The following is a 288,358-nucleotide window of genomic DNA, read 5'->3' as shown; positions in this document are numbered from 1 at the left end:
TTAGCTGCTCATTCTTAAAATTAGTTCACATATCAATTACTGGGCAGCTTAGATTTTCATTTTTAATTAAAATTATTTTTATTAGCCTGACTCTTTCATTATCTATTTGCAGTGCAGACATTTAGTTAACTTTAATTGTCAGTTTGCTATATTTTCGTTGAAATGCAGCAGAGTAATGTCTTCTTGTTTCCTTTGGAGCTGCTACTGGAGTGCTGCTTTGTTCTCCTAATATGGCTGGCATAAACTCCTCAGCGGGTCATTACATTTGTTTGCCAGAGGAAAAAGGGAAATGTTTTTTATTTTTTTTATTTTATTCCTTTAATTTTTCTTCTGTTTTTGGCAGCTAGTTGGGTTCCAGTAGTATTTATTTAATTTAGAAAATACGTAAATACTTATTAGTATTGCTTTGACCAATATTTGTTTGTTAATTAAGTTTTTGCATGTTAGTTTTTTTAGTTATTTCTGCCCTGTGTGCCAGAAGTGGTCTGAACAGCCCCTATTTTAAGTTTTTTTGTGAGGTCATTTTGTGTTTGAGTTGTCTGTGTCACTACCCGAGTTGAAGTCTGTTTATCTTGACCTCTGTTTTGGGCCCAATTCATCATTTTTAGAAACATTTTGTAAAAATTTAAGAATCTTTCAACCTCGTTGGATTTAACCTAAGGTTATGCATTTTTTTTTTTTTTTTTGAGAATAAAGAAAAATACTTTGACAAAGACATTCGATTTTAATAAATTGTGAATAACATATTTCAAAACGCACTGATTCCATTACGATTTGTAATGCCAGGAAGTCATACGATCTTTGCAAAGCATCATGCCACATTAGAGCCATATGGCACCATATTCTGTTTGCTCTTTCTTCAGATGTTGGCTCATTTCCACTCTGCAGATAGTTCTTCTACCTGCCACCATCTAAATTTTAAAAAGGCTTCATGTCAACCATCACTGTCATGAGTCACATGGTTATGAATAAATTTGAGCAGCGTTGCCTTGGGTCAATTTCTTGTGTTGTTGGTCTGCTCGCAAAACTGTCTTATATTCTTTTCGGTTTTATTTTTGAAAAAAACAAAAGAAATGTGTTGATATTTGTAAATTGTAAATTTCATTTATATTTTGTGCTAAACAGGCAACGCTAAAATGACTAAATTCATGCTTTTTCAAATATTATCTCTTTTAAACTTCAGTTTTAAGTGGTAAAATATGGGTAAGCAATAATGGTGACTTTTGTGTAAAAGAAACAGTTGTTCTTTTTTATGCCTTACCATCAGACCAGGTTTTACTAGTCTATGCTTAAAAACCTGTTTCATTTAAAGTTGCTGTTAACACACACAAAAAATACATTCCCTGTTTTTCATGCAAGAAAAAAGCCGTAATAAATGTCAAAAAAGCACACTTATGTGTTTTTGCAGCACTGTTGTAGCGCATAGATGAACATCATTTGCTATTGTCTGGAGCAAGAAATAACTAGTCGGGGCAATTGAGATTCTTTTTTGTTTGTTTATATTTTTGACCATGATGCAACAACGACCATCCAACCCTGGAAAGTGAGCCATATTTACCAGGGTTTTAGTTAGCCCAGGTCCAAGAGAGTACTTCAGTATGTCCCCCTTCTGCAAAGTGTTTCACAAAAGCTATAGGCTTTGATTTAATGCTAAGTTCGTAGGGAAAAAAGTAAGTCATCAGTTGATTTCAAGGACATTTCATACATAACATAAATACCTGGGGATATATTTTCCCCCTTAGTAGAGCATGTTTCACAGTATATAGAATAAAGTGCATCCCACTTCATCCTTTCTAATTAATTGTAAGGACTATCTTACTCACATACTTATGTTGATGCAGCTTCTAAATAGGTAGAGTAGGGAAAAAAGAGCCATATGGTGTTGTTTGACATGAAGAAATTAGGCCACCATTGCTGTCTGTTCATTGTCATCAACCTGGCCACCTGCTTTGCGTCTGCACCGGGTGAACTAGCGTCGACTCCCTCCCACTACTGCCTCCCCCCCTGCCTCGCTTGTTATATCTTGATAAAAAACAAGCCTGAACACGAATCCAAACTATTCGGAGGCAAGTCAGATTTTTGATACGGACTTACGGACTTAGCAAGAACGACCAGAGGAGGCTGTCTGGCTTCGCTCCAGCTTGTTCGGGAGTTTTGTTTAATGTTGAAAGTAAACAGATATTTTTGTGGACTGAGTGCGACGATGCAGATGGTGAGAATGGCGCCTGCCATATCCTCTCAGGTTGTGTCCTTGACGTAGGAATTGTGGATGGCGGTGCCAGAGCCCACACACGGAGCAGCCTTACTTTCAAAACGACATCCAACCAACATTTTTCTTTTCTTTTTTTTTTTTTTTTTTTTCACCATACCAAGTGTAAACAGGACCCTTCTCTTTGACTTTTTCCTCTGAAACCAACATACATCACCAGACCCTTCAACACGCTCTTAACTCTCAGGCCTCCTTGGAACTCTTTGTTTCCCATGTAATCATTTACATGAATGTGCTGGGCAGAGTGTTGTGCCTGTGAGAGAACATATGGTGGGACCAAAGCTCAAACTCTCTGTCAGCAGCAGTTACTTAGGTCACATTACAAGCTGCCCGCTACCACTCAGAATAGACACATTTAAGCAGAGAACATCCTCTGGGGAAAGACAACACACTCTTCCTGAGACGCTTCTTTTTTTCTTCTTCTTCTTTTTTTTTGGGCGTCTGAATTAATTTTTCATCATTGTGCTCTAAGACTCAGCAAGGCTCCATGGTTTCAGTGATCTACAGTGGAGCGAGCTGTCACATTCATTTGGCAACAACTCACAGGCTACATGCAGCTGCTATGTTTGTGGGTTTGGTACAATGACACCAAAATTTATTTAGACTGTTCTCTATCATGTCAGCTCAGGATCCACTCTTGACTTTTTGGTACTGGTAAAGTAGTGCCTAACCCAAAACAACATCCAGAAGTTAGGATTGGGAGTTTGCTTTGATTGCAAAATTACATTTTCTTACATCATTTGCGACAGAAATATGCAATCGTTTATCATGTTAAAGCTCATCCTGTCTGTATTACATATTTTGTGCATCAACCTTGTATAAAACATGAAAATACCCTGAAAGCATATAGACATACACATATGTACACATATACATATTTATTTGAGCTGCAAAATATATAAAGATAGTGTGCTTCATAAACAGTCCAGTCCATTTTTTTCCTTGATTTACCATATGACTAAGAAGAGCGCCGCCAGAAATGTGAGATTGAAACCAGCACGTGAATCTGATAGAGGGAGCTAAAAGGTCTCCTCAGTTGATTTGGCCCCATCAACGTGATTTCTAGGCCTTTTCTTGAACCTTGAATGTGCTGGAATCTGGCCGCTTTCTGGTTTTGCAGGGAGGTTTTTACTCGCTGCGGCCCCACGGAGCCTCAGGAAGGATTAAAGATTGATGAGAGCTCTCAGAATCAGTTTATTGCTCTGGAGATCTTCGCTTGTGTTGTGAGTGGAAAGATTGTGTTGCTGTTTTGCCTCATAGAAGATCATGAGGCTGGTTCAGCGTGGAAGTGTTTGACAATCAAGGCTAGATTGTTTTTGGGTTTTTTTTTTTTTACATCACCCTTTTTTCTTTGGTAGATCGCCTTTGAATTGCTAACAAAACAGCAAGTGGCTATCAGTACGGTATATTCTGGTGTGAAATGTGATGAAACGCTGGAGCCTTTACATTTTTCCGACTTCAAAGCTGATAAGGGAGACACTCACTCTGTGGAGTAGATAATACCTGAGCCATTTTGAATACATTCTCTCTTTTGCTTCCATACAGCATTAAATCTGTCTGTGGAGACATTCAATTGCATCAGTTCAGCTTGGAATCTAAATGTTTTACCTTCTCGTACAAATGAACTCCTGTGTGCAATGCACAGCTGCTTCTAACTCACGAATGTACATAATTCATGCCGGAGTTAGATAAGGTAACTAGAGCATGTCTTCTCACCTGCTTCTTTTTGGTGCATTTTTCCAGCTTTCAAGTAAGTAAAAAAAAAATTAAACACTAGAAAATGTATGCTCTACACTTTCCTTTTACCCCACACCCTGAAGAAAAGATTAGGGAGTGAAGATAGTTTTTACTGCACTTTTTATGTGTTCATTGAAATTGGAAATTCAATTTCTATTTATTTTATTTTAGTTTCCGGCAATTCAAAGTTTTTTCAGTAAAGATGTTCAACAATAGTTTAATGATTGTCTATGTGATTAAAATGAGAAAAAAAAATATTGATTTTTTTTATATAAAATAAATAAATATTATGCTGGAGTGTAATTTGATATTGTTATCAAGATTGAGTTTACTGCCAAATAGGGTCATATTTGTCATGGGAGGAGTCCCTCCAAGAATCTAATGGCATAGCCCATGATACCTCTAGTTGGACCCTTAGATATTTCTTTTGCAGCTGAATTTATTCTGAAATTTCCAAATCAAAGAAAAACAGACAAAGAAATAAAAACATATACAACTAAAGTGCCTTTCTATATAAGGAAATAACAACCTTGATCTAAATAAACAAGCTAAGTAAGTGCTAATAACCATGCAAGGAGTCAAACAACAATCATAAACAAAATAATGTTTCTGTCTTCTTTAAATTATGTAAAATAAACAAATAAATACAACTTTAAATATTGTTAGTGTTTATTGTTATTTAAAGAGATAGATGCAACTGGAATATTTTTTTTTTTTTGTTCCAATACGAAGAGCCAATGGGAATATCAGACTGACCTAATACGGTTTAAAAAAATTTGGAAATATTTTCCAAAGCTAAAACACCACAGTATCAAAATGTTTGAAAGTTTGTGTATTTGTTCCATGTCATTTGTGTTTTTAATTGTTACTTTAAGACAGCCAGTGCTTGTCCAGCCGAGAAAAATACATTTAACATTAAACTTCTTTTAGTTATTTCTGTGCAAATTTTTGTCTAAATAAAGGTATTGAAAATCAGGCCTTTAGGCCTTTTATCATATATTTTCACGAGATTTTTTTTTTATTTTATTTTTTTTTTTAGGGTAGGAAATGTAGAGGTAAACGTTTTGCAGGTTTAACTCCTGATCATTTCCACTATCTACACACTGACAAGTATTAAATACTTGTTTGTTAGTGTAGGAAACAGTATTCAATATTTAGTGATTGAGTTTTACCTCTTACACTCTATGACAGTATCCGTGTCGAACGCAGTGGGGTTTATTTGTTTTTCAAGTCATTTAAAGAATGACTTCTAGAACTAAACAGTGATTTCATGATTTAAACAGGGCAACATTGTATTTCAGTCAGGACCTTCTTGTAAATCATTATCCTTACATGTGTAGTACCGGCAAAAAAAAAAAAAAAAAAAAACAGCTGTCTGGCTCTAATTTACAATAAGTCTGCTAAAAGCTAAAACCCTGTCTGGACAGACTTGTATCAGACCTGAAGTGATGATGGTTGTCTCTTTAGGGGCAAATAACAGACTGTATTACAGCATGTTAATTTTTTGGTGTTGAGTTTAATTTTTCATCCTTGTGCTATAGACTCAGCATGGCTCCGTGGTTTCTCTGATGAACAATGGAGCAAACTGTCATCTCCATTTGGCAGCTACACACATGCTACTGTACACCCAGCTGCTTTGTACTGCATGGGATTTGAGGGGTTGGAGGGAGGAGGGGGCGCTAACAACACAGGGGTTTATTACCTGGGAAATTAATGACCTTAGAGAGCGAGATATAATGGCTGAAACATCTGCAAGAAATCATCTTAGGAACGACCTATCCCCTTTTCAATCTGTATCTTTCTGCCTAGCCATAATATTCCAGGAGCATAAATCAGCAGGCTAATTTATACAGTTAAGATTTAGACACCTCAGTTTGCAAACATAACCTTCTGTTTGATTACTGGCAATTATACTTAAGCACTATTAATGATTTGGCCTCGCAATTCATGAAGGAGTTGACCTGCACGTGTGAATGTATATGTAAATCTTCCTCGAAAATATATGAGCTTCTCTGTTTGTTTTCACTTCGGGTTGTTTTACTTTTTGACCTTTTGAAATTACATTCAGTACTGTGGTTCGACTTACTGGAAGAAGATGGGAGCTCAATGGAGTTGATGTCTTCCCCAGGCAAGCCTGGTTTCCATGGAATGATGAGCTAACGAATCGCTGATTGGCTGAAGGTGCACTGAACAGAGCCAATAGAAATACAGGGCTTGATGTTTGGGATAGAGGCACACCAATAGGGGAGAGACACCCCCTGTTGCACGGTTGTAGTATTTGCTGTCCTGGCTCCCATCCTAATCCCCTGCTGGGGCTCACCACACCAGTTTTTAGAGATTATAACTTATAGTGACGGACCACAATGCTGGGAGGCCTCAGTAGTATTCAACTGTAATGGCAGATTTACTTCAGAAACCCCCTCCCAAAGGGTTCTGTAGTTGGGTTCTGGCTGCATGGCTACTGTATGCTCGTCATCTGCTCCGTGAAGGAGGCATTGTGAGCTCGGAGTGACTCGATGACTGTCATTTCACTTTGGCTGGAGAGAAAGCTTTGGCCTTTTTTCCGTGAAATTTGTCCGGATTATGCAGACGATACAGGGAATAAAGAGGGTCACAAAACTTTATCAGAGTCCAAAAATTGGTCAAGGTGGTGCAGAGTTTTGACAAGTGATCTTTCAGTCTTCCGAAAGTCATTTTCCAGCAGATTAAATAATATGTTATTAATTTGATTTGAGGCTCATTATTGCCTATTAACTATTCAAACGTAGTAATGTAATCACACGCTAACTCAGAAAGTAAGAAATGACTTGCTCGCACTGCTTCCAGGTGTTACAGGATTTTAATCATTCTAACTCGCTCTATTGTGAATTTACTTTTCTCGTCTTAAAAGTCTTATAATGATCAGCTCTTGCAGAGTTTTTTGAACTGCTCCTACAACCAGCAATTATATTTCGGAGTAGTGGTCACACATCCGGGCAATTCACGTCTTTCCACGGCGGGACTAAGATGTTGCTGCTGTTTGTCACGTGTCTGCTGAAAACAGCCTTATCCAAATAAGCTTGTCCTTTTAATTGAGCTGTTAAGCAAAGTGTCATTCAGGCTTATATACTATACCCATTCCCTCAGCTGACAGGATGCAAAACCAGGAGGTTCCTCATATGAAAAGCTCTGACCTTTCTTTTGTGGTGCAATCAAATGGGGCTGCCTTGGTCCTTGGCTCTGAATAATTAATTCCTCCCCTCAGTAGGAGTGTTTGCTAAACAGTGGGGTCCTTGGCAGTTCACTTTTTCTGCACCACTGCCACTGCACCCTAGGGGAGAGACGAGTGTATGCTTTAGTTTGACTTAAGATGTGCCTTTTAGAGAAAAGAGAGACAGTCAGGAGATATTGGGAGTCTTTTCTTTACTTTAAATCCTACAGAGAAAACAAAACAAAAAAAAAAAAATAGAAGGTAGTGTGCAAGCTATTTGTTTGATAGTTTTTTTTCATACTATCTACTATGTGGGACTATTCTATTTTATTTTTATTATCCCAGTTTACTGGCAGTTTGCAAAGTTTTTTTTTTTTTCTTTCTGCAAGAAAATGACTGCAATTCTACTTTAAAAACATGCAAGTCACTGATTGGCTTGCTGCGTTTTTGCCCTAACCCCTACTTCTTGCTACGCCAACAAACCCAGTGTGATGAGGCACATGTTTCCTGTTCTGCATTTGCCTCGTAACAGCGTCATCTCCACCCTCCGTATACACTCTTTCATCATCCATAGGAATAATATATCGGGTGGAGATGCTCACGAAATGTTCTCCACTGGCAGTGTGTGACAGTCACTTTGATCTTACCGTGAGAGGCTGAAGCTCCTGGAGAAATTATCAATGAGACGGGAGGAATAGGGGAGACAGAAATAGAGAGAAGGGTTGGGAGTGGCATGCCTCGCCTGTGTGTGTGTGTGTGTGTGTGTGTACGCGTTGGATTATGTTTAAAAATGGTCCTCCCAATTAGAATATGAAACTCACTATTTAGTGCCTCCAGCTTAATAGTCAATCAAATCTAAAAGAAAAAAAAAATGTGTCACAACATTTTTAGAAAAAAGTTGCCATCATTTTTTATTTATTTTTTTATCTAGTGTTTAAGAAAGTCACTCTTTGTGTCAGGTTGCAGTGTTTTCAAAATGTTAGGACTCCTTGTTCCATCTTCCTCTGCGCTTGCAAGGGGGCAGCACAGGACTTTGATAAAGGAGACCTCGACTCAACTTCCATGAAGGACATATTAAAAGCAAAACCTTCTTATGACACTATTGGAGAAATCCAGCTCCACACTGGGTCTACCTAAATTGTTTATGGATCTTTTCACAAATATTTAACAACTTAAGACCTTTTTCACTGACAAGATTTAGTAAATTATTCACATTTTGAGAGCAAACTTGGGGTACTTGATAAAATAATGATGCAAATCTATTGTTTTTTGCAGAAAAATTGGTAATGAATACAAAATTAAATAAGAATTTCTCTCCCAAATGCAGAAATTGCAAAGTATTATCTAAAGAAGACCGTTTAGATCAAATGTGTAAAAGAAGATGAATATTTTTTTGTTGAAACTGTTATTATCTAGTAAGTAGATTATTATTTTTCATGACATTTTGACCAGATCATTTTAGCTCATTCTAAAATGTACAAAATGTCAAACTTTGTCATTCAGATTTTTGTTGTTGTTTATTTATTATTATCTAAATAGATTAGGAACGGAATGTTTTTCAGATTTATTTCAACTAATCAACATTAACACTATACGTATTAAATCTCAAGACAGATGAAGAAATTAGAAAAAAAGAGAGAAAAGGTGAAATAAGTATAAAAAAGTTAAAAGAAAACTGAGTAAAAAGGAATCTAACACCTTCTGTGAAACTTGTGAAAAAACACAAGTTGGCAAATATGTGAAGCGTTGCAGTTAATGAAGACATATTAGCCCACAGAAATCTTGCTATGGGTATGATAGGAGATTTTTTATTTATTTTTTTTTCTCACCAGAAGATCAGAAATGGAGGTGTTGTCCTTCTGCTATTTAGACCTGCTTTTAGTCCTGATCTAATGCATTTGGCATGAAGGGGGAGCTGTGGCTCCTCCTGTCCGAGCAAGGTTACAGCTGTGTGGGCTTTTACTGAGCGCCTTGCACATTTTCTCACACTTTCCGGCTGCGCTGTGCCACATTGATTTAAATGTATCTGTTGAGGGGAAAATAATCAATGCAAATTCCCTGGCAGTGAGGCCAACAAATAAGACATGTCTGATTCATCAAGCGGACATTGCTATAAAGACCACAGTTTCTTCTTTGCCCCCGTTTCTCACTCTTTCCTTCTCTCCATTTTGTCTCTTTTCCTCCTCTTTCCCACCTCTGGGCCACTTCACCCATTTTTACTCTGTGCACCCTTCTCCGTGCAAAAAAAAAACTGATAGCCTGAATTAGTGGAAGGAGCTTAAATTTCTTTCCATATGCTCATTGGATTTCATCATAGACAGCATATAAAGGTAGGTGGAAAGACATTTAAGGTTGCATATTATAATGCAATAATTTCTCTGTCTGTTTTTGTACTTCAAATTAAATGGTATTGTTTTTTTTGTTTTTTTTTTTCCTTTGAATTAATAATTTTTACATTCAGGTGTTTTTACCCGGTCCAAACATGAAATGTATTTAAATATCTTTATGTCATCACTCATCCAGGAAAGTTAATTTAAACAAGGTCTGTAGTTTAACTGCATTACAAGAAAAGTAAGTCAATATGTTGAGCAGGAAGAAAGTCTCACCTGACACCTAACCTTAACATTTTGTTTTGCTCCAGCTTGAACTCGGTCAAACGGTCTGGCATCTAACAAGGCCAGTGTGTAGTCTGTGTATGTAAATTCACTACATGTGTGAGAGAAATAAAGGCTGGGGCTATTTGGAAAATTCCTGTGTGATGAAAGGGAAAGAATATCCCCCAAAAAATGATTAATGTGGTGTTCAGGTACACAGAAGATTGAGTGATCCTGTCATCGTGCCATATGGTACCAATTTATTCCAGCGAGCATAAGGCAAACGCAGGGAAGGAGCTCTCACGACTGTGCCTCCAAAACTTTTTCAAAATGAAAAAGGAACTTGAAACAAATCTAAAAGTGTAAATTACTAAAATAAAAATGTTAGTTTTTTTAAATTAAATTTTATTACTTTTTTTTTTCTTGCTTATTCTTGGTTCTTAATCTCATTGCTTACTATTCACTTAGTAAATAGTGACTGCGGATGTTTTTCTTCTATTACTAATCATTATTATTCTTTAACTTTTTTTATTTATAATGGAAGAAGATTTTTAAAATCTGGTTTAGCTGTAATTTGATATTTTTTTTAATGAGGCCTACACTGACTTCTCAGTCATTTTTTTATATATCACCAGGCAGGAGATACAAATATAGTTTAAAACTGACAAGCCTGTCAAATCAGGCTGAGGGCTATAATTTGAATCCCTCTCTTAAAAAGTGAGTTCTCCCAGAAATACATTATTTTCAAGTGCTGAAAAGTGAGTGAATCCCATTTACCTGAACACAATGGCAAAAGAAACTAACTGTATTTAAATTCACCAACATAAATATTAACAGCTGACTTTACTGTACTTGTCTTTTTCTTGCTAAACATTTAGGAGATGCTGTGCTATTTATATACACAAGAATCATGTTTTACAAGTTACTACTGAATATTTTTCAAATAATCCTGTAAGTTAGGACTTTTTTTTTTTTTAAAGGAATAATCTTTTACTTGGCAGCCTTTGCAGTGCTTGACATTTTGTGACGTTTCTGAGATGCATCCAAGCTGCATCATGTGACCTCAATATCTGCCTCTAATGCTTTTCAAACATGACTTTCGACTCTAAATGCGTGTCTCGATTCATGCGCAAAAATGAGAGTTTTTTTGAACATGCAGATGGCCATTGGCAGAGAGGAAACAGGTTAGGGAGCTGGACTACCACCACTTTTCTTTTTCACTACCTTGTTATTTGTCGCCTCACCCCTGCAGGGCATGCTGACAGGAACTGATAAACCTCTTTATGGGCTGAACTGAATTGGCTCCTATTATCCAAGGTGTGGAACTGCTCAATGGTGGAAATAAAAGACGTTATCCAGTGCCCATCTGCCCACCAGTCTCTCTCTGCCCACTTTTCAGGGTTCCAAGAAGCTGTGTCCAATTGGTGTGTGTAGTAGATGTATATAAATAGGTGAGAAAAACATCTAATGAAACAATTAGAATTTTTTTTTTCTTGTGTGCGTGTGCGTGTGTGCGTGTGTGTGTGTGTGTCAAATTCCTCACTTAAATAACACCATAATAGCTGTAACTTTTGGCCTGAAAAACAAATTGGCAAATCATAGAAAAAATAAAAAATAAAAAAAAAAAAAATAAATAAAAAAAAATATATATATATATATATATATATATATATATATATATATATATATAGTTGCAGGTTGTATACACAACTGCATTACATATAAGATTTTTCCCAATACAATTACATATAAATAAAATATAACGCTGTCTAAAAGCTGAATTAATCTCCAAACAGCAGGATTGAGTAAAATTTCATTACACTCTGGGTCCTAATAAAATGGCTGGTATTCACAAACAAACAGACGAGAAGTACACAATAAAAAGCACCTGCAGTGCGCGAGGATGGTTAGGTTGACGACTGTTCACTACTTTTTACCATTTAAGTGAAAGTCTCTATCAGCGTGATTCCACAAAGAGAGTGCATGAAGTGAAACCATGTGATATAATTTATTTATCGGGAAAGAGGAGGACTGGATGGTCATTTTTGTCATTTCTTGGCATATTAGTGCATTATTGTTGCCTTATCTGCTCTTCTGGTTCTCATATTTTTCAACTGTTTTTCTGTTTACTTAATATGGAAATTGGCATTATTCCTCATATGCAGCTCTCTTTATCACATTTGAACAAACCCACCCATGAAAAACAACACCTTTTTAATTTAAAGTGTGACTGCCAGAAAAAAAAAAAAAAAAAAGTTAAAATTGCTGTTTATTTCACTATGTGGCGAAGGAACAACACATGCATGTCTATGAGTCTGCAGTTGTTTTGTAAGGTTTACCATTCAAGTTTTGCTGAAAGTGCTTTGGTGATGCATTTGCAGCTCTGTTAAGCCACAATTTGCTTTTCCTATTTTTTTTTTTTTTTTCATTTGGAGCTTTTCAGCACACTAGTTCCTATATCAGTGCTTTCAAACCTTCTCAGGTCAGCCCAAGTTTAACCACATGCATCTATTATTTGATTTGGGCCAACGGTTTTTGTTCTCCGTGCTCTATAGAGATTATGGAATTAAGTTTTTGGGCTACAAAAAATGGTAAAACTGAATCATTTTTGAAACCATCAGTCAAATGCAAAAAAAAAATAAAAAACTTCATATTGTCATTCACCACATGATAATGACAACACTATGCAGTGAAAGACCAATTGCAGCACTCAAATTATACTGTTTTAGAGTGAATTAAGCCTTTCAAATTATTAGGAAAAGATTATGTTTGCAATTAACAAGCAATGTCTGGACAAGCTTCTGGATATAGAGTTGTATGCATATGATGTGCAAGCATTGTGAATGAAGTATGTTGCATTGACAAGACAAATACAGTCAGTCTAATGTGTGCAAAATGTAGTTTGCATTTTAACGTTTCTCAACTAAAAATGTCTTGCTAAGCCGTCTACGCCATGCTTCACACTTGGTGTTTTAAGGATTTCATTTATTCATATTGGAATAAACAGAATACTTCTGATTGAAGGGCAAAAACTGTTCATTTTCGAATGCGGATCAACATAAAAATAAGAAGGACTCCTTTCCTTATTTTTTTTAAGCTGCTTGTATAATATTCATGTGCCATCCAAACTTAAAAACAGTTTTAGTGTTGAAATTCTTGAATCACCTTGAACTAATAAATCTGCTAGAAAATAAAGTTTTCTCTAGGTTACTGATAATGCAAAACATATTTTGTCTTTGATTTTAAGCTAACTTTACGCATTCTCTAATGGAAATCCAAAATAAATTAAAAACCCACCTTGTAAATCAATTAAAGTGTAAGTGTCAAATAAAACTATAATCCTTTGGCACAAATCTGACTGTGATTAAATCAAAACCTCTCTATGTACCATGCAATGACAGTACCTCTTCTTCTATAGCCTACCTTGAGCATACTAGTGTTCAAAGTGCCTAGTCTTTTGGCAACAGAGTGCCAATTTTTGTCATTTTTATTTTGTAAAACAGCACTCTACCACTGCTAGGGCCTGATACACAATGGTTCCCTGTAAAAATGTTGACTTATTGAATGTCACTTTGATTGGATGACAGAGAAAAGTCTGGTTAAATGTCAGATTGTTCAAGGTGGCTGGAACCCGTTACGCTCACTTAATATTAGTGTCACTTGACTAGTTTTAGAAATACAGATGACAAGGATCCAAATCCTTGAGAGGAGAGGGTTAGACTGGGTGACAGGGAATCTCTCCCTGAAGCCATGTGTATAATGACTCTGTTTGCATGGGGAATGGAACGAATAGAGCCAAAGATGGATGTTTAGTTTACTGTAGCGTTATCTGTGGAGTTTTGGACCGCTTTAAGCAAGTTATTAAAGCCATCTGTTTGGGCCTAGGGGGCCGGGACTGATTAATATAGCCATTGAATGTGAAGTCACAGGAGCAGACAGCAATATTTCTTAAATTAGTTGATGGATTTAAAGTCCCATTTTAACCTGCGTAATATTAATATTTTACTAGAGTTGTAGTGAAAATGTATGATTTCTTTAAAAGGCTGATAAAACAGAATGAAACAGTAGGTTATCGATCAAGCACAGGCGAGGTAAAAAGGTTTACAAAGCTGTAGCGCAACTGCGAAAAAAGTCAGTTTTTTTTTAACCTCAGTTTTGAAGTCATCACAATAAATAAATAGTTTGTAAATAACCTTTGGGTGAAAATTAACTCTAAACCAAAAAATAGTATATTTAAAAATAAGTCAATTCAATTCTAACATACACAATGCAGATAATAGTTTGGCAGACTCTGTAAAAAAAGCGGATAATTATGAAAAATTAACATTTTAGAAAAGCAAACAAAGGTAAATATGCAATAGTATGCAGCCAGCATTTTTTAAATTGTCGATATGTCAAAAAAGCAGCTGGAAAATTAAAAAAAATAACTTCTTCTGGTTCTATAAAAACTTGTGGTGTTTGTCACTGGTTTAGTTTGGTCAGGTGATAAATAGAGAGAGTTCTTTAAATGCTACATTTCTAGTAAGTCCAATCTAAAACTAGACTGGGCTTTGGTTTGATCCACAGTTCTTTTACCATTGCCTCTTTAGTTGAACATATTTTTCCCATGAAACGACAGTGAGGGGGTCCTGGCGCTCGAGCTTGTCTTGACTTTAGCTTGCCTGTGTGTTCTCACAGTGCTCATGCTGTGCAAAGTCCTGGGGGTTCCCACTCTCCACTGACAGGAAATGCCCTTATTTTTTTTTCTTTTTCAGAAACAAATGGCCTTAAAGTACTTTTGCCACCCCTGCTGGAATGACTCCCTGGGTGATGAACCATGTTGCATATTTAGACAACAACCATTGCTGTTAAATTAGTGAGCAAAGTTAAAGTTACTGTTACAGTTAGCCTCCAATCAGTAAATCGTGAATACGGCTTATCTGCCCATTTTTACAGCGTTTTTCCATTTTATTAGCATTTAAATAGCTTTTCTAAACGCCACAAGACAAAATACAGATGCCATTACTGATTCATTGACTTTGTTCTATAACCCTTCACAAATACATCAATAAAACATTCAGAAGTTGCTCTGTGCTGTCCATCCTCGCCATTTGAATTATTTCAATTCAATTTAACTGCAGTGTCCCACCCTCTCGAAGCACCACAACAACTTTCAGAGTGCTCACTGAATTTCTATTTTGGCCTAATAATCCAGAAAACAGATTTCCCTTTCAGACCAGTAAGCTAAGCGTCATTGATAGTTAAACGAAGACATTAGCATGAGTCGGTGGTTAATTACATTGTTTAATGGTGTGTTCACTTTGTTAATATGGCTGACAACACCAGACACATTATGCTGGCAACTTTGAGTTGTCGTGAGTTCAACATGAGGAAGTCACTTTCAAGGATAAGTTCACAAATTTTCAAATAATTTGTCAAATAGCTTTTTTTTTTTTTTCTGTTTGCCTGCGGGCTAGTCTGCCGAGCAGGTGAGCAGAGTGATGATTAGGTTACATTCGCTAAATATATAGAGGGCAAATTGGAAAAGTGTATTTACATAGATCGGGAAAAAAAAAAAGTGGAAAAATTACCTCTGATAAATGAGCTTTATGAATCATAAAAATAGAAACTAATGTTATGTGATAAAATTAAACTTCCAAATTTTGAACGCTACATTTGTAAAAGAAAAAAAAACTAAAACTTTTAAGGCTCTGACATTTATACGTGTATTATAAGAGAAAATTATGTTGTAAAGGGACAATTGTTTTTCCCTTTAGGAGATGATAAAACACACACAAGAAAATACACACAAGGAACACTGATTTCAAAAACAGCTCAAGCTATTAGCATGATGTCTGTATGATGCATTTACTTTTCAGAGTTAATTATAACTCATTCGCCTGTTCATGATCTGCTGTGTTCATGGATCAAATGCTCTAATCAGAAAGGAAAGATAGAAGCATCTGTCACAAGTCTCTCTTTTTCAATAAAAAAAAAAAAACTTAGAGTCATGTGGTCATCAAGCTGCGTCTTCCTGTGCTTAGATTGGGAGGGGGGACTCATCGTCATAACTGCAGCGTTCTTACAGCTTGCTAATTGTTGGGTTTCATACTTGAACGATCTTCTTTTCTCCTAAAACCTCTTTTTATTGGATGAAAAAAAAAAGCATCCCGCACTCAACCTTGAGAATGTATCAATAATTCAAACACATCATCCTCTCATGATGTAGCTGTCTGCAATTGGGAAGAGTGTGTCTGAGGGATAATATTGCACTCAGTCACATCTGACTAGCTGTCACCTGCTGGAGCACAGCTACACCCAGCTAATAAATGCAGAGTCAAAGAGAGCACATTTTTATGACTCGCAGTACAGTAACTGCTGCTGCTCCTTGCAGGAAATGTGACTTACAGATCCTGCAATGTTCAGATAGCGAATAATTGGAGCTTGCATCCAATTTTGGATGGGTTTGGAGTAATTCTGGGGATTTCCCAACTTGGTTTCCAGACCCAAGCCCCGATCAAAGACTGTTGGTATTGACTGCCTGCCAAAGCCAAGGCTGAGCACATACAGAAAAGTGTTTTTATTTTTTTATTTTATTTTTTATGTATTTATTTTTTGTGTGTGTGTGTGTGCATACAGCAATGCATGCTTTGCATATCATGAGCACTAAAGAAATGTACATGCATTTGAAATCCACTAAAAATATGTCCTCATTTTAATTTTTAAAAAATATTTTTAAATGTGTAAATATTTTGTTTAAATTTTATTTTGTAAAGGTTAGCATTTATATTCAGTTAAAACACGTTCTCTTTTTGACAGATGAATATTCCTGCTGCTGTTTTTTGTTCCATGCACTCAGCTGTTCACTTGCTCACGCTGTGTGGTTATAGTACTTTAGGGTGGAGCGGTAACAGAGCTGGGCTGGATGGAAGGAGCATAATTTTGTAAACAGATGGCATTTATTTATTTCGTGGAAATTGTGACCAGATTCTGAGGGTCATCAGGTCGTTGTTTAGATTTAGTTTTCTCTAACCATTCGTTTAATTTGCCATCATGCTGTAATCAGCTTTCCTTGTGCAATTCTACTACACTTTATAACTGGGTGTGCTGTGAAAAATCTATCAAATTAAAGATATCTCTTAAATATATCTTTATCACTCTGCAAATAAAATAAATCTACTGACGTATGTTAGTTACTCTTCATCTTTTATTCTTCTTTGTTACTGTTTCCACAGGGGAAAGGTGTAAATATTGCAAATATTGGTAACACTTTATTTGAAGGGGGGTGAATAAGACTGTCATGACACTGTCATAAAGATGACATAACACCTGTCGTGAACATGAATAAGCCTTCATGAATATTTATGACTGTTGTCACAAAGCGTCATTCGGTAAATTATGACACTTTTAATACGAAGTTGACATTATTCAACATGTCTTTGTTATGACAACTTGACATTAACCAAGAAATCATTACTGTTTAAACTTTACCTTTAATAACATAAAGTTACCTAATTTTTAAAGTGCAATCAATAATAATTTTATAACAAATTTATATCAGTAATGATTTCCTGGTTAATGTCAAGTTGTCATAACAAAGACATTTTGAATAATGTCAACTTTGTATTAAAAGTGTCATAATTTACCGAATGATGCTTTATGACAACAGTCATAAATATTCATGAAGGCTAATTCATGTTCATGACATGTGTTATGTCATCTTTATGACAGTGTCATGACAGTCTCATTCACCCCCTTCAAATAAAGTGTTACCCAAATATCTATACATATTTAAAATAAATAAAAATTCAAACTATTATCTAAATTTATGAAAGGCTTAACTTTGAATCTTGTGTTTCAGAGGTTCAAAGAAGTTGGGATTTAAATTAGTTAGAATTTTTTAAGACCTACTTCGATATTAATACACATAATTCAAAAACAACTGATGATATCAGGTTGGCCTCCACAGAACTCTCACAATAGAACCGAGTGTAAAATGCCTTATTGTGATCAGAAATCATGACGCTGTGATACCTCCCTCTTAGAAATGAATCCTTACTGATGGAATAAAGTCTCAACATGCAGCCATTGTTTCAGCTGGAAGGTCACCCTCAGGCTGGAGGTTTCTTCTAGCACTTGCTTTGAATAGTCTCAGTGGTTTCCCACTTTGGCTCTCTCTGGAACCAAATTACATCCAAAACAATTATCACAACCAAATCTCAACAGAGGTGATAAGTCCCGGTTCTGACAACTCCTCTATTTGTATTTACCAGCATTCATCGGCCAATCAGAGATGGGATTTGGGAAGCATGTAGACACATCCCATCAGGCAGCCAATGAGATTTTTTTTCCTTCTTTATTTAATATCTGAGAGAGAAGCATAGCATAAAATCAAGTTGTTCTTGCTGTAGATGAAACGTTCTTCTTCTTGGAGCTGCTTACCCCTCTAAGAAATGCCAAGCTTATATTCCAGCTTTTAACACACTGAGGTGTGTGTGGTTACTACAATTTATATACCTACATCATATTTTTCCCTATATTTTACTTTCATTTATCAGTGTATTATATCATATTCCTTCCTTCTCCACTGACAAACAAATCAGACATAATGCATTATTGGCATTTTAATACCATTACCATAAACAGCTTTCACAACAAATCATTTCATTATATTAAATGATTCACTAATTGAATGGTGAGGCCAAAAATCTATTACCTGTTCTCTTTTTTTTTTTTTCTACTGATGAGATAGCAATGGATTTCGGTTCGCAAATAGGGCTCGTTTATCATTATGGTTAAAAACGAATCCAAATTTTCTCGATCAATTTGGCAACCTCCCAGTAACTTCTGGTGTGAGATAACTAAACACGGATAATTAGTAGATATGAAAAATCATTACCCGCTGTTAATCATAGCGGAAGTTTTCCCCCATTCTTTCTTGTGCCTGTATTAGCTCTCATGTGAAACAAGAATATTTTACTGATGTAATGTAATCAGAGATGTCTATCTCAGGGAAGTTTTGGCTCAATTAGCCCTCCTGAACACTCAAGGCTGAGTGCGGTGCTAATTTTGTCCTCCACTCAGCACCTGCAGTGCAGTGAATAGACTCCGTCACGAACTCTATGAAAATGAAAATATTTTGGAGGAATATCTTTGCATTGGTTATCCGTGCAAAACCTTAATTCCACGAACAACTTCTGCCATCATTTAATCGACGCAAATTTATGGGAAACTGAAATGTCCACAAGACAATAAACACATTACGCAGATTAAATCAAACATAAACAACCAGTGTGGCCTATTTTAGAGCACGGTGTAGAAACTCTCATTATTTTTTTGTCTATTTGTAGATCTTGTTTAGTCTCCTTGCAACAAACAGTCCCGAAAATGAACAGTCACGAAGAGATAATAGCACACGGTTTCACTGGAAGCCTCCTCTGCCTCATCTTGGCTGGAAAATATTTGGATGGTTGCATGAAAAATTGTTCTGAATTCTGACCAATGAATCGTTTTACCCAAGCTTTAATGTGCTTCATAAATAATCTGCATGAGAAGGTAATTAGTGCAGGTGTTTACACATATTTCTGTCATCTGGATGCACAGTAGGATCACAGTTGGCTGAGTGACTTTTTTGTTATTAAATTAGGCCCAAGGTAACAGAAAGAGAGATGAGCAACAAAATGTTTCCTTATTCATCATCAGACCAATATATATATATATATATATATATATATATATATATATATATATATATATATATATATATATATATATATATATATATATATATATATATATATATATATAATATATCCAAGAGAACAATAAAGGTTAAAAAAATAAATAATTAAAATGTCTCGGCGAAGTTGGAGCCAGAAGTGAAGAGTGAAGCTTGTAAAACCTTACACATGTATACAATAAAGTTATAAATGTATTTTATTATTTTAATAAATAATTATGTTAATTTATTTAATACTCTCCACAACATTGTGACATGATTTTGGCTGAGTGAAGCGTCCCATTGCAGTACCACAGAGTCTTGTCTTTCATCTTTCCTAAAATGAATGTGACTCACTGTCAGCTGTGCGTTTGTGTCACAGTCCAATGCTGTTTGAGCAACAGTGCATCATGTGCTGCCTAATCTCTACTTATCATGACAGTTCTTTCAAATAATATAAAGTTTATGCTTCCACTGACATGCACTGATTGACGAAAACACAGAAGCAGATGTAATTTCACAAAATAAAAGCTGCTCAGAGAAAATGGATGTTGGTTGTGAGAGTGGATGCTTCTACTCTAGTTTTGACTAAAAGTGGGAATTCAAATTTGACTTGGAAATTATGCCACAATAAGAGGAACTTCAATTTCAGCATATCAGTGATCATAAACATACAACTAGAGCCAGTGTGGAACGTCTGAAATTAAAGGATAGTCATGAGCTAGAATGTCCAAGGAAAAGTGTTTATTGAGAACCCGTAGAAAGACTTTTAAATTGCTTTTTACTAACGTTCCCCATCTGATTGAGCTTAAACTCTGTTGAAAAGGAGAAAAGCCAACAATTCCAGTCTCCTAATGTGCAAAGCTAATAGACACATTTTCCCAAAGGCATATGATCTGTAGCTGAAATTGATGAAAGGAGGTTATATGATGTATTGATTCCGAGGACCTGGATACAAATTCATGCCACAGTTTCTAAAGTTTACTTGGCAAAATATAAAACAAACAAATAAATAAATAAATAAATAAAAATAATACAATTCTATGATCATTGTTTTTACAATTACAATAAGATGTGACTTTATTTTGGTTTAGAACATTAAATTGTGAATTATTTTTTTTAAGTTTGTGGCTTTGATGTATATAATGTATATATATTACAAGTGGTATGAATAAACACGGTACTGTACAAGATCTTTGGTGACTTTATTACACAGTGGAAATAATTATCATGTTCCCTCTCCATAAGCCTTTGAAATTGAACAAGAAAACCTGCACCAGGTTTCTTGTTGAAAACGAATGTCCTCAGTTTCAAAAGTAACAACCAGTGGTAATCAGTTTTCCTTCCTTTCAGCATAGATCCAGGTGATTTGGGGACAGTAAATTGCTCAGAAATGTGATCCTATCACTCCGCCAAGGTACTGAGAGCCAATTTAATGTGTTGTTAAGCGAAATAAGCCGACTCTCTGCGTGGCATAGTAACACACCAGTCATAAATGTGCCGAAATACTTGACTGTCTTTAGAGTGAAGATGCTAATGTGAATCGTGAAAAATCATGGTGCAGCTGCTGCTAATGGACTTCAAAAGGTCAGTCAGCTAATAATGTATCGCCCAATGTAGTTGACGTCTATTTTGTTCCAATATACTGACATTTTAGCGGAAATTGTTTCTAGTTTGCCAGTTTAGCAGCTCCAGATCTGCTGGGTTCAAGACTAAAACCACAAAAAGAACATTTCTAAATGGCAGTTCTTTTTTATTTAAGAATGTCAGTTTTTAAAACAGTTAAAAATCAAGTCAGTGTCCAACGTAAGACTTTAGTCACATTTCATGTCATAATGAAATTTGTGTCAATTCACATGATGGAGCTAAATCCGAGTCTAGTCAAAGACACTGATTTGTCAAACAACTCTGCAAAGGCGTTTAAGGAGTACAATTCAAATACCTTGAGCTTCGCAGATCTGCCTTTCTTCGTTTTTTTCTTCTGCAACCCCATAGAATGATGTAGTCACTACCTTGTTTCACTTTGAGGTTTGTTTACTTAATGACATCTACTTAGTGATGTTCACAAAATTAAATCCACCAACTGATGCACCACAATTAGCTCATCCAATGTAGGTAGGTTAATTAATGCTTAAATGGATTAATCTATGTTTAAATGAGTTTGCAGGGTGTCTGAGCATGATTGCTAACGTGCTCCTTAAATTACAGTTCAGCTGAATAACATGGAGGTCCAGAATGGATAGAGTGCACCAAACCTAGGTCAACCAAAATGGATGGAGTTGGCTCTGGATGTGTCATTTTGTTTCCAATTTTGAATGACAGATTGAACAGTCCTATGTGAGATGTTCAAAACTCTGGAGCTTGTTTTGAAATCTAACCCTTCCTTAAACTTTTCTAAATGTTATCCCTGAATTGTCACCAGTTTCTGGATCTCATGATGTGTTTTGTTTGCTGATTTTGTCTTTAAAACCTCTGAAGCCTTTTACAGAACAGTTGGATTTTTACTGGGAACACAGAGACGAACTGCATTTAATAATTTGGTCACTTTGGAAAGCAACTAGTGGTTCAGGACTTCACTTAGCGATATCCTAGGAAGAAGAATTTGAATACTGCATATCCTTTTCCTTTCACTTTGCAACTATTCACTTCATTTTGGCCTGGCACAAATAAACTGCAAAATATAGATTAAAGTTTGTGATTATAGAATAATAAACTATAAAAATGTTGTGGGCACTCAGTTCTTCTTGCTTAAATTCAGACTTATTCCCTAAAGTAACTTCTTTTACCCTACTAATTTACATCGACAAATACAATTTGGAGAAAACATAATTCTGCCTGGATTAACTCTGTAATTGAGGAAATGTTTGTTGTTGATAAATGGTGAAATGATATGTTGACTGACTGTGATGCATTTGTTTACTGTCAAAATATTTTTGACAAATAATGCCTGCTTGTAGTGATTGCCATATTATGAAACTAATTTCCCATTGGTTGAGTTTGATGAGCTAATACTGCAAAAAGATTAGAAAGTAGGTGGGATCTAATCTCTGGATTAAATGAAAATATAGGTGCATTTTAAATGGAAGCATTTCATTGTATTTATTAACCTAAAAAAATACTTGACCATATGTACTCAGGTATTCAAAATATCTGCCTGAAAAATCATGTGACTATGTTAGTTACAGAAGAATTAACATATAACACAGTGAGCGTACAAATGAATGACGAACACATGAGCTTTTTCTCTAACATTGAAGTACCTGTAGCAATCTTATATTGATCATTTTTATATGTAGTTTAACAATTAGTCCCAAAAGAATTTGATCTTTATTGTTTAGATATCAAAATCAGCTCAAACATGATACACAACACCAAGAGTTATTTTTTTTGTATTGTGTTTTTTTATGCTTGGCCAGTGTCCCATATATAGGTTATATTTTTACTTGTGTGGTTTATTTTCTTAATAGTAGCTCAAACATGGTCCATTTGGTGAACCGAGATATCTGGGTGGTAGACCTCTACCTGCATGTTTGTGTATTTTATTTAAACAATTAGTTTAACTACAACTTCAGCCTTGGAGATCCAGTCATAAGCTGACAGCATTTATACCATCCAATCATTCATAAACAAAATAGCAGCATTGAATAAGTGGGGGCCAGCTTTTGAGAACTAATATATATAAGCTAATATATTAGTTCTCATATTAGCTTTTGAGAACTAATATGCTTCATTACAGGTGAATTAACATGCAAATATAGTTCTTTTGTGATGGATGCCCCTAATGCTTTCCAGCCATGTGCTGCAGTCAGTTTGAATCTTTTTCTTTTTCTGTAAACCAAGTACAAATGATGTGGGGACTTATAAACGTTGATGCATTGGGTGACCATGGAGCACTGAATTATTGCCCTCCTTGTAATATTTTCTTGCATCTGGAAGAGCGTGGTTCAAAAGCACAGCTGGCTTATTAATTGCAAATCAGCAATGCACATTTGATTAGAGGTGTTTACTTTTTTTATTATTTGAAGGTTTAATCATTTGGAAGGTAATAAAAAAAAAGATTTCTGGGCACCAAATGTTCGTGCTGCACAGTTGCATTTTTCTTACTTAGAAATGACTTTGAGTTAAATGTTTTCAGCAGAGTTGCTATGCATATAGCATTTTTCTCTTTCACACTGGTCAAGCAACTCTGTCACCACCTTTGATTTATAATGGCTTGCAGACTTGTCATTTTTTTTCCAAGTGGATGGCATGATTTCAAAGGGAGAGGCACAAGAAAAAGAGATTAAAACTGGCTTTTGCCTTATTTTCAACACCGTTTCTAATTATGTGGCAAACATAATGTGCTGCAAAGCTGTTAGCAACTTTGTCTGCTCATTTATGAACCTATTTTGATTTCCCTAGAGTAAATCAGGAGTATATAAAGCTTTTACAAGGAAATATTTATCATCCCATTTGCTTAAGAAGTAAAGTGAATAACAATATGCTTTTAATTACTTCTTACCAGCATTGCTTCCTCAATATTTGTAGCAATCGTAGGGGAAAAGAAATATCCAATTCTTTTCTTTTTTTCAGATTGGCAATATGTTTTTTTAAATGCCATATGTATTACAAGCAAAGGCTTTTTCATTTTTTATGAGATTCTATTTAATCTGAAAGCACACCTCCCTGGCTGACTGTTGCAAATTAAAAAAGAACAAACTAACAAACATAAACCAAACTAAGAGTGCAAGAAAAATCCTTTCCTCATTTAAAATCAGCCTAATGATAATGACTCTTGGTCATTTTCCATAATTATGTAATAACATGGTTTTATAATTAGCAGTATTACGTATAATACATTACAGCTTTTCTAGATGTTTGAGCTTAGTTGTGTAATATTTGATTTTATTTATTCAGGATAATGTGGGGGATTTCTCTCAGGACAACAATTTCTCCACTATTCATAAACCTTGTTGGTACCTTCATTTTGTACTCCATCTTTGTCTCTAGCAATATATATATATATTTAGACACACAAAAACAAATGTTCACAAAACATGTGAATATCAAAATCTGTATATATCTATAAAGTCACAGCAATGTTTCAAACTGAGCATTTGTTTTTAAACTCTCATGTTCACTTTGCTCCTTAAAGCATGTTTTTGTGGCTGCAGGTAATGAAGACAGAAATGTCTTCATGTTACTTTGGCTTTGTAATGTAATGTTCTACTATACCGATTTTGGCAGGGGGTTTGGGGGTGGATCCATTTGAAAGATAAACTAATAAAACTGCTGCAGGTATTTGTATTTCCGTTGATTATCGTAAGCATGCTGTTTCAAAATCACCCATAACATTTAATCATAATTTTCCTAATTACCAGAATTAAAATTCAAATCAGCTTTGCACCTAATAACCACAAATTACACAGGGCCTGCATTCTGCCAAATACCCTGTGCTGCTAATGACTACAAATACCTTATAATGACAAAAAACATAGATTTGTCAAATGACTGACATCCAATGAATACCTGGGTGATCAAAGAGCACTGAAATGCTCCCCGTTTCATGTGAATCCATCCACTCCAATCAGATTGCTGCCTGTGGAATGTAGCTTCGCCTTGAACCAGGATTTAATTAGAATAGACTGTTTTGAAGAGGGACTGGTTATTATCTGACTCAAAGAATGAGGACATTTTTCAGATTGTAGAGGGACTCTGTTTTCAGAACATGCACACAGATATGAATCAAATAGTCACTCAGATAAATTAATGCAATTCTTAAAGTTTGTCTTTAACGTTTCATCCTTCTGTGAAATTAGGTCTGCAGCAGCCACAAACTCAAGGATGAGGGACTGAGTGTTTAGATCCCAACATGTAGGTGGTATAATTGGTGTAATGGATCAATTACTTGACAGATGATGTCTTTACTGCCTAGATGCAGCTGTCAAAACTGTAAAGTATAAAATCCAAAATATAATGAGTAATATTTGTTGTTTAATGAGAAAATGCTGACTGACTGTAGTTAAAAATGCTCCAACTCTTGAAAGAAAATAGCAAGAAAAAGATGAAAAACTACTGACTAGGATTTTTCTAAAATATATAACTACTTAGATATTTAGAGTAAAATAAATCATTGACAGGAATTTAATTATAACCGTTAATAAACCCATATGGAAATACGATAATTTCTTTTTTTTTTTTTTTTGAAGTTTGGAAAGCCCCCTTCAGCCATGTGGCGCATTAGCTTCAGCTGTGTACTCTTTAATTACACCTGGAACAATGGGGATAGTTGTCTCCAATACAACATCATTGTAACATCTTTTCAACCTGAAGAATGTTGTAGAAAGCAGCTGTCAACAAGGGTTTATTTTTTACTTCTGCCGCTCTTTCAGTGCTGTGAAGCTTCGGGGTTACATGTTTCTGTAAGCCTGGGAATATGCTGTACCTTTATGTGTGTAGAACTCCACTGTACAGATGTGATTTCCATTCCCCAACCTTACCTGGAGTATTTTAGCATTACGAGTGTAAGAATGCTCGTATTTAAAAAAAGTCAGCCTGGGTTTCGTTTTCTTTTTTTTTGGGAGCTCATGGAACATGTTTGTTTCTGTTTATTTAAGTGGCTGGCACAGAAAAATAAATAATGGAAGAATAAGTTTTTTAAATTGTTATATACTTCGATCCAAAACTAGTCTGAGCAGCAAGTCAATCCACACACCATCCACAGATTTCTTTTTCCACCACATTATGTTCCAAATAAACATAGAATGACTGAAGAATTTATTAACACCATGTTCAGTCTAAGCCTGTATCCTAAAATCACCAGGCCCAGTCGCATTACATCGCACTGCGCTACCTTAATTGATAATATTTTCACAAATGTGCTGGAAAATAATTTAACTAGTGGAATATTAATGAATGACATAACTGATCACTTACCAGTGTTCATAGTCTACGACTGCAAGTGCAAAACAGACGATCAAAAAATAGAGACGCATTAAAGACGGGTTACGTCTGAAGAGAGATTAAAAGCTCTAGAAGCTGAGTTGTTGGCCTACGATTGGAGATTAATATATAAAATGAATGACGTGAATTCAGCATATGAAGAATTTTTAAAAACATTTAAAATATTATATAACAAGCACTGCCCAATCAAACAATATAAGAGGAAAAGCAATCAAAAAAATGAACAGTGGATCACAAAAGGAATACAAAAGGCATGTAAAAAGAAAAACAAACTTTATAGAGAATTTCTAAAACATAGAACATCTGAATCAGAAAACAAATATAAGAAATATAAAAATAAGTTAACTAATATTATAAAAACATGTAAAAAGGACTATTATCATAAATTACTGGATAGTAATAAAAACAACATTAAGGAAACATGGAATATTTTAAATAGAGTTATTAGAAAATCTAACAATATCAGCTATCCAGACTATTTTATAGATAATGAACAGAATATTACTGATTTGGAAAGTGTCGTCAATAAATTAAATAGTTATTTTGTTAATATAGGACCTCAATTAGCAGAAAAAATACCGACTACAAAAACTGCAACTCAGCAATATCAAATTGAGAATAATCCCAGCTCCTTATATCTCAACCCTGTACTAGAAGAAGAAATCATAAACATTGTGAATAAATGTAAAAATAAGACATCCACTGACTGTGATGATCTGGACATGAAAACTATTAAAATAGTAATTAAAGGAATCTCTAAACCACTAACTTATATTTGCAATTTATCATTTCAAACAGGATCATTTCCCAACAAAATGAAAATAGCTAAGGTCAAACCAATGTATAAAACTGGCAACAAACACCTCTTCACTAACTACAGGCCTGTCTCTCTTCTCCCACAATTTTCTAAAATCCTGGAAAAACTCTTTAAGAAAAGACTGGAACAATTCATAGGAAAACATTCGCTACTTAGCAGCAGTCAATATGGATTCAGAGCAAACCGGTCAACATCGTTGGCCGTAACTGACTTAATAGAAGAAATAACCAACGCAACAGATAGTAAGAAACTGGCAGTAGGGATATTTATAGATCTAAAGAAAGCTTTTGATACAATAAATCATGAAATCCTACTTAAAAAATTAGAACGCTATGGACTTAGGGGAGTAGTTTCTGACTGGATGAGGAGTTATTTAAAGAGCCGAAAACAATTTGTGAAATTGGGAGATGTGGAATCTGACTGGCAGGAGACTGTCTGTGGAGTACCGCAAGGATCAGTATTGGGACCAGTTTTATTTAATCTTTATATAAATGATATCAGTAAAGTGTCCAATGTATTAAAATTTATCTTATTCGCTGATGACACAAATATTCTAGCCTCTGGCGAGAATTTAGAGCATCTTCTCTCAACAGTTACCTCAGAGATTAGTAAGTTAAAGATATGGTTTGACCATAATAAATTATCCCTAAATTTGGACAAGACGAAAATCATGGTCTTCGGGAACTGTTACAAAAATACTGAAATCCAAGTTCAAATAGAGGACGTAACTCTAGAAAGGGTTTTTGCTAATAAGTTCCTCGGTTTAATAATAGATGACAAAATCAGTTGGAAACCTCATATTAAACATTTACAGAGTAAACTCAGTAGAAGTATATCCATGTTGGCTAGAGCTAGACATGTACTGAATGCTGAATCTCTTCATATTCTATATAACTCTCTGATTTTACCATATCTATCATATTGCTGTGAAGTGTGGGGAGTTAATTACAAGAGCTCTTTACATCCGGTAACCGTCCTACAGAAACGAGCCATTAGAATCATCCATAATGTTGGTTATTATGAGCATACAAACCCGCTCTTCATAAAATCCAGAATTCTCAAATTTGACGAGCTTGTAGAATTTAAAATGGCTCAATTTATGTTCAAAGTATCTAAAAAGTTGTTACCTGAGCACATACAGAGCACGTTTTCTGAAAGAGAAGGGGGGTATAACTTAAGGGGTCACTCAAACTTCAAGATCCGCAATTTTAGAACAACAAGAAAAAGCTTCTGTATTTCAATTAAAGGTGTAAAGTTATGGAACAAGTTACATGAAGATTTAAAACAAAGCATTAGTTTAATACAATTCAAAAGAAAATACAAGGAGGTAATTTTCAATAGATACACATATGGGTGACAGAAAGCAATAAGGTGTGTATTGCAGATAACTTGGTGTAAGGGTTTAGAAAGACAAACCAGCATAAAATGGGAAAATGTATAGGTAAATATTAGTAACTGTTACTTCTGACTGCCACTTTGACTTTGATTTTTTTAATGACAGTAGGGACTCTAAAGTTTCAAGTGTTTAGGGGTAGGAGTTTATAAGTTCTCACTTCTTCCTACCCCATTTTGAGCATGATATGTTAACTGAAACAAAAAACCTGTATTTTCTCTTCTTTTTTATGTACTTCTTGTTACTGTGCACTATTTTATTTTTATATTTGTATCATGTTCGAATAAATTTCATTTCATTTCATTTCATTTCAGTCTATTCCAGTCTGTACCTATAGGTACAGTGGCGTAAAAAGTTGGTATGCAGTGCATGGGGGGGCTGCACCAGAGGGGGCGTCAAAACCCCATCTGGACGGGGCGGCACCAATTTATGTGTTCGCATCCACCTCAATAATATATAGTTGCGACCCTGTATAGGTATATTAGTTTTACATTGTTTCTACATGTTTTGTGTAAAGGAACTTTGTTGAAGCATGACGATTGATCAAACATTAGATCACCATGCATCAATGTCATCAATTAGAGCAGTTAAGAAAAAATATATATCTTTTTGTCACATAAGAAGATGTTGCCATGTTTTTAAAGTTTTAGACAATCGGTGTAGAACATTTTTTTTAAAAAACAATACTGACCCCAGTAATTGTATATTAACACTACAGGAACTCCTGTAGCACACCAATGTGTACAGACAATGCATATCTCTGTGGCGAGTCAAACATAAGATGCATTTAAAAGCACGAAATAATGCATAAGCCAGCTTACAGACACGGTGGCATGTTTTGTCATGTAGAGTCAAATTGAACAGAACAATGTTTAACTGCCTTCCCTGCAGTGCTGAAATAATGACCTGACTTTATGTCTGTTGTGATCTCTTCCTCTTTTTTTTCTCTTTATGTTTGGATTATCCTTCTCTCACTTGATTCAATATTTCTTTAGCTATTTTCAGTCAACTCAAATACTCAACTCAGCTAGATGAAAATGAAAAAAATCTAATGAAAAAAGACCACAAATTAAAAACTGTGATTTAGAAACTTCTAGACATTATGTTAATGACCTACTTCAAGTCTGTTTGCCGAAGTTTAGTGGAATGCCTCTGTTTGCGCACATTTTTTTAGGCAGCAAGATAGCATCAGTAATATGAGTTTCAGACAGGTGTTGCTGAATGATAAATCCAGGAACACCTGTGAGGAACCTTTAGACTTTACTCCAATTTAAGTCATTAAGATTTGTGCAGATGATGATGTCATTGCTGTGTAAGTTTCTAATAACATTCAGCAACATTTCAAGTGGAACAGTTGTGAATGTAATTCAAGCCAACACCTGAAACATTCTGTTCCTTGTGTGACACCATGGAAAAATCCCATAAAATCGGGCAAGATATTAGGAAAAGAACTTACACAAGTTCAAGATATTCTTGAGTACAAGTTCTAGATTGCTGAAAGTGCCATCCTCATCTGCTCAAAAATAATGCAAAAGTATAAACAGCATAGAAATATCTTGTCATCATGACAATCAAGAATGAGATGAGTTCTATTTCCAAGTCATGAAAGTGTTTTATTGTGCGGATTGTGAGCATCAAAACCAGAATAGAGGCAGAAGGACCTTGTTGAGATGCTGACAGAAGCTAAGATGGACTGAAATGGCATTCAGAGAGGAAGATGGAAATCCACTAAGGGACAAAAGCCTTAATGTTTAGTGACATGTCCTGCAGTCATGTGATGAAACTAGGAGTTGAACTGTGGCCATTGATACATTAAGAGAAATAAGGGACTGCTTGCAAACTTGACAAGACCATCCCAACTTTCTAAAGACAGGTGTGGTAGCATGACTGTCAGAAGGACTTGTCCACGTATAAAAATGGATGATAAAATTGGAAGAGAACAGTATGTGGAAATATTATGCAGGACATCAGCCAGGGAGGTCAACTTTGGACACAAGTACATCTTTCAAACATACAGTAAGCATAAGTATACATCAAAATCAATTACATATTGGCTTAAAAAAATCTGCTTTGGACTGTCCATCACTGATATCAGTCCCATAGAAAATCTTTAGGCAAAGCTGAAAATGTCTGTGAGAGTAAAAGCTTATGAAAAGCTTAGTTTGATTAAATACCAGTGGAACAAATCTTCAGAACTGTGATATCCAACTTCAATTGTAGCTCTAAAACACATATTTTAGATCATCAACATTCCATTCTTCCATAAAGAATATATATAGTTTTGTCAGCAATGCCACATGCTTAATTGTGCTTATTTGTTGAATGAGAAAGCTGAAACCGTTGTGTTATATGCAGGAGCAATCTCCTGCACAGTGTTTGCTAGGGACACAGACATGCCCACTGTATATTACTGAACCTAATTGTACAACTTCTAAAAATGCCATAAAACTGCCATAAGAATTCATCATACCAATAATAAACATCCTCAAAAACAAGTACAAGGTGAAACTGTTGGAGGGACAACTATTCTATTGAGATTTACTCTACACAAACATGGCAATCACTCTCATTACGAGTACCAGTTGTGTCTTATTACCATGAAAACATGATGCAACTGACACGGAAGATCCAAAAGAGCCATTAGTGTCCTCTCTTTTATCCTGACACTGACTTCTGGGTATCTGCCATCACTTGATATTACATTACAGCAGCAGCAACCCCCCGTTTATCTTTATTACCACCCTCTAATCTCTTGTGACAGTTAATCATGATACAAGTTGTGCGGGTTGCTTCGGTTCTTCGCAGTTTAAGGCATTGTCTTTGTTTGTCTTCCAATGTAGCATTCGTAGCTTTTTGATCAATGAATGGTCCATTATCTGGCATATATCCCGTCACAACTCGTGCCTTAAAAAGAGAAGTCAACCGTTCCCCGCCCTCGCTGCCGGTTAGCCACACTGTGATTAATGTCTCCATGGTCTGGTCAAAGTGTCGATATCTTTAACAGCTGGGCCCATCTGTCATCTTTTTCCTGTGACACCCCTGAACGTAACTCAGGTTCTATCAGGGAGGCCATCCATCAAATTTGTAAACAGAGACGTCTCACATTAGCAGCCCTGAACACTTCTCATCATATAGCATAACAGACAAGCAATCATCTGATATTATGTAGGGCTACAGGCTAATGTGAATTATTAACGGAAATATACAGCACACCAGCTGCTGATTGGATAAGGCATCTGTGCCTAAAGTAATGGTGGGGGGAGCACTACAGGGGCAACAATTTCACGTTGCAGAGGCAAACTGCTGATTTTACTTTCTTTTTTTTGGGGGGGGGGTCTTACTACTCAATCATGGACCACAATGATAGGCTGTGATGAGTCTTTAGAATATAACTTTCCTTTGTGTGCATATCAAAGCACAGACCCCATTTTCTCTAAACAGTCAATGTCTTTATATTGATTTGTTTCATTCGCCATGCTGGAAAATCACAGAAGCAAAGTACTGACGTGTTTTTCATTTACAGTTATCGTGGATCTTCTCTATGGGAGACTCATAAAAATAACTGATACACACACTCACCTTGAACTCAGAAACCAATAATCCATGCAATACATTGCAAAAACTTTTTTATGCACCTTGAACATTTGCACATTTTGCCATGTTACCCCCACAAAGGTAATGGATTTTATTAGTATTTTACTGTGATAGGCTCATGCAATGTCGCAAGACTTATTTATATGTATTGTTACATTAATATCTTATTTTGGTGATGAGAGATTCCAACCCCTGAGCAAAGCTTTTTCCAGAACATTGCAAAGATTCTCAATGGGATTCAGGTCTGAACTGTTTCTTAGATGATCCATGTGTAAAAAGTGATGTTTAATCCTCCCTAAATCACTCATTTACAATTTGATTCCAAAAAAAGCTTGACCTTGTCATCTTGGAACATCTCCGTGTCATCAGGGTGGTAACAATGCACTGATGGAATAACCTGAACATTCAGTATATTCAGGTAGTTAGCTGACCTAATAATATTGCTGAACCTGCACCTGACCTAATTCAGCAACCCCAGATCAGAGCGCTGCCCCCACTGACTGTTACAGTAGACATAAGACATGATGGGTGTATCACTTCCTCTGCATCTCTTCTTACTCTGATGTGCCTATCACTCTAGAAGAGGGTAAATGTGTTCAGCTGTTGCTTTTCTTCGATTTGATGTCACCAAGCATCGTCTTAAGCAGGCATAAGGGCTCAGCATGGTCAAACCAAAGTTGAAATGTTGACGGGTCACTTGGTTTCTGGATGTCCACAAGACCCAGCGAGTTGAACGCTTGTGAGCGGATGACATGAAGCTGAGAACAAAATGGCATAATTTTCATCAAGTAGCTGCAACAATGAGAACAGATTTCGTCAGTTCAGCATGACTATTGCAGAGCCCTTGACATCCTTTTCACAACCACAGGATGTGAGTTTTTACATGTTTCTTTACAAAATGAGAAGCAACTCTTTGCATCGTCTAGTGTTAAATAAGACGATGGACAACAGCTAGAAGACAATTGTCCATGCAATAACTATCAAATAGGAAACTCATGCCTAATTGCTCACTTAAATTCAGGTGGTGACTTTTCTTTTGGCCAGGCAGTGCACATTGTACATAAATATTTTGGCAAGGTATGGAGTAGAGATCCACAGCATAAAAAAAATTGCAGTCGTCATTGCAGTATCAGAAAGTGGATCAAATCTCACCATCCTTTATTCGAGTAGTAAATCCATTCATTATTTATTATTTGTATTTATATTTTTCCTTAAATATGGATGAGTTCCTTCAAAAGCTCTAGATCTCAAAGTCAAAATGTTAAAGCATAGGGATGATGTTGGCGTCAGACAGTCAAAAAAGGAAGTGAGTGGAAACAGTGGGTTAATTGCAATCAATATTATTGCTGCAATTTTCAAGAATGATCATAATCATCCATCCATCCATTTTCTAACACCCTTGTCCCTTAGTGGTGTCGGGAGAGGTGCTGGTGCCTACCTCCAGCTAACGTTCCGGCCGAGAGGTGGGATACACCCTGGACAGGTCGCCAGTCTGTCGCAGCATAATAATAATAATAATAATAATAATAATAATAATCTAGTATGTCTGTATGTAAAAGCATTTTGACAATTTGTTTTTTAAGAGGGTATCAAAATTCAAGAGAGCCGAGATGTCTTCTTATGGGTGTTATTCGTAAAGGCCTCACACTTATTGCTAAGATAAATACATGAGGCTGAGATCAGATGATGGTGGATCAACCTCATGGCTCTACACCGGATCTACCGCCTGCCACTCCACCTCTCCCAGCTCTCTCGTAGCACTATGCAGTACTCACTCTTGGCAGGGCTTGTGCTGACTCTGCAGAGGAAGTAATATATGGATGTTGGAAATCAAGATATGGAGCTTTTGTCAGCTCTGTTTTGTCAGTGCTGCAGATAAATGTAGTTAAAATATGTTTTCAGCGTTGATTCTGGAAAGTCTTTTTTAGCTACAATTCAATTTCTATTCTTCCCTATATGCCTTTGGCAATAATACTTTATAAATTCACAGCTAAATCAAAAATAATGGCTTCTACAGCATACATTAACTTGTTGAATTTAAAGATAAAAATCCAGTCATACCACTGATAAAACATCACTCTTGTTCCCCTCTTGCTGCTGAGCATTTGTAGTTCATTATTTTGACTAGAGCAAATCACATAGCTTTAAAAAATGAAAAACTCTATTAGATGAAGAAAGTGAAATTGAGCAGAGGTCCAGCAAAAGTGGAGTGAGATAGTGTTTCTTGATTCTTTGAAACCTAAGCATGATATGGCACACACTGAGCAGTGGAACATCTAATTGTACCAGCACCCCGGCAAAAAAGTCAGTCGGTTATGAAGACATAATGGAAAACAGGATTCTTCCTCTGTGCTTCATGTAATATACACCTTTTTGTATTTCTTCACTCAGAGGTCCCTTTCCCTTCATATGCTGTGGTTAAAGCAGCGATACCCATTGTAACAGTAGGAAGCATTTCACATGTATTGAGAAATCCAGCAAAGGAGGCCAATAATCAGGGCAGTTAAATGGAAATAGTTTCATTTCCTTTGGTGTAAACAAATACCCCATGTAGTCCCCGGACCAGAGCTGTGGGTAATCGTCTGCTATAACTCAACAGAACTCTTTGCCTTGAGCTATACATAATACTTCCTGCACTTAACTAAATCCATTTTTCAACCCTCAAAAGAGTCATGACATACCACTAGTTGCAGAAGTGACTGGGAAAATTAAACTTGAGAAGATTTTTTTTTTCTTTTTGCCTCATAATGGTATTCTCTATTGTCAAAACTTGTTTATGCATCCTTATGTGTTCTATATTACACAAAATCAGAAGGATAAAGTGCCCAGCCTAACACTTTCCTGTAGTCAAATAATTTATTTTCCATAGTAATTATTTGTGGGCTTTAGTTAATCAATAGGTTAATACTCTACTATGGATTCTTTTACTCAAAGGCTCTCCTCTTGTAAATAACTTTGATAATGTCTGGAGCAATGTAAGCTAATTAACTGATGTTTAATACATAGTATTTAGAGTAAAGTGTTAATAAAAGAGATATATAAAAAATTGCATATGGGGCTACGTAAATAAAAAAGGTTAGAAATTTACATACACTGCTCACTGGCATAATTTTTTTTATCTCCTTTTGGGGTTTAAATGTTTTATTTAAACTATTTTTTAAGGAGGACACAATAATTCAGTAAATAGTAAAAACAGTGTTTGCTGTTTTTAAAAACCACCAGCAGTGTTTGTATTATCAGTAAACCCCAGAGAAAATAACTATTCAAATGCATTATTAAAACCCAAACATTATCTTATTGTGAACCTTTGTCAGGAATGTTGGTCAAAAAAAAAACAAAAAAAAAACAAAAAAAAAAAAAATATATATATATATATATATATATATATATATATATATATATATATATATATTTATTATGTTAACTTTAGCCTCTTGTTTGAAACCTTGAGCTTGTTTTTTTGTCGGTTTTTATGTACAGTCCTGCGTTTCATTCTTTTTTAATTAGCACATTTGGTCCCTGAGATGAGCTACAGTCCAACTCAGGAGAGGACAAAACCTGCATGAGTGTAATAGCATTATTCCACAAATAGATGCAGGAGGCCTTTTTCTCTTCTGCAGGTGGTGGGACTAAATGCCACACCCTCTGTTCGGAAAGCCTCTAGAAACCAATGATTCTTATGTGGTTTGCATAAGCTAGCATAAACACTTGGCCCATTTGTTTCTTTCAGTCTTCAGTGGCTCCTGTCAAGTGCCTTATGCTTGTGTTTTTTGGCACATATTTTCTTTAAAAAAAGCAAGGGACAGGAGCACAGGTAGATACCTTCGGTAGAAACATTTATGAGGACTCGCCATTAGATCACTCCCCATGTTGTCACTGAGACAGAGCTCACAATTAGAAGGTTTTTGGATCTACTGCCTGCTCGTCTACCTAACGCGATGCAGATCCTCTCGAGCAAAATTAAAACATTGCTGAGATGTGCAGTACTTTATGAATTTAAGCTATAATTGACAGTGATTCGGAGTTGCTTCATGGCCTCTCTTGAATTGCCTGCATTGTTCTGGCCGATTAGCCACTAACTCACCTATATTTCCTCCCCAGACAATGCAGATGATGGTGTGCGCCATCAAAGCCAAAATAAGGTGGGTGCCAATTAGGTGGAGACGGGAGGAGGATTCCAGGTGCATTTCAATGCAAATTCACCCCAGCACCTGCACCCTGTTGTCTTTCCATTCAAAGAGATTTTATAGCTGGTGGACTAGGTCAGAAAAAATTATGAAAGTTTTTCAGTTATTAGAAGAAAAAAAAAAAAAAAGCCCTCTTTTCAGGGCTTAGCTTGGCTTAGAGGGTGGGAAGGGGTGGGCTGAACTTTGTAATGATGCCTCACTAAATGTTCTAAGCATAAATTTAAATTGACTTTCTGCCAGTGGAGTTTCAGTAAAATAGCTTTTGGCCTTTAATGTTAAAAGTTAACAGGAATAATCTAATAATCCATTTTCTCACATTCTGGGTTGAAAAACTGCAACACAGCGTGAGCCTGCACAGTTATCTGGGCCCCCCCAACACCCCCTGCAGGTTACAGTCATCTCTCTTTTATTTATTTATTTATTTATTTTTTTAAGATTTTCCTGATGAGTATACAGTAAACGAAAGCCTGTGAGTCAAACCCGTGCAGATCAGTTGTTACATCAGCTTTAATAACCAAAAATGTTGAAATGAGATAAAACACGACAGTCTTATCTCAACATATAAGGTTATTTTGAATGTATAATAGCTTCCCTGTGAAGGGCATCTTAAAAAATAAATGCTGTATCTATGTTATAAAAAGCTAATTCAATGAATAATTTCAAAAGGCAAAAGAAAGAATTAGTACCGACTCGCCATATTCAACTGCAAAGCTTTTCCTTTCTAAGCATTAGCAATGAGACATGAACTTCCTTCTTAAACAAGCTATTCTCAAACAGGTTTGGTCATGACTCTCCCTTCTTAGGGTGTATTTCCTGGATTTACAAATACACAAGTGACATGCTAAACAGTGGCCTTTTAAATCAAAATTCTTCGTCATTATTTGAATGAAATCAAGTCAGGACAAGACGGGAATAGCAGTCAGAAGAAGCTTGCTGTTGCAAATCTTGACGCTGTACCTCTGTGATTGCTCAGGCCACCACGGAATAAAGATTAGAAGAAAATCACTAATCACAGCGGATGTCATTAGCATATTACCAATAAGGGGTGGAAGAGAAAAAAGGGAAAAGAGGAATTGCCTTATAATACTGGATAAAGTGCAAATCAATTCCATGTATGGATGCACACAGCTGCTTGACAAACAGACATATTCACTCCCAAACATGGGCGAAGGAAGTTGTCTGAGAATGATGTTTTTTTCAATGTTTTTGTCTGAGTTACTCGCTGGAGCACTTGATGCTAATATCACATTCCCCCTCTCTCTTTTGATCAGCTTTTGCAGCTGGGCTACCCTGCCTTGCTTGGATGCATCAACAAAGCTTGAAGTGGCCACTCTAATCTGGTTAAGTACTGCCTGGTTGGGGAGAAATTAGCTGAATTCTTTTAACTTTTCAAACAAACATAATGCAGTCAAACTTGTTGGATGGGAATCAATTACTAGAGCTGAATATAGGGTTTGAGGGAGAGGGGATGGTGGAGATATCATATAATTTCATTGCTGGAAATCATCTAATATGTCTATTCAGTGGCATGAGCCTGTAGTATCACGTCGAAGACGTATTTTAGTCCGATGGAATGAATGAGGCAGAGAAGTAACTGTTGCCAGAATGTGCTGCACAAATCTTTTTTCCCCTGTGGGTGATATTGCCATTATGCGCATTACTTCAAAAATAGTTATTCTTTGCCTAAATCCATGAGATATCACCAGGAGAAATGGGATCATTTCAGGGTAATTGCACAGTTTCTCAGTATGATAAGTTAGACAGGTGAGTGCAACCTACTGTCACAATGGTATTTGTGTATTAATAAGACGATGTCTGTATAAATCCAAAAGCAAAACACACAGGTTAAAAGTTTTGTTTGGATTGTGCACTGCAATGTAAAACATTGCAACATATACAAGTGGAAACCTTGCAATATACTGGTAAGTGTTATGTAAATTAGAAGTATGCATTTCATTTTATTACTAAAGCCTTTTTAACAAACTGAAGTGTTAAAGTGTTATGCACATAGCTTTGAAATTTGATATTTAGGGTTACTCAATGAAAAGGACGCCAAATCTCTTACGTTATACAGAAGTATCATTGTTTTATGTCACTTGAGATTACCAAAAATATTTGTATTTCCTAATCCCAGAATTATAAGCACAGCATTTTTTTTAAAAAAGATTCTTGCTCAGTGTCAGAAGTTTACGTACATGTCCTTAGTATTTGATGCTATACCATTTTAAACTGTAGGATTATGGTCAAACATTTTAGGTATCCTTCAACAATCTCCACAATAAGCTGGAAGTTTCATCAATTACATATGACAAAAATAGTGCAGCTGAGTCAGACTTGTTGGTCATCTTGCTTAGGCACAGATTTAGAGCTCAGCTTGCAAATTTGCCATGAGAATGAGATCAAAGGTTTAAGAAAAAAAAACACACACACACACACACACAGACTTTGTTGTCCTTTTGCACTGTGTAACAATTTGGCAGTATGCTAATGGTAATTTCCATTTGAAAGAGCTTCATGTGTCAAAGTTTAAACTTCTTGGCTGATGTTGGACAATGCAACTGAGATCAGGACTTTGTGATGGCCTCTCCAAAACATTGATTGTGTCGCTCTTAAGTCACTTTGTGATTAATTTGGAGGTATACTTAATGTCCCTGTCCATTTGGAATATCTACTTGTGCCCAAACTTTACCTCCCTTCTTCACTGTTCCAAGAAATTGTCATGTCCCAATTGATTATTTATTTTGTCATGTGTACAAGTCTTGGTGATATTTTGCTTTCAACTTTCACTTTTTACAAGTGATTGCACTCTCAAACAAATAATTATATCATTATCGACTTTCGTAGCAGATGGTTTCGCTTGGAAAAAAAAAAAAAGATATGATCACAATACAGACATTTTTGTTGTATTCAACGTTTTCTCCCATCAGATCTTAAAGGCAGATTGTCTCCATTTTTCAATGTGTCTAAAGCTTTTGTTTGAGAAAAGTCTGTTAAATCTGTCTTGCTGCTAATAAACTGCCATTATTCCCCTCAACAAGGCTGCACTCATTAATAATGCTTCTGTCAGTTGCGTATTCTCTTCTGTGAAAATAGAAAATATCATTAATTACAGTTTCTGTCAGCCACTGACAGCTCGATCAATTGTTCTCGTCCCCGAGTTCTGTTTCATTGTGTCCGTACCTAGTGACCACCTATTCTTTACTGTCTCAATGGGGATGTCCAGCATGTGAGAGCCACAAAGGCCTTGGGAGATCTCAGCACACATTGCAAAGCTTCTGTCCTGGCAACACATTAGTCATCCAGGGAGCGATCGAGTTAGGTGGCAAACTCAAAATGTGGCTTTATTTCTCTCTCGAATAGAGATTAGGATAGGGAGTGTCAGCAAATACGAAGGTAGCATCATTTTCTTTCTTATATTTTTGTTATTTGTATAAATATCCACTTTGGTGAAAATTAAAGGGGTTTGTTCCATTTAAACAATCAACATAAGACTGGAAAGCAGAGAAGCAAGTTTTTTTTATTATTGTTTTTTCATTTATTTATTTTTTTGATGTAATGATTTGCTAATTAAAAATGGCCAAAGCAAACAGAAAGTTTCAAAATCTTGGCACTGCTCTAACATAAACCCTACACTGAAAAATGTTTTATTTGAACCAACTTAAAAAAAAACGTGTTACAGCTAATGTTATTAGCTTTGCTCAAGCAATAATACTCATTTGATTTTCAATCAAATCAGATCAAATCAGAGTTATACCTTGAGCAAAACTAATAAAATTAAGCTGTAGCAAATCAGTGAAAAAAAAAAAAAAATCAGTGTAGTTTTCATTGTTTCTTTTTACATTATAAACCAAAGGGAAGTCAACTGTCGTACACCAGCTGTTGCCCTGAGTGCTGCCATGTTGGACAATTAGGGGTTTTGCTTTGTGAGATGATTTTTACCCTGTTCATCATACTGCAGCAATGCTTATGAAAAGTTAATCTGAAATTCAAAGGCAATATGACTAAGTATATATAAACATGTATAAACGTATTTCAAATCATTCAGAGTTCTCTGCAGTAAACCTGTTTACTTATTGGCTAGGAAAGTGAAATGTAAATCAAAACACAGCTTCTGAATTCTGTACAAGAAAACTTGTACAAAGATTTTTTGTAAAAAGTGCTTGATAAAACTAACTTTTTTCAAGCACCTTTTAAAAATGCTGGCATCAAAAGGTAGGTTTTATCACACTATATGTTTGCCTTTTTGTATCATCATTTTTATTCATGCCTTCATTCCCAATGGACTGAGTATCTTGTGATTGTTTAACAAATACTTTTTGTTAAACAATCTTTTATTTAATAGTGACTACTTTCTTATTGAAGTGCATTTGGAGTTTTGCTGGGACATAGCTGATATGTCCTGGGGCATGTGGCAATGCAAAATGGATCTGGCAATGCCTAAACGTTCTAAGTTATACCATCGACCTGTCTTTAAATTACACGCATAATAAAAATGTGTGTTATGTATGCAGTGCTACAAGAAGTTTATTTAATATGCATTTCCTTTTTAAGGGGGGGCGGGGGGGGCTTTGTAAAGGATGCAATTGTTCGTAATTGAAAAATGACCAAAGCAAACAGAAGGAAACAGTAACCTGATGTTTCAACACCTTGGCTCTGCTCTGACAAAAATCCTACTCTGAAAAAACATGTTTATCTGAACCAACCTAAGCTTTTTTTGTTATGCTTACATGTTTAAGATCTCCAAAAGAGCTGGACTGGGACCAAAAAATGGCCCTTGCATTTTTGGCAATGGCGGCCCACCATGATAATTAATACAACACGGAAAGGCACACAACATACCTGAGGATACATGTGTGCGCATTCTGTCGAAGAGCGTAACCATGTTAAAAAATGTATATTTTTCTCTAGTAAAAGAGACTTTCATATTGGGAGAGATGGCCACATTCTCACAATTCCCATTTACAGCAAAAGTTGTTGTCAAAGAAACAGTGGTGAAGATGTATTTCTAGTGTTTTATAAAAATATACTGGTTATACAAATACCCAATTATCCCCCAAAGTAAGTAAGAACATAGAACTGTGTAAAATAAAGAGTTCCCCATCAAAGTATGAAAAACAGAGAGAAGATGAGAGAGCAAGAGAGAGAGAGAAGGATGAAAAGACATCCAAAGGAAAGAAAGAGAACACAGATCAGTTAAGTTATAGTTTAAATAATGACTAGGTAAACAGAGAGATAATAGCTTACTTTGTACTTTCATATGCTGAAACAAAGGCAGCAGGGACCTTGGTGCTCTGAGGATGACAGAAAGCAGATTTAAGGTCAGATAAGCTACATTCATGCTGACTCTTATCTGGAATTTTTAGTAAACTCACAGTGAAAGAGAAAAATCATTTGTAAACTTCAGGGAAAGATAATTTACTACAAATATGCCCTAAGGGAAGGCAAAAGAAGAATCCAGGTAGGTCAAGAGAACAGTGAGACTTTTTTTCTTTTTTTAATTTACATTGACAGTATGTGTGTGTCCTTTAAATGATGCAGAAATGAAAGTCGCATTATTACAGTCATTCTTTAAAGGACAGAGGCTTTACGGCCATTCAGTTGGATGTCAGCAACAACACAAAGCAATAGCACACAATATAGTAAGCTTACAAATGCAAAGAATGTTTATGAAGTCTACACCAGTGAAAGGCATCCCTGCCCTGTCCCCTGGGTCCATAAGACAGGGCAGTTTTATGGACCCAGCACTGTCAGGCCGCACGGCTTATGTAGTTACGAGAAGTTTGTTTTTGGACACACCCTTCAATTAATGAGCTCATTTTATTCTCCATGTTATCGGAAGCCAAAGGAAAAAAAAAAAAAAAAAAAAAAGGACAGAAGGCCTCAGTGGGACGTTCTCTTGCTGGATTGCCTCAGGCAATTCCTCCTCAAAACTATCCATCCTGCTTTCTGGCTGAAAAACCAGCTTCTGGAAGTTGAGTAGTTGAGTTGTTTTCTGCATAAACAAACACACCCACGAAATTCTGACACAATAGTTTCTCATACCAACAAAATAGTTTTGCATGCAAAGGGGGAGCAAAAAGTTCACCACAGGGTTTTATAGCAAAAATTGATGGACAACATGAGGCGGAAAAGTTGCAACTGCAACTTTGGACAAAGGCTGAGGGGGCTGAGAGACTTCATTGGATTAGCCTACTGTCCTTCAAGAAAGTCAACTAATGGGCTGTTGCAGTCAATAAAAAAGATTTATAATATATTTTCTGAGGTAAATTATGGCAACCCCAGGCCCGAAAATGTGCGTCAATGCACCGGGCATCGCCTGTTAAACCAGATGGCCTGTCCTTGCCTGAATGCCAAATAATTTCATCACAGAGAAAGATAAAGTGAGTAAATACAAAATGCAGTTTTCAAATGATTAGTTCATTCATTGGAGGAAATATTGCATCAAAACTAAAATGGCTCTTTATTAAAAAAATAAAATGAATAAACAAAACCTTAAAACTGGCCTTTACACCCTTGGTGGAAACATTTATCAATAATTTGTAAATAAATCTGTTTCCTGTTTTTTTTTTTGTTTTTTGTTTTTTTTAAACAATTGCATCATCTTTCGGGTTAGAAATATTAGATACAACATGCTCTACAAAGGTATCTGTATGTAACTTATTGTAAAAACCCATGTGAGGCAATTAAGTGATGTAAATACCACAGTTAAAATCAGCCTTCTGAAGAAAAGAGCCTGTTCTTCAAAGGCTTTTCAGGACATATCTATATGTGCTGCTCATTATTCATTCGCAGCTCAGGAAAAACCCAAAGAATTCATTTTATATTCTGTGGGTGTGATAAACCGTATTAATGGATTAGCTGTCAAGATACCACACTGTTTCCTAAGTTATTGCTGAAATATTCTTTCACATATTCTGTCAAACACCGGATTATGTGACACAGTAATACAGACCTTGGTTAAAGTTGTCCTTGATGGATATGCGTCAAAGGATATCATAGCAAACCCCATGCATGGCTGTAATTAAACAAGTGCAAGTGATAGCAATAATGTATCATCCACTAGAGCCGACAACTGGAACTGGGGTCCTGGCTTCCTGTAAACCAGTTAGAGACAAACGACTTGCGGGAGTCACCAACGTCATGCATAGAGAGAAGGAATATCTTTATAACAGTGGTGGCCCAGCTAAGACAAATGGACAGTCATAATCCCCCCACTGGTGAAGAGTGTGGCTGTTTTTTTGTTTTTTTTTTTCAAATGTGATAGAGTGGATGTGAAATACTTTTGTTGCAGCACAATTTCGGCTCCTGCTCATTCCTCACACAAGTCAAATTTGACAGGTTTTTTTTTTTTTTTTTGAGTATTTTGGAGAAGCTTACCTATCTTGGAGTGACTGCCATCAAAGTTGGTCGAGTTGTTTGTCAAGGATGGTGGGGAATTCATCATCAGTGTGTGCCTGGTGCCGCCAAAAAACACTCAGATAGAAGTAGGCCAAGAATATCCTCTGTAATTAAGATAGAATATATGCATCATAAATAAGGAGAAATGTGCATTTCTGGATGTCCTACATTTAGAGAACCATCCTTGTATTTATTGGCAAATACTGTTTGACTATTCACGTACACGATGCTCTGTTTGTACCCTCGGATGCAGAGAGTGCTGACAAAGGGAGGATTTGACTCTTATCGTATATCATTACATGAATAAAATATGTACTTGATTACATGAAAAAGTTTATTTAGCAGTTTTCCAATTTAGATTTGTTGAATTAGGCTGAAAACGGGGAGGGTGGCGCTTGTGAAGGGCAGGTACTGTCAATATCTTGGGAAGTAATAGATCTATGACCTGTTTTAATAATTGATAGAGAAATTACAAAAGGGAGTTCTGTAATGTTTCAACAGAGGTGCATACTGATACAAAAATAGGATCCAACTATATGCCTGTGCAATAAAGAAACATTATGTGTTCCCTTATTTTGTGCTACCCAGGCCAACAACTTGTAGATTGTCATTGATGTTATCCTGACTCTTGGGGATGTAAAATGTGTTTGCCTTTATCTCTTATGCTCTGGTCGTGTCCTTGAACACAGTCGGGACCAGCAGTGCTAAGAAAATCATTTATGGCTCCTTATGTACTGTTCAGTCCTTCAGGGTTCTTGAAACATGTCGGGGGAATATAGATGAGCCCTGCTCAGAGATTCCCTTTTTGATGGTCTATCTAAAACTATCAGATGAATGGATTCTCGTGCACTTAGACCCCCCAGTGGGATCCTGTTATTCCAAAAATGCCCATCTGATCTCCTAAACATAATTCAAAGGAGACTATTCCCTCATTTGAGTTTCTGTGTCACGATAAATTCAGCTCAGTTTAAATAATATTTCAGATTAAGATGGATTTGTTGAATCTGAACGTTACTCATCTGGTTTTTAAAGTGTCATCTTTGTCACTGAATCAGTGCTGAAATTAAACTTTTGTGCAAGGAATTTGATTTATGTTGTAATTACTTCAGTGTAATTACCAAGAAAGCAGTTAATCAGCATAAATTAGGAAAAATCAAATAGTTTGAAACATACTTGAAAAGTAAACATACTATTCATTACAATAAAAATGAAGAGATCAGGGTGCTAAAAAATTAGGTTGAAATAATAATTATTTTGAGAGAGCGGTGTTGGAAACTTCTCAGTAGGCAGTTTGTTTTCGACTTTCTCCCAATAATGATCAAGTCTAAGTTGTGCAGTTCTACTTGGTATTCAATCCCTCACTTTATGCCTAAGCATTTTAGTATTCATAGCCAGAGAGCATTAATATAGCTTTGGTACATCTGTACAAACAATCGAAACCTAATAGCGATTATTATTTACCTCAGGACTTTATTTTCTGAATTACAAAACAGATTTCGGGGTTGTTTTTTAAACCAATATACTTTCTGCATACAGTGCTTTGCATATTCATAATTGTTTTTTTCAAATTGTGATAAACTACAAACTTTAATCTTTTTAAGCAGGGTTTTATGCAAAACACAGACACATAAAAGTCAGTAAGTGCGAAACAGAAGGCGAATAATACAAGGTTTTTACGAGTTTCTGCAAACAAAAATCTGAAAAGTGTGTTTCTTTCCAGAAGTTCTGTTCAAAAGTCATGTTCTTAGTTTGCTATAAGCCATGTAGGGGAAACAAATGTGGGAGAAGGTGTTCTGGGCTGAGATCTTCAGCCTGCATATGCTATGAGTGGTGGAATTTTAAGTTTGCACATCACACCCTGAAGACACCATCTGGGCCATGAAGCATGGTGGTGGCAGCATCACAACAAAGGGAATGTTTTTTATTCAGCAGGGACAGGGAATCTAGTCAGAGTTAATGGGCAAAGGGATATAACTAAATGCTGTACAATCCTAGAAGAAAACCTGTTAAAGACGAAAAAAACTTGATTGGGACTGAGATTCACCTTCAAGCAATATTATAATCATAAACACACAGCCAGATCTACAACAGAACGATTTAGATCGAGTGGCTCAGTCAAAGTTACTTCTTAGAAACTGAAGTCTGATGAGAATCTGGGCAAAAAAACATAACATCTACCTAAACTGACAAAACCTGAGCAATTTTTCAAAAAATAAAACAAAAAAAGGGGGGGAAACATGCTCTAAAAAACATGGATTTCTATTGGAATTTAGTTTTAATTGTTAAAAGTTCATTATTTTCCTGCCATTTTCATATTACATACTATTGTGTCATAGTCTGTCTCATGAAATCACAATAAAATGCATTTAAGTTTGGAGTTGTAATGTGGGTAAATGTTATAAAATCCAAGCCATATCAATACTTGTGCAAGGAACTGTGTATTGGCTTTGTTCATAACAAACCCTGCAAAGGTTTTAGACTAGGAGCTAAATGATTATGAAATATGTCTTTCACACTTACATGAGAAAACAAAATCAAATTTAAAATGCACCGCATTTATTACTACTTTGGAGCTGGGATAAAGTTCAAACCTACTGCAGCACATATTGAATAAAAAAAAGACGGAAACACCTGTCAGTCTTTATCAGGGCCAACCAGGGAAGACAGATTCACATGTGCAGACAATTTATTGCTTCAACTCAACCTTATGCTGCATGTTTTTAGACTACAGGGAAAACTGGGGCACCTGGAGGAAACGTATAAAAACTCAGGGCCAAACTCGTGATCCATGAAAAGTGACAGTGTCACTGATCCGCCTCTGCTGCTCTGAAATCCAGACTAATGTGGGGCTTTTATAGCAGCAGCACCATAAAGCATAGTGACACGTTTTGTACCTATTCAGCTGGAGACAAAATTCTGGGATACATTAATACTCTGCCACATTTAACTTAACCTCTGTTTGACACAGGGGATGGGTTGAGACCTACCAAAATATGTCTTGCATGGTAATATGTTAAAGCTCCACTGATTAAATGAAAAACTGTATATTGCAATGAATTTTAAATATATATTTGAATGCCCTGTCTTTGTAAAGCGTGCTGTAGTTATTAATATAAAGAGAGGCTTTATATAATCTTAAACTGAGTTGCATATTACAGTAGAATTGTCTGCTTTGCTGAATGTTTGGTGCTGTAATCTAATACAACACAATACGGTGAGATTACCACAGAGTTTATCTTGGAGTTTCTGTCCCTCTCGTTCAGATTATGGAGTGATCTTGTGAAAGGGATTGAGGATATTCATAGATTATGATTAAATCCTGAACTGCAGATGCTTAGCAAGAGGTTAGTGCAGAAACACGCTAGTGTTTAATGTGTACTAATGTAGAATTGTACAAAGAAGGGAACATAATTTATTGCCTTATATTTGATTTATCGAAAAGAATCCAGCATTGGAAAAGTAAATGCAACACATTACAAACATACTTGACTAAAATCCTCCATATTTTATATAGTTCAATCCTTTCTCTTCTGATGTAGAGTTTGAAAATACTATATAATCAAAACATCAACCTGCCATTTTCATACTACCTACCCAGGAAGCTACCTTTAAAATATGAAATCCAAAGAAATGCTGACCATAAATTATGTCTCCATCATAAACCAAACCGCTGCAGCAGCTCAGTGTGTTAACAAGCTGTGGGGCTGAAGTTAGTGCTCATGTATTTATACAGCCAAGTGTATGTAGTGTCTCCCGAAGGGGTTTGAACGCCGCGGATTACAAGCAAGGCTAACATTTAGCTCTCACCCCAGACAACATGACTCATAAGCTCTAAAGAGCCGCCGCATATGTCTGCATCATAAGTCCAATTGTGATATGACAAACATGACCTTTGGATTCAGACCCATCTGTTTTGCTTCTGATGTTTACATAGGAGCAAAGCAGTGCATGCGTTTGCACTGGCTGCGATTTCAGAAAACATTCTCCATAAGCAACCATTTTTTAAAAATCACACTGCACCATGTTACTTTTTCCAACACTTCATCTTCTGCTGTATTGGTTCGACATAAATGTTTTATAAAATAGTAGAAACCCTTCCAAAATTATCCTTAAATTTTTATGTTCATTGGGGAAAAAAAAAAAAAAAGAGTTGTGCATTCAGCAAAAACCACCACTCCACTCTTATGGCTAATTTTGAAGTTTTATCTAAATTGGTAGTAGAGCCAGTTGAAAGAAATAAGTAGAATTAGTACTTGCTGTCAGTACTAAATCAAAACATGTACAAAAAAGGGATTATTTGGTAGAACAATACAATTTCAAAATTTAAGAAGTCGAGAGCTTCTAACGTGGCAAGTGTGCAAGTAACCCATGCGTCCTTATAATACTCCTATAAGTCCTATAAGTGTGTTATTTGAATTTCTTCCCCGTTTTCCTGGTAGAAGGAACTAAACATGTAATTTGATCTCGGTATTAGCTGTTCTGTGAAGGCCTCAGAGGTTTGTTAGAGAGCAATAGCAAACAACAATCATAGCAACCCCCATAAATATGGAGAAGTTAAAACTGGATTAGGTTATATAACAGTATCCCAAGCTTTGAACATGTCAGGAGACATTGTTCAATCCATCATCCAAAATAAAGAGAGTGTGCCACCACTGCAAATCTACTGAGACATGGCCATTCACCTAAACTGACAAGCTGGGCTAGGAGAACACTTAGCAAAGATTGGGCCAAGAGGGCCGCGGAATCTTTGAAGCAGCTGCAGATGAGGGAAATTTCTGAAGAAAACCGAAATGAAACAGTTGTTAGTTGTGCACTCCACAAAAACTATCATGAAGAAAGCCATTGTTATTTCTTGGTATATCTTGAATTCTTGTGATAACAATTCAAGGTATACCAGTGGGTTCCCTACATTGCTTGTGGAAAGACACTGATGATTTGTCAGGGGGTGTGGTTGGTGGTGTTGAGAATGAATGCAGAGACCCAGGTTGTGATGATGAAGATGATGAATTTAATGATGAAGGCTCAACAACAGAACAGAACAGGCAGCACGGAAGAGGGTTAGCAAACAGCTGATACCGGTAGCAACTGATAACTGAAGACTGAATCACAAGAGTTAAGCAAACCAGGACTTCACAGTTCAACTGGAGAGAGGAACACAGACAACAGGTGGGACTAAATACACTGGGAGGGTAATCACAGGAACGAGACACAGCTGGGAACAATCAAGACAGCACAGAGACTCAGGGGACAACAGGACTAGACAGAAAATCTCAAAATAACTACGCAGAAACACAGATCACAACATGATTCCATTGAAAACATTTATCATTGCCCAAATTCATAATTATGTAGTTTATTTTGGACAATTATATGAAAATGTAATAAAGTACATTGATGCTTATGGTTGTAACATTGCAGAATGCAAAATAAATGAAGTGGTATGAATACTTTTGCAAAGCACTGTTGCGAAAAGTAGCACCAGTTTTGTGTTTCTCATTTACCAAATACACGTCACTGTATTTCAGCCCCACCCCTTCTAGCCCCCAGAAAAGTTGAGAGAAATCAAATTAAAACTAAAAGGTTTGATTTTTTTTAAATAGTGAACTTCATGTTATTTTGTACATGCTGTGGACAAAAAACATTTCCCATTTTTGAACTTGAAGGACCATGATTTGATTTACTCTAACTTTGTTAAATGGCAGATTGTATATTTTACATTTGTATATGTAGATACATACATATATATGTTTTATACAAATGTGTTTTTTCTTGTATTTCTTTTAATAAAAAAACGCATTAATTGTCTCAATTATGTAATTCCATAGATGTTTGTAAAATTGACCTTCACAAGCTACATTTTATGTAAATAATCATTCATTTAACCTCCGTCGCTAACTTCTTTCCCATAAATATTTGTAATAATTGGAAAGGACAAAAATAATGAATCTGAATAAAACCCACACTTGACTTAATTCTGCTTTCCCTTTGCTTAGATATCCACTAATCCCCATGTGCCTTTTATAAATGGACCAAACAATACAAAATAAAAAATAAAAAACAAAAGACACAGGACGTTTCAAATTAGATTCACAGTCTCTGTGGGCAAAGTGTAAAATTGCTTTCACCTCCTCTGTGTTAAGCAGCAGACCAGGTCATTAGTGCAATTCCACTGTGGCAGTATTTTGCTGCAAATCAACTTATAAACTGTGGAAATTAGCAAATGAGTGTGGGAAGGCTGAATCTGCATGAGGACATCAAAGATTGCCTGAAACACATTATAATGAAAGTGAAATCCACCCTTGAGGGAGAAAAAAATAGATCTTTTTTTATTTGTTTAAATTGTAACTACAATTAGACTAATCTCAAACACGTGGAATGGTCCGCGTATCAGGTTGTTTTGACATGTAAAAAAAAGACGACACAAATTAAAGTCTACCATGTCATTCGTCGGTATCATCAATCAAAGGGGTATAAAGGTTCAAATATACAACAGCGCTGACATGTGAACCTAGATGTTGACATTGCTCAGATACATTAGGCCCCAAAACAAACCATTGCTTGGGAAATCATCTGTTAACGACATGCTTTTGGTCCAAAGGTTTTTGTGTATTCAGTGTCTTATGCTGCTCCGCTGTTCAATCCTCTGAAGTCTATCATTACTCCTAACTGTTCTGCAAAGAAACAGATGTAGAATTTATTTTCACCAGTTCATTTCATCCGGGCATTGTTTTGCAACAAACTTTATTCCTTTTGCCATCAAGTCAGGCTGGATACTTTCGTAAAGGAGAGCAGCTGTCAGTTAATCAGCCAACAGTAACTGTCACAAACTGAAAACATCTCAACAGCATTTAGCTCAACGAACAAATCTCCGAGCAAGGCCTCTTGCTTTATCACCTCTTGTTATCCAAAGTCATCAGACTTTCTGTGCCATGTTTATCTTACTAAGGATAATGATAAATAAATAAGTCTCCAGGGAGTAACCAGCCTGTTAATGTAAAAGTTTTTAAATTGTTCTTGAGTCCTCAGTCGTTTTTTTTTGTAGCCAGGAAGTAGGCCCTGTCCCACTGAAATCTGACCCCGTGCATAGGGGCTTGGCAGTTTGTCACAATTATCCTCAAGATTCCTTTAAAAAAGGTCTGACTGATCGTGAATCTGACAGGAAGGGGGGGATCACATTGGTGAACCCTTTATCAACCCATCAGCACCACTACATGACATGGGAAGACAGCCAGACATTCTTCACACAGGAGATCCGTTTCTTAGCTCAGCCTGTGTTTAAGTGGGTCCTCTGCCACTTCTCTGCTGCTGATAGTAAGCCATTAGGCTGCCAGACGTGACTCCGCTGCCTGGAGGAAGGATGAGGTGAAGACAATAAACAAATCCAGCAATGATAAACTTCTTATACTCAAGAGCACATCATTCCATTTATTGTTCCTCTTTGACACAATCTATTCATTTAAGAGCCGTAGAAGCTATAATCATCTGTAAACCAGTAATACGAAGGTCTTCGGTCGGTTCAATCAGTGCTGTTTTATCATTCAGATTCTTTGGTTAATGACAGTCAGAGCTTCATTCAGATGTACTGATGACTAGGCCAAGAGAATCTTGCTATGTACATTGTATTTTCCATTTAGGAAATAAAATACTAATAGAGATATGTAATTAGTTTTATTACCACACCATGTCGTCTTACCAAAGGGATTCTTAATACAAAATGCTTGCAGACAACAACCAGTGGTGCACATGTCAGTTCAACTGTCAGAAACAGATTTATTTTCTTCATTGAGGTGAAGCAACATTAGCCTCAATCTGAAAGGTAAATCATTTTCTATCCCATTATGAAAACCTAATTCTTGTTAATAAATGAATCAGAAGCTTTCTTTATATTTCTGAGGATCCTAATTTTTCTAAAATCAGCACTTCAAACTTTAGAAAAACTGAATTGTTAAATGAAAAGCACGTCTAATTTTTCATTAACTAAGACAAGCAAACAAAAGTGCAAAATGAATCTACAAACTACCAACCAAAAGGAAATTTAAACTATCAAACAAATATTCAAAATAACATAAACTAAATTGCTTAAAATCTGAAATTATAGTTGTTTTTGTTTGTTTGTTTGTTTGTTTGTTTTGTAACCATGTCCTGTCCAGATGTCCAAACTAGCTGCACCAACAACTCCTGGAGGTAGCGGTGAATGGAGGAGGAAACCACAGAGACTGACCAGCCACCCAGCCAAACCCCATCCAGGATACAACACATAAGCCCATGTCAGCCAGGTACCTGATCCTGAATCAACCCACCAGCCATCCCGTCTCCCAATAGGTCCACTCCACCCCCCCTCCCAGGACAATGGGCCAGCCCCTGGTCAGGGGCCAGAGCAGCAGGGAGAAGAGGCAGAGGAAGGTCAAAGAACGGCTACCCCCACCAATCACAGACCAGGGGGCATCCAATCATGTCAGTAGCTCACCATCCCCTCACCTTTGATTTGAGACAATAAAACATTTTCTGAAACATTTTTTGAAAACATGCATATTCACTTGAGCTTACAAATTTAAGCATAGTGATTAATTGTTATTAAGTACAGACCTAGAGTGTGATTAATCTGATGAAAAATGCATTGACTGACTGCACTATTCAAAATATAATACCTCTACATACAATTTGTATGTAATCTTTAAAAGAGGAAGAGAGATTGCCATTTTTTTTTCCTTTCTCGGACATGTTTATTCCACATGCATTCACAGATAAAGTTGCGAATATCTACACCACTGCCCACTAGACATCAGCTCTTTATGTGTGAGACAGCGAGGAGAGGATGCAAGAACCACAAATAAGACCAACACAAGAAAGACTTCATGCTTTTTTCCAGTTCTTTTTCCGTTGTTTGATAGAATGAAAACTACAACAAAAATATGCATAGATAATTCATCCAGCAGCATACGAATGAACTTCTTCAAAATGTTGTGTGCGTATTCTGATTCTTCTGGAACTCTGATCACACAATTAACAAGAACTAGAAAATGAGAGGTGTATGTCTATCTACAGTGGCATTTCGTCAAGTCGCCAGTCCATCAAAATGGGCTATAATTGTGGATCATGATTCAATTCAGTTCCTTTTATCTCGATTAAACAACATGTGTAGCGAGAAAAAAAAAATAGTTCTAGTTTACATCCAGAAATATTATGTACTCAAGACAATCAATTAGTATGAAGAAATGCAAAGGCAATACAGCCATCCTCCCATTGTCACTTCCTACTTGTTCTTGTAGGGTCGTGGAGTGGCCGCTGCCTGTCTCCACCAGTCAATTACAGAAATTCCTAGTTATTAAACAGTCCGCACAACTTTGGCTAATTATGCCAATTAGTAAAAATTTTCCATTTACGGAAGCCCAGACAATTGCAACGGGTCAATTACTTTGAACCAATTTTCTGTCCTGAACAAGTATGTTGCAACAGTGAGCAGATAAATGCACTGAGTCATTAACTTTGCAGCAATCCCTCAAACAAACCATACACTTGTTGACAGTGAAACAGAAAACTTCCTTTTCACAGGAAGAAAAATACAGCAAAACCTGCCTCAGTGTGATCAGCCATCTGCCACTACTGAATGAAGTTTTAAAAAGACACAACAGACATATAACCAAAAGAACTGGCTCAGAAGCACCTTCCATTTTAAAGAAAGCGTAAAGAGTTGATGACAGAAGAAGCTCTTTTACTGACTTTGTCTAGAAGATAAAGACAGCTAAAGGAAAAAGCAGTAAACCAGAAATAAAATGAATGGGATGAAAAATGAAGTGTATAGTTAGTGAGAGTAATTGTGCCTTCGAATGCTTTGCTTAGCAGCAAGACAATGTAAAACACAGAAAGCCATGGAAAACTTTATCATCTGCAGAGAGAGAATGTGAAGTTCTTGGCAGCAAAAGCTCAAAGAAAGAATAACAGGCGAGATGTAACTTCTATGGAGAGACATCACAAAAAGACAATACGACCTCAATGGCAGCAGCAGATAATGTGTAATAAGAGAATATTAGGAGAAACGAGCAAAGTATCAATTGAGAGTCTCCTGTCAATGTTACACTCTTCAAAATTGGAAGGAAAGAGTGAACAGATGATTTTTAATTGCTTCTCCCATGGAGTGGTTTAATCCAGGCAGGGGAGATGTTGTGTTCCAGTTACCTTGGAAGTCAAATCTCTGAGTTTGGTTTGACATCACACCAAACTCAGCATTCCGGTTAACGTAGTTAGAAAAGTCAGGATTTCACCATGTCTACTCACTACAAAGGGTCGAGATTTAATTGTCAAGTGTACTGATTGCCCACATTTTTAGAGACAAATTCTTTCATTTCCCACAATCTGAATGGATACTAGGAAGTTCGGAGGTGGTTGGACACGTAGCCCCATTTCTTCTCCATCAGAGCAGCCATTGCATAACTGTCAGTGCTGTACAGAGAGTGGAAGTTGTGCTATGTGTCCTTGTGGCTGAGCTGACTCAACGACATTCACTCAACAACACTCTCAGCAACTAGATATTTTCCAAATAGGTTCACTGATGATAGCACACAGTTTCTATTTTCCGTTTTGGAAACTTTATAAAAGGTTATTTTACTTAATAAAATGCTGAATCCGAATGCTTTAGAAGGAGGTCAACTGCAGAGTCAAGTTTTCCACATCAAAGATTTCTGAACCTATTTCACATCAGTATTTTTGGAGTTATTTAGGTAAATATTAGTGTTTTTCTGTCAAAAGGCAAAAAAATAAATAAAAAAGACCAGCCAACCTAAAAATAAACCATTAATTGTTGTCAAAAGCACAGTTGACCATCTACTCAAAATTAAAACAATAATTACTTGCATGTCACATAACGTCCTGGAATATCAGCAACTCGGACCATGTGTCTGTATTTTTCCAGGTCTTTTTCCATGTTATGTTAATAGATAATGCCTGTATTGTTTTACATATGATTGAGGTCAATGTAGCAGGGGAAAATAAAAGAAAAAAGCATACGATATTTTTGTCACTTTTTTAATGTAATACACCACAGGAAGCTTTGTGGCTGGCTGTGATTTGAGCACGTTGTATTTCAACATAGTGTTTCTACCCTCCATGGGTGCAGTTTAAAGAAAATAATGTCTTGAACCCATCTTTTTGTTTTGACAACTAATCAATATCACTTTTCAGTCTTTTTTTTTTTTTTTTTTCACTGGACTGGTTGCAGTTCAGTTTGAAGGCTCAGTTGAAGCATTCAGAAAATGCCCATTCTGTTTGCTTAACCGTTTGGGAAGTAGTTGTGTGTATGCGCTTGTGTGAGTGAAGGAGCTGTTTGCTACTGTGATTGGTCTGGATCGGTTTACACAAAGGACTAGAAGATTTCTGGTTCAGGAAACAATGAAGTTTAGAAAGCTGCCACAGAGATAAATGTGCCAGCACAGTCAACCACAGCTAATGTGGCGTATGGCAGCCAAGTGTCACAACAAGATCAAATTCGGTAAACTGAGAAAAGCCATGCCAAGCCATTAGATTAAGGCAACCTTTCCAACCTTTTCCAAACCCAACATCGTTTTTCTGGCCCCACTTAGCCACCTTCCTGTCATTTCTCTGATGCTCTGTTGCAGTTCCACCTTCATCCTGTGTCCTGCCTTTTTCACACTTTTCTGTCACTGAGGTAATTATGGCTCGAGCAGTGGGAGAGATTTGGAGCTGGAGGGCTAGGCATTGACCAGCTCTTTGATTTGTGAGTCTCTCCCCTTTCTCCATCTATGATTTCTAGGTCACCTGGCAGAAATCTGAAAATGACAGAAATGTTGGTAGCTCATAAGAAATCAAACAAGTAAAAACTGCTTTACAGCTTCCCAGTTGTTCCTGCAGGAAAATCAATGTTTTCCTTAACACTAAAGAAAAATGGTCTGGCTTCTGTGCAGCAGTAAATGCAGAGCGTGTTTCTGCTAATGATAAAGCAGACGATATCTAATCTTGGGACCACTGCTGAATTCAGTTCACTTGTATCAGACCAATTCATAACAAATGTTATTTCAAGGTATTTCACAGGTTAAATTTGTACCCAGTTCACTCATAACTCTGTTAATTTTATTACAATCACAGGAACCATTTCTGATCTACATTCATGCTCCCCATTTCAACTAAAATGATGATAGACTATAGTCAAATTCGACTAATTGGTTGGTAAAAAGTTAGCTATTAAAGGAATCCCAGTCATTTGCAATAATTTGTTGACTCAAGCAATCTCTAATCTTGAACATGCAAGTGTTCACGGTGGAGGCAAGCTACTCGTTTTAACAAGAAGAAACCTCCAGCAGAACAAAGCTCAGTAAGGGAGAATCTGAGTTACAGGCTCGGGGATTGAAATGGGGAACAGAGAAAAATGTAGACACATATAGAGTCAAGGCTTCTTTCAACTAGAAATAAAAAAATAGTTAATAGGAGCAATAACTTTTTCAAAGGTTTTCTCAGGTAAAGATACAGCTACAACATGTAAGAACTGATCTAAGTGTGCTTTCTGCAGAAAAGAAGAATCAGAGCACACTGTTGGTGGCAGCAATAGTTCAGTGAAGAACTCCATGTAGGAAAAACAATCCATGAAACACATATGCACTGAGTGCTTTCTACAGGACACAGAGAGTACACGGTAGCAGTTGATATATGTTTGACTTCCTCCATGAAAGACGCATAGCTAAACAGATAAGCACTGAGTCAAAATACAGTAATTTCTACAAGAATGGAAGCCAAAGAGACTACATGAAGTAAAACAACAGCAATGGCTCTCTCTGACTCTGTCCAAAAAATAAATGCAGATAAACACATAAGCAGTGTGCAAGGAATGCTTTCAAAGGGAAAGAAAATCAAAGGAAGTAGTCAGTGTTAATGACACCAATAGCTCTGCCAAACACTTCACCCAGCAGAAGGAAAGGACAGAAGTAATAAGCTGGGAGTACTTTCTGTAGAAGAGGAAATCAAAACGAACACAAACGTTAACTGCAACAATGACTGTAACAATGACGGAGAAGAGAAATGCAGCTAAAACCAGGAGGACTGAATCCGGACTATGGCAAAGAAAAAAAAAAAAAAGGCAGTACAGAAGGGTAATGCCAGTGATGACACCCAGGAAAGATACAAGGCTAAGCAAAGGAGTACAAAGCTGAGTCTTTTCTTCAAAAAGATTGTTTGTTATAACCATTCCTTGACAAAAACAACAAACTCCCAATAAGTACTAACAATCACCTGGAGGCATGGTGGTGAATTTACTTATGGGTGTTGTTTAATCTCATTGTGGCATCATGACATATGGGGAAGTTAAATCATACATTAGAGGGTATTTGTATTAATGGCATTGGAGGAGAGAAAATCACAAGATTGAGAGCTCAATTTACTCATCTATACTGTTAGTAAGAGTAAGAGAAAACACTTTTTGTTTTTCATTAAATATAGTGAAAAAGTTATTTTTTCATAAACATTTTTTTAATGCTTTTGTAAAATGCAGGTAATCCTCTTTTACTTCTCCAGTTCCCCTTTTAGCTTCCAATATGAATTTGACCCAGTACTTTTAAGTCAGAGTGGGTAACCATCAGGGGAAGAAGTAAGAATTTGATCTGCTTTGCCCCCTGGTTTGCTGTTTCTGCTAAGCTAAGCCACAAAGATAAATACCAAGCTGTAGACACATTGCCTTTGCTATCTTTAAAATTTGTAAAGTCTTAGCTGCCAGCAAAGTGCAAGCAATGTTCTGTTGTTTTCTGCAAAAGCAAGCGCAAAAGGTTTAAAGTATTTTCTCTGTCTCTCTCTCTTCCGTTCTTTCCCTTTCTTTTTCCTTTCTTTCTCCTTTTCTCTCTCTCTTTCTTTTTCCTTTCTTTCCTTCTTTTCTTCCTTCCTTTCTCTTTTACTTTCTTCCTTTCAGTGAGAATTCATCAGGTTTTTCCAGTTCAGTTGCCAAGGAGAGACCCAGAAGAGACCCACTGAACAACATATCAAACACTAACTGTTGCTCTCGGACACCAGACTTTAGTGATTAACCACAAAATTAGCCTAATTAACTGTTTTGCTGCCGTCCATTATATACATGCCTGTGTACCATCAAACTGGCGTATTCTATTATAGTAGTAAATTGGGTTTGTACCCATATTCATTCATAAGTTATAGCATACCACAGTAACTGTATTTCAAAAAAGAAATTTGCTTTATTTAAATCAATGAGCCCTGTGGCATTGATGCCACTAATTTACCTGCACTGTGGAGACTGAGTATAGCAGTGAAACTAATATTAGCATAACTCTGGATATTAATACATTTCATGTGTAAAGTGTAAAGTTTGGGTAAATTTTTGAAAGCCTTTGACATCTGTGTCCTTCTCTCCTTCATTGTGCTGGCAGATTTTGCATCTTGATTTAATTTTGAAATTTGTGTTCTCAATAAACTATTTTTAACTTACTGGCTTGTTTATTGTGTGCTTCCGATGCTTTACATTCAGTGATTACTGTAACATGTTGCTTAGAAATGTGATAATCCAGTAGCATGATACTCCAGTAATATAATATTCTAGTATGACCACTTTTTTTTAGGAACAAGTACTCTAATGTGTTATGTAACCTACCTGTGCCACACTGCAGTACTACATTTTACCAGATGGCAGTATGGAGGTACAGCGCACAGCTTTGTAGTGTAAGCGCTCTTCTTGTCTAATTGCGTAATGACTGCAGAGTCTGTTCTGTGGCAGTGTAGCAGCGACACAAGCAGTTTACGCAGTAAATTTCAGAGTGCGGCACACGTCCACACCGCCATCCAGCAAAATAAATACAAAGCAGCTAGCAGCACAATGTAAGCCAACAATGCAGGAAAGAGAGAGGTGCACGTTTCTAGCTGGAAATACCATCACTATTTTGGGTTTGTGTCAGTGAATGATGACAATATTATGGCTTCCTGTACACTCTGTACTGGTGACAAGGTTTTATCTAGCTTCAAAAACACTCCATCAAATTTGAAGAAGCACTTTGAGCCACAGTACAGCTCATGTAATCTTAAAAAGAAAGTTCCACTGGTACAAATCAGAGATATGTGACTAATAAAGGAGCTTCCACAACACCTTAGCAACACAAGCTGCACTTCTGTGTGTTTCCTTTTTGTTTTTTAAATAAAATGTATCTATTTTCCGTTATGTCAAAAAAGATTATTTTTATTTCATATTTCATAAAAACGCATTACATCCAGCGGCTGGATTCATGATCATTAACATTGTGCAAGCTCAAGCCAAATAAAACTAGCACTAATTTCACTTCACGGGTTAAAACTGAATTCATTCATGCTCAGAATTAACATTTAAATATTCTGAAATGAATTTCCTCTCTCAGCATGAGTCAGTGGTTGTTCATTCATTTTTAAATGATATAAAGCCTTTAAAAACCTAGATATCAAATGATTTTTTTAGTGACACTGTCACAGCAAAACGATGTCTTACTGCTGTGTCAAATGCTACAGTTGCTGTTTCAAGATCAGGTTCTTGGACTCTAAACACTGCATATGTCTTGAAATGTTCACTTTGAGCAACATTTAACTGCCTTAGTAATCAAACTGTAAGCACTTATTAAGCTATGCATGATTGGAGATCTTCCCCATCACATTTTGCAACATTGAAATCAACATCTCATTTACACATTTTTACACTGTAGCTTTTAGAGCAGTGTTAAACAGCAGATGTATTCTGTCCCATTATGTTAATTTCAAATATTTGTGTGCCTAATAATTGTTTACACCACAAATATAAGGATAAGAAACCGAACCACCAATTTAAAAATCCTACACATTTCTTCAATTGCTTTTTCACATCTTGTTAATGGTACTCTAGCTCAATATGTGCTCTTCCTGCTATGCTCAAGTTCAAGCATATGCTCCTTCGGAAGTCATACAGATTTTATAATGTAGGGCTTTCTGTTGCTTCACAGATATGAAATAAAAATGAAGCTAAATTAATTTTAATCTAAACTTGTCAGAAAATAATAATTTCTCAAAACATTTATTTTCCTGCCGTCTCTAAAATACATATTAGTAAATCAAATAATCAACCCTCTCTTCAGCATTTATGACGTTGGTTCAGCTGCTTACTTTTCATCTTCCAGCGTTATGAAGTTTATCAACGAGATTTCTCTCCATCTCTGTGACTTGGTGGATGTGTGATGGATCGTTCTGCTTAATTTCCATATCGAGTTTCATCTCCCATTTCTCTTTCATATTTAGGCAGAGTACTTATCATTAAGGTTTAATAATGCTGAAATTGTGCCCGTATAACTTCACTTTTAAGCTTTGATTAGGATGTGGATCACACCATTCACCTCCTTGGAGGGATTTGATCAGATTTGTTTCTGTAATAGTCTCTTAACTGAAAAAAAAAATGTAAAAGTTTCCTTATTATATTTTTATTTGGGAACTCTAAAACCTACATAATTTTCTTTCTGGACTTTTAGACTGTTATGCTTTGGCTTTTTTCCAGTGCTCCTTATGCTAACTTAGAAACAACCTATGAGAGCCTGGAGGCGTGTCTTAACGCTTCTTAATCACAATCTTGTGTGCCGCTGCTCATCCCCTTTTTTCTCGGCCTTGCTCTCTGGTACCGCTACAGATCCTGTGGTGAATGCTCAGGCTAGTTAGCGTAGCCACCGATGATGCCAGATTAATGATTTTTCTGTAACGCTAAATTGTTTCCATGAGCGTATTTAGCAGATATGTTGACAGTGTTAAGATCCACCTTCTGGCTCTGATTGGTTGTTTTTGGTCGGGAGCGGTCCATTTCTTCAGGCTCCAATAATAGGTCAGGAAGGAGCCATCAGGAGGAGATCGATCTCTTCACAGATTGTCTCATAAACATACTGTCACGGCATGGTGACAATTTTTTAACAAATATGTAAAACCTATTCTTTCAAAAAGTTGCATACTTCAGCTTTATTGCAAAAAATTTGCTATAAAAATCTTCAGTGGTATAGTCAGGGGTTGAATTGCAATCTGTCAAATTAACAGACTGAATTCAGATTTTTCCATTCATTTAAAGAAATACCAGTCAAATATGGACAACATTCCATTAACGCAACTGGTGTATTTATTTATCAAGGTTATTAGAGTTGCACAAATAAACAACAAATTGTATGCTTATGTGTCTTCCAATCTTTAACTGAGAACAAAATCCATTATTTCTTGTCACTACAGCACCAAGGTGCTCCACTGTTCCTTTGCTCTCATAACAGCTTTATATCCAAGGCCCCGAGATCTTAAACAAACATATAGCTTATTAATAGAATTTATGTGCCATATACCATCTAGTCGGGGTCGGGCTGCCTAATTACCTCACAAGCTGAATAATATTGGTGTGCTTTATTAATGTCCCATGGTATTGCTAGGGACAACCAATAAATACAGCTCTGGGGATTCTATCAAATGAAATGTGAATATTTCAGTCTTTTAATGAAGCACTACCAATGCACTCCACATGCACCCTTATTTAAAAATGCTCATGATCCTTCAAAGGCATATTACACAAAGAGCGGGTAAGTGATGGTAGCCAAATTGCCTTTTAAAATTGAGAAGTTCCTAAGCCACCTTGGTCCCCTGACTTGCAAAAAAACCTGCAAAGAGCATATACAGATAAGATTCAATGCACCTTTTTATCTTTCAGTAAATAATGTTATTGTTCGCTAGGTGAACTTAATGAGCACCTTGGGGCCTTTGGGGACTTTCAAACCATCTTATCCCAAAGGGAAAAACAAGGAACTTTGCATTAGAGACTTTGGCATTTTCAGCAGTGGGTTAGAACATCATATTCCCCGTCTCCAGTTTCTCTCACCTTTCATTTGAACATAATGGAAAATCAAACATCATTATCAGAACATGGAGCCATAAAAGACAAATGTATGTGTTACTGCTCACACTCTGTTTTCCTCAGTTCTTTATGGCTTCCCTAAGGAGATGTTCAGGCTTCTTGCAGATCGGCCATAAATCCTAAACTTAGTCCCTTTTTTTTATCACAATGGGACGATGGCTGTCTGGCTGAAGACTGAATGTGGCTCAGAGCTGGATAGAGACCTATATGACAGGCCCCACTGAGGACTGAATAGACAGCATCGTCTGATGAATGATCTGCCTGCTTTTTAATCACAAAGCACACACTTCAAGAGGGACATCAACAAAAGTGGATGTGGCAGAGTAGGATGAGTGCAGGGATCTCAGTGTATCTGATGGCTTTTTGTGGTGTATCAGTGAAAGTCCAGCTCACAAGCTTCTCTGCTCAGTCAAGAAAGCTGCCATTTGTCTACCTTTAGTTATGTACTAAATTTTGCCATGTGTCACTTTTCTTGTAAAGTCAGTCAGTTTAGTGTTGTGACAGATATTCAGCTGTGTTTAAATGCACTCACATGACAAGCCAGACTAATGTAGTGTGCTTGTGTTGAACTGTAGAACATAGCAACTCTTATTTAATTTGATTCAGTTCTGCATACACTGCCCTGCTGTTGCCAGGGTGCCAAATGTGTGCAAAGTAGACAGCAAAAATTGCCGGGCTTTCCCCCCTTCCATTTAACTCATGTTTACTAAAATACAATGCGAGTGCCTATTTTAAGAAATTACTGGCTTCCAAATTAAGAATTATTAAAATACAACAGCATTTCGTTCTGGTGAAATGTTTCTCCCTGGGCTAGATTTTTAGCAAACTATAATCTAAAAGAGTGCATTTAAAAGAAGCTCTTTTTTTTGTCAATAAATACCAGATGTTATTTTGAGTCCCATTTAACATTCAGATGTCAAATGTGATTCTTAATAGTCAGAGCAGACACTTGTGTCAATGGAAAAAAAGGTGACCCTAAGTACATCCTTCAATGGCTCCACATTGATGAGTTGAAAGAAGCAAATTTGTCCTTCAAAGCCTGTTATTATTTGAGCAAGCTGCTGCAATGTACAAAGCACAGTGAGCCCAAAGCATGGGTTGCATTTGCTCTCTACACTCCAGTGCAAAATGAGACTAGTCAAGCCTTAATGTAACCAGCATAGCTGGATAAAAATCTATACAAACTCAATTATGAATCAATTTGAGTTTGTGTCAGACAGTCTGGTGCCAACAGAGTGGATTTTTTATTAACTTATGGTCTGGGAAGAATGAAACACTTTTCATTTGTGTACTTCAGTATGTTGCTTCATGATTCAGAGGAAGGGTGTTCACACTTTGTCTTGGATGGATCTCAGATGGGGACCAGCTTGATCTGCTCAATGTTGTGAAGTAGCATACCTAGCCTTGACAATGTTTCTTATGACTTTTTACATATTGACAGGATAATGTATTGGGATTTTTGTGTAGCAGACAACCAAAACGTAGCACATAAATGTGTTCGAGCAGAGAATAAAAAAAAAAATAATAAAAAATCTCTAAAATATTGCACTTTTGCTGCAAGGACAATGACAGTTCTCTTGTGTCTGTACAAGCACAAGTATAGCTGGAGATCTTTTTGCCCATTCGTCTCCATAAAAAGTCCAAGTTCATTCACATCACATGCTCAATAAATTTATAGATATATGCACATCAATTTAAATGTCCTGCTGAAGATTTGCACTTCAGGGCCATTATCGTGCTGAAAGGTGAGCCTTCAACGCTGTCTCAATTGTTCTGCAGCCTCTGCCTTTCGTCCAGCATGCCTTGCATTTAGTGTTGTCCGTCTTCTCATAACTTCTGACCAACTCCTTTGTACTTGCTAAAGAAAAGCTTCCCCTTAGCATGATTCGTCCACTACCATATTGTATAATCAAGATGGCGTGTTCACGGTGTTTTTGTATTAGTTTTCTGCCAAACAAATTTTTACATGTGGGCCAAAAACAACAAAAGAAAAACTCAGTTTTGGTCTCCTCTGACTATACTTAGATTCACATTTGCTAAATGTACAACATGGCTTTCTTCACGGCACGCCTACATGATTTGTTCTGTGCACAGCTAATAGTAATATGGATCTCTGCAGCTCCTCTAGAGTTACCACAAAGCTTTTTTAGTTCCTTTTCCGAGTGATGCTCTTCTTTCAGTTTGAGCGGAATAAACATGCTTTGGTAGAATTGCACTGTGCTTTTTTTGATTTTCCTATGATGAACTGAACAGTATTCCATGAGATGTCCAAAGATTGGAGCATAGTGCTATAAACTTTCTCTGCTTTAAACCTCTCCACAGTGACATGAGTTTTCCTTGACCTTCATTTAAATGATTATTCAAGAATACTCTCCTTTTGACCTGTGAGGTGAGGCCTTCTCAGAAATATGTATTTTTCTTATATGGAGGAGTTTTTATTTAGCATTATGTAGGCTCTAAATATTTTTGGTCCAATGTAAACAATTTAGGGGGAGCAGAACACAAATGCATGCTACACTTGTCTGGTTTTTATTTCAGGAAGCTCTTAAAAAATATCCATCCTTTTCAATCAAGCTCAAAACTCATAGTTGTCAGATAAAAGCCAAATAAAATACCCTAGAGTTTGTTGTTGTCGTGTAAAAAAATGTGCTAAAGTTCCAAGAGGCATGTATACTTTGTCAAGGTTCAGCATTTCCTTTAGTGTCTTTGACTTCACTGTTTACCATTGTCAAAGCAGAGACATAATGAAACCGAGACAGCAGGAGGCAGGATGTAGCTCAACAGTTGATTGAATAATTAAAGTTAAAACCCTCCCACACTGATTCATATTACCCCATTACTGAGAAACGTTTCAGTTCATATGCATTTTACCCAGCACCCCCACTGTCCTGTTCTAGCATGTCAAACTGGGTCACAGACTTGAATGCATTAATTCTCACATTTTATTCTGTGTGAACCTTGACTGCTTCAGATGTTAGCATGCTGAGAGTTAGTTTCCAGACTAGTTTTACCACAAAGAAACATTTCTTCATCTATTAGACAATAATCTGTGTTTGTTAAACGTCTGAGTAAGGTTTTTATATGCTCTCACTTGACAAATAGCTGCCATTTTGGAGAGTCCCTCACTCTGCACCTGTCATACCCCGAGTTGTTATTGATTTGAGAAAGCCAGCCAGGTGGTGAATAGGATTTTCCATGGAGTGTAGTTTCTCATTGAACATAGACAGATTGTGCACACACTCTCATGTGTCAGTGCAGGAATAACAGCTGAGTCTTGAATAAACTGAGATCTAATAGTCAGGGGGACGACCCAGCATTACAATCAATCTGTCAATCATTGTCCTTCAGGTCATTATCATGGGCTTGTTGACTGTATTATAACTGGTCCACCTACTTTGTGTTAGTGTGTGTGTGTTGAGGGGCAAAAAAAAAAAAAGTCATTCTTTGTCCCATTGGTTCCATTAAAAGCTGCCCTACAGTAGTTTGTCCATTTGCTAAAAATTCTTGGCCTGTCCCTTAAGGTGAAATAAAATACTAAAGAATGATACAGCAGTAGTTGACCAAGTCCCCCACCGTCCCCAGTATTTACACCTTGGGTGAGATGACCTCTCATTAGCAAGAAAGTGGGTCATATAGGAGCTGGTGGTTTTCAGGTCTTGAGCGAGAAAAGCTCTGCATCCTTCATACTGGGAAATAAAACAACCCTCTTGGTAGTCATTTACTATCTTGCTGCCAAGAGTAGAGTCATTAATTGGAAATGGTGTGGAATGCTTGGCTTGGCATATTCTTCCAAGCCTACTTAGAACGAAGGTTTTCACAGCCAATAAACTCAGGCAAATATGATTGAAAAGTATGCCATGTCGAAGACAGGTATAATTGTGGCAATAGTAGGTGGTTGGCTGGAGGAACATTATTTTTCTACAATAAAATCTTTCCTTTTCCTACATGTTAACCATTTTTGTGCTTCGTTTTCCTCTCCTGTTGTTAAAAAATTACAACTGCCCTGTTGAGGTGTCTTGAAGATGATTATCCTGTGAGCCTGGACGTCTGTAACTGAACACACCCAGGGGAGCCTCATCACCCCTGCTGTAGTAGAGAAGAACAAAAAGAGCGGGGAGGGAAGAGAAGGCAGGAATTCCACTGAGCTACAACAAAGAACTCAGTCGAATATTTAAACCCCCTGCACCCCATTGCACCATCGTGCTAGGTTAACCTGCTGAGCTTAAAGACAGCTCGATCCTCTCCTCACCTTGGGAGCAAGTTATACTGAGGCATGCTGAGCATTGTCTGCTTACATTCGTCATCAATTGAGACAACTCATAACTAAATGAGAATTTGTATTTCCAACTCTCGCTTTCTTTGTTATTAGATGAGCCCACCCTGCCATCTTCTCTGTGCAACCCAGAAGCTGCCCCTCTTCGTCTACCCCGCCCAGACAAATCCAACATTTAAAGATTTATCTCTTAAATGAGAACCTTTGGTAAACAGGCTAATCTGTTTGGCAGCACTCACAGTCATGGCTGAATAAAACATTTGACAACACTAAGCTTCTGAATCTTCCTATCTCTCTCTGGCAAAAGGCCTCTCTCTGCCTCCCTTCAGGGCTTCCTCATTGTTAATCCCACTGATCACATTCTTCTAGCTTTTTGCCATGCTGCAGGGGTGTGGCTGGACTTTTGTCTTGTCTGACAGAGAGTTCATTATGTGATTGGCGAGGAGCTAATGCAATAACACTTGTCACGTGCTACTACCGGGGCCAAGCCCAGCCATTCATGAAGCACTCCGTTCTTCCTCCTCTGCCGTCTTCCTCGTTATTGTGGAGGCAGCCTGCCACCTCTCCCGTGGCGACAGGTTCCCTCTGAGGTATTTAACCACTTGTCTTGGAAAAACCCTTTTAATTGAAATGGCCCGTTGGCTGATAAGCTTCTGGAGCTTTATCTGGGAGGAGATATAGTGGCTCGGGTCTTTTTTTGCTGGGAGGTTTTGCAGTAACTAACTCCATTTCTAATAGTGTTTTCTTTTCTTCAAATCTCACTGGTGGTTTGCATCGTTTTAGGCAGCTTCTTTTTCATGCTGAGAACTTTCTGTTAGTCAGGGTGTTTCCTTCTTTTACTCTTTTCACAACGGTGGGAAACCCATGTTTTATCTAGGTGAGGACACTGTTGCAACCTTAGAACATGTACAGTAATTTGAATCATCAAGCAAGGTTTTTTATTTTATTTTTTATTGTTTTACTTATGCCCTTTGTACACAGAACAAAGACCTTTAGGAGATTTTAAAAGTATTCATACTCCTAAACCTTTGTCAATACATCCAGAAAAGTTTGAAACATACATGCCATACAGGAATAAATAAAATATAAAGCTGTAAAGCACCAACATAAAGGAAACATAATAATAAAATCATTTTAGTTGCAGTTTTCACCCTGTGGTTTGTACTATAAAGTACCTATTTTTTACTTAACTTAACCAATTCTGATGATTTCTTCTTCAACATGGCTGGATTTTCGCATTTTCCCATTCAAATGCTTAGAAGCGAAGCCAGTGAAGCAGCAGTGAGCTGAGCCTCACCTGGGATTGCACAACCTTTCGCTAACTGCACTGGCTGCCACCACTAGGAGAGCAAGTTCGTCCTGTCTGTATGCCGGAAATAAAATGGCTAAAAAACATTGAATATATGGACTGATTTTCCATAACTTAGCTTATGTATATAACGTACAGTGTTTGTTATGTGTGTGTATCGTGTTTTGTGTGCGGAGGAGCGATCAGAAACGGCAGAGAACAGATTCGAGGTGAGGCAGGCAATTCTCTTGCCTCATGGCAGGGGGCGCTCATGATCCCAGATATTGTGACTGCACAACTGTAGAGTAAGAGACAGTGAGCTAGCCATGGAGCTAGCCACACAGTAAATAAGTAAAGTACAGCGATATATTTGTTTTCTTCTCTCTTCCGACGTCAACATGAAAGTCTACATTTCTACACTTAAACAGTTTTCTAAAGTGTATTTTCAATTGAAGCAGGAGATAATAACTAATGGAAGACCAACACCGGACTGAAAGTTTTGCTTTGAGACAGTTTGACGATTGTTAAACTGAGTAGAAAAGACACGCCGAGGATAGACTTGGCTTTGGATGAATGGATATTTTTGTGCAGAATTAGCGGTCCATGGATTTCATTGATAAGTAAAGTTAAGACCGCAATAAGTTGGTTTTGTTTAGTTTTTTTTTTTTGTTTTTTTTTTTTTAACGAAATGTGCGTTTTGTGGGCTACAGTTTGTATGTCTAAGTAATTCAGTAAAGTAGAAGCGGTAGCTAATCTAGTTTTTTTTTGGTATTAAGTCCTAAAACATGAAGTGGTATTATTGTCAGTTGCTATGGCAACGAGTCTGCGTAGCTTGGCGAATACAGTCTTTCCCTTTGCTGTGGATCATAGCACGAAATTAATACCTACATTTCTAAGTTTCACTGAGTTAACGTGGCTATGGATGACATGTAAAAGATTAGTCTTTTTGCCCCTGAGCTTTTAATCCCTGCGCAAAATTTCCAAAATTTCCGTATGTCCAATAACATACATGGTGTCTGTATAGTCGTAAGTCAGTGCCTCACCATATATAGAGTCAGGAATTGCCTCAATGAGACTGGCTTTGTAGTCATCCTGGATTTGGATTTGTTTTTGTAAAACACTGGAAAATGGACGTCATAGATTTCTAAGGTCCACACAGTAATCTAGTTTGTTAGTAGAAATGCATGCTTGCTTGCTTCATGATTGCATCTTTTGGCTACAACAAAGCACACTGCATTCCAGTCCAACTCAGCAGGTAAAATTCAATAATAATATGTGACAAGCAAAAGGCACAGTAAACAAACTCAAACGCCGTCTTACTTTCCCAGAGATGGCATGAAGATGTGCACAGTGGGATGAGCTCATGAGTACACACAACCCAAATTACTGCTTGTATGTTTAACAAAACACATTGCAGCTACCTGGGAACACAGAGTCGGGGATTTCTTTGTTTGATATTCAAACACCTTTCATGTGAGTTTGTAAACAAACTTCAGCCTCTCCAGTTGAGTTTAATTTGAAATCCATGTGATGCTGAATAAAATCTGATGAGCTCTTTCTGAGCTCCAACCCACATCACCCCTCAGGCCATGACACAAATGATTCACCCGGTGGTCATTTATAATCAACAGACTGTTCTAATCACAACTCTTTAGTGAACAAATCCATGTGACTCTCATGTACCATTTGAATTATTCATCAGCGTTTATTAGGTCCTTTCACTTACTTGTACTAATTGGAACAACTACTACTTGTGTGCCTGTTTGATAATAGTTACATTTAGGCTGTCAAGTGCATATAATGGCCACCAGGGTTCTTGTGCTTTGTATTTATGCGTAGACGTTAAGGCCTATGTTTTAAAAATGCATATTTTCATGCAATGCCGGGCATATAATGTGAGTAGAAGAAAATTCCCATTGACTTCATTAAAAGGATGTTTTTTTTTTTTTGTTTGTTTGTTTTTTACTTTGAGTTATTATTTCTATTAATAAATTATATATAGTTTGATGAAGGATTTGTTTAATTTTTCAAAACAGTAGATCTTCAGAACATGTTTGGATAGAAACCTGGTAAGGTAAAACAAAAATTGCTACTATTACTAGTTTGTATTCCGCTTTGTTTTTCCTGTGACAACCCTAAATGCAATGTAAGCACCCCAGTATGCAATGGCATAATATAGATAGATAGATAGATAGATAGATAGATAGATAGATAGATAGATAGATAGATAGATAGATAGATAGATAGATAGATAGATAGATAGATAGATAGATAGATAGATAGATAGATAGATAGATAGATAGATAGATAGATAGATAGATAGATAGATGGATGTCTTATCTGACACTACTAATTCCAAGGTCATTAACAAGCGCTTTGGTAGTTGTTGTAGGATCTTTGGCCACACCTCCTTTGCTTTCTTTCAGGAGTTTTGAAAATTTCTACCTTCTACTTCTCCAGCACCTGTTCTGTACTGTGTGGCTTTCTTTAAATTTCTTGATACTTCTCACTCCACTTCTTGACACTTGGAAATGCTGTGTATACTCCCTGCTTTGTGAGCATCACCATTTCTTTTTCTCGAGTTTAAACTCTGTTCTTTTGTTTTTGACATGATGCTTTATCAAGTTACAGCTTAAACCTTTAATGAGGATTTTTTTTTGTGTGTGCGTATAAAGCGTAGGACAACCCTTAGCTTTACTTTGACTGATCTTTACAAAGTGAAAGCACATGATTTCACAACTGTGGTTTGTGCTTTGGCTAAGTAAAAATAGGTGTTTTTTTTAAAGCTGAAGTATGTAACTTCTTTTTTTTATTATTATTTTTTGGTGTATTTGTTAAAGCAATTATAATGTCATGACAGTATGGAAACAGGTAATCTGTGAAAATATTGATTTCTTCCACCTCCTTCCTGAGATATTTTTGCCATCTGAAGAAAACAATAAGAGCCAAGAGGAACATCATAATGCAGTCACTCAACCTCATGTACTCGCTGCTAAATGTGGTAAAAAAAGAAAGAACTTATAGTAACAAAAAACCTGTTTACTCACCATCATCAGTGGATATGTAAACTAGTCTGAGCATTCACAACGATGAGGTAAAGCTGTAGTGGTAGTAGAGAGCAAGAAGACACGGGGAAGGGTGATGAAAAGCGCCACATGAGATTGTGATTAACAGCTTTAAGACCCACCTCCTGGCTCTGATTGGTTGTTTCTGGGAGCACTGGGAAAGGGCAAAGGACCTCGATTTTTTTTTCACAGATTAGGTGTCTCATACCATCCTGTCATGACATAGGGAAAGTTTCAACAAGTACGTAAAAAAATTCAAAATAAATGTTACATACTGCAGCTTTAAGGTGGCTAATAATTTTGACGGTGGTTTTTTTGTTTTTTGTGAAAGAATTTGCTTTCTATGTGCAAAGAATTTAATGGAAGCCTCCAAAATAAAAACTAGGGTGTTTGGAAAAGCTGTATAAAAAAATATAATTTATCTGTTCAACAGAAGGTGAGCAGTTTGATAATTAAAAAAAATACTTTTATACAGTGGGTTAATAATTTTGACCTCGACTGTAGATGATAATTTTAAACAAAAAAACTGATGTCATAGTTACAAAATATTATATATATATATATATATATATATATATATATATATATATATATATATATATATATATATATATAAAACTGGGAGATTGGTAGCAATACCTGTTGTCAAACAGAAAGATAAACTGTTCTCAAGTAGATTTATTCAGTAGATTTATTCATAATTAATCACCTGCTGAGGAAACTTGATTTGCTTAAGATGACTTTACCAACACATGCGCCCCAAGGTGTACACAGTACATGTCAATACTAAAGTGACTTATTTTCTGTTTTATCTAGTTTATTAAAAAAACTTTTTCCCAAATTTGAATATGTTCTTCCTTTGTCTTGCTGTTCTTAAGTTTTAAGTCAGTCTCTTATAATTTCTGCGTATTGTCTTTTGAACTGGTTTCTTCAGTAATATTGCGGCTTGTTCAGCTCTGTATGTGATTAAGTATAAATCAAAACAATGCAATCTAGAACCTGTTGACCTCTCTGTTTCTAATTTAACTTAAAGTGCCTAAATTGTGTTTATTTATTATGTTTGCAGCATATCTTTTCAATTGTGCTCAGACTTGCAGCTCAACAAGTTAATTACATTTCCATGTCCAAAGTAGGCGAAGTAATTAATAAAATCAAACCGAACCTGCCCAGGTTCTGTGAGCCTAGTAGTCTGTAACTCACCAAAGTCGTGGAAGGCAGCTTGACACAATATTTGTAAATGAAAATCTTGTGACAGTTTTCTAGTTCTTTTCCAGAACCTCAGTTATGGATATATTCAAGCTAAAATACACCTGTCACGACACAATCATACGAGTGTTACTAATGAAAGTTTAACTGCACTACACTACTGTAGTTGTCAAAACATTATTCTGAGGAGACAACATCTGAAGCCATTCAGACTCTGGAACTTAGACAGTTCAAGCTAAAATACATGGTTTTGATTGGAAGGGAGGTACTAACATCAGTCATTCATTTGGCTCAGACAGAAAACAGATGAAAGAATAATGTTGGATAAACATGTAAAGGCCAGTCTGAAGAGTGCTTTTGGATTTAATTTAATAACTTAAACCGCATGTGTTTTATTCTAGTATATGACCAGAAGTTGGCAGAAGCTACTTCTCTGACTTTTTGAAAACAATGTACACTGCAGTAACTAGTGTACGACTACTCCAACTTGAGAAACATTTTTCACTGCTATGGAAGACAAGTATCCTTAATTTAAATATTTCTCTGTTTGAAATTGCCCGTTTCAACAAATAATGAGATAAATCAAACCTTTTCCAACTTTTATCTCACACCAATCCACATCTAGACATTACTTTGAAGGTGGTATATTTGAAATCTGTGCTATTTTGTTTTTGATTTCAAATTTACTTTGTTAGTGTAGTTATGTTTAAATAGTATTTAAATGGGAAATATTCCTTTAGGATAATCAAAGAAAATGGTTACGAATTCTCTACAACAAGCAGATAAAACAACAATATAACTGGTCTATTTTCCTGAGACTGATACACCAAAGTTTATTTTGGGAGTCTGACTACCAAAAAAAAGAAAGCCTTGGGCATTTTGTGTTTAATAAATAGGCATGATTAAGACAGATGAATGAAATCCACAAGTTTAAGTGGAGATATTAGCAGAATGAAAAACCCCAGTGACAATGGGGAAAAGAAAGACAGTGAAACTAATAAATGAAGTGTAGTAAACAGAAAAGTGCCAGAAATCTGCACAGGATTGACCTGAGATACATCATTCAGAGGTGGAAGGCCCTGCTGGAGCTGCGCGAGTCTTGACTGTGTCTGAAACAAGAGCACTTTGTTGACAAGCCATCACTCAGAAACACCGACAGGACTCTCAACAGACCCCTTTCTCCTCACACAGGCTCCCCCTGACACATAGTGTCAAATCCTGCACCCGCAATGTATGTCAGCACTGTCATTAGGATAATTGCTGATTACATACACAATTGTCTTACCCAGACCTGCCAGACGTGCATCAATCAGCAAAGAGGTTTCCTTACGTTTAGGAGTACTGGCCTAAATAACGATCCTGAATATTTTTTTTTCTCCATATATGTACATCTTTTGCAAAAAGAAAAAATATATATTTATATATATATATATTTTTTTTTAAGGATAGAATTTCTCTCACAGAAAGAAGCCACTGCTAAATATTAACAGTTTTGCTGCTTGCATAGACTAAAGACATGCAAGTGCTCTGGCAGGCCAGGCACAAGATGAAAAATCATAGAGAATGCTTTCATTTTGAGGCTTGCTGATGGATAAGTGGACAATGTGCCATGGTTTGGTAGCTGTGAAAAATTGCTTTTGTTATGCCTTTAGACCAGGGGTGCCCAAAGTCGGTCCTCAAGGGCCGGCATCCTGCATGTTTTAGTTCTCTCCCTGGTTTAGCGCACCTGGATCAAATGATGGCTCGTTAGTAGGTCTAAGAGGAACATTGACAAGCTGAAAAGGTTGTTACTATCAAAGGGCAGAGAACTAAAACGTGCAGGATGCCGGCCCTTGAGGACCGACTTTGGGCACCCCTGCTTTAGACAGTCTGGTATCTGAGGAATTCAAAATACGAAAAATCTTTGCACACAGCAAATTTGGAAGTGTTCCATCAACTCCTACAGAGTTAATTTCAACACTTTGAAAGTGTCTATATTGGTCCACTGTGGATGGTGTAGAAGTTACACTTTTGAAAGTGTCACAGTAGTTGAAATCCAACACACTTCAGTGTTAATCTACCCAACAACTAGTGTATATTGTCAAAAGTTAACACTATGAAAGTGTTAATCTAACACAGAATGGTGTAAAGTATATATTAACATAGAAATCTGAGTTTTAAAATACTACTGGTAGGGTGTGCTGTGGTGGCGCAGGGGTTAAGCACAACCCACATATGGAAGTGTGCTTTGAAAGTTAATTGGAAGCGGCCATGGATGGTCTTGTGATCACTGATGGTGAAGTGTCTTTGGTGTTGCTCTTGTTTTCGCCAAGACTTCCAGCCTGGAAGGAAAAACAGAAAATATAGCAGAAACATTAGGATAATAAATAAATATTTTAAAAAGTGTGAAGAAAACTAACCAGACTCACCTGTGTGTGTTACCGTCATATTCATTCAAATTACTCTGCCCACCTGGTTTACAAGATAAAGCATAAAAAAGTCAGAAATAATTACTAAAGAAATTAGTCAGCTCATAGAAAAATTTTTGGGCAGCATTAAAAGTCGTGCCAACCTGTCTGAAGAAATGTGTTGACGTCATCATCACAGGCTTCAGTCACCAACATGACACACTGACAAAGAAAAACATTTTGGCAGTTTTTAGATGTGCCACAGGTACAAAACACCAGAGTCAAATGGCTCAATTGCCTCCTCACTGTGTAGATATGTTCTCCAGAGTCCTGCTAATCACCTAATTATTGTATTCAGGTGTGGTGCTGAATGGCACATCTAAATGTTGCAGGACAGTGGCCCTCCAGGACTGGAGTTTGACACCTGTGGCATAGATCAAGCCAATGGTCCAGCACAGCCACTCCCCCATTTTGCAGTCTACAGCCAAAAACTTAAAGAAAACGACCTCCACAGCTAAATAATGTTAACTCAAATGGCCTCCAGATTTTCCTGACAGTTTCGATGTTTGGTTAAGATAATAAACAGCCATATATACCGTGATATCCAAACAAATAAACGTATGTTAAGCGAACTATGTATATGAATCGATACTATTGCGTAAACGGAAAAATGCCTCCATAAAAAATAGTGAAATGTGATCATTTTAACATGGAACTTACCTTGTTATAATAAGCTCCAGACAAGACGCCATACTGCTGCCTCCGCTCCTCAGGCAAACATGTGACGCAGTATCGGAACAAGACGGCGTCGGCCGGGGGCGGGGCTAATGACCGGGCCCAAATAATAAAGCTCATGATAATTTAACTTTACAACACAACAGCGAAGCTAACAAGTTTCATCACCACAGAGAGCGACTATATAATTTTGAAATCTATCTGACATGAAGTACAACAAACCAAGAGAAGAACAGAAACATCAGGCTACTGGTCACTAATGATGAAACAACACAAATTCAAAACATGTTAACGTAATCCGTAGAAATGCTCTAGCTAGTTTGCCATTTATTGCCAAGTGACTGATGATGACGTTGGTGACAAGCTTTACCCAGAATGCACCTGGAGAAAATAAGCACGATTCATTTGTAGTTTTGTGTGTCATAAAGTTAAATATAAGAGCGAAAATAAAGCAAGTCATGTGGCACAACATTTTATTCAATATTTTACACTCACTATGTCATTAAAATCAGTCAGTCTGGTAAGGTTTTTAGCAACCATGAGTCAACAATGGGGCACCCTACTATATAATCTACTGGGACATCATTCACAGGTGAGGGTTCTCCATTACAGTTCTCATCAGATCTTATAAAGAAAATTTGGATCCGTGAAGGCATGTTTTGCCATGATTGTTGTCGCTGGGGACCTGCTGCAACCCCCACCTTACCTGTACCTCCCTCCCTGAAGTGATGTCACAAATATGTCACAATTGTGGGAAGAGTGTTGAGTTAGACTGTTGGAGTTAATTTAAAAATCAAACCTGGACTGGATTGCTTTTTGTTTAACTCTTTGGAACTCTTTAGTGAGTTCCAAAGAAAACACATCTTGTTGAATTAAAACTGTATTTTTTAACATGCAACACTTGCACTGGAAATCTGACACTTCCGAATTTGCTGTGCAGGTATTCTGACAGTTTGTCCTTTTTGGTGCCAGTAACAAAAGTGTCAGCTTTGTTGCTAATGGTCTCATTATGGAAACCCTCAGGGAATTATACATTTCACAGTTACAATGATTTAGCATCTTCCAGTTCATCCTTATTTTAATCCAAGGTTTTCTTCTAATTTGCTTAAACTTGAAAATATTACGATTGAACACAGAAAGAGTATGTCTGCAGAAAGAAGTATACAGTACTCTTTGTTTTTATATATATATGATATTCTCATTTTGTTCTGTTTAATTGTGGAAAAGTATTTATAATAATCAATGGTCTTTTAAGGATCTTTTGAAGTATCTTTATCAAAAGGATTTATTAGTTATGCAGTTATGCTTGCAATCTTCAATGAAGTGTTATGAATTAAAAACAAAAGAGAATTGTGTGGTTGTTACGGGTTGTGACAAAAGAATGAACTACATTCATTATGTCTCAAGAACCTTAGACTGGTCTGTTACAAACCAGTGTTAAAATTTCACATATAATATTTTGACTCTGAGGGAAGTAGAACATGAAGAGGGCCAAGGACTAGATATTTTTTGAAAAACTGGCAAAAACAAAAAATATTTACAGAAGCTCTCATTGATGATGTGTTCCAAAGATACGTAGATGAAGAAACGGAGGGAGAAAAATGAGAAAACGGTCCACAGGTCATATAATAATAAACGACGAGATATAAAACAATGTATCTGCTTGGCTGCCTTTGGTAGAGCTGAAAGAGCTGAAACTTATCACAAAATCAGCAGATAAAATAAAGCCTTTCGAAGTAAAATTTAAAATTCAATGATAGGAAACCAGGACAGAGGTGAGGGTCTTTGGTATTTTAGAAAGACAATTACAAAACACATTCAACAAAACTTGTTAAAGCCCGTCATGACTGAACCCTGACCTAAAACAAATTGAATTCTTTGAAAAGCGATCAGATTCGATGTTGCAAAATTTAATTATTCAAATTTGTAAAGCAGGAAACATTCACAGCTTATAACTTTTGCCAAATGTGGTTTAAACAAAAATAAGTTAATAGGGTACATGATAGCTTATCCATTTATATATTGTTGTTACTACAAGTTGAAAAAGGTCTTGTGGAATGAAATTGTGCAGACTGTAAAAAAAGATGAGACAAAATATTCAGAAATGTAAGAGAGGTCATCCATATATATATATATATATATATATATATATATATATATATATATATATATATATATATATATATATAATATATTTGTACATATGTTATGTATCTCTGTGTGTGTGTCTTAGGTAAAATAATTTCTTTCTCTAGGCCTGCTATCGACTCAACTGCTTCTTATAGTAAAGGCATGCAATTTATTTCCTTCAAATGTGTCATTTATGGCTTTTTGTGAACATCAGTTGTGCATAAAAATGCCCCTGGCTTATACTTTCCATGTTTGCCTGTGTGATGAGTCTGAAATCATATGGAATAGGTGAAGGACAAAGACGGTGTCCGAGGTGAGCGGTCCTTCATCAGAGCACTATGATGAGTTTATGCATCCTCACTCCCAACATGCCCCGGGGCCATGACCCTCCATCCAACCCTCCAGTTCTTCATTCATTTCCCTTTCATAAGCACCAGTAATAAGTTCTTTCCAATGAAAGTGACCAAGGGGAAGTGGAAGCACTTGTTGAAACGAAGTGGTATGGGCTACCTGCGCCTGCAGTTGCATTCCTGCAAAACGCTGCAAGGGAATATCTGACTATTACAAAGGTCACAGAGAACAGAAACAACAATCATTTTCACTTCCTTCTCTGCAAATACAAAGCCTTTTACAGCTGGCGCTCAGACAGACTGACACATGCCTAAACATACATCAATACTGACTAATGGCACACGCTTACGTAGTGGTGTATGGACTGATGGCTTGGAGCATTTTTGTATGCTTGGGAGCCCATACAGGGATTAGCAGCTCATTTCAGTGCCTGAACATTTGGACTTCACAGTCTCCCAGAGGAGGCAAACAGCTGTGGGGGAGGGGAGAAGGGGGGGCTGTTTAGAGAGCTGTGGAAAGGTAGTGGGTCGGAGGGGGTGTGGGGAGGGTCTGCTTATCTGACACCAAGAGGCAAATTTAAGGAGGTCCGATATCAGCTTAACCAATACACACCGTTGCACTTAACTGAAATGGCAGCTGAATCTCACCTCTCGGGAGATGTCTTATCATATTCCCCCCTTACTTTAAACAAACTACAAGTTTGTGAGGATTTAGAAAGGCTTCAGAGCCGGTATGTGACGAAGCATGAAGGCATGTGTTAGAGAGGATTTGCAATGATAAAAAAAAAGAAAAACCCCTCAGAGATCCAACTTAATTTTAAAGTAAGTTCCAGCTAATTCAAAAAGACAAACACAAACATTGGTTTATTTTTTCGGCAAAGTAGTCAGGCACGCAGGGCCCAGGCTTTGTTGTGATAGTTCCATCTGAAACTGCTGAATTTAATTACATTTTTCACAGAGAAAATGGCCCTGGAGACTCCTACTGATGCAATCCAGGTGGACCTTGTTAAGAGAGGAGGGCCGGAGTAATGAAGAGGGGGCTCATGTGAAGATGTTCAGCCAGAAACTCGCACAACACATGCCTGAAAGTTAGTGGAGACTCCTATGGTAAATGCAAATAAACATGTAAGTGGATTTCGCTTCCTCTGAACATCTATTGACTAGGTTTTGTTACTCACAGCCGATGAAGTGACAGGGTGTGAATTCTTCACTATAAACCTGCACTTGAGCACCTCTAGTTTCTTTCTGTGCTAATTTTCTGCATTCATGTAACCCCTTTATTTCCCCCGTCTCATCTTTCCAATGCGCACAGTGTCGAGAGTGAAACACAAGTTTATGCTTCGGAGTTCCAGGATGTTTATCAGCTGTCATCGTCGCCAGTAGTGTAAATGTGATGGAGGAGAAACTTTGTTGATACAGGTTAAAGTTTCATGACTGCCGGTGGGCCGGCTTCCGGAATCCTAAAACATCAACTGTCAGTCGCAAAGCAAACACTGCCAACCCCAGGACGGAAAGGAAAAAGGAAACAAAGAGCAAATCTAGAGTTCGCTGCTCAGAGAAAAACGCTTGCAGATTACTACAGCTTGCCGTGAGTTGGGGCACTCGCTCCTCTGGTTATTTCCTAGGCAACCCAAGAGTTGTACAAAAATGGATAAGAAACAGAAAAATTCCCTCAAAAAGAGATTTCACAGTTTGTAATTTTGCAGACAAAAGACGTTTTAAATATGGTGCTATCCCAGACTATTATGTGAGGCACCAAGACCTGTTGTGACATTTACATGAGAAATGGGGCTGGTGGTGAGCTTGGACTCCATCGCACAGTTAGAAGTCCCGCTAATCCAATCGACTGCAATGGTATTGGCATTGCAGCACCAAGGCTGCAGCAGCAGGGGACCTTTTTGTGAGACACAGGAAGATGTAATCATTTAGAGACACCCACCAAACAATGGCAGGGTTCACTGTCTGCACTCTTCTGAATTTACTGTATGTTACTGCATTAGCATGAAGTGTGGCATAATACATTTAATAACTTTATTCCTGTTAGGAAAGTTGTCGTAATACTCGTACATAACATTTTCTCGATTACATCTTTTAAGCAAAAACAGTCCCTTGTACAAGTACTGATAATGCTTAAACTTTTTCATATATCAACTTCAAACTTCATTACTATAATCTTTTAAGATAAACTAAAGCAAAGTAGTGTATAATAGTGAAAATGGGAAGGTGACCATACACAGTTTCCAAAATTGTTATCACAAAAGTATAACAGCGTGGCTTGGATCTAAACTCAGCCCTTACCTTTTTTTTACCCCCTATTCAGAAGAAAATATTTAAAATTGATTCAAAAAGCCATCTAAATTAGAAATGAAAGTCAACTTGTGTAAGTCAATGTCTGTATGAAAGTAGCTGTTGTGTAAAAAGCTGCAAAAAGATTTAAATGAATAAATTTACTTCTGCAGTTTGCCGCAGGCCACGTTGGGAACATAGTAAACATGAGAAGGCACTCTGTCCAGTGCTCACTGTAAAAAAGTAGTGGTGGCAACATTATGCTTTTGAGATACTTTTCTCCAGCAAGACAAAGCAACTGCATAGAGTTGATGGAAAGATGGATAGAGCTAATTTAGAGATGATTTTGGGGAAAAAAAAAAAAAAAAAAACTTTTAAGAGATTCCAAAAGACTTGAGACTGGAGTGATGATCGTGTTCCGTCAGGACAACAAACTTAAATGTCCAGATCCAGATTTGGTCAAAAAAATCTGTGACAAGATTATTGTCACATTTAATCTTGTCACAGAGAATATTGTTGGATCACAGACACTCTTCATCCAATTTACACAAGTTTGAAATATTTTGTAAAGAATGGATATGGGTTTAAGTCTCTACATCCAAAACTGATAGAGATTTTTTTTATTTTGCAAAAACAATATTTAATATTTAAATAAATACATTTACGTCTACAGGGCCTTTTTTTTTTTTGCTGTCATCTAAATATTTCAACTGCTGTTACCTATTTTGCAAGTGACTTTAGGATTTATTTAGGTCCAGAATGGTGACAACAAAAATAAATATTTTGTGACATTTCTGAGACAAAGTTAAGAACAGCACTTTTCCAGCAGGCCTCCACCCACTGTAGTCCTCCCCCATTCCCCAGCAGATCCTTGGCTGAGGTTTTTTAGTGTTTGGGTGTTGGGAAGGTTTGAGAAGAGTCTCAGCCTTATTGTTCTGAACACAACAGCTGTGACTTAATAAGTCCATTCCTGTGTTCACCCTTTGCACCAAGTCTGAGCTGCTCCCACTGCCTGCCCCTTATTGACCACATGACCATTGTCGCCAAGGTATTCACTGGGTCTTAATGGTAAGACACACAAGAATGCAGCAGTGGCTGAGCCTTTGCCACTTCTGAGGGCCGATTGGAAAGCTCCTGAAACCAATTCCAGCAGCTTATGTTTACCATGACAAACCCCTAACCTACAGGTTCACTCTCTTAATTTGGGAAAAACCTCCCACACATGTGAGCTCACAGACATAATTACTCATCTTTTCGAGGCAGGGCCATTTTTTTTTTTCTTCTTTGCTGGTTTGTTTCTATGTCCTAACGAGAATGTTTCCAAAAAGGCCTTCCTCGGTAAAAACTAGGGTTGTTACTTTTCCTTTGAGAGCTAATAGTGCCTGAAATGGAACGTCTGATGACCTTCGATGCTGACAAGTAACAAGGAAGAAATTCTCAGCTTTTTTCTGTCAACAACATATCATTACTCCAAAATGCACTAGTATCTAAGTGAAACTGAATTATTTGTGATCTCTGAGACAGCAGCTTCTGCAAAGCTGAAAAGCAACAAGATCTGACGTAGTACAACCATGTAACCTGGCTAGGGATGCTAAGATGTTGCTATGAGATGCAACCCACCAGTAGGTGCTCAGTTAAATCCTTTCTTTTTTTTTTTTTTTTTGGCAGCTTTGACAATATACAGCAGAGACAGTGGGGTGCCTTAATAATAAAACTAATATACAGTTCTTGTGGAACAGTACAAGAAAAAACAGTTTTCTCTCTTTTCTAAAGCCATTTAACTAAAATGTCAGGACAAAAGTTTGTAGAAAATAAAATTTAAATTTAAATTTTGTGATCCTCCTCTATAATAGGATTTTAAAACAGCCTTACATGACCATAAATCCTTCACTGTGGCAGAGTTATACTTATGTTACAAGGCTAATCACGAGGAGTGTTTTGGTACCAGTTTATCCTTGAGGAAGGAAAAGAGTGCCTGTCAGCCCACCACATATGCATACAAAGTGGTTTGTGCTTCTTTCTTAAGAAGCACACAAACAAGACTTTATTAAAAGTCAGGAGCAGAGATGATGCTGAAGAGCCTGGAGAAACACACCCTTAACCCCAGGAATTACACAGCATGAAGCTGTCATTTGAGTCAGGTATCATTATCGCGGCAGGTCTAGGCTCTTAGTGAAGGCTGACAGCTTTATGATTTGATTCACTTGTGTTGTTAAGTAATTAAAAAGGAGGGTAAGCCGTGAATATAAAAAGCAGACTCCTGAAATGGCATAAATCCACCCACTTTACTGTGTAGAACATGTTCCTAATTACATTGCTTACATAAAAAGAGCAATGTCAAAAATGTTTTTGTTGTTCCCGGGACAAACCAGACTTTATGGTGTCCAGGAAGCTTGAAAATAATGTGTCTATAATTGCATATCAATCACATTGCAATTATTAATAACTCTTCCTAATGCATTCTTATCTTACTTTGCAAACTGATCTCAGTCATGTGCCTGCCATGTACACTCTAAGTTAGTCATAGCAAAAGTCACAGAATTTGACCCTGGACATGAACCACGGGAACAAAAAGCTTGTTAAAAACCAGACCAGCCAAATTGATGATAACCTTTGTCCCCCCCATGGTTCTGCAGGGGAGGTAGTTCTCCCCTTGTCTTCCTCTCATCTCCTGGACATGCCATGCAAAGTGAATGACATGATATTAAAGCACTTCTTCATCAAGATTAAAAAGCATACTTTCTTTTTTTTTTTTTTTCCTTGCCTGCGAGCAGTCAATTATTTGACAAGTACACATAATGAACAATGCAAGAATAGTTGGAATTTAATCACAAGGCGGAGACAGGGCCCCAGCGCAGATGGGAAATGATTAACACAGTTAATCAAACATCCCAGAGTTAGGTTAAACGTGGCAAGCCCATCCCATCATCTGCACTATGGATTAGAGCCATTGCACAACTTCATATTTCCATTTTCTTAGCCCGTGGAACCCATATAGCATTTGTAATGCAGACTTCTAGGGGTTCCGCTTCTTTTGTAAAACTATGCATTTCATTCCAACTATATATTTCATCTCGTTTTGTTATTCAACCCAAAAAGTAAAAATCACGTCATCTAGATTCAGTACAGTACATACATTTCAAGCATTTTATTTATCTCTGCTAATAGTGATTAATGTTGGCATACAGCTAATGAAAATCCAAAATTTTGTTTCTCAGAAAATTTGCCATTCAATAATAAAAAATGATTTGCATAAAATAAATATGGTATATGCATAATAATAGTAAATCTATGTGGATATGCACTGAATATTTTATTGTTTATCTGCATGCTGGGATGTTAAGACACTCCAGGTTTCCTCAAAGCTGCAGTCGGTAACTTTTATAGAATTTTTCTGTTTACATAATTTATTAAAACTATCACTATGTCAGAATAACATGAAACGGGTAATCTGTGAAAAAAAAAATCAACCTCCCCTGCCTCCTCCCTGTGGTCCTACTTCTATTTGCAGGAGTACACTGCTGAGTCAGATACCACCAATCAGAGCCAAGAGGCTTAGCGCTGTCAATCACTCTGATGCACTTACTGCTCACACTCTCACCCTTGCTCCTTGCTACACTGCAGCTCCTTTCCCCATAACAGAACCCGTTGTGAATATGCAGGCTAGTTAGCATGGCCGCCAATGACAGCGGACAAACAGTTTTCCTGAAACAGTGGGTAGATTTTCCGCCATAACCACTGAGAAAAAGCTTATAGTGTGAAAGACACTGCCAAAACACTCCTCCTGGCTATGATTGGTTGTTTCTTGTTTCTGGTACTCATGAATTCGCCCCATTGTAGGACAATGAAGATTACTTCTATTAGTGATGGGTCATGTTCAAAAGCATCAAGTCTGTAGTGAATGAGAACAACCACTGATTCCCATAGAGTGAGAGCCATCTCTCTTCTGTTTTTTTTTTTCTTTTGCTGTTCAGTTGTTGTTACTCTCTGTGGCTCCACCCCGTTTTATTAGTTTTTAAATCACTGAATCACTTAGCACCAAAATACATTACAGACCTGTTGTCATATCAACCTTTCAAACAACTCAGGTCTTCTGCTTCAAGCCCACTCTGCATTCACAGAATCAGAAGCAAACATGGAGAAGCAGTATTCAGTTTTTTTATGTGCCACTAATCTGGAACAAGGTTCCAAAAAACTGCAAAACAGCCAAAACATTCAATTCCTTTAAACCTAGGCTGAAAACCCTCCTGCTTAAAGTTGACTTTAATTAATAACTGAAACATTGATCAATATATTTTACGCATTTTTGAGTGATAATTTCTATGATGGCATTTGACAAAATGTAATACTGGCTATTTGTTTCATAACTGGTTACTGTATTATGTTTTGTGGGGTAAAGCACTTTAACAGCCTTGTTACTGAAATGTGCTATACAAATAAACTTGACTTTAAGAGTTTTCCCATTGAAAAAAAGAATTCATGCAACATTTATAATGAAGTGAAAAGGAATTAAGGAGGATTTGTGAGACTACAAACACCAGGATACTGAGCTTTTCTTATTTTTTTTTTCTTTACTTTTATCAAGTAGCCAGACACTTGTAATAAAAAGAGCCAATCTTGTTTTATTTTAGTTGAGCTTTTGCATCTTTTCACACATTCAGAGATGCACTTTAGGTTCTCAGCTGCTGTACTTACTTACTAATTGACAGTGCTTCTCTGCAGAGTGTTCCCACTTACCTTGTATGACCACTCTATGGGTTGATATTTTGCATACAAAACATAAGGCAGGAAGAGCTTGTAAATAAAGTGCACTTATCAGTCACTTCTGGCTGCGTACAATAAACACTGCATACTGTAAATGGGCTTCGGAGTTGTTGCTTTTTTTCTAAGAAATTATGTCTTGCCTTCAGTTCTGGGCATTTGTCTTGAATTATATACTTTTACTTGAAAAGAATCATATGACCTACTTTTGCTACAACACATTGGCACGTTCCACACCCATTAATTAGACCGTTTGTGTAGTTACTGTCAAGACAAATATGCCAATTTAACAGCCCTGTAAACGTGTTAAGTTTTTGTAAATCTTCCAAATATCTTTTTATTTTGCAAACTCAAGGCAAGTTTTGAACAAGCACTACTGTTCCTTTTCCCTCTTTACCATGCAAGAATAATTAACCATGATTATGAAGAGTCTCTTGAGAAACTGGGACAGAACAATTTAGTTCATTGTCCTCAGAAATTAGAGTTGCCCTTCGTTCGCCTGTCTTTTTTTCCAACCATCGGATTCATCTGCTCTTCAGTGGGAGAAAATGCCACTAATCAAGGAGACTGTTTTATTGGCTTGGAAGGGTTTTATTTCATACTCATTTTGCCTACCAGACTGTCCTGGCTGATCATTGTGACGGATGTTACTACAGACGTATCAAGGAATGTTCATCAAGAGGTCTGCTTTAACAGATTATCTTGCAGACTTGCACACAGCTTTTGCTTCTGGACAATTGGACTGGAAACATATTTTTAAAAAACGGTCAAACGTCCACATTTTGCTAAATTAAAAAAAAAAAGTCAATTGTTGTTGACTAGTATTAATGCTATTAGCATATAAAGACAAGAGTCAGAATAAATTTGACCATTTTTATGCTTTGCTGAGCAGCCCCTGTAATGTTTTATGGAAATAAGCTATATGTGTTTAAAACTTATAATTGTGTTCCATTATACGAGCACAAAGCAGTTACTTTTAAATTAGAAGAATTAATCGGAATGCAAAATTGAAGGCAGGAATGTCTGTCCACAGTGATGAATGCCTAAGTAAGATTTTGCTTCAATTAAAATTTCAGTCAATTACTATAAAAGATTATTGACCTCTGAAGGGACTGTAAGGTCACATATTTCCTTCTGTCTTTGGAACGTAGGATTCATCTTCATTAGCGAGAACAATTGCAAGTGGTTTTTCGCTCACACAGGAAGGGTATTAGCAGCACCAACAGATTATCCTCTGTTCACTTCACTAATAAAGTTGATTTTTAAATATTGTCAGGCCAGGTTAAACTTTGTCCTGCTTCTCACACTGAACAAGCTTTTTCTCTTTATCTGAGCCACCTTGAGTGCTTTCGGCATTTGATAAAAGTAATGAAATTAGAGCATTTCAAAGGTAAAATTTTTGATTTATTACTTTACATAAAGAGAAAGGCAAATATGAATACCTGGTCAAACTGAGATTTCTGATGCTTCAATTTTATGTTTTATAGATCCACCTGAAAGTAGATATTTACATCCACTGTCTAACAAGTCAAAACTATTTCTGAGTAACTATTCTTAAAGTCAAAAGTTTACTTATGCAACTTTGTCAAAACATTTATGTCATGAACACAGAAAGATGATCTGGTCTATCATAAATCACAAATGAAGATGACATTATGCAACAGGAGGCACTGTCAGCACTGACACAACATTTCTTTTCAAAACAATAAAGTGAATGGACTCAATGAAGTGATCCTATTTTTCACTGAGAAAAAAACTTTAAACTTTTTAATCATGCAAAATCCTCTTTTTTTAACCCTTATATAAATTTTTTGTGAACTTTGAGTGTCTATTTGTGCAATAAATATATATTTATTAATTCCCAGTGCTACGTAGATATCGTTACATTCTTTTTGGGTAATATTTTTCAGTCTGTTCATTTTTCTCTAAACGCTATTATGTTTTCTTGTCTATTATATCTGTGGAACTGCTAAACCAGATCATAGCGAAGCAGTTTTGTGAATCTGCCACATTTTTCCTCGCAGCAATTTTGTAGTCCAAGTTCAGTTATGCTGAAGTTACAGGTATGAAAGTCAAAATGTTTGGCTCTAACTTGTATTAACCCACATGATTTCTTACATCACTACCTCACCATCAGAGCCTCTTCAAAATATGCAGTTAAATTATATTTTTCTTGGAAATGTACCCATAAAGCTGGGGACATTTAACCCTCAGGTAGTTTTCAGTCAAAAAAACGTAGTCTATACAGGCATGCGTGTGTACGTGTATGTCACATTGTGCGGGATGAATCAGGCATTGTGTGGATCAGATCTGCTCTTTCTGTGCCATGCGCATCATGTTCCTGTATAAGTTTTGAACACTGAAGCTCTATGTTGCATCACCGCCATCTTGAATTTGGCAGTAGAGTGGTGGGAGGTCCATAATTCACTGGACGGCTTCCAGCTCGACCAACAGACTGAACTCCTGCCTGTGCTCTGCATTGGCAGTATTTTATGGATAAATTTGTATTGTAATATGCACTTTTTTCACTTTTTGTGCAGTTTTAAGTTAATTATCTCAATCTGAAGCAATAGGGTATTAAGATGGTTTATGCAATTAAATAAAAATATTTCACACATTGTCTATGCTATCCATAACAGAGTTGACATATCAGATTGTAATAAATATATTTTTTTCCTGAAAAGAAAAAAATATGTAGCTAATGTTGTCATTATATTAAAAAACTTACAAATTAAAAGGAAATTAAGTTTTTTTCTTCATATCTTGAAATGGTGAACGCACATAGAATTATGGAGTTGTGTAGAAATGTTCATGAAAACACCACTATAAAGGTATGCGTGTGTTCATCAATGCCAATATAAAAATGATTTATCAGAATCACTTGTAAACAGTGGAGGCTTTTATTTAGAAAGCACCCACAAGCTGGAAGTCAGCCGAAATAGTCACAACTTAACGTAATGGTTCCCAACTCTGATCCTCAGTCCCCTCTGTCCTGCATGTTTTAAGTGATTCCTTGTTACTACTTGACTTAAATAACTGAGTAGTTAGCAGGTTTCAGCAGCACTAGATGGCAAGCAGAGGAGGTGATGCAATCATTTGAATGAAGTGTGCGGAAACAGAGACACACCTAAATTATGTAGGACATCGGATATGAACACCATGGGTTAGGAAACATTAACTTCACTTATGGCATCAACATCTAAAGACTGGTTCACAAAAGTAGGATTATGAAATCCAGGATAAGAGATAAAGCTAGGCTTGACATAACGCCGAGTTGATCCTGGCTTTATCTGTTTGACAAAGACCAAACCAGACTCAGGAGGTGCGACTATGTCAAGCCAGGCTTAAGTAATTTAGGTGAATGCGTAGCCACAGATTTCTTCAGCAGACCATGATGTCAATGACAGATTCACAGATGATGCGCACGATGAATTGCATATCTCACACCAAACAACATGTCAGACTGTTAGCCTGGTCTTCCCAGAATAAATCACCATGGTAACTTATGTATATAACTCGTTGTAAAACCAGATTTAGGCTTAATTAAGCCAGGATAACCGGAAAATCCTGGCTTAATCTGCTATCCTGGTTTTGTCAAACAGCGCTCTGATCTTTACCTTATCGATAGTTCCCACAAGACCTTCGAAGTAACCCGAAAATGCACCATCTCGGTAGGCAACCAGTAAACAGTGTTACATAGGAGAAGCATTAAAAATGCTTAAATTATTTAATTTTGTTTTAAAGTTTTTTTCTGCTCTTCAAGAAAACCAGTTCAGTGCTTAGCAACATAGCAGCTTATGAAAATAGTCAAGATGTTTGTGTTTGCCGAGAGCCATACAATGAGGAGGCTGATGATGTGATCAGCTGTGACGACGACAATTATCCATATGTGCAGCTGCAATTTAAATGCATAAAGCTCATAAGTTCCCCAAAAGGCTCTTTTTCTTGCACACATTCTAAGTGTAAGCACCAGAAACAACAAAAAATTAAAAAAGCATTAATTAAGATGAAAGCCTGATTATCAAAGAGGAAGTGCCACCTACTGCCTTCTTCTTTACTACCTGCTATGCGTGATACATAATCAATATAAATTTAAGCAAGTACTGTTTATTGACATAGTGTGATTGTAAATATGGTCACATAAGCAGTGATTGAGTGTGCTGAAGTACAGCAGCGACTCTGAATGTAATTTAGATTTTTTTTTTGTTCAAGGTGTTGTATCATGGAGAAATGTATATTTGCATATCTACATTTCATAGTTGCATTTAATACTTTGTGCAAATAGAGGTGTCAAGTGAGTTTGTTTGCCGACAAAGTATATTTTTTACAGCAATCTGTTCAATAGACCATTGACTGATTGACACCATCACAGTTTTGTTTATTTTTAGAAAAAAATGTAAAATATTCTTGTCCTTAATAAAGTGATCAGAGCAAATCCATGCCATATTAGATTACTTATGTTTGTTTCCTCTGGATATTAGCCAGTCACACTCATTGATGCTTAGTAGCAAAGTTTGCTCACCTCTAGAGGATGTGATGAAAGTTTCTCTCTACTGTTTTATCACCTTTGTTTGTACACCCTTGAATTGTACAATATGCAAACATTGTGGCTCTTTTCAGCATGATCAATAAAGTGGAAAGCTGTTTTTTTTTTTAATATCAAGATGGTGACAGAGCACCCAGATGTAGGAAGTGTGAGATCATGTGGGAGCTATCTATTGGTTAAAGAGCTAGGGAATAATCATGGTATATGTTGTACAAAAATATATCTTTCAGAGAAGATATATGTTGAGAACCCTATGACTTCCAAGTTCAGACATGTGGTGCAACATATTCTAAGTGCTTTGCAACAGTAGGGGCTAATGTGCATAATTCTTTAGTGGTCTTTTTTTTCTTCTTCCAAATAGTCTGACTTTTTGTCATTTTTTAAGGTGTTGCAATGATTTGTGGAGATGTAATTGGTTGAATTTCACTGAGGCTCAGAGAAAAATGGATACAGCAACAGCTATGGTAACTCATCCGTGCCAGCATGTGGAAATCAGTCATTCTAAATTGAAATATCAGACTTTTCTGTGTGCTATTTCCATTTGCATCGCCATGGATACAAAGGGAGCAGAACTCAGGATGATCCCAGTACTATATATATATATATATATATATATATATATATATATATATATATATATATATATATATATATATATATATATATATATATATATATATATCAAAGTTATACGAATAATTTAAAAATGAAAAAAAAGATTTTAGAAGTCTTCACTGGTTAAAATATGTAAGTTTAATAACTTCTAATTATGAGAACCTCAGTTATGCTGGGTAGAAATCCCTTGGCTTAGGATGTGCAGCAGTCATGAATAAATGTGTTTTTCTTTCAGTCGAGTCATTTCAAAGTTTACTGAGCATGCACACGGAGCAAAATGCTACGTCTTTTGTTTGAAAAATATGTCCACGTTTACACAACACAGAGTACCCATACGCCAGGGTGAAGCAAATTGGAAGTGCTGGCCTCTGCTGAACCATATTACTGGTGACCATATATCATTTTTTATAGGTCACAAGTGACGCACATCTGTTTCCACTCGGCTAAGTTTCCATATAAAACATTTGAATAGAGATTGTTCACCTATATCTGTTGCTCCCCTGTGCTTATTTGAATCAATGTGTGTCTCATACATCAAACCCCAGAAAGAGCAAAAGGGCTATTTTGTGCATGAAAGTATATTTCTGAAAGGTTTGATTACAGTGAGGAGTTAAAGGGGTGCTAAAATTCTTTAATGTTTACAACATGACACAGTTTGCTTTAAAATGATTTGTTTATATAGTGTGGTTGTTTAAAAGTCAACTGATTTGACAGTTGTGTAAGCCAGATCCCAATGCGCCCACACTGGATTTTTTTTTTTTTTTTTTTTTTAAATTTGATCTCAGAGCCCCTCATGTGTTTGACTTCTTTTTAATTGCTTCCTGTCTGCTTGGTCAATTATAAGTCCTTGGCTCATTAAGGGGGACTGACTACAGCAGAATTTTTGGAACAGACGGAGTGACTAAATACCTGTAATCTGAGAACAATGATTAGATCTTTCTCTTTTTTTTTTCTTTTTTTTTTTACTACCGGGTCTCAGCACAAACATGTTGACTTTCATTTAGCTGGATGCTGATCACTTGAGTTTTTGAAAATAAAAAGAAAGGCTGTATTGATTTTTAAAAGTATAAAACAGTCATGCTCATTTATGAGATATTGATTTGGTGGTCAGGTGAATTTTGGTGTAAATACCTTGTCAATGCTGTGTTTAACACAAACTGTGAGCCTCAAAGAAAACAGTTAACCTGCTGTCAGGCTGCAAAATAAAGCATAGAAAAAGACTTTTTTTTTTCCTGTTGTGACCCAACAGGTTTTTGATTTACTCTTAAGAGCAAAGTGAAGAAGCTACACCTTTTCCACATCCTGCGACATAAACAGCAGTGGCCTAAATGGGGCTTTAAACAAAATTACGTTTGGAAGGCTTTCAACTAAAACCAGGCACCAAAGAGTAAATAATGTGCAACTGATAATTTATTACATGTATCTGACATGATTCCTATTAAAAAACTGCATGTTTAAAAATTACACTTTTCTAAAGAAATTCTGCTTTTTCTTTTTACTCAGAAATCGTTACTACTCTGATTACTATTTTAAGTGCCAATTACCACGTTTGTTTTGCATATAATGGCTGTATCACTGTTACAAAAATATCTGTTACTGGGTTGTATGGCATCGTAGAGTTCTTGAGGGTGCCCTGCTGGTTTGGAGGTCCAAAGCAGCTGCATAGTTTGAATAAGATCATTTGTAAATGACAGGGGGAATTCTCATAATCAAAGTCTATTTAATGAAGCCTCCCTTGTTCAGAAAAGAATATTTTAAGGCGCATGCATATTATACCGTTGGGAAAAAAAAAAAAAAAAAACATTTTAAAAAGCAACTCTAGCAAACTCGTAACTGAGAACTTACTTTGGAACGTTTGAAAGATAAGACGCATATACTTAGAAAAACCTTTTAAAATGTGTTGCGTGTGCCTGGTTCAACCAGTGCAGGAACTGGGAGGTTTCACGAAGGGCTGCAAAAAGCGAGGGCAAAACTCTGAGCTGACACGGTTGCCCATGGCTATGTAAATATTAACTGAGACTCCACTGTGTGGGGAGACCCTCTTTGATTACAAGTCTACTCCAATAGTTTGATATCCAAGGAGACCTCCAAAGCTGGTCTGACAAAATAAATGGGAAAAATAGCGAAGGAGTCAGGAAGAGCTGAGCTTGATTCGGAACAGATTCATGTAAACGAAGCAGGGAAGGACACATCACTGGTCTGCAGTTCACATAGTTGAGTTTGACTTTGAACTTTTCCTTTTTTTGGTGGGTAAAGGAGATGTGACAGGAAGTAAATAAGAAGAGTGGCAGGCTTCGGCTTCCCAAAGTTCAAAAGTTATTTCTGCAACCTAAACAGTTAAGTACATAGGGAGAAAAAAAACCAACTAGATTTATCAAACTTTGCATTAGAATCCTTATAAATAGAAATACATCTTGATTTTGCTTTAAAATAGAATCAGTTTCACAATGTTTAATTTAATGCACTATTTTTTTGAGCGGTATAGGTTGCTCCTTTAAAGTGTTCCCAGTTTGACTCCATTATAATGAGGCTCAGCTGCATGACTTCCATTTCTTTTTTACCATTGTAAAGGAATGAATTTTGGAGTGATCATAAACTTTTTTTTTTTTTCAATATTGGTTAAATTAAATACATTGATAAAGACAGTAAAGACTTGCTGAAACACATTAGTGATTGAGGCCAGACATTGCTTTTCAATTTGTGCTTCGAAGCGTAACCTGGCCCAATCTGTGTCCGTCGTAATGAATGGACACAGATTTGTCTGGGTCAGCCGCAGTCTTGTGACTGGTCATGTGTGCCTGAGATGTCAATCAAGTGTAAATATTTTGGGGGGATAAAACCAAAGCGCATTGTTGGGGGAATGTTTTGAAGTTGAAGAAGCAAGCATCTTGTAGGAAACAAAGAGCAATGTTGCTCACAGTTGCTGATTGAAATATTTTCTAAAGCACCTGCTTATATATAAAAAAAAAATAATAATAATAAATAATCCGGAGCCTTCACATTTTATTTCTATTGCAAAATATAACAAAACCTTCACAGACATGAGTTGCTCCAGTTTTAAGACTTTAATCTTTATGAACCTGTTTTCCCAGAATGCTTTGAAGTGAAAACTGCCATTGTCCCTATTTACACTAATGTATTGTTGCCAAATCACTGCAACATGATTATATCACAATCTATCATTGTTGTTGCACATGAACATTGTGGGAAACTTCTGGGCTTCACGAAAACACACTAAGACACACAAACTAACTTAAAATGGTCATTTAAAAATATTTTATGACATATTCCCTGAACTTTGTCACTGTCTCAATGTTTGCCATGTAACAACTATAAACCTCAGTGTTTTAACTGTGATTTATTTTTGTGATTCCATTTCTTTTGTCTTTGGCAGCTTTCAACAGGTTTACTTCCAATGTTGCCCTGTGTTTGACTCTTTCCATCTTCTTGTCCAATTTGCAGCTGCACAGTTTCCAGTTCAAAAAAAGATTCACCCTGCCTCTCCCCTCTCCCCCCTAGTATGAGGTTGCCACCACCTTAATTCACCATGGTGACAGTTTGTTAAGGTTGTGGCAAACTGAAGGCGGGGACTTGTTATAGATTTCTTTCAATAATTCAATAATCGTGCAATCAATGCCAGATTTGTAGAGTGCGCAATTAACAGATGTTCTTTTACCAGATTCCACCAGAGCTGTGTATCTCTGCAGCAGCTCATACATATTTGTCATGGACTTCTTGATTGAAAAATATCCTTTATTTGACCTCTGAAGCCTTTACAAAACACCGGTATTTATACTGACATTGAATAAAAACATAATTACATGGAGTTTTAAAGCAAGAGGTTAAGTCAGATTTTTTATTTTTTTTTTTTAGGGGGAAAAGAGGAATAAATGGTGAATTCATACTCATGCCAAACTTTTGACATTTTTGTAAACATCAAAAGTTTGGCATTCACAAACTTTTGAATGCCAGACTTTTGGCATTCAAAATTTGGCATTCAAACTTCAATATTTTTTTAAAATTTTGAAGTGTGGCAAAATTTTAAAAAATATATAGTTTTTTCCACTTAACTGCTATGTACTAGTGTGTGACAATCACCAAAAAGTCTAATAGAGAGAATTTTGTACTTGTTCCGTAGCAAAATGTGAAAAAAGTCCAATGGCTGTAAATACCTCTGCAGGGTGCTGAATACATTCAGAAAAATGGCTATAATAATGCCCTCTGTTGACAATCTGTGGAAATATTCAGATAAGCTTGTGCTAAATGGCAGTTAAAGCTGCTGCATCCAAAGGGAAACCACATGTGTTTTGAGTCTCGGCTCATAAATAAACATTTCTCCAGATATAGATGTCTGTCATAGGGTGACCTTTTATTACATCTGTTTTCTCTTTTTATGTCCCTTGCAAAAAAAAAAAAAAAAAAAAAAAAATCAACAAAAAACAAGTGGATGTATTATTATGTAAAATTATGCTTATGAAAACATGAGTCTGCCCCTCTCCTGTGTTCACCTTCACCTGGCAAGCATGACTCAACCTCCTGTTTTCCCCGTAGTGGTTGAAAGACAGTTTTTATTGAAGCCAGGTGTGGAGCCACATCCTGCCTGATGTTTCTGGGGAGAGTTCCTAAAACCAGATCATAACATACTCTGAATTTTCACAAAATGCAGAGATAAGCATGACGCACTTGTGACCTATATGTTTTGAAAGTCTTTACATGTCCTGATCTAAGACAGAACATCTGTTATGAAAGTAAATATAGCAGGTAACTTGCAGAAATATAGGTTATTTATATATATATATATATATATATATATATATATATATATATATATATATATATATATATATATATATATATATATATATATATATATATATATATATATATATAAATTCTAATTACATAGTGAAGTTTAGGTTTATTTAAATGACTGCCCCTTAGAAATACCGTTCTGAATGGACCGCGATGGATTATGCATTATGCATACACTGAATAGAAAATCACTAACATAACACACTACTCACAGTAAAAGAGAACGCAGGTCAAAGTCTCAGCCTTCGAACAAAATTCTCTCATCTGTCGAACAGCTCCATAAATCATGTATGTTAAAAATTACACTGAATGGAGGGGAAAAAATATTTCCAACTCAGAAGACTTCAAGATTTAAAAATCTGCTTGTCTCCGCATACCAACAGCAGCTTGACCACTTCAGATCAGGCCAGTGTGTTACCCTGGAGGGGGGCTAGTTTGAAAGATGGGAGGATGAGGGAAGAGGGAGTTAAAAAAAAGAGATCTTGCTGGTCTGTGCTTCTGTGCTTCTTTTGAAGCTTGGTAGTATTACAGTAGAATGAGTTCTCTGTCATTGGATGAATAAGCTGTGCTGCCGAACAGAACGTAGGCCTCTCGTACCTAAAAGGAGGACAGTGTTGCATCTCAGAGCAGATGTGGGGCCAAAAAGAAGGTGGATAGATGCATTGATAACATCATTCCAATCTTTATGGTGGAAATTTTAAAGCTGGTTTCTTTAAGGCAGAGCCAGACCAAGACATAAGCAAACTCAGCCACTCCTTAGGGCAACGAGACCAGCAGAGGGCCACCAAGAACTTTTGACTTCTGAAACAAATCTAAAAAAAAAGTAAATTGACACTTTCTGAATGTGAATGGTGATTAATATATATATATATATATATATATATATATATATATATATATATATATATATATATATATATATATATATATATATATATATATATATATATATATATATATATATATATATATATAAGCATGTGACGCATTAACAAGGCTTCGTAATAACATGGACGCATACCGAGTTTTCATTTCGACTCTGTTGGACAGCACGGACTTCAAACTTTATAAAAGTGGTGTTTTTATATTGGTTTTGTGGTTATTTACTTCAAAATAAAGCCAGAAATAAGATCGATCATTTCCGCCTTATTTTGTGGGGTCTAAATGTACCACATTTCGAAACAACCAATAAAAATGTGTTGACGGTCTGTTGCTAGGTAGAATGGAGACTCACGGAAAGTGACGAGGGGGAGATGGGGGGGGGGGGATTTGGATACGGCAAGAGACTAGGGCACAGTGATGCTGTGGATTTTACTAAGAGTGTTTCGATGGGTTTTTTAGACTATAAGTGTGTTAGAGTTCGTGGTGTGTGCAGGGTTAGTAGTAGTTTTGCTAGCTATCGCTATATCGCTTTATAGCGAGCGCTGACGCACAGAGAAGAGAAAGACTGCACGTCGGGATGCCCATTTGGACCTCGTCTTCAAAGAATATTTAATTTAACTAGAATGGATAGATGAACTAGTTGACATTTTACAAATGAAAATCATTCAAATTAAATTTCATCCAAATTCTATTCTCATTAATGTTGTATTTTCTGTGCTTGAAATTCAAATCAGATGCGGGAAGTTGAGCCTGCTGAGGCTGCAGATGTATTTCAGTTTTAAACTATGAATTTCTAATGGTTTGCATCATTAAACTTGTAGCACACATCCTACTGTAAAATACCCAGTTGTGAACAAATCCCTTCTTGTGTACAATAGAGTCTAATTTTATCGTCTCCTATTGATAATAATAGTTAGCATTACAACTGTCAGTAAATTCTACAGGTTTCCGAACTTGCAGCTGGAACACGGTTTGCTTGGAAGTGAGGTCATTTCGAGATTTGAGTCTTACTACAACTGGAACCTTGTGTATTGGCAGAATCTTTTTATTTGTATAGGTTCTGTGCACAAGTGAAATTCCCAGTAATGAAACATAAAGTAAACACTAAAGAGATATGCATAGTTGTCTTCTGTTTCTTGCAAATGAAAATGTGTTTTTATTTAAAGATGAACCTTCACTACATATCTAAATATATATATATATATATATATATATATATATATATATATATATATATATATATATATATATATATATATACATTTATATATTTTCTATGTATATAAATATAGATACATTTATATATTTTCTATGTATATAAATATAGATACATTTATATATGTCCGTATAATCATACATCACACGCACGCACGCATACAGGCAGTATCAGTTGATAGGAAAAGCACTGGACTCCGAGTCATTGTGGATTAAGAATCCATGTCAGGTTTTCAGGAATCCCTCCGGCTCAGACGGCTCCCGCAGACGACTGCTTTCCACTGCACTGGCGCTGTGTGCTGGAAGCCCGCTCCGCGCTGCTTCCTCCAAGTGTCTCAACACTGTGAGCGGGATCTCTTCCAGAGGCGAGCCGCTGAAACTTGCCCAGTCTCCACAGTCTGATTCAGGGGAGCCAAGAGAACAGCATCGGTGGCTATAAGTACGCTTTGCTTTACCTCTCCCCGTCATCAGACACTGAAAAAGCCCTCACTCCGTGTTGTCACTCTTGTCACCCAGTGTTTTTTTTTTTTCTTTTCTCCTTTTGCTTTTTAATTTTTTTTCCCCCACCCTCGCTTCTCTACTCTTCTCGTTTGTTTCTGCTGCATCGGGAGTGAGTGCGCAGCGGAGCGCCGTGACTTGATGAGCCGCTTAAAAAGGTGGTGTGAGGTGTTGATGAGTTAGGACTGAGCGCAGAGCAACACCTTGCATGCCATGGAAGTGCGTGTCCGGCGCAGGGGGATGTGTGCGGGCTGAGAGGGGGACTCTTCGCCTGATAACCAGCCGCTCTGTCCCAGATTAAGAGGGGGAAGCATGCCTCAGACCTGCAGACCAACTCTCTTCGATGCAGAGGAGTCCCCACCAGACTGTCTTTTCACAATCTGACGTTTTTATCCACAAATCACATTTCGTTTCTTCCCGAACTGACTTTTTGCTTTGCCATTTTTGGCGGCTCCACTGCTTTTCCAAAAAAAAAAAAAAAAAAAAAAGGTAAGAAATTCACTAGTATTACTTTGTTTTTAAATCTTGTAAAATGTAACTTTATTGTTTTGTGTTTCGCTTCTACTTTTATTATCGTTATGCTGTTTGGACATTGATATTGATAACATTAATATTTTATGTAATAGGTATAAAAATAACTAGCACACATCCAAAGATAAAGTTTTATAAATTAGTGGGCCTCAGAAAGGGAGGAACAATCACTAGTTGTGATTTAAATCGTTCGACGGGTGCCGTGGATAATTGAAACGAAGTTAATCAAAACGTAACCAGATGTGGATTGATTTGTTTGGCTGAATGGAAAGTGGGTTGGGGAACATTTTAGGTGAACCAGATCGCGAAAAGCGCGATTTAACTGGCATTTATTGCCGCCAAAGTTTCAGTGGACTTTGGTGTAAATATTCCTTTTAAAATCCACTGGTGGTCTTGTTGTTTTGAATGAGTGCTTGGAAACTGTGTGAGCTGTGACACGATGTTGGCTTGAGTCTTGAGAGCGTTCAAGGGCTAATCCATTATAATTGGGGTTAGGCTGTTTGTTCGAAAAGGATATCAAAGAAAAGAATTATGCGAGCCCCCGTAACTTATGTAGTAATTAGTTTTGGACAACGATTGCTATAGTCTGGGATTCGTCTGTGGGCGGAAAAAAAAACAAAACAAAAACGTGCAAAGTGACGTGTGAATTGGGGTAAACTGAAAAGGCGGACGAATAGAAGTGAAAACATAAATGAGAGAGAGAATGGGGGAAGTTTTAGACAGTTTCGTACCCAGAGTGGCAGTAAAATTAGATCCATTTACTGCACATGTATTATTTAGGCCTACCGATTCCGAACGTGTCTTGTCAACCATGTGTTAAGAGCAGGGAGCCGGGAGCACACATGCGGCGCACTGAGCGCCTTCTCCTTCGGCTGAGGACAGGAGCACACAGCGGCCAGCCGGTGGTGGTGATGCATGGTAGCCTGGAGCAGAGCAGCAATCTGTAGTGATCGATCTGTGAATTGGGGGTAAATTTAGCTCCGGTCTTCATATAGCACCCTCCCCCTTCTCTCCCTGAAGAACTGGTCTGAAAAGAGAAATTCTGCCTGGTTGTAAGTTCCTTGAATGTCTGTCTGAAATAAGCAGCATTTTATTAAGTGCTCATTAGTGGAATATGATGCTACCGTAAAGTAAAGTGGAACTTTCCTCTGCCCCCCCATTTAAACACGACTAACTAAATAGGCTTTGCTGCTTAACAATTTCTAAGTCCTCAGAAGGCAAAAAAAATGAAGAAGAATAAAGCAGGTGTTTTGAGGATGAAGTGGCTTTATCTTCCCCCCACACACATAATACATAACAATGTGATTGTTCAGTGACACACAAAAGGGATGTTTGTTTGTCTTGGTTTGGAAGATATATATTCCTTTTTTAATCGAGGTACAGAAGCTTCACTGCTCATTCAAGCTTTTAATAGGTGGACTTAGTTTTTATGTGTTTGTGCTTTGCAAAAAGAAAAAAAAAGGAAAAATCTAAATGAAGGCAAAAACGCAAATTCCAGCAGTAAGGCAGGAGCGTATTACCATATCAAAGTAGTAAGAGCCTTTTCAGAATGAAAGGAGTCTTATTTTCTGCCACTGGTTTTGGTTGACCCTAAGAGGCTTCAGCAAGAGAGTGTGTGAGCGAGAGAAAGTGGAAAACTTGCTTCCTCCCCCCACATTTCAAGCAGATCAATGTGATATGTAGCTTGCAAGTCTAATCATAAGATGTTGCACTCTCATAAATAGTAGTTTTTGCCGACAGAAAAAAAAAAAAAAATCCCGTCTGAATCATGCATTTGGAAAAAAAAATAATAATGAAGACGCGTTAAACTTCATAGTCATATATCAGCATCTTACCAACCGCTCTTTCACCCAATGGAAATAATGTAATCTAGTTGTGTTTGAGAAAGGGGGTGGGGGATGGGGGACCGGGGGGGGGGCGACTGTCTTCTCTTGTGTCTTGTTGCTTGATATCTTCAATTCGGGCATGCCATTATGAATGCTTTACCACATGAGAGTACCTTTTTTTTTTTTCTTTAGTCCACAGCAGGGTCGTCTCAGCAGTGAGAGTGAGTCCGGTTTCATGGAACTGCAGCAGCTCTCGATCTGCCAGAGCACCAGATAGCCTCGGCGAGCTGCTGCGTTCACTTCTGCTAGTGAATCGATACGGCACAGGAACATGTCTATATAGGTCGGAGAACGACAGTGATGTATACTGCTCCGTTCCCAACTTTAAAGCCCGCGTTGTCACCGAATGCGACACTGAATGCGAGAGTGAACGGGTGAATGCTTCAAGATTTTGTGACTTGCAGAGATGTTCGCTCTTAGTCTCTGCTTGGATATTTCTACCTTCGGATCAGCAGCTGGGTCACTGTCCGTCGATAGCTGACTTGCTTGAATCTGATCGGAATGCTGCAATCCTATCTTCTCTAAGCCATTCAAGTCCAATCTTATCTTTTCAGACCAATTTGTTACTGGTCAAATATAACATTAGCAAAAACAAACAAGACGTGCCTTATTTCTTTTCATGAGCCTCTCAGAAGCGTTCATTGGAGCTTGCTGTCTACTCCGAGCAGCAATTGATGAACCAGTATGACCGATTTTAAAGGTTGAGATGTGATTGAATAGATTCTTTTTTTTTTTTATCCTTGCAAATTCACAGTGTAGTGCTGCCTTGCTTTCATCCACATCGAATAAGACTAAATTCTAGCTCATCCTTTTTGTCCTTCACGAGCATCACAAGCCTTTGTTAGCAGACAGTGTGAAAGAAACCAGTTTGGAGTTGCAATCTGCCCAAATGATGTGTTAGTCGCTCCGTGGAGTATCAAGGAAATGATGGATGCTGCGAAAGCGTCAGCAGAAAAAAAACAAAACAAAAAAACAAAAAAAAAAGGAGAGACGATTGCAGGGAGTTAAGAGTGTTTAGATTTACATCCCATTGCTTATTTGGCGTGTAAATTGTGGGTTTGTGTTTTCAGATGCAATCTTTTCTGTTGCTAAACCACCTACGTGGAGCCATACTGTGCGGATAACTGCTCACTATTAAAGGGAATAAACAAGGCTGTAAAAGGAAAGCTATAGCAAATTTGACGTAACGTGCAGGCCTTTGGTGGGCCAGAACTTCGCCCCTTTTCATGACTGCTTTTATTTTACGATTGGCAATCAGTAAAAATGCCGTGCGCCACCGTGCTCCCCTCCCTACCATTTTGTGAAACATTTGTTTCCACTTGCTAAAGGCCTCTGGTGCAGCAAAGGAGGGCCGGGGAGGAGGGGGGGTGGCTCAGTGCCCTCTGAAATGGCAGGTGAAACTTTCTGCTTGCCTAAATAATTTCCCAGCAGAACATTATTCTGCTAGGACACAGGGGCTGAAAGTGAGGCTCAATTCAAACTCTGGTGACAAGAAACAACACGGCTTTTAGTGGATGGCTCGCATGTCGAGTTCCTGAACGCTGGTTAAGTGGCAGCCTCCCTGAGTTTATCTGGCATGCCTTTCGCAGTGCTTCACTCGTTTTTTGCCTCTCTCAAAAGCACATGGAATAAAGGAAATTGACTGTTAAAACTCTTAAATTCTCATAACATTTTGGCCTGGTTTTATATGTGCAGCGGTTGTGGAGAGAGGTATTAGCACTGTGTGTTTTATGTTTAGTTGAATTATTTTTATTTCTAATATTTCTTTTGATTTATAATGTTGCTTCAGAATGTAGTTTTGAAATGTTTCAAATATTGAAAAAAAGTGAAATAAATATGTAATTGCATGTTTTTGACGAAAAATTATAATTTTCAAAATCACTTTTTTTCACATAATTCGTAGACAAAATTAAAATAACAAACACACATTAAATGCAGGCAATACTGACCTGAAATGTTTTTTTTTTACAATATTATCTTCTTTTTGTTTTAATAATTGTTTAAAGAAATAGGACATTTTTTTTATTATCACTGCCTTTTTTTTACCTATACATTTGCTACTGCATATATTTTGATCCCCACAAATGCTGCTTCAAATATGAAGTTTACCCACTTACCCATAACAGATGCAGCAATACACACATTGTGTACAAGCCTCTTTAAGAAGTGCAATTTGTGCAGCTAAATATGACCAAGTAATTGCCTTTGATCAGGTTTTCAAGTATATGGATAGATATTGATCCCTTAATATATTCAACAGTGGAAAATGTAGTTTAAAATGTAAAGGTAACAACTGTACTCCAAATAGTTTTGGGGGTTTGCAGATAAGAGGTTAATAATGTTACGATAAATTCCAATTTTAATCACAATATTCTTTTTTGTCCTTTCTGATAACGATAACTGATACAATTGCTCTTTCCTAAAACACGCACACACACACGCACACACACACACACACACACACACACACACACACACACACACACACACACACACACACACACACACACACACACACACACACACGGCATCCTCGTCTCATTCTTTGTGCCATGTGAACAGGACTTGTCCTTATCTGTGCACAGCTGCAAGACTATTTGGGAAAATATTCAATTTCTGTGTGACAGAGGAGAACCTGGGAGGCAAGGCTCTGAGCAAACAGCAGTTATTGCAGCTCTGCCATAGCAGCAGAGAGCGAGGCCTGGCTGGGAGACAGGGGGGGATCTGCGGACGGCTGCCAGGGGAAGGAGTAATGTCTCGGCTGGATTATAGGAGAGCGAGGCGCATCCACACTTAAAAGCCCCCCTTTTCCCGACACGACAGATCTGTTATTTTGGGATGGCGCGGGTAAACATGCCAGAGCAATATATTTCTCCCATTCCACCCTACTCTTGTCCTTGACAATTGTGACCGATTGGAATTAGGAAAAGTTTTGATCTCTTTATCATTTTTTTGGTAAGGATTTCATGTTCTGACGTGGATATTAGCATATTCAGTTTGAGCGCTCCAAAGTACCTGGTAAGCTGTGCTAAACATTTGATTATCATCGTACCTCTGTTTAATTGGCAGTGATTCATTTTTAATGTGGTTATTCTTGGCTGTAGTTGAAATCCGACACTTACCTTTTAACAGAAACGACAAAAAGTGTGTTTTTGCAGAGGATAAAAGTCAAGAGATAGTCAATTCAAAAAAACTTAAAAAAAAAAAAAAAGGTTGTCCGTCTAAGATGACGTCTTGGGTTTAAGATTGGAAAAGCAAAATTTATTTGGGTTATCAAATACAGAAAACAATAAAGCTAAGCTGTAGAAAAGTGTAAGCAAACACTCCCAAACACAGTGCACTGGCTAGTTAAAATCCTCCCAGATTTAAGTGTACTGCTTGATGTTTTTCTATGCATAAACATGGCTTCTTCTCCTCTCTGTCAAGACTTTCTGTGTTTGGTGGCTTTCGAGGTCTGAGACTTTGATAAATGATATTTTATTGTACAGTATTTAGTATGGGAGTGTGGTGGCTTTGTTCTTGTGGAATGGCTGCCAAGTCAGATGGAGTTGCGCGTCTGGTCTGGGAGTTTCAGAGGAATATCACAGGGATGGTAAGTTGCTAAAAAAACCAAGCTAATCAACAAAATAATTGTCTTCTCAATTGCCACCATGCCAGAGACATCAAACACAGCCAGGGTTGAAAAAACAATCAAATTATCTTTAATGATTCCACACGCTGATAGATGAGGGCTCATGACTCGGTTCCGCTCATGGGGCGACCGGCCGTATGTGAGGAGGCACGACTTTGTGGCGCTCATAAATTCTGTGTATGTTTTAATAATTCGCAGAGATATCAGCCTTTCACCTGTAATGAAAACAAATTTATCCTATTATGTGGGTTTTGGTGGTGAAACACACAGAGCTGCATTTAGTCTATTAATTTCCTGCAGTGAATTATGAGTCCTGCTGCTTTCATCTTCTGCAGCACCCTCCATGTGTGGTCCGCAAAAAAATGTTTCTATTTCCTTTCCAAACTAAAGTTTGGCCCCTGCGTCTGCTCTGGCCCCCACCCCCGCCCCTCTTCTCCATACTCGCTCTCTGTCTCAGCCTCTCTCTGTGTAGATAATGTCTCTGCAGATGATTTTACCGCCCTCATTGAGGCTCCTTCCAGTAATTGAACAAGCAGAGACTGGGTGCTTTACTGGAATACAATTGTCATTATTATCTCAGATCTCCACTGTACGCAGAGAGTCAACAAAACATGGAGTTGTACTGGAATTTTTGGGCTATCTTGAAAGCCTGAATCAAAGATAGGGGATCTGGTATGCTTTCTTACGTGGGGGGGAAAAAAAAAAAAGTTGAAGAGAAAAGATGGAAAAGCAAATGGAAAACTACTGCCGTAACTTTTCCAGCCTCAGATTTAAATTCATGTCTTGCAGGAATCGCATGAGGTAAAGTGGAGCCCTGGGTGGTGCTTTGTTGACTTTTAAACTAGGCTTGCAGAGAATACGCTAATGATTAATCTAAAACATGCTTTTACGCAGTGACAATACTTATTTCGATAATTAGCACAAAATTTCCACTAATTATGTAATTATAAATAATTACATGTAGGATATTGTTTTACATATTTGCATGCTTATTCTTCTTATAAAAATTTAAGGATAGGAAAAAATAATAATATACATGACAATATGAATATGTCCTGGACTCCATATTGCAGTGTGATTTCTTAAGGTAGGAAGCTGTGTTTTCTGGCAAGACGTGTGGAGCTTTGATTGCGCCGCCGTGAAGCAGAATTGACCTTGTGTGTCAGAATGAGCTTTTTCTGCACCCTGTTTCGCGCGGAGCACTCTTAGAGCGAAATGGCCTTAGGAGGAGTTGTTCCTGACAGAGATGCATTGTCTCAGCCAGCCAATAAACCACGGCACTGAGTGGCTACATCTGTGAACCTCATCTTGACTACAGTGTGGGGCTAGCAACAACACGGCAACTGTCACAGCTGCACCTGCTGCTGTCTCAGTACAGAGCCTCCCTCTCTGCTGCCCACAGTGCCGCATCACTCGGCCTGCCGTGACAAGCCAGAGGCGATGGTCTGTGCTTGGGTCAGCTGGAGAGAAACTTCTAGGGAGAGTGTTTTGAAGACAGAGGACAAAGTGTCAGACCTGAGAGGAGATGTTAGGATAAAAATTCTGCCCTGAGGGCCCAGATTTGGTTCTGTTGGAGCTTGGATGTATGATTCTGTCTGTAAAGCATAGCAGAGTTTAGGAGTGCTGGCTTGGTGAAATCTAGCAACATATTTGCCCACTTATTCAGACCACAGTTTTTTCACACACTCCTGATTGTGAATAATAAAGCTATTATTATTTTTGCTAACCGATGTGGTTTCATGTGATGCTTAAAGTAGATATGCGGTATAAAAACACATAAGCCCAATATTGTTTTTGCAAAAACGCTAAACACTCGAAAATTTAGAATAAGAAGGACAAAATATGCTGTGGAAAACGACTGTTGAGCTGATTGTGCGTGATAACACAGCCATCATGCTGTCTCAGGAAAAAATAAAAAATAAAAAGATTATTGGAAGAGAAATATGCCGAAAGGATTTTCAGCCAGGAGAAGTGATGCAACATGTCCACTTTCCTGCCAAATTGAACTTAGGAGTGTGAAAAGAAATGCAGGGACATGAGGACTGGGGCTGACGTGCATGCAGATAGTGTGGGATTAACACAGATTGAGCGACAGTGGCCGGTGACTTCTTTTTACAGCTTTGCTTGTACAGCTGTGCCAGGCCGGGCGTTCACAGCTGCCTTTTGGTTCCAACTCCTCCTCCACTGTTGTAAGGGAGAGGTAATGAGTGTCTTAAATACAGTAGTCAAGTTGCTCCACCGATGTGTGCGTGTGTGTGTGTGTGTGTGTGTGTGTTTGAATGGAGATGTGAAATTATTCGGGCATTTTGAAATTCAGAATGCTTAATATCGACACCTCATCGCGTCTCCCTCCTGATCTGATCTCTTTGACAACAGCACAAGAAAAATACATCCACAGACTGCCCTAATAATTCATCATGCCTGTTTCTAAATGAGGTGTGAGGCAGCTCTGCTGGTGTGAATTCTGCTATAAATCACACATACTCTCGCTGCTTTATCCATTAGACCGACCTGTTTGCCTAATTCGGCTTGTGAGTCTTGAGCAGACTGATGTTAGTAATTGAGATGAGTGTGGGAACTGCAGCTTTTGCTTCGCACTGACATGTTGTTTTCTGTGAGCGAAATGTGGACGAGCAAAATAGTGAAAAGGTTGCTAACATTTCAAGTCGGGCTCATGTCAAATGCCCATTTTACTTTTTTGTCAATTGTCAATTATTTTTTTCTGCTGCCTGAGTGGGAACTACATTTACAGTCCTTTAAATTAAATTACTCAATCTTAACAGCAAAGACGTACATTTCTATGTATTTTTACACATTAAAGTTGCCTTCAAAAATCTTACATTTATTCCACTATTTTTTTTTTATTTTTTATTTTTTTATTAGATGCAAAAATAGGTTAGGGTAATGCTTTTTTAGACCGTTAAATGTATGCTGCAATAAATAAATAAATAAAAAAATAAAAAAACATGAGTATACTAGAATTTTCTTTAAACATGTTTTGCTTGTAAATTAAACATCTGTTAGTGCAATAGGGCAGTGATGTGTATGTGTGAACTACAGTGTTATTTTATCAAAGCAGGTTTAATGATGACAGATGTAAATCTATGTCAAACATGCAGTACACTACTGCATGAAAGCCCAGCAACCCGCAATTCATTTTTAGTTTCAGCAACTGAACCAATGTGATGAGTGCTGTTCTGTAGTAGTTGATGGAAATGTGGAAAAAAGAAAAGCTGTGTAAAGCGGACAGTCAAACGGAGAACAGTTTCCGAGGAGAGGGGTGGTGGTGCAGAAACGTGTGCTTTTTTTTTTTTTTTTCTTTTTCATTTCGTCATTGCAAAAAGTAGAGCCGGTGGAGTTTCTGTCATTCATCAGTCTGAGCTGATTACCAGTGAGTCTGGAGTGAGCTGACAGGATGCGGCTCTCGCAGCCATTACCATCAGGCGGGCCCCGGGGTAGGCGGGGAGGTGTGGGCAGGCTCGGAGAGGCCAAGAACCGAGGGATGGAAAGGTTTCCCTTGTTTTAACTCGGCGCATATCTCTGAATGCGTTCGTTTTGTCCAGTTATCTAGCACACTGTTAAAAGATCTGGCCAAGATTAGCACTTGCCTTGAAAACAGCGGTGCTGAAATGTAGCTACCCGACATGGCAGCACAAGCTACCAGTGAGGGAAACCTGGCAATGGTTTCCCTCACTGCTTGTGCTGGTTTACTCTTTACAGCAAGAGCTGAAGAAGGGATCTTTTATTTTGTCACCTGAAAGGGCGTTTGAGGTTCTCCGCATAATGAAACCAGTATAGGAAGAGGGGGGAGGGCTTCACGGCATGATTCAACTACAGTGGGGACATTTTCTTGTTGCGTTGAATGTTCATATATATAAATGAAAAAAAAAATATATATATCAAGATGGCTACAGTTGTGCGTGTATGTAATGGCTCTTAACCGGAGTACTAATTGTTACTGTAGATATTTTGATCTGTAAGCCTTACAAGAATTACAGGCAGAATATTCAAAAGGCTGCGAATGAATATTTATAAACGAGAGATGAAAATGTTCCTTTGAAGTCATGTTGCTGTTTTTAACTGGTGATTCGTAGTCACATTTATTTCAATTTTTTTTTTTTTTTTTGGCTCTGCAAGGAGCAACAATCTAAGATGCATGCTGTTTAAACATATTTAATTTTCATCTTTTACTGTTTAAATCCTTCACTCCTTAAATTATTATTATTATATTCTTTTTTGCTTGTGCTGGGCTGAAAAACACATTCAGATTGACAGTGGAAAGAAATGTTAGGTTCCACCTGCTCACTCATGTCAACTTTAACCAGCTGCTGTTTTTACTTGTTTTTCAGGGACAATTTAAAAAATGATTTCCTTGTTTGAAGTACATGGCTTTGGAAAATGTAATTCCTCATTTGAAGTGAAGGAAAATAAAGTCTTGCTCTTAAATGTTGTGGCTTAAGTACCCTCTTGCTGCGTACATATATATTTTAATACAGAGATAGCTTTTGTTTATCACGTTAGCAAAACAACTAAGCGTAATTTCTAATGTAGTCTATAGGCATAGAACTGACATTTTCAATTTTTATAATAATTTTTAGTAAAAAGGCAACAGTTTCACTTTACTATCGTACTACTAGAAAAATATGGACATGTAACATAATGTACCTGCTTTTATAAAAAAAAAAAAACAATTACTGCACCAAAAGCAATTTAACAGATCAATTATTACATTTTTAAAAATGTAGCCTGTCACTTTTATGTATAAGTATTTAGATTTTTCTTTGAAGTTTCTGAAATTAAGATTATTAATCAAGTGGATAATAAGTACAATCTCATATATATATATATATATATATATATATATATATATATATATATATATATATATATATATATATATATATATATTTGTTGCGGTTCTGAAACAACAAAAATACAATTTTAGCATGGTAGCTGTAGCTTTAGCAGTCTAGCTTCTATGGCTCAACTCTGTTTTTTATGACCCGACATATATTTTAAAGCTGTCTTTCTTACAAGTAAGGAAATAGCATAATAGCCTTCTTTAAGCCACCTGACTGGTAGAGGGCAACATCTGATGGGGGAGGGGCATCACATCATTATTCTATGCTCCTTTCAGCCAGAAAACACTCATCATTCTAACACTTTTTCTGGAGCCTCATAGAAAGTATTGTAAATAATAGAAACGCCACAAAGAACCAATTTTACTTTTTTAAACTAGACGTGAGTCAGTGTGAGACTCTTACGACATCATAGCTGTAGATACAATACGTTTCCCTTTTGTTAAAAAGAAAAAGAATGCATCAAATTAAAACAAATTACCACTGCTCATTGTTTGTGACATTAGTAATGATGTTAAATTTACATACAGACTTGAGAAAAAGTTGATACATTAGCCAGTTGGGCTATACACTCAGCTGTCTTCTGCTCTTCAGTCACGCCGATCCCAGCATGTGAACTGTAGTTTCAAAACAGCGATACTTTAATGAGAATAATCCAATTCTGAAAATATCTCCAAACAGGAATCCTTATTTTTGTTGCAAATGAAGAAAAGGTACTGTAGCTGTCTTTCAGATAGTTGACAAGCAGGGCGAGTAACAGGTGGGGGAGGAGCAGCACTGCATTACTCTGTGCTCTGATCACTCCCGACACTTTCTCTGGCTTCTCATTAAAATGTCTTTGAAACCGTAACTTTTTAGAACCTTGATATACTGCATTACAAGGAACCGGCTCATGCCCGTAATCTACTATTAAGTTTAATGAAATTCTGGCTTGCAGCTCTGCTCTGAATGGTCAGTCTTATTAGGAAACCTCCCCAGCACGGGCTCTTGTGCAAGCACTACACTCTTTCACTCGGACTTTTCTTTTATTACACTCACTCCATATTCATAGCGAGTCTTACCCCCCTGTTATTATTGTGTGCAACTTAAATTGTGCCAATTATACTTCAGTGGATTACCTGCACAGAGACACACAGATTAGAATCTGCTTCCTGCTAGCTCCCATCGTGGCAGTTCAAAGGTGCGACCTGAGTGGCAGCCCGCTATCGTTTGCCAGGGCACAAAATTGGTCAGCCTCTTAGAATTTGCTTGGGAGTATGAATCCCTTTGGTATTCAAAACAGGGTGGGTCTTATGACAGGGAGATAATTCCCCTGTGAATGTTTTATCACTGGGGCCGCTCAACAGTCTCTTGTATCTGCTCGCGCACTCCCCTTGTATTTCCAGATTTCCTGACTTTGGTCCAGATTTTCATAAGAAAGTACACACGAAGAAAGGCCCCTGTTTGTTTCCCCTTCCCTCCCCTTTTTTTTTTTGTTATCACAAAAGAGCAAACACATTTTCAACGTACACAAGGTGCAGAAGCAGTGATTGCTGTATCAAGTGTCCTGCTGTGAGTGGCAGAGGATGATAACATAAGCCACAGACCAATTTACATTCCCCCCCCCCAAATCATGTCAAGTCTAAATCAAGGTGAGTTGGGTGTTTTCTGGAAATTTTTAAAATGTCCTTTTCTTGCCTTTAAGGAAATTTTTTTTATGGCTTTAACATATTTTTGGGGTGTGGGGGGCGGGGTGATTTTTGCCAAATATAAGTCTCACACATTCAGTATGGCTAAAGACACAAGTTTCACTCTTAGCATCTATAATTGACATTTTTAATAAAACTTTATTTTGCCACATGTAAAAAAAAAACAAAAAACCTTCCTTAGTCCTCACATAGGATGGATCCTTTGAACATACAGGACTGACAACCGACTACACCCATTGAAACTGGGAGATGGAACAAACCAATCTGTGCTTGTTTGCATCACAATCCCACTCGGGATGCTGATGTTATGCAAATGAGCAAATTGGAGAAGGCTCAGCTCCAAAACTGTCCTCTCTCTTTCACGGCTGAAGGTGGGAGAGGGCAAAGGAGTAGTGACACCGGGACCGCATGAAGGAAATCTAATAAAGCAGCCGGAAAATTCAAAGCAACTTAAATTGTACCCGCTCCTGTCCTGGCGCTGTTTGTGCATGCTACATCAGCTGCGTTTTCTTTTTGTGCGCCGTGTTTCATCCTGTTTTTATTCTTGTTAAAAAAAAAATATATATATATATACTTCAAGGAAAAGGATTTTGTTTCAAGAGGGGGAAAATGCATCTTAGAGTTTTTCTATGCATTTGGGAAGAGCGGGTGAATATCCCTTCATCGGATTTAACAATCACCATTATACCTGTCAGGGCAGTACTGAGTGAAGATTTAGGGCTGACAAGTGATTGCATTCAGGAAAGACTACACCCACCTTCTTTTGTCTGAGCTTCCTGACAAGACACAGTGCTATACCTTGTTTTAGCATGACATGCGCCGCTTTCGCTCTCTTTTTTGACAAAGGCATTCGTTCCATCTTTCTAGATTGAAAGTAGATATGGCAGCACAGGGATAGAAATATGCAAGTAGGCTGCATTGCATCCACTCCACCACTGTAATTGTTTTTATGTCGTGTTGCTTCTGCTGCAAGGGTGAGGCCCTCTTTCTATTTTAGTGACAACTGCGATTATGCAGCGTCCCCACCTTATTTTGCCTGTGTTTGTCCTTGCTCTGAGCTACAGAAAGGTTAAAAGCCTCAATTAGAAAATGAGGCGAGGTTGGCGACATTGTGTGCGATGCCTTAGATTTTGGAGAAATTAACAAGACTTAATCTTGAGCCTTGTGTAAAGACTTTGCTTTTCAAGGAAATGTAGAAACGGTGTGAGGTGAAAATGAGGTGAAATTATTTGACTGGTAAACGTGCTATTCACAAAGCAGACATGTAGCTGAGTGAGCCAACAAAGGAGACGCAGCTTCCGTTTCTCCCAAAGATAATAGTGCGGTCTCTGTTTTCTTTCTCAATGCTAAGATGAACAAAACATAGAAGACAGTAGACAAATGACTTATTGTCCCGCTTGCCTCCTTGCAAATCTACATTTGCTTCTCACAAGTCATCTTCTCAGTTACCTTCGTTATGTTTTGTGTTGCTGCCCACTACCTGAAAAATTAATCAGCCTGTTTAATAACGCCTCATGATCACAGTGCATTATTGATGAAGAGATCCTTAATAGAGAAGATGGAGCCAGTTTTTACTATTCATTTTAAAGAGAAGGCAAGAAGGTCACATACGTTGTTGCTTACTGGTACATCTTGGGGTGAATGATGAGTATTACTGCAATAGACTGAATAGAGGCTAAGATCATTTTTGATTCCAAAACGTCTACAAAAACACAGATGGCAGAAACTGAATAATCCAGATCCATTTTAATTAATTTCTACCCCCAGTTTGTAGACAAGCCATGACATTTTCTCCTGCCCGTCTTTCATTTTGTAACATAAGCACACAATTTCATAACACCTGTATTTAATGCACTTGATAGATGTGTGTTTTGCTGGGCAGACAAATGCCAATAAACTGTCTCAAAGCCCACTTTATTTAATTCTACACTGTTTTGAAAGATCATAAAATTCCTGTTTCCATCGACCGTGACTGCACAGAACCTATGAAAGATCACACCCCCAAAAGTTCGACAGTATTACTGTATTGGCAAACAGTTTTATACCATGTGTAAATGGTATGATGTAATTGCTTTTGTTTAACACACATACCAATCAGCTCATAGCTTTCAACTTGTAGTTTTAAAGCAGGCTAATGGGTGGTGCTCCATTAGTTTTACAACTTGAATCTCTGTTTTTTCATCTGTAAATATCCCCAAATAGCCATGTTTGCCTTCAGTGTATGCATGAGAAAGCCTAATAGCACGTCTTTCAGCTAGTTTATTTTCAGTGCTCAGCAACAAGTGATGGAGCACAACTTCATTATTCTGTCCCAACAAAATTTACAGCTGCTCTGTCGTTTACTCTTTCATCTTATTCTAATGGCTTTATATTTTAGGAACTGTGTGATGTATTTGGATTTCTTTATGATTCATTTAAACAAGATTAAAAATACAACATGCTCAGCACCCTAACAAAGGCCACTAAAGTTTGTAGACACTGTGACCCAAAATGGTACATTTCTTCTTTAACTTTGCTTAGCAAGGCATCGATTTTTTGCTTGTTTTTGCAGAAATCAGCATGGATAAAGTCAAGCTGAAATATAGAAGATGAGTTTGAAAACGTTTCTGGATTTATTGTTACTGTACGTCGATCCATGTTGACTAATATTACTTTGGCAAACTGGATCACATACATGCAAAAAATGTATTTTGTGGTGTCCTAAAGTGTTCCCTGGACACCAACCATGCTAAGCATTTATGTGCACAAACTAATTGGATTTGGCTTGTGGACAAAGGAGTATACACTTTGTACTGCATTCGCTGTGGGTGTTTCAAGGTGAATCATGGTGTGTCAAGGACTTATTGGACTTGATTGGCAGGCACTATCACCATGAGATGCCCATATAATGGCAGGGCCCTCCGTTCCTGACCTGCCCATTTATCTTGCTGTATTAATGTCAGCCTATTAATTCCTAAGCGGAGGAACATTTGGCAAAGACACCGTTAACAGTCTTGGCTGAGTCACTCTTATCTCAGCAGACCTGAAAGGAATAGTTTTGTGCTATCAGTGAGTGGAAATGACATTTTGAAACTTCATTCGAGATAATCCACTTCACTTCCTGGTAAAACATCAAAATTAGAACAAAAAAACTGATGGAAGATGTATTAAAACTATGCCATAGTGAAAAAAATCACCTTGCCATTATCCGTGTGGACAGACAGGTGTGGATATCTTAAAATGCTAATAAGATTTCTCTTCCATTGCTGGAATGATTATCATGATATATATATATATATATATATATATATATATATATATATATATATATATATATATATATATATATATATATATATATATATAATGTGTGTGTGCAATGTCAGAAATCAGTTCTGACAATTGTTCCATTGTAGTGACAATATCAATTCCATATATTTTATTCTTGATGCATAAATGGGAATGCATTTGTGATTTCTGCATTTTCTTCTTGGATTTAAAACTCTCTCTGATTTAAAAAAATTCTGCATTTTGTCTTTTCTTTTTAACATGTAATTGTTCTTTGAAAAAAAAAAAGAAATAGGTCAAAATTGTATCATCGGGTCAAACATTTAAGAAAACTAGAAACTGGTATTAACCAGTAAAAAAAAGAAAAAAAAACTGATTAGTGCATCTCTAGTTACAGAGTTCTCCAGGTCTGTTAAAAAATGTCACTGTTTTTCATAAATACAGTTCTAGCTTTTGCTGTTCATTCCATAAACTTTGCTTCCAATGGTCAGTTCATTTAATTTTATATATATATATATATATTTTTTTTTTTTACCTCTACATATTGATGTCTTTCCCGGGTTTGGCTTTGTTTAGTTGCAGTATGTCCGGACCAGGGGGAAGAGCTCTAATCGATCAATTGAGTGGCTCATAAAAATGATGAATAGAGGAAACACTAAGAGCAATGAGCATGACATGCACCACGCTTCTGTCACACGCTCTGTCTGTTGTTTGTCACTGCGTATTTAGTGGAAGCGTGCCCTGCATTTGAGGTAGGCAATGATTCATCACATTATCATCCGCAGGACTAAAAACAATTGTTTTTATGTCCTCTCAGATGATGAAATGGATTTGGTAATACCTTAAAGTCATAGGTGGCTGACTGAGCCAGTGGATCTGAAAGAGATATAAAAAAAAAATCTCAGCTGGCATACTTACATAATAAGGTCTTTGTATTTTTTTTCTATATTCCAAGACACCTATATGGGTTCCTTTTGTTTTCAAACACATCTGATCTTTTTGGCATTGTCCTCTGTCAGCCCCCCAACTTCAGCCCCACGCTGCTCCCCTGCTGAGCTGTCCTGTCGCGCAGCATGCATGTTTGACCTGGTCTTTCACAGGCTTAGCTCCTGTCAGGGTTCAGGGACTACGTTTGGGGCACCGGTAGTCACACAGCGTTTGGTTGGGTGTCACTCAGCTCCTTCGACTCTAGGCCACTCTCAATCATTCCCTCTGTGGAGGGGTCGGCCTCTGATTCCTCCCTGCCCGATATCTGACTCGGCGGGGCTCCCCGACTCATCTGATCACCAAGCCTGATCTCTCCATGGCTGAGTGTGAATTTTCTGATTTGCCCTTGCAAATTGTACATCTTCAGGAGAGTCAAAGCAAGGAACCCAATTGCTTTTGGAGGAATATATTTCCTCTACAGCTGAGACAGTGTATTTTTGGTCTTCTGTCCCCCGGTATTTCTATATTTCTTTTTTCTTCGTCTTTAAATCGGGCAACAGAATCTGAGATACCAGGAGCCTCGTAGGGTATATGAATTCATGTATGAGGAATGCTGTTAGGAAAACCAAGTAGAAACCAAGTGCACTTCTTCTATTTCAACTTGTGGTGGTGTGTTTCTCTGTTCCTCAGGATTTACATTTCAGTCGATTTCTGCTCCCACAATTTCCTCCCCTTGCATTTCAGTGATGATCTGTGACAATTAACAACCCAACTTTTTTCTGAGTTTTTTTTTTTTTTTTTTTTTAAGGTTGAGGGCTAATTCGAGGGTCAAGCAAGACTTGCAAGCTGCCAGCCTTTTATTGTCTCTTAAGTCCCCCCTCCTCCACTCAAGCTCTTTATTCTAGGTCCCCCCTTCATTCTCTTGGACCCTGTTTTAGAGAATGGTCCAACTCTTCTTCTATTCTCGTGTGACCCTCTAACAACTAGAGATGGACAACTGGGAGCTTTGTCTTAGAAGCCTAACATTCTTTTCACATCTGCCTCTTGTTTTCAGACCCCCCCACTGCATTTAAATTTCAAACTGTCCTGAATCAACCTTCCTTCCCTCCCCACTAATAGCTCCCTTCCTCCCAGTTACTAAGCCTTTTATTTTCTTTCTCTTAAAAGGACCAACTGCTTCCTACTTTTGCATATTTGACACTCAGTTGTTGACTGTAAACCATTCTGTTGTATTGTGAGTATATGGAGCGCACATATGTTTAAAGCCTGTGGGCCCACGCCCCTGTGGCTTCCCAATTTCTCAGGGTACTTAAACATCTGTCTGGGCCAGCTTCATATTTAGCCCGAGCTGTGTGTTGTCTGCCGCCATCTTAGTAATCTGTGCTTAAAAATCACAGAACATTGGCCACTGGTCATGTGTGCAATGAATAACAAGCAGTGTTGTTGTCGTCGGTCCGCTTCCGTCTGTTCAGAAACTCCAAATACAGCGGCGCATTGTTACCAACGACTAAACTTGTTGTGCAGTTTCACCTAAGTCGCTGGGCATACAGAAAGCAAGCTGAGGTGGGATTGCCGGCAGTTTTCTGTTATGAGGCGGAGAGACAAAAAAGGAGCCCCCAGCTGAGAGGGGAGACCTCAACTCATTTAATGAGGAGAACGGCAGTCAGGCAGTCTCCCCACAGCCTGCGCCTTTGGTGTCTCAGCATGTTAAACACTCACAGCATGAAGCAAAATATATTAAAGTATAGGACTGTTATCGTCAATTTACACAACACCCCAACCCCCCCCCCCCACCCTGTACAAGGAATCTACATTCTGCGTCTTTCTCGTAGCAGGGGGTCTCTGCAGGCTTGGAAGACAAAACTGTCAAAGGCATCTCGTCTTTTGTCTTCACATTCCGACACATGACTCCTGTTGGTTGTGCTTGCTTTTGTTGCTGTGCAGTGATGACAAGGCAGGAGAAAGAATAATCATACTGTTTCAGCACTCCTATCTCAGACTGAGCCTTAAAATGATTGTTTATGTATAAATATGAACACCTTCAGCCACTGACGCAAACAATCATCCAAAGACACAGACTAAGCTTTGGCCATTATGAGATCAAACTGATAACCTTGAATGAAAAACACATGATCTAACTGCTTGTATTTAAAACCAAAAAGCAACTATTCTGCTTACTGCTGCAAAATCCTAGCAATTTACTGATTATTATGGCTTGATATAAAGAACATTTTGTTGTTTCTGTATTAGTTTTTGACACATTGTCGAAGATGTGTGACAAAAGCATTTTTTTTTTTAAATACTGGCATTAAATTTCCACAAAATAATGATTAAAATTACTCTGTTTTGAACCACAAATTAACTCAACCAGTGACTGTGGTAAATCCACTCACATTTAGACATCATGTGGAAACAAAGCAAAATATTTCAGTTTTACGAAATATACCTATTTATGTGGACAGGGCTTAAATAAATTTACTGAGATGTTCTAAGCATTATAAGTGAATCCATTTTCTTAAATGATTTAGTCACAGCTGAGCTGTTAAGTAGCTCATGCTTAATGGAATATTTTTACATTAAGGAAATTTTATTAAACGATTTTTCAGCTAATTTGGGTAGAATGACTTTATACTTTGTGACTTCTTTTTCAAGAGACACCTGAAATACACATCTGTGCTGGTTTTAGCTTGAACTGTGTGTACAAATCGCTTAAATAATTAATCACTACCAGATTAAGGCGATACAGCAGTTGCTGAAATAATGGCACCATATCTAGGTTGTGGTAGGTGCTTCGAGGTTTCGAGCAAGCAGGCCGTACTTCTGGTAGTACCTGCACTTTTAAATTGTACACCAGTTAAAGTATTGGCTTCTGTGATTTTGGAAAAAGTATTTGTCTGATTCGTAAAATAATCACCTCTGCAATAAACTGTCTTTTTTCAAATGTTCTTGTTTCAAATTAAGCTTCTTAGAATGTGATGTGCTTATTAAATACATAAGAAAACTGAGCACATATTATATGAACCAAGTAAATATTTTAGTTAGAGAGGATTTTCAAAATATATCAGTTTATGCGAGGAAGCATAAGGATTAAATTGGATTATCATCATTAGGTACATATATTCTAATCTAAGAACAAAACAACAGGCACTAAGACTTTGTGCCCGGATGAGAACTCCTAATCCTATATACTGAGTAAAAAGCCTTACTGTGGAGACAATCAGCTTAAGGTCTCATTATAACGTATGGCCCGTGAGTGTGGGCAGTAGCCACTTCCCAGATATATTTAATTGGTGCCACATGCTCTAATAAAAAGCAAGTGGTAGAGTTTTGTGGCAATCCAATATGTTTGGTCTCTGTGATCAGCTTTCATTTGTCAAGCCTCACAACTGCACATTATTCCTCTGAAACTAAATACGCTGTGGCCGCGTGTGTTCTGCTCCTGTTAACCTCTCTTAATGGCTCTAAAATTAGAGGTCTCAGGTGAGGAGCAATGTCATACCAGATGAACTGATTATGGCAGGTTTAATTATAACTTTGGCGGCAAATGCGTGCGCTCCGCATGTTTTCTCGCTGATGAATTATTACGATGCCTGAGAACTCAGACAAAACGGATCAAGGAGCCTTCAGGCGCTGGTTATCCTCCAGCATGGAGGTGACAGCTGAAGCTGATTTGTGCGGTTCTGACTGTACATAACAACACAAATCCTCCCTGTCTTCTCTGCTGAGTTTTTCTTTTTTCTTTTACATTTGCCGCTAGTGTGAGCTGTATAAAATTCGCTCCCTCGAATCTTAAACAATCGCAAGCTGTAGACATACAAAAAAAAAAAAAAAAAAAAAAAGAAATGGTGTTTTTCAATGTGGAAAAAATAAAAAGAGAAAACTGTTTCTAATGGGGTCCTGTGTGCCTTGTTGCCCGAGTGATGCCACATCCCATGGCGAATGTGCTAATGGTTCATGGGAGCAAGAGGATGGAGCTTAACCCAGCGGTGTAAACACACAGACAAAAGGGAGCCGTTAGTAGTGTGAAACACATGCCTGGGCGTGCAGGTAAGCATTGGGTTTCACCACACATGGCTCCACCACTGGATCCATGGTGGGGAGGAGGTCATCTGCTTTTGTAGCGGAATGAGAGCAAAACAAACTTTCAGGCTTATACTACCGAGACAGGTATGGATGAGGTGGGAAGGGGAGGAATTCTGGTTTGGAGAAATGTCAGCGAGAAGGGCGGGGGTGGTGAGGGTATAGATTGGAGAGATAAAGTGGTTTGTGGCTAGTCTCGAGACAGAGAAGTGACCATTTGTTTGGCAGTGTTTGTTTATTTGTCTTGGGCACGGGGGAGGAAACGGGCAGAAAACTTAAGGGTAGATGAGAGTGCTCTTACTTTTTAACCTCTATTGGAAGTGAAATTCCCCTGTTAGATCCACGTCAAGAATTCACATGAATAAATCCAACTTAGGTTTTAGCTTCTTTTTTTTTTTTTTATGCCAAAGTGGAGTTTCAACTTTGTTTACTTTGGAGAATAAATCATACACTTTGAATACTATACATTTTTTTTCCCATTTTTGACTTCATTTTCCTTTTTTTAAAATCAAAATAGGAAGTTCATTTCAGTTTCTAAATTATTTGGGCAATCTTTTTAGGTACTTTGCAGTCAAGTGCTTAGCAGATGTGTCACGCGTGGCTTTCTAGCACTAGTTTTAATAAAACCGTGGGACTCCATTGGTTTTCAAACTGTAACTGTCAGGGATTTTTGTGACCATTTAAAATATTTTCAAACATCAGAAAATATTCAGCTGTTAGAATCTTGCTTAGCATGATACCAGGAACCAGTCCATGTTTTTTTTTTTTTTTTGTACTGTGGGACTGTAATATACATAAACTTTATGTAGGAATCATGATGTGCTCTGTCACACAGTTGGTAGCACTGTTGCCTTTCAGGAAGAAGGCCCTGGACTGATATCCTGACAGGATCTTTTTGCATGGAGTTTGCATGTTCTGTCCTGTGCATGTGTAGGTTCTCTCTATAGGTACTTCAGCTTACTCTTACAGTCCAAAAACAAGACTGGCTATTTTGCCTCTCTAAATTGTCCTTAGGTTTGAATGCCTCTCATACCTGTGTGTTTCTATGTTGCCCTTTGTATTCTGCCTCTCTCCCAATAACAGCTGGAGATAAGACCAACCCATTCACAACACCATAAGCAGGAATAGACAATAGGTGAATAGATATTTTCTGGAATACGTAAAAAAAAAAAAAATACACATATACATATGTTTAATGAGGTTAGTATCACTTAGCTATTGCTCATGAGGGAATGAACAGGGTGGAGCACATCTGTTTCAACACAACAATGCCTGCTCTCACCCTGCTCCCCCATCCTACTAGTGAAATGTTTAGTGTTTAGCTGCCATTAAGGGATTTCTCTCTTGAGGATTATTGACCTTCTGGGCTTATTTTAGTGGTGTGCGTGGGTTTGTAGCATTTCACAGCTTAAGGTTTGTCACATCTCTTCATTGGAATGTGAATGAAACATCAAGGGGCTTCAGAACGCGAGTGTATTCCTCAGGGGCAAAGCACACGTGTGGACTAAATTTCATAACTGAACTAAATGATGTCTTTTTGGCCTTTGTTGCAGGGAAGAAGATCGATAATGAGCATCTCTGAGACCAGTTGGCTTGGGCTTTTCTGATCAGAAGCTGTTACCCACAACACTAACCTGCCACAAATCATCAATACTCAGCACCATGGCATGCAGCCTGCGGACACTACACACCTTTTGCTGGTTTCTCATCACTCTAAACCAAGTACACTCCACAGAGGGTAAGTATATCAGAGTTTTGTCTTTGCTGGCTTCTTAAAATTATACTGACTTATCATGTCTTTTTTTTTTTTTTTTTGCTCTGAATAAGTTATATTTCAAGTTGACGCAGCTCCAGATTATTTTATTCAGCTGCCACACGTGGAAATATAGCATGCAGTAACTCTGAACCAAGCCAAATCAGGCACTGCTTGTGTGAGTAATGCAGTTTTCAGGACAGTGGGCACAGACGGATAGAGGGGGATAATCTTGAGTGGTTTCATTAGTTGTTAAATTGTGATTTGTCTGAGATTTTCTGCTTGAAAGCGTCAGTTGTTCCCAGTGGCATCAGAGCTGGATCTGTTTGTAAATTCCTCGCTTTTTAATGCTCGCCGTCATGGAAATACACGCCGCAGATTTCACACCTCAAAAAACATCAAGCTCAAATGTCTTGTAATCACACTTCATTAAGTTTTGATTAAATCAGTCCTGGCTTTGTTGTAACCGCAAGTTTTACGTGTCCAATGTTTAACCACAAGGTTGAAAAGTAACACACTAAATGTTTTATGATTGAATTTAGAATTCTCCGAAGCTGGCGTATTTTTTGTGTGTAATGTAAGTGGGGCTAATACAATTCTGTGTAAAGATGACAGCTGTCAAATCTCTGGCTAAGCCGTCATTTAAGTTCAGTAATCAGAAACTCAAGGGTGCAAGGTGGGATTTTAACAACACGTCTTATTGACAGTATAGCGAATCGCATTGGCGTAAATTGTAATAGCACATTATGCGCATACCATCTGGATGTCATTTGATCTTTCCTTTTAAAAAATGGAAACATAATTCTCTGATCTCTACTGGCATCAATCAAATTTGTAAAAACTTCAGCCATAAAAAGCAGCTTTGCTCAGTCAAATGGTTTCCATTAAATGTGACAGAATTTCTCAACCATAAAGTTGATCGAATATCAAAGTGTGCAGTATTATATAGATAATTAAAAATAGAAAACCAAGAAATCACATTTCCATGAGCTTTTTTTATTGAACAGCAGACACTGGCAAGAAACAACTTTTTTCAGTGCAAACTTGTCAATATGGAAACATTGAACTTTATTGTTTTTAATTTAATATTTTTTTTTTTATTGTTGAACATGCACAGTCTACATGATCCAAAGCAGAAAGACGTCAAGATTTTAACTGTTAATTTATCACAAGCCATATCTTTAGCACATTATTCACTCGTACTATCACATATTGCATGTTTTCCTAATATGGTGCAGCCCTAATATTATGGAGTGGAGATGTTTTTTTTTATAAGAAGACCGAGAAGATGGTAATAGCCTTTGGGAAAAGAATCGTGCCATTTGTAGGACAATCCTAAAAAAGTTTAAGGCTACAAAAGATTTAAAAGGAACATATCATGAAAATCCACGTTTTTAGCACTTAAATACATTTGTATGTACTTTGAGCATCTAGGAGTGCATTTATTTACTGCCAGTGCTGTGTAGACATCTTTGTTCTATTTGAGTTGTATTTTTCATTCTACTCAATTTTCTCTATTACCTATAACGTTTTCTAGTTTATTAAGTCACTGCATTTGCTGCGGAACTGCTAAGCTGGGTCATGACTTCCAACTAATCAGTTTTGTGAATCCGACTTTTTTTCTTTTTTTTCTTGCAGCAATTTTATAATGTCCAAGTTCAGTTGCTCCAAAGTTGCAAGTAGACAAGTGAAAATGTTCGGTTCCAGCGCGCATTAGTCCACAAGATTCCTTACTTCGTCCCTCTTCATCAAAAAGCTCCTTCAAAGCGTCTGGTTAAATTTTATTTTTCTTGGAAATGTCCCCACGATAGTGGGGAAAGTCCCGCTTGTTTGAGCGAAGCACTTAAGGTGGAGTTCTTCAGCAACCTCAGCTAGTATCAAGAGGGATTTTCCAAAATACTTTTTCTGATTGAGGAGTCAGGTCCTTCTCTCTAGGGAAACGAGGGACACAGCAAAGTGGTAAGCTCCTAATGATGCTAAAATGACAGCAAAGCTCATTTTAGACCATGAGTTTCTGTGTGCTGATAATGACGTCCTGGTCTGGTTGATAGCCATCGAGTCTTCTGTTTCTGTTGGTGCTGTGTGTTAGTTTTTAGCTGCCTTTGTGAAGATAAAACTGAACTGCATGTTTGTATTATTTGGCTGTCGGTTGCCATTTTTGTCTTGGGGAACACTTGATCCAAATGCATTTGGTGATGTTCTTGACGTTCCCATTAGCTACCTCCTTAATTATGTCGAGACTTTGTTTACTTCATTCATATTGCGGTAATATTAATATTTTAATAGGTATCTCACATTCATGGATGCTGTAAATAAACTGTGCTCCACATTGTAGGTAGCTGGTATGGATGGAGAGGGTGTAAATACAGTAATAATACCATTGCGATGCATTCATTTGAGTGCGTGGTTCTGCAGATTGATGGTCTTCATTCTCCTGCTCTGGGTCAGATTCTGGCTCAAACATGCAAGGCTGAATAGACAAGTCTTTTGGTGACATTTGAAACTTTGGATTGAAAAATGTCTCTGCCAGTAGATAATTGTGTCACTGCTATGAAACTAGAAAAATGGCAGAATGTGGTGGAGTGGAACGCTCTGCGACCGGGAGGGGGGCAGGGCTCGAACACACGTCTCAGAACAGGGTAACCCAGGGGTTTGTGGCGCCACAATAACGAGGAATTCAGACCAAATCATTGCAGTTCTACTTTACATAGACCATAAGGGAATGATTTACATGTGAAAAGGATGGATTTAAAAGGATATGTCCACTTTAAGACTGAAGCAGAGGTTCATCTACAAGCAGAACAAGCTATATTAGAATGATTTATTTGTTAAAATCGTGAAAAAAAACTAAATCTAATTAAACAGTTTTGCAAAGAATTAATTTTCTTTCCACACTCTCCGTCCAATCTGATTGTGGTTGAAATATTTTCAAAGAAGCTTCAGAGCAGGTAGAGACACACCCAAAACATGTGCAGCTATAATCCCAGAAACAAGGGCATCTATTAAATCAGAGGGTGAATACATACACAAGCCACCCTTTTTAGATTTGTGTTTGTATAAAAAACTTAAAAACTGTGTGATTTTGCATCTATTTTCATGAGTATGTTCTACTGCTTTTGGTTTATAATGCACATTGAAATAATGGTGGACAATTAAACCTATGTGCAGGGCCGTGCAGAGACCACTAAAGGGGCAGGTGCTCAAAAAAAAGGGCACATCTAACCGCATTCTAGGACAGAATATTAACAAAGCCAGCAGCTTTCAGAGTTTAATAAACAATGATAAATTACAAAATTGTGACATATACAATCAAAGTTAAGGAAAATCTCTATATAGACCATACAACTATGCTATTGTATTAGTAATTTCTTTCTGAAGGTCTATTTTGTTATAGGAAAGTATTGCAATAATCAAACCCGAAATTTAGCAAGATATGTAAATCAGAGCTAGACCACCAGACATATTTTGTCTTTACAGAATTACACTATTAAAAATGTAAACAAGGGCACAATGCAACCTTTTAGTGGACTGTAATCTATAAAAAAGTGCTGCCTGTTTGCTACACTAGCAGTGGAGATGAAGATGGTCCATTGAGGAAAGCAGAGCTGCAACAAACTTTAACGTGGAGCTGCAGAAAAAAGAAAAAAAAAATAGAATTGTTAATGCATGTCACCATGAGAAAAGCCTACTGAGTTTGCTTAAAAAACTATTTTCTCACATGACGTCGTGGGCAGGGCCCAAAATCGCAACAAAATATTTCTGATGTGTGCAAATAAGTTTGTTTGGCAAATACCTTTTTTAAGTTTACAAGGCAAAAATAAGTGCCTTAAATAATTTAATTTAAAAAAAAAGTTTTTTAAACAAAACGTTTTGTTTTAAAAAAAAGAAATCATTACAATTCCAAAAGTTTTGATTACAATTTTATTTTATTTAACTGAAGTTAGTTTTTTTTTTTTTTTTCATTGAATAATTGGGGAAAAAAAATTAACTGCATACTCTGTGAACCAGACCCTAAACTTAAAGTCTGGAATGAGTTTTTTCCCCTTCATCAATGAAATACTTTTATTACGTACATTATATCTATCTTGGTAATTCAGGGTGAGTTATTTTTAATTCTTAATGAATATCCTTGTTGGACTTTTATTTAAATGCTATTCTCCTTCAAGATCCATTTACCTAACACTAGAATAAATGCAGTGTACATTATGCAGCAAAGGAAATTAGAAGATTGGACACATATCCACTATTGAGATGATAGGTTTTGGACGGGCGATGTTCCTCTATTGCATAAGCAATACTGAAGAATGACTGCTATCATTAACGATACAAGGAAGAAGCTTTTTTGTTATCTAGCGTTACTAGCAAAGTTGTTAGCTAGCAGCTAGCTAATAGCACAACAACAACAACAACAACAGCGTAATGTCTGTAAAATTACTGAATGGATAGATAAGAACAGTTTTTCCTCACCTGGCTGTCTCCTCCCACTCAGTAGTTCTTCAGAGAAAGGCAGACGCAGAGGCCTGTCAGTGTCTGTTATATTTCATTACCTCTCTGCTTAAACCGCGACTCCGTGCTGAAGGAGAAACGATACTTCGTTTTCCGTCATATGACAAGTGAATAAAAAAGTTTTTATTCACCAAAAACTTTTTTATTTTTATTTTAATTAACCAAAAACTGTTCTGTAATCTGGAACGTTTGCTACGTTGAGCTCCGCAGTTAGCTGCCTCAACTTAGTGTGCGAGAGGCAATTTTGCGTCGTGCGTCACGGGCGAAAGGTCAAAGGTAACAAGGTGACCGGAGGGCTTATTATGTTGTACAAAAAAAACAAAAAAAAAACAACAAAAAACAAATAATTTTAGTACATGTTATTATGTGTCAGAAGAGGGTTTAGAAAATAATACCCAAAAAAAAAAATAATAAAATTTTGACCAAAAGGGCACTTGGGGGCAAGGAGCAAAAGGGGCAGGTGCTCAAGCACCCCCAGGGTTCCCCCCCCTCTGCACGTGCCTGGCTATGTGTAATCAGTGTCAAAGCGATACAGAAGTGAATTATTGGCAGGTTGTTTAACCCTCTGCTTGAAAATGAACAGAGTGAGCAATATAAAACACTGATGAATTGTCTGCATCTTAATGTTGGAATGGCAGGTTGAAAAAAACATTGCTTATTTACTATTTTGACATTTTTCATTCATCATTTTCTCTTGTCCTCTGATATTGTCCTACCCCCCTTACGTCTTTTCCCTTTTCCTATTTCAGTCTCACAGATCAGCCCAGAAACAGTTCATTACAAACAATATCCCCTAGTAAACATGCTTCATTAAACTGCCTCTACCCCTAATATCTTTTTAATGCATTTTTATAATTGAATTAAATGGGTTAGTGGAATGCTATAAATAGTTTGAAGTTGGTTTGTCCCCCCACCCCTTTTTTTTTTTTTTTTCTGCACCTGAAACGTGTGTATTTATATGCTGTATAAACACACGTACCAGACTGAGAATGCAGCGATGGAGGGCAGGAAGTTTGACCTCCTTCTCTATACATTCTTCACATTTGACTTCCCTGGTTGGACACGTGTCCACGAGTATGTCTGTTTTATTTACTCAGCTGACTCGCGGCGTTTTCTAAGCTTTTGTCTCCTGTTTTCCTCTTTGCTATGCTCACATCTCTACTCTGAAGAATTGCTTGTTTGCTTCAGTAACCCTCAGAGTTACTGGCATTAGTTTTTAGATTGATTTGTGTTATTATTTTAATTACGCTGTATTTACAGAGCAGAGGGCTGTCGATTGCTAAATTACCCCATGGCTTATAGCATCAAAAATTAATAATATAGCACAATAAAGTTTAAAGTCATGGTCCTGCCACAACAATTATGTGTAATTTGTTATAATACAGGTTGTTTAGATGGTGTAATTTCCACCGCCATTGCTTTATTATGACTGTTATCCTGCTTAAGACCACCAGAGCCTTGTTAACCCTCAATATTGTAATCATTTATGATTGAGATCAACTATCATCTGGGGTTTTATTGAAGAATGTTTATTTCTTAGATTTTATAGTTCCTGTGTCTATAAGTCAGCTAAAGGTTAGAGACATGAAGGGAAAGTTATCCTGATCAAAGAGAAGTGCTTTACCTGTTAAGATCCCTGCCTTTTCTCTGTTTGGTTCTGAATCTTGATAGAACGATGAAACAAAAATACATTATTAAAATAGTGACGTCTCACAGTGCTTGTATAATAAATAAATAAATAAATAAATAGAGCAAAAATAGGACATTGTGGTTGGTAAGATAATGACAAATAAATAACAGTATGAATATGAAAGAAAGCCAAAAAATGACCAATTTCATAACTGCATTGCCATTTCATCCCATTACCATTACTAAATAAACATGAAGTCATGTATTGTGTCTTAGTTTATTTTTCTTGGGATATAGGTATTTTGATAAGTATTGCAGATTGATTTTCATATTTTTTATATAGCAGCTTGTTTCTGCTGAATATTGATCTGATCCCCACTTGGTTGAGTAAAATCTGAAGATCAAAGACTGATTTGACTCCTTATAAAACCAAAGTGCTTTGTACCACCCACTAATGGTAAATATTTAAAGTTAGATTCACATAATCACACTTACTGGCAGCAGACTATGAGCAGATTAAAGAAATGTACTTTAATAATGTCTTCTCATGTGAATTTGATTTATATTCAGTGACAAAAAAAATATGTCATGAGATTACCAAAACAGTGAATGTACAAACTGACCAAACACATAACAGAGACTTCAACAAAAGTATAGTGTAACTTTAAACCAAATTTACACCTCATATTTGTCTAAAATGCGTACAAAGTGCAGATTTTGGTTTATCTCTATGTGAAAGGTTCTAATTAGTGTTTTTTTTCTTTCTTTTTTGTTTGCATTTTGTTAGAAAGCAAAACAGTTCAAAGATATTGAAAATTGAAGTTGCATTTTTATTAAAAGCAATTGGAGAATGTAATGTCCTGACCCCAACAGCATAGCGTGGACTCAGAGCCGAGTGACAAGGCTTTCTCTTGTTCTTAATCTTTGTGCACAGACTAATTCTGAGCCAAGAAAAATCCTCTTACTTCATAGAAAGTGACAGCTACAATGAGAAGAGGCTTTAAGCATAATCACTTTGCATGATATTCGTGACTAAATCGGGGATCATAGTTCTGCCGGTTTTACTTTATATTGTCTTAAGTTTCACTGAACTGAGTCTATATTCTAAGCGTATGTCAGTTATAGATCTTCTTATTACATTGTAGTGTTTTTGTTGGGACTGATATTGTCATACATAACACATTTTGCGAAGCCATTATGGTAAAACGTGAGCACTTTTAAATACATTGATGAACGTTTTAAAGGAGTTCAAACATTGTAGACCTGGAAGTCTCTGACTTACCTTTGTTTCTGTATTGCATGACTGTACGTTTGCCACGTAGCATTCCAAGTAATCTTCTTCAAGTTATTTTTCCCTTTATCCTGCTGGTGGTCCTTTTATATATGAATATATAAACTTTTTTTTTTTTTTTTAATAAACAAGCAGTGATGATTTACCCTTGCAAGGCGTGATTAAATTGGCTTACATGTTTTCCAAAAATAATGTAGTCACATCTGGTGGGATTGCAGGGATTTGCATGTATCAGTGACAGAATTGCAATTCACACCTAGCTCAGTCACAGACTCTTTTCAAAATCTTCCCCAAAGATTGTTGGAATTATGGAGAGGCAAAATGAGATGGCACGGTGAGGATTGTGTGTCAAGAGGTGTGGAGTCGGTTTATGTTTGCAACCTGCATCATAGAGTGCTGGGAATACTTTGTTCGCTTTTTTTTTTTTTTTTTTTGCATAAAAATATTTTGTGTGTGTGTGTGTGTTCAATAGAAGTATTTTGAAATCATCAGAGAATCTGAACTGATGATTACCCTCACTATGTTGGTTAAATGCTTTTAAGGAGTTTGTTTTCTGAAGGAGGTCATGGCATGTTCAGAATTGACAAGGTTCACTAAATGGGTCACCTGCGGTTTCATCAAACCATAAACAAATATTTCCTTTAGAATTTAGCTTTTCATTCCCCTGTAACAAAAAAAAACAAAAACCCAACCTGTTTTTAGAGGCGAAACCTGTAAGGACAAGCCTAGCACAGGGATTTTCTATCTTTCCACACATTCTGAAACCTCGCCATTGTTTCCCCTCAAAGCTTGAAATGTTTAAAGTACTTGAGGTTTCTCAAAGGGAACAGGGAAGGGCACCTTTAAAAGCACTCTTTTTGTATCGCAGGAAGGAGAAGAAGAGAAGACTTAAAACCTTCATCTCAAAGTCAATGAAGTGAAATAGACAATCAAGGTGTTCTGAAATCTAATTACTGGACTGTAAAGCCCAGGGCTTAATATGAGCCCAGAACCTGCAAGAACAGGATCCAGCACCTCCCAGTGATGTTCCATTTAGATGTTTAACGACTAAAAATACTTATACTGTCTCGCTTTCTATCTTTTTTTCTCCTTCCTTTCTTTCTTACTTTTTTATTTAATAACCTCTTTTCTGTCTTGTCCCTATTCTGGTTATGTAAAAAGGACAAACTGTTAGTGTGAGGAAGACAAATTAATCATTTAACATCTGATCTGATGAGATGTGATACTTCAAATTCTCAAAACGGAAGATAAATGTGACATGGTGTCTTATTTCTAAACACCCTGTGCATATATGTAGCGAATTGTCTTAAAAAAAATGGAAGTGCTGATTGTGTGTGCTTATCCATCCTCACTTAATATTTAATGAAACTTTAAAATGCTGCAGAAACTTTATATACTTTTTTTAAGCGTGAATTTTAAAATCTGTTCTACTTACTTAACATTTGATGCAGCACCCAAACTGCTCAGAGTAAAGTGATACGTATTTGTTTAGGTCTGCGTGCTTTAAGGAGTGTGAGCTTGTTTTGTTTTTCTACCACTCTGTTGATGTCATCTTGGTTGTTTGAGGTACACTGCGGGATCCGGCCTCCCTGTGGAGCCAGGCAGCCGTGGGGTCTGTGTACGTAGGCCGACCACGCTGTCATGTCTCTTTCATCGCCAGCCAGGCTTGGCCAACACGGAGATAAGGAGACAATGACTGGGAGAGCGAGCAGTGGCAAGGTGTAACCACAGCCCCTGGGTCTCCTCCCTGCCGAGTACTTCAAATCCTCATTAGGATTTTCAGCAAAGGAAGAAGGGATTTTCAGGATTAGGGCTTTGTCACAGCTGGCTCCAGGTCGGTGTTTGTCATGCAAGAGCATGGCAGAACTCTGACATATTGCTAACCCCCCTCCTCCCGTCTAACACAGACGCTGCCTTCACCTGGCTCCCGAGGCAGTCAATGTATGTTCCACTGACCTCAAATGCTTGATGCTTACAATTGTTAACCTGCCGCCTTGGCTAAGCGTTTTAAAGTACTTTCTAGTAGCTTTTGTCAGGTGTCCGTTGATTCATGTTGCAGTGTCAGCGTTTGTTGGATATTAATACAGAGTTAACCTTGGAAAACATATTTAGTTTGGTGTTTACAGTCCTAATCCATAACTCTTCTGAACACGTCAGCTATGATTTTGATGCAGCTGTTCAGACAGGAGACTCGCTGCTACGCTTTAATCTTTACCCTTCATATTTTTGTACAGCAAAAGTACTAAATGGCCTTCCCTGAAGCTATTTGTTCCCTAGTTTGCTTGCATTTTACAAAAAAAAAAAAGTATGTAAAGTAGGTTTCTCTTCTAAAAAGCTCTGACCTGCCAATACTGGTTGTAGCTGGTTCCAATTGCTCTGTAAGAGCTATAATTGCCAGCACTAAACAAAGTTTAGGCTTTTTGGTGTTTCAGTCTTTTGCTTACAGACATGGTGATCTAGCATCTTAGCTCACAAACTGTACTTCAAAAATATTAACTTAAAAATAATATGTTCAGTGGACCACAGTCCCAAGACTGTTTAGATAACCAGCATGCATTGGTAGCTTTAACCAGCCAATGTATAATTGGAAGAATAGATCATTTCCCACCTTGAGTGTAAGAGACCAGTTGGTGTAAAACAGGATTTTAGAGATTTATAATCAAGACACAATCATTTGGAGTTGACATTTTAGAAATTTTACTTCACCTTTTCTAGCACCTCAGATTAGGTAGCATTGTAACTATAAAATACATTCTCTGTGTATTCTTAGCTTTGCTTGAAATTTTCTTATAGGCTTCCAACAATTCAAAATCCACTATGTTCCTTAGCAGAGTTTAAACATTTAAATACTTAAAGAAGATTCCAGGTATGGGCTGAAGTCGGCTGACCGTCGATTTGCACCTTATCTTGCTGCTTGCAAACTGAAGAGTGTTGTTGTTGGCGCAAACTGTCACCGCTTAGGTATTGAGTGTTAAGCGAAGTGGATCAGATCTGATTTCATGAGAAGCCTGTCATCAGTCGGGGTCAGTCAAGCTGTAAGCTAAACAGTTTTGTTAACCAGTCTATTTCACCCTGAATTTTGTAAATATGAACAAACAGTTTTCCTTTGAAAGAAAGTGGCTATTTCTTTGAGGTCACACTCTCATTACACTAAACAAAAGGCCCCTGTTTCCTGACATGTTGCTCAGTCTCTCAGATTTCAACGTAACATTAAAACTGCCTTCTTCCATAATTCTCAAGACTCTTACTGGATAAGAGGGTTTCAAATGGGTCCCACCCTAGATTAGTCATCTACTTGCATGTCCCTATCTACCTTATGCTTTACAGCCACAGCTTATCTCACTTTCTTGCCCTGTTAATCAGGGACACTCCTCCAGGTTAATTTTTTTTGTTTGCGTCTAGGCTTTACATTTGTTTCATTAGTCATAAATCTGGGCTGGTTGCAGGATTTACTGTTAAATGTTCTGATTCATGTGACAAATACTTGCTTATATGCTGTGAAAAGGACTCAAAGCTGTTTGCATGATGGCAACAAGATAAAATAGCGGCGCCTCTTTAGTTTTGAAATGTTTCTCCATTGGTGGCTTTTACGTCGTTGACATCAAGGACTGCAGACAAACGGAAAGCAAGGACTTCTGATGAAGTGCTGTCTGGAAGGGGCGGATGGAGAGAATGTTTTTGATTATCCACTGTATAAGGTGTCTCAAACAGGAATCAGCATGTACAACTTGCGCCTGACAAATGAAGCAGGTCAAAGGGCAAATGCAGGTTTGTTTTGTATTCGCTGGTGTTATGATGTGGAATGTTACAGTTAATAATCTGCAGAGTTCAGGTCGCATGAGATTGCAGCGTGCCAATTTTCTCTCTCTTTCTCGTGAGCCATTGTAGATTGGAATATTTTAGAGCATTATATAAACTGTTTTTTTAATAGAATTTCACTGTGGACGTCACAACTCTGATTTCCTCTGCAAGAGAAATTACATCCATTTATCAGTGTGAGCAGCCTGGGTCCCATTCCACTTTTGGGTTTAACAAAAAAGCAGACAGAAGGACGGAGTCATTGAAGTGGTCTTTGACTGCTTTTATTAAACCAGGCAGATTCCATAGCAGCTGAAACGTCTCACGCAAACAACAGCAATTTGTGTTTAAGGGGTAGATAATTACATTTCCATTGTGAGGAAACTGCTGAAAAACATCCACATGGGACAGCGTTAGTGCGGTTTGGATGGCATGTAAAGAAATACCTACTGCGGGACATGTAACAACAGAATGTGTTAAGAGAAGATGATATACTCCAAGGCTCGTGATTTCACAGATTTTACAGTCTGCTCTCATGGGTCGGTCGTAAGATATCCTTTCTTGCCCTTAGTGGAATCCTTTTTGTCCTCTTGCTTTCATTCCTGATTTAGTACAGCTGTAAATCCAGAGAAGGGTCCTGTAAACGAGGGGTGGTGAAACTACGCCCATAAATAAAAAGGATTTAGAAGCAGGGCCTTTTTCAAAGAACTCTAAATTCACATTTATGTGGCTTGTTAACTCATAGGGCTTAACTAGTGCGTTTAGTATTTTTTATTTTATTTTTTTCTTGTTTTGTAGGATTTCCGCTGAGGCTAAACTCTTAATTTAAACTCGCACTTAGTAAATCAGCCAAGAATTTCCACTTGTTTAGCGATACCTTTTTTTCTTTTTTTTTTTTTGATGGTCCTTCTAAATCAACATGCTGAAATCCTTACACATTGGTTTACTTGATGTCAGACTGAACATATACCAGTTCAAGCTGTTAGTGCTCCGGCACTATAAGTTGACCTCATGTGATTCAGCCTTTGACCTTGTGAGTCATAGTGACCCCTGAGTGCTTTTGCATGTCAGGCCTCAGGCTTTTCCTTACTCTTGGATAAATGATGCACTTACATGTTAACGATAAATATCCAATTAAATAATCTATTTTGAATTTGCTTCCTTCAGTATGCAGGCAGACGTATGCCAGTAGGATGTTAGACATAGGCTTATATTAATTCGTAATGGCAGAATAGTCTTTAGTAAAAAGACGTGGGCTGCCCATTCGATAGACTTGGCTAAGGCAGTTGTTTTTGAAAAGAAAAGGATCCTCACTGCTGAGAAAAGACTAAATATTTTTCTAGACCACAAAAATAGAAAATGGATCCCAAACATGGTATGTCTTCAGATTAGCAGAGTAACTAGTTAATTGTTTTTGTTTAAATGAATAAATAAATAAATAAATAAATGTCGTCCTTTTAATTTTACCACTTCTTGAAGTTGTTAGCAAGGGTATAGCAGAATATCCTTAAGCTATTTTGAAGCTGTTACTTTTTAAAGCTTTTTGTGTCTTGATTTTGGTCACCATCTTATACATACTGACAGAGCCATACATGGACCGATGCTCGTGTTTCTTAATTTCCATCAGACAGACAGCTCTCCTCCTCGAAATTCTTAAATTTATTTAAAATATTCAGCCACCAGCTTTACATCTTGACGATCTTCAGATATGTCCTTAAATAGGAACTTCACATGTACTGCCTCTATTCAGAGTAAGTTATTCCAAATCTGGAAGCTTTTTTTAATGCAAGGTTGTTATATTTATTTATTTATTTTCATTTTTTGACTAATCAGTAATGAGCTGAAAGATTGTTGAGATTATATTTAATTGAAAATCATTAAAATAAAATACAGTAATAACGTTCATATTTAGGTGCCTCCGAAATGAGATCTGTTAATGGACATATTAGGATGTAATTTATTTATTTATTTTTTTTTTTTGCAATGTAAATAGTCTATTAGACAAGACTAAATTAGTGTTTTGCTTTCGTCCTTTGTCAAGTGTTATGCAACACTATTTGTCCCATTTTAAGTGTCCAAGCAAAAATGGTGTCAACTAACAATCCGCCAAATGTGGATAGCAGTGAGTCCTTGTGGTTGAGTCAGAATGGAGACGGCATAAAGAATTCAGTCAGAGCAGCAGTCATGTCATCAGGGCATGACTACCCTGTTGGTCAGGGAATTTAAATGCCAGGTGGGGGTCAGTTGAAGCACCGGTTGAATAATGTGGCACAAATGCATAAACATGAGAGCAGAGTCTTGGGGAAGAGGAACCACTGCCGTGGGCAGCTTGAAAAAGTGCACTGAGAGAATGCAAAGCAACCAGACAGACCACCGCGTTTTTATGTATTCCCAGTGGTGACACGTTGGGTGCCGTTTTATTAAAATGTAGTGCATCAAACACGTCACTGAAGCAGAGCAGGACATTCGGGCTTCTGAATGTATCTCAAGCCACTGCTTTTATTATTATTATTTTTAAAGAAACAGAATAAATGCTTTAGCCAAGGGTCATCACATACTAATCAAATTCAGCCTATGAAGCTCCAAAAGGCATTCACATCATTTAACTTGTATCAGTTGTCATTTGAAATATTGACTGACCTACATCAATTCCCTTCCGGAGTGACTCAGAGGATTAATCCACATAATTATATTAATGTCGACTCACTTTAATTGAAATAGAGGGCAAACTTTCTCCTATCCAATGTCTTGTTTTATTTTTGAATCTACACTGTTTACATAATTTACTTTTTTTTTTTTTTTTCGTCAAATCAAATTCAACACTGTAGTAATAAAATGAGTAAAGAGGCCTTGACCTTGTCTGGATAATCTCAAAATGTCTTGTAATTTAATATTGAAATTTACAGTTGACCGTGTTTTAGGAACCATGAGAGGAAATTTACTACTTTATGGTCACTGCAGCCATTTCATTACCAGGATATGTCCTTCCTTTTTTTGTGACCTAAAAATCCCTCTCTCTTTTTTCCCCCTCTCTCTCTCTCTCTTTCCCGCTCCCTCTGCACACACTGCCTGGCCTGGGGGCTATCCGATATTAGACAGTGAGATGTCACTCTGTGCTTGTGTGAGTGCAGTCAGCTAACATGTGCAGATGATGTGTAGTCAATAATGCATTATTAAAAAAAAAAAAAGAAGGGGGATTTATGACCTTGATGAGCCTCATATTGCTTAATTAGGCCTAAAGGTTGATTTACATACAAGTGTACATGGAATTTGATGAGGCTGTGTTATACTGCAGGTGCGGTACATTTTTCTTTTGTCTGGCAGCAAAACTTGATGCTTTGCGTTTGTTCAAATTCTAATGGACAGGGTTGTGAGCCAGTATATGAAAGGGGCTGGGGGGAGGGGGGTTACATGAACCTTTTTGGTTTCTAGTATTTCTACATGTCTTATTTTATTTGAACCCAATTAGAGTAAGTGCTACAAGATCATATTTCTGTTCATTGCTATTGTGGCCAGGATTATCTCTACAAGCACTAGTTTTGGGCAACAAGGAATACACTACATAAGGAAAACAAAATCTCTGGTGTAAGTTTCTGTTTAAAGCTGCTAAACAATGTGAGGAAAAAAAAAATTTTTTTTCTTGACATCTATTCAGAGAGAAATGATGAGATCTTTTTCAGAGTCATGTACCTATATCAGAGATGCTCCTGATAGCCCCCCTGCTGTTGCTATGGAAGTAGCAGAGATGTAAATGAACTGGAGTGAACTTGATGGTGGAGAATACAAATGAGGATGAAATGTTTCTTTTTTTTACCTTTGCTCTGGCTCTTTTTTCCTTCATCCTTTTTTCCTACTTCCTTTTCCTCTATTTCGTGTCTCATCTCTCATCATGTTCAAAGACTAACTAGCATTTAATATCGTTCATGACACTGTAACATGATATGAGAACAGCTAAAGATATATTTAAATTAGATTGGCTATGAGCTGGTCAGCAAAGCCACAGTAACTTTGTGCAAATTTATTTCCTTTCGATACTTGGAACTGGATCCAATACTTTGGAAATTGATTGATGAAGTAAGAATAGAAAAATCTATGTTATTCCCAACTGGGTGGTCAGAAATGACCACCCGTCATTTCTCAAGAAATGACCACACTGATAGTGATATCACTGTATCACTATCACTGATAAAGTGATAGGGTATCACAGCATCAGATTTATGGCAACAAGAGAACATTTGAAGAAATGTTGGGAAAACTAAGAGTCCCCATTATTTTCTTTTTCACAAATTTATTTATTTTTACAGATTATAAAATGTGTTTTAAAGAGTCTACAGGTGCTGGTCATAAAATTAGAATATTGTGATAAAGTTCATTATTTTCCATAATGTCATGATAAAAATTAAATTGTCATATATTTTAGATTCATTGCACACCAACTGAAATATTTCAGGTCTTTTATTGTTTTAATTTTGATGATTTTGGCAAACAGCTCTTGAAAACCCAAAATCCCTGTCTCAAAAAATTAGAATATTATGAAAAGGTTCTCTGAACGAGCAATAAAAATAATCATCCGAATCAACAAAGTAACTCTAAACACCTGAAAAAGATTCCTGAGGCCTTTAAAAACTCCCAGCCTGGTTCATTACTCAAAACCGCAATCATGGGTCAGACTGCTGACCTGACTGTTGTCCAGAAGGCCATCACTGACATCCTCAAGCAAGAGGGTGAGAAACAGAAAGAAATTTCTGAACGAATCGGCTGTTTGCAGAGTGTTATATCAAGGCACCTCAGTGGGAAGTCAGTAGGAAGGAAAAAGTGTGGCAGAAAACGCTACACAACGAGAAGAGGTGACCGGACCCTGAGGAAGATTGTGGAGAAAGGCCGATTCCAGACCAAATTAAATTTTCATCTCCATAAAACTTTTCAGCAGATGGAAGCATGAAGTGCTCCAAAATCTTCTGATAGCGGCTGCATTGATCCTGCCCTTGATAAAACCCAGTGGACCAACACCAGCAGCTGACATGGCACCCAGACCATCACTGACTGTGGGTACTTGACACTGGACTTCTGGCATTTTGGCATTTCCTTCTCCCCAGTCTTCCTCCAGAGTCTGGCACTTTGATTTCCGAATGACATGCAAAGTTTGCTTTCATCCGAAAAAAGTACTTTGGACCACTGAACAACAGTGGTCCAAAGTGCTGCTTCTCTGTAGCCCAGGTCAGGCGCTTCTGCCGCTGTTTCTGGTTCAAAAGTGGCTTGACCTTTGACCTGGGGAATGCGGCACCTGTAGCCCATTTCCTGCACACGCCTGTGCACAGTGGCTCTGGATGTTTCTACTCCAGACTCAGTCCACTGCTTCCCCCAAGGTCTGGAATCGGCCCTTCTCCACAATCTTCCTCAGGGTCCGGTCACCTCTTCTCGTTGTGTAGCGTTTTCTGCCACACTTTTTCCTTCCTACTGACTTCCCACTGAGGTGCCTTGATATAACACTCTGCAAACAGCCGATTCGTTCAGAAATTTCTTTCTGTTTCTCACCCTCTTGCTTGAGGATGTCAGTGATGGCCTTCTGGACAGCAGTCAGGTCAGCAATCTGACCCATGACTGCGGTTTTGAGTAATGAACCAGGCTGGGAGTTTTTAAAGGCCTCAGGAATCTTTTTCAGGTGTTTAGAGTTACTTTGTTGATTCGGATGATTATTTTTATTGCTCGTTCAGAGAACCTTTTCATAATATTCTAATTTTTTGAGACAGGGATTTTGGGTTTTCATGAGCTGTTTGCCAAAATCATCAAAATTAAAACAATAAAAGACCTGAAATATTTCAGTTGGTGTGCAATGAATCTAAAATATATGACAATTTAATTTTTATCATGACATTATGGAAAATAATGAACTTTATCACAATATTCTAATTTTATGACCAGCACCTGTATATCGATGTAGAATATTCCAGTCCAGTTTGGTCAAGTTTGCATAATGTGGTTTCATTCTTCTTTCTAAAGTAAAAGAAATTCATTAAAAAAAAGCAAAATGCAATTATATTGTGTTGTAAATTGAATAAAAGTGTCATAAATGTTAATGATTTTTTTTTATTTATTTTTTTTTAATATAAATGTATGTTTAGTGTGGAATCCTCCAGTTTGGGTTTTACTATCTACATATTTCATATTTTAAACTAAAGTTTCTCAAATGCAGTCTAGATTCTTAAACAACTGGGAAATAGCCCCTCAGCAGATGCTAAGTTTAACTCCTAACTGTTAGCCATAAGCGGTATTCTGAGTTAGCATGAAGAGCTGTCATTATTAATCGACTTCATTATCTTACAGGATAACAAGTGAAGAACCTCTTCAATTACAACTTTATTTACACTTGGATACGGGTTGTCTCTTTCTTACAGCATCCATAGGCTAATTATTACATGCCAATGGCAAATTATCCAAATGACACTGTTAAGTATCTTTTAGGACCGACTAGTAGATTGAGAGTGCTACACAGACATCCTCGTGAAAATTGGAACAGTTTTATGTGGAGTCATACATACCGTTTCCTGAGATGTTCATCACAGGTTTGTAATGATCCCCCTTTACAGGCTTTATAGTTAACATTACAACACATTTGTTTGATGATCATTTTACCTATTCCACAATACGTCAGCTGAAAAGAGACTAATTAGAAAAACAGGAGCACACTGTTAAATCAAAAATAAAGGTTAATGTGGGCCAGCCAGTTCAGTGGTGTAATTCATCTTTTACAATGGCCTCACAGAGTGAGCAGTCTACCTCATATCCTGCTGTTTGCTGAGCATATGCAATATTTTGTTTCATCTCCTCCCCTACATAGATCTGACTTCTTAAGAATCCATGTTGTTGGAAAGGATATCTCTGGATTATAGAATCAGCACTGTGGGAAGGGCCTTAAAATAATAGTTTCTTTTTCTTTTCAGACCCATTTTACTTGTTCCATAGATTTTGTGGTATGCAGTTGGTGGAGTAAACCAGGGTGACTCAAGCTGCGTCCCCTGTGGTTTCAAGCTAATACTTTAGGCCACACTTTTCTTTCACCCAGTGTCCCTCCAGTGAGCTAGCTTGTCAGCTCAGGAGAGCAGAATAATGGCAGCCGAGAAGGGATGCTAGCTCATTTACAAGCAGCTGGTTAGCTCTCGTCAGAGCAGCTAGGAAAATCAAAGGGCCCGGTTAACGGTAGACGACAAGCATTGGGAGCGTCCCTGTCAGTCTTCTCATTGGCTCTCAACAGAAATTATCTGGTTTCACATCAAAATAATGTGGGGACCCCTTTTGTGTTGTGGGCACAATGATGGCAGCGTTATAGTGACTGAATGGGCCTTTTGATCAGCCTCTGCTTTGCTCCTGGCCTAACTGTGGAAGTATTTGTAACTCAAGTTACAAAGAGTCATTTTAATATGAAAACCATTTACTGGAGGGGAGATACCCCTGGTAAAATGCAGGACTGTTTAATATCTTGTATGATTCTGGCTGAACTTGAGTGTAGTGATTTTATGTTTTGTACCATACAAAAACTATTTTTGTCTGTTGGATTTATATATATATATATATATATTTTTTTTTTTCCCCAAAAAACTGTTTCTACTGTATGTAGATGTTCCTTACATCATTAGTATTTACATGTGTATCCCTTTGGGTTTGATTATGCCTTGTCTGGCTTCATGGTAGAACAAGATGATCTTAATGACTTCTCATTTCTGTGAAATAGGAAGACAATTTGCTCATTACCTCTGCTTCAGTGACACTCATATGATACCAGATGGTCACTTTCCAATTGATTTGACTCGTTGGCGAAAAAAAAAAAAGAAAAAAAAAAGAATTAAATCATTAAAGCACCAAAGAGACACTGCATAATTGGTTCAGGCTACATATGGGGGTTTTCTCACAGTCCTCCAAATTGTTCACCTAATGTCATTGCAAAGGTTACTTGGACTAGTAAATATCAGCTTTGGAAGCTTTAAATAGTGTTTTGCCACCACTGTAATAGTTGTGTACCTCACCATAATAGGGGTCCTGTGCCTCATCAAAATTACTTGTTAATATGTTGTAAGAATTTTCTTTTTTATAGATTTTTATAGATAGCACTTGGCAAAAAGTGAAGTCTTTGTTGGGTAAATTGTTCATTATTCAATGCTAAATTGAGATGTACTGAACTTAATGTATTAGATTTTCTGAATATTACTATTTTGTATTATTTCATGCAATATAAAAAAAAGGGGAAAATATGTTTCGGATGACGTTGGAGGCCAAGTGCTCCAATCAAAGCTTAAGCTTTATTTTCAGGTGTAGTGTTCTTCTTTCTCGCAAAATATAATTTCACATTAAACTATCTGAAATATCTCTTGTATGCCTTTAAATCGTCTTGTACATGCAGATGATGTACATAGATGTATTTGACAATGTATTTAATGTGGTACATTTTGTCCTCAGCAAGGAACTGAAAAAGTAGTTTCATACCTTGTAGTATAATCAAATACAATAACTCATAAAATAATTTCATATTGTTTTGGTTTTTCTTAACTTTTGCTTGTCGCTTGATTGCTTTGAATGAAAACTGTCTTCTTGTTCTCATCTTCAAGTCTGGCTTTGCATATTTTGGCATTTAATTATTTATATTAGAAGTGATTTTTTTTTTTTATGTTTTGCCCAAAAATGCATAAAATTGACACAGCAATTGTTTGTACTTGAGCCATTACCTTTAATCATTGGACAGCAACAAGTCCTCTCACTGCAGCCACTTGTTGAGTTAAGATTTTGAATGATCAAGCTGATCATTTAAAAAGAAAAGAAAACAAGTCTCTAGTACAGCTGATATTTCAACAATCATATTCCTCATGTGGTTTACTGCTTCCATATGGAAGGTAAATAATTTTCATATTGTGTGTTCCCTGAATAATTATGCTAATGACCCAATGAGCAAAATAATGATTACTTTTCTGCCTCATTTGAATAATGAAATTCTTCAGTTAAGTGTAACAGTAAGCATTGGATTTGTTTATGTTAGATTAAGTGTGATCGTATTATTGTGTTGTAGCTGCAGTGCATTATCGATGGCGTTTTGCTTTCCTCTTAATATCGGCACAGAAACAAAGATAATTTACTTAAAGTAGCCACTAAGGCATATTTATATGAAACAACATGAGCAGAGGAACATGTGAGGAGATCAGAATGAAGTAATTATTTTTTTGCTGTCCTCATGTTAGCCATTTGAAACGATTTGTTTTTTCAGGTTTGAGTGATTTCAGCCGGTAAAGCGACATTTGTGAAGTTTGTGAAACGCTGTGTAGGTCGTGGGTTAACTCTCCATAACTGCTGATGTGACTTTGGGTGTTACTGTAACAATACATTTATTGCACTCACATTTTTCCACAGACAGACTATCGGGTGTCCACATATTGATGAGTCTGTGTCACTCACATCCCATAAACTAAAAATACCATCTGACAGCGGGGTGAAAAAGTAGTTCAGCCTGGGGTCTCTAATCAATGGAGAGAGGCTTTCATAAGTTGTTTACAACCCTGCTTTGGGTCCATGATCCATGGACCCAGAAGGCTAATAAAGTGTGTTTTAGAGGACGGCAATTTTGTTTGAAACACACAAAATTTAAACACGATAATGCATTGCTATAGCAAGTGTGCCAGCAGCATGGTTGAAAGGCAGCTTGTGCCAGCTGGAGTAATGCTGTTTTCTTGAGCATGCATTTGTCTTCTCATTTCTACAGGCTCTGTTTTCCTCCTTAGGAAGCGAGACTGCATTAGCTCTAAAATTGCGGAGGCTCTGCTGAGTGATTTAAGTACTTTAACAGAGTTCATGTGACACAAAACATAAGTTGGGCTGGCTGTGGATTTGCAGATCAAACTCAGAGGTCTTGCATATGGCCAGAAAACAGATCACTTTCAGCCGCAAAGTAGGCCTGCACAAGTTAATCTGTCCCGCCCAGCAATATTTAACTCCCCCTCTGATGATCCATTTGAAGTTCTTAAGATCTTTCAAATACGGCAGGCTCGTTTTGAGCAACTCCGTCTGAGCAAACTGTGCCAAAACAATTTATGTCAAAGTAAAATATACATTTTTCAATGTGTAAATGTGTGCATCTTTTACCAAAAACACAGAAAAAGAGAAAAAAAAAAAAATCTTCAAGCCTTGACCAAAGAGGTGCAGGATTATGCACTTTTTAAAAAAAAAAATTTATCCACCCTTTAATTACTCGTCTCTGTAAAAGACATCACATATTAGAAGAAAAAAAAATAGCTTTCTTTATATAGTTTCTAATAATGACTTGTTAAAAATGCAATTTCCTAAAAGTAAACTTTTTTCTACAACCTTTGGAAATAGTTTCACATCCCATTTTTACCTTAGGAGCAACATAAAATCTACTGATCCTGAAAACCCTGTGGGTTTTATTTTCAGAAAAATGTGTATTGGAACAGAATAGTTTGCTTTGTCAACAATTCTTGTTTTCCTCTTTTGTACGTTTTTGTGGTGATATAATTTACATGTGGTTTCCAAGGTAATGTAATGGCCTAAAAAAATGTTTTCAGACACTTTTTTGATTTCTAAATTTACTATGCTATCATATCTTTTTTTGATTTGAGTATCACACGTGATGTAAGCAAATAACATTTTCATGCTTTTAATAGGTTACAAATATAATGGGCAAGCAAAAAACTAGAGACCTGGTACAGAACCCCCTCTCCTGAACCTTTCTCAATGGTCGGTGCTCTGTGCTGTTTAAATTACGCAGTGGTAACATTTTTTGTCAAGTGAATTATTGCTATTGCTGTTGATTAATTTGTTCTAAAGTTGTATTGATGCCTGTTTAATTATGTCGGCATTGCTTTTTCTTTCAAATGATCATGCTATGAGAAACAAATAAATTCTCAGCATATTTTTAAAAAAACTGTCCGATGGGTTTCAGATGAATAACTGTCCTTGTGTAGATATTTATTAGCACATACTACACTTAGCTTAGAATATTTACTCATTTAGAAGGCTGATATTTTTATTTTTTTTTATCAAACAAGTACTTGTAGAAAAACAACACATAGGCTTTCATTCTCTGAATCTCTGCCACTTTCATGTCTCCGTTTGGATATTTTAAAGCTGTAGTATAACACTGAATGATGTTTAGCATTGCTCTATAGTTGCTACAAGAGGTATTGTAGTGTTCTGACAATGCATTGCTGGAGCGCACTGACATGAGCTCAAGATTGACTGTCAAGTTCTGTTCCTAACACCCTGTGTTTTCATTGTTTTTCACCTTTTTCCACGCTAGCGTCTGATAAATTGTTTATCAGCCAAGGCAGTTTTTTTTTCTCTCCTCAGACAAAAGGGCTGAAAATATGAAATGCAGCTAAAACCCATCATATTTGAAAGCCTTTACTTTTTGCCTGTTGGTCAAATGAAAGAATGTGCTGTCAAAAAGTGCCAGGAGAAGAAAAATGATCCACACTTAGTGATCATGGAGACAATTGAGGTTAGACTGACCAGAGCAGTGGCTTGCTTCATACAGATATGTTCTTTGTTTGTGCTGAGCTTTTCGCTGAATACCTCTGGAGTTGAGCTTTTACCTGATTGGTGCACAAACAGAGCAACCAGCAATACAGACTGACATTTATCTTCCTTTGTAAAATATCACAGCTGCGTTTTCTGCCAAGAAGCACAATGCAGAATGTTAATCCCCTGCCACTGTTGCTTAGCATTTAATCAGACAAAGATAATTGTATTGGTTGCTAATTGATGAGCCATTCAATAGGGTAAAATGAACTCAGTCTTTCTTGACCAATTTAGACAGTGACTGCAAGCAAACTCCTGCCAGTGACTTATCAAAAGAAAGAAAAGTCCTTTATGCTCCTAAACTGCACAAATGGATCACTCCAAGTTGTCTGCAAGGCAAACAAATTAGAACATGAGAAGTCGTGAGGGTGTTCTTTATTTTCTTCTGTGACTGCGAACTAAGCCTCATTAGGGAGACAGAGTCTTTGGAAACAACAGCCATCAACCAAGTTGTAGGTAGGTACCCTGTTATATAAGGCCTCAAAGAGGTGACAGAGTCACCAGTGGATGCGAGGGAACAGCTTATTAGTCAAAGAAGTCAACACAGGAGCAGCTGGCAGTCTTATTAGGCTCTCTGCCCTTATTCTTTAATGTCTGACGTGTCACAGCAGTAGAAAGTCGCTGTTATCAGAAACGCATACGGATTCATAAAGTTTACCTGGGTGGATCACTTTTAGTTCAAAAATGGCTTTTGGCATAACTCATATTTGCAGAACAACAACATTGATTTTTTATTTATTTATTTTTTCAGTTTTCCTATCCCCATCACTTGCCCTCATGGAAACGAATACCCACACATTCACGTCTTTTTTTTTTTTTTTTTTTTTCATTTTTTTCTACCTCCCAATTGTCGGCTCTGTGAAGAGGATTAAATTACACTTATGTTGTCATGGTTGTTGTTCCTTTTTATTCCGCACAGAAAGAGATGAGCACTGAAAGAAAAAAAAATAGCCTCTGTGGTGATGGACTTCACCATCACAATGTGTTTTTACATTAAAATGACAAACAAAGCAACAGCAGGTCTGACAAATAAGGCTCCTCACAAAAAAATATGGATTTTTTTTTTTTTATTTACACCAACTTTTTAAAGTATTACTTTACATTTTTTTTAATGGTGTTGTTCGCTTTGGCTTTTCTTTTTTCTTCTTTTTTTTTATCAGTATCACTGTACTTATATCAATAGTTGCAAGGTGGCCCAGGGCTCCAGACATTAGGTCGACAAACTAGACTTTAATGACAATTATTGATTTTTGTTTCAGGGCCGGTTAGGGCACAGGGATGACATAGTAACACCATTAGATCCCTGGTGCAGTTGAGATCTGAAATGTTTGCTTGACATGCTGATGTACAGCACCATGTGAAAGTATTCACATCTTTTGCACTTTGCTGCATTATAACCACAAGCTCTTTTGCATTGTGTTTTATCTGGTAGATCATCAAACAATAGTGGATAGTTGTGGATTAAAAAAAAAAAAAAAAACAAGACAACAAAGTTTCTCTTTAAAAAAAAATCTGAAAAGGTTAAGATGGTATTGTTTCAATCCCCTCTACTTTGATGCCCCTAAATAGATTTTGATGCAACTAAATGGCTCCTGAAGTAGAAAATCTGACCCTTTTTATAGAAGGATGAGGGAGCGACATATTTTTTTCAGTTTGGCACAAGCCATCTTTTTAGCTTTTAGCTTTTTAACCTACATTAAAAAAATGCTACATTAGCTTGAACATACCATTTTAACAATGAAACATGATGGTGGTGGCAGTATCATGCCGTGGGGATACTTTCCCTCTGGAGATGCAATGAACCTGATCAGAGTTGAAGGGAAGGTGGGTGCAGGATTTTCTTGGCTGGAGGTTCACCTGCCATCAATGTACAACCAGATGTAAAGGTTTAGATTCGAGCTGTACGATATAAGAAAATGATCCATTTGTGATATTTGATAAATAAATTAATTAGGACATTACTTGTGGTTATTCTGTGTTCTCCTCACTCATGTCGTTTTTCTCTTAGCTTCAAGCAATATGCTGCTTGAGCATTCTGAGCACTTTGCACAGCTTCGTTTTCTGGGTACTTCCTTCAGTGACATTAGATCCAACAAGCTAAATGTTGCATCAACATTCAATGCCTGGACTAATAATACTTTAATAAAATATCAAGCAATTAGTGCTTTATAAACACTCTTGCAATATTACTTTAGCACACATTGACATTGCGTTGACTGCACGAATGCAATATATTGTGCATCCCACAAGTCCAGACATAAATGCAATTGCGAATATGTAGCATGTCATTGTCCTTACTCTTCAGAATTAGAAATTGCTTTGTGTAGCAATGTCACATAAAATCTCAATAACATAGTAAGATGAGAAAAAAGTTAAAAGGCATATGAATACTTTTGCAAGGGACTGTATATCAGGCTAGTGGTGATAATAAGAGCTTTCTGTCTTTATCTCGGCTCAAGAAAATACATGCATGCAGATGCTCCCTTTGTGCATATCCAGCTCTGATGTCTTGTGATCATGTCTTCCTCTGTGGCACTGCAGCTACACATCTCTTTTCGATTTGCACTGAGAAGTCTCTTTCTTTCTCTCCTCTGCCTCAGGGTTTAGCAGAGCTGCCCTGCCGTTTGGCTTAGTGCGGAGAGAGCTGTCTTGTGAGGGTTACCCCATTGATCTTCGGTGTCCAGGCAGCGATGTCATAATGATTGAAAGCGCCAACTATGGCAGAACAGACGACAAGATTTGCGACGCCGACCCCTTCCAGATGGAGAACATCAACTGCTATCTTCCAGATGCCTACAAGATCATGTCACAAAGGTAAAGCCGAACACGTGTGTGTGTGCGTGTGTGTGTGTGCAGTGTCAAAACAGCCGATCCCAAACGAAGTGTCTGTCAAAGTTTCAGGACGGTCAGAAAATTATTGGCATGGCACAGTAATAGGTCTGAACCATTCCCAGCTATTTCAGTTTGTCCAGCTGCCTTTGATGAAACAGTCTTCTTTTGTTTTAAAAAATTCTCACTATAGCTTTTAAATAAAGTTTCTCACCAAGGATAATGCTATTGCCTCCGAGAAGCTGATTTAGTCCACTGAAAAAAGCCGAACTGAATAAAAGTGTGGGATGAAAAAAAGGCAGCAGTTGTCAGCATCAATACCCCACATCACATTACCGTTAGCACCGATAATGAGGCGCCTGAACCTGAACAAAAGTGAATTAGAAACTTCATTACAGCTCTGAAAGGTGAAGGAGAGAGGACAAACGGTGTCAAAGGAGTACATTAAAAATGGAAAATAAGCAACAAACAGACTCGAGCCGAGTAGAAATAATCTCAGTCTCAGATTAGACAGCTGTTCGAACTATAAACATAGCAAATTTGCATTTTTTTTTCCTTCTTTACAACAAAGAGGTAAATTAAAGTGGCAGTGCTGACAGGGTGCAGATCTGATGTGGCTTGGAGGAGGTAATTTTCTGTCTATTGCAATTTCTGCTTAGGTGTAAATTAACCTGCAAATGTGCAATCTAGATTTAGTGTGCTTACATTAGGCTATCTGTGTTTGCTTTATTTTACCTTGTTAATAAGGTTGAGCTGCTTGCTCTTAGCAAAATCGATTTATTATGTGTCTGCATATGAGTTATTTCACTTGAATGGAAAGTGGTAAAGCACACACGAAGACGCACACGGTTTTGTTTGATCATTTGCACCGGACCAACACTACTTTATGCATAGTGATAATTAATAGTGAAACTTTTACTGCCAAGTATAAATAGTTTTACACACTAATAAAAAAACTCTGTTCTTAGAATAAAAAAAATAAAAAAAATTAAAGTCAATACATTTTGAAAGCAGGTCTAATAAAGAATTGCTTTACAGTCATATTACTTGTCAAATAATATTCTATTCATAAAAAGTTATTTAGTTTTCATGCTTGGTTTGTGATAATTCCTTTTGATACAGTGAACTGAAAAAAAAACAGTATGTATGCCCCTTCGACTAACAATTTTCAGAGAACTGTTCAATTTATCATCTGAAAATAAATGTATGGCAAAACACAAACCATTATGCTATGGGCTTCCACCTAAACTGATAAATGCAAATAGAGCATTTATGAGAAAAGCACTTAAGGTTGTCTTTTTAACATGATCATTTATGTATTGAAATGATCCCGTCAATTTCCAGGCCTAAATCTAAACGAACATCTGTTGTAAAATTTAGGAATCACTGTTCAGCTTGTTTTTAATTTTAAAATTTAACATAATGCATCGTGCAACACACCACTGTAACCACTTTTTCTTTTCTCGCATTGGCTTTATTTAATTACACAGCTGAGACACAGTAAATGGGGCAAAGACAGAAAATGGGAAATTATGCGGCAAACACCCACCAGTCAGATTTTCCACACAAGAAGCCAGATTGAGAAAACCAGCATCCATAGATTTCTGCTCTAAATTAAAAAAAAAGCCCTAAATATAAGCAAACATATAGATCAGCATGACTTCTGACTTCTTAATAGTCTGACAGATGTTTAAATATGCAGAGAAGCATAATTTAATCTGGAAGACAACCAGTGGTGGTACATAGACTTCCGAATGTGAATTTATACATGGTAAAGTTCCACCAGGAATATTTTGTGCCACATGAGACATAATACAAGAACCAGTTGTCACACAGGGATGCCAGTGGAGCCAAAGTGCACAGGATGGAATGACATATGACTGCCACAGAGAGAGATATTGGCTGGTATGAGACAGTCAGCAACTCTGGCAAGCCGCCTTGGGAAATATATAAAAAAAAAAAATGAAATAAAAGAGTAGAGCCCTTGTATTCAGGGGGGTTATTGTCAAGTCCTATTTGATGAAGTCAGATAGCTGACTCACATTGTCTGTCTTGAAAGGCTGCAGCGTCCCCGCTCCCTGTTTTTGACCCTTTGTGTTACACTGCCCTCAGCCTTGCTTGTTCAAAAACAGTTTGTGGAATAATGACCACCGACTCCTAAACAGTTTCCTAATAAAGCTGCAATCCGGTGTCTGTGACGGACTGCGGTTCATTGCTTATATGCAAAATCTGAGACTCACTGAAGATATCAGATGTTGTTTTAAATGCATACTTAGCCTTTGGGTGTCAGTTCTGAACATTTGTAGTCTACAGCAGTGGGATCTTTCAAGGAGAAAACGCTGTTATAGGATGTGGCTCACGGGAGAGAGTAAGAGCAAGATTTCACCTCTGATTAGACTGGAAGCAGTACGGATAAAAACAAAATACTCAAAATGTTGCAAAGAAAAGCGATCGGTAAAGGTTTACCGATCAATACGGTTTTGCATATCCTGATTTCACTTTAAGAATTATTATGAAGAGCATTTAATAGATTTTTGGTCTGTCCTGCTGTGAGCGGTCATTTATTATTAATATCAGAAGCCGAGGCTATGTGATGCCTTGTGTGAGAGTGGAGTAAGCCAAAAGCAGTTGTAATTTATGCAGTTTCCTAATTTAGGTGGGTGGGAAAAAGAAAAATCAGTGCTTGTGAGGAAAATTAAGTTGACTTTTACATATCTGAAATTGACATGGCCCTGAAGTTTAAAGAGTTGAGTTATGGCTTTGCTACAGTTTGATGGATTCTGTCGGAACTCTGACTTGTTTTCATATCTGGCTGGCACATTATATTCATGAGCACAATGATTTTATGAAAATAGCCTTAGGATTGTTGTGGCTCAATTAGAACATTCAGCTGCAAGCAATTAGTTGACTCAAGTGGGTGATAATCTGTACGGGAATTTTTCATATGGACGCCGCCCCTCCAGATGTGAAACTGCATGGCAGTGAAGTTTGAAATAATTAATTCATTGATGATAATATTCAGTGCTGTGATTATTCTTTTTTTTTTTTTTTTGCCGGATTGAGTTTTTGTAATAATTAGATTTTCTCGTATGTGCTGAAGCTAATTAGTGCAAACACAATGGAAACATCAAGTAGATTATAATAGTATATTTAAATGTATATTTTCTAAAATGCATTTTATTGATATTAATCAAATTATCTTGTGTGTGCTTGTGATTAATCCAAAATTGACCACACGTCCTTATCTCAACAGAAGTTTAAAAAAGATGACAGTGATACGCCTTGATAAATCTTTTTTACAGTAAGAAACATACGGAGATATACAATATGAAAAGTGGCCTACATACATTGATTTCACTTTGACTAATGAGCTTCATCGTAAGTATTCGATAACAAGGTCATTGATTGCTGTAATATAACAGGGTTGGTTCCTGCTGTGCCTGTGGATCATGGGTTTTTAGAAGGGGCATATCATTGACAGAAATGATCAATGCAGATTGCTCGCTGGAAGAGAAGATTGAATTTGTAAGTGGGATTACTGTATGACTCTTAAGTTAAGCTGAGTTAATAACCGGGAATGATTTTCAGGAAAATTTGTTTACCAATAAACATTTTTGCTCTTGAAATGGACAAGGGTGCATCTTGAAATGTCACGGTTTTCAAAACAAAGGAACAGCTTTAATGCCACACATTTTCCACATCCTGTTTTGAGCAGCTACATCCGATTTTAACATGCTAAAATAGCTATGATGTTTTAGTTTTAAATCGGCGGCATCCTCCAAGTTTGCATCAATAAAAGTGAAGTGGGATCTGGAGACTAAAGAATGCTACTTACACTATTTATATCAGTGACAGTACTGCTTGCAAGGCTCTCTGCGGAGGTCCATTCTTGCCGCCTGACAGCACTCTGCCTTGTACTTGTACTCTCTCTCTGTACATACGCTGTTGGTGTTTATTTAAAGCACAGAAGATTAAGATTTCATCAAGGTCCAGATTCAGTTAGGATGTTTCAGAGGGATGTGCGAAAGTTCAACGTGAATAAAAAGGCTCTCAATCTCTTTCCAATTGGTAACAATGTGCTAAACAAGAGAGTATATTAAGTTACCAGTACTATATTTGACCAAGTTAGAGTAGTAAAATGGCCTCTGTGTGAGTTCTCAGCTCAGTTTTAGTGAAGCTTTGACCTTGAGCAATATTTGATATATTTTTCTAGTCTTATGCGGTGAATAGTCAGTAATCATTTACATTAATACCAGAGGTCCATGCCTTACAATAGAGATGTCACTGAAAAACATGCTTTTAGTATTTTAAAAAAAATACACATTTATGTATTAATTTTCAAATGACTTCATCTTTTTAAGAAGTCAACAAGTAGACAGCAGTCTTTTGTGCTTATTACTGTAAGAAAGTAGATTAGAACCACAGCCTTAAAGCTTTCCAAACTGCTGCCAACATCTCCAAATATATTATGTTTCATTACAGACAGTGGCTGTTCTGTTACTTCCTGAAGTTTTGCTCTCTCTTGCTCTTCCGCAGCTCAATTAATCCCGTATGTAAAACCTTACCTAAACTACGCTTTCATGTAAAATAGCTTCTTATATCTCTATGCTTCCTCTGATTTAATGTTTACACCTTGACACCTCACTGACTTTCTAATTGGAACTGGAAATTAATTTAGTGTTCTGTCACTAGGTTAACTAACATTACCAAAACAAGATGGTAGGTGCATTATTTACTTCCAAGGCATGTACCAAGAATTTCTTGGACCTTGCACAGCACTATGAGCATAATGTAATGATGTGAAAACTGAATAAAGTGGAAATAAAGAGTTCATTACTGCAGCTTTCAGTGTGACTTCAAACTCATTCATTTCTCACTTCTGATTATAAATAACATGCAGCATTATACTCACTAATTAGTTTTGGAATATTACATCATCCCTTGAATAATAATAATAAAAAAATACATTCCATGCTTCGGAGCTTTCTTAATAAAAAAATGTACTCATATTTAGTGAATTTAACAAGACACCGTTTGCTTTGAGCAAAATGACCTAAACGAATGGTAACTGTGACATTAAAGTCATGAGTTCAGATGAGTCTGCTTGTAATAGCTCTGCACATTTAGAAGTTTCAAAGCTATCCAAACCCAAGAATGAGCAAACCTTTGATCACTCCATTGTTTTGAGTTGTAAGGTCTGATGTCCCCTGCAGGTCACAATCATTGCTATTCCTGTGTGGCATTTCTTTTATTCGTGGGTGGTCCAGCTTTACATTCTGCTTAGCAAAAGGTCACTTTTCAACCAGCACACTGTCTAATAATATTTCCATTGGCTTCAGTAGCATGGCGATATACCTCTTCTGCTTAAAAATCAATAGGAGAGTTGGATGGATGTGAGTCAGACAGCTTTGGTCCTGACCCTTAAAGAGCCTGGAATTCCCCCCATTGAGCTATGTGGGCTACTTCAAGAAATGTAATGTTAACACAAGCATATGACAGCAATTACACGTTTGAAGGATGTCTTGGAAGCATATTGAGTTAGATCTCCAGTCGAAAGCAGGATGCTAATGGTTAATTTCTAATCGCTCACTTCCTGAATGAGTATTGGGCCACCTCCTAGAACTGGTCTAAATATACTGATACAGGAGATGATTATAGTTATACTATGTGTGTGTGTGTGTTGAATGTGTGTGTGTGTGTGTGTGTGTTCTTTTTGTTCTGCTCATATCACATTGTTTCTCTTGCTGCCATTCTGTGGCCCTGGAAATGATTTAATTTTTCAATGGCCTGTCTACGATCAACAGGCATGCCTCTTGAGAGAGATGTCTGCCTTGATAATTGTGCCATGAACCTCATCAGCATTTCAGATGAAATGGGGCTAGACGGGTCACTTTGAGTTTAAGAGACGCTAATTTGATTGAAATTCAAACTGGGAGCACCAGGAAGTAGATTGTTCCTCTTTGGGTAATGTGCTCCCCTCACTCATCTTGCTTCTCTCCAGTTACGCAGCGATTGTTTTCGCTGCAGCAACTCCTTTTTTTCTTTCTTGTATCGTAAATTAAAAATGGCCACTTTAGGCTAGCAGAGTTTGGAAAGGGAGAAAATTGAAAATTTCACCCAAAGCTAGGCACAGACAGCTAGACAAAAGAAACACTGTTTTGATTACTCCTGATTGCTTTGTGATTTGTCATTGTCTTTAGTCAAAACATACCTCCAATTCAGATTGAGCTAGGAAAAATGTATCTGTTACATTGTCGTCCGTCTACCAAAAGAGCTATTGCTTGTTTTGTGCGGATTTGCATGGTATGAATTTTTAAAACCTTTGTCACAGACAAATACACCAAATCAGAAGTCAGGAAGTTGAAACGTTAACACAGACACATTCTAGTTTTTCTCCTTCTTTCTTGAGCTCATTTTTCTACATATGTCTAAAAAATCACATAGTTGTGTTAAGTCAAGATATCCGTTTGGACTAGGCAGGCAAAAGACATACGATATATGCATCATGTTGATATTTGAAACTAGTGATGCACAGATTTGAAAATGTTGGCCAATACCGATATGCAATATTAATATTGATATAATGGCTGATGATGTCTGTAAAGAAAAATAAATGAGTTTCAACCTGAGCGGAAAGCAGCCTTGAAGCAGTTTTGTGTATGACACCATTGTTACTCATATTGCCAGGCTTAGAGCAGAGGCCCCTTGGTGAAACCAGAAACTGTTTTAGCTGAACATTTGTGGCTAACCCATTCGTCTTGCTTGATGGTACGGTCCTTGTATGGTCTGTTTTATCTCATAGGTTTGTCAGAACCAAGTACAATACACTAAACATGCTTTGATATAGTGTATATCATGGTTTGGAATAAAATACATTTTCTAATGGATCAGTTTCAATAAGAAATACAATAGTTTGTGACTAAAACAGGATTGGAATAGAACAGTATCACAGGTTTATCATTTGGGGCAATTTATTATACAACTTGCACATTATCATCATACCCAATTATTCCTCTGACATGGTTTACGGTGACAGGGAAAAGGTTAAATTGTATGTGGATACTTGGTGTCGGGAGTGCCATCCGTTCTACTTTGTTGGCACCCATTTCCCACTATCAGCTGGGAGTGCTCATTTTTAAGAGAGATTTGCATCAAATCCAAGCTGCGTTCCTGACAACACTCTAATTGTACCGATGTCTGCCTCTCCCAAAAGGTCAGAGATGTGATGGGATTACATTTGGAATGCTTCTGCGTGATTAACGGCCTGGAGGTCGAAAAAGAGGCAAGAGGAGAAGGCACCAGCTCAATCATGCCATTCTTTTCATTGCTTTGAAGAATAAGTCATATTAAAAAAAAAAAAAACTGTTTACATTGAATAGGCATTCTCAGTATTTTGTCTGATTATCACATATTATAAAGCTGAACTCTAAATAGATTTTCTTAAAAATATGTTTCCTATTCAAAAATGGAGAGTAGGATGAGAATGCATCACTCTAGAGAAAAGCGAAAAAAAGAAAAAAACTCCTTTGACTTAATATTCATTATGAAGATGATTAATTACTGTATAGCCTCAGACTATCAAAAGATAGTCAGAGATATCATATTTTAAATGTATTTAATTAGTGTGCACTGTGAGACCTGTGCCCTGCACAGCCAAATGCTGAAGTTTTTATTGGTGGAATTTCAATTACATGCTTTCTTCCAAAATGAGTGGTAGGACTATGCATAGAAGAAGTCATTAGGGCTTTTTCAATTGGTCTCAGGAGATCCCTGAGGTTTCACAGATGAGACGGTAATCAGACTCACACAATCCCATAGATCAGGGTGCCCCTATTCCACTGCTCTAAAATTAGGGCAATATATCAAGCAGATCTATCAACACATATGACAACATTGTTTCTAAAGAAATATGAGCTTTTTGAGCCTGTTTCTTGTGTCGTTCAGTACGTTTGCCGGAGTAATGATGGTAGGTCTGTGTCTCATTAGTGTCACTAATTTTATTTTTCTATGTTATTCTGTTTTATATGCCTGACATAAACTAGGCATTCATTTCCTGGTCTCAGTGGAATCCGTTGGATAAAGCACTATGATTTATATTGCTTCTGCATGATATGCTTATGCATGAGCAAAGCAGACAGAATCATCAAAGTGACCATTTAATATGAGGAAAGTGGTTCAGATCCATAAAAAAATTGTCACAAAACCACACACGCACACACACACACACACCCACACACACACACAAATAAAATAATAATAATAAATTAAAAAAAAAAAAAACACACCATGCAGTCTATTATGATCTCAGCATGAGGTGCATGTTTTAATTTCTAAACAGGAATTCATTTACATGAGAACAACAAAATGCATATATTTTTATCTGTTATTACACAAGCAGGTCATTAATGAAGCAAAAATTCCCAGGAGATTCTTTGTGAACACAGATGCGTACACAGATTTGAATATAAATGGGGGTCTGTACAAGCATATAGAGAGCTGTTTTTTTAAACATTGTCCATTGTGAAGAATTTTAAAGAAAAAAAAAACTTTGTTCTAAAATGTAATAATGTAAATGCAAAATGTAGAAATGTGTAAGACTATTTAAATAGCTTACATGCGCTGGGAGATTAATTTCTTGAGTGTTTTAAAAAAGTAAAAGAGAAAAAAAATAATAATAATCAAGAAGTCCCGCCATTAATCAGCTATTGATCTGGCCCCTCGGATTTTCAATGCAATTTTATGTCCCTTGATAACAAAGACAACTTTCTCTGTGTATTGATGTCATCATGCTTTCATTGCAACAAAGGAGGTGATTCACCTGCAACTCTCTGGTTTGCCTCGGAGCACAGTGGGCCAATTTTTAGTTTCTGCTCTCCAAACGTTTTGTGTAATAACTGAAATTATAGCCGGTGAAATGGAAAAACAGTGTGCTTATATTAAATCAGCTCTTTTTCTCTCATGAAGAAGCAATATGAGCCCTAATATAATATTGTGTAACTCGTAACAGTTATTGACAGATTGTCTCTTGTTTTTGTTCACCAAGAGAGCATATGCAACGCATTGTCAAATATCTTGAATGTGCCTGACTTGTTTGGTAGATAACTTCATACATATGCTTGATTAGATTTATCTATTTTACTTTGAGCAGGAGCAATCTGAGAACAATTAGGTGAATTCCACAAATACCAATGCGAAAATGACTTCTTAGATTGCATGAAGTCTCCTTGCAGTTCTCCAGTTTGCAGAAGTTTATTTTATCTATGTGTATTTAATCTTAAGCATTTCAGGGGAACAACTTTGACATATACTTTACTATTATACATTTTTAAGATGGGGAACAAAGCTCATCTATCCAAGTAAGATTAGCCAATTGCAACAAGATATTGACTGTACATCAGCTACAGCATGCTCTGCAATATCAACAGTAGCAAGAGCCTGCTGTACATCCTAGTATGACATCTTAAGGTTTCTGCAGACTTCTTTTAGCGTCTTACAGGCTGCTCTTAGGAGGAACTTGCTCTGATCAAGTTGGGAAGAACATTTTTGAAACATCCTTAAGCCCACTTACAAGGCTGATAAACTGCTACAATAATCGTAGAGAGCTCTTTCAATTAATTTTCCTTTTTCATAGGTTGTGCTAATTCACAACAACACATTGTCTCAATGCACTTCTTTTTTTCTCTTCCTTTTTTATGTTTCCAGATGCAACAATCGGACCCAGTGCATTGTGATCACAGGTTCAGATGTCTTCCCTGACCCGTGTCCAGGGACCTACAAGTATCTGGAGGTCCAGTACGAGTGTGTGCCCTACAGTAAGTATGACCCTTCTGTCACGATTTGAAAACCCCCTCCTCTCGGCTTCTCTTCCTTTCTGCCCTCTGCCTTCTCTTTGTGTTGTTCCATACACGTCCCATTTCTGCTCTGCCTCTCTTTGTCTACAGTACCTTTCAGCACCCCTCTTCCTCTGTTTCTTCTTCAATCTGTGTCATGCAGTGAACTTTCCATGAAATATGACCTGTAAAACCCTTTGGTCCTCCTCTGCACTCCCCCTCATTATTGATGTGCTCACAGTGTTTCCACGAGCCCAGTTATGAGGTAGCAGACTAGAGGGAGGGCAGAGGAAGTCATGCTGCCTCTCTGTGATAGCAAGCGGGAGCTTCCCTTCTTGTGTAGAGCAGTCTATCAGGCGAAAGCACAGCTCGACTTGACTTGATGGCTTAATATACAGTCACACAACAGGTGCTGAAATATGTTAACAGATGTTTCATTATGTAACAGCACAGAAAGCTCCTCTCATAAGTCAACAAGGCAACAATTCATCTAAAGAGATGGTGTTAGCATTTTGTCTGCTGCTCTGATGCTAAAATATTCATTGCCATTCAGCTCCCAAACAATCTTTAGCTCATGCTTTGTATTAAAAGTCCCCTCTGTCCTTTAGGCTGCCATCTTCATTTGCAATTTGTGCAGAAATTCCCCCATTTAACCTTTGCAAACTGATTAATGACAAAGATTTAGATGAATCGCCATCAGGTAGAACTGACATAATTAGAGCAGAGAGAGATGGGAAGATAGCCTTTTGGAGTTTTTATAGTATTTTCTACCTTTATGTCTTTACATGTGTTTCAGTTTTAACGCAAATTAAAGAACATTGATTATAAATAATTCATTTATTTTTTATTTTTTTTGGACTGTGCTTCCTCTTCATTACATCTGTCCTACATTGATTATTATCTCTATTTCTGACCAACTTGTTCGACCTAATACTGGATGAGATTGCACTCATGAACATAAGTAGATGCTAAAACTCATTACAACTTAAAGGTTATCCTCTCTGTGGTTCTGAGGACATATAATTAAAGGTGGAATACACAATAATGGCCATTTAAGTTAAAACTATTGAACAGAGACGGATCTAGTAGCACAAACATTCAACATGAAGGTGCTTGTGTTTTTCCTTTATGTTTTTTTTTTCTCTTGCCTTTATCATTAGGTGAAGTATTGATCTCATCTCTTGCTGTTTTAGCCCCGACCTTAATAAAAGGATTAGCCTCAAGGTGCACTCATGTACACCCACTGTTATGATTGTGTTTTTTTTTTTTTCTTTTCTTTTCTTACTCTGAGGAAATAGTCAGGATTGCTGTAGTGTGTTGATTAAACTTTCACTCTAGGTCATTTAATTCTTTCAAGTTCTGTTTAATCCACCTTATTCCTATAATTCATGACGCTTTTCTTGGCATTAGTACCAGCGTGTAATTAAAAAAAAAAAAAAAAAACATGTGGGAACATCAACTTTTTAAATATCAAATAGTATACTTTATACATACCAGTCCCCTCATCTATCAAAGATTTGGAGGATTGCCAGAAGAAATTGTTTGATTACATGTTTTAACATACTTAGCTGCTTTGTGTACGTTATTACTAATAAACAAAAAGCTAACAATTGAAAAACCTGATACACGTCACTGCTTGCACAATAATAAAGCTGATCATTTTTCATTTTTTTGTTGAAGGATGTTAGGCAACACTGTGTTATTCTCTAAGCAGAAGTAAAGCCCAACTAGTACCTTAATGCCACATGCCACCAGATGTGGTTTCTTGTGTCATTGTCAGAATGTTACAGTGCTGTTTGTTCCTCTCTTGCAAGAGCTGACCAATATTGCAACCAAACAGCTGCTGATGTAATTTAATTCTTTCCATGAGCTTAAATCTCTTGAGAGCACATTAATTCCATATTTCACTACTTTGCAATGATCATTTAAGGCTGAGAATGGGGATGGGAGCTGCAGGTTATACTGATGAGCTAACACATATTACAGAACCCTAAAATAGCATTACATGTTTCTTATACGTAAAGATCTTTTCAGTTCTTCAATCTACAGTACTGTTAATCCTTTTAACCCTTGTGTCTAGAAATGGGGTCCAACTGACCCCACACACGTAAAACTTGTATCATTTGCCACAGTCCTCTAAGTTAGCCTCAATCCTCGCACTCACAAGGGTTGAAGAACTGATGTTTCTTGTCTTGTTGTAGGTTGCAACCAACCACAACATTATATGACAATTTCCTTTTGTGGACTTTTTATTTAAATGAGCAGATATCAGGAAATTTGTCTGGTTTCTTTAAATGTAGATTCTTCAGCACCACTCTTCTTGATTCCTTGTTTATTGGTAGCTGGTAAAAACACCCTATTACAGAAACGACTCCATTTCACTTTTGTTGCACGTTAAACACCATATTATTGGTGCACAAGTTATGTTTTGTGTAGTTAAAGGCAAACAGCAACAAGTACCGTATCTTAACAGGGACAACAGCAAGTGTGCAAAAATGGAAACCAATAAAAAAAAGATAATTAGTAAAACTGCAACCAGTTTCCTCAATCTTACAGGTTAAATCTCATGTTATTTAATTTAATCGACAATAATAATCTGTAAAGTTGCTTTCACTGTGATCTATTCAGTCTAATTGATCCATATAGAATGGAAAAGATGCTCTCTCCTGTCTAGATTTTACTTATTCGAATCATTTAACTATCTGCCCTCACAGCAGACATAAAAAGACCACCAACATGTCTTACTTTGAAATACTTAGTTGTTAAAGTGTGTAAGAAACTATTGATGAATGGTCAGTACGAAACGTCCAACAGCAGATGACCCCATTTCACATCTTTAAAGACACCAAATGGCCTAAACCGTATGAGCAAAGGGTACATGACCTGTACCCCTTGCAGGAATAAGGTGGATTAGTAAAACGCATACACGTTCACGTCATTCTCAGAAATTCCAATCATGCACGTCTGTAGCCGTATCTTTTTGCTTCTCAAGGTCCATGTCCAACCAGAATAGGATCAAGAGCACAGAATGTTTCCTATCACAACTGCCCTGGTAAGTTTTTAGTGTTCTCCCAGTCTAGTGCAGACAAACCCGAGTCCAGTCCAGCCTTTCCCATCCAAGCCCCACTGTAAACCATGCTAGCTTTTGATTTGTTTGGTAGACTTCCTTGTTTTGTTGCTTTCCACTTACCAATCCTCTGTCTCTTTCCGTGAAATATAATCAATATTCGACACATCGGTTTGTAGTCAGACTAATGCAGAGAGAAGCAATCACAGGGGAAGATTAACTTTTCCTCACCATAGCAAACTCTTACAGCAGCTTTCAGACAGGATGGCAAAGCCCCCGCTACAGTTTTCTAGTTTTCAGATGAAAAAGATCAAATGCCAAATACCAAGATTTGTGATTAAAAACATTTCAGTGGTCCAAGGGCTTAGGCTCCCCTGGATTTGCCAGGACACAAGATGTTTTGCAAGAGAGGGTATTAAATCCTCATTAAGCTGATCTACATGGGGAGCAAAGACAGTGTCCTCATTTTGACCAGTAACTACTACACATCAAAATCTGCTTCCCCACCAACATATCACATTTTATTTGAGCATCCTATTATTTAAGCCTTTATATAATCACACAAGTAAATTTGTTTTTTTACTCATTTGCAAGTGGACTTTGCTAGTTGACTACATTTCCACTATTTTTGTCCTTTTAGTGTAAGAATTTGGTCCTTGCCACAAATGGCCATTAGTAATGTTTTTTTTTCATTCTCCCAACAGAGGATGTAAATTTTTGCTTTCACTTGGCGCAGTGTCACCTGCTCAACTGGATTCAGTAATTGCTTGAAGAAGGCAACACAAAAGCTGTGATGTTTTTTATGATTAATCGTCTCTGCAGTGTGTTTTTGCCTCTTCTACAGGTGCATGTCATAATTAAGAAAATTGTTAACAAAATATATATTTATTATAGTGTTACACACAGAGGGACGGTTTTCAAGTGTGACTAAGTGTTGATGAAAAACAAAATTATATCTTTCACACAGTTTGAATTTTACATAAGACCAAGAATGAAGGATTTTTAAAGCTGAAATGCCATCCATCTGAAAAGTATGCCCATGTGCTGTACAATATGCTCTCAATATTTGGTTTGGGCTTCTTTACATGAATTACCAGATCAGTGTGGGTCGGATTGGTGGTAATCAGCTTATGGTATTGCTGAGGTATTAAGGAGGTCCAGAATGTCTTTAAGAGCAACCACCAGCTTGTCTGAATTGTTGCATCTGATGTCTCTCATTTTCTAGTTGATAATACTCGGTGAATGCCTTATGGCATTTAAGTTGAGCCAGTTAGTCAAGCCCACTGATGCAGTGGTCATTAAACCAGGCATTGGTGCCTATGGCAGTGATCACAGGTCAAATGCGCTGCTGAAAAAGATTTAGACAGCTGTCAGCAGAGGGAAGCGTGTGCTCTTTTTGTTGAAAGTTCCCTAAAATTTTACCAGTAGACTGACTTCATTAAACTGTGTACCAACACTACAGCATATTTGTCTCCACAAAAAAAAAAAAAAAAAATATATATATATACGTAGCAGACTCTGAAGCAATTTGGATTATGTCCCTTCAATGGTCATCCTACAGACTTTCTGACCTTGATTTCTCAATAAAGTGCCTCTTTTATTGCCTCTTGATGCTCTGACTACAGCTGCAGTCCACATCTTTTGATTCTCCCCCAAATTCATGAATGGGTCTTGCTGCACAATTGTCTGAAGGACCTCTGCACCTTGTTCTATAACAGTTTTCCTTCCTCTCATCTTGCCAATGATAGGCTTGAATGCAGCTCTCTCTAAACAGTCATCTTCTTTAGCAGAGACCTTTTGTGGTTTACCCACCTTGGGGAGGATGTTAGCGATCGCCTGCTGGCCTTTTTGTTGGTCTTATGTAATATTACAAAACTGTTATTTTGCGTTGTGGCAACATGCCATTATCATCAATTAACCAAGCTAAACATTTGAAATAAGTCACTCTGGGTTTGATACTGGAGTTTCACTTTTTGAAGTGAATTACAAAACTAGCTTAACTTTGACATTCTCAAATTTACTGATGTGCACCCATGCTCTACCTTGTAGTGTGGTAGAGCTGTGTCAGAAAGTACAACCATCTATCATCATCAATATGTTTGATTACTAATGCTTCTAAAACTATAAGTAGCTAAATGTGACAGTGATTGACACAAGTGATTAACAGCATGACTGTTTGTCTCTGTTGAATATTTTTGTTTAGTCTCCCAGTTCTCCTAATTTTCTTTCTTTTTTGTATGATTTAAATTATGTTCTGATTTAATTTAATCACTTGAGTAACTAAAGTTAAATCACAACAAAATGCAACACCAAACAATGTTTGAAAGTGATCATAAGAAGTCAAGATATTTCAATTTGGAATACTAAAGAAATAGCATCTAATATCCATTGGGACCATTGTAGTGTCTTTGGGTTAATGTGGTTTGAGATGTGTTTTGTGTTTGTTCTGTTGCTGTATGAAACTGACTGTCTTCCCTTCCCCCTGTGCAATCTGCAGGAACTTCTTGGGTATCTGACTTACTCTCCTCGCTCTCCGATTTCTGATCACACTGATTGTTCTTTCTATTTTTACATTTTATTAACCTCATCAGATCTTCCTCCATGTGTTATTTTCTTTCCAGATTTTCCTCGGCCATGCTTCTCTGTCCAGCTATGTGTCTTTAATTTTACTCCTATTTTTTAACTGTGGATGCTTCAGACAACTGTTGTTACGTTGCTTGCTCGCCTGTCCATATTTGATCCCTTAGTCGGGCACAACACACTTGAATTTCTTCTGCAGAATGTAGCATTTATTTATGGACCCTTATGCATCTCAAGGTTCCATTCTCTTTTGTGACTGAAGCCTAGGTCAGACACGAGCGTTCCTGACATAAGTTTTGAGAAAAACGATGTTCCTAATCTAAGGAGAAATTATATTGATTGCGTAAAACTGATTTATGTGCATGTTGATCCCTTTTCAGCAAATAACCAAAACAAAAAACAACAGCTGATAGACGAGCACAAAAAAAAAATATGAAAAAAACAGATACTTCTCTGAAATCATCATTTAGATTTTGATTATTGGAATTTACATTGTTGGCTACAAACCAACCAAATATCAAAACAAAAGCTGTTATTGTAAGTGGTGAATTTTCCTGATGGTGTGTTTGACTACATGCTTTAGCTACCTTATAATTTCAAACAGAGGAGAAACTATTAACTTGCTTAACTACCTCTCACTGTTTTTGGTCAATTGATGTAAATATAATGTACTCTTGTTTTTTTTTTATTTTTTATTTTTATGTTTGTTTGTGTTCAGTTGTGTGTAGTAAAATCCTTTTGCATTTTTTAGGGTCCAGTAAAAAGAGTGGCCCAATATATTGTAAATACAATAGCAGTTCCACTCTATGCAATATGCATATGAAGAAGAACTCGAGGTTCCACATGCCTGTAGCTGTTGCTACTATTCATTGCAGCATATAAAGTTTCGGAAGGTAAAGAGGTAGTTAAAGTCACTAAAAAACTACAAGTGGCTGTACTGGCAGAAGAACAGATGTTGGCCAAAACAACGTTTTCAATAAAACCTTGTTAGCAAAAGTGATTTTTACTTTTTTGGCCATATGTAGATAAACCACTAATTATCTGGGTTTATCTTATCTCGTAACCCACAGCAGAAACACATCAACACTGAAATTATTTGTTCATTTATTCCAAGTCATTTTGTTGTCACCAATGACATTGCTTATTATACAGTTTCCTACTTGTAAGACAGGTGTATTTTATTTTATTTTTTTACAATAACTGAAACAGTAATCCTTTAATTTGATCATAATTTATTCTAGCAAAAAAAAGGGATAATGTATAACACGTACACTGTAGTTTTTTTTTTCCCGCTTCCACAGTTTTATGTCAAAATGTAGCTCTTTCGTCTCATTCCAAGTCTAAAAGTAATTTTAGACCGAACCTTCTTTAGCTCTTCGTTGTCTAACCTAGGCTTCAGTTTAATCTGGGAAATATTCACACATATGTTTTGAATAACCTTCCTCATGTTACAGAGTAAATGTTGAGTCTTTATTTCATTTATTTTCTGTCTTTCCTTACGTTTCTGTGTGTTTTATGTTGCTGTGTCAGTGGATCCGACTTCCTTAGCATTCCACAGATACACAGAATCTGAAGAAGTAGGATCAACATTTTTACATTCCCTGTTGGGTTGTTTTTATCTGTTCCTAAGCACTTTTTAGTTTGAAAGAGGATTATTTTTCTGGGATAGGGAGCTGCCTTCAGAGTTGGGAAAATATGCTCAGTTTATTATAATTAGTATAGTTTAAAACTATATTTTGCAACATCACCCATGTTAGATGAAAATGTTTTAGCACAAGATGATCGTTATCCTCATGACAAATACAAAAAAAAACACACAGGTGTAAATAGCATGGAAATGTTCAGCCATTATATCTTTCAAGGAGGAGATGCGTTTTTGTCCCAGAGATGAAAATCTTTTTTTTTTTTTTAATGTTTGTCTCAACCCCAGAACAAAAAGCAAAAGACCATGTGAAAATGTTAGACAGAGTCAGAAGCTGGGTAAACGAGTATAATTACCAACACTTAAATGTGTCCTGTACTGACAGAGGCTAAAAGGTCACTAAGTGAAGAAAACCATACAAAACAATATAAAAAGCAAAATTACAATCTTCAAATGCATACAGAGAAAAATACCATAATTTTTAAAGGTATGCTTTGTGGCCTGATGAAAATAAATCTGCTTGGCAATAATAACTATCATTGCATTTAAAGAGAGAAAAAAAAAGAGAAACTTGGAAGCCACATAACACCAACTCAACTGAAGAACAGGACTGGTAGCATCAGGTTGTAGCAAACAAACCACAGGAGGGACTGGTGGAAAAATTGACTCAAAGACTCAAGACATAACCCAGAATTTTGAAGCTTGGTCTCCCAAATTGGCAATTACCCTAATCATACTGCCGAATTATTTTCAAAGTTCTCTGCGAAGAACAAAGTCAGTGCTTTGGACAGGCCATCATAAAGCCCTGATTTTAGTTACATGTGTACAAAGCTAAAACTCTGTGCACAAACAAGGCGGCCTGCAAGTCAGTACAGGAGTGGACTATAATTCCAGTAAGCTATGGTGAGGAGCCTATGGAAGGAGACCCAAAATATTTTATTCTAGTTATTAATTATTAAAATCAGTTCTATGCATTTAAATCTCTGAATCTGAAGAAAGTAAAAAAAAAAAGAAAAAAAGAAAAAAAACTCGAACAATTTCCCATTATTCTGGTATTTAGTAAAGGGCAATCCTTTAGTAATCCTTGCTGACCTACAACAGGAAATGTTTTGTCTGACTTAATGTTCAACATTGCCAAAAGCATTTTTGTTTTTAGTCATTTTATACAGCGTGTACTTTTCATCACTTATAGTTTTTGAGTCTCTTCTATTCAAATATTACTACGTTTATGCCATATATTACCAACACGTAACACATCTGCTATCTAAGGTTTCTGGGTTTTTTCTTATTTCTCTACTTCCATTCATTTTCCTCACTGATCATTTTTTTAAATCGGTGCAAAAAAAAGAAAAAAAGTCAGATATTATTTATATTGTGAACTTTGTCATAGGTGTAAGTTTTAGTTTTGCATGCAGTATTTATGTGATTTGTTCAAATAATTTATGTGATTTCTCATCTGTTCTTTATGTAGTTAAAAATGGTTTTATTATTAAAGACAGACGGGTGGCAAATGAAAGGAAAAACCCAAGTGCCTTGATAAAGTCTTAAGTCATAAAGCACCTAATGCACAGCTTAAGTCCCTCAAGGCATTGACTGGACAAGTCTGAATAAACCATATTTCATTAGACGATGTAGTGCTAAGAAGCATTAATCTGATTTAGATAGCTTGTGTATTTTTTTTCATTAAAGATTCTCTTATCTTTTTATGAATAAAGTAAACACTCTTGATCTTGGTATATATTCATTGAAAACCTTGGATTAAGAAATAAATCATTTGGGAAAGAAATAGTCAAATTAACCTTGTAATTGTTCTTACATTTTTGTACAGCTCTTTCATCTCAGTTTTGTTTTACTCTTGTTGTGTTTACAGTCTTAATTTAAAAAAAAGTAACAAAATTAACATTAACAACTAATTAGGTATGGTAATTATGTCAAGTAAGAGTATATGAATGGTATTATTTTAGTGTTCTGAACACTGACTAAAAATTGGAAATTGCTTCTTAACAGCAACGCAAATTCCAATTACGAGCCACAAAAACACATTAGAAAAGAACACAATAAGTTATAAACCATATGACTGAATATGCTTCCAGTTATTTTTTTGGCCAGTTTTGACGACCCTTTGTACAGTTTAGAGATTTGGTTTCTAGTCCACAATATCTATAGAAACGAGTGTTCAGAGATTATAGTGAGTAAATGTTTTTTCTCCCACACCCCAAAACTTAAGAGATTACTTTTAGCACCAAAAGTGTTTGTCCCTTTCAGTTTATTAGTTTTGAATATCTATTTGAATGTACTATAATTGCCATTGAGAAATGGGCAGTATTTCTGTTCCTTTTTTTTTGTTTGTTTTGATGATGTGGTCTCCATACTGCATAGTGTAATGATACTTCCATTACTTTTGTACTTGACAGCCCCCTACACAGCCTAACAATATTTATTGATATAATTTGCTAATGATCAGCCTGAGAATTATCTTTACTGAAGGATCTACAAACCTTCACAGCGAGTCAGTCTGTGCATTACGGGGATTTGCAAAATTTTTCAAAACCCTTGAACTTTAACAGTACAACAGGGTAGCGTACAACTGAAGCGGAAGGACAATGAGCGAGACAGGCGTTTGGTATTAGTCCCCCAAGTCAATACTTTGCAGTGTCCATCCATTTTCATATATTTTGCCAGCTTCCCTGTACCTGCTGAAGAAAAGCTTTCTCCCTCATGATGCAGCCGACACCATTTACCTTGGGGAAGGGACGTTAAGGGAGATGATGTTCACTCCATGTAGCACTTTGCAAGTTGGATGGATCTTATTTTTTGTTTTACCTGACCACAGCACTTTTTGCTGTGTCCCCTTCATGGTTTGATGCAAATTGATAACTGGACTTTTCATGGCTTTTTTCAATCATGTCCTGCTTCTTGGCACTCTTCCACAAGGACCAAATTTGTGGAGAGAGTGACTAATAGTTTCCCGTCGACAGATTCTTCCACCTGAGCTTTGTGGACTTATGCAGTTTCTCCAAAATTACCATTGGCTTCATGTTCTCTGACTAATTCTCTCCTTACCGAATTGTCAATTTAGGTATATGGCCATCTCATTGTATGTTTAAAGCTTGATATATTGCTTTAAGCCTAACTTTAACTTCTTCATAATTTTATCCCTGACTTGTCCAGTGTGTTCCTTAGTTGTTCACTGTTGTTGTCTAACAAACCTCTAAGGCCTTCATAGAGCAGCTATATTAACACTAAAATTAAAAGACACACAGGCGGACTCTGGACTTAAGAAGGCAATTAGTAGTGGTGTATTTTATTTAGTGGTATCAGACTAAAGAGGGGAATTTAAAATGTAGATCAGGCTTTTAATATTGAAATCCATACATGTGTTCCCTTTTAGTTCAAAAATCAAGCTCTGTGTTTTGTGCATCTTACATAAACATGCAAAAACATTAGATGAAAACACTGCAAGGTACTTTAGCAACAAAATTTGAAAATAGTTTACAAATTTTCCTTCCCACGTCTCTTTAACAAATTTGAGACTACCTATGTGGCTTGCCATTTGTATACATGTTTTTAAGCATAATTGGTTGTGAACTGCTTAATCCATCTGCCTATATGCTATGTTGCTTCAGTCAGTTGTTCTGTTTATTTTTTATTTTTCATTTTTTACTTTGATTTGTCACCCGTCTTTGTAAAAGAAAAACAGCTGAATTCAAAAAAAAAAAAAAGCAAACTACGTTTTGTGGTTTGTGGTGGTGGGTGGATTAAAGGAACCAAAGTACGGTTCTACTTCAGTTTGGCCTTCCAACAGCTTACCTTGAAAATCTGTCGCATTCATTGGTGCAAACCATGATTATTACAAAGTTTGCTTTGCCCTCTTTCTTGCTGAAAAAGAGACGGCTTTTGTTGTGTTCAACACCGTTTCTGTTGAGTAGTTTTACTGAAATATATCATGTTATATGTAGAAGCGAAATGGGAGTTGTCATCAAGGACAGCACAAAACTAATACGTGGAATCTAGTTTTGTTAAAATCCATCCACCACAATAAACCAATCTGAAACTGTTCACAAACGCAGCAACTGTGATCGGACCATTTTTTGTCTGTGAGAGTCTAACCTCTTTTTTACAACAGGACTTTGACAGCTGTGTGCCATCTTTCTCACAACTTTCCTGCTTCTAATAGGTGTACCCATCTATTTCCATGTCTCATAACATGTTGCTGCATATGTAATCATAGCAATGACAGTTAATTCATATTAATCTCTTTTTTCCCCTTGCAACCCTTTCATTCTCTCTTCCAACGCTTAAAATAGAAGTGGAGCAAAAAGGTAAATAACAGACATGATCAAAACCCTAGCTCCTTGTTTTGTGGCATCTGGTTGTAAATTACCTATTTTCTCATGGTGGCCTCTACAAACACATTGCAGATGTTTCCTTTCAGAATCCCCCCCGCCCCTTTCCCCCCTTTCTCCAGCTGTAATGTTAATGGCCAGAGAAGAGCTGTAAGGGAAGTAGTGAGGCTGGCCATAAAAGAAATGGCACACATGCAGCCCAAAAGATGTAAATGGGGGTGTATTGGCTGCAGTCCTTAGGGACATCCTCTTCTCATTCTCCCTGTGTGCTTTTGCTACTCAGCAGAATCTCATATTGCCTGGCTTCCAAACCCCTTCCCATAGCATGCTATGGTAACAGTGTTTCTTGGGCCTCTTTTCAAGCTATTGCATTCTACTGTCCCCCTTTTCTCCAAGCTCCCCCTTCTCACTCTTCCTCCAACATTACTTTCATCTTGACCACTTGCTTCTCTTTTGTCTGTTGATTCTTATCCCTCTTATACCTCAAAGCAACAACCAAAACACCTCAACAAACCCTTAGTTAAAGTATCTTAAAATGCAACGATTGTGATATCTGCACCACTTTGTAAAGACAAACATTTCTGGTGCATTGGGGTGGTGTACTCGAGGACAATCCAAGTACACTTACACACACACGCACACACACTTTTGCAGACTCGGCTGACTCCTGCTCTGTCATAACCTCTACCATCTATTGCCAAGTGACTTCTTTTGTTTAGTTTTCTTTAGTTCTGTTGTTGTTTACTGACCAGTTTTTTATTAGGTTATGTTTCTATTCGACCCCCTTCCCTTTTTTATGTTCTAGTCAGCAGTAAATGTTTGAGGCCAACCTTTAATGTTTCAAGCTTTATATTACAATTTAATCATTTGCTTGATAACTTTTGTATTTTGTTTTCTTTTTGTGCACATGACTAAAATTGTTATAGTGATTGTTCATAATGCCCATAAATATTTGTTCATACTTTTATTAGAAATTATGTAGAAGAAATTGATGCCAGAGAACATGTTGTGATTATAAGTCCTAGTTTCATGTTTCACCTTTTAACCTGTACCTGTTTCTCATTTTACTCTTCTCCCATTGCTAGTTTTTCTTTGTCCTGGGACTCTGAAAGCTGTCGGTGACCCTTCCTTTCGGTTTGAGGTGGAGCAACAAGCTGGGGCCTGGTGCAAAGACCCGCTTCAAGCTGGCGACAAAATCTACTTCATGCCTTGGACTCCATATAGGACAGACACATTAATCGAATATTCCTCCCTGGATGACGTCCAAAACGCCCGGCAGACCATCACCTACAAGCTGCCTCACCGGGTGGACGGGACTGGATTTGTGGTCTACGACGGGGCCGTGTTTTTCAACAAGGAGCGCACGCGCAATATTGTGAAGTTTGACCTGAGGACTCGCATCAAAAGTGGCGAGGCCATTATCAATAACGCCAACTACCACGACACGTCCCCCTACAAGTGGGGAGGCAAAACAGACATCGACCTGGCGGTAGACGAGAACGGGCTTTGGGTGATCTACGCCACTGAGCAGAACAATGGCATGATGGTTATCAGTCAATTGAACCCGTACACGCTTCGGTTTGAGGCTACCTGGGAAACTGCGTATGATAAGCGCTCAGCCTCCAATGCCTTCATGGTTTGTGGAGTATTGTACGTTGTGCGCTCCACCTATGAAGACAATGAAAGCGAGGTCAGCAAAAGTCTGATAGATTACGTTTATAACACCAAACAGAATCGTGGGGAATTTGTCGATATCCACTTTCCCAATCAGTACCAGTACATTGCAGCTGTGGATTATAATCCCAGAGATAACCAGCTCTATGTGTGGGATAACTTTTACGTCCTGAGGTACAACCTGGAGTTTGGCCCGCCTGACCCAGCACATGGTAAGAACTAGCCTCGCATACACATCTTCTACAGACAGTACATGTAAACATGATGCAGAAAAGTTTAAATTCCTAACAAGTGCATTTGATGAACCTTTGGTATTCCACATGTACTATCAGGTGCCATAACTGACTGATTTTTTAATTTAGAACCCTATATGTCAAAGATATGTTCAGGAAAGCTCTGAGTAGGAAAGCATCTTGAGGCTGTCTGAAGTGATAAACAACACCTTGAAGCAAGTTACCTTATCATGGAGGATCAGCATCCAGGGGATTTGGAGAGGTTTACCATCCCTGCATTCCCAGAGCACCAGATGCTAAAGCTCAGGGGACTATTGCTAGCATGTCGAGTGAGATGGTAGAAGCTGAGCTACAGTATGTCTGCTACTCTGGAAATGTGCATGCCAGGACAGGTGTAAAGTCTGGCCGAGGGCAAGGTGAGATCCTTCCCCGAGTAATGCTGAAATTCCAAATCTCTGTTGGCCATTAAAAAGAGGAAAAAACATCTCACCCTCCGAGACAGGAGTGTAAGGATTTAAGGTCCCGCCTAGGAAAGAGATGTTAGACACGAGGGAGAAGGATCAATCATCCAGGGTCACATCAGCTGCACATGTTTTTAATTTAGTTGTCAAGAGCAGAGAAGTAGCTAGTCCAGACCTGTGATAGCCCTTGCACTGAGAATATAATAACAGCAATTATCCTAATCCCCTTCACACCCAGAATCTTAAGCCCAAGAAATACCCAACACATTCAGTGATGAGCCACAGAGGTCAAGCAACTTTTCCACAGATTATCAGGAAGCTCGATATTTATTAATATGTTTGCTCGTCCACTTTGGTAGTGATAGGTCGTGGGCTAAGGCTGCTAAATTGGGTTCAGTCAGTGGAACAGCTTCAGTATAGCCAGTAAGAGGCAGGCTTTACTGTGACAAAGAATAAAGTCCAGTTTTCAAAGAAGAAGTAATAAGTAATATGCCAGGAATCCACTGCCACAGCTAGAATTGTTATTATTCCGCCTTTGAATGTTTGATGTTCCTCCACAGCAGTACCCTAGCAAAGCCCTAGCATATGACAGAACTGAATTCACTATTTGCATTTTACAAGAAATATTAAATAATTTCATGAGGATAATGTGGTAAAAATTTATACCCTTATTTTAGATTATGAATTAGCAGCTGTTTTACATACTTACGCTAGAAAATGTATGGTGTGCTTCAAGGTTTCTGGAAGTAAACCTTGAACATTTCTAACCTTTCTACCATATAATAATTAATTTACAGTGCTTTGGGAAAGTGTTTCATTTTTTATATATTTTGTCACATTACAGAAACAGACTTCATTGGATCATATTGTATTGCTTATGAGCACAAAGTAATTCTTAACTGTCAAATGAAAAGAAAATTGTTGCAAAAGCTACACTACACATCAGTCTGAAAACACTATTTTCATTGTGGCAGCTGTGATGTTTCGTTTCCTCAGTAGGGACATGAAATCTGGTTAAGAATAATGGAAACATCCATTGAGCTAAATAGTAAAGGAAAGCCCACTGAAGTTCACAAAAGACTTCAAACTTAGACAGAGGCTTATGGTAAGACCTGGAAATTGGCATTCATAGATAATCTCCAGCCCATCTAACTGTACTTGAGCTATCTTGCAAATAAAAATGTGCAAACAGTAGACAGATGGCCAAGAGATTTGTTGGTATAATTGTAGCAAAAGCCAGTTCTGGAAAACATTGATCTTAACCTGGGGAGTGCAGGATACATACTTTGTACCTGCCAAACTTTTCAAATATTTTTTGTAAAATAAAATTCAAAACGTCTTATCTTTTTTCCACCCCATTTCATAATCATGCAGTGCTTAAAGTTTGTGGTTGTAGTGTGAAGAACATTTCAAAATGGATTCATATTGCATGTTTTGGAAGAAAATTATTGTTTACTGGCTGTGAAATAATCCGGCAGAAGTTAAGAAAGAGTCTTCTTTTTTTTTTAGCCTCGCTGATATGGATTGAGCAACGGCAAGCAGGCTTTATGCTCAATTGATCTGTTCGTTGTTGAACTGACGCAGATCCCCGACAGCAGAATCAGATGTTTTAAATGGGGTCTGGTGCAGTCCAGTTATTTGTCTGCAAAGTGGGAAAACTCACTTAAACACACAGTTAGACTTCCCGACCATTGTAATAACCCCATCCTCGCTTGCTGTTGAGTATGCTTGGGAGCTTTGCAAACTCTAGCTGACACAGCATATGTCCTCCTGGGGGCACACATTTTTATTTTAATGTCAACAAGGACTTTGCTCTCTCTTCTTGACAAATGAGACCTGAGTCTGGCCCTGCTGCTGACTAATGTATGTTGAGCTGAAGTCGATGAGAGTGAGCCAGAATGGTCCAGGATGATCATCAAGTTGTCAATAAACTTGTCCTCCCACATGGCTGATGTTGACACATAAATGATGGCACTTTTTTTTTCTTGCTGTCACTGGACGCCCTCTCTTTAATATCTTGATGCTCGTTTGACTGCCTCACTTGGCACTAAAACAAGCTATCAAAAAGCACAATGTGTTTGAGCAATTTGGTGTAAAAAGAGTGCAGAACTTTGAAAGCAAATTGAAGTGAAATCTACATGATCTAAAATGTAATCCAAAAACATTTTAAAGATTAATTTGTGATTTTTGAACTAATCTTAGTAGATTACATGCATGACTGTCTTTGTATGTACCTTACTTCAAAATTATAACTGCTGCAATGAGCTCAGCACTCACTCAAACCTTAGCAAGTCAAATAAGTGTGCTTTTTTTTTTCCAAGATGTGGAAGAGCTGTTTTAAATGCGAGGATTAGATATATCTTCAAAAAAGAATTTTGCAGCATGCACAGAGGGTAACTTATTGGGGCATTCTTAGGAGAAAAACAGCTGACGCAGAATTTGCCATGCAGCTTCTACTTACACTGCCCCAATATTTCTCAAGTGGACAAACATCTAACCCATTTGATTTGGCTTGACATTTAAAGCAAAACCTCAAAGTGATGCTTAAGCACTGTGTGACAGACAGTTGAGTTCTTGTCGCCTCTGATAATTTTGCCCGCCTAGAGACAAGATCATCTCTTGTAGGATTATGGAGGAATAGATGGGGTCACATCCAAAACGCGGCTTCACTGGAAGTAGACATTAAATGGGTCAGCAAGTCTCACTCTTGGCTTGAAGCAGCAGCCCCGTAATCCGCTCATTTAACTGCAAGGTTTCTTCTTTGCATATCGGAACTCGTAAAAGAAAATCGTACGACACTGAATGGTACAAATGACATGATTAAATTGACTTAAATGAGGTATCCCCAGGAAAACTCATTATATTTTTATACTGAAAAGAAAGTCTATTCTGATGTCGCATATTAAAGAATATTAAGGCAATTCTTAACCAAACATGTATACAAAACTTTTACTATTTTTTACTGGGGCACAGAAGAGGCTGTACAAGTTTTTTTTTTTTTTTCTTGTAACAAAATCACCAATATACAACATCTCAGTTATGCTGCAATTAAGACCCACACAAATCCTAAGTGTTAAAACATCATTACATATGCATACATTTTTAAACTTTGCTGCAACTTCAAATGAACCCTGGGCAATTTTAAGAACAAAAATGATCCAATTTGTTAGACATTATAGGTTACAGTTCACTGACGTGACTTGGCAATTAACTTTACAGCTCTGCATGTGGTCAAGAAGATGCCCTGTATTTTCAATGTATGGAAAATGCCTTACAATGCAAAAATGCTCAGCTGCTATAACTGTGTGTGACTTGTATGCATTAGCAGTCACCCTAGAGAGCTTACCTCATACAGTCTGATGAATACACAGGTCTCTAATAAGCAGCACAATGATTTATTCCTGTCTTCTTTGGTGCTTCCATAGAGGTTAACTTGTGCATGCAAATATTTAGAGCAGCAATAAGGAAAGTCAGTCAGATAGATGGAAGTTTTAAAGGAATAAAGCAGCCTCTATTTGAAATTGGGACAAACATAAACATAAGTGTACACAGATTTATTTATTTATTTATTTATTTATTTATTTCCATTCTGTGTCAATTCAAAACTTTACCCCTTCAAAACTTGTACCTCCATTTCATACACTTCAGCCATTTCATCCTTTCTCACTTCCATTTCGTCGAAACTGCTCAACTCTTCGGTGAAATCGTTCACAATGTCCTCCGCTTCTTTGCACTCAACCTTATTTGTTTACGGTTTGACTTGCCCTGATCACGTCAAAAGTTGGTGCTGAGGTTTGACCCAGTTACAACAGACGGACACATCGACACTGCATTTATAGTCTCCTGCAAGTGGTTTTATTGGTGTCAGTGACACTTTAAGGGGACACAAAAGCTAGCAGTGTTATCATGGATCAAAGAGCGGAGCACAAATGGCAGCTGCAGACATGGATAACAATATACCTTTGCACTGTTGTTATTCAGGAGCGCATTGACATGAACGCCAATGCCTGTTGTCATGGCAACCATGCAGTCTTCTATTAGTGAGTGTTATTTTAGTATTTCATTTAGGCCTATCACAATAATCTCACGTGTGTGCTTATCCAGAAAATAGGATGTCTTCTACAGTAACGCATTAATTGGTTTTCCAGTGGTTAGTTCAGATGGTTTAAGTTTTGTTGTGTTACTGTCTTCCATGATGACCACTTTCCACATAGATTGCAGTAGTTGAGAGTGAAATGAACAACCGACTCTTTAATAAGAAGCCGATAGGGCATGTTAAGGAAGAGTCATCTACATAGAAACTGTTGTTAAGATGTGGTTGTTGTAGTTCTTGTTGTATGTTTCTGTCATTATGCTGAGTTTCCAAACATAACTATTACAACAATGGCCAAAATGCAAAGCCCTTCATTTCTTAATTCATTTGTTGTTGTTTTTTTACTCATAGTTTATAGCTCCATCTGTTGCCAATCGTTTTTTTTTTTTTCTTTCAAGAAACCTAATTGGCAATTCTGAAACACATGGCTCCATAGCCTTAGTCTACACTACCACTGGGTGAAAACCATTTCCATGTGTTTTGTAAAATCAAATTCAACATCTAGCTTTTACAGCCATTTTATGTGCTCAGGGAAAATGGCAATGACTTGTTTCTATGACACAGTCACCAGTTGTACGGCGCCAGGGTCCAGGACGTGTTAAAAACGGCCAATTTGTTTGTTTGCCTGAGCAACAATCCCTCCTTCTCCCTAAGCTCCCGTCAGCTGCCCAAGTGGACACAGCGGTGTGAAAGGAGAGGTTATCGATGTGGAAAATCACCCTTTTTGTTTTTGTTTGCCTGTCCTCCTGCCTTATTTGTCATGCTATGGTTTCTCTCTGTCTGTCTACTTCCATCTATTATTTCCCTCTGCCATTGTCTTGCCACTGTGATCAGATTTTAGTTTTTGTTTACTTTCTACTTATTTGTAGGAACTGTTTTTTTTTTTTTGTTTTTGTTTTGTTTTTTCCTCTGTCTCACTTTGATCTTTGCGCCTCTATGATCTGCTACGAGACATGGCCACGAGTAAAACATACACATTTCTATTTCTCCTGAATTCAGGGTAAGACCATAGCTAGACTACTCAAATAAAGCCTGGTGGGAGCGGTTCACTCTAAATGACTGGATTTAAGTAAATCCAGAGCTCTGCCTCCTGGGAAACTATAAATACAAAAACAGGACAAGGATGCTCATCACGCACATGAAGATCAGGGATCACACTGCATACTTTTGACATTCAGAAATAATGTTTCAAGTGCTTCAGCAGCTTTATGTCTAGCAAGGGTTTATTTTTTTTTTTTCAAAACTGGAAAGAGAGTAATTTTTCTACTTTCCCCTTTCCTTAAAGGGAAGCATTTTAGATTGACTCAGTAATTCTGATAAGGAAAATCTCTTTAGCTTCCAATTTGAGTGCAAATTCTTTCTCCTTGACCTAATCTACTGTCAGAATGACATTGATTTTAATTGACTGCACAAGCCAACAAACCTAATCAGTCATTTTGTTATATATTGTAATGTTTGGCAACATTTTATTGTCATTTTTTTTTAATAATCATTAATTCTAGATTTCCTGTGTGTGCTAATTGTTACACCCCCAAGCTTGTCTTGCGGAAAATAGTCTAACAAATGACTGCACAATGTATCACATTCATCAAGACCATATCAATTTGTGCAACACGGAAATATTTGGTAGGCTATAATGTTTTAGGGGGTGCGTGCATTCAAATGTTTCACGCTGTAACAATCTGCTTGACTCTGTCTTGGCATGCCTTTTATGCTCACTTCTAGTATTAATCCTGGTGACCAAGATGCTAAAACTTTGTAAGAGTGCTGAGGGCATTGTGGTTATGGAAAATGAGTGCTGGAGTGAATGTGGGGTAATTGCTGTTTATACCGCCGTTCTAATATTGAGCAATAACACTGACAGTCATGTTTTCTTAATATTGTTCAGTAATAGCATAACATAAATCTAGATGGGCAAAGCCGGAAGACAAATTTACCATTTTCCCTGTTTATTTCTTGCTAAAAGTTCAAACTAAAATGAAAGAGAAAATAGGGGAGTGTGATGCACAATTCATCAAATGAAGCATCTCATCTAATAATACCTTATTTAACAAAGGCACCTAAATAATTAACATCCTGACTAACTAGAAGAAGAAAAAAATGAATATTCATCTAACCTCATTCTCATGAACAGAAAAAAATGTGCTGCACAACTCCAAAAAATGGGAGCCGTTTCCTACAAGGCCAATCTGAGAAATGACAATTCAAGAACATTATAGCAGAACACAAACTTACGAAAGTTTTACAAAATAACAAATAGGCTAACATGGCAAAAAGTTTAAGACCTCCACACAGACATGGTGTGTTTGTGAATAAATTGCCAAAGGGCACAATTGGTACAACTTGACGGACTTTATTTATAGGCCAATTCTGAATAATGATTGGCTGAGGAAACCCAGGCAACAACCAGCTAGTTGAGCTTCTGCAGCCAATTAGCTAACAGGGAGGAGTAGCAGCACATTTGGTCGCAAAACACATTTTCCTGCTGAATGTTGTCCTATTGAACAAAGTTCTCCCTAAGTCTTGGAATTTCTGCTCAATTTGCTGAGATGCTGGCAAGTTTTACTTGACTCGTTTTTTCCCAGATTTCTTGGTCAATCTTTAACGCCTTTACACAAAACTTTACCAGAAATTGGCAGAAATTTTTTTTAATTTGATCAAGCTTTTTCAAACAAACAAACAAACAAAAAATAACACAATGGAAATTCTGAAAGTGAAAACAAAACAGACGGCAGAGAATAAGATGCTTTCAAAACTTGTCCCTTGTTGTCGTAATGGTGTAGGAGCTCACAGGACTCAACTTTGTTATGGCATTGTCGACCAATGCCAAAAAATATATATATTTTTCCAGATTTTTAAAAACGTCAAGGAACTCTGTGAGCATGTAAACTGTGAAGTTTGTTTTCAAGCAAGATGTTACAGATCTTAAAGTACAATTATCATGACTCCTGTTTAAATTTATAGCCTCCATTTACTTATTTTGATTCAGTCAGATTATGTGTTACAATTGATTTGTGACATTACCACAGACTATAGACCGATGCCATTGTGGCAACAATTCAGTTTTCTGTCTGACATCAGCTGGTGACCAGCGTCATTGCATACCACATTTTTAGTCAGTTACAGTTTCAAAACCATTTTTTTTTTTTTCTGTTTCTGATTTAAAGTCATTTTAATGAACGGAAAAAGGAAGTGGTCAACTAAGCCAAGTTTACTCCATCTGCATAGAGAAGGCAGCTAAAAACACTGACATTCAATGTTTAGTCTGGTCACTTAAGTAGTGCCATCCATCACTCTTATGAGAGTAGCACTCTTTTAAAACTAGTTGGAAAAGCAGTTAGATTTTGTTTTATACCGTTTTGTCAATATGGCAGTGCATTATTTTCGCACAAAGTTATCTGTGCACAAAGTGAGACCTTCATACCAGCCCTTGCTTACATGCAACTGAAGGCTTTTCAGTGCTTAACCTCAGTCCATGACCTGAAATGTAATATTTGGTTCTTCTCCAGCGTAAAACATTATGGACAATAGGTAGCGCCAGACGAGAAAGGCCATTTCACACTGCTTTCCCGAACCCACCTGAAACATGATGTTTTATCAAAAGCTCAAGCTGCTCGTAATCTCTCCCCTTGAAATGTGTCAATGGCTGAAGTTAAACTGCTGTACAGAGTGCTGTTAAATGATACCCACTGACAACATACAAGCATTCAAGCACCAGCAAACCTGGGATTATGATTTAAAACGTCATAAAGCGTCGCTTTACATAAAAGCGGAGCGAGGGAGAGAGAGGTAGTGATTATGGCTACACTGAGCCTTATAGCCAAGGGGATCCAGTCTCTTGTTTGATTATAGTCAGACTGTGAAACAAGGCGTATTAAAAGAATTATTACTCAGACATCACAATGGTCCCCCATCACTGCCTGACACACGCCTTTGAGGAGATTTATTTCACACAGTCTGATTATTGTGTCTCTGGGAGTCTGTGTTTCTCTAATCTGTGCATATGTGGATTTGTGTGGGTATTTCTGTTCTACACAGCTATGCTGTTGTGTGCACACGTGCTTATGCATTTTCCAGCCCCTCAGATGTGTGCCTGAGTCTGAGGTCTTTATTTCTACGTCTGTGCCTGAGTGACCAACCTCCATCATGCACTGCATTACATTTTTAGTCTGCTTGGCACACTTTGAGTTAATGCTTGAAATTTGAGGCACGTACAGTTACAGAAAACTGGAAGGAGATAAAAAAAAAAAATGTAGTCTGACAGCTGCTGAGTCTGTTTCCTTGACTTTGGTGTTATTTTGTCTGTAGTGCTGTATATAAATGTGTACATGTTTGCAGTTGCGTGGATATAAGTGGAGTGCACTGCCTCGCCTCTGTCCATATTAATCCACGCACTGGCACTGTCAGAGAGCGAAATGTTCGAGGCAGCAGTAAATAACATAATCTAGCTATTAGGTTTTGTTTCCTAAGACATGGATGTGTACTGAACACACTTTACAAGGACACGGCTCCTGGGAAATTATGTGATTTTTTTTTTCTCAGCTTTCTTCATATTTACTGCTGATACACCAGCAATCATACGCATTGTTCCCTTTCACAGCTACACATGCGATCCAGAGAGAAAGATGTGTAATCCAATTTCCTTTGTGTGTATTTTTCTTATTGTTGGTAGATATCAAATGCATCACAAACTTGATATAACTCATTACACTGTTTCATAGTCAGTAACGGCTCTATTTCCATATGAACTTGGATGCATTTGGCTGCATCCAGAAAGCAAATATTTGTTAGCCTATCATTGTCATTTTTCATGATCTGCTTCTAATCTCCATTTTTTACAGTAAAGATTTGACCTACTTGTACTAATTTTCACATTTAGAAACTGCAACATGGAAACAGCTTTCAAAATACTTGTTCTATCCTCACTATTTTTAAGTGCTCATTAATTATTCATATTACGAGCAGATGTTTGAGCTACCGTATTCCAAAAAGCATTTTTTATACCAATATTCTGAACAAAGAGAACACTCATTGAGTACTTTTTGTTGTTTTACCATAAAATGGTGATTAGTATTATTAGCCCAGCTAGCATGACTGAAACTGCAGTTTCCATGTGTATATTCTAGAAGCTTTAGGTCAGTTTTTTTTTTTACTGTAATGTTCTAAACGGTTTAAAACATTAATAAATACAAAATGTTCCCTAACAGATATCAGCTAGTCCAAAGATTTTATCTTTGTTCAGCCTTCCTGTTATGTGCCGTAAGTCATCTGTCATAGGAAATATGACTTCCTTTTAAACAGTGTATTACATCTCTTTACTTTCTCTTTCTTCATTTTAAACACTTCACTTGTACAGAAAATACCGCCATCCACACTGAAGTTTGTTCCTGTCAACATAAGCACATACAATAGAAATCGTGTGGTCAATAGTCATTTCTTAATGCATAATTTATATTATTTTGTTGCCCAAGCACATTTAGGAGGTAGATCAAGACCCTGAATTGTCAGATGACCCACTGGCTTGCTAAAAACTTCTAGCAAGGCCTCCTTTTGTTTATTTTTCCTTTTGTATGTTGAAAAGGACAGACGTTTTACCTTAGCGCAGAAGATTTACAGACTACCTCTCTTTGAACAGAGAGATGGATTTTTTTTGTATGAAACTGCACCTAATATCACCACCAGGTTATTCTGCAAGAGCACAGAAAATAGGGAAAGTAAGAAAGAAGATGGAAAGTTTCTTTTAACTTTTTTTTCTCATGCGTGTTCCTTTCCGATTTCCTCCTCTGTCACAAGATAAACGGCACCTGGTAATGTGCCTGAGACATTACGCTGATGAACAACCATCCAGAGTCAGTAAAGCTATTAGACATAATATAACAGACACACTTGCTGTCATCTTCCATTTGTCATTCTGACACGAGTACTCAATCCTGATAGGCTCCATGTAAGCATGGGGATTGTGCGTATGTGAGGGTGTCTCTGTGTGTTGAAGTTCTCACTGTACATGTATGCATATTTCCTGACAACACTTGATGAGCCACACTCTTCTTTTTGATTCCAATCTTGTTTTCTGTCATCGATCCCAGACCTGTAAACCCCAGCGGTAATAACAAAACCACCAAGAAGTGAAACAGTGTGTGGGCATCGAATCATACAAAGAGGTTATGAATAAGCCTGTCCTGACTATTGGCTGTACTTTGGAGAATATCAGTCTATGCACTCACACTCTGTGACAGCTAATTGAAGCTTCCCCTTGGGCTGAGCTCAGCGGAGATATAATAATCAAGAATCCTGTCCTGGTTTTTGCTGCATATAGTCCAAACAGTGGAACTCTTCTTTTGATGTTATCAAAGGAATATTGTACAGGGAATGCATCTGGCGGTGTCAGACGTCTGATGCCCCAGCAGAAGACGAGATGTTATGAATCAGACAAAAAAAGTCCTCTGCAGCATTGCTTAAAGATCAATAGCTATCCGTCATACGATCTACTTATAAACATATCAACTTGAACAGCTCTGAGTGGATTGGCCTTTTTTTTTTTTTTTAAATCTTAAGTTTTTCCTTCCTGCTTTCACTGGATTAAACCGAACCAAGCTGTAGCATAAAGGTAATAAGGTTATTGTGCTGTTGGCAGAAATGCAAGCTAACAACACCACACACGTTAAAAGCAGCGGTCCGAGAGGCTTGCATTGTTTATGTGCAACTCTCAATGGGAGGTATAGCCTACATTCACATTAGCTTCTTTTTCACGCAGGAAAGAGGATTATGTTGCATCGTAAACATGACATGAAAACCTCACCAACGGGATTATAGTGGCCCTTTCATCTAATATGTCCGCCTCGTATTATTCCTCATTAATGAGGTTCTTTATAGAGCAGCTGTTTTCAGCTGTGGTGTGAACCTATATCAACAGCTTTTGCAGTGCAGAGCCTTTTTAACTTATTAATAGAGATACACCAGTTGAGATTTTAACAAGTTTTTTTTTTTTTTTTTTTTTCAGAAACACAACAATTGTTCCTAAAAAAAGTAAAACTTGCATTATGAATGTAAATATTCTAAGAATCTTATCTATAGTGTTGTTTTAATTCGTAGACTTAAATATTACATTTTGTTAGTTTTTAAGTTTTACATTCATAAAATCGTGTTGTGTGGGGAAACGGGTCACGGAGGGAAAACTTAGAAAACCTTTAGCAGGCGGAAATCTGATCAGATGCAAGTACTTTTTCTATTGGACTCCTCACTCTAATTCTGTCACCCTCCAATGGAAACTCATTTCAGCCAGTTGTTCCTGGCATTTCAATCTTTTAATCACAATCAAAGACTGAAAACCAGCTCTTTCTGTACCACAGCAGCCACCGCCCCAGTTCGTCTATCTGGCTTCTTTATTTCCCCACCATTAGTCATTAAGAAATCTAAATATTTTTACTACCTTAAACACTGACCTATACGTAGTAAAATTATTAGTAGTATTAGGTCAGTATTTAAGGCAAATACTGACCTACCAACATATTTTCCAAGTATATGCAGAATATTCATTACTGTTGCATAGCAAGCTAGTATTAGCTGATTAATTACTCAGACAAGCTGTTGCATGCTTACAAGCTGTAGTGTTACAACAGCGTTAAGAGTGGTTTTTGGCTCTCCTTCAGGTGTTGCAGACATGACTTGCCTGCATTTTTGCTACCACAAATTTCTCCAGACAGCTGACTTTGTTTTTATTGTGAATCATTGTAGTGTAGAAAAAAGGGCAGGAACCTTCTTTTCTTCCTGCTGACTTGCAGTGCTCAGCAGCAAGTGGAAAAGGGGGCAACTCTTAATCTGCGTTGCATTCTCGAACATCTCAGTAAGAAAACTTTAAAGTTTGGGAGCGATGTGACATAAATCTCTTTAAAACTGTGGTACACACTTTTGGATTTTTATCTAAAACGGGAAGATCTATATGGGTTTGATTTTTATTTCAAATTATATGCGTTAAAGACATTTTTAAAGCTTTCACAAACCTCATCCAGTGGCGTTCACGCTGCTTTACAGCAATTTTAATGTTAATTTTCAGGATTTCTGACGCCAGAGTTTTTAGCTTCTTGTTAACTTACCCAAACATTATCTATTCCTTTCCAATGCTGACTGCAGGTAGAAACAAACAAACAAACAAAAACATTAAAAAAAACTTGAAAAATATTTATTTATTCATGTTGTTAACAAACCAGTAAAACCCAACATCCCCCCACCCTCAGTCACAACGAGCAGCCTTGTTGAATGAGGGACTAGACAAGATACAGTTGTTAGCTGACATGCAGCAGGAATGCACTTGGGTTGCAGTAGATGGCTCTCTGATTTATTGGCTCTAGCTGTGAGCTCTTTATCTTAAATCATGCCTACATGCAGCGATTCATTTTCATTTTATTTCTGTCGGTGTTGTAAATCCCAACACCCCGTGACCCATGGAGTCTGAGATCTTATCTTTCATACTTTGGAAACAGGAAACCTTTGGAGGGCCTCACAGATTCTTGAAAATCATCTGGAGTTTTGCCAAACGACTCCAACCCAGATGTTTTAAAAGAAAGACTATTAACTTACTGTATATGCTCTGCGGACACATTCTAGGTATCATAAATGTACGTAAATTTAGGCCAAAATGTTACAAAAGTTAGATTTATTGTGGATTGCTGTTGCTTTTACTGCTGTGAGTCATAAAAACAAAGAGTTAGAGCACAGAAGGGGTTTAAGTGTGTCGCAGAAACAAGTATTTTTCCCAGCCAACTAAATGCTGGTGCCGAAAGGACGCTAAGGACAGGTTGTCTCTCAGTCACTGTGACAGGCTTTATGGTTGAGCATTTCTCTGTGTTGAGAAAAAAAAAAGAAAAAAAGATGCAGGTAGGGGAGGAGGAACAAAAAGACAAGGAGGGTGAGGTAAAGTCAGCCAGGCAAATCCGCCTGCCGCTTGCAGTCAAAACCACAAGGCATCTGTGTACAACTTCACATTCTCCTGCTTGTGTTTGTCTGCGTGTGTTTGTGTGGTTCTCGAGCCCGCAACAGGAGGGAGCACACAGTCGTCTCCTCTGGTCAATAGAGCCTAATTCGCCACAGGTAGCCCAGAGCCTCAAAGGCGACTTCCCTTCAGCTCAACTGTGCTGAAGCCTTTCATCCACACCGTGGGGCCCATGGTGATAGTAGTACGGGTGGGTGTGTGTGCATTGGTAGGAGATTGGGGGTTGCTATCAGCGAGACCCATTATCCAATGGAGGCAACAGATATGGAAGTGTTGTCGCCTGGGGTCTGGTTGCCTCTCCTGCAATCCACACGAAGACAGAAACTGTCCATTCCTTAGTGAGCAAGGCCGCATTGTTTCTGAATTTTTCTGTCATCATCCTTTGCCTCTGCGTACCTCTATTTTTTTTTTCTTCACACAAACCCCTTTCATTTACCCTCGTCCTAGATATGCCTGTGAATCCCAGCTGTCTTTCTCTTACTGTGGCTCTCTCTCATCCGTATTTTCATTGCTGCTGCGTGGCGCTACTGAGGACGACTGTGTTCAACTCAAGCAGTGTAACAGCACCTCTTCACTTTCTCTGCATGCTCTACAGGCAGCCTAATGGAGGAAATCAAAGTGCTCAAACACGATTAGATTCAGTATGCACACCACATTCCAGTCAGACCTCCTTTGATTGATGGAGCTTATCCTTTTTAAATTCACCCAACAAATATCTTTGACAGGGGAATATGGTTTTGTTTAGCGTTTGCTGATGTGGAATGGATTCACATCAGGAAGGTATCAACATTTCATCTATAAAACGTTCTTATATTTGCCTTCTATAAAATGTAAATACAGACTTACTCACTCTGCTCCAGTGAATCTCATAAAATACTTCCTCTTAGTTTTCCTTAGTGGCTGATGTTATGACGTGCACCATTTCCTTTTTTTTTTTTTTTTTTTTTTTTTTACCTCTAGACTAAGACATATTGGTTTTGCCCTGGGCGTTGCATGAGTTACGACATAGCCACTGTAACACAGTATCAGTGGTTGAAAGAAACTGTAAAATGAATGTTCTGGCACTGTGGCTATACATACAGGTTGGTGCTGCTCCAGTGAAATTTAATTAGCCGTGCCACAAACTCTTCCAGACAGGAATGATTGCCAAAAGGATGTTACTCTAATTACTGTTCTCCTCATCAGACTCACCAACTCAAATAAGCAGTATTTAAAAAATGCAGGAGGTAATACAGGGGAGATATATAAACATTACATTTTAAGATAAAAAAAGAATGTTTACATCACTATGTAAAAGTATTCTTGCCACTTGAGCTGCAGCTATAAGTTTCATTCTATTTTATTGTACATGTTGTGACAAATCTACACAGTTGTGTTGTGAAAATGAAATATTAAGTCTGGTACAGTAAATCTGAAAAGTGTGCCCTGCATTTGTACTCTACTACTGTTTAGGAATTCTAAAAGTTGGAATCAATGTTATTTGAGTTGTCAAACCCAGAAGTTTGGAATTGACTTCAGCTGTTTTGTCAAGGCCATTTGTAAGAACATTTGCAAGCCGTCATTCAAAATCAAGAGTGCGGCAAAACTGCAAACAAAAGAGATATTCATTCACAGGAATTGACAAACCACATTGAGAGGGAATTAGTCTGAGTAGGAATCAAGAGATTCGTGTCATGCCTGGAGGATCTGCAGGTATGCACAACCAAGTTCGGATAATCTTTTAATAAATGAATATTATTGTGTTTCTCTTGTCAGGCTTTTAATGAAGTTTGGCACAAAAACAATGGCTTTTGCAAAAAATGCAACAAGCTATGTCAGGAACGTAATAACAAAGAAGGAAAATGCTGAGGTTAGATTAGAGAGAATATCAAAATGTTTAACTCTGCACATCTATATAAAAATGCCAGTCCATCTTGACTGGAACATATGGTGCTGGTATCTTTATGCTGTGGGAATGTTTCCTTCAGCAGGGACAGGGGAGCTGCTGAACATACAAACAGATGTAGAATGGAACAACTTACATCAAAGTACATTTGTCAGAATTTAACCATTTATTTTTCACAGATACTTCCTATCCAGTCTGTCTGAGCATAAACTATTCTGATATAAGATTGGGCAGCAAATTCTCTAGATCTGTAAAGCTATCATTATTAATTAATGTGTGTTTTGAAATAAACATTTCCTATAAAATACACGTATGCTTGTTAGAAAATGAAAATAATTTCAAGGGGTGTGAATTTGTAATTCCCTGTACCAGCTGTATTGATATCAAAGAGATATAGTTAGGACCACATGCAAAAACAATATTGCGACAATATTATGGCGATAATAATGATGGTAGCAAAATGAGTTGAGATATTTGCCTGTTTTCTTTCTTTCTCATCCATCCCTCCATCACTCTGTGGCCTTAGCATTTTTGAGCAATGTCATTTGTGTCTAGTGTGAACATCTGCTGCCGTAATGCTCTGTCCAACTGGGTAAATATCACATTAGCTTTTAAAATGCAGGTTCATAAGACTTGGAATATATTAGTCAACAGTTATTGGACGCCAAGCGGTGCTTTGCCAAGTGAATATTGCACACACTGATAATCTGCTGATAAAATATTACCACTATATTGTGTAGCCCTAGAAAGAACAGCGGACCAAACCTTTAAACTTTCCAATTATGCTTTTAAAAATGTGTACATTATACATGTGAAATACCCCCTTACCCCCCAAAACAAAAACAAGCTGAACTGACCAACAAGTAGCTTCACCTGTTGGTTGTTATTTTTCATGCACTGTTCCTTTGTATTTGCTCTAAATGTACAAATGTGTCTCCCTTGAAAGCACAGTTCATAAATCTCATGGTTTCTCCGCTGAGCTGCACACAACAAATGTCAGTGCTCAACCAAATCATAATTCTCTTCCCCCCCCCACCCCCCTGTCTGTCTGCACAGCACCACCTCTGTCGGAAGTCACTACAGCCACACAGCCTCAGAGAACTACGACCGTCACTACAACAACCACAGCACACTGGGGTGCGGCCAACACTACCACAACGGTGCTTAAGGAGGGCAGCAGGCGAGCACCCAAGCCGCCGCCTGTAATCCCACAGACGACTTCTCCTCCGCCTCTGGAGTCCTTCCCCTTACCTGAGCGGTTCTGCAAGGCCACTGAGAAAAGAGACATAATGTGGCCTCAGACCCAGAGGGGCATGCTGGTGGAGCGACCTTGTCCCAAGGGAACACGCGGTAAACAGGGCTTTGTCTCACCGCAGGGATGTGGGCGCGCTGTGTACGATAAACCCTAAGCATCTCAAGAGAACATCCCTGAGTTTGTCAGATCTGGCTGATACCCCTGCATACCAGTGTATTTTTATTTTCAAAGAAAGCTGCTACTGAGCTAAGTGACAACAATTTGGTACAGAGTAAGGCTTTTAGCTTTTGAATTCTAGGTCTAAATTTGATTAAGTAATGTGTGCCGGAGAGAAAGCCGGCTCACATGTATTCCTCTGAGCTTACATGGAGGCCTGTGTTCCTTCTTTTGTTGTGTCTGAAATCATGCTTCGACTTTGTCAGACACAGGACTGATTAGAAGACAGGAAACAGTTGCTACTTTGACATAAAAGCGTGCAGAGGAGAAAGCAAATATTTCCAGAAATCAAAACATTTGAATGACTGTCATTCTGGCTTACAGGATCATCCTCTGATCTGTGCTTTTCTCCTCTGTGGTCCTGTGGATAAATTTTTGGAAAACGGTCTGTGATTTGAGTTGATTCAACCTGACAAATCTTTCCTTGTTTTTCCTGCCAGGCACGGCATCTTATTTATGTCTTCTTTCCACTGGGGACTGGCACCCAAAGGGCCCTGATCTTAGCAACTGTACCTCCCACTGGGTCAACCAGCTGGCCCAGAAGGTTTGTTCAAGCGTCCCTCACTGTTCTTTTTATAAGTGGAATGTGTTGCTGAAAACAGGATAATACAATAACGTAGATGTGCATCTGGATTGATTGTGTCACTATCATGACGATTTCAACAAATAAAGGCCGCTATTACTTAAACTCTTTCTGTGAGCTTTAAAAGATGACAGGGGTGTGAAACATTATCTCAGGTCAGGTAAAATTGTAAAATAAGCTTTAAAAAAAGTGATGCACAGTGCCTTGCAGAAATATTCATACACATATTTGCTTTCTCACATTTTGGCACATTACAACCACGGATGTTAATGCATAGACAACCATGTCAATAATTTTAAAATGGAAAGAAAGTTTACATTTTACATTTTTTGCTTGGTAAACAAATCTGATCAGTATGAAACAGTTTTATTTAGAGTCCTTCAGTAAATGCTTTGCACAAGCACCTTTTTTGCAAATTAGTGTCAGTGAACATGAATCTTGAAGTTATCCTACACATTTGCGATTGGATTTTGGTCTGGACTTTGAGTCGTTCTAATTTGAATAGACTTTAACAAACTGAATTATAAATGTGGTTGCCTGTTAAGGGTTTTGTATTGTTAGTGAACATGGCCTTAAGTCTGTGTAGCGCAACACTGTAAGAACCATGTTTAACATTGAAGATACTGCATTCATGAGGTGATGTGCAGTGGTAGCATGCATGCAGATTAGAAGGGTTGATTTTGATCTGAGCTGACCAAAGCACCTTCGCCCAGATGTTTGCTGTCTCCTATAAATTCTTCACAGTAAACTTTAAGCGATAAGTTTAATGACTTTCTTCCTACCCCTCTCCCATAACGCCCCCCGGACTTATTTTTTGCCTGACTACATTTGAGAATGATATTAATTTGGCCTGCCAGCTAAGGCTAATTCTTGCAGATTAAGGCTTTGTTTACTGACAAATTTAAATCTTGCAACAGTAAATTTTAGGTACAAAAAACATTTGCATTTTCCTGTCCATGCTTTTTTCTTTTTTTTTATTTCATAGTAAATAGTAACATATCAGCAATATTTACGCAATGTCGGACTTCAGTAAACCCCTATTTGCTCTTAGTTACTTTATTAAACTTTGCTAAGTGTATTAAGCATTTTTAAAGAAAGCATAATCCGACTATTTAGATTGAGGTCTTAGAGTAGATTAAGAGTTTGCTGTTATCTTTTCATTTTGTAAGGTGTTTAAAGTTTGGCCAAATATTTTATAACCCTACCCAGCTTTAAATTTTCTCCACAGATCAAGTTTTGACTTGTCTTTCCTCTTGTATACGATGACATTTGTCAACTAATTTTCTGTGACCAATCTCTTAGTTCCCTCACAGAACTAGAGCTAGGTAAACTTTACTTACTAATCATGTGACTTCTGATTTGAGCCTGCTGCAGTTGATTTTGTTTTGGAGGATCAGAGGAAAGGCTACAAATAAATGCCACTTTTCATATTTATGAGCTGCATAGTGTTGATTTGTTCCAAAAGAATTTAGTGGACATGAATATATTTGCTGTGCACTGTAAGTGACTGTACAGTAAGAGTGGTGTAGGGGGCTCATTCGAGTGGTGATTGATATTACAAACCGGGTTGAAAACAGCCGTGGCCTTTGCACTCATTATTCACTCTCTTCCAATGCAGATCCGCAGTGGTGAAAACGCAGCTAACTTGGCCAACGAGTTAGCCAAGCACACCAAAGGCCCGATATTCGCTGGTGATGTCAGCTCCTCTGTGCGTCTGATGGAGCAGCTGGTGGACATCCTCGATGCTCAGCTGCAGGAGTACAGGCCCAGTGAGAAGGATTCTGCCGGAAGAAGCTTCAATAAGGTAACCATGACAACAAAACGTCAATTCCTTATGCATCAGAATCCAAGTCGACCTTCTTATCTATTCTCAAGAGAATAGACAAAAAGCATGTTAGCTGTCAAGATTAAATCTTGTTAAGGCAGGTCAACGTTCAAATTAGTCAAGATAAGCAAATCTGTAAGACTTCCAGAATTTGAAAAGAATGGGAGAGAAGGTCAACCGACTGATGGAAAAAAAAAAAAACAAAGAAAGAAAGGGGTTACAGTGTTTTAGCAGATCTGTGTTTCATAACATTGATTTTACTTTAATGGCCAAAATATGGTGGGATAAATTATTTGTGATGTGCTAACTTAGCGGGGAAGGAAATGCAGCATGTAATGAATATTAGTGGCAGCACTTTTATTCTTAGACCTCTTCATAAGCAGGTCAGTGGCACAAGGCAATGGGGAGTGGCTGCACCACTCATTTATTAAAAAAGTTTGTACATCCATATATCAGACATGTCTTTGTTTTCTACCCATCTTTTATCCAAACAAATGATTTAGTGCAAATTACCTCTCATCTGTTCTTCTTGTTTTGTTTTTTTCTTTACAAAAAAAAAAAAAAATAAAAACAAAGCTTCAAAAACGAGAACGGACATGCAGGGCATACATGAAGGTACTGAAGCAATGCTTCTGCCCACTCTGCTTGCTGCTGTTCCCTCTGTCCCCATACTTGCTGTATGTGTCCCAGCCCAAGTCCAGCAGCATGCACCTACTGCACTTTCATGTACCCCCCTCCCCCCCTCCTCCTCCTTGTGCTTCCTGCTTTTCTGAGTCACTGCTTGACACGCAGCCGCAGTTGTACTCAAAGTGTGCTCCGAGACAAGGAGAAGACATCTCCAGTTGCTGGAACAGCGCTTCTTATGAATTTATTTTATTTATATTATTTTGAATGTATTGCTGTGTCGCTCTCACCTCTCTGCATTGATCACTATGATGGTTTTTGTCATTCATTCTTCACTTCCTCCTGTATGTTTATTGCGTTTGCTGAGGGGCGCACGCCCGGATGCATAACACCACAACTCAAAGAGATACTTTGTACTTTCATGCCTTTCATTTTTTTCATTTGATGAAGGTTTCACCGCCTTTTTTTTTTTTTTTCGTTTTCTGAGAGCTCTTGTAAAAATGTTCCCTTGTTTAGATGTGATTCATTATTGTTGTTTTCTATCAAGTGCCAACACCTGACCCTTTCACTGCATGCAAAGTATAAATGGTGACAGTTATTTTTTTACAAGGACACAGATTTATCTGCAGCTCCATTTGTTTATTAGAGGTTATAAGTCAAATATTATATTAACCTTTTTTTTTCTTTATCAACATCTAAACATTGAAGTATTTTGTCCTCCCATATCCCTCATGCATTAGGAACAACCTGTCCTCAACGACCCGCCCATCCAAATCTTTCCTTTGGGAGAGCATTAAAATAGATCAAGCTAATTAGGCAGCCAACAGAAATGCACACTTGAGTGAAGCGGCGGAGGGACAACAACTGAGCGTAGCAAATACCACAATCCACCCATTTAACATTGTCGTTCATGTCACAACACCTAAATTTGAATTGAGGGATGGTGACACTGTTAGAAAAGACTTAACGTTGCAAATTTCAACATTTATTGAACTAATGAACCAGGAGAAGATCTGGAACAGAGAATGTTGAGGCAGCAGTATCTGACATCTGCCATACCTGACACAACATCACATTAACTACCCCGCCCTCCTTCCACCAGACGTCACTGGCATCGATTGCGCGATTAAATGCATTGATTTGATTATTTCCTGAATTTACCCCGGATTGTCTGGATGACCCAGTCTAAATTTGTTCTCAGTCTCCTCTGAGCTTTCCAGTGATTTGGCACTGAACACAGACTCACAACTGCATATCACTCAAATATCCTTGACCTTTTTACGTCCTTTTGGAGAGTTACTTAATGACTGGTTGTACTTTTGTATACCGAGCTTTGCAATTATAGAATTTTAATTGAGAGCAGCCTCTGTTACTTTCATCAGACAATCTCTTAATATCCTGTTATCAGACAGGCCTGATTGGCTCAATATACTGCGATCCAAAGTGTCTGACTTGATGCAATGTCCTTGAAACAGAAACTGAATCCCTGCCATCAGTCATGTGCCCGTGCGTCTCTTTTAGCAGTTTGTCCATAAGGGCAAATGCAACTTCAAAGAAATTGTCTTTTAATTCAGTAAATGTCTGTTTTCAGAACTTGGCCACGTAGAAATATTTGTTTTTAAGAATTGATTTATGAAAGCTTTTACATTTTATCATGTTACAACCACAAGTGTCAGTTTCTTTTATTGCGACTTATTGATAGCTATGAAGTGAAAAGTCACTCATGTATTAAAAAAGTTATGCATTTGTAATCATTCCCTCCTCAGCCAGTACTTTGTCCAGCCACCTTTTGGGGTGTATCTCTACCGACTTGCATGTTGAAAAACAGATTTTTTTAACTTATTATTCTTTTTCAACATTTGTATTTTCAAATTAGACTAAAAATATTAGAAAGTTGGATATTCTAGTCCACAGCCTCTCTCAACTGAATTTAGTTATGGAGTTTGACTAGGCCATTTTAAAACAAGAATATCATCCCCACAACATAAAACTGGCACTACAAACTTTCAGCATGAATGTGTTTCTCTTTTTACTACTGAGCTGTGGATATCTGAGATAATATGAATACAAATATATGCCAAACTTTAAAAAAAATATATAGTTTATCAAGTATGTTCAAAACAACTAATTATCAGCTGGCCCTGGGTCAGTGACAGTTTTGCTTGGAAAATAGTGACTTCCAAGTGAATTCAGGATTCAGAGGTCAGTGATCAGGGTCCTGAAAGATCTGGACAAATTTTGACACTCTGTTGCTCACAAATTGTGATGAAATACATCCAAGTTTGTGCAAAAAAAACCAAAAAAAACACGGAAAGGCTCAGGCGATATGAATATGTTTTATTTTAATTCCTTAAAATATGATTTCTCATCGCCCTCATTCATTTCAGTGTTTGCATGTAGATATTTCCCGAACAATGTAAGTTGTTTTATTTCTTTTTTTTGGTTTGAGACCTTTATCTTTGTAATCTGTTTTACCCGGTTTGACGCAGGCCATGGTGGACACGGTGGACAACCTTTTGCGACCAGAGGCCCTAAAGTCATGGCGCGACATGAACAGCACAGAGCAAACTCATGCCGCTACCATGTTACTGGACACTCTGGAAGAGGGTGCCTTTGTCCTCGCCGACAACCTCATGGAGCCTGCAATTGTCAAGGTTCCTGCAGACAATATAAGTAAGTGAAAAAGAGATGCCTTTGCGATCAGTGCAATCTCAGTTAATTTGATTATGTTCTGTTCATTACAAGAGTCACTCCTGACATAGGGAAACAAAGCAGCCTCGTAAAAAAAGAACTTTGTTTTCATAATAAGCCTTGAAGCCCCTGGGGGAACAGGAAAAAAAGTGCATATTAAGTTTAACGAGTCGCTTACTGACAAAGTGATGAATATCAGACAATTAAATAGACTGGATTCTCTGATTGCGCACACTTACTTTATAAATGTATGTGTCTAGACCTTGTAACTCTATACATTAATGTGAGCATTAGCCTGCTGCGGAGTCAGAAAAAATTACATTGTTTATCCACAGGCTCCTCTTCCTTCCCTCATTTTCTTCAATTGTTACACCATCAAGTGGAAGGTTTCTCTTCCTCAGAGCTGTTTTATTCATATGAACTGGAGGCTTGGGGGGACAAAACTATTCCTTTATGATTGACATTTTTATTGCATCGCTCACTCTCGCCAAGATTTAGTGTTCACATGACAAATTCATGTGTCCTTTGCTCTGCATACTGTAACGGTTTGTGTAAGAATGTCTGTTAAAAAAATTTAAAAAAGCCCTGGTATTAATGTTTTTTTCTCTTTTTTTCCTGTTCCTTTGGAATCCGAGTCAAAGAGTCTTGAATGACTGATATCCTTTTCCCTGCTGTTTCTTAATTTTTCTCTTGTAACCAATCCCTCTCCAATCTCTGTGTCCGGCAGTCTTGGATGTGTATGTGCTCAGCACAGACGGCCAAGTCCAGGACTTTAAATTTCCACAGTCCAGCAAGAGTGGGATCTCAATCCAGCTGTCTGCCAACACCGTCAAGCTCAATAGTCGAAATGGTGAGCCTTACAAAGAGAGTGATTTGGAGGAAATTGAATCTGTTCCGTTAATATGCAGCATTTCATGTTTCCATGAGAACGTGAAGAAACATGCTGCGGCATTAAAAGAAAAAAAAAATCTGAGCTCTCTGATTTCAACCACAAATATAGTAAATCTCAAAATGATTCATACCTGTTGACATTTTTGTACATGTTGTCACAATACAACAGACTGAACAAAGTCAAAATACTCCAGAGTGGAAAGGACAATGTTGCCTGGTTGTTAAAGAAAAATAGACTAATTTAGACATTTGCCATGCATTTGTTTTCACTTCCCTTTGCTCTGATAATAAAATGAGAAGCCAGACAAGGCGAGTGTTGATGAGAGAAGCAGGCTAAAAGCCCATTGTAACTCTGGAGGAGCTGCGGAGATCCACAGCTCAGGAATTTTCCAACAGGATAGCTATGGACAAGTAGCAAAAAGAACATCATCTATTGAAAGAAAGCTATAAGAAGTCCAATAGACAATTTCTCACAATCCATGCAATTTACAGCATGTGGAAGAAGATGCTCTGCTCAGTTTTTTTTTCCTACCTTCAGTGCATGCGTCACCGAAAGCTAACAAATCAAATCACCCTAAACAGGACAATCGCTGAAGGAAACTTTGTCAGATGCTCCAAAAGATTTGACAATTTGATAGTTTCATCTTCCAGCAGAATAACACTAATCCTACCACCAAAGCTGCCATTGAAACTGAAGTAAAATGTGGAAAGAAAGCTATAAGATTTTCTGTTTGCAGTTTAACATAAGCCCAGTAATGAAAATAACCAAAACTCTGAGTGTTTTGCCTTCTTGCAGAAAACAATGGTACTGGCAGCATCATGTTAAGAGGAGGCTTTTTTTCAGGAGGGGTGCTGGAAAGATGGCTGAACTTTATGAAATGGAGGAAAAGCTGTTAGAAGGTGTAAGAAACTATAGTAAATGCTCGCTTACGTACCTTAGCTTATAGCCGGAGCATAGCGAAGTGCTGACTTAGTCTGCAGCGGGACTTAAAAATTGATATTAAGATACTATTCAGTAAATCTGACTGGGCTTGCCCGTTTTCCGAAGATGAATAGGTAAACATTTAAATCAATATGTCGATTTCTTTTTATTAAGCACATTTGCACTACTTTGAGTTGGTCTGTCCCAGAAAAATATCAATAATACGTCCTACTTATTGTAACTTAAAGAAATGTGAAAACGTTCAAAGGGATGTGAATACATTTGTAAGAAGCTGTGCGTTTACCTGTCGTTTTTATCCTAGTGATTTGATTGTTTTGTTCAAAACTTTACATTTATTTTCACTAGTATTAACCTAGGTGTTTAAATTTAATGTTTGGAATTGTTGCATCTCCATATTTTGTCGCTCCTGTTTTATGTCTAAGATCATTCATTGAATTGTCGTGGCTTTTCTTTTCTCTTTTTTTTTTTTTTTTTTTTGTTTTTGTTATTTCACTCTGCAGGAGTTGCCAAGCTAGTTTTTGTGCTGTACAAAAACCTGAGCCAATTCCTCGGCACAGAAAATGCCACCATCAAGATGGCAAACGAGGCCTACGGTCGCAACGTGACGGTGGCTGTCAATTCTGACATCATCGCTGCTTCGATCAACAAAGAGTCCAGCCGGGTGTTTATTAATGACCCCGTCATTTTCACCTTGCAGCACATTGACGTGAGTCTCTTTGTAGAAATGAATGAAGGGTCAAATGAAAAAAAACAGCCAGCAGACCGAGATCTGCAATTTGAATTGTAAATGTCTGACTAGGTCAGTCGGCAGTTTATTTAAGTCACTGAACATCAAATTAAAGGAGTCTTTAGAACCTAAGTGAATTCTTAATGAAAACTAATTCTTTAATCAACATTGGGATATAAATGATACCCATTTTCTTTTATAGAGGGGGAAATTAACTCCTAGATTAGCCCTACAATCTAGGATGAAATTACTGGAGCACCAATTATCTTTTGTCTTTTAAAGTTGTCACTAGAGTTCCCAGAGGGCCATGCGTGACTCTATTCTTTATCAGAGAAATTGTGCAATTCTAAAGACTTGCCGTCAAACAATTATGCCTCGCTGTTATTAAGGCCTCATATACTCAACCATGCTTGGGTAGATTTGGCAAGCATGTGCCAAATGAGACACAACATATGAATTGCTTCATAAGAGCTGTGAAGAGAAAAAAAAAAAAAAAAAGAAATCCTCATCCATATCGGTGGAGAAAAATGCTTTGTATGAGCAGGGGGTAAATGGCCTCCGTGTTCTACATGTGCTTCAATTTGAGGAAGTCAATTATTTGGACACTTAACCATATCTCTTGTTATCTGCAGATGGAGCACTACTTCAACTCCAATTGCTCCTTCTGGAATTACTCTGAGAGGAGCATGATGGGCTACTGGTCCACCCAAGGCTGCAAACTTCTGGACTCCAATAAAACGCACACCACCTGCGCATGCAGCCATCTCACCAACTTTGCCATTCTTATGGCGCATCGAGAAATTTCAGTATGTTTTATTTATTTGTCTAACTTAGTGGTTTCCATGTATTGTGTGCTATGTACCACCTCTGTTAAATATGGGTTATTTATTTAGTAAGATTGACATGAAAATACAGTATTAAGGGCTCTTTTTAAATATTCAGAAAAACGGTTCTATTTCCTTAGCTCCTTGTAGAGAAAAATGTTTGTTCATTGCGCGAGGCTTGCTGGCTTTTCCTGTGTAGAAGCTGACAGGGTGAGAACATTTCTGAGCTTTAAGTACTTTGAACATCATAACATACAACATAAACTCCCATCACAAAAGATAGGAGTTTATGCTCTCATCAAAAATGTTAGTTCAACAGCAAAAATGTTGAACTGAATCAGCATTTTTGATGTGACCTCTTGTTTTTTGAGCACAAAGCAAATCAAGTCTTTGCTCCAGTAAATTGGTGATAAGCAATCAGATTCTTGACTTCAAGAGATAACTCTTGAAACACCCTCACTCTAAATAAAAACAGTAGTTGATATTGTCACACAAAGCAAAGACAATGACAGTCTTGACTTCTAACAGCTTATTTCCACTTCACACACACATAAAAAAAAAGTTATTTGTCTTATTTCTTTTGCTTGATCTTTGTTCAATAGAAACATCTTTTGTGCAGCTGTAACAGCCATGAGCTGTACTGGTTCGTTCACTGTCACCACTGTTGCTTAGTTTTTGGTACAAATTGTGACTATTGGCTGTCGTAAAAGTTGCTTGAATCCATTAAATGATCTAATGCCCTAATTTGCATAAATGTCCCTCTGCATGTAATTGGACTGGACACTGTAGGGGATAATAAGAGTGCTCTGAGAGTTACAATAACTGGGTAAAAGAAAAAAAAAAAAAAAAAACACCCAAAATGTGTTTAGAAAAGAGTTGCTTGAGGGATCTGAAAATTCCTAAAGTCTAGTGAGTTATTGTTAAGTTACCAAAAGTAGTTTTACTAGGGCTTCTCTGTTAATTCTCCACTAGGTTTCATTCGTGGGAATAGTAAACCAGATGTACTTACAAGCTAATCCTTGAGATTTTGTGGTATCAATTGCAATAAATATAAAAATAACAATTAAAAGCATTTTGGTATTATTTGTGTTTTTGGCAGTACATCTGTGATAGCCAGACGGATGTATTGTCTTCCTGTGGCAATGCATCTCACAAACATAAATACTGTTCTTTAAAAACAGTGATTATCAAATGTGCTACTTCACTGCACCAGTTATATTGTGAGTTGCAATTGCACTTCTAGACAAAACATAATTACTTTCTGTCATAGAAATCTATTTATGTTTATTAAAGAGGTGACATTATGTATTTCCCAGGCAAATAGTGCCATCTCATAGCACATAGTCAAGTAACTACATTTTATCTATATCTCTTTAAGAAGCTCTGGCTCTTTCAGGGACTGTCCATCGATTTTACATAATACCTCTCCTCCCGCCCGGACTTCCTCCTCTCCATTTAATGCTCTCATTGGAAAAAAAAAAAAAAAAAAAGGTTAAACAATAAAAGTAGGTATCTTAACAATACAGTCAGTTTTTCCAGTTTGCAAATATCAATTAGAGTTTCTCATTCATCACAATAAATCACAATTCGTGTCATGCCTTCTGATGACAAGAAATGACACAATAATTTCTTCTTCCCGGTGGTCAGGATCATGACATGGGTGATTTTACAAAATTTATAAAAACGTGTTTTGTAGTTTGTGTAACTTGGCCATTGCCTGCCTACACAACTCGGCTCGATTCTCCCTTCAGCTCTCCGTCTGGGATTTCTCCCTTTGCGTTTGATTTCTCCAGTTGAATTTCAACCCAACAAGTCGGCCGACAGAAAGAGGAGGTGTGAATGATGGCATGGATTTTCTGAGCTGTTTTAGAATTGTAGTCTGGCTATGTAGGGTTGAGCGAAGCCATTCAGTCTTTGTTGGCCACGCTTCCAATTTTGAGCAATTAAAGTTGGAGGAATCTTTATGACATTTTATTGCTGGTAAAGATGTTGTGGCTCTACTCCCCAAAGGGCTGTTTCCAATGCACACAATTTTCGGTAAACTGAGACAGAGACCACGCCTCCAGCAAGTAATCGTTTCTCAGTAGCCGAGGGTCCAGACTCTGTGTACGAAGCAAAGAATAGAACAAGGGGCTGGTTTTACCAGTTTATGCTTCATCTTTTCTTTCTGAGTACCGTTTATGGGAATCCAATTTCCACTTCCAGTAATCATACCACAATTTGAGAGCCATGGCTCTATCTAACTTATTTAGTTTTCATTTGATGACCTGTAGTTTTTTAAGAAATATTCGTAGCTAACCGTCATTGTTTTAGATCTCATACGATGGCATATTTCAGTCCGTAGAGGCTTTTAAGCTGTGAGAAAAGACATTACATTAGATTCCTGGAAAAGGAAAAATTGAATTTGAAATGTGTTTATGCATTATTTACTTTGAAAAGGCAAAACAAATTAAAATGGAATGAAGGAAACATAAATTAAAGCAAAAGAAGAGGATTATTTGTTTTAATGAAGATGTGTATCTAAATTCATTGCCCACTCAGTTTTATCCTGGGACCTTATTGGAAGTTTGCTTTGTCGAGGGATGGGAGCTTTTATATGTGTTTTCTAATAGTCTCACTTGTACTTGCATCCACTTAATGTTGAATCGCTCTTATGTTCTGGGTAAAATAGCTTGGTTTTCTGTAACTAATCTATTATTGAATCTAAAAGGCAGTTCAGGACTTTTTGCAAAATTCTTCATAATTTAACACACCATAGGCTGCCTTCACCGGTTCTGGACAAAAAAGGGCCTTAGTTTTCCTCTTTCTCAACAAACATAAAAAGTACTTATTAAAAACATCTGAAAATCTAAAATGTTTTTGTTTTATTTCCAGGGCAGCGTTCGAGATCACCACGAGCTGCTGCTCACCGTCATCACTCGGGTCGGCATAGTGGTGTCCCTCGTCTGCCTGACTATCTGCATCTTCACCTTCTGCTTTTTCCGGGGCCTGCAGAGCGATCGCAACACCATCCACAAGAATCTGTGCATTAATCTCTTCATTGCAGAGTTAATATTCCTAATTGGTATCGATATGACAGAACCCAGGGTAAGCAGGAATGACCCTATTGATTTGGTTTTGACTTATTACTTCTCATTTAATCTCCTCTCATTCCTCAAGACAAAGGACATTTATTTCAACAGGATTTTTAGCTTTTGCTATATCAAACCTAATCCACTTGTCTCTGACATGACAGGTCTTTTTTTTTTTTTTGCCCTCTTTCACTTAAAGCCCCTGCGCCTGCCATGCCTAAGCCATAATACGTTTCTTTTTTTCATCACACGTTTCCTTCAGTCTCCACAAATACAAAAAACATTTTCAGCATATACAGCAAGGAATCAAAAGCTTTCATTGCTGAGCAGTATGTGAAAATCTTCTAAGTCTAACCTCACAATATGCATGGCATTTTAATTTCTGCTGTGCTGATGGAAAAGTGGAGCTGTGCATGTGGTGAATGAATATTCATTAGGGTTTTTCATCAGTCTCACTGATTTACGTTTTGCTGAGTGAGAGTAGCAAAAATGGTAAATGCCATGTTTTCCTTGTGTGCTAAAATACAGGCCTTTTTGATATACAGTTCTGAATAAAGAGCTTCTGACGGTTCTACAAGCTATACTCTTATGAAGGTTTTACTTACAGGCATGAAACGTGTATATCTCCTGAGAGATTTATTTCATTTGTTTGTTTCATCACATCTAATTGTTTCAGAATTTCAAAAGCAATATAAGACACAAAAAAATGCCCAAGTACACCAATTTTCAAATGTTAATTTAGCTTAAGGGTAAAATGCTATCCAAACCAACCTGTCCCTTGGAGGAAAATACGACTTAATTATTTTTAGATTTGCCACGTTTTTTGTTTCATTTTCATTGGCCAGGACTCCATTGAAAAAGAGGTTTTTAATCTGAATGGGGTTTTTTCATCCTGCTAAACTAAAGATTAAATAAAAATTAGTTAATCCAAGGCAAAAAATACTACTAGGCTTGTGAATGAAGAAAGAAAGTACAATTTGTCTCAAATTAGGAAGCAAGACAGATGTTCTCAAAAAGCAACACATTTGTCAATAAAATAAATTTAAATACAGATGGAAAGTAAAGTCACTGACAGTCCATCAGTCTGAAAAGTAATTTCTAAACCCATTGGAGTCCAGTGAACCACATGTGAGAAACCATGATGCTGCTCATTAGAATTGGTGGATCTTCCAAAATTCCTCCAAAAAATTAATTGAGGACTCAAATAAAAATTCACAAAAAAAACCAGAGCAAAAACTACAGGACTGAGATTTCCCTTTTTTTGGTTATGGTTAATGTTCAAGGAGAATGGGTAGAAAGTGCATCAATAAAAGAGCTTCAAGGTGAAAACAACTGCAGACCAAAACTCACACAAAAAGTTCTCATTTTTGGTAAAAAAAAAAAAAAAAAAAAAAATTACATAAAAAACCTTTTGCTAAGATATTCTGTGGACCTGTGAGGCAACAGTTTAATGTTTTGGAAGGTTATAGCACAACATAGTAGCACATATTACAGAACAAATATGGTGGTGGTAGTGAGATGTTCTGTGACTCCATTGCTTAAAAGGTCTATTTAAATACTGGGACACTTGCAATTGATAGAAATATAAATTTCTCTGTTTACTTATTTAAAAATTCCAAAGGAGAATGTCCTGGCATCAATGTGTGGCCTAAAGCAAAACTGAGCTATACAACAAGACAGTGAACTGAAGCACACTTGCAAATTCCAATGACTGTAAAAAAATAAAAATAAATCGGTAATAAAGGGTATGCTGTCGCATTGTCAAAGCTGAATTGTAAATCTCACTAAAACGCTGTGGAATGACTAGAAATTACAGCAAATTTTGCCAACATGAGTGGGCCAAAATCCCTCCACGGAGATGTAAGAAACGTATTGCCGGAAATACAAACAGTCGACGACAATTGTTTGTGCCATGGGGGGCACAACCAGTTATTACTAATTCTAATATTGTTTGGCTATTGCTTTTTCACACAGGCAAAACAATAAATCTGTAATAAAAAGACATTATCATTTAAGAACTGTGATTATCGTTGTTTAATGGTCTAAAACATCTAAGTGTGATATACAAGAACAACAAGAAATCCTTGTCTGTGTCTGACATTAATTTATTTTCTGAATCTGTAATTATGCTCTCAGATTGGATGTGCCATCATTGCTGGAATCCTCCATTTCTTCTTCCTGGCTTCCTTCTCCTGGATGTGTCTGGAGGGAGTACAGCTATACCTCATGCTCGTCGAGGTCTTTGAGAGCGAATACTCTCGAAAAAAGTACTACTATGTGTCGGGGTACCTCTTCCCGGCAATCGTGGTCGGCGTCTCGGCAGCCATCGACTACGGCAGCTACGGGACCCACAAAGCGTAAGTGCAGCTGTCTGACACACATTCTGTGAACAGCAAAGCTGACATGCAGGATGCTACGCTGCGTAGAGTCTACCTGCTGTGTCTGTGTGAGGCAGATTTTGAAAAGAAATCAACTCATCATCTCATGCCAGCACCTTATGCGTTGCCCCTGGAGACTACACCGAAACATTCAAGCTTCTTTTTTGCCAGGGATGGGCAGCTGTTCAATTTTTCATGTCATTTGAAAGTGGCTGACAGACCCAACACTGTGGTTTCACCAGAGGGTGCAGCTACATTAATGCCTCTCTGCTCAAAGACCCTCCTGTGACCTCTTGTTTGTAAATGCTCTCTTAAAGAGAAGAGCATTGTGCAGAAGCCTTTTACGTAGATTAATGACCATATCACAGCTAAGACTCGTTGCTGCTAAAGACTACTTGGGGTCTTTTCTCTGTTTTGTGTAAATGTAATCACGTTCAATGCACAAGGAGCTCTTAAAAGTGCCTAATAAAAAGTCTACTTGATAAATATTCCCAGCATTATATTTTATGCAAAAACAAAACAAAAAAACATATGTGCTGTATGTTAAATTGCTTGTTTCTTTGTCACAGGTGTTGGCTGAGTGTAGACAATCATTTCATATGGAGCTTTATAGGACCAGTCACCTTCATCATCATGGTAAGCTGTTTTATTTTACGTACACTTCCAGAGTGCTGAAGCGAGTGAGAGCAAGTGAGATGAAAGAGATGCAAGGAGGAGATAAAGGAAGTGGGACGGTCAAAGTGAGATGAAAAGTCGGCAGGATTTGTTTTTCTTCACCTTGTTTCCTCAGAGATGACAGGTTAATTCTGCAACAAAGACGCATTTTTGAAGGATCCAAACCCCTTTGTGCCTCTTGGTCCCTGACAGGAATCAGGACTTCATAAAGTACTTCAATCAAAATGTGCACACATTTTAGAGCTGCATCATCTAGGAGCTTTCGATTTATCCTTTACAGTGGTTTGTGAAAGGGTATATATTCCCGTGACTGTTTTAACATATTGGTCACAATACATGAATAAAAAATGACAGACAAATGTGGCTTACAAATATATGCAGAACCCTTTCCTGTCATACCCTTAAAATAAAATCCAAATGGAGAATCTTCAGATATGTTTGATTTGAGACAATAAAACATGTTTAGAAAACATACAGTGGTGGTTTTTGATATGGGCTATATGGGCAGTTGCCCAGGGCAGCATCTCAAAGCGGTGGGGCACCAAAGAACTAGAAAATAAATTAGGTCTTATCTGTCAGTTGCCTCCTGAACAAGTTTGCTACTATTTGTATGCATGTGTAAAGGAGTAAGTTTCTATTAGTTGCTGTTGAGTACTGGGAGACTACACTTTCTAATTTCTGCTGCAAAAAAAATAAATAAATAAATAAATATATATATATATATATATATATATCAGATAATTGCTTGCATTTTAGTTGGTTGGAGAGCAGCAGCAGGAGCTTGCAAAACTACGTGCATATTTATAATGTAAACTTAAAATTTCAGACATAGCGAATAATCATGATTAATCAGATTATATATATATACATATATATATATATATATATATATATATATATATATATATATATATATATATATATATGTATATATATATAAAATATGAAATGCCATCTGTTTCTGTTATTCTTCTCCTCCTCTGCACAGGAAGGGCCAAAAGTCCTTTATTGGTTTGTTTGCTTTTTGTAAATACCGGATGGTACTGTAAGTGAGGGTAGGAGAGAGAGAAAAAGCAAAAGCACCTCTCTGTTTGGTCAAGGACCGTCAAGGGTGAAGGACATATAGCATTTCCTATTGACATATGTCCCATAAAAGGCATGCAATTATTTACTGGTCATGACATTATTATCTCCTGCTCCATCAGAGAGGCTCAGAAGAATGAGACCTCAGGGAGTCTGACTTCCTTGCACAAAGTGAAAAAAGAAAATAGCTTGTGGTATCCCTCACATATGCTGTACACTCGCACCCTCGCTTCTCGAAGCGTTGCTTTGCCCTTGTGCGAACCGAGGGAGAAGGAATTTCTGCAAGCTCGCCTCGTGTTCGGGCAGGGTGGTATTTGTTCAGCGCCGTCTTCATCATATATCCCAATGGTTGGTACAGTATCTACAGATGCAGTGACCTGTGCTGAACACAGAGCTGACACTGAAAATATACTAGAGAGATGGGGGCAGCTGTGTCAAATTCCAGTGAGTGTCTGCGCACTGTCGGATCTCTGCTCAGAGCCTTAAACGCAAAGCCACAGTACAGCTCTTTGTGTGCAGTGTCGGAATGAATAAGAGACAATTCTACTAACCGGACTGCATTTTACGGTTGCTGTAAAATTGCTTCTCAATGTGGGATGAGGTGGTGCGCTGAAGACCCAGTGAAGAGCTGCGCTGGATTAAAATCTCTTTCAGCAAATGCTGAAATGCCTCTTTTTGTTTTTCTTTTCACATCTATATTTTCCTTTCTCTCTGCAGCCACTTTGAACGTGTGAGCTTATAATTGAAGAAAAGCTAACATTGTATTAAAGCAAACACACAATTCTTCCTGCCTCAGCAAATGCTCCGTCAGCCACACAGGGATATGTTTCCTCTCCTTAAATTGGGCCCTCATTGTTTTCAAATTGGCTGTTTCTCTCATAATAATTTGCATGAAAAATATGTCTGCGGAGGAAATGATGATCAGGATCCCAGTGGTGATGACCGGAGAGATGGAATCATGACCCTGTGAGGAGCTAATGTATTGCTGCAGAGCCTACGTGTGACAGGGATGAGGTTGTGTTGCACTGGCTTGGGCTTAGTGTGCTGCTCTATGCAACAATTGTCTGAAAAAGACAAAGCACTGTGGAAAGGGGCATCTCTGGGGAGCACGCAGGAGCAAGGTTTGTCTGCATCATCCGTGACCCTGGTTTCTCTACAAATTGGCTTTGTCCTTGTCAATGAGAGAGAGGGAAGAGCAAAGGAGAAAACAGTGCGCTTTCTGCTTATGTGAGGAGCCAAAATGCAGCCAACACCATGTTTAAGCAAGTAATGAGGACGATTTATGTTTTTCCTTGAGTTTCACCAACCAGAATTTTCCAGCCGATTTACTGTCTTTGGTTTTCATAAAGCTTTGACCAGCCGATGCAATCTGATTCCAAATTCTTTTTTTAAAACTGTGAAGCAAGAAGATATAAGAACAGCGTTCAGAATATTTTTGTCAAGCCTTCTTTCAGTGAGTGGCTGTTAGTTATTTTATTTTATTTTTTATTCAAAGCGGAATTAATGTGATGAGAAGTTTGTAAGAGATTATTCAATTTAAAAAAAAGGGTTTTGCTAATATTTAAAGCAAAGATAAAATTAAACTTGTCATCTTATGCTGTCTTTGGCTTCTTATTTTTGCACTTAGTGATATTGATGTGCGAGTATTACTGAAACACCTGTCCAGTTTTAGGGTGTTTTGGCACTGATAGTCCAGTAGACTCAGTTCGATTGGTGTCCAAAATTGCACCATTTGTTTTCAGCAGGTGTGGTTTGCTTTCACACTGCAGTGTCAAATGGTCCAAAAATCTTTCTAACCCCCAATAAAAACTGAGTGGGGTCACATTTTAGCAGTTCTAGGATTTCTCTTTCATCTTTGACAAAAGACCACGAGCAGTTTCTCCCGCTGTTGCTAGAGTCCTGCGTTTGTTTTGGTTATTTTTAACCAGAATGCCCTGCGCTATTCTTCACTTCTTACTTTTGAAGCGGTATTGGGTCCGCTGGCATCGGACATCAATCTTCAGGGTACAACTGACAGATAAGACATAATCCACGTATGCATTCGAGACACGCCAGGATTCATACATTTCTGCGCTTCCTTTGACTTCACTCAGTAACATAATCCACTTTTAAGTGTGTGTTTTTTGTTGTTGTTTTTTTTTTTTTGTTTGTTTGTTTTTTGTTTTTTTCAGTATGATCTGGTAGCGCAAATTAACGGTTCATTCACAGATCAGAAACAGATCACACTTTTGACTTTTGGACTGGATGGTTCTTGCCTGGATCTCCAGGTTTTTTTTTTTGTTTGTTTGTTTGTTTCCCTTGAAACAGCTCTGAAACGGTCTGTAAACAGAAGGCATGAAGCAGGCAGTTAGATCAGTGTTTTTAAGCAGAGGTCGCCCCTCTCTTGGCACAGAAGGTATTAGCTCCATGAAAGGGGGAACATGGAAGTAATGAGTGCTGGGGGGAGCCATTTGCATGCTTGAGATAACTTCAACGCAAGGCCTTTTGGATCATGACACGTCGCGAGCAGTTCTTGTCATCTGGACAGCTCCATCTGCACCTTTAATATTTTATCCCCTTGCAGTTCATTTGGAGTTCAGGGTGTACACACACAGTCCACTTCAGTAAAAAAAAAAAAAAAAAGCTCTCTGCCCCACTCCCAGTGAGGCGAGGTGCTTCTGCATGGCTTGCAGTGATGATTCAGAAAGGGAGTGAAGGATGGAGGCAAGGCGGCTTCGCTCTAGCAAGAGGGATCCCCCCGGGAAAGGCTGCGAATGCATGTCGGTGGGGGTGGGAACATGTGCCATGCTGCTGGGTTACTTTAAAGTACTGTGTCCCTCTCCTCTGTCTCATTGGATCCATGTCACCACTCCATGTGTGAAAGGGTTTTTCAAAAGTCCTCCCCCACCTGTTCCTCCCCACCCCCGCTGTCTTACTCATGCAGACGGCTGGCAGAAATAATGGCTGAGAGCTGCGAAACAAAAACATAGCTATGATATAAAAGTCAGGTCTTGATTTCCCCCCCTCCCTCTTTCTCTCGTTCTCTTTTCCTTTTTCATCCCTTTCTTGCCATCCTTTTCTTTGAGAGTCTGGCTTTTATTGTGTGCGGCTCTGTGAGTTGATTGCATGTGGAGGGGGTGATGTATTGATCACAGGCAGCCTTTTGATAGCAGTGTGCACCAGAACACTCAGAAATTTCTGCTCAAGAGCGAATGGCTGTGGTCCGAGTCCGGCTCACAAAGGTCCCTCGCATTGGCAATTCATCCACATTTTTTTTTCTCTTTCTGGCATTCTAAAAATAACATGTTGATGCTGAAACGCACCATTTGCGAGGCTCCCCTGGATAAAAGCTTTTGTCGCCACAAATGTATTTATTTTGTGTGTTTCGCTTTCTTTTTAATAGCTGTATTTGTTTGAACCATTGACATGCTCTTGGGCACACCTCTTGTTTTTCTTTTTTTCTTCTTCTTCCTCAGACATTTCTTGACATTATTTATACATGACTGGCTTGCAGTGTGAACACAGTTTGGTACATCTGCTATGAGTGCTTGTACCTGCTGTGTCGAGGACTTGTTTGCCCCAGAATAAATGATTTTGAAGTAAATTATTTGGAGGAGCCCCTTGCTGGACTATCCATCCTTTGTGTCTCTAAATCACACTATTGATTTTTTTAAGGTACCAAATAAATGTGCTCAGAAACGCGGCTCATAGTATCCTTGTCTGAGCCTGATATGTGCTCCCTCCTCCCACAAGATTTAATGCGTTAAAACAGGCGAGCTCCTTTTCTCCTTACCTCTTTCTTTTTATTTTTTTTTTCATCTGAACACACAAGAGAATTGAACAAAATATACCATGTTCCCCCAAGCCTTTTGTTGCTGCTTATACCTCATAATATTTCACTATGTGCATAAAATGATATGTGGTTGTTTTGTACAACAAGAGCCTCTCTTATTTCTCCTGCTACTTCTCATCCCCTTCTGACATTGCAAGACTGCTGCCGTGTGACTGGTGCTGTTTTTTTCTCTTTTCTTTTTTTTTCCACATTGATGGATTTTAATGTATTTTCATGCTCTCATTGATATAGAATGACACTAAATTTGGCGCCAGTCGGCCCGTCTGAGACTAGCAAGAGTGATAGATGTTTATTGGATTAGTCTGTGGACATTGCAGGGAGTTGAAGGCTCTTTGCTTTTAATACTTATGGACAAATTAACAGTTTTTTTTCTCCTCTGTCTGCCTTATCTTGAGGCATAAATCTTCATGAATTAACGCTGCCATTATTCTGTTTTGACAGCTCAATCTCATCTTCCTGGTAATCACGATGTACAAAATGGTGAAGCACTCTACCACCCTGAAACCAGACTCGAGTCGACTGGAGAACATAAAGTAAGTGAAAATGTCATGTATGCTGAGGAACACACTGTTTCTTTTTTGTATGAATGATGGTAACATGGTTCACTAGGACGTGGTCTTTTTTTTTTTTATTATTATTATTCTAGCTCGACGTTTTCGAAACTTTTAAAGAAAGTTTAGTATTTCTGAAATCAGGTTCCTTTACAAGGTCGTATCCATTAATATTGAGTGTTGTAACAAGACATCAAGCTGACAAGATGAGATATGTGGTTCCTGCTAATAAAACAACATGGTTTTAGCTTCTTTTTTCTTTCTTTTCCTTTCTTTTTTTTTTTTTTTTTTTTTTTTTTACTGAGAACCCACATAATTTCTTTCCACAAAACATTGACCCGTCAGTTTTACACAATTTTACACTTCTGATTCCCCTTTAGAGGTCTGGCAACCCCATAACGATCTGAGTTATAAGGGTAACATGGGATTGCAGAACAAGTGTGACATAGTGATATATGATACAAAGCAGCCACAGCAACAGCAGCTAAGCCCGCAGGTGCAAAGACACCAGATGATCCTCTAGAGTCTTTCTCATCTGAGAAATACTCTGATCAACAGAACCTGGTGTAGATAATGAAATGCATTTGAATCGCCTCCATGAGGACCACAACACAGAGCTCAGCCAAACATGAGGGGAATAACCCACACCTATTTAATCTGAATTGTTCGATTTTGTTGCGATGTAGGCCACAGTCAACTGGTTCAGTAATCCCACCTGCAAGAAAAGCACACATGGTCATGGATCACACTGGGTCGACTTAAGTTATGTGGATCACAAAATCATCTGTGAAGTGAAATGTGTGTGTTGCGTGGTAACTGCAGAACAATGATCTGAAAGGGTTTATATCTGCATCAGAACATCAAGCTTACAGAACATGCCTTTATATCCACAGCTCATCATAGCTTTCATTTACTTCACCATTCTCTGGTGCCAGTTGGATAAGAATTTGCAAGTCTCACTTTACTTTGCCAATAAATGTGGTGCCCAAAAAAATAGCTAAATAGCATCTACTTAAATATTTCTGGTTGTTATGTCTTTACCTGTCAGACACTTGGTCTGAGCTCAAACATTTTTACATTTTTTGTCCTTGGTTTTCCTCTGTGGAACAAAATGTGTGGTATACAATTGTTAGTCGTGTGTAAATAATTGCTCAATGGAAACAAAGGGTGATGCAACATGGTAAAAGTTTGCTTTTGTATTGGCCAGTTGCAAGCTAGGCATTAGCTTCAATCTCTGAGTCCGACTAATCTGAGTTTATACTAAACAGAGAGACCAAGAGTTCAGTCCACTGCCGGTAAGATATTGGCTGCTTGTAACCTTTGTGCAGAGCCTTAGGTTAAAAAAAAAGAAAAAAAGTCCTGAGCTCAATGCACCAGCAGAAGGGTAGGATACAGCGGAAATTCTGGAGCATCCCAAATGTTTTTCTTTTCTAATAGATCCGAGCTAAAACTCTCATCGAGAGACAGAGAGAGATAGAGAGAGAGAGAATAAAAACGTCAGACACCACTACCGTTACCTAACCATTTATGTTTCAATCAAGACATATCACCACAATGCTTTGCTTTTGGAAGGAAAAGCTCTTTTTGTTAATACCTTTGTCAATAAGAAAAAACAAAAAAACATTGAATCGTTTGTGCTGCAGAATTGTGGATGGTTTTTATTTGAGGTTATAAGGTCTTGTCGGTTGCTGTAAAAACACCAGTTTACACAATCATATTATTACAGTAAGTGTTCAAGTTGCAACCACTGTTTGTAAGAGTTCTCCATCTATCTATAGCCAGTGGTTGTTTTTTTTTTTGTTTTTTTTTCCCCTTCGTTTTTTTTAGCGTAGCAGCAGAGTGGAAAAAACGCAATCAGGGAGAGCAATCATTAAAGGCCGATTTAGACATCTGAGTTTATTTGTGATGGACTACTCCCTTATCAAGCAAACCACAGCAGACCATATTTTCTGAAGCCTGCTTCCTTAAAAATGGGCGTAGATTTTCTCGCTCAATGTTGAAATAGTTTCATTTAAACCTGCGTATGTTGTTTATACTAATTGCTGTTTTCCTTGTGGTCATTTTTTTTTTTTTTTTTTTTTTCCTGTGTCGGAGTTTTCTCTACAAGTCACTTTAGGACAGTGTCTACTGCATGTTGCATGCAAACACAAAGTTAACGCAGGCCCTGTGCTTTCTTTTCTCCTCTCATCTTCTACCTCTGTCTCCGCTCTGCAACCCACACCAGTAATTATCGCGTTTGTGACGGCTACTATAATACAGATTTGCCTGGGTAAGCTTTTACCGCGCACCTCAAATAATGCTATCCACACACCACCACCCACCCATCAGCAGCATGGATGCAAATTCAGACAGCAGACGATGTGTTCTGACCAATTGCTTTGCTTAAAGATGGAATATTTGGTAATTTAATCAAAACATGCAAATCTTGGCTCTTGTTAGACCCTAATTTGATTGCCTCCCCTGATTTCCCTTGGATCAAAAAGTTGAAAATATCACACTCAAGTGCCAACTAACCCGCGCTGTTCTGTGCTCTGATCTAATTGTGTTTCTCTCTTCCCGCTATCATGCTCTCTAGCTATGAAGATAATAAACACTTTATCAAGTAAGAACATGTTGCCCAGAACTCTCCTCTTCGGCTTACAGTTTATTCTCTCCACTCTTCTTTATTCCCTCTTTCCTTCTCTCTCTCTCCCTCTCTCTCTCTCTCTGTCTCTCTCTCTGTCCTTCTTTTACTTTGTTTTGCCAGCTCATCTTCTCCCAAGCTGCAGCTTTAAAGCCTCTCATCCATCCGTCCTTGTGACTGGTCACTTTCACCGTTTTCATCAATCTGGTGTTGTGGTTGTTGTTGTGTGTTTGACCACTGAACTGTGACAACTTCTGCTGTCTGAAGGCTTCACTGGACCTTTACACACAAACACGGAAAAAAAAAAAAATCCCTCGACTCCTCCACATCTGCCTCTTTCCTCCAGTTCTAAAAAATACACAAGCCAGATTAATATTTAGTGTGTCTCAGCAGCCCTTTGCTTCTTTCAAAGTTATTTTCAAATGTTCTTTGCTCTACTTTGAATTTGCTGCTTGGTATGCTCTAAAGCATTAAAAAAATATATTTACAGAAAAACAGATCAAGGTTTTCCTTCCATCTTCTCTGTCTGTCGGCAGAAACTGCTGATGAGCTTAGGCTGAAATTTTGCGAAGAAGAAAAAAGTGGAAATAAAATTGTCAGGCATGAGGATTGGATTGCGTATGTGTTTTTGCCATCCTGTGTTTCCCCAGTCTCTTGGTTTACAGCCATCTTTCAAGAGCTACCTCCAAGATCAAAATGAGAAAATAAAAATTGCCAGTCGTAACTCATTTAATGAACATCCCTCATGTTAATTCTCTTATTTTTGTTTTGCTGTTTTTTTGTTGTTTTTTTTTTGTTTTTTTTTTAGGTCTTGGGTCATGGGAGCTTTCGCCCTGCTGTGCCTGCTCGGTCTCACATGGTCCTTTGGCCTCTTCTTCATCAGCGAGGCCTCCATTGTCATGGCATACCTGTTCACAATATTCAACACCTTCCAAGGAATGTTTATCTTCATTTTCCACTGCCTTCTTCAGAAAAAAGTGAGCGCTTTTGTTGTACTACACTCTAATTTCAGAGATTTGTCCTTCAAGGTGAAAGGCATCTGAATTTTAGCATTCCAGCATTTCTGAAATAGCACCACATGCTGATATAAAGACCAAACACTGTTCGCCTTGATATCGCAGGCTAAGTCATATTTAAAGTCAACAGTCTGTGTAAACACCTGCTTCTTGCTTATGCAGGTCCGCAAAGAGTACAGTAAGTGCTTCCGCCACACATACTGCTGCAGAGGGCTGCCGACCGAGAGCTCGCACGGTTCCACAAAGACTTCCACGACACGGACGAGTGCGCGCTACTCTTCTGGTACACAGGTAGACCAGCAGCTTTACACAGTAAGACTCCTAACGTGCCATGCAATGTTTTCTATGCTGAGCTGCTTATGATGCATGATTTTAAACACTAATATGAGAATTTGCTTAGGAAATTTGCTGTAAGTTTTTGTACATTATATGATCCAGATTGATGTAAAAAAAAAAAAATGGATTCAGTTTATTTCAGAACCTAAAGTTTCATTTTGATAAAATATATTGTGTTTTTATATGCTATTTACATATAATTTTTTATATAAAAAAAATCAATTGACTATCCTAATTCTGTTTACATAACTCAACATAGTTAATGAGAGGAACTGACCCCTCGACCAAACAATTTTTAGCAAATCATTCTTGATAATTATAGAAGTTGCTGAACCACTTTGCACAAAGAGGACTTCCTCCTCTGTTGTGGGTACATTTCCAAGAAAATTATTATTTTTTGTTGTTGTTGTTTTTAGCTTATCCACTTGTATCTTCAGCATACTTGAACTCAGACTACAAAATAGCTGCGAGAAATAAAAATGGTTAATTCGTAATGTGATCTTGACAGTTCCACAGCAAACACTATGTCTAATAGTTTGAAAAAAGTAATTAGAAATAGAGAAAGTTGAACGGATTGAAAATATGACCCAGACACAATGTAAAGATAAAAATCAAACTAAGTAATTATTCCTTACTTAAAATCAACTTTTTTTCTTAAATGCATTTAAGGGTCAAAATGTTTGGGGAGAGTTAGTTTGGGTTAAGTTTCAGAACAATTAAGATGTTTAAAGTTTAGGGATCAAACACCGTCGGGTAAACAAACCTCCTTGTCGGCCGGATCCAGGATACGAACTTTTAAGACAAAGCAGACCAGTGAGACAGGTAAGCAGCAAGATAGTGGTCGTGATAAATGAGGTTCAGTTTCTTCCTGGAGATGATAGAGCTTTACAAAGGTGCAAGCATTAGTGGTGCTCTCCAACAATCAAGCCTTTATGGTCGAGTGGCCACATAGAAGCCATTACTCACTAAAAGACACCCTCCTGCTATTGTACTAAAAGGCCCTTGAACAACTGTAAGACCGAAACAAACCTCTATAACCTGATCGTACAAAATTTCCATCAGTGTGACACAGAACCAGCCTTACCTCATTGATAGCAACACAATAGATAAACATGTTGAAGGCATTCCTGTTCTGTGGGGATGCCTTCAAGTGATTGAGTTCGGACAGAGATGGATGACCAAAAAGACAGTAAAAAAAATCTTTCATAAAATTGTGTCGCTCTACTTCCAGATTTATTTAATGATTTAATAGACAAATTCTTTCAGGTTAAATGTGAGCTGTTCACCACAAAAATACTTCAGGGCTCTGTTTGTCTGCAAAGCTACCGAGTACTGGGTGAGAGTTATTATTTCTGTTTTTATTTTCCTTTTGATGAAAAGGAATAAACTGAATCTATTTTTTGCTGAGGTTGAAACCTAACATCTGAAATATCTCTAGAGGTGAAAAATGTTGGTCTCGCCCATTCTTAGAAGAAAGCACATTTGAGCTTCAGAGTTGCATCAGGAAATGTTACATTATTCCACATTTACCAATCAGGGTCTGCTTTGCTGCATGGGAACCTTTCTTTTGTTGTATCCCTTTAGCACTTGCTTTTATCTTTATTTTTCACTGATGTCATGTGCATGGGAAACAGTGTTGCACTCTTTAAAAAAAAAAAAAAAAAACATTGTTAGGTACACTTTTACTGCAGGGTGACCTGATGCTGCAAAAATGTACAGGTTTGCACAGTGCCTTTCTTGTAATAGGCCAATAGCCTTTAGTAGATCCCCAGAGGCGGTGTGGTTGCAGGAAGACAATGATGTCACTTCAAAACTCCAACCAAGAAGAACTGGAGTTAAAGTTGTTCAAAAAGGTGCCTTAGATGAAAAAATGTTTTTGATATATGTTGAGATGCACTAAGACCAGTGACGGGTTCTTTTACTGAGCTAATAAGACCTAAAGTTACATATTTTTCAGTATCAGTGAGGTACTTCAAATTAAGTCAGGGGAATCTGTGATTAATTAATCTATTTTAATAGGTTTTTATTACATGTTGCTTGTTTTTAAAGGTGCAGAAAATAATCAATTCTTTAGAGAATCTCGGTTCCTAGACCTGAGAATTCTGAATCGATTTAACGTGCTCAAAAATTGATTTTGGGCTGCTTAATGTTTTAGTAATTACATTTTTGTTGAATACTACTTTGATCATTTAGGGGAAATTAAAATAGCTAGGCAGCTACACTAGCCTAATAGTGGTAATTTATGTTAAAAACTTTTATGTGCAAACTTATTTTTGTTTGAACTGACGGGATTTGATGCAGTATGGAACCTCTCTACTTGTTTTCAAGGCTCTCACTGGTTTAACAGCTTACTTTTACATCATAACACTCCAGCTATAGCTTCAAGATTCATTGTCCACTCTGCACCACTGTTGAACATTCCCAGATACGGGATCAAAATGAGTGGTAGCAGCACTTTTGATGGTGAACCTCTACATGTGGAGCAGCCTCCCTTCCTCTGCTAGAACAGCTGTCAGTCAAAGTCAAACCTGCTTAAAACCTATTTTATTTCCACTAGCTTTTAATTGTGACTGAGAATTACATATATTACCAATTATTTTTTTTCTTAACTGGTGTTGGTCATTTTTATTGTATTTTCAATTATTTTGTAGGACTATAATTCCACACTTTACTCTTGGTAAAGCACTTTTCTTTTGACTTTGACATATTAAGAAGCTTTAACCAGTTAATTTATATATCTTCAGAAATGTCTGTAATTCATTCAGGCCTACAACAAAGTGAGAGAAAAAAAAGCTTAATCGTTTGTTCCTTTTCAGCTTTTAACCCGTATCTGTCTCGGACAATGTCAGAAATGTTGTTTGCTTTTTGGAATTCCTTAGATTTAAGGATCTTCTTTTCAGTGCTGCCACACCGAGCGTCAAATAAAAGACTATAGAGGCAGTTCAAAATATAAACACTTGTCTTCTTGTTGAATCAATAGTTAAACCTTGTTTTTGAAAACATCCAAGTTCCTCATATAAACGGAGGAAAATGCTGTTGCTATGTGATCTTATGATTCATGACGAGAAACTGGAAAAAGCTATAATCAGTATCAGCAGGTCAAAGCTTTACAATTTAGTGACAAAATTCTGATCAGTCCATGGAAAAGCAAAAAAGAAAAAAAAAAAAAAGAAATACCAGTGGCTGCCCTCACCTTACTGTGAAGGCAGGTGAGTGATGCAAACTAACATATATTAAAAAAAAAAAAAAAAGAAGGAAAGTTGCTGTGAAACCTGCGTGGGCTGGATTAAAGTCCTAATGACTGTCCCTTGTTGACCTGACAGAGTCGTATCAGGAGAATGTGGAATGACACCGTAAGAAAGCAATCTGAGTCCTCCTTTATCTCAGGTGACATCAACAGCACCTCCACCCTTAACCAAGGTCAGTTCACACCTCATCACTTTCCACACCTATGCACAAATTCCATCTGCCAGCTAATATTATCACCTTGCAGTTCCAGCAATCACAACACAACACAAGGTCCAGGCAGTAAATGCCGTCGTCTTGAAATGACAGTGCAGCATGGTTTATAAAAACGCAAGGCCTTAAAAATGAAGTTTCCTTTTTCTGTCAGCTCAGAGCTGGGAGAAAAGAAAAAAAAAAAAAAAAAACCTTCCTCAAATGCGGCAGCGTCTCTCATACCTCTAGCCTCAGTCTCAAATTGAAACTTGTGTGTGTTTTTTTTTTTTTTTTATTTAAGTGCGGGCTGTTAAAGATCATGCCCAGGGGACACATAGGCAAAACTAAAATGGTTGTAAAAAGTTTTATTTTCAGAATGTCTAAACATGAAGCGAAAGCCTATTTGTTGCCCAGCACAGAAGGTGACCTCTGTTACTTTATAAAGAGATTTATGGGTGGGGGGAGGAAAAACTGTCATTTATTATTTAGCTTGAGCACAAATATGATGATGAGAAGATGATGTTCAACTCTGGCTGACCCAGAGTGCTTAGTGTGATGTTAGGCTTTCTGCTGCCTCTCAAATGGCTTTCTGAGCATGCAAGGGAAAAGAAGGTTTACACTGAGGTAGCTTAACTTTCCCTCCGCTGACTTCTGTCATGTGCCGCTCTTTGCCTTCCCCTTTTTCCTTTTTGATGTCACTTCCCAAAAGACAGAATCTCACATCGAACACTCTCTAGGACATTTTGACTTGGTGATACATCAGTAACAATCTAGAGGTACCGCTCTCGTTTTTTTTTTTTTTTTTTTTTTTCTGCCCCTCCGCGCTACCATTTCCTGGAGATGTTAATGCAAAGGTTGGATATTGATCACTCCGGGGCGTAGTAGCAACCCTAGAGAATTAGTGCACTGAAGGAGGGCTTTATCTCCTAGAAGCACTTCCATGTCATTAAAAACATCCCTGGAGACATCTCAACATGACAGATGGCATTTAACATAGGTGATAAATGGCAGTGGAAATACCTCAGATCCTTAAAACACACTGCGAGCTCGGGAGAGAGATTAGGCTTTGGAAGATAATGGTTAAATTTTTAGCCCTAATTGTTTTTTTTTCTTCTTCTTATAAATAAAAACCTGGCACAGTCATCCTGTCTGTCATAAAGTAGAAATAATATTTGGAGGGACTTGAAACAGCAAAACCTTTGCATAATTACAGAAAATCCAAGGTGCTGAAAAATGAAGCTTGCACAACATAATAACTAAAAGTGAGTTATGAAACACACTTGTGACAGAATGTAATAATGAGCATAGTTGGTTGAAAATTAGTTTGTAAATAAATGGGTTAGGAAGGATTCGTAACACACTTAAAAGAATGGGGGATTGGGGGGGGGGGCGGGGCAGGCACCAGCAGAAGATGCGTGCAGGAATTTTTCCTTTCCTTGTTGCCTTGAATAGAAACTTTTAATTAAAATCCCTACTTTCAGATTTAGGCTCACCCTTAAAGACAAAGTCAGATTTGTTGCCTTTTTTGTTTGTTTTTTTTCTGTTCTCCTTGACACTTTCAGACAACTGCCAAACTTACCTGCTCCTCCTCTGTCTTGCCACTCCAGGAATGACTGGGAATTACCTACTAACAAACCCTCTCCTGCGACCACAAGGCACTAACAACCCTTATAACACCTTACTGGCTGAGACAGTCGTGTGTAACACCCCCACAGCTCCAGTGTTTAACTCACCAGGTGTGCTTATTTAATTCTTTCACCTGCATTCTCCCTTTTTTTATATATATTTTGTTCTTTTTTTTTTCTCTCCCCCTTCCTCACTGATGTCTTCAGTCAAGTGTTCAGAAGGCCAAATGAAACACAGGATGTTCAGCAGTATCGTCTTTCCGTCTAAATCACTGTCTCCGCAAGGCTTGATATGGTGCTCATCAAATATGTGTGTGTGCAAAAAACAAAAAAACAAAACAGAAGTAATACACTCACATTTTGTCATGCATGACATAGATCTTTGTGGTTCACCTAGATCCAGCCTGTGTGTTCTCATATTTCTCTTAACGGGACATAATGATTAAGATGGGAAAGAGATACTGCACATTCTGCCTCGAGATAATGTAAACAGTGGTGTAGACCTGAAGCTGTAGTATAAACTGCACGATCATTAAGATTTATTTCCATGAACATATGAGGCAATTTGTTTCATGCTGTGCTACTTCTTAAACATGGTATAAACTCCAAGAATTTACAGTGCTCTCCACATTTATTGTCAGCCCTGGTAAAGACATGTAAAAACTCTTAAAATTATTTACGGCAGTACCACAATTTCATATGAATGAAAAAATATATAATTCACAAACCAAACTTGGGTTCTCGTCCAGGTTTTTTTTTGTTTTCTTTTTTGTCACAATTCTAGTTTTATATATATATATATATATTTTTTTTTTATTTATTTTTTTTTTTGTATTAACTATTCCCTGACATTTGACAGATTGGAGGTTAAAAAAAAAACACAGTCTTTTGACGGTTTCCCGGTACCCATTTCTTGACTAGTTTAGATTATAACACACCTGCTTGCCTGCATGGTGTGCTCTCTTGTCTTTCCCATTTTGAAGAACTAAGAGGTGAGGGTTTTTATTAAGACCAAAATATTGTTGTTTTTCTTTCCCCCATCTTTCCTCTTTTGAAAAATTAAACATCTCCGGGACTTATATGGATTCCTATTAAGAGCTCTTAACACTATTCATGATGATAATCAGTGTGATATGCATTTCAAAAATGCTTCACTTTTATTTCACAGTAGTTGGTAATTACTTCATAGTAGTTGCCAGTAGATATAATTTTGCGTGAAGCGATATATATTTTTAATGAGATTTTTCTCCTTTTTTAAGTTTGAGATCATACAACCCAAATTTAAAGATGGCTACATTTAAATGCACCATCATATCTTTACCAGGGCTGCCAATAAATGACTTATTTTTTGTACAAATTGTGTTATCAGTGTCTAAATATGATATTAGGAACTAGAGTATGCCTGTGCAAATAGTAATGATAACTATGTTTCTGTTGTATATGGCATCAGAACATATATAACAGTGATAAGGCTGTGATGTTTTTGTATGTGCTGTTCCTTTTTGAAACTGAAGTGGCATCTTTTGTTATGTTTTGTGCTTTTCCCCTGTGCTTCCCTTTAGTGACCTACAGAGAGACAAGTATGGGAGTAAAACTTAACTTTGCCTATCAAATGTAAATTTTTTTCAGCATGCTTATTTAAAACAACCCCAAACCCTCGGCACAATCACTGGTTTTACTTTAGGCCATTAACACACACTCAAGTGGAGAGCAAGTGGTTCACAAAAACAATATAAATCAAAATAGCTCAATTTGATCATTTCAAGGAATCTTTCTACTCCTGATAGAGTTGTCCTGAATTTGCCCACTACTCTGCTTTTCTTTGTTTGGTTTGTTTTTTTACTGACCAAAAATATGTTTTTTGTTTTTATTTTTTAAAGAAGAAAACCCCTTTTATGAAAAAATATCCCCCCCCCCCTCCTCCACCCCACTGTCTGTCTTCGTTGTCCTGGTGTGGCACTCTGCAGTCTCAGTGTCCACTATTATTCCTGTCACCGTGTTTCAGACAGCACCTGTCTGGACACTAAACTGCCTCCTAGCTGGCATTAACACATAGGTGTCACAGCAGCAGCTGTTACATTTCCTTTTTTTTTCATTCAGGACTTATTGGCCTTTATCCTAACTTTGAAAAGATTCTCAAAAGACTGCTCATCTAAAACTGCTCCCCACACACTGCCTTCTCCCTTACTCTTTCTTTTCTTTATAGTGACCATTTCAAAACATAAGTTCCCTTAGTGCTCTAAATCTTATTATTCTACAAGGAGGAAACCATCCATTGCAGAGAACATTTGTCTCCTTATCTCCTCTCTCAATCATGACATAAATAATATTTACATTTTGTAGGGCTGCTTTCCATGACCTCCATGCTTCGAGACATTCCTAACACAACCACATCTGACCTCTGCAGTGGCTGTGCTTTCCTGAGCTGTTCTCCCAATGACCTGGGTCTCAATGGGAACTGTTACAATGACGGATGCCAAGTGCCGGGCTGTGGGCAATCTCTGACCTTTACCAGCTCTGGGTACACAAGCTGCCAACTAACGGGCAGCAAGTGTACCACAATAAAGTCACCAAAAATTGGACTTTTCTTCAAAGCATTGTGCCTTGCAAAAGTGTTCTTAGCCCTTTTCAGCATCAGTGTTTTTAACATGAATTCAGGAGGAAACAAGCTGAAGTTGTTCATAATTGTGAAGTGGACGGGAAATGATGCAAAAATGAGAAAAGTGTTGCTTGTATATTTGTTTCAGCCCCATAAGCCATTGCTTTAGTGATACAACTATTGAGCCAATAGTAACTGGAAGTCCTTCAGTACCAGTTTAAAAGACTGAGATTTATTTCCATTGTTCATTCTAAGTTATGTAAAGTGAAATCACATTCGACAGAGAAAATCCATGAACACGTTTTGTCGTGGATTTACAGTTGCATGATGGTGTGAACTTTAACAGGGCCACCATGTGTTGCTCTAAAGTTTAAACCATTCCATTGTAGAGTTGATTGTATATTTATTGTCCTCCTGGAAGGTGAAGCTTTAATCCAGCCAAAAGTCGTATGCAGCTTCTAAAATCAGGATTTTCTTCATGATTTCTCTGTATTTAGCTCAATCTGTTTTTTGTTTTTTTTCCATCAAATCCCAGCAGAAGAAAAGCATCACCTGCCACCACCATGCTTTACACATGGTGGTCAAAAGCTTTTTTTAATTTTTTTTTTTTGTGAGCTACAATATCCTGGGAGTTTTGCCATGCTTTTTCAGTTTTTACCAATTTACTGACTAGGGCAATTGACCCTACTGAACTTTATTTTGGGGCATCTTTCATTATTCTTTTCTGTCTACTTCACAACTATGCACTTTATTATGTTGGTCTATTACATTTTAATCTCGATAAAATATACATTCATTAGTGGCAGTAATGTTATAAAAACAAAAAAAAGGATGCGAATGCTTTTACAAGGCACCGTATTTGTTGCCATTTGATCCACAAACATAAAAGCAGTTTAATGCTTGCCTGTTTTATTTGCTGAACCCTTGCTCTTGCTCTGTTGCAGTTAAGACTTTTATCTTGCATTTTGTTGTTCTTTTGAGCGATTCTCCATGTTACAATAAATCATTTTTTTTTTTGTTTTACTTTTTTTTGTACATCAGCTGCTCTTAGACCAGATAGCCTGAGCAGACAGACATGATGTGAGTTGTCTAAAGTGAGTCTTTTCACCTGCTGTGTGTGGTGATGGTGGAGTGCTGCTTGTGGGCTCCCCTTGTAGTGAGAATACAGATGGCTGTCCCATGTTTATACATAACTACTTTCCCTTTTCTGTCTTTGTCATAATTCCCCTACATTTCCTTCCTCTTATTTTCTTTACCACATAAATTCTCTTAGTTGCTAGAGATCCCGTATGTGTCAGCCTGCCAATTTGTCGCTTCATACTTACACATCAACCTGTTGCCGGTGTCTTGTGATAGTGTTTGGATCTGTTTCTTAATGTTGTTTGGGATCTTCTTTTTTTTCCATTGCTTTGTCACATATGTGGCAGACTTTAATGCACAATGCCCTGCTTTTTTTACAGTGATTTTTCAAAGGGAAAGTTGAAATGTATACATGAGAAAATACAAAAATTTCTCATTGCAAATAAACTGCATGTCTATGTATTGTATGTTAAGGATTGTGCCCAACTAACAGATTTAAAGCATGGCTTAAATTAACTTTGTTTTTACATAAAACTGCATCCTAAACAGCATTAAATTTTTATTTCTCCCTTTGTGATTATTAGAGATGACTAATGTAGTTCCCTTTGATATTTCCCTTTGTTTCCAGGGCACTCACTGAACAGTGCGGTGAGGGATACAAGTGCAATGGATACTCTACCGCTAAATGGTAACTTTAACAATAGCTACTCACTCCGTAATGGGGACTTTGGCGACAGTGTGCAGGTAGTGGACTGCGGACTCAGCCTGGATGATGCTGCCTTTGAGAAAATGATCATCTCTGAGCTTGTGCACAACAACCTGCGTGCCTGTAACAAAAGCCACCAACAGCAGCAGCACTCCAGTTTACGTCACCCGCCCCACCGCCAGCAGCCGCCGCCGCCGCCGCAGTACCACCATCACCACCACACGGAGCGGGCTCCCCCCAAGGTGACGGTGGTAGGTGGCAGCAGCAGCGAAGACGACGCCATTGTGGCCGACACTTCATCTTTGGTCCACATGGGCAACGCGGTGGGCCTGGAGCTGCACCATCAGCCGGAGCTGGAGGCGCCACTCATCCCCCAGCGAACTCACTCGCTTCTGTACGCACCCCAGAAGAAGGTGAGGACCGACGGAGGAGTCGATACCTTTGACAGCCCACTGACGCCCACCAACCCTGACAACAGTGCGCAGTCCCCAAACAGAGACTCTTTGTACACAAGTATGCCCAATATTACAGACTCTCCATGCCCTGAGAGCAGCCCCGATGTCGTGGAGGATGTCTCCCCCACCAAAGGGAGCGAGAATGAGGATGTTTACTACAAAAGCATGCCCAACTTAGGGGCAGGCCACCAGCTCCAAGCTTATTACCAGATAGGCAGAGGGAGCAGTGATGGCTACATTATTCCAGTTACTAAAGAAGACTGCATCCCTGAAGGTGATGTACAAGAAGGACAAATGCAGTTAGTGACAAGCCTTTAAATGTATTTAAATCATCCCCTTAGCCCTGCTGCCCTGACACAAACCCTGACTTCTTTCAGGGCACACACACATTGAAGGCAGGACCATTCTTTTTTTTTTTTTCTTCTTTTTTTTTTTGTTTATTTTATTATTTTTAAGCGAACCCAGCAGTTCCACGACACATACACACACGCTTGGCATCTACAGACTTTCTCCCTCAGCCATCCGTGTTTCCATCTCCTTCCCTGCAGACTCAGAGACCCGTGGCACAGAAACGGCAGCGCAATGTTTTCAAGAGACTGTACATAAAACAAAGAGTCAGATTTCAATTCTAAGAGACAAGCCAACAATGTATTTAAATGTGCTGCTGCTGTTGAGTTATTGAGAAAACTGAAGGTGTGAAAACATAAAAATACGTTTTAAAAAAATTACAAAAAGAACAAAAAGAAAAAAAAAATTACAGGTGACATTCAAACAGCAATTTCCCTCTCAAAGGTTGTACATACACTTCCCAACATCTAAGCTTAACCATTGTTTTTTGTTTGTTTTTTGTTTTTACACCCCTGGACCAGGACATGGACATGTTTGTAAAAAAATTAAATATTTCCTGATCAGACTGTTAGAAAAGGAATATCAGGTCCTGGCTGCTTCCCATCACCATCAAGTTTGGATTGTATAACCACTAGCAATCAAGCCCCTGGCCTTATATTTTCTCAACTGTTCCTTGAACTGTTGTCAAGGAGAAACTGCTCAAATATATATTTTGTTGTATTGCTAGTGTAAAATAAGAATTCATGGGGTTGGGAGAAAAAAAAAAGCATAATTATAAAGAAACCTTTTATTTGCAAAATTTTAACATTTGAGAGACTATTGTGTAAAAGTTGCACATATGTTATACCATCTGTTTATGGTACCAACACTTCATTCAAGGTTGTATGTTTGAGCATAAAGGCCTATTAAAAGAAAACAAACAGTGCATTATCTTTTTTTTTCTTTTTTTTTCCATTTGTGACCAATATTTTGCTTAGTTCCTTTATTTTCATTTCAGTTAATATTGTCCCTTAGAATACCTTTATCCGATTTTGCCAAAGTGGCATTGCTTTAGTAGGAGGGGGGCTGCAACAACCCAGTCAAGGTGATTTATTCATTGCACATTTTTTTTTTTTTTTTTGTTAATATTTTTGATTGAAATGGATCTTTTTAACAGTCACAGCAGAGGGATGGGAAAGCGCTGCTGAGATGAAACCGACCTTTGAAAATAAAGTTTTTATCTTAAATGTAGTTCTTCCGCTCAAGTTTAAGTATTTTATTTATTAAAATCTTTCAAAAAATGAATAAATAAATGAATAAATAAATTGGGAAATTTGTGAATAGTTTCCCGCACTGGTATACATGCTGTACTGTAGCTCATGTTTTTTATGTAAACATAAGGGGCTTATCACTTAAGACTGATGTAAAGTTCAACACTTGTTTAACAAATACAATAAATGTGAGATTTTTTGTCAACAGACAAGTTGCTTTTTTTAATGGCTTGTGTTTTTGTTATATCTCTAGAAAGCAGGTTTGATCATATTGCTATCGACATAAAACACTTTTGACTCAGGTTCTTAGTAAGTCCCGAGCACCTTGAAAGGCAAACTGATACAATTTTGTTTTCTGGAGGATTTTTTTTTTCTCTCTTTTATTTTTTTCCTGCTATCTTCAATTGCTGCAGAGTAGAGTGATCTCGCCATATGTGTTAGAGAAGCCAAATCTGTCCATGTGATTCAAACATGAGAAACTCAGGTAGGAAAAATTGCATTGTAAATGTTTCTCTGTGTGGTTGTAACACTAATAAAGGTTCAAAAATGACACTGGTTTAAAGCATTGTTCGCTTAGTATATCATTGTATGAGAGAAGCACAATTAAAGGAGTCTGTCACTGCAGAAATGCTGAAGTTCGTTTAACTGCTGCGTGGGAGAGTGGAGAGGAGTCCACAGGCCTAACAAGGGGTCAGCTTTCCACATGGCTTGAGTCTTAAAACTATATAAAACAATATTTCTGGATATGACACATATTTGCTCTAATTAATGTCTGCTCCAGCTGAAGCCCACAGTCGGCTCCTATGTGTTTTATGCCTCAGGTGATGCTAATTTACAAAGAATTTTGATATAACACCAGTTGAGGCGGAGTGACAGCTCACAGCAGGAGGGGCTGGAAATTGCACTGTTTACCATTTGGCACTGAAGGAAATGACTCAGAACTTTGCAGAAATGGACTAGATGTCAGTGCGCATAATGCTGTGTGGGCTGCGTGTTGTTTTGACTTGTTTCAACAATTATGTGACATTTTGTGCAATTATCTGAGGCTTCAAATTGTCATAGGGGGATTGCGTTTTTTTTTTTTTCTCTTCTTTTTTTTCCCCGTGATCTCTTGTGCGGACCCCTTGAATGTCAGATTGGAATCAAGTGTTAGGGTAATTGTTGACTGTTGAAAAGCATAATCGCATGCATAATAATGAGGGGGGGAAATCATATCAGTTTCTATCCTACCTTGTGAAAATACATTTGAATTATTGAACTATTAATAATTGAACTATTAAACTAATTAACTATTACATTTATTAAATTAATATTCTTTTAAATTTAGAGAAATTAATCAATAATGTTCAATTCATTTGTTTCAGAACAAAATGTAATAAGTGCTTTTAATATTGACTTGAGAATTTTTACAGTCTTTCTTAAAGACAAAATAGATTTCAATCTAACAATGGTTTAAGATAGGTAATCTCACGAATAAATGTAATAGAAAAAATAAATATTTTCTACATTTCCAAAGAAGCAGTAGTATTGGTAGTAGTCATAATAAGCTTTCCTTATTCAGCACCTATAAAAAATATATTTTTTTATTAATTTCCTATCTATCAAAATCATATTACTGAATTAAAAAAATATGAATATTAAAAACTATTTCCTTAGGAATAGGGAAGAATGGAAATTTAATCTACTATGATCAATAATAAATTAGAAATCAGTACATAAATAGAAACTAAATTAAAACTTTTAATAAATGTATGTTTACAGCCAAGTTACAACAGTGTGGTATGAATTTGGAAAAAAAAATAATGAAAACCTTAAAATGTCGTCTTGTCTGTTTTTCTGACCTGAATGTTTGTTTGCATAAAATAATCTCAGACCCTCATTAGAGCGGCTTGATAATTTCACTTCAAGCAGAAACAAGCTCTTCAGGCCAGAACTCGGTCTAAATAAACTAAATACATTTAAGGAAAAAAAACTTTTTATTTCTCTTTTCAGAATAAAATAACTTCTATCTGCTTATCCTTACACTGCGGCCTTAGAGATGAATGAACTGGAGGGTAAGCAGGTTTATTTTTCATTATTAACAGCAGAGAAACATGAGCTGGGATTGTCTCCAGTCTTGTCTGCGGCAGACGGAGTGGCCTCGCCAACCCTCCGGCTTTGCGTGTGGCCTTCCTGCTGTGAAAGACTCGCTATGTTCCCTGAGTTTTTCTCTGGGAGGGGCTTTTAAAAATTAGGGTATGCAGCTGAGGGACCAGTAATCTGGCTCCTCTTGCTGACGAACTGGATTGCCGATGCAAAGGAGAAGTAGGAAGCTATTTTTGACTAAACGGTGGCAAGTAGAAAAGAGGCTATCTGAAGCTAAGGATTGTGTGTCATTTTGGTATAATGCAGTTGCATAAAAACAATGTAATTTAAATATTTCAGTAATTCTCTATAACTGCTAAAAAATTAAAATACAGGATATTTTTGTTAATTTAATAAATATCAAAAATTGACCGTGGCCAGCCTCAACTATTGTACACACACACACACACACCCACACACACACACACACATATATATATATATATATATATATATATATATATATATACACACACACACACACACACACACACACACACGTATGCATACACATATATTAAAAGTGTACTTTAGGAAAACTCCTATTCCAGATCTTGGGGATTTCTCTGGGTTATCAATAGCCTCTGCAGCAGTTACTCCTGTAAATAGAAAACAGTGCCAATTATAGATGCCATCAAAGTGGATGAAAGCAATTGTGTACAAGGAAAATAAAAAACCTCAGAAGCCACAAACAGTTTACTGGCAGCGCAAAAGTAACTTCCCAAACTCTTGAAGTTAAAGGGAGGCCCTTTAAATGCTTACTCTTTTCTTCCTCCAGCCTTTTTTGTCCTGTCCCTGACTTCAAATGTGCAGATTTGCGGCCCATGGGCGACTTAGATCCGGTCCCGTCGAGGTGAAAAATCCAATTAACCTGCAGCTCCGGCTGCCTTCATTATAATCCCCTCCCATAATTATGAAATTACTAGATGCAGGATTTCAAATGAAAAAAGGATGAGAGCTGGTGGCTCATGCAAAAAAAGGTGGAATAAACCCTTTTCTTGACAGTGAACAGTTTCCATTTACCTTCAGAAGGAACAGTTCAGTGTTATGGCAAAATTTGAAAGAAATATCTTTCAAAAGGTACAATTAGCAGATAACTCCATTCCTGATGAGGCGCATAAAGTGGACAGATTGTAATCTTGGAAAAAATAATGGACAGACGATTGCCGTTACGTCATATTTTTTTTAACATGTTGAAACCATGTATATTTTTCTTGCAAATAAATGTCTCATTAATCGAGATGAGGACTTGTACATGTTAATTTAGATTTAATATTTACATATAATTTAACACCTTTGTATTGTGTTTCTGGTACGCCCGTAAAGCAAGCACACAAGTGACATCCACAAACAACAGCGACGGAGGACAAAGCCGCTTTTCTTGGCCCACTGGGGGGGTAATTTCTGCTTCAAAAATCAATCTGATGGGATGCTGGAAAAGACCAGTGTGTTCAAGTTGTGCAAAACAGAGCTGGCCTATCACCAAAGCTATTCAAGCATAAAATACCTTCTCAATGCAAAACATGTTCCAGCCGGCACAGACATCCCCAATACCAATGTCAGTGTCCACAGTTCAAATTTCTAAGGACGTTTTGTCCCAAAGAAGTTGCATGAATGACCAGAGGTTCCTGAAACACTTGGAAATTGAATATTGTATGGCATATTAAAAGTCATATTTTTATTCTTGAGCTCAAATGGCTACTGCTGGTTTTTGATTAAATTGATTAAGCTGACTGCCAACAAACATTCTATGCATAAAACAATAACACATTTCTGCAACATTTTTTTTTAATGGTATAACTTCCAGAATCCAGAAACGTGTTGTTTGTTTGGTTCCTTATAGCTTTACTCAAAAAAGCACTCAACCAGTTTTCCTGCTTTGTTCATTTTCCAATTATTCTGATAAAAGTTTCCTCTTGACCCAAACAGTTAGACGTCTCTGGTATGGAGTCATTTTAATGTCAAAACCTGTGACTGGAGTTAAGAACACAAAGCAATAACAGGTTTTGTATTATGTCACAAATTTTGTAACTTCTTCAAAGATATTTATTGGCATTTTAGCTGAAGATTTTCTACCCCACATGAAAAATGGTCCCTGTCCATAGATTCCATGGTTTTTGTCGTTTGACATTCTCCATGCATATTCAGAGGTTCTTCACGTCCGCTTTTATTTCTTTTACTCAAACTTGCTCCAGGGTTTCCTGTCAATTTTGCTTACCGTCACAGGTTTTTGGTTGCTCGGTGCTGGATCACTGTCATAATTGACATTTTGTGCTATATTTGGACAGATTTTTCTTGTTTTTGTTTTTGCAATTCTAGTTTATTTGAGTTTTTATTCTTCTCCCTTTGTAGTGCTATTAGCTTAGTTTTTGTTGCTTAAAATACTTTTTTTAAGACTTTTTTTTATTCACAACGTACCTCCACTATGGTTTATGCTGGGCTTAAGACATAAAAAACGAAACTTTGTTGTCTCAAAAGCAACAAAGAAATAATGCGAGCTATTATCCCATTGTAATAGAATTTTATGCTTCAAGAAGGCCGACTGTTTGGCAGAAATAAAACGGAGCATATAGAGACATCCACAGCAGCTTGAGCAGGGCAGCAAAACGAGTAAGTTTAAAATCCGTGCTTTTCTGAAAACGCAAGGCCAAAACACACTTTAAATGTCAAGACATAAAACAGAATGGGTGCAAAAATTAAAAACTGTTCGAAATATAAAAAGAAATAATGTCTGTCTTAGTCATAATCACAAAAGGCAATCAATGTCTGACAATTTCGTACAGTTTGTCAAGAATATCCCCATATGTCAGAAATGCATAGCTATCATGTTATTACATAAATCACTTTGTACCACTCTTTATGTGATGCTATGATTTAACCTTATGTTTAAGAGAAAATCTTCTCTTTTCATCTATCACTGAGGCCCCTCGCAGCAGTTAGAAAATCCCACCTCATCAGTAAATCTAATAGCCGTCTGATAAACTCATTGGCACTCACCGAGGGGAAGCATCGAGCAATAACTACAAGAGCTCCCGCTGTGTACATGCTTCTGCAGGCCAATATAGATGTCTCCCACTCGCAAGGCAGTACCTATTGGATGCAGAGGCTCATGCAAACCAACGCATTATCCTGCCGCATTCGCTCTGCATCAACCTCTCTATTCATCATCGGCCAAGAAGGGAAGGAACAAGTAACAACTTAATGGCCACTCACCTACACTAATTGGTTCTCGAGGATACTAAGAAGCAAATGGTGCAGGTGGGTGAACTATTTCCATTTTTAGACTCAAAAGCTTGCCAATGTTGCAAAGAATGTAGTCGTGAAGGAGAAAACATTGCTTATTGTAACTATTTGTGTATTTGATCCAAACTTTAAGTTGGATAGATTTTTTTTTTAAGTTCCATAATAAAGGAGACCCAGCGGGCTTTAGTTATAGCTAGCAAGCAGAGTTCAAGTTTTTTGTTTTTTTTTTATTTCTGCCATTTGGAAGTTAGGTTGAGTGTTTTTTTTTTTATTTTATTTTGAGTCAATGTTTCCGACGGCAAACCTATATTCTGCAAATAAACAGGAAGAATTAATCCAATAGCATCAGTACACAGCAATTTACATTATTCAATGACACGATGCAATCTGCCGGGTTACCTTGGATATTACCTTTTAAAACTACCTTGAATCATTAACTGAGCTTATCTGAGCTTTTTGATTATTTGGATCCTTTGCAATGTATGTATTATTGAACTGATTTTTTAAATTTTTTTAAAGTGCCTCGAGACGAATTGGTGATATATAAATAAACTGAATTGAACTGAATTATTAGTAGATACCAGAGGTTGTGAAAGTGGCTTATTGAGCTTACTGTGAGAAGGACAGTCTGGTGTATGTAATTCAGACAGTAACACAGAGGTTCCACTCAGTAAGCACAGAAAGTCGATTTACTAATACACTACTTTTCCACTTGTTGATGCACCAGCTGCAAGGGAGATGAAATGGAAGAGGAAGTTTAGCGCAACATAAAAACCAATGGGTCATTGATCAGTGCGCTTCCGTCTGTTCCTCTTCTGCCTCTTCTCTTCGATCAGAAGAACCAGAGCCTTGACAGTGCTCAGAAAGCAAGGAAATGCTCAAAGATTTCCCTCAAAGAATAATAATAAAGATGACAACTGACCGCAGCAGCTAAAAGTTGTCAAACCCAGCAAGAATTGCCTTGCAAAATTATTCATACCCATCAGAACCTGAAAAGTGGGATCCATGTGTTTCTAAATCAATCAAGTCAATCCTGTGTAGAACCACCTTTTGCTACTATAACAGCTGCAAGTCTCTGAAAGTATGTCTCCATCTGTGTTGCACATCTGACACACATTTCCCCCCACCCATTTTTATTTACAAAACTGCTCAGGCTCAGTGAGATTTGACAGAGTGACTGTGGACATCATTTTCAAAGTCTGGCAAATGATCCTCAACTGGACGTCGGCCTGAACTTTCTGGACCCTCCTGGCATTGATCCAAACCAGTGGTGTTCAAAATTTAAAAGCTGAAAGTATTTGTTAAAAGCACAAAAATATGTACAAATACTTTTTTTTACCTGCTCAAAAATAAACTAAACATGGAATTTAAATGAAACAAAGTAGTCTAATTTAAGAGTGTCTATATAGTTTTTGCAAAACCTTTAAAAAGTCAAAATATATCCCCAAACAATTTATTTAAAGTCTCCATCTGCACACATTGCATGTGCAAGTGAAACATATTTGTTCCCTTCTTAAATGGTTGTCTTGAGCCATACAAGATCCTTTAAATGGCCACAAATGACCGACAGGCCACACTTTGGACTTTCCTAAACTATTTTATTGTAGCTCTGACTGTATTTGTAGTCCTGCTGTAAAGTAAACCTTCATCCAGTCTCAAGCTTTGCACCCTTTGCTAAGATTTTGTCCATCGCCCCATCAACTCTGACCAGCTAATCTGGTCCTGATTAAGAAAAGCATCCTTACACCATGATGCTACCATCATTGTGTTTCACAATCGTGACTTATGTTGGTAGGGGCATTTACAGCATAATTTTTTTTTTCTTTTTTAATTTAGTCTCACCTGATGAGAGAAACTGTCACATGTAGAAAACTACAAAGATGACTTCCTATGGCTTTCTTTTCTGAGACTTAGGTTTTTCTTGCCGCTCTTAAATGAAGGCCAGATTTATTGAGTACATCACTAGTAGCTGTGTGTCAACAGATTCTCTCAGTCCAGAGTTACAATGAACCTATTTTCTGCTTCAGTGATTAATGCTGCCATTGCCTGATCCTGTCGGTTTGTTGGATTTCCAGTTATGCCTTACTCTTACCATTTTTTGAACGATGGACTAAAAGCTTGACAGATTGCTTAATAACCTACCCATGCTTAAGACTTTTCCAGAACTTTTTCTCTGACCTGACTGTTGTTTTTCTTGATTTGCTTATTTGTTCACCAATGTTCTCTAACAAACCTCTGGGACTTTCACAAATTATCTATATTTATAGTGAGATTATCGTATCAGGCATTTTTTGTTTGTTTTGTTTTTACTAGTTAGTTTATGCCACCCCATCTCATACCAGGCTAAAAGATTAAAAGGGAATGATTACAAATGCACACCGGATTTTTCAGATTTTTATTTGTAGAAGGCATTGAAGATCATGTGTTATATTTTTGTTCACTGTACAAAACAAGTGATACTTTGTAGTAATGTCCAAATTGTGTGAATACTTTGGCAGGACTCTGTATGGTATACAAAGTTACATTCTAATTTAAAACAAGCTCAATGATAATCTATGATATGTTAAACTTGATGAACATACTGCACAAATAAATCAAATGAAAATTACTTTCTCAAGAAGAAGCCGTTACTAATCGCACGTCATAATAATCCAAGAATGATGAATAAATTCATATAAACATACATATTTGTGAAGTGGAATTGTCTTTGGAATCTATATTCACAATATGCAATACATTCTCTGGTCTCGCTACTGTCTTCATAATTGATAAATAGAGGGAATACAGATGTAACCTTGAGTATCAGTGTGTATTGGAGCTGAATATTGATTCTGAGTTTCCTTGCTGGTGGCAAATGTGCGAGCAGACTCTAAAGACAAGATATAAAATATATTATAAATGTCTCAGTTGGATTGTAGTTTCTCATTAAAATTCAGACAGGCCTTTGCAGATGAACCTTGTCATGCTAATCCTGGGCAAGTGCTCCCACAGGGTCCCGGCAACTGTGTCTAAGCCTGGTGGATCTTGAAGAACAATTTTTTTGTGTGTGTGATCTTTGTCATATCGCTTCCAATGCCTTTGTGCTGTCATTGTCCTCTTTGTGTGGTAGTTTGTCTTAGTCAAATGACTGGTTAGGACACTAAAACGTGCCGTTTGCTCTACTTCCAGTGCCTGGTGATGCAGGAAAATAAAATGCAGAATTTCCTTTTATGTACATGATCTTTGTTTTGTAAAATACTACTGACTTAGTTCAAAAGTGCCAAGAATATAAACACATTTCTCTGCATCGGGCTTCATGACTGCTTTATTCAATAATCACAAAGTACTAATTTTACATTAATTTTACATGTTCAAAAGCAAAACCACCTAAAACAGCAGAAAAAAACTGACAATAAAAGCCCATTTCAGACGGACACAAACACAAGAATATATTATGCAAATAATTAATGTTTACCGAACTCTGGGTCAGTTTCAATATATCATGAGTGAAGTGTGTGAGATCTAATCTGATTTCTTTTTAATAAAATGAGAATACATTTCTGGGAGTCACTGGCACTCTTTCAGATTTTTATCAACAGTTTATTTCACCCATGGTCACTGACAAGGCTCTGTTGGCTGGCTGTGTGTAAATACATATTACAGTTATGTTAAAAAATTCAGAATAATGTAGAAAAGCTTATTATTTTCAGAAACTCATTAAATGAAACACAAGATGTTGATTAATTATGAATATAATGTTTTCAAGTCTATTTCTGTTCATTTTGATTATTTTTTTGCTCGCAGGCAATGAAAACATGGGACATATTACATCAGACCAATAAAAAAAACACATTTTCAAAAGTACCGACACCTCTCCACCCTCATGACAACCAAAAATATAACATTTTATATGAAGTACCAACACAAAGTCAAGAAAATCCCTCACAAAATGGCAGAAGTCAATCAGGTCACATCACAAGTGTCATAAACATAAATACTAAATTCCTGCCTCGAATTCTCCATTATATTTGGGACTAGACTTTCACAAGGCCGTTCTTACATGTTCACGTGTTTTGATTTAAAATATTTGAACCACACAGCCATTGATCTGGCTTGTTTTTCTGCTGAAAGAGGAACTGATGTCACATTCTCAAATCTTTTGCTCCCTTTAATAGAAGCTTTTCAAGAATTTGAAGAGTCAGTGAAGAGCAGCTGACTACAAACACGATCAACACTTTTCTGGATTTTATTTATTGAATAGTTTCCAAACCATGTACATCATAAAATAAAAATAATATTATCCAAATAAATGAAATATATGGAATTTTGTCATATATAAAATACAGAAAAAAATATATATAAACTCTTTTTTAATAAAGCTGAAGTAAAACTATTTTTTCTTGACATTTTATTCTAAACAAAATTATGTTTACATGTAGAATTGTAACCCTTTTTCCCTCTCTGAAATATCCTACAGAGGATTAATATGGTGCCAAGAAGCCGTTTTTATGCTCGGAGGAAAATCCTGAAATCTATTCACTGCACATTTCTTTGCTGACCAAATTACTCACATGACCTTTAAAGCTTCCTCTTTAAACTCCTTACATCTCGTGTCTTACAAATGACAATAAGACATCTTGTCAATCATGCAAATTACATCTCAGATTCAAAGGATCACATTGCATATGGGAAGGGAGAAAAGCACTATGTTGACTGAAAAAGGGAGGACAAGCAATTAATGATATCTGAGCTGGGGGTTTCATATCTCCAACAATCAAAAATAGATTTAAATTATCAGAAAGTCCAATGTCGGGCATCCATTTGCCTTTCGAGTCATTTTCCTGTTAATACAAAATGGTAAATTGCTTTAAGCTTATTTGTGATAATCACAGTATTGATACTCGGCTCACTGAATGGTGTCTATTAAATATTCTGGCAAAAGCCCTGGAAATGGGCTTTTAATATAAATGTATTTCAATAACTTTGCCACTGTAATGAAATACGGTGGCAGTTCTTGCCTGATTGATTAATTTCACCTTTTATGTGCAGCACAAGCTTGGCCAACTCTGCAGATGTCCTGGCTGAAATATCGTTTTAATGACAAGCTGATGGCTGACTTTGTTATTCAATGCATAAGCTTACAATACGCTGTGATCATTATGCTGAATGCTCATCTTGCTGTCTGTCTTCTGGGGACTTAAAGTGCCTCCCTGTTGCATGTGCACTGTGCAGATATGTTAAAGCAGAGCCAGGGGGATTCCAACAGATGTTGAATGGTTGTTTTGGCTGGAGTACATCAGGGTGCGTTAGCTTGAAGGTGATATCAAGTTGAAACCATATTATAGCTTGCTTTGATGTTATAGCTTACAGCTGGGAGAAACAGATGAGTGGAATTAGATCTATTTGATTGGGAGAACTAAAGGGTGGACATTTATGTGTGTGTGTGTGTGTGTGTGTGTGTGTGCGTGCGTGCGTGCGTGCGTGTGTGTGTGTGTGTGTGTGTGTGTATTTAATTTTATTGGTTAGGTGCAGCTTAAGCAGCGCAACATTTGGTATCCATCTAAGCATGTATTGCAGTCATTACAAATGGGTTCATCTGAGAGACAAATGGCAGAACCCACATCCAGAGGATTAAAGAACGAAATTTCTCTGTGTCAAATACATTTCAAAACAATATTTTTGTTCTTAGGTTTTACCTCTACAGCCGCAGTAAAACAGATTCAATTAGTTTTAAAATGCCACAGTAGTGTTTGAGTGACTGTAAATAAAAAAATAAAAATCATTTGTTTTTCTTCCAACACAGCACTGGAGAGCGGCTAAAAAGTGAAAACAGAATTTCCTATCTTTTCATGATTACTTTTTTTAAATGGAAACAGAATTAATGACAGCAATCCTTTTTTTTTTTTTTTTTTTTTGCCTTTTCATGTTGATTTAGTGTCATAGCATCGAGCAATGCAATGTCTGTCTGAGCCTTTGTTGGTCTTTAAAAAGTGTGCTTAGGATGAAAAGATATGAAAAAGGCACAACTTCCTGTGTATAATGTTTGTATGGATCTTTGGGTGTCTTGATCTTTAATGGTTGTAACCTTTTCTGAAAATTTGATCTGAAATAGTACACAGTGTAATAAAATGGATAGTACAATACCTAAAAATCGTATATTTCTCCATTTAAAATACTGACAAAATGACAAATTTTATACCACAAAAATCAAAACATAAAAATCCCTGTAATATCTAGATCAACATATTTGGATGTGATAGATTTGGCATTATACTTTTGGTCTTCCAAAAAAAAAATTGCTTTGACGCAGAATGGTGAGATTGTTGGCGAGAAAAAGAGATTCACTCAAACAGCTTTTTGGTTGAGTAGGTAGACAACTATAGTCACTTAAATTCCAGACTCATGCTAAAAGAAACACCAGTCCTTCCCAGCTTAGCTTTCTGGATCCTGCACATTTTATTTTGCAGTTTTTGTTGGGTTGCTGATGACATGCTTTAGATGTTTTTTTTTTTTTTTTGGGGTGTAAAAATCTCAGCTTCTCGCTATTCAGAAAGCAGCTTCTGAACCTGCAGGGTCAGACTTTATGTGGCTCTATGTGCCAGGAGCATTTGTGGACAACGGCAGGCAAAGAGTCATAAAAAAAACAAACAACGGGAGGAGGGGCACAATCACAATATCAACATGTGTCATCTGATAGATGTGTCAATTTAGGTGCAGTTTGTTCTGCCTTGAGCTGTGCACTCTGCATTCATTTCCTGTTGTCTAAGTTCAAAGTGTTTGTCACCCGGTGTCATTCACACTGCCTGCTGCCGCCTCACTGCTTGGGGACATCGCCGTGGTGACAGGAAATGTTGTTTTCCCTCAGCAGTACACTGGGTCACTTGGTCGACGGTGGCAGAGGGTCAGGGCGGGATGCAGAGGTACCCGGTGTCGCCACCGCAGTACGACAGAATGCTCAGAGGATTCACAACTACTCGCTGAATGCTCCCAGAAGCAGGAGAGCACAGACAGATGAGTGAAGAGGGTGGTAAAAGGTGATGGTGCAGAGGAGAGTGGGTGGATGTAGAAAACAGGGGAGCAAATGTCTTCACTGGTAGATTTATGATTCTGCTGTGTTCACTGTATGAAGGCCGTGCGACAGTCCTGTGACGGTAGACGAACCGCCATGGTCAGACTAAGCAGAGGTCCACTTGATTAAAATAGCACTGCAGATTAATCAGGCCCTCTGTACATATTTGCCTCGAAGCATTAATCAACAGTGGGCACACTACTCTGAATAATAAGCAAGGTGATTATACAGCTCTGAAAGACTGTTCTTGTTCATGATTCTGGCCATGAGCTGGTTTGCAAGCCACTTGTTTTCCGAAAGTGATATAACAACACCAACTGTGAAACACAATGGTAAATCAGTGAGCAATCAGTGGGTTTTATTTACTTAAAATCCCAGCCTTCCCCCGAACACATTTGATTAATGTCTTAATTTAACATCTGCAAGAAATCAGATGTTAGTGAAACGCTGCTATGCTATGCTATGCTATGCTATGCTATTTCCTCTGCACAGAATTCCGTTTCACTGGAAAAATATAAAGTTGCAAGACTGGACTATTCAGAAATTAATCTTTGATGTTCTCCAACATAGTGCCTCTATGAATATTTCCTACAGTTTTCTGAAAATAAATAAATAAATAAAATGCATCCACAGTCAAAAACATCAGTTTGCCACATGAAGTTGTCCTGTAAACTTAGAAAACACTCACACTACACTATTTGCATAGAATCCTTTGTTTCCCTTTGTTGTACTCCATAGATAAACAGTCTGTAAATCATCAGCACTTACAAAATTGTTATAAATGCAACAAATGTTGTCATAAGTGTCAACTAATGTCACACTGTTATGAACCTGCCCTCAGAGGTTCATAACTGTTATGAACCTCATAATAGTTCATAACAGGTGTCTATCATAATTGTCTATCATACTCTGACAATTAAAAGTGATGTACACATAACTCTTTGCAAGAGCACACATTTGCAATTGCAGTGTGTCTGCTTTGATTGGATATGATTATTGTCTTTTATTTCTAAGTTTTGAACACAGCCATTTTCCATTGTGCTGTGACATTTTCCTGATCTTGTGCTCCCTCCTTTCAGACTTCTACTTTATTAAGTCCATTAACACCAGTAACCTGCTTCCCAGTCATTGCTGGAATGATCTCCCTCTTCAACATTTACGAGAAGACTCTGCTTCAGCAATTTGTGCAATCTGGTATTTTCTATCATACAATGTCGCTGAAGTTAGAAAGATAATCAAGCTCAAGCACTATGACAAGATAAAGTCCCAGACGACCCAAACACTTCCTTTAAATCTTTTAACACCCAATAAAGGCTAATTTGCAGTAAAGTTAACAAACAATATAAGAAAAAAATAAAACTCAGACAAACCACTTTGAACAATTAGCTTTAATTGTAAATCTCAGCAGTTCAACAAGATCACAAACCTGCCAAACTAAGAGGAAAGAATTGACTTATAATATCCGTATAATCGGCAAAACATTTGTATTCCGACACCTCACAGCGCTCGCTGTTAGTTGACCGTAGACTTTATAATGAAAAGGTATCATTTTAGCACATCCTGTAATTAACCTCATGAATATATATTGGTTTGTTAGCTTTCCAGCATCTTGAGTTTTCACCTTTGCATCTAATCAACACCTTCAGTTGCAACTCAGTGTTATTAAACCGCATCTCAGGGAAAAGAAATATGCTGACTTATCGTTTCCAGGTAACACTACGTTTCCCTGCATAAAAACACTACTTATTTAAGATAGAAACTGAGCCTTATCTCTTAAATATGCGGCTGACCGACTGATCGGAAGGAGACAAAGTCACTCCCACATTTCTCTTATACTGACTGATGATGATCGTTTTAAATCCGCCTCGCAGGATTGCAGCGCTCAAAGATAAGCACTAATTGGGGTTATATATTCCAAGCTTAATTCCCTATTCTTCACAATATCATGCACATGTTATCATCAGTCTGCTCACAGTCAAGCCGGAGAATTCATTACATCAATTAGAGAAAGTTGACGGCAGTCAATTAATATTAGAACAGTCATGCGGTGGCCAAGCCATTTGCCCGTCTTAAAAATGTTTGCAAGTGAAAGTATTAGTAGGGATTAGAAAATTAATCTTGTAACAGTGCAAGCAGGTGACTAGGAGCTCAAACAACTTCATGCTGGAAAATTTAAACTGCTCATAGTGGATTAAAAGGAAAGTTACACTTTCAGCTTAATGCAGCATTCAGATGCGTTTGGCACGTAGTTCTTTTTTTCTCTGCAGTTTTGTATGATTAATGAAAGGATAAATAAATCAAGCTCTTTTTCACATAGTTGGTTTCCAGAAGGCAATTTCAACCATATTGCATCTACTTTCAATGCCTGAAAGTAGATGCAATATGGTTACTGTAGTTTCTTGCAAATGAGTTGTTGTTGCGTAGGTATTTAATTCGTATTTTACAATCAATTAATTGGTTCTATACACTAGAACGCAGATTGATGGATATAGCTACGATTCAAAAATCCCTGTAATCTGTATATATTTACAGTGATGGATAAAGAAAAATCCCAAAGAAGTACAAAGTTGATCGCAAACAATAGTTGCACTGACGCATAAAAATAAAAAGAAAGACAGAAGAATGTTGTAAAGAATTTTTAAACCCAATCTTACAACTAGAGAGGGTGTTTGCTTCTTGAACCCAAACTGAGATCTTGTTTTCACAGCACAGGAGCTTGACAGCTGAAGGCTCTGGCTCTCATTTTCTACTTTGAAACTGAATCACAAGAGATCATCATGTTCTGTGACAGCAAAGCATTGTGAGAAAACAGCACAGTGAGATGGTCAGGATATGGAGTTTTTGTCATTACAGAATAAATGTAATCAGAAATTAAAAAGAGCTGAAAAAAGTTTATGTGTGAGAAATTTAACTTCTGCTGCAAGTTCTTATCAATAGTCTTCTGGCACTGAGAAAGCATAATACAAAAACAAAACAAAAAAAAAAAAAAGATTGCGGCTAAATAAAAGCTCTAGATATTTTTTTAAAAACAGCTCCAGTTATATTTTATGGGTCATTCACTTGTGCCCTTAGGGTATCTTACTGTTTCCTACTCTCTAACTTCATGCCTGTTGATAAAACTGATTAAAACCCATTTTACTTAAAAACAGTGTTTAAATGTTCTTTGTAATAAACAGAAGAAAAGTGAAAAAAGCTGGAGAAAGTGATAAAACAACACTGACTTAGAGAGAGTATGGTGGAGTCACACTTTGTTTCATTTTATTTCCATTTACTAGAGATGTTCAAGGTTGAAATTATGAGCCTGTGAGCAGGAACCTCTTACATTAACACCAAGGCTAATCCCTCAATAGGTGAGTAGAAAAAATAACTACCTGAAAATAAAAACTCCCTTTAACACATTTAGCAAATTCTGTTTGTTGAGGCTTTGTGGTTTTGAGTTTATTTGCTACTAAAATATATAATTTTTCTCTTTGACAAGCTGTCGAATGGGACAGTCAATTTGCTTTGTTTTAAAAAACTAGTTAGAAATGGACCAACGGTGCTTGAGGTATTTTTTTGTAATTTTGACTGTTTATTATGTTCAACAAAAATATAAGCAGTGTTTATAGGTAACACTCCTGTGTATGTGTGTATGACTGAGTGAATGTTATATGACCATGATTAGACCGGTCACAGATGCAAAGAGGATCAGATCACGGCCAATTCACAGAGGAAATTGAATGGGGCGTGGGGTTTGGAAATGAGTCCCGTTTTGATTTACCTTCATTAACACAGTTAACTACCACACCTGCTGCCATAATGAAAAATTGTAGTAGAATAGTAAATTGTAAAAGTGGAATGGGGACACTTGTCTTTCAAACAAAGAGGAGCATCAGAAATTAGTCAACAATTAGCTTCTATGCTTTAAGCTGTTAGTACTTTTGCTGTGGTTTGTCTTTATAAATGCTTATCTTCTCACAATAAATTCAGATTTCAACACGTTAGAATGCCTGAAATAAAAAAAAGCAACTCCACAGCAGGTGTAAACTCTCTCTGATTTACTTTGACTGTACCTGGAAATCTAAACAAACAGTGCCAGTCAGTTGTGGCATCGTGTACAGGTAGCCCACCAAAGTGCAAAAACCCCCAGGGTTTTGTGCTCAGCCTGCTGTTCACAGTGGTCCCATATGACAAAAACCTTAATTCATGTTTTCCATTGAACTTGCTGACAGCAAACAGTTGCTATATTTCATCTGCAACAAAAATGAGGTTTAGTTGGAAAGTCTTGCAGCTTCTTCAGTGTTGCTCCCAATCTCTTGGGTTCCCCATTCATTAGTTTTGAAGAAATATCCCGCTTTTAGAAAATATGTTATATATTTTCTCCAACTATTAGTGCATGTCTTCACTGTGCCATAGTATTTTATTTTATTTTATTTTTTTCAATGAGATCATTTTGTAACCACTATACTGAGACTAGGGCGTACGTTTGAGGTTTGACTTTTACATTTTGCAGAAATTCAAGGATGTGTCTGTACATTCTAATTCCATATAAAAGATCATTCCAGCCTTGCAAAATCCATTTTACAATAACTGAAAACATGCCTGTCAATGCTCAGACAGCAACTGAGCATTGACAGAACAGAAACGCCAACGCTTAAAACCAAAAATTGTTCTGATTCTAGTCAGGGCTCAAGGAAGTTGTTTTTGAGCAGTGGCTCAGTTTCAGGTCTTTGGGTTAAACTTTCCAATGATTTCAAAACTATTTATCTTTCTCTTTTTTTGTCAGACAGGAAAATGTTTTCAACAAAAATCTGTTAAAATGAACACAGAAAGTCTACAATAATTAAAGCAGTTACGCTGAGTAAAAAATAGACAGCAGCCACAGAGATGACATTGAGGTAGTGCAGGCATGTTTAATGATGAGCCTCAGATTTTTTTTTTTTTTGTTTTTGTGCATTTATTTATCCTTTTTTTTTTTTCCTACGGTGTCATGTTTTATTGCTGCAGCTGTTGTTTTTCATGTCATTTGTATTAAGGAAAGAGGAAGCATCCTTTCCCATCAGTGGAAACCCTGACACCACTGTGATTTATAATCCCTGTGAATAATTTGCAGAACATTCAGTCTCTCTGCGAGATACCCTGATATAAACCTCCTCATTTAAGCTGGCCCCTGGGATGCTTTGGACAGAAACGCTTTCAACACAGTTGCCTGTAGGCTGCGGGCACGGTTAGCTGCTCTGGACTTGTGAGAGCCTTGTCATTAGTTGGTAGCTTAAGTTAAGACAAGTCTTTCAGATGGCAAAGTTATATTTCTCACAATTGTGCAAGTGAGGATGTTCCTTTGGTCAGCGTTGTGCTTTTGAAATTGTAATAAGGAGGTGTATTACAAGGCGGCGTGGAAATATTTGTGTGGACAGATATGCAGACCTCAGCCCTGAGCTGCTGGGTATGTTTTTTTTTTTTCTTTATTTGCATTTCTGCATAGATAAATCACTTGACACCTTTATAGTTTGTTCTACGGACTACGGAGAATTGCTTTTTCAGAAGGAGTGCAGTGCCTTTGTGTACATAACCGCATGCCGGTCGATTTATCATCGGACAGTAATTTAAGTAATTAGGGCAGTGATAAATCTTAATTTTTTAAAAAAGAGGTTCAGGGATAATTGTGCTGTTGAATACCTGTTCAAATAGTGCTTCGAACAAAGTACAGTCGTATCTGCGGGGCATAAATGCCTTTTACATTCAGCCTTTTAGCTTTTTTCAAGAGTTTTTGAGAGTGAAAGAAAAAAAAATTAAATATTTAGTTCTGTAAATTGAGCAACAGCAGCTTAAAGGTTATATCAAATGCTCCTCTTCTTTCATACCCTATATTTTGGAGGCAATTCATAGATACAACTGTTCTGGGTCTCCTCTGAGGCGTGCCCCAGATGAAACAAAGCATACACCTCAATAGGTCTCCATGGCACTGGCGGCTATCTGACTGGCTTTTGGAAGACTGACAAGTGAGCATTATTTTTCAGAGGAAAGTGGCAGGCAGTCCCTCATGTGATATGTGGGCATGTGAAAGGCTGCTTTCTATCTTTGTCTCTTTGTGTCTTTTCCCCCTGTTTTTTTTTTTTTTTTTTTACACCTATCCTATTCAAGCAGGCCTCTGAGCATTTAAATGATCAGAATGCTGCAGCATGGCTGTCTGCCCCTGTGCTGTCAAATTTGGACGGATATGTTTCAGCAAGCGAGCGAGGTAGACACAGGCGAAATACGTACACTACACAAAACAACGCGCACGTGTTCGCTGGCACACACACAGATTTGCCCACGAGTCCGGCGTCGCTCTCCAGACAGGCGAACGCCTCTCGGCATACCCGGCAGTTGAGCCGGGCAGAAAAGTGGAAAAATGTGCTCCCCAGTGGAGATGCAGTCAATCATAGAGCTGTCCAGAACCACCAGCTATCTGTTCAGTGAGAGACCAGAGGGCAAAAGGCCACAGTCTTTTTAGTTGAACTTTCAGTCATTCGTCAACTATACATCTAGAGTGAACAGCTTTTTATCTGTCAGTGTTTTACAGAAAATAATATCCCTGGACAGTTTCATGCAATCAAATACTTTTCTCTTCAAGGCTTGATATTCTGTTCTTTAGTTTAGCATTATTATTATTATTATTTTTAAATTATGCATTACTCATTTAGGATAAGGGGCAAAACTAAACTTTGAAAAATAAGATAAATTTGATTAAACATACCAACCTCTCTCTCTCTCTCTCTCTCTCTCTCTCTCTCTCTCTCTCTTTTTTTTAGTTTCTTTTGCTTTTTCATTGTAAACATGATTTTGTTTAAGAGCCCCACCTATTCGCAATTCAGTGTTGTCAGATTTTTCTGTGGAAGGTATAACTCCAGATTTTTCAGGGATAATGTTCCTACTCACGGATTTTGTTGAAGAGCATACGTAAGATATTTGGGGGAAAAAAGCAACTTTGGTACTGAAATACCCAGGCACAAAGCCACCTGACATGCTGCTGGCTGGCATTTGCAAAGCAGCCAATCTCGGGGCGGCGTTCATTTTCCTTGGCACTGATTGACTGTAACCCCAAGAGCAGACATAAGGAAGGCTGTGGATGTTAGCCTATGTGGTGGTGCTGAGATGGTTTCCACTGTTCGTATTAATGCATGAGGTATATTTGGTATTTAAACTATTAAAATAGGCACTTATAAGCTTTTCAGATGGGGTCTAAAGTATTTCAGCTATTGACAGGCGGCTGTGGTCCCTAACCTTTAAAAGAAATTGCACTTCCTGCCATTTTCTTAAAGGTTTAATGAGCTTGCCAATATCTGGTTCTTGTCCTGCATTTTGTGCTCGGCGGGTCAAGCTGGATCAAAGCATACAGGCTCCCCTCGTGAAAAACACTTGTCATAATATAAAAAATAGATGGTTTATTGTGTTTTCAAACATAACCCTTCAATTATACACTGCAGCCATATGACCTGAAACAATACAAATATGTACGTAGATCGTAACTGGTAGCGTTTGGATATTGCTGAGCGCAGATGTCACTGTCAACACAGACTGATTAAAGCAGATAAGAAAATAAATAAGCCACAGGCAGTCGTCGTTATTGACAACAGCACAGTGTGCCTCTAGTGAACCAGAGCTTGCCAATTTTTGGGAAAAAAAGCACAATTTAGTCAGCAAGACACGATCTGTCAGTGGCGCGCCTGCCTGCTGGCAGTAAGGGGAATATGGCTTCCTTCCGTGCTCTCCTTGCTTGTCATTTAAATAAAACATGTTTATGTGACTGTGCTGAATAGGGGCATACTCAAAAAGTCATCGAAAACAATCACGATCTGCCTAGGTTAGGGGTGAGTAAGTAATTTGTTAAAAATTGGTTTTGGCAAGACTTCATACGTTGACAACTGAGTCAACGATATATTTTTTTTTTTTAGCTTATTGCGGAAAACAAAATCAAATAAAAGATAACAAAGCTTTGATTAAAAAAAAAAAAAAAAAAAGAACTCAAAAATTCAGGACGCCATGCCTCTACTTTATGCAGATCGTACCATTTATAGAGCAATAAGCCTAGTTTTCTTTTTTCTTCTTTAAGGAACAGGGAACGACACGGAGGAGCCAAGAATGACTGCATCTGCCTGTCTGCTCCTATATCCATCAGTCTGAGAAGAAATGCCTTGTGAACAGTAGATACGCACTCTGAGTGCTGAGCTGCTGCCAGAACTGATCGATCTGGAAATGTTATCGTTTGGATGACATACCTGCAGGTGGCTATTTCTGTCTGTATTTTTTTAATTATTTTTTTCCCCTAATAGCTTAATAAAGTCTTGAACATTTTCCATATCTTGTCTGACCACATGTCATTTTGGTAAACAACACAAAACTGAGTTAGTGGAGTGTATGTTTTCAATCCATTAGCTACTCCTTTTAACATTGTATCTCATCTATTCTAATCTTAATTAGCATACTATCTGAAATAACGTGGTAGAATTTAGGTACAAATCCGATATGGAGCAGTGCCAAGATTACATTTAATTCATATGTTTACCTGCTCCTACACTGACCCTGTCAGCAGGGCAGGATGTTACTAAATTGCCGCAGAGTAATCTCTCCGTATCAAGAGACGAAGCTTTTGCTGGTCAGCAGAACACATTGCTACTTTGGCAGAGAGATGTCAGAACCTGCCTCCTGTGGCCGTCATGACCACACTTGTTGAAAAAAAAAATATGACACATTGGTCACAAGTAGTTTCATCTGCTGAGTGTTTTCAATATCCTCGGATATCTCTGGGAATCATCCGTTTCGCCGTGTGCACAGGATGCTTAGAGTCCCGAAGCAGGATATGTGAGCTTTGCGATAGCTGTGATACACAACACTGACATTCTGAAAATGGTCTTTTCTTTGGATTTTCATAGGGGTGAAATTGAACAAATCAAATATTCTGTATCTGAACAGTGATCTAAATCCACAGAGCCTTTTCAAACTATTTGGCTTTAAGATGTGCCGCCAAGTTTCTGCAAAGTGTCACCAGATGTTTGCTTCAATCTACACAAATTGTCTGACGTGAAAGACTGAGTTTCATGTCGTGAATAAGACCACCATCTGGGTCAGCGCCCGCTCTTTTGATGTCTGAATGTTTTAATTATTTTATTCATTGTATTTAATGGCTGTCTAAGCTTACAATGTCACAGCATTACCACCAGGTTTGGGGAGTAACATATTACATGTAATGAGGGTTGCATAATTAAATTACCAAATGAAAATCATTGTTTATAGTAATTTATTGTTGTAAACAAGATGTATTTAAAATAGTTACTTTTAATATACATTAGATCACAATTGCCTTACATCCATCATCTTCCATTAAAAAGTAAAGATGTGGTGTTAATTATTGTTTACTTGTCAAATTTGTTTACACTTCTTTGTCGTCTGGACGGTTGCTTGTAGTCTAAATATTAGATTTCCAAGTACAAGTGAACGCATGGAGTTCTGTGCAAGCTATGAAGCATGTCCAATTTCCCATCATGAGTTTGTTACTGATGGCAGAGTGTGACAAGCAGGCATGGTAAACGGGTGAAAGCAGCATGTGTTCAGTGACTTAACAGTGCAGGATGACCATGTGAGTGAAATTGAAGAACGTTTATAGTAGAAAACTTTGTTGATGGCAAATCTAATTGTGCAAAATTTTGAAAGCTAAAACCAGGAAATACCCCTTTTAAAAGTGTTATAAGGTAATATTAGCTAGGAATACAGTGTTTAGGATTTAGTTGTGTTTAGGTTTTATTTTAGTTTTTCTTTATGTCTGCCAGATGACTCAGTCTCTGCCTATAACATTTCTCTCTGTCCTTCGGTGTGAGTGACATCTCAAAATCTCTTCTGGTTGTTACTTTTCACTTATTTACTTTTAATGAGAAATACTAGCTCCTAGAATTAGTTATATCCTTATTTTTACATTAGTGTCTACTTGGACGTGCTGTTTATCTTTACCTTAATGGATCTTGATTTATTAGTCTTTTTTTTTTTAAAAAAAAAAAGAAATATTTACTTAAGTAAATGTAATGTCTCCTGTCATTCTATTATAATTTTTCTAAAAAAAAATGCTGGTAGATTTTAGACCAGGAGCAGCTGTGGAATCCCAAATGTGTTCTCTACCAGGAAGCAAAGTGTATCTGTGAGATATACATGTAAACATGAAAGATCCGTTCTCTGCTGGCTGGCAAAAAACGCCCTTCACAGACTCTAATTGTCAAATAACCCTACAAAGGAATCGAGGCCTAACATGACTAATCTCCTAATTCTTTGACAAATAGATAATATGCAGCACACAGTGGAAGAAGGCAAGCACAAAGGTATTTCATTAGTTTTAATGTCAACCCATTCCCATACCTAGAATGTTAAATCCTGCCAGTTTTGACAAAGCTGGAAACTTGGGACTCAAGCTCAGCATCATGAGCAAGATGGTAAAAAGATTGTTGGACAAATCATCTTTTGAGATGTTTGCTCTGGGTAACCACGCCAGCATCTCTGTGGAGAATGTGGTTTTTATACCTATTCTCTGGTGATTCAGATCCCTGTGTAACAACATTGTTTTTCCAATTTTCTTTTTATATGCCCTTTAGTCAAGTGTGGACACCTACATTTCTGTAAAGATTACACAAAGATCATAATTTGACTTAAGATATACCATGTCACAACATTTGTACAACACCTTGAAACTAGATGCCGATGTGTACAGAACCCATTATAGGCTGAAGACGGAGAACCATGACAAAGCAGCATGTGCACGACACACTGTGAGGCTGCAGAGCAGAGGGGAACTACTCTATAACAGTTTATATTTATTTTTCGATTTTCCACACAGACCTGGTGAAAAAGCAGAAAATCATGTCTGAGCAAGGTTGCCCTGATTTTCTTTGTCTACAGATGCATTTCTGTGGATACAACGCTGAATTGAACAGCAGCTGTTGTGAGATAGCAAAATCTGGGAAACAGAAAATATCTAAATCCTTCTAGAGAGCCGCTCTACATTTTATTCAAAATTCTCCATATCGATCATTTCATTGAGGTAAAGATCAAAGACCTTCTCCTTATTAATTTGTGCCCAGAGGTATCCTTATCTAGTTTAAAAGGCAACATAATTTAGTATTATCCAGATCCATAAAAAACAGACCTGAGGTCTTGAAAATTGCATGTATGACAAAATTGTAGGTATGATAACTCTGGGACTTAACTCCTGGCGGGCCAGTGCATGTGCAGGCCCTGTGTCCAGGGGCCTGCTGTGTATTGGTGTTCCTTGGGGCCTCTTAAGCTGATGGGGAGGATTTTACCACCACGTTGCAGGTACTCTTTCATCTAGGGAGTGCATTCTGGTGGTGGATGAGAGGTTAGGGGGGAGGAATAGTGCTAGGACTTATGACTCTTTGAACGGAAAGGATCCATTCACTTTAAGGAGCCGTTCAAAAGAGCTGTTTAAATGCGACATTTTTAAAAATCAAGTTTTTCATAGGAAAAGCCTGTCACGATGTCAGTGTTTTGGAGTGTTGTCGTGGGGGTTTATGTTCTATAGGTTCAATTATCTTTTAGAAGTCAGGTTTTGTTTCATGTTTGCATGTATCTTGGTAATTAATGTAACTCATGTTTTTCAAGACATTATCTCCTGATCTCTTGATCAGTTATTTCCCTCACCTGTTTCCCGTAGTATTTGAGTTTCAGCCTTGTCTTTGTCTGGTGGGGGATTCTTGTAATTTGTATGTCTGTATCTTAGACAACCTGCCAAGTTGAGCCTCAGCACCAAAATAAATCCATGCAATGCCACGCTGGCCTTCTCATTTTGGCTCATCTTTACTTCATTCATTACCAACCATGACAAAGCCATTTCATCCCTGTCCCGTATAGTTTTTTTTTGTAGTTGTATAGTAGAGCTCTTGGAGTAATTATGAAAGGTCAGTTACTATTGGAAAGGCCCATGTTCTATATTTTCTATACTTGTGGATAATGGCTTTCAAAGTGGTTCACTGGTCTCCCAAAACCGTAGAAATGACTTTCTAACCCTCTCCAGACAAAAACACATATGTGCATATGTGGACTACCAGAACGCCTCGTGACCCAACTATGGATAAGCATGTTGGGTAATGAATGGATGATTTTTTTTTCTTTTTTTTCTGAATTTATAATTAACAGTTTTATGAAAAAATATTTGGAGCTTGTACTCTTGTGACATATTTATTCCATATTTTATGGAAAGTAAATCAAATTAGGGTAAGTTACATCAACAACTCTTCATTTCACTCTGGCAACATTCATTAAATCTTTTTTTAACGTCAGTAGTGTGTGTGTGCGTGTATGTGGTATAGGTTTTGTGACCATTAGCACTTGTTGAAGTGATGATGAGTTGCAAGTGGCTACTGAAGAGAAACCATTATGATGTTGACACTTCTGAACTTCTCTTAGTTATGCTTAAAAAAAGATCTTCATTACATAACAAACCAAAAACACCATTCACACATGGTGATATGTACATGGTGGTCTCTCTTGGAACAGATGTTAGATCTACACTATTAACAAGAGCCTAGATGGACAAGAAACATAAAAATCAGACTGGCTGTGCAACACAGGTATATATATATATATATATATATATATATATATATATATATATATATATATATATATATATATATATATATATATATATATATATATATATATATATATATATATATATATATATTTTTTTTTTTTTTACATATCATTAACTTTGTAAAAATTGGTTCACATGCTGCAAGGACAAAAGCATTCATCATCCTTGCTGCAGTATCATTTAAGTCATGCAATCATATGTTTTGAGACCATGTTGCACAGAAGCAATGAGGAGAAAAAATACATCTTCAGTTGTATGTCTCCCCTGCTGCGCCTCCATGTATAGCATCAATCTATTCACAGTGTGAAAATGCTCCACAGTTAGCTTGCACACAGACACAAAAACAAACATACTCAATATACATATCAAAGACACGAACCAGTTGCTTATAGCGCTGCGACTCCCACAATCTATTCCTTCTTCTTTTTTTTGTTCTCCTTTTCCTTCACTCTCTCTATACGTCCTTCTTCACATGTGTGATATGTCAAAGTCTTATTTCAATGTCCTGGCACCACTTATACTCAAGGCAAACATAAGGTGGTGTGTGTTGATGATTGTCAGCAAAGGCCATTTATCATCTGTCAAGCTTCACTTCTCAAAGGAGGTAAATACACCCAGTGAATTATGGTTGTTTTAGTCTGCAGGCGGAATCCCACATGACAGCCACCAGAAGGCCGTGACAAAATCGTTTATGAGGAAATAGTTTATCATGGCCATAGTAAACATTGTCCATCATACATTAGCAGAATAATGGATCTTTGACTCTCATGACAGAAAATTGAGATCACAGATATTTAGCAGCTAAAGTGCAAACATGAAGATGTGTAATTTATATATATACAAGGTTTTGACACATATCCTTTGCAGTTAAAAGAAATATGCTGATCAATTCAAAGGTAGATTCAAATTCAAAATCTCCCATGAGGTATGAATCGTTTTGGGCTTAACTTTAAGTCAGAAGGAAGGCACGTCTAGTTATCTTCGGAAAATAATGTTTAAATCAGTTTTAGATTTACAAAAATTCCTAAATTGATCTTCAAAACATTTATTTTATAAAATGTGGTTTCTTGAATAGTTCTACTAATTTGTACATGTGTGCTTGCTTCAGTTCAGCCTTTTCTGCAGATCAGCTTGCAAATGCAATTCACAGCATTCACAAGGAATTCATGCAGGAAATGGATTTTCTTTGTTATTTTGTGGTAGCACCTCTACTTCTTTCAAACTGTGTTTTCTGTCTCAGCTGTTGTAAAAGAAGATTTGCTTATGCTTTCCTCTCCTCACGTGTGTGCACCTTTGTTACTCCAGTAAGCATTCAAATGATATGTGAAGCGTTGCTTTGATTTGCAAAGCAACGCTAATTGCATTTGTAATAATGTCTTCAGCAGCTTAGACACATTTAAAGAACAACTATTTGTAGTTGAGGTGTGTGAGATGGGGACAATTACCTACTGTGCTTCACAGAGACATTTAATCCACACTTTTGGTAGAAGGCCTGAGTGGTTTTACCATATGAACACTGTATTGAAAAATAAAATATGGGGGCAACAAGGCCAGTTCAAAATCCCGTCCTGGAAAGTGGGCCAATCATTAACAGATCTGACTCTGCTTTTCCTGACTGCATGTGTTGGCTCTGGCCAGAGCTGCATTCCACTGAGAGCCCTTAGGCGACTGCAGCAAATGGCTCCCATCATATGGACAGACGTATGTGGCTAAATGCAGGCCGTTTAAATGTGGCAAGACTTTTCTGAATGCACTAAACGCTGTGGGCAGCAGTTAACGATTGTCAAGCTTGTGGCACATGGCTTCATGTAGGAATTCACGTTTGTTAGATCCAGTAATCTGCCTCAACAAATGATCCTGGACTTAAACTGTTGCCAGCAGCATCTGTCGCAGGGAGGTGTTTGTCAAGCTAAGACACAATGTGAATACACAGTCTGACAGTGAAAGTTAATCATCAGTCACCAAGTAAAACAGAATTTCATATATATATAAAAAGGTTTGAAATGACAAGTGGTTGATGGCTTTTGTCCTAATCTCCTGTTAGACACCAATTCTTAATATCTTTGCTCCAATTCAGCGGTTGAAAAATAATGACTCCTGCAGTCTCTTTTTCTTTCACCCAGTTATTTTAGCCTCAAAACATGACTCGCCAAGCTATTTGCTTTGGAAAAGCCAAGAAAGTAGTCTGTTTCTGTTTCGACAGTTTCCTTAATAGCATGTTGAAAACTGGTTTGCACTCTGTCAGAGTCTTGAAATGATATTTCAGATGGAGGAATCATTAATAATGATAGTAGTTAATCAGCAGTTGACCCATAAAGTCCAGGTATTGGTAGGCGGGACTGTTTAGACTAACAGTAAATGGGGTGTTCAGGAAATGGAACCACTTTATATTCCATTTAGAGAAAAGATGCAGTCATGCATTAAAGAATATCTTGTTAAGGTTGCAACAGGGGTGTCTCCTCTGAAAAATGGTTCAAATGTAGAGGAAGAATAATTTTATAATCCATGTGTCCCTTTTCTAATGCTTTAAATACATTTTTACATTATATGTTCAAAATCTATTGTATTAGAAATATTTAAACTCAAATGCTTTTACACAGTTCATTGCAGAGGAGTTTTACTTATTTATTTTTATTTTTATTTTTCAAAAATATATGGTGTCAAATGATGCAGTGAAAAGTACAGTGGGAGGTCAGGTGATTAAATATCAACAATACTAATATAATTTCAGCCACTGAAGGTTGCAGTAACTCCATACTGCAACCCTCAATGTGTTATTACATGTCGTAATAATACGTTTCTGTTATTACGATTGTTACAGCCCGGCTCAGAGGACCTTAACAAGAAACTGGGAGGACACGACACAAAGAATACTTTTACAGAGGCATTAGAAGCATTTATTATTAAAATTATGTCTAGGGGTGAGGAACCGCTGCACAGGCGTGCGCGCCCCTCTGTCTGGTCGTCCGTCATGCGCATATCTTCTTTGGACATGAACCGACTGGACCCCACAGATCTCAGCATCGGCTCCCAGATCTGGTCAAGCGACACCTCCACAACTGGTCCAATCAGACCACAGACTGGTCCCCACACCACGCCCCATGCTGTCTGGCTCCAGCTCCGCCTCTGGACCTGGTTCTTGATCTGGCCTCTGGCTCTCGTCTGCCATGAACGGAACGAGCGCTCCGTATGTAGTGTCCAGGTGGACATGTGACCATAAGTGCCTTCCATCTCCCAGACCTTCATTGAAGAACAGTTAACAGGCCATGATGCCACACATCAGGGGCTGTCACAACAATACAGCAGTTTGCTCACATACTAAAATCCAGCCCGTAATAAACCTTATTACGGGCTGTAACAAGGCTTATTACAGCCTGTAATGGTTTTGGGTGCATTTACAAAACCTTATTTCTAGCTATGCAGTAAAAAAAGACCAATAGGGATACCCAGACACTCAACACAGGAATGTGCTTTTGGGTTCCGGTTCTCAGGTTTTTAATCACAAATTGGAACTTAAACAATCAGAGGGAAATCCAATCAATCAGATTCTCTTTAAAACTTTTAAATGACGATAAACAGCTTTAAAGTGCAACCAGTGGCAACGCTGACCTACTTTGAGGAAACTACACTGTAAATGAGATGGGTTCAAAGTTTTTACCATGTTTCTTAACTTCTGCTAGAAGTTCCTGAAGGAGCAGCAGAGTTACCTTTACCATCTTCTACATATTTATCAGTGACAGCTGATGAGTTTTAAATTCTTGTCTCATAGTTCCACATTAATTGTGCTTAATAACCAACAACAATTGAATGTCTTTATTGTCTTATAAGTTATAGGTTTAAAGAATAACACTGTGCTAAAACTTGTGATTTTTACTTCATTGAAAAACTCACAAGACCACTATGATGGTTTAGATCAAATTTGAAGTATATCCAAGACACTTGGCTGTTTAGCAGTTCATCGCAAAATAATTAAATAAATAAATAAACTGCTCTACTTTCTTTACTGGCCAGAGGGATGGCTAGACGGCACGCAAAGAATGCTGAGCTGTATCAAACTTCCACTTTTAATAAAATCTGATGAAAAAAAATGTGAGCACTCTCACAGAAACCAACTGTTAATGTGCTACTTTGACCTGAGAGTGTTGGATCAAATCCCTTTGCAGACCTTCATTAAGATTAATGTTGGGATTTGTTTTAATCTGCCTTGTCTGTATGAGAGTGAACTCATCCGAGGATTTTTTTTTTTTTTTAGTACAAATACAAACCTTACTGTCATCTAGTTGAACGCATATTATATTTTAAATTAGAATGTTAGAAATACGATAAGTACGTTTTGCAACTGTGTGTCATTTGAAGACACCGAGAGGAAAGGAAAATGGTTTGGAGTTCTAGAAGAATCTTTTGGAAGGGTTTCCAGAGAGGAGTAAGGAAAAAGTGTCACAAGTTATTGTTGACGACAAACACAGCAAAGGCGTTTCCTTACACAAATGATTAGGTTGATAAACTGACTCTATTCTTGGATAGCTGAGCAACATCTCACTTGTTCTCAGTTACGTCTCCTCTTCTCACCTAATTGTCTCTTTCTTCTTGTCTTGTCTGCTTCTTTTTTGTCTTGCGCATCGTTCAGATGTCCAGCTTCCAAAGTCCTCCTGAAGCTCCAGCCACATCTTCATGATGTGCATTTCAGGGCACAGCCCGTGAAATGGTATGGTATCAAACCCTTTGTTGTGAAGCCTTAAATGACTTTATCAAGGAAAGAGTCGTGCTTTGAAAGCTCAAGAACAATCTTCCAAAGCAGTTTGAAACAATACACACAAGACATATCAATACTGAAAACCACTGACACAATAAGATGATTAGTTTGCTATCTAGATTTGAAATACAACCATGAAGAGAGAAAAAAAGAACAAATAATATTTTCTTTGTATAAAACAAAGACTTGCAGTTTCTTTACCAATCCAAGTCATAAGCTGCTTGTGTTATCACAGAAAAACGTCCTCCACAAGCTGGAGTTGTAAATTGACAGTCTGAGTCAAACTGCAGAGAAAAACAATAAGTATTACATCTCTTGGTGGCCCAGTGCTACACAAATGTTTTGAAATGTTTGGAAGCAATTCTAATGATGGACACCAGATACATTATATTATCAGTCTGTGATTTGAGGGTAATTTGATTCTGGTCATAGGACTGAAGGCAACTTAGGTTTGTTGGGGTCAGTGGCTGCAGGCTAAGGATGGATCTGACTGAAAACTCTTATTGTGTTCTTTGGAAAATGTCCAGAATCTAAACTGACACTCTAACCGCCTTGCTGTCGGAAATACAGGGATTTTAAGATCTGAAACTACATTGTTTTTGGGGTGCTTTTTTGCTAATATTGAGAAAATTCTTTATGAATTACTTTTTGGTGCTTTTTATCATCTTCACTCATATTTGTGTCTTGCTCTGTACAGAAATATGTAAGACTCACAACAGCACAGTGAATCAATCTGGCATAATAGTATGTCAAACTGTCCCAAAACAGCATTTTTTTGCCCATGCTATTGTGCTAATAGTTCTGACCCAAGAAGTGATGTCCTCCACTATTTCACTTGATTCTTCAAATCCTGGTAATTTTAATTTTGGACATCAATGGGTAGTAGTTATTTGTCCAGGACATTCCATGCTCAACTAGTGTAAGAGCTGGGGAACTCTCTAGAGGCCAAGTCAACACATCAAACTCCTCCTCATTCTCTTGGAACCAGTCCTGAACAATTGTTGCTCTGAGACAGATCAGATTGTTCTGTTCCCCATGTGCATCAGTGAGTCTTGACTGCCTGTGACCCTGTCTGTAGTTCTCTGCCATTGTTTTTACCCAGTCACATATCCATCACAGTGCTGTTCCTGCTAAAATCCATAAACTTGCCCATTTTCCTGCTCTTAATGTATCAATTCTGTGGACAATGGTTCACTTGCTACCTAATGTAATCCACCCACTAACAGGCATCATAACCGATAGACAATACCTTTCTCTGGTAATAATATAATGCCTGGTAAGTGCATGCAGGCTATAAGATCCACAGTAAATCAAAGGTTTTTCTGTTCTTGCTCCAAGTCTGATGTGCTTAGATAACTGTTACAGATCCAAGTATCTCTGAACATTGTGAACTTCATTCAAACAAAGTTTAATGCCACAGTTTTTAGTTATTCTTGCAAGTTTGATCATTATTCTATTTCAGAGTTTCCCATTTTTCAGGGCGTTTAGGGAAAATGCCAGTATTGATGAACATCTTGCCCCAGAGGCTGCAATCTTTCATTAAAACCCTGTGTAAAAATGCCACTTTTGGTGTGAGAATTATATAAAAGACAATAATAATCATCAGATGGAAAAGGTCAAACTTGACCGAACTAAAATCCCTTTGGCTTTGAAAAGAAAAAAAATGTAATTTGTTTCTGAAATAAAATGTTTCCATAACATTTTGAAACTCACATATAAAAGTGTGTCAAGTGACAAACTTTCTCATTGTTTCACAAGCTAAGATTCCTATTCATTGCGTAATTTGAAGCTGAGTGGATTGTTCTTCTAGGCCTACTTGGTGTCCGCATTAAAATTGTGCCATTACAGTGCAGGGGAATTTATCTGCTAAAACGTCGAGGACTTTGTTTCCAGCCAGCAGTTTTTCTGAGCAGGTCTCTGAGCAAATGGCGGTCAGAATTTATGATTGTAAAAAAGAAGCCTGGTCAGCTGAAATAAAACAATAGACAGACTCTCATCTGTTTATATGGAACTGATGCTAAAGTTGTAATGTCAGCAGGAGGGGGTAAACTGCAAGAAACAGATGATTTTTGCTGGGGGAAAAAAAATGTTTGGACACAGTAATCAATAGATATTTGATCAATTAATTGATCCTTGCATTGTGTTTTTTTCTTTTCTTTTTTTATTTCAGTTGTCAGCTGGACAAACTTCAGTCATGAAGGTCACTGGTTGCAGCCATTATTCTGAGATGTTGATCTGGCACCGTTTTGTAGTGAGGAACATAATCTTAACCATAACATGATCCTTAAAATAGAACAAACAATAATCATTTTTGGTGTCTACCTAATTTTTACTGTCATATTTTCAGAATGGTAAATACAATTTTTTATTACATCTGTCATTGTGGCTGTTTCTTGATAAATTTGCTCGGCTCCTGTGTGGGCATGCTTCTCTGTACAGAACAATTTCTGTTGCTCGTGGTTTCTTGGAATATGAGCGCTGGCTTTTTAACAGCAAAAACGTAATGTTTCAAGCTACTTCTTTTTAACCACATTAAATAAAACGTAATCTTTGCCAGTTTTTAAAAAACGCAGTTTGCTTAATTGTTGCATAAATTGATGTTTATGCAATTTATGCATAAACATAAATTGCATAAAATTATGCAATATATTATATTTTATTATATTATAAAATATAATATAATAATATTATATTATAAAATATAATATTTTATAATATAATATTATAAAATATTATATTTTATTTTATAATATAAAATAAAATGAATATTTTATTTTATATTATTTTATTGCACTACAAACAAGTTCAATCCCATTGCTATATGTAAAAAAAAAAAAAAAAAGGATGTGGTTCTGGGCCCCATAAGCTTTCTGCCCTTTTACATTTCAGATGTCCCATGAGTATTTAAATCCAGCTGAGATGACTGATGACCGCAGCTGCAGCAGAAGCCACATCGACATGTCCTTCTTGGTTAAGACCATGTTACAGCCCTTTTGTAAAAGCAAAGATTTGGTAAATAAGTGCAGTGAAGCAGTGAAGATGAATTGTTCCCATCCACCAAAATCATTTATCTCTTCAGTCACTGATTTATTTAATTCTTTATCTACTAAAAGGGGCATTATACCATTCAGACGAGCCACTGTGCATTTTCACCATAATGATGCCTATTTACCTGGCCACTTGTGTCTTTACAACCATTCATTATTTGCGGGGAAGCTAAGAGTGCAAACTGTTTACCTTTGCTTAAGGAATCAGTTTTATTGCATACAGAGAATTAAAAGGTTGTTCTTTATAAACCAACATTTTTAACCCTTTAACTGTTGTGAGGACTGTTGTAGAACAATTGTCTAACATATAGTCAGTGGGATGACAGTCAAGGGGTTGAAAGGAAAGGAAAGTTCTGAATTTTAAGTGAGTGCATCTTAATGGGTTACAAGCAGTTAATGTTTTACTTATAGTTAATAACATTCTTGGCCCATGCATTAGCATTAATCCTTTATCACTAGTTTAAAGTGGATCAAAGTGAGCTTTTATTGTCTCAAACCAACTCCATTCTCAGTAAACCATTATTACATTAACCGTATGCATTTGAATGAACAATTTATAAGCTATTTTGGTTTTGACTCGTTTTAAGTTCAAAATTGTGTATGTCTTTAAATTAAAAAAAAGGAACTCTGTTTTTTGAGACAAAATGATCATAATTTCTTTATTTTTTAACATGTAAACTAAGCCTAAACTGTTTGTTCCATATGCAGACATGCTCATCCACAATGCAATATCTAATTGGTTCCATCATCTAATGCTGCTTACTAGCCCTTTAGCTACTTGTGGCCTACAAATTAGCATTTTATGGTGTGAAATTATTTCCAGAAAGTCTTTAACTCAGGACTCTGCTCTTCTTCACATTGGTACTAAACACAGAAAACTCAGCTCATGACTGCGCTTCAAGTTTTATGGGGATAGTTTGTCAGTTTTACACATCAGAGTCTGTTGCAGGTCTGTAGGGGCATGACTGCATGAAACGTCTGAAAAAGTTGGGACTCTGCTGCTCCAGAGGGAACATGGAGTTAGAAAACGGCTGCAGACCGCTGCAGCGCTCTCCTCATCTCTGCTCGAGGCTTGCAGCTCCAGGCTACACACTGGCATATAGCTACAAGCATAACAAACCTCAAATCTCTCAAGTGTGCTTGGTGGAGTTGCATTATGGGTAATATAAATGTCTCTCATTTTGGGGGATCAGTTTGTAACCCTTTTTCCTCTAACGGGAAAGATTAAACAGTTTTTTTTTTCATATATCACTGTGAAAGTTCTGCCGGTTGTTAGATTATTTATAATGCAGCTCAAGCTTTCGGGAATTTTGTGTTTACATAGTTTTAATTACTATTGGAAATAGAAATGTAAACATCTTATAAAATGAGGCTCCATATCCTAGCTGTATTTTGTTAAAAAAAAAAAAAAAAATCTTTTTTTTTTTTTACAGATGGGACTTGGAGTATCTTGTTTTATCTCTGGATAAATTAAAAAATAGAGTCAGAAGCCAGATAAATGTATTTTCCACGTTTTAGGGGTGAAATGTTCAGAAAAAAACCCATAAATGTTAAATGAACAAACTCCTCTGTGAGAACTCACAGAGTATAAAGCAGAATAAAAGTGATGCTCTAACAAACTGGTGTTTGTAGAGGCAACTGATGTGGAGATTTCTGGGTTGGTTTAAGTCTTGCTTTATTTCTGCTGTATTCTGTTTAGGGTCTGTATCACAACCCTGACCAGCAGAGACCTTATATGTAAAATGAATACATGATTTGCCATATATCCAATAGGTTTATCTAAAATAAACACCACTATATAAATACACTAGGCTTTCTTTCATGTCTCCAGATTCATAAATGAACCTCTGTCTAAAAAGTAATTGGGGTAAAAATATAATGAAAATAACTAAAAAAAAATGTCAGAAGAGCAATTGTCAGTGTTAAGAAAAAATAAATTAAAGATGATTTCTACATATATTTATGAAACTAAATTTGTCATGGAGTAATTAGGTTTAGCCGTTCTTGTTTGAGAAAGATTACATTTAAGCAAATTTTGTCCAGTTAGCTCTAATGCCTTTTGGGAACTCCTTTGTTCCCCAAAAGGTGTTAAATCAATTTAATCTGAAAAAAAAAAAAAAAAAAAGACTTTGGACCACTGAGGAATAGTGGAGTCCCTTTTCTCCTTAGCCTAGATAAGTCTGTGACTCTGATGTTGAGCAGTCCTGGTTTTTTGAGTTGCTTAACACAAGGAATTGAACCATTGTAACCCATGTCCTGGATTTTCTGTGTGGTGATTCTGGAAACCCTGGTTTCAGCTGCAGTTCAAACCTTTTCAATCTAGACCATACATGTAGGTTTCACCAATGGAAGACATATGTTTCATTTTTTGCCTGGGGAATACAAAAATGTTTTTAAAGATCTTTTTGTTGTATTTTACTTTTCTTATGAAAGGAAATACCAAGGAATAGTTTAAATTGAGATGTCAGTATACCACGGCACAATGAAAAATACCGAAGGTAAAGTTGGATTATATACTGGGCTTTCAACGTTTGCATTAAAGGCCCTCAAATTCTGTATTTAAATAGCTATTTTCTAGGGAAGAAAAATCTACATATTCATGAATTCTAAAGTAAAACTATTATATATGCTCCTTTCAGTCTGGAACCTCAAGTAAAGTTATCTTTGCTCAACAACTGCAAAACACTGTCTGTGGCACTTGCTCTTTATCAGGTATGCTTCATAAAAAATTCAAAACACTTTCCCAGGCAGTTGTAGCCTGCGGCTCTCAAGGTTTGTCTTTGTAACAATTTGATAATACTGGTCACACTGCATCGAGTGTCCTTGAGCACTAACAAGGGTGAGATATTTGTTTCCTTAGTCCATACAGACACAAAGGAGAGAAAAGAAAACACATCCTGGTACCAGAGTGTCTCAGCGACTGTTTTGAGTGACAAGGTTGACAATTCTCAGTATACATTATTAAATATTACCTTTGAGAGAAACTAATGCACAACAGTGTGTGGCATTTGTTAATGGCGAGGGTTGAGAGTATGGAATTACAACAACAGACATATTTAGTATAATCATCTGCCATCCGGGAAGCAGAGGAGATGATGCATACTGTCATCACATGATGCAATGAAATGTTACATGGCATTTTAATGAACATGTTTAATACGTAAAACTTTCTCTTTTGTAGTCTGCTCATTAAGGTTCCCTCACATTGCAACACAACTGAAGGGTTTTTAAATACATTAGCCAACCAAGTATATAATGTTTAGTTTAGTTCTTAAAAAAAAACAATCCATACCCCATCAAACTTTTTCACATTGTAGGTTTCAACCACAAATTTGAATTTATCATAATGAAATGTTATGTTGATACACAAACAAAAAGATATTTGTGAAGTTGAAAGATGCAAGAGTCAAAAAGTCAAGCTGCAGAGATCCACAGCTGAGGTGTTGATCTGGACAAATGAGATCACAATTTAAAGTTTTGACTTATGTGCAAAATGCAATGTGTGACAGACAACTAACTCTGCACATCACCTTGACCGCACAGTTTCACGCTGTGGGGAGGTCTTTATCAGCAGGGAAAGGGAAAGAGATGAATGCTGATGGGAGCATTTAAAAGAACAACAACACACCTGTGAGAGACTAAAAAATACTGAAGACTGGAGTAGAGATTTGCCTGTTGGAAAGGGCAATAAACCTAAACACAGTTAAAGCTACAATGGGATAGTTTAGATCAAAGCATATTTACATGTTGGAACAGTAGAGTGCAAGTTTAGACTTAAACCCAATTGAGAGTCTGTGGAAAAAAAATATTAAAATTGGTTTTCACAGATTCTCTCCATCCAATCTAACTGAGCTTTGGGTATTTGCAGATGAACAAATCTTGCAGAGACACACCCCAAAATGCCTACACCTGTAACTAAAGATGGTTCTCAGAAGCATTGATCATGGGTAAAAGTTCAAAATGTATGAGTCTTTTTAGGAAACATTGCATGCATATCTGCATATCTCATAGATTAATTTGGGGGTATAAATCAATAATACAAAGTGTAATTTGTTGAAAAGAACAAAACAATAATTTTACATTATAAAATGTATTTAACATTTCATTCAGTAATATTTCCAAAATCCACTTGACTCTATCAGCTAATTTTTTTACTCAACCACATTACAGCTCTATCAGTCTTTTTAATTGTTCACCTCTGGCTTTTATGTTTTTCTAAAATGCTTTATGTAAGCGTTAACAGCCAAATCACTTTTTGTTCTGCAATTAGCTCTGCTCATCCATTTCACAATTGTAAAGTTGCACTAGAACGGCCAGTATCATTTTTATTAATGTCAGCAGAGTAAGTAAAATTCTTGGGTGAGCTAACTGTGTGAAAAAACCTTTATTTCATAGCTACTCTTGCAATTGTCTCCATCATACTGTTTAAAATCTAGGTTCCCGGCTGCTGCGTTCACACCTTCCTTTAACACCTCCATATTTCTTTCCCCAGACCACCAGCTTAAAGAGTTGAACATTTTCTGGTTTATTTAATATTTCACCAACCGCAGATTGACCATGGTGATCAGAGACAGCTCGGCATTTGAAGAAGATAAAGTACCAAATAAAAGATTCACAAGAGGGGGGGAAAAAAATGACACACTTTGCTTCCAACTGTGCTGGACTGCTCCGTCTTACAGTAACTTTCTACCACAGAGATAAGCTCTTAAAGTATAAACAGTGGCACCAAATTTAAGAAGACATGAAGCAAATCAAGTCTAATGGACTGATGCTCATTAGTTTTTACTCGGGGCTTTGGAATTGTCTCTGCTCTTAACCGCATGTTTATGTGAAAATAACTAATGATGGTTTCAGTAAGTAAAATGGTTTAGAGAAGGTTTAGTCTTTGTCTTAGTCCTAGATAAACTTGGATTAAATCTGTTAAATTCTCAGAGCTGTCAAAAATAATTCTATGTTTGCTACACTGACCAATCACTAAAGTTAATCTCATGCTGCTATGGTGAAATCTGTGTGCAGGGAAGAAGCCGTACCAAGGACATGATGTCCAAAACAACAACAAACAAAAACAAGGGTTAGAATTAAAGAGGAAAATGTCCAAACATGAAGTCAAACTAAAATAATAATAATAAAAAAACTCTTCTGTAACCTCTTAACCATTTCATTAATCTCATAGAATAAGATAATCTCTCTCTAAAGAGATTGGCTCTGGTATTATTTCTCTATTATGGAAGAAAGGCTTTTTAGCTAAAGCAGATTTTTTTTTTTTTACAATCTGGCAGTCTGCACAACATGGATTCAGATGCACGCACAGCCTAAGCAGAGATTGAAAAAAAAAACAAACAAAAAAACTTGCATACCAACAGTTTAAAAGCAATTGAAAAAAAAAGTGAATTGAAATTAACTAAAAATATGCACAGATTGTCTTTTGGGTAATTGATTACCTAATAAACACATTATGGTATATATGCAGGTATATACAACTGTAAGAATAAAGATACACATGAGAATAACAGTTTGTAATAGAAATTGATTTAATTCTTATGCCATGTATTTATCCATTCTCTCTACTTATCTTTGGGGTAGAGCTGGAACATGTTGCCAGTCAGAAGACAAACGACCAGGCTGTCATTTACCTGAGGCCAATTTAGAGTGACCAACTGACACTGTGTTTATGGATGAAGGGAAAATTTTGCAGCACCCAGAAAAAAATCCACACATGCAGGTGAATATTTAAACAGAAAGACTGCAGCAAGGAACTGAATCGAGGCTTTCTTGCTGCAATTCAAGAAAGCCTTGAACATTGTTCCACCTAAAAGAAGTTAATTTTTGGAAATTAACTTCTTTGGAAATTAACACTTTTGGAAATGAATTTCAACAATTTAATTTGACACATTTAGTCATGAAAAAAAAAACAGCTTACATTTTTGTATTAAAAAAATGAATTAATTAAACTGAATTATTTTGACACAAGAAGATGTTTGGCTTTAGCCAAAGACGTCAATGCAACCAAACAAAAACAACTGCCTACAAACTCAAGCATCTAAACTTTTTATGGTTTTGGAATGTTTTGTTGCTGCAAAAAATCTGGCCATCTTATAATCAACCATAAATTGTGCTGTGTTTTAAAGGCTGTTTGAGAAAACACATTAAATAAAGTTAAGCTGAAGCAGAACTGGGTCCTGCAACATGACAATGATCCAAAATAAACTAGTATATCTAAAGTAGAACAGCTGCAAAAAAAAAAAAAAAAAACAGTAATTTCCTGGGCAGAGTTCATGCCCAGATTTTGATCTCATTGAGATATTGTGTTTGTACATGTAAACACCCATAAATATCTCACATCTCAAAGTGAGGAACAATGCAAACGTTTCTCAGTCTGAGACCAAAAACTCAGTCTGAAAAACTAGGGTGTCCTAGTTTAATGAGTAAAATGTTATTTTTATTGTTTAGGTGCAACTAAATAAAATAACCTAAAAATAAAAGAGAGATTAAAAAAACATATGTTAACCTTTCATAATAAAAAAAAAACTGATTGGGGTTTCCTATTCTTTTGTTTATGATTTCTTTCATTGTAGAAATCCAAACCCTGGGTGAAAACAATGCAGAATATTTCACAGAATCGTTTTTTTTTTAATTATACTTTTTCTAAATCCAAAAGTCTAGTCTTTTTTTCTGCTTATTTTGGACTTTTAACAACCCCACACCCCCTGCTGATTCTTTACTCTCATTTGTTTCCTATTGACTTTCTACATTCATAGTTTAAATATGACAAAGTAAATAGACAGTATGTATTTATGAAGCACGGTAATTTTCACTGTCAGCCAAATGGCTGCCAAATTTCTGACATTCAAATTAGTGCACTGAATTAACGGTACCACCTTGCAATAAACTCCTACGCTGAAATACCGCTATCTTATTTCACCTTACCACAGCCAGACTCAGTTTCCGTTCTCAGCAACAGAACATCTTTAAAAGCTGGGTCAAAAAGTCCAGTTAGCGTCGGTGTTTTTTCCTTTATCGAACAATATCTATTTATCTGCTAAAAATGCATTGCCAAAAGAAAATCAATGCTGCTGAGAGCAGTTGTAAGGGGTTGATCACCTTACGTCAAGCCTTGCTCCAAATCAATGAGTTTGATGTTGGTTCAGTTGCTGGGAACGATTGACTGGGGGAGATGTAATTGGTCTCATTTGACACTGTAGCAGGTTGAACTCAAAGAGGTGGACTGAGAAACTGCAGTACAGGATGGAGAGTGGATCATGTGTGCACTCTTTTCTCTGGGAGAAGAACATAATCTTCCCCTGAAGTAAAGCGCAGAGTGGATGCACTTACACACACATCAGTGTTTTTGTTTTTGTTTTGTTTTTTTTCCTTTCTAATAATGTCAAAGCAAAGGGAAAAGTGAAACGTTTCCAGAAAAAACAAAAACAAAAATGTTAAGACATATAATTTAAAGTGTTTTATATAAACAAAGAATTAAGACACATTTTTTTTGTTTGTTTGTTTTTTTCCAGAATTGATATTTCTTTTACATAGTTTCATTATTTTTTTGGATATGCTCGTTTCATTTCCTATTAAAACAAACTTCTTTTTGAACTAAAATATTTACACTAGTGGCATAAATATAAATGTTTAATTTGTTGTACAGCATGTGATCTTGAAACTGGGAAAACTGGATGGTATAAAGAGCATTTGGCATTTTTTGTGATTTAATTGCTGCTGCAACAGTTTAAGATTTTACAAAAGTCGTTGTGTCCTTGCTTTTAATCTTTTTAAATGAACATCCTAAGTATGCATTTTCAAAGGTCAATGAGATAAATATTGGTATTCTGAAAGGACAAAGTAATCATTGTGCATACACTAACTGCTGGTTGAATAATGCAAATTTGAACCTTTTTGAGACAATTGTGTTGGACATTAAAAATGTGAAGGATCTTTACTTTTCTTGTGCTTAATTTATCTAACAAAGACAAAGTCAAAACTCAACGTAGTTATGGTGGATTGTGAAACAAAAGCTGAGACGCAATTAACCTCTGGCACCAACATTTGATAGAGTTTTCAGCATTTATAAGCAAAAATTGATAAATAACCAGGCTTTTTCTAATGACATGAAGTGATAAAGCAGCAAAGATACTTTCAAACTTAATAATTTGTTTGCTTCATATTTTATCTAAGGAAGCCTCATATGTGTGCTCAGTAATCACGTCACACTGACTAATTTTCTCTTCAGATGTTTGTTTTTTTTTTTCTTTTACTTTGTGAACAAACTGAGTACCCCGATCTTTGCAAGAGTTGCCCTGAAATGTCTCCATTTTTTGTGCTTTGAGTGCAAATCGTACAATGGCTCTGGTAATTTTCTTTCTAATTCCCTGTGTCCTCAGGCAAAGGTTGTTTGTACGTGCGCAGCCACCTCTCTCACTCATCTCTCTCTGATAGTGGTTGTCTCTCATTCCGACACAAAAGTCACTCCTCTACCTCCCTCTCTGAGCACATATCCAGCTAATTAAACAAAGCACACAATTTGATTAAACAAGTAAATTGTGCTAGTCTGTGTTTGCGATAATTAGGATAACCCAGAGTTTCCCCAAGAACATTAACCATGATGGATGTTTCATCCCTGACTCAGAATAGCTGCGCTTCGGTGGCACACAACTTGTGACAAGAAAGAAAGGGGCTCGAGATGGAATCAGTTTTAATAATCTAAGGCTCAGACGGCCTAGTGATCCCATTTAGGAGACATTGGGATTCTAAACAATGTCTGCAACGAGGGCCAGAATCATTGAGAGGCTTTCAACCTTCGCTGATTTCAAATAGATCCTCGAGAATTTGTCTCATTCACATACCAATGCGTGCTAGGTTTGGTATAGGAACAAATGTGAGCAATTCCAACGCTTGTCTGAGTCTCGCCTGAACCTAAATACATGGTTGATGTGGATGCCATGAAATCTAATATATTTAAAGAACAACTATTTTCATAATATGTTGCAAGAAATACAATGGATTTTTTATGCTCAAAATCCATAGGGACCCTCGTGCATATAGGCTTTTAAATTAGATTTTAAAGTATATCTATTATTTACAGTATCATAGAAGCATAAAACCTCTTATAAGATGATAATATACTCAAATCTATAACTGAAAGTTAATTTAAAAATAAATAAAGAATAGAGGATGATTTTTTTTTTTAAATCTGAAATTATCTAGTAATTTAAAACCTTATTTTGCACCATTTTCCTCCTCCTTTATGAGCAGGAAATTGGATGGACATCACTTCTTTGGACACCAGACATTATGTTTTTGACCTTTAGGTTTTGTTTACACTGATGTTAATTTTTCACCTCTTAAAGCTGCGACAATCTCACTTCACTTCAGTCATGAATGATAAATCTTGCACTTCCTTCATACTTTTTTTTTTTTTCTTTTCAAGTGATGCTATTAAATTTAAACATGCAGAAGAAGCTTTGGACTGGAGCCCAAACAGAGAGACCGACCGATAAACACAAAATATAAATTAAGAACTGTTAATTAAAAACATTAAAAACTTCAAGCTAAAACAATGCTTCATGAAATAATTTTTACAATTGAATTTAAAGTTGGTAATTTAACTCATTAATTTGAGTAATTAATTACATGAAAAAACATGTAATTTAATCACACTTTTCTTAATTTCTGGCACACCCTGATCCACTCAGTCCAGCAGGTGCAGTGAAGAAAATTATCCAGATTCAATGAACTACAAGAAAGTTAAACTAAACATTGCAAGACTGGATTACTTGGCTTTATGGTCAGGAGTTTTATTGTTTTCATTCGTTAAATCATTTTCTGCGTGGCTATGTCCAAATTCTGCAACAGAGTTGCTTTTCAAAGCCAAACATGTTGTGAGCACAGCACTATGTCTAAAAGGTTAGCTACAACAGCACCGGTGCAGGAAAGTTTATGTACAAATGAAACCAGACGTTTACGTACACCGAATTAAAAAAGACATACACATTATTTTCTTGGTGTATGAAGTTAAAGCTGATCAAACTTATCTTGTTTTAGGTCAGTTATAGTTATCCAAATCATGCATATTTGCTTTCTTCTGAATTTATGTATTTATCTGTTTTGTTCTCAAGCTGTTATTTTAATTGGAAAAGTTTGTGTTTTGTGTCAAACATGATTTGACAAAAAATGTGAGTTGTCAAGATTATTCAATTTCCATCTCTAAAAGAAAAAAAAAATATATATATATTTTTTAAATGTTGCAAGATAATTATTTAACCCTGCAAGATCAGGGTTGAATAAACCACAAAAACTCCTACTAAAAACATGTCAGTTTTTTTTTAATCAACAATTGAATGAAGTGCTGCATAATTAATAGAAAAATTATATAATTTTGATTTGAAAAGAGCTACATTATTTTTTATAATTTGAGTTTTATGTTCACTGTCTCTTTTTTTTTCTTTCTTTCTATTGGTCAAGGCCTTAATGAACAGAAAATGACAGCAGGCTAGCTATAAATATGGACAGTCGCACCGGAACATGGACCTCAGACTTTTTTTTCCCATCTCCTAGTCATCTCACAGATTGCATAAAAACGTGCAAGAAAATGAGGAAATCTGGTGAGGGCGATTGGGGTGGTGAGGGATAGGGGAGGGGACAAGCAAGACCTGATTAAAGACTGTCTTTGTTATGTAATTAGCTCGAAGAGAAGAAGGCCCCTCTGCTGCAGGGATGTAGAGCAGCTGGCCTGAGGTTGTCTAATTGCCTGTTCGGATCCTTTCCAGGCTTCATCCTCTGGAGCTCACACTCGTAATGGCACAGATGTTTACAGCTGCTTACCGCGGAGAAGGCTACATGGTAACCGCTGACTCTTTCTCATGTTGTGATCCGGTGACACCACTCTCCACTGGGACAGTCTCACACTGAGGATATATGAATGGGCTCAGCTGCTGCAGAAAGGACAACTAGTTATTTTTACGACAAATAAGAACAGCGTCGCGAGTTGATTCTAAAATCAAAGGATTCTGATTTTAAATTTATAAATTTTTAATCTAATTGTGAAATTCTTTTACTTTGTTGCAGCTTTTGATTCCAATTTTGACCTAAAGTGTTATTGACTCTTCATCCTCTTTGAAGCTGCATTGCACACTGAAGGTTTGTGTTAATTTCTTTCAAAAGGCGTCTGCTCTTGGGAAAGCTCTTTGCTGTTTTTCCAAGCATGCAGACAAAGCTGAGCAGCTTCTGTCTTCATTGAGGAATATTAAACCGCATTACTGTAGGGCTTCAAACTATTTTAAAAGGCAAATTTTCAGGGTCATTTTATTTTTCTTACCTTTCACATTTTTGAAGACATTGCTGCTACGTATATATATATATATATATATATATATATATATATATATATATATATATATATATATATATATATATATATATATATATATATGGGCGGCCAGGGCCTGTTCCTGGCCGCCCAGGAACAGGCCCTGAACACCAGAGCAATAGAGGCTCAGATCTACCACACCAGACAAGACCCAAGGTGTAGGTTGTGCAAGGAGGCCTCTGAGACAGTCCAGCACATAACAGCAGGGTGCAAGATGCTGGCAGGGAAAGCGTACATGGAACGACATAACCAAGTGGCGGGCATAGTATACAGGAACATCTGTGCAGAATATGGACTGGAAGCCCCGAGATCAAAGTGGGGAACACCCCCAAAGGTGGTGGAGAATGACCGAGCTAAGATCCTGTGGGACTTCCAGATCCAGACAGACAAGATGGTAATGGCGAACCAACCGGACATTGTGGTGGTGGATAAAGAACAGAGGAAAGCCGTTGTGGTGGATGTAGCAATACCAAGTGACCACAACATCAGGAAAAAGGAGCATGAGAAACTGGAGAAATACCAGGGCCTCAGAGAGGAACTGGAGAAGGGCTGGAAGGTGAAGACCACAGTGGTGCCTGTGGTCATCGGGGCCCTCGGGGCAGTCACCCCCAAACTGGAGCAGTGGCTCAAACAGATCCCAGGAACAACATCAGACATCTCAGTCCAGAAATGTGCAGTTCTAGGCACAGCCAAGATACTGCGCAGAACCCTCAAGCTCCCAGGCCTCTGGTAGAGGACCCGAGCTCAGAGGATGAAAGAGACCACCCACAGAGGGTGAGAGGGGAATTTTTTTTTTTTATATATATATATATATATATATATATATATATATATATATATATATATATATATATATATATATATATATATATATATATATATATATATATATATATTGCTGACTGTATAGCTCAGTGGGTAAGACACCAGTCTACCACCCGGGAGACCGGGGTTCGAATCCAGGCTGGTGCAAGTTACAACAGTGCAATTGAGCTATGCAGTGTGGGTCCTTAGGCAAGACCCTTAGAGCTATATAGCCTACCTCATACCATGAGAGACATTGATAAGCACGACATGCCGGCTCAGACGTCGCCCGGCCAAACAAGGTCTGCGTCAGGTGCTGGGGAACCAGAGCACCTTGATGAAAAATGGGCTACTGGAACAAGACGGAAATGGGCGAGAGACGAAAACATGGATCTGTTGGAATGCTACTACTCAAGTAACCCTAGTCAGAGGGGTTACATGCAAAGACTGAGGGTGGAATGGTTACTTCGACACCCACAGTCTACAATGACTGCCAAACAACTAGTAGCTCAGTGCTCCAACATCCGCAAACGGCAACTGCTATCACAACTTGAGATTGACGAGGTACAACACAAATGCTACGGCATAAGGGAGGAGCCCAAAGGTAAGGTCAGGGGGGAGTTAACTACTCCCCACCCCGAGACTGGGTATGCAGTAATGAACGAACTATCCAAGCTGAACGAGACAGCAACTGACCTGAGAGAGAGAATCGTGGCCCGAATGAACACCAGGCAACCCCGACGCCAATTACAACGGCTGAGTGAAGTACCATCAGAAAGTCTCATTGAAGATGTGAATGCAGCATTGAGAACAATCCCTACCAACACCATAACAGAAACCAATGAGCTGATATACAACTCAGCATCAGTGATCCTTGAAATGCTCGGCTATAAGAGCAACCATGAGACCCAATATCCATCATGGAAAAGACGGTTAGAGGCTAAGATCAAGATAACAAGGAGGGAAGTGAGCCAGCTGTCAGAGCTCCTAAGGGGTGCAATGAAAAGATCAGTACCCAAGAAGTACAGCCAGATGCCCATACCTGAAGCACTCGAAACTGCCAAACAAAGGCTCCAAGCCTTGGCCAGCCGCCTAAAGAGATACACCAGAGAGAATGAAGCCAGGAGGATCAACCGGCTCTTCTCCACCCAACCAGCTAAAGTGTACTCTCAATGGCAGGGTACTAACAACAGAGCAGACCCACCAAGGCTGGAGACTGAACAATATGGGAAAGGGAGGCGTCCCACAACAGCAAGGCACAGTGGCTAACCTCTCTACGAGAGGACCACAGCAACCTCCCTGAACAAGCCCCGGTAACCATCACTGTGGCAGATGTCCAAGAAAGAGTCTCGGGTATGAAAAACTGGACAGCACCAGGGCCTGACATGATCCATGCCTACTGGCTAAAGAAACTCACTGCCCTCCATGAGCGACTGGCAGCTCAACTGAACCAGCTGCTACAGAATGGGACTCACCCTGAATGGTTAACTGAAGGGCGCACAATCCTGATCCAGAAGGATCCCTCAAAGGGTTCAGTCCCATCCAACTATCGGCCAATAACCTGTCTCTCTACAACATGGAAGCTCATGTCAGGCATCATAGCGGCTACGATAAGCGGACACATGGATAAATACATGAGCACGGCACAGAAGGGCATCGGCATAAATAGTAGAGGAGCCAAACACCAACTCCTTGTAGACCACACAGTCGCCCGAGACTGCAAAACCCGACACACCAACCTGTGCACCGCTTGGATTGATTACAAGAAAGCCTATGACTCAATGCCACACACCTGGATCATTGAATGCTTAGAGATGTACAACATCAATAGGACTCTAAGAGCCTTCATTGCAAACTCGATGGGGCTGTGGAAAACCACCCTTGAAGCCAACTGCAAACCACTTGCACAAGTGTCCATCAAATGTGGCATATACCAAGGAGATGCTCTGTCCCCACTGCTGTTCTGCATAGGCCTGAACCCCCTCAGCCAAATCATCAACAAGACTGGCTACGGATACCGACTTAAGAATGGGGCCACAATCAGTCACCTCCTCTACATGGATGACATCAAGCTGTACGCCAAGAGCGAGCGAGACATCGACTCACTGATCCACACCACCAGGATCTACAGCACTGACATTGGGATGTCATTCGGACTAGAGAAGTGTGGCCGGATGGTTACAAAGAGAGGGAAGGTCGTCCGCACAGAAGGGGTCTCACTCCCAGAGGGAACGATAGCAGACATAGAGCACAGCTACAAGTACCTGGGAATACCACAAGCAAATGGCAACCTCGATGAGGTCACAAGGAAAGGAGCCACAGCCAAATACCTCCAACGAATAAGGCAAGTCCTGAGAAGCCAGCTCAATGGCAAGAACAAGATCCGTGCAATAAACAGCTATGCCTTACCAGTAATCAGATACCCTGCCGGAATAATTAGCTGGCCAATGGAAGAGATGAAGGCCACGGATGTTAAGACTCGGAAGCTACTAACCATGCATGGAGGGTTCCACCCCAAATCCAGCACCCTGAGACTGTACACGAGCCGTAAGGAAGGAGGCAGAGGACTAGTGAGTGTGAGAGCCACTGTCCAGGATGAAACATCCAAGATCCATAAATACATCAAGGACAAAGCCTCAACGGACGATGTGCTCAGCGAATGTCTCAGGCAATGGGGAACAGAGGACGAGGTGCTGGAGGAACCATCATGGGAAGACAAGCCCCTGCATGGGATGTACCACCGACAAATAACTGAAGTGGCTGATATCAGGAAATCCTACCAATGGCTGGAGAAAGCTGGACTCAAGGACAGCACGGAGGCCCTCATCCTGGCCGCCCAGGAACAGGCCCTAAACACCAGAGCAATAGAAGCTCAGATCTACCACACCAGACAAGACCCAAGGTGTAGGTTGTGCAAGGAGGCCTCTGAGACAGTCCAGCACATAACAGCAGGGTGCAAGATGCTGGCAGGGAAAGCGTACATGGAACGACATAACCAAGTGGCGGGCATAGTGTACAGGAACATCTGTGCAGAATATGGACTGGAAGCCCCGAGGTCAAAATGGGGGACACCCCCAAAGGTGGTGGAGAATGACCGAGCTAAGATCCTGTGGGACTTCCAGATCCAGACAGACAAGATGGTAATGGCGAACCAACCGGACATTGTGGTGGTGGATAAAGAACAGAGGAAAGCCGTTGTGGTGGATGTAGCAATACCAAGTGACCACAACATCAGGAAAAAGGAGCATGAGAAACTGGAGAAATACCAGGGCCTCAGAGAGGAACTGGAGAAGGCCTGGAAGGTGAAGACCACAGTGGTGCCTGTGGTCATCGGGGCCCTCGGGGCAGTCACCCCCAAACTGGAGCAGTGGCTCAAACAGATCCCAGGAACAACATCAGACATCTCAGTCCAGAAATGTGCAGTTCTAGGCACAGCCAAGATACTGCGCAGAACCCTCAAGCTCCCAGGCCTCTGGTAGAGGACCCGAGCTCAGAGGATGAAAGAGACCACCCACGGAGGGTGAGAGGGGAATTTTAATTTTTTTATATATATATATATATATATATACACACACACACAAAGGAGGAAATATGCTAAAAGGAAAGACGGAGATAAGACTAGAGGAGAGAAAAACATGAAGTATCAGTGAAGTCTTCTTCATAATACACATACATGCAATATGGGCATTGTTAAAAAAAGGCTATGCATCATCTGTTGTCAAACTTGGGTTGCACAGTGACGCAGCTGTTTGCACTGCATCACTGTTGCTTTGCTTCAAGAAATTCCTCAGTTTCAATCCCAGCCTGCTGTCCTTTTTCATGGGATTTACATGTTCTCCCTGTACATGAATGGGTCCCTCGGCTTCCTCTGACTGCTCAAAAACGTGACCGATTCGGTTAAATGGTCTCTCTAAGCTCTCGTTAGACATAAATGTGTGCGTGCATGGCTGTTTGCCCTTTGCGTCTTTGTGTTGACCTTTGATGGACTGGCAGTGGATGGTTAAGTGGATGGATAGTGGAAACTTTCAAAGAAATTAAAACACACAAAGTCTGCAACTCCTTCTATCGATTTTGTGGTAGATACATTTTGTGGTGAAGCTGGAGGTTTGCAGATGTTGTTTTTCAGAAAAACCACATTAATGATGTAATCATTTGCTTTCATCAAAATTATTCTTCCCCATCTGAGAAGGAGCTGGGCTTTTTTTTTTTTTTTCAGTATTTTGCTGGCTAGCGTTATTCATATGCTAGAGTACTCATACAAATATACACACCTGCTCGACAGAGAGCAGCCAAACACCTGCATCCTTCTGACTCCTGAGGTCTGCCCACGTTTCCCTAGCGGCTGGTGTAATTCCTCTTCCTCCCTCTTGTCTCATTTCCATCTGACTCACAGCTTGTGGGACTCGAACACATTTTGATGACCAATACCCTCCTCTGGCACGAACATGTATACACACATGCACTTCTCATTCTCAGACGCTTCTGTTAATATTAAGAAAAGGGGGAAAGCGGGCGGGTCTGTGCAGAATAATGAGGTCAACATGAGAAGGACAAGAGTACAAGTAGAGGAGCTGAATGCCACATAACTGGCTGGTCTGAAAAACTCTTACTCTGGAAACATTTTCAGTCAGTTTAGAATTGATTCATATAGAAAAAAGAAATAATTTGCATGCATTTTTTTTCCTCTGGAGATAAAGTATTGTAGAAGGTAGTTTTACTGTAAATGATCTGGATTGTTCTTCTATGTCCCTGTAGAACTGATGTGACCAACATATATATATTAAGTTAACAGGTTTATTTGTTTCTTCCCTCTGATGCTTTTAACACTCACCTCCTGAATCTTGTATCAAGAATAAACTAATTTACTTTCAGACAGGTAATACTTATTATTATGGCAGTAGCAAAAACAAAATCTAGCAAAGGGAAATTGTGTTGGGCTGTATTTTGAGAGAAAATGTGAAAGCATAGAAAATATTAACATTCAGCTCAGTCTAATAAAAACTGTGCTATGAGGAAGATACTTGGCCAGAGGATCTACCCAACATAGTCCTTATCATAATTAGAAAAAAACTGTTATTAAAAGGATTCAACTTTGACAAAATGCAAGTGTTGATTTGTGCAATGATTATTTATTTATTTATTTATTTATTTATTTATTTATTTATTATCAGTCAGCCAGTCTCATCTTATTGAGGTTTCTATCATCTTCACTCCAATGCCTGTTGCTGATGTGCTGTGACTTTACTGCTATTTATTATATATATAAAAGATTCAGATGTCTGTTTTCAATAGACATCTGGGACAACAAGTACTGATTAGTATGTCCCGTTTGTTATGGAAGTAATTTTAAGCATTTTTTCTTACGTGTTTAAGAACATCTAAACATGTTTCAAATGTCAATTGGATTCTGAAATGAGGGAATTTCATATCTTACATGAAACTTTAATATATGTCTTTATTGTTATGTGTTTTGGACGCGTCAGCATTTATGGTGTCATATTTAAATATGATATTATATGCATTTATTTACATTAATGTCTTAAATCTAAGTTACACTGCCATAAATGTGTAGTGTAATTTTATTTTTGTATTTTTTATGGCATTTGCCTGTTTTCAATGAATTCCAGTTATATTTAAATTTGTGTTTTCTGTTGTCTGGTTGTCTGTTGCTCTCCAACTATTATTTCTTCAGTTATTAAATATGAACTTTTCTTATACACTATGAATCTGCATATAAGAAGAGTTCTGCAGTCATTCACTATAACAAGCCATGGCAATAAGTGTATATTTTAGACATTTTTTTGTTTATTGTTAAAAGACAAGCATGATATTTGGGGGGGGGGGGGGAGTAAAAAAATGATCCTATGCCAAAGCTATATGCCAATTTAATTCATCTTTATAACAACTAAATATAGTTATAGAGAAGCCATTTATTAATAAGTCATCATTTATTAATAATGTTTATAGTTAACCATACATCATGTCTGCAGAGGAGCTGGTACTCTAATCCAACTCTCCTGAAGTAGTCATTTTTCTCTCTGGCTTAAAAGCATCTCAGCACTTTCACAGACTCTGGGAGATAATATAGTATAGATAGCATATGTAGAACAGGGTCCACCCACCACTTGTCATCCCATCTCTAGAATAAAGTCACTTCTTAGTGCCAGAGATTGGGCCAACAGCTTTTTAGGTGTCACACAGCCTTGCTGCCTATAGGCCAATCTGCCACCCAACACTTGTTCCCTCATGAAGCTGATTCCACCTGAATCGAGGGCATAATTTACCCTGTGCAGAGCCTGTGAATGCTGCCGAATTCAAGATGTAGGTAGAGGCTGTCAAATCTATCCATGCCAAGATAAATAGCCATTTAGTGTGAAATGGCAGCAGGATAGGGCAGATATACACGCTGAGACAATCATAATGTCTTCCTAGAAGTGTTTCTCAGACACCTGGCATGGTGAATCCTTTCCTCAGCCACACATGTCTCTGCTACACACTTGGCAATTGCCATAGAGCCTGACAGACTATCCGAGCCTTGGCAGGCATTTCTGTAAATCACAATACCATGGTGACATCTGCACAACTTTTCACCGTATACAATGGCAATTATATAGCACATTCAAAAGCTTTCCTCTGTTATAGCTTGTAAAAAAAAACAAAAAAACACAGATCTAAATGACCATCCATGAGGTCACAAACATATGTTTCTAGTTTTCAGTCACAAGCAGTGAAGGTAGCACTACAGTACATGCCACTTTGTGTAGAGAGTGTTCAGAGTAGATTGTTTTTATGTTTGTAATACAGAAAAAAAACCCACATTCAAATGGAAATGTTTATACTCTAATAAGAAAACAATGAGTTGGTGCTCGCAAATCAATACTGAGACGCATATTGATCTTTGCTGCTAATGAAGCAAAGACATACACAAAGGTGGAGTATAAATTTCATTTCTTTCATGAGCTTCTCAGTTGGTTTAATATTAGCGGTGAGTCAACAAGATGAGCACAAAAAGGCAAAAAAAAAGTTTGACCTTAAAAAATGTTTCCCCAGCTACATTCTAACACGGCATCTATCCACTATGCACTCTCATCCTAACGGACATAGCATGACTTGATTTGAAGAAAATCTTCAACTTGACTATCTCTAAACGTGTGCTGATACAAATGGTGAAATTCAGCCCAGATAAACTCTAATCGGTGTGGATGTAACGCTATAAGCTCTAATGGATGGCTTGTTACACCAGATTGGTTGGTCCAGAGTGTAATTAGAGCAAGAACCCTGAAGGGCCCAACCCTATTAGGTTTTAATAGGTTTATTATTATTAGTGCTAATGCCTTAAAGGGCAGGATAATTTCTGTGTATTAGATTGTATTTTTTATTTTTTTTTAATGATTAAGAGGTACAGCCCTATTGTGTTTACAATTCTTACCATAATTCAAATATGGAAACCCTAATTGTGTGAGATTTATTGACAATGTGACATTGAACTAAGTCCAGTTCTGGAAAGTTTGTGTGATGATTTTAAAATAATAAACACATGATGTAATAGAGATTGAATCATAGGTCCCATTTTACATGTGAGGCAGACGACATCTGCTTTGCACTTATAACCAACAGCGTACCTAAAATTTACTTCAAAGGCTACAAGGAAATTTCACTGCTCCAAAGAAAACTGTAAAGGAATGAATTACCAATAATGCACAGTAGTTTGCTGTTTCTCTGTATGAGAGGGCATTGTGAGGCCTAGTTTATTCAAAAAACTTTGCTTTTTCATGTCCAAACTTGGAAAAAAAAGTTTTCAAAGCGCAAGTTTAAACTGATAATGCTATTGTTTTTATAAAAACACCATGTTGTACTGGAGAACGCTTGAAGCCAAGGATATATTCCATAAATTCATCACATCCACATAATAGCACCACAGGATTAACCAGTTCATAATCTCTATAATTAACACATAAAACCAGAAGACTTATCTGCCATGAAACAACAGTATTATTCCACCGTTTCCTTTTAAGTCAGTGATAATGAAATGAAAGCTTACAATTGTGTCGGGGCAAACCACTAAAAAATGGAGTATATTCAGTTGTAGTGAGATTTTGTGGTGATGTCATTTACAAGTGCAATAAAGAAAGCATATAATGTATGGTATATAACACACATGGTGAAGTTATGATTTTGAGCCAAGTGCACCAGGAGAGTAGATTATGACTGACAAATTTCTGTATATTTAATTCAATTTTTATCAAATTCAGCTATTCAATGCATACTGCTTTGCAGCTGTTTCTTTTAACTTGAATAAAAAAAAAAAAGTAACTGCATTCATCGCATCGGAGCATATTAAATCTTATACCAACATGGTTTCAATGTTAAATCTGCTCCAGAGTGTTCTGGGTTTAATAAAGAAATTATTTTGTTTTCTCCCAGTGTATATATACCTACCATATGGTACCTCAGACAAGATTTTTAGTGCTCCCATACCATGTGAAAGTATTTAAGTCAAGATGTAAGAACTTATCTAACCAAACATCAGAACCCATACGCTTTGAATCCCTGCTGCAGTTTCCTGATACTTATGTTTAGCCAGTGTCCCATGTGGTCCTGTTTCGTTTTAATGGCAAATATGCCTACCAAATGTCTGCTGAATCTCCAGAGAAGAGAGCAACACAGTCAGTTAGCAAAAACACAGGGGGATGTGCACAGTTGCGCAGCACTGCATTTTAAAAACTTTGTGTTTGACACCCTTTTTTTGGTTGCTTTTTAGACAGCTGCTTTTTGCACTACTGAAGCACGTACAGGAGAGACAGATTTTGGGGGGAAATTTGATTTGTTTTTAGGTATAGGCTCTGGTGAATATTTGTACAACAGCAAAAGACTTAATGTTTAATGATCTGTATTTATCCAAAGGCAGGAACTTGCTTCTATTTTGACTGGCTGAATTCTTGAACCATGTTTCTACAGCATTTGCTAATTACTGTTTTGCTTAAGTCATACATTAAGTGTATATTATTTTCCAGGCACTGAGCTTAAATTTGACTTTGCTACTTGAAACCTTGAAACTGACCTCTCTGTCCTTAAGAAGCTCCTATTCTCTTGGACACACCTCCTTCAGCACATCATCCCATCGATGCTCCTCCTCCAGTTTGAAGGTATGTAAACTTAGCATTCCCGATGCACCTTTCTGCCCTGGGGGAACAACGACACATGGTTGTGTGCTAGTTGCTGCTTTCGAAGGTAAATTGCATAACACTATATCAAGCCAAAGCGATTGGAGGTCAGAGATGCAATTTTGGATGGTGGATTTAACTGGAGATGGACCGCAGACAAGCCTGAGCTGACTTTGCCACAAATGATTGTCTCAGGTTGACAGAACAGAAATGCATAAAACTGTGGTTGACAAAATGTGAAAAAAGGGACAATAGTTACAAATACTGCTGAAAGGCAATGTTCCCTTGATTGTTACCAAAAGTGTTATTGTGTTGTTCTAAAGCCAGACTTTTTAAATAACTACTTTTGAAATAGGCTTTGTCCTACCAAAACATGTGTCTCGTTACAATTTCTTAAAGGAAAACATCATATGGCAAAGTTTCCCATATCCACAAAAGATTGATTATACCTAAGACATTGAGGATTTTTATGATAACAGTGGCATTCACAAAAGTCTTAACAAACAAAGAAAAAGCTCAGCTGCAGTCAAATCTATTGTACAGGTGATTTACTCTCCATATAAAAATTGCTTTTTACCCTCTCCTTTTCCTGACTGGGAAGCTGAGAGTGCAATGCACAGCAGGAAACTAGATGAGAAATAGCACAAAACATATGGGGAAAGGCTAATGTCAAATGGCAGGTTTGGATATATCACTCCACGATGGCTGTGCTTGAATAAAGTTTACCATAAATTTCCATTTCCCCTTATTCATGTGAGGAAAAAAAAAAAAAAAAGGAAGATTCATGGACACATCACTAGGCTGTTAGTCTCTCTCATTAAATTCCCTTTCGAATGCCACAGGTGTACATTTTAGGGTAAATCAAGTCAATATTTATGGCAACTCTTTTAGAAGAAATATGCTTTCCCCTTGGGGTAAAACCTTGGTTATCTTCCGGCTCACTGCAGACACAGTCTGGTTGTGAAATATACAACTTCTACATAAAGAGATTCTCCTCAGCTACATGCAGTATTTTGCCGACATCCTCGAATTGCAAAATAGTCATTCCAAGAGTCCCTTCACATTGCAATCAAACCGAATTGTCGTTTCAGGCTCACAGCATTCAAAAAAAGAAAAAAAAAAGCCCAAAACATTGCAGTCCAACATTGGACTTGGACCAAGGGAAGTGTATAATCTAACTGTCATTTGTGACACATTTGAATTTGATATTCACAAGTCTGTCCTGGTCAGCTCCAGGCCACCTGTTATGTCAGTGACGGTTGCCAGTGTAAGCTTTCGGCTGGTGGCTGAAATCTACAGCATATGACTGCTATTCAGATTGTAAATGGTTGTGAGTGTGTGTATTTGTCATGGTTCCTTATCATCACCTGCTGTGAGCCCAAGAGGAGCAAGCGAGCACACACTCATTGTTCTCCCTCACACTCAGTCTCACTGAAAGACACACCCACTCACTGCCCAAGCCAACAGGACCACCAGTTTCTCACAAAACCCTCATTTAAGAGTTGCAGGGTTTTTTGTAAGGTTTTATCATATAAAAAATTTATAAATCTCCTGTAACTCAAGACACTGCAGGCTTGTCTTATCTCCTGCTTTTTTCTTAGCTGTTGGCAAGCAGTGCCTTATATTACTTTGCTTTAAAGCGGGTTTATTTAATCAAATTACAGTTATCACCTAAGGAATAATAATCGTATTCTGAAAATTGGAATCCCAAACTGTGCTCGGGAGATAAACTAAGATTTATCAACGATACGTTTTTCATATGCAGGTTCCGTCAGAAGTCTGATTCTTTACATTCAGCATGATTTATTGGACACTGAGTTTCTATACAGTCTATTTAAAAACTTTGCTGAGAAAGTAAATGTTCAAACCTGACTTTTCACCAGCTGATATCAAAGTGGTTATTAATACTGTAAGAGCTGGATCATCTTTGTGTGGAAACACTTCTAGCTCAGCACATGCCTTGTGGGAGGAGGAACACACAGATTTGCAAAAGCGCAGGTGCGTGTGTGCGCATGTTGCTGCTCGGCGGCATGTGAACATACACTCGATGTAACACACGCAGAGGGTGCTGTTTATTGAGAGCGCTGCTGTTAGTTTTTTGTTCACTTTTACTGCTCAAAACAGAAAAAAGAAAAAAAAAACATTTATAGAAGACAAGGCTTGTGCTCCATCGTTGTTGGGGGGAAAGTGTTTGATAATAGTATTATCCAGGCAGCAATGCTGGTAATGCAAAATCTACATATAGCAACTTCCCCTGAATTCAAAGTGGAACATGACGTGCACTGAAACACCACAACTAAAACATTTCTAAAGGTGATGAACTTCCCATGTATAATCCCAACTAGATATGTATCATATTTTGTATCTACTTCTCTGGATTAAATATTGATTTCCAAAATGTTTCTTTATAGTAAGCATACCTTATCTCACTTAATCCAGACATTTTCCTTTAAGGATCTAAACATGTTTCCCACAGGTGGAAGATAATTGTGAAGCCTAGAACAGGCAACATCCACCAGAAGATTAAAGATGTTACATTCTTCCACAAACTCACGAGTTTTACTTCCCTCCTCTTCCTTTCTTTTTAGAGTAGATATACAATTAGTAAGGATTTGTTGTAATTACAAACATGGTAACATTTAATGTCAGTTTGCAGTTACATATTGTGTAATCATGTAGAGTTGTTTTGAAAGCGTTTACTACTATGAAAGTTTTCGAAAGTTTTGAAAAATTCCTTTTTCAGAAATTACTAAATTGTTCCGCTGTGCTTTCCAAATAGATTGATGTACCAAAGAAATTATGGCTATGTTGTATAATTTTATTTAAAAGTAGTGCAGCTTTTTCTCTTCCCCACCTGTTGCTGTTGGAGAGATAGGACATCATCATCAGGACATTCACATGTTATTTAAAGACATACTAATTACCGTAAGCAAACTTCTGAATTTAAAGAAGTAATTTAGCACTGAGCAAATATAAATAGTTGTTGTATTCCTAACCAACCTCAAATAAGAAATTTGTAATTGTAGTAGTTTAATGTAATGTCAGACATTGAGTAAAAATAATTAGATATTTCTTTCTCAGTGTGCATTGCAACTACATATGGAAACATTCTTTGGTGCATATTTATTTTTCTCTTTTGTCTACGCTGCTTTTATACACACATATAATAAATGTATATGTTATTTTTTTTATACAGTAAAGATTGCAAGAGAAACATGTTACATACATCACAGAAAACATAAAAAACCAATAACACAACCTACTAAACACCTCTAAAAACCAAATGATTGATTAATTAATGACCATTTATGGTAAAGACAGTACGTAGCCTAGAGAACATCTTGATGCGTTATTGCATAATTTCCCCCAACAATCAATACCTCCATCTTTCTGCAAGCATCCTGGCTCCTCCTCCATTAGTTCTGCAATGTCATTTACTTCAGTGACCCAGTAATACCTCTAAGCTGTGTCAGGGTTCAGCGGTACTCAGTGACAGAGACGGACTGAGCTCTTAATCTCCCCCACCGATCTTCCCAGACAGACTCACTCTGTCACAGATACCCTGAAGCAGAAGTTCCCTCTTTTCCTCCTTTCCCTCACGAACACTGACAGGTGAAAGGAGTGGATTGGTCCTATATGTGGCTATCTCTTTAGATCTGTCTCTATGAGGGTGTGTTACTCTCACAAAGTCTGTCAAGGTCAGTTTAAGCATTGTTGAGTGTCAGCACTTTAAAGCGTTGGTGCCTTAACAGAACAGAACCTCATCAAGGTCCTTCCAATGTTTTATAAGTGCTGTATTTTTTTGATGCAATTAGTGTTGAAATACTCATTTAGCAAAACTTATAAGGAGATCAAATTATTTAAAATAAGAAATGCTTGGCGTTTTTCTTTTTTCTGCCTATTTGGGAGATAAAAGGCACTGAAAAAAATGATGAAACCACTGATGCAAAAAAGAATAAACAGAGAAAAAAAATCTAAATTGAAAAAAATATATAATAAATTGACTGCAATCAAATTGTTAAAAGAAAGCAGGCAATTCACTTTCATTAAATACTCAATTTGATTGAAAAATAAGGTCTGTTGAAACATAAGGGCATCCATTAAGACACTGAAAAGGCTAAAGAAGAAAAAGAAATAACAGCTAAACACTGATTAGATGCAAAACCTTTTTAGTCCATTAATGAAGCACTTTAATTTAGCTGCCAGAGAACTTTGTATGTGACCTTCTCTAGTGACCTCCTGCAATATATTGAGCAGTGTTTGAGGAGAGGGGGCAGGAACACCTCTTCAAGGGAAATTAATATTCACAGAGGAAGCCGTCCTGCGATGCACTAATCTGCATGAGATCTGACTTCCTTTCATTAATCAAGACGAGTATGCCCCTGTGCATCGCCACTGTTTACCTTCCAAGTTGTTGTTTGCCCAGCCTGTTGACTGCAGGCAAACAGTATAAATCATACAACAATACATGACTCAACTTATCTGGCCAGCCTGGCTCCCACACACCTGAGAAATATTGTTAAGGCCTTAGCAATCAAGTAGAAGTTAGTACCTGAGCTGTAATTTCTAGTGGAGTTCTAAGACGGAGAGAGCTGGTTGGTTGGAGTCTGGAAATAAACTGCACGAATTTCAAAATGAGGAAAAAAAAGAATGACTCTGTATATGCAGTGGCGGTTTGTGATATGGACAACATGAGCAACTGCCCAGGTTGTTCCTATGCCCAGGGAGCCAAACAGACTAGGACCGCATCTGATAATGTCTCGTACTATTTGCGGTGGCACTAGAACTGCTGCTTTCTTTAACTTAACAATATAATCAGAACATTAAGTATTTAACTATAGAATACCCAATTAGGACAATCTGTTCTGTATCTTTAGAATAACTCAGAAATTGTGAGGATACGACACACAATTATACAATTGTTTTAAACCCATCAACAGCAAACGTGTTTCTTTTCTGGTTTACTGATAAACTAAAGTTACCTGAGAGTTCATTTATTTCAGTCACTAAATTATCTCAGTGAAACACAAATTATATAGATTAATTACACACAGGCTGGTGTTTTCAAACCATTATTTCTGTTAATCATGGTGATTTTCCACTTACAGCTAAATTAGTCATGCAGATGAAAACAAATTTTTAACACAGAACTGTGAACTCAATGAAAGCATGTTTAATACCTGCTTTCAGGTAAAATTTTTAAACTGCACTTTTAATTTGATTAATGATTGTAATTCTATTATAACTCTATTTTATCATAAATGGTAGTCAGTATACAATGGAAAAATAACATTTTCTTTTATTATTATAGGAGATTGACAAATTTCAGCTCATGCTTGATTAATATTTAAGAAGTATGTTACCAAGAAAACTCCTTATGACTGGATAGTTAAATAATAATTTGACCTTCCTTAGCTATTATACTTTTCTGTGCCCAAAGAACTGACATTTGCATTACTTTGTTGCTAAATCAAGTGGTTTGCCATGTTAACTGATTGCAGAAACATGAATCACATTTGCACAAAATTTCCACTGTTAAAAAATGCGCTCTTCTCTCTGTGTAGTGAACCAACTTTATTTAAAAAAAAAATAATAATAATTTAGGCGGTTATTATTAGAACTGCCCAAATCTGGTAATACAAAGCTAACATCACTTCACTTTGTAAGACATTGTAAATGAAATCTAAAGGGAATTTCAAACTATTAGCACTAAGCTCAGTAGCCACCACATTATGATGTTGCATTACGTTTGTGTTGGTGGAAAACAGCGCTCCACCTTTTTACCAGCGGCAACTGAAAAAGAGAAAAGCTCCAGATTATTTTACATTTCTGGACTAATTATTCATTATTATTGGATCTCTCTTTCTGCTCTGTGATAACTTCACATTATCTCCAGTACTGGACTCCATTAAAATTTTGATTAATAAGTTTTCCTTTATTTGTTAATTTATCAAGGACTCATTAATTACAAAACCATTCTTTATTCACTCCTCTTTTATGTCTAGAGAAAGTAGAAATGATTAAATCATTACCTATCTAATAAAACATGTTGAGGAGTTACTACAAATTAAAAATTAACTCCTAGTTAAATTATCCATTGTCCCCCATTTGTTCCAAAGTAACTTCTCCAAATTGAGTTTTTTTTATTAGAACAGTCTCAGGCTGTGTTTTGTTTCTCTCCTTTTGTACACCATTTAAAAAATGTATCCTCTTGCTTAATATTTTCATACAATGATATATCTTTATATACACTAAAAATGATCAATGATAATTATTCTAATACCACTAATAATAATGATATATTCATTTTTGGAAAATCTAAGATGTGTGATTTTTCATACTACCTCTTTTGAAGTAGTATATTATTTATCTATAAAATCAATGCTGGTTTCGCCAGTCTAGACAGGCTTTGAGTGTCATTTTTAATTTAATAGATTGGAAGAAAAACACTGAATTCAAAATAATTTGCATATTTTTTCCTATTTTATAGGAAGACATGGTGTAACATTTGAGTAAACAGTGCATTCCAGTTGAATTAGATAAATTCAGAACACAGGTTGGACCGAAAAGTCACATTTTTGTGCTAATGAGAGTTTCAGCTATTTTGCTCAAGGTTTTCATGACAGAGAGAGAGAGAGAGAGAGCCAGCCAATGCCATTTGTCACTCAGCCCTCAGCAAATAGATATTTTAGTTCAGTGTGATGTAAAACTTTTCTCCACTTCACTTCTTTTTGTATTAAGCAAGGTCGGCTATGCAAAGCTGCTGGATTAATTGAAAAGGAAGAACCAGAGAAGAGGGTGTGTGTTTACAGAAACAATTTTCATCTCTTGGAAAAAGCCTGCCCACACAGGGTCAACACAATGATGATGATGAATAAAAATGATTATAATAGAAGTAATTATTATTATCACGCCATTACCATTAGCTCAGACTGATATATTGTTATTTTTAAATTCTAAACTAATCATTTGATTGATTATTTATTAATTAATATCTGCTAGAATATGTTTTTGGGCTACTCTTTAAAACTTGAATAATTATACTAATAACATTTGTATTATTGTTACACATCTTTTTTTTTTTTTTACAGATTTGCTCTGATTGTTTGTAAATTTGGACACAAATTATGCAGTTTATTATTTTTGATAAGAAAATTGAAGATTTTGATTGAGATGAATGTGTATGTGTGGATCATTGTATGTTGTCTGAAAAAAAAAACTAATTTAAGTGTCAAGGATTTTCTTCCTCCAGCATGCTGTCGAAAACACTAACTACAGAAATAAAGCAGCATAAATGTTCACCCATCGTGTCTATAGACCCTTCACTGAGTAAGTTCTGTTTTATTTGAAAACTGTGCCCCTTAAAAAAGAGCCCATTATCGTCATCTTTTTAATCCATTACATCCCTGAGAGAAATCCGCACTGAGGTTTGTAATTAAAAAAAGGAGGGAGGCAAAACAGATCCAGATGGAAGGATGCCGGAGACACAACACGGAGAAGATCGCTCCTCGGGTGAGTTTCACCTTTAATAAACTAATAAATTAGCAGCCCCACATTTTATTACTTTAGAAAAGGAATTAAAGTATAAATTCCTCCCTTTTACCTTTTGATATGTTCTCTCATTAAGAAGGGGCAGAAATTGCACCTCCTGCTGTTTGGTGTTCTCTGAGCAATTGTTCTTTTACAGTGTTGTGCTTTCAAGGCAAGAGTGTAATCAAAATCCCGAGCCTTGCAATTAGATACAATGGCTTTCCCCATCCCTGTGTGGGCATCTGCTAAGCAGAGCACAGAGGGGGAAAAAAGGCGGAATGAGTATATTGTGTCTGCGCTGAACAAGAGCAAGTAATCTAGTAAGTATTGTATGTGCATCACACACTCCACAGACCACTGGCTGTGAATAGCCTTTGTTCTGTGAGCCGACTTTAAAGTTCTCCAAGTAATTTTAAAAATGGTTCTTAAACTTAATTATGCTGCAGGATTTTACATCCTTCAAAGCAAGAGCAGAGTCAGGGGGGTGGAGAGAGAAAGCTCTGCTGTTTGATTGACATGCAAAGTCAATGAATGCCAGATAGAGTCAAAACAATAACATCAGCCTTGATTTGAAAGATCATATCTGGGCTTTGGAAAATATCTCACATGGTTCAAATCTGTGGCCATATTCCCTGACAGACACATACTATATTATCTGACAATGTATTACTCCACATGCTACAGTATATTAAAAGTGGCGTTTTAGCTTTGTATTCAGCATTTTCACCTTCATTTTGTACTGTAAAAATACTGCATAAATAAAAAAATAAAAATAAATAAATAACATAGGAAACATGGGAATAAACCAGGACATAGAAACGAAAATTTCCTTCAGTGGAGATGTGCTTGTTGTTACTGCGTGTCTTGAGTGTGTGTGCGTGTGTGTTGCCAGACCTTTGACTGCTACTCATTTCCTGCAGTGGAGGCCCGTTATGAGATGAGGTATTTTGGGGTGGGACAGTTACCACTTGGCCTTGTCTTCTCTCCTCCAGAGCCCTCAGTCACACCAAGTCCTGAGGGATTGTCACTTACATGTACATTGTGGCATTTAAAACAAGTAGAACTATGATAGGTGTTGGATTTTAGCACAGTAAAACCCAACTTAAAAAATAATAATAGTAATAATTTAAAATAGGATAAATCATTTTAAAGTCTCGTTTTAGCCTCTGAGCAGACGGGAGAGTAAAGGAGTAAAGTAAGCATGATAAAAATAAAAAAAAGTTTCAAATTAATTTGTATTATTTTCAATCTCTATTATTTTTGTCTTCAATGAAATACACAAATATACAAATGGATTTCAATAAATTACAATGTGGTCAACAGGGGTTTTTATTTACATTCAATTATACAGTGAAACTGTATATTATGCACATTTTAATTTGACCAACAACGAATGTCGACTTGACAACTGTTTAGCAGTCATGAACACAATTCAAAAGAAGGAGAAGACACACAGCATTGTTGCTAACAAAACTGTGCTGTCTCCAAACATATCAATAGAAAGTCGAGTGGAAGGAAAAAAGTGTAACAGAAAAAAAAAAAGATGCAAAAGCAACATAGAGATTTGTAGTTTTAAAAGGATTCTTAAGTAAATCTAGAGTCTAGAGTTGTGGGCAGAGTCACAATGTGAGGAATGTGACTGAAATCAGAGCTTAAAAAAAAAAATCACCACAGACACAGACTGGACAGCAACTTAACCTGACACTAGCCCTGTACAGCATTGATTGTCAAAAGAAAGCTGCAAGACCTCAGAGCCAGCTATGTAGAAGAGCTGAAGGCCAAGAGGTGGGGCAACCTGGCCTTCATTAACGCCAAGCTGAATACTTCAATACCACATTTAAACAAAGGAGCTACGTTCAAGTATTGAGTGTATATACTGTACAGCAAATGGGAAAAACATCTGAGAAAACTAACATTTCTATATTAATTTTATATGTTTATGGTAATATTTAAATTTTATTAGAAACTCTTAATTTAGTTTTGCTTAGCTATAAACCTTAGTAATCAAAAATGACATGAATAAAAATATAAAACATTTCGCTGTGTGTGTAATGGTTCTATATAAATTAAGTTTTATTTTTGTTATTATTGAATTAGTGTAGTAAATTATCTTTTGTAATTTACTGCCATGCACCTGCACATCTCTTCAAAGTAATGTGCAACACTGAATAAGTGTTAGTAGCCTTAGTCTGGATTTAATTTTTGTCATGTAATGTACAAAAATAGCATTCAATTGTAAAACATATTTTAATAAAAAGGCACAATTAAACAAATAAAATATTTTATTTTATGAACAAATAAAAAGGCTTTCTGAGTGCAAAATGCAAATGCCTTTAAAAAAAATGGCCGATGAACTTTATATTTTCTTGAAGCAAATGAAATGTATTTATCTATTGTTAAACTAATTCCTGAGCTTTCACTGTGCTCTCTTTTCTTTTCTCTAAAATTATATAGAATTCTTTACACTTTGCTGCAATCCTTTCATTCCAAAACACTTGAGAAAAAACAGAGTGGGATAAAGGCATCTCCTGGTGGTGTTAAGAATTTTTCATGTAGGCGGTGAGCCAGTGTAGAAATTCTCATTTGTTTCAACAATGGGAGCCGGTGAACACAAATAGTTTTGATCGAATGCTAGAAGAGGGAGCTCGGCAGAGACTGAATCTGCTGCGGATTTTCACATTCTCACCCTGGAATCTCAGCATCTGGAATTGGGAAGGCGGGAAGCTAACACCACCTCAGCGAGGGCTCACTCTCTTTTTCTTGGCTTATTACAGGAGGAGAAAAGTTTGTGGTTTCTCCTCGTAATTTCAACAGCAAGTCCCAAAACGCACGGTGAGATATGCCATGGTGGCGGAGCTTTCATGGCAACACCTTTTGTTTTGCGTTTCTCTCTTGCTTGTTTGCGCTGCTTCTTTAAAAAGCGTGCCGTCAGTCTGTTTTGCTCCAATACTCAAGGCTTTTGCATTTAGTCCCTGGAAGAATGTCTTACACTGGAGAATAAAACACCTTGTCTGAAATGCATTTAAGAGGGACTTTTTTTTTTTTTTCTGCTGCTCTCTGGGTTTTATATTTATTTATTTTGGAGCTGTCACACATTTCAGTCTGAACAAATTCCTGTCAGATTTGAAACACACAAATCAAGCGTGATCTTGATCCTGAATAAGAAAGATTTGTCTACATCTTCAAAATGTCTGTCTCCATGAAAGTCATTCTATGGCGGTAGACATTGAGCTCATTTGATTCATGTGTACAACATTTAAGGAAAAGGTTTATCACTAGATTTTTCTTGAACATAAATGTCCATACATTCTAAAAAAAAAAAACACACTTACTCTTTCTTTTTAAAATTGAATCTGTGTCTACATTTCCCCTATTTCAGGTAGTTTTCACAGTGAAAAACTTTATCAGAGATCATTTCGGTTGTGACATTTTACATTAAATTCGATTCCCAGCTGCCATCTGCATCCCTGTGCAATTAGGTGTACTATATGTTCCACATTTCCCAGGTTTGTAATATTGGAAGGATGTGAAACCAGACGGGACCATTTACAGCGAGCTGAGAAGGAGACACTGAGGTGCTCGGATCAGGCCGATGTGATTCAGATAGAATTAGGCTGCAATGAGGTGAAGCGTGATTGAGTGTTGATTTAAAGCAGCTGGGTGCCTTGGACTAAGTCCATTCTGGAGCATGAAGGACAGCTTGCAGAACAGTTGCAGACATGTAAAAACCGCACATACAAACAGCCTCAATCAACGGATCCCCAAAAATACACACTCCGCATGCAAGCACACAAAACACAAGCATTCACATGAATTTAAACAAAAAGCTTGACTAGATTTACACATATACAGACTTTATGACATAGTTTATATGTTGTGTGTGAGTGTATATCTTCATATGTTCAGATCCAATCTCAGATTTGCTGCACATTCACTGTCGGAGGTCATACTCTGTGGACGGAATTGGTTGCAGATCTTTTCTTTATGAATACTGCGTGGAGCATTCCTCTGCCTCCCACAGAAATGCATTTTTCCAGTCATGCTCTTTGCTCTCCAACATTGCTCCTCTTTTCATGATATGGAGCTTAATAGGTTGGCTTCATGCACTAAAACCTTTCCCACACGCCTGTCGCATCCCTGTTCAGCTGTGTGACCAGTTGGATGATCCGGCTGAGCACCGTGTTACTTTCATCAGTGACTAACTCCATCTATAAAAGGATCTTGGCTCATTTAACACATGGAGGCAGCTTCTTACCGACCTTGAAAATCTAAACCGACAAGGCAAACAAATGACAATTAAAATCCTGATGATGTTAATTAAACACTGTGTCTAGGACCACTGCAACGCTACGGCTGATGAAGACCTTTTAGTTAATGAGATATACAACTTGATTATGGACAGAGACGAAGAGCCTTCAAGTCAGGGAAAGTGGTATTTGTCTGTACAAACCGCCGTTGTCATCAGCACTTTATATCCCCCTGATGGCTTTTACCACTGATACCAGTATTGAGATTTATGATTGCCATGAACCTGTGTGTGTTTTTCTCTGATCCTTTGTGCTTTTATCGGCTTGATCAGTTTATCATTAGTTGAAAAATGCGGCGGTTGTGCAAACAGCTGTGGTTTTACATGACAGTCCCCTGCCTCAGTGGTCTTGTTGTTTGGTTGTCTGAGAAGGCCATAGATTTCCATTACTGTCCCCATCATCTCGCAGTAGAAAAATGGGTGATGATAATGAGTGTTTTTTTTTACCTACAGAGTAAAATTTTGTTATGTGAGATTTGTTTAGAGAGGAATGACGCAGGTCACGGGGCACAGAAGCTTCAGATTCTTTTGAGAATTGTTGAGACATTATTGAACCAATTATCTCCCCAAAAAAGCAAAGACATATTGGCATGGGGTGTCAGTAGCAGCGTAAATAAAACAAAAGCATAGAAAAAGGGGAGCGTGATAACACTGGCACAGGCATATCTCAAAGGGCCACATTATTCTGTGGTCAGACAATGTCTTAAGTCCATTCTTGGGTCTTGGAAATGTTAAATTAACAAATGAGAGCAATTTTTCAAGGGTTCATAATGAGCACATGTTTCAGAAGGGTACTTCAGGCAGAGGAAGGGAAGTCAGCTGTCATCCTTTGTGGACTCTAACTATGGAGGTAAGCAATACAAATGGGCTCTCTATTATAATGAGATGTTAGCCAAAGTATCACATGGAGCTTTTAATCGTC

The 288,358-nt window shown here is 37.4% G+C and overlaps 1 protein-coding gene across 5 annotated transcripts; it reads left to right on the top strand.

The window, feature by feature from the left end:
- The first annotated feature begins 96,398 nt into the window (after positions 1-96,398).
- Positions 96,399-221,995, top strand: adgrl2a (adhesion G protein-coupled receptor L2a). Of its 5 annotated transcripts, XM_088005016.1 has the most exons (23): positions 96,399-97,225; positions 119,159-119,343; positions 144,760-144,973; positions 154,691-154,800; positions 157,811-157,870; positions 166,415-166,429; positions 167,539-168,339; positions 184,845-185,138; positions 185,700-185,803; positions 187,461-187,646; positions 190,781-190,964; positions 191,710-191,832; positions 193,317-193,522; positions 194,176-194,349; positions 197,242-197,454; positions 199,575-199,795; positions 200,386-200,452; positions 205,848-205,939; positions 209,389-209,557; positions 209,759-209,908; positions 213,256-213,352; positions 214,978-215,106; positions 219,303-221,995. In XM_088005016.1, exons 2-23 carry the CDS (start codon positions 119,268-119,270, stop codon positions 220,151-220,153), a joined length of 4,536 nt encoding a protein of 1,511 aa, XP_087861142.1. In that variant the 5' UTR covers positions 96,399-97,225; positions 119,159-119,267; the 3' UTR covers positions 220,154-221,995. The 5 variants fall into 5 exon arrangements, with proteins under 5 accessions (XP_087861142.1, XP_087861140.1, XP_087861139.1 ...); XM_088005014.1 differs by lacking the exons at positions 157,811-157,870; positions 166,415-166,429 and having other exon boundaries at positions 209,759-209,887; XM_088005013.1 differs by lacking the exons at positions 157,811-157,870; positions 166,415-166,429.
- Positions 221,996-288,358: the final 66,363 nt, after the last annotated feature.

This window comes from Poecilia mexicana, unplaced genomic scaffold, assembly GCF_051168715.1.
Source record: "Poecilia mexicana isolate PSO_F unplaced genomic scaffold, ASM5116871v1 scaffold_4, whole genome shotgun sequence".
NCBI classification, from domain to species: domain Eukaryota; kingdom Metazoa; phylum Chordata; class Actinopteri; order Cyprinodontiformes; family Poeciliidae; genus Poecilia; species Poecilia mexicana.
This window is presented reverse-complemented; position numbering and strand designations above follow the sequence as displayed.

Excerpts from the sequence above, each read along its gene's own strand:
- adgrl2a (XM_088005016.1), top strand. The coding sequence starts at position 119,268 with ATGGCATGCAGCCTGCGGACACTACACACCTTTTGCTGGTTTCTCATC. Across the intron at positions 209,558-209,758 it reads ACTGCCTTCTTCAGAAAAAA|GTCCGCAAAGAGTACAGTAA; the intron begins GTGAGCGCTTTT and ends TTGCTTATGCAG. Across the intron at positions 209,909-213,255 it reads TAGACCAGCAGCTTTACACA|AGTCGTATCAGGAGAATGTG; the intron begins GTAAGACTCCTA and ends TTGACCTGACAG.